General features: G+C 40.0%; 8 protein-coding genes and 1 long non-coding RNA gene across 20 annotated transcripts; 3 read left to right on the top strand and 6 right to left on the bottom strand.

Moving 5' to 3' along the window:
* Positions 1-4,267: 4,267 nt before the first annotated feature.
* znf800b (zinc finger protein 800b) lies at positions 4,268-32,961 on the bottom strand. Of its 9 annotated transcripts, none has more exons than XM_080886381.1 (13): positions 32,571-32,961; positions 22,089-22,135; positions 21,324-21,435; positions 17,643-17,985; positions 12,911-13,006; positions 11,293-11,436; positions 8,607-8,787; positions 8,329-8,518; positions 8,081-8,243; positions 7,018-7,382; positions 5,753-6,919; positions 5,264-5,373; positions 4,268-4,775 (listed from the first exon to the last, which is right to left on the bottom strand). In XM_080886381.1, the coding sequence occupies exons 3-12, from the start codon at positions 21,378-21,380 to the stop codon at positions 5,272-5,274; spliced, it is 2,808 nt and encodes a 935-aa protein (XP_080742507.1). In that variant the 5' UTR covers positions 21,381-21,435; positions 22,089-22,135; positions 32,571-32,961; the 3' UTR covers positions 4,268-4,775; positions 5,264-5,271. The 9 variants fall into 9 exon arrangements, with proteins under 9 accessions (XP_080742507.1, XP_080742504.1, XP_080742501.1 ...); XM_080886378.1 differs by lacking the exon at positions 32,571-32,961 and adding an exon at positions 32,367-32,483; XM_080886375.1 differs by lacking the exon at positions 32,571-32,961 and adding an exon at positions 30,865-31,675.
* An 11,927-nt stretch (positions 32,962-44,888) lies between these two features.
* Positions 44,889-74,442, bottom strand: atxn7l1 (ataxin 7-like 1). Its single transcript, XM_080886658.1, has 12 exons — positions 74,297-74,442; positions 73,758-73,832; positions 64,725-64,829; positions 56,454-56,652; positions 55,918-56,345; positions 53,378-53,460; positions 51,394-51,656; positions 50,536-50,746; positions 48,707-48,832; positions 47,640-48,157; positions 47,079-47,331; positions 44,889-45,961 (listed from the first exon to the last, which is right to left on the bottom strand). The coding sequence occupies exons 1-12, from the start codon at positions 74,391-74,393 to the stop codon at positions 45,944-45,946; spliced, it is 2,376 nt and encodes a 791-aa protein (XP_080742784.1). The 5' UTR covers positions 74,394-74,442; the 3' UTR covers positions 44,889-45,943.
* Positions 74,443-77,477: 3,035 nt separating this feature from the next.
* On the bottom strand, positions 77,478-88,170 carry sypl1 (synaptophysin-like 1). Its single transcript, XM_080887575.1, has 6 exons — positions 88,072-88,170; positions 87,360-87,547; positions 79,914-80,032; positions 79,615-79,819; positions 79,327-79,518; positions 77,478-79,027 (listed from the first exon to the last, which is right to left on the bottom strand). The coding sequence occupies exons 2-6, from the start codon at positions 87,429-87,431 to the stop codon at positions 78,896-78,898; spliced, it is 720 nt and encodes a 239-aa protein (XP_080743701.1). The 5' UTR covers positions 87,432-87,547; positions 88,072-88,170; the 3' UTR covers positions 77,478-78,895.
* A 2,777-nt stretch (positions 88,171-90,947) lies between these two features.
* On the bottom strand, positions 90,948-114,284 carry nampt1 (nicotinamide phosphoribosyltransferase 1). Its single transcript, XM_080887099.1, has 11 exons — positions 114,128-114,284; positions 106,413-106,569; positions 103,989-104,092; positions 102,697-102,825; positions 97,508-97,666; positions 97,074-97,210; positions 95,302-95,527; positions 95,069-95,188; positions 94,853-94,993; positions 94,556-94,690; positions 90,948-94,343 (listed from the first exon to the last, which is right to left on the bottom strand). Exons 1-11 carry the CDS (start codon positions 114,179-114,181, stop codon positions 94,230-94,232), a joined length of 1,476 nt encoding a protein of 491 aa, XP_080743225.1. The 5' UTR covers positions 114,182-114,284; the 3' UTR covers positions 90,948-94,229.
* Positions 114,285-115,792: 1,508 nt separating this feature from the next.
* gsap (gamma-secretase activating protein) lies at positions 115,793-185,680 on the top strand. 3 transcript variants are annotated; one of them, XM_080887206.1, is made up of 32 exons: positions 115,793-116,111; positions 118,756-118,826; positions 120,120-120,176; positions 120,287-120,356; positions 120,605-120,652; positions 122,249-122,337; positions 122,633-122,702; positions 122,843-122,892; positions 123,177-123,287; positions 123,377-123,433; positions 123,537-123,583; positions 123,686-123,771; positions 126,219-126,296; positions 126,410-126,496; positions 126,752-126,844; positions 127,068-127,236; positions 127,598-127,688; positions 131,813-131,882; positions 132,579-132,658; positions 133,946-134,026; positions 134,334-134,456; positions 134,699-134,754; positions 137,793-137,824; positions 141,005-141,066; positions 142,940-143,035; positions 149,460-149,530; positions 149,798-149,892; positions 150,451-150,570; positions 161,977-162,038; positions 179,878-179,982; positions 181,271-181,367; positions 181,551-185,680. In XM_080887206.1, exons 1-32 carry the CDS (start codon positions 116,024-116,026, stop codon positions 181,649-181,651), a joined length of 2,613 nt encoding a protein of 870 aa, XP_080743332.1. In that variant the 5' UTR covers positions 115,793-116,023; the 3' UTR covers positions 181,652-185,680. The 3 variants fall into 3 exon arrangements, with proteins under 3 accessions (XP_080743332.1, XP_080743334.1, XP_080743333.1); XM_080887207.1 differs by lacking the exons at positions 115,793-116,111; positions 118,756-118,826 and adding an exon at positions 116,520-117,888; XM_080887208.1 differs by lacking the exons at positions 179,878-179,982; positions 181,271-181,367; positions 181,551-185,680 and adding an exon at positions 176,237-176,844.
* On the bottom strand, positions 152,739-156,390 carry LOC308399774 (uncharacterized protein; the record flags this gene model as incomplete). Its single annotated transcript, XM_080887210.1, has 2 exons — positions 155,761-156,390; positions 152,739-153,281 (listed from the first exon to the last, which is right to left on the bottom strand). The coding sequence occupies exons 1-2, from the start codon at positions 156,154-156,156 to the stop codon at positions 152,739-152,741; spliced, it is 939 nt and encodes a 312-aa protein (XP_080743336.1). The 5' UTR covers positions 156,157-156,390.
* Positions 185,681-185,808: 128 nt separating the features above from the next.
* On the bottom strand, positions 185,809-249,161 carry ccdc146 (coiled-coil domain containing 146). Of its 2 annotated transcripts, XM_080887203.1 has the most exons (23): positions 248,988-249,161; positions 247,995-248,188; positions 230,876-230,958; positions 228,991-229,206; positions 226,193-226,250; positions 224,737-224,819; positions 224,488-224,581; positions 224,318-224,391; positions 223,336-223,563; positions 222,991-223,080; positions 213,888-213,984; positions 212,796-212,888; positions 211,743-211,910; positions 211,092-211,180; positions 209,605-209,769; positions 209,394-209,469; positions 205,090-205,238; positions 204,765-204,993; positions 193,690-193,800; positions 193,461-193,598; positions 191,839-191,964; positions 189,369-189,491; positions 185,817-186,549 (listed from the first exon to the last, which is right to left on the bottom strand). In XM_080887203.1, coding segments are annotated over exons 1-23 (2,883 nt in total). In that variant the 5' UTR covers positions 248,989-249,161; the 3' UTR covers positions 185,817-186,351. The 2 variants fall into 2 exon arrangements, with proteins under 2 accessions (XP_080743330.1, XP_080743329.1); XM_080887204.1 differs by lacking the exons at positions 228,991-229,206; positions 230,876-230,958; positions 248,988-249,161 and having other exon boundaries at positions 185,809-186,549; positions 247,995-248,104.
* Positions 218,488-221,240, top strand: LOC308399775. Its single transcript, XR_013972256.1, has 4 exons — positions 218,488-218,940; positions 219,308-219,449; positions 219,811-219,898; positions 220,486-221,240. It is a non-coding gene; the product is annotated as an uncharacterized lncRNA (long non-coding RNA).
* fgl2a (fibrinogen-like 2a) lies at positions 236,253-247,526 on the top strand. The gene is made up of 5 exons (XM_080887209.1): positions 236,253-237,020; positions 237,692-237,896; positions 242,490-242,709; positions 245,286-245,456; positions 245,560-247,526. Exons 1-5 carry the CDS (start codon positions 236,445-236,447, stop codon positions 245,873-245,875), a joined length of 1,488 nt encoding a protein of 495 aa, XP_080743335.1. The 5' UTR covers positions 236,253-236,444; the 3' UTR covers positions 245,876-247,526.
* Positions 249,162-260,480: the final 11,319 nt, after the last annotated feature.

Below are 260,480 nucleotides of genomic sequence, written 5' to 3'. Positions count from 1 at the left end.
TCGCGCTGCTCCGCGTACGCGCGCGCACACTAACACCACCAACACCCCCCCTTCTCCAGGTTGTCGGTGCTGAAAAGGACAGCGCACGACACGAAGCTGCCACACGAAGCGCGAACCCCCCTGTCCCCCAGCTCTACGTGAAACATATGTATGTATTGGAGGCGTCGGGTCTGCATCTGCCGCCTGCACCAAATCATCCTCTAATTGCGCCACTGTCGTCCAGCAGAATCCACCCATTCAATCAAGTTTATTACCAGTCAATCGGATCGATTGTTTCCACAGTGGAAGGCGTTGGTTATTAGAACACGTTAATAAGTCATCAGAATATGCTCAGGCGGTTGTGCCACACTCTTAATTGCTTCAACTTCAGTCCGTTTTTTGTTTGTTTTTTTTTTTACTGCGCCCATTGATTCCCCCTTCCACACACCCCTCCTCTTCCTCTTTGTACAATCATAGCGCCATGGTTCTTTGTGGTGAATGGAATTAAACAAATGAACCGCATCCCATCTGCTGTGTAATAACAATTTGATAAGCTGTGTGGAGTCAGAAACCAGGCAATTGAAACAGACCCGGGTGTTCCCTCATGTGACAGCGTGTAAGATGTGCGCAACACGTCCAATTTGTGGCTTTTCCGATTCGGAGGGAGGTGCATAGACGCGGAGCAATGGCACCATCTAGCGGTGGATGTCTTGTAATTGCAACAGGAAAGGGGCAGGTGAGCGTTATCAAATTCCTAAAGAAAATTAAAAGAAAGGAAAGAAAGAAAGATAAAAAGAAAAAAGTCATGGGAGGAGTTGAATAAAACAGTTTTGAAGTTTTTCTTTTTATAAATATGTACATGAGCTTTAATTCTATGGACTCAATTGGCCAATATAAGAAGTGTACTAAAATGAGCTTTCAAGTTAAAGTGTAACCTTCATGTCTACACTAGTAATGGGTTCATTTTGTTCCATCTCCTTTCATTTTATACCTCTGTACATAAGTTAGCTTGTTTGTTTGTTTTCAGGTCCCCTGAGCTCAGGACGTCAACTTTGAAGTAGGTCCTGTGACAGTGATGACTAAACTCTTCACGTGCCAAATTCCTTTCAGTTGATTTTCGAAATCTTCTTCAAAAACGTTACATTTGTTCTTTTTTAATGTTATTATGGTACAAACAGCTGTAATAAGTACTTATACAAAAGAACTTTCATTTCTAGATAGGTCTACTGAAATTGGAGTAAGTGACAGATTTGTATCGGGCAATTTTAAAGGTAGTCGAGTATTTCCACCAGATACATGACTTATACACCTACTTCTTTAATTAGACTTTGCTAGTACATGGTTGGACCTTGTGTTTTTAGAACTGCTTTAATTATGCATGCCTGAGACTCAACAAGATGCTGGAGACAGTCCTCCAAGATTCTGGTCCATATTGACATGATATCATCACACGGTTGCTGTAAATTTGCTCTATTGGATTGAGTTCTGGTGACTGTAGCATTAATTTGACTACAGTGAACTTATTGGTTTCACGTTTAAGAAACCAGTTTGAGATGATTTGAGCTTTGTGGCATGGTTATCCTGCTAGAATGGACCACCAGAAGATGGGTGGCTGGACTTTTAAGGGGTTAGCAACAATATCCAGGTATGACAGTATCTTCTATTGTCCAGTTTCCTGTTCTTAGCTGACAGGAGTGGCTGCTGCTGTAGCTCATCAGCTCTTCAACCACTGACATCTGTGTTCAGAGATGCTCTTCTGCATACCTTTGCTTCAACGACAGGAACCATCCTCCTCTTACCTGTAGACCCTAGAGATGGTTGTGTGGATCAGCAGAAAGAAGAGTCCATCTGGCACCAACAGCCACACAACAAAGTCTCCCAAATCGCTTTTCTTCCTCATTATGCTGCTCAGTTTGATGTTCAACAATTTGTCTTGACAGGCAGACACTGCTAGTAGCAGCAGCATTGACCTACTGCCATGTGATTGGTTAATTATATGTTTGTGTTAATGAGCAGCTTAATACGGTGTACCTAATAAAATGGCCAGTGAGCATATCTGACAATGTTGTTTGCAGAGATTGAAATTATTACCCAGTGTAACGGTGTGGCTCACTGTCTATGGACCTACTGATATCAGGCTTTGACTGTACTTACGAATAGATATGTGTTCATATCTTTGAATAATATTTCCTGCACTCAATAAAATGTCTCTTACTGTCACCACCACAACTCAGTGGCATTAAAAAATAAAAAGATGCATTTCAGCAAAGTTGGGCGGGGAAAATGGAAAGCTGGGAAAAAAAGCCAAGTCTCCAAAGACATAATTCTTGAAAAACCAAATGAAATCTGCAAACGTTGTAAACAAACAAGACTGATTGAAGTAGGTGACTCACACTTCAAAGAGAGAGAAAAAGACAAAGCCACACAACAACCTACTGAGGTTTAAAGCAGTATAGTTTTATTTAAGTGGTTGGTTTCAACATTCTTGTCACTGAAAGGCTTTTCTAACGCTTGTCAAATGCTCTAGAAGGTGAGCTTAATAACATTACAACTTATGATTAAAGAAATGTCAAAATTAAAAAATAATAATAATAATCTAAAAGTCTCTTGAGGTTTCATTCCTGCTCTCTTCTGGACACATTTCAACAACAAAATCTCCTCCTTCAAACAGTGTAAGATTTTAAAAAAAGAAAAGAAAAAGAAAAGAACTAATGGTGGAACAATGCAAGCTTGCCTCAGCAATAAACAATTACAGAGTTGTAACTAGTCAGACGTGTTAAAAGCATATGGCCAACCAACACAAGTGAGTAACTATTTTGACTATTAGAACTATTATTTATACCATCCGTGCAGGATGGATCGATATATACACACTGTCAAGACCTCGCTGCTCTAGCATTTTGGGTTATAAAAATAAAGTTTGGTCTTTCCTTTTTTTCAGGTTTTGTTCCATTTCATGGCTTTCTGTTTGAACAGTAAGACATATCTGCTTTTGGTCTTCCTTGATCCTTTCTTTCCAACTCTTATGTGCCAGTGGCTCAAAGACTACCATCAGGAGCTGTTAGCAAACAAGTAAACCCCAACCCTTCCATCCCTCTCAAGTTTGGGTACAGGAAATCATATTTTGAATGGAATTCATACAGTACTTGGTAAAAAAAAAAAAACAACAACAAAAAACAATCTTACAGGTAAGAAGGGAAAGAAAAGTTCATGCCCCTGCATGTTTAAGTGGATGTAACAAAATACTTAATGCCAATTGTTAAATAAGGGGAATTTAATAGTTTTGCTTTCTGGATTTGTGGCTTTCTTATTATTCAAACCTGCCATGCGTGCTGCTTTAGGCACTGAGGTTGAGACACATCTACCAGGACCTGTGATGGAAAGTACAGTAACTAAAGGAAGAATCAGCAAGATGACAGTGGTAAGAAAATAATGTCTTCCAGTTAACAGTTTAAGGCAGTATGGCTGTTGGTGACCTGTCACATCCTGCAAACATTCAAGCACACATTACTCCACATAATGTGCTGTTCAGTTCCTTCTCGCTGTAATTTAGCATGCAGGGTGTCAGTTTGATAGTCCAAATGTTTCCCCTGCTGTACCACGTGTTGTTTCAGACTTTTATAAGTGGGAATTTGATTCATTTCTATAAAGTGAAAGATTCCTTCCAGAGTACAAAAACGTTCTCTGGAAGGATAACCTGGTGGTACAGGGTACTGTCATGGTAAAGGAAACACCCTTTACAAACATGCAATCACACCAAGTAGATAAGGCAGAAAAAACAGTGATTACCACATGAAACTGATTGAAGTGATATTAGAAGAAGCACGCACACATTTTGTTTTTTAAATCTTTAAAGAAAACTTAAAAATCCACTCTGGTATTTCCTTTTCTTTGGCTGTACCCTGTAATTCATAACATCTGAACTTGTTGGTCACTTTAGAGCTGACTAAATCCGACAAGTTTAAATTTCTGGGACAATGTACGTGACAAAATAGAGACTATTCAATTCTAAGGCGAGCATCAAACACTTTGGCTACAGTTTCTCTTCCTGGAAAGACAGCAGGGCACAAAAGTGGTCCAATCAACACAGGAATCAAGTAAGAGGGGGGAAAGCAGATGAACCAGCTGAATATAATAGGTCTGCATCACACCCAATTTAAGATATGGACATACATATAAGTCATAAATTAATGAAATGCTGCTGTAAGGATATAGGTTCATTTTGTGTAGGGTTAATTTAGCTTTATCTCTCAGTCTGTTTTTTGCAGAGACCACAATCCAGGTCTGATTTCCCTCCCTCTCTTACACACACACACACACACACACACACACACACACACACACACACACACACACACACACACACACACACACACACACACACACACACATATATAGATTAACTTCATCCTTTTACTAAAGGCCGTTTACAGGAGCAAAGCAGTACAAACTAGTCATCTGCATATGGATCCATATTCACATCTTGTAGTAGGTAAATAGAGAATATATATACCAGTAGTGAGTCTCTGTGTAGATAGCAGCGCCACCATCCAGCATGCTGGCTGGCTTCATCATGAAATTATACATGAATGTGAGATTCCAACAATATATTTGGTTCTTAAGCAAATGTGGAACATAAAACTGTTTGTACTTCACTCCTCCATCGGGCTCCGTTGTTCCTTTTTTGTTTGTTTCCTTCACATTTCCATCATCTTTTTCCTGTGCTTGCTCCATCTGCCTATTATTTTTCCAGTTTGTCATCGTTAGTGGCTCGCTAACCCTTTATTCCAGGGGGTCTGTGTGGAGACAGAGAGCAATGTAAAAGTGAGGGTAAAAAAATGATCAGAATGAGTTAAACGAAGAATCAAGGGAGAAGCAGGAGGTAAGAAAAAAGACTTCTAATGAGCAGAGTGATACACAGAGAAGTAAGTGAGAGTGAGCATGCAGGAAACAGCTGGTAAATCATGCCAAGCAGTTAATTAAAGGAGGAGAAGGAGGAGGAGGCTGATTGGGATTTCTCATCTCTGCCCAGGGAGTGGTCTTCAAGACTAACAAATAAACACACATTTCCTGCCACAAAGGAAACTGGCCCATCTCAAACACATTTATAGATTTGCTCAGGTATAAATGCATCTTGCAGGAGCTTGTCTTTTTGCAGTTTTGGCACACACATCAGGAAACAGAGAGGGAGACAAAAAAACAAAAAGACAAACTGGCAGGGTGAGAACGAGGCAGCGATGAAGCAGCGGACTCGCTGCACTGGAGGGAAACTCTGTGTTCTTACACTGTTTTTCACCAGACCAGGGATTTGGAGCGGGTGCTGACTCCTTTCCTCCTGCTGGCTGCTGCTGTCGTTGCGTTACGATGGCTTCGCTTATGTGACTCCAGGTACAACTGAGGAAAATCATTCACAAATACATTCAAATGTTATGCAGATGTATGCTAGTGGTTTATTTTCATTTTATGAAGTCACTACTGGCCAAATGTGTTTTAATGTTGTGGTTGCAGGAAAAATAGCATACGGATGAATGCTTAATCTATGGATGACTTTGATTAATCAATTAATCATTTTGCTTATATACCAGAAAACTGCAGAGAGTCCAAGGTGACTCATTTAAATGCAAATTTGTGCTACTTCCTGTCTCGGTCAGAGCACTCTTTAAAACTGTTGACATTTTTAACCTCTGTAAGACTTTCTGTGGTATAAACAAAGGTTATTTGGTCTTTGTCAGTATCTGCCTATTCTCACAGGGAGAATTCGTGTCAGTCATACCTTCTTAGCAAAGGCCCGTCCACACTGGTCACAAGCGTGAAGGGAGAAATTCTTTGTCACTCTGACTTCAGTGGACGATGTCCCCGTGCTGCTCTCTGACTGGGCGTCATGTCGCCGCGTGTGTGGGGTTTGGTTGCTGGGTGAGGAAGAGGTGGTGGTGTTGGTGTTGGTGGAGGAGGAGGAGTTGTTGCGTTGGTGTGTGTGTTTTTCGCTGCGGCGGGTCAGCGGGGGGCTGATGGGGTGGTGCTGATGGGTCTGCTGTCTCTCTTGCTTACGGGTGACGGGAGGGGACGGGGTGAAGACTGTCGACGACAGCTCCTGTTGTTTACGAGTGACGGGGGCTGGAGGTGGGGCAGAGGAAGAGGAGGCTGAAGAGGCTGTTGGGCCAGTTGTGGAGCACTCTTGCTTACGGGTGACGGGAGGTGAGGGGGAGGAAGACGACGAAGCGTGACGTCCGTTCACTTCCTCTTTGACGCTGCTGCCTGTCCTCTTGTTCGAATTGTTGAGGACTACCTCTGCTAGCCTCTTCACTGCCCTACTCTCCAGTTTGGGCATGATCTTGGCGAGGTACGTGGATGACTTCTTGTGAACTACGGTCACGTGACGCAAGACGTCGCGCTTGCGACGCGACTCGTAGCGACAGAGAGGGCAGCGGTAGAACTTAATGAAGATGTCGTTGCCGTCTGTGTGCAGCTCAATGTGTTTTGTTAAGTTCTGACGTGAGCTGAACTGTCGTTTGCACAGCTTGCAGAAGAGCTGCTTAAAGTCAAAGCCCACTGACAGTTTCGTCATTTTGGTGGCCATGCTGCCACTACACGCGTTTCCCCCACGGGAGGATGATGATGATAATGATGTCATTTTTGGGCTTGACGGGGCCTCTTCCTCCTTCACCTTCGTGGCATTGTGTGCCACAGAAACTCCTTTAGCTGTGCCAGTGCTGTCACTAGGAGAAGGTGCTGGACTGCTGACAATGTCCTCGTCGTCGTCTTCTTCATCCGAGGGCTCCACTGCTTCCTCCTTAACCCTGACATTGTTGCTGACAGACAAGTTAGTGCTGCTGCTGTTGGAAGTGGCTGCTGCAGCGGTGGACGTTGCTGTACTAGAAGACTTGCTGCTTTTCATGCTGTATATCTTGTGGACTATACGCATGTGCCTCTTCAACATGAGCTGAAACACACAATTGAAATTCAAAAATTAATTCACGTTTGTTTTCTGAAGGAGCAAATTACATGACGACAAAATACCAACTTATTAACAAACCCTACCTGTGAGCTGTAATTCCTCTTGCAGAGCGTGCAGCGGCATGATGCCGAGTTTGCCTGTGTCGAGGCCGGGAGCTGAGTCTGAGGTTTGGCTTGGTTTTGGTTTGAAGATGATGTTTTAGAGTTCACAGGGGTGGACTTGGAGCTGTGGCCACGTGTTGGCGAGGCATTGCTGCTCTTTCTGGGAGGCGTGACTTCCAGTGAGAAGGGCTGGCCGGGACGTGAGGCTATGCTGGGTGTGATGGTGTCCCTTCGCAGACCACGATGCACCTCATCAAAGTGGCGTCGCACATTAGCTTTGGTAGCGAAGGTTTTGAGGCACACTGGACATGACTTTCCAGTAGGTGTGCTGAGTGTCCTCGGCCGACCTGTGGTGTCATGAAAAGGGTTATTATTGCGAACGATAATTCCTGCGGAAAAGTAAAAATTTCATTTAACATTAAAAAAACTAATTTTTTATAGCATGGTAGGTAAACACAAAGAACAATGAATAATAGCAAATGACCACAATTCGATACTTCACGTGGAATGTTTAGAACAATGTTACCAAAAATGACATCTAAAAAAATTCAAGCCCAGGCACTCGAGGTAGGTTTAAATGAGTAATAAATGCCTTTTACTTCATCAGGCTAAAGACATGAACATTTTTTGAAGGTTTACATTCACCTAACACTCAAAAGATCCCCAGTTTGAGAGACTGGGAGGTGAAACAAATGCCTTCAGGGCTGTTCCAGGAAGGGCATACCATCTGATGTGGTGACCCTTTGTGAATAACAGAGGAACCAAAAGAAGCTTTTCAGTGTCAGTTCTTTGTAAAAACAAGTCAATAACTTTTACAAATATTGTAAGGGTATGCAAAATACTGTTACACAATAGAGGGAGCAAGTTATTAATATTACAGTAATGCAAAGATCCATTTATTTTTCTTTTTTCTTAAAGAACAAGGAGGATTGTGGGAAAGGACACAATTTTAAGTAAGTTTTGTTAGATATTATAATTTGTCAGGACAGGAAAAGCACAACAGAAACTACTAGTCAATTTACCAGCACAAATACAGATTGCATACCTTTCACCATGGACAGCAAGCTCGTAGGAACTGTGCGTGTCTCTGTAAACTTTCTGAGTTCCTCGAGTTTTGTCTGGTGCATTTTGCGGCAGTGGCGTCTGATGCTGCGGCGCGAGTTGAAGTCTTGACCGCAAAGACAACAGGAGATTGTCACATCTTCAACCTGAATGAGAGTGAGAGAAATAAGACTGAGTTACTCAGCATCAAAAAGAAGACAACGATTTGTCTTTGTTCTCTGCAACACCTACCCCACTGTTGGACCCCTCATCCTCAGGCGGTGGCTGCTCCTCTTTAGCCTCCTCTTCAGGCTCCCATCTCCTCTGTCCCTGGTTGTGTCCTGGGCTGTTGTGGCTTTCTGGTCCAGCTGTCTGGTTTGCCTGGTTATTCTCCACACTTTCCATTGATTCGCCCTCCCAATTTACTGGACTCTCTCTGGCACTGCAAGAAATACAAATATATCAGAAATGAAGAAAAGACATGATCTTAGAAGTTGTGGTACATCTTACTCCATCAGCGCAGTGCTGACCTGGGTGTGTGTGATGGAAACCGAGCAAGCTCCTCCTCTGTGGTGAGGTACTGAAACACAGCCTTTGTGGTGGTCTGAATGGGCTCCAGTCGGACTACGTAATCTGGCCGATCGGCTCGTGGATAGATAGCATCCAGTAAATCCTTCATGGCAACACTCTGCCTGTCATCACCTGATGAACCTATGAAAGAAAAATCCCAAGAAACAATCAATCAGCTGTTTGTCACATAATACACAAAAGAAAAACAAATGTATGCAAATAAACACAAATAAACACAAGTATATGAGTGTGACACAGATGTTCAGTCTCAGTGAAATCTTTAGAAGCTGAACTTAAGTCTGTATGACTTGAAGGCTATTCTGGTGCAGCTGCCTTATAAAGAGCAAGCTAGAAATTTGTCATGAAAACATTTGCCTTGCTAAAAATAAAATGCTAATACCGGCTGTGTTCACATGAGGTTACTACAGAGCCATGTTATACTGACAACACCCATTTAGAAAGGATATTTGAATATATATCGGAAAAAAAGATCATGAAGACAAGGTAACCCAAAATGAAAAGATTTTAATTAGTGGAAAATGATCCTCATTCAGCTGTAATGCCATCACCTGAAAGACTGCAATTTGGCCTAATGAGCTGCTACATCATACTATTAAAAAGAGAAACAGAAGCAGTCATTGTATTCATTTAAAATCTCTGACCTGTGGCAAATTGCACAAAGGCATCAGATAAAAGTGCCCAAATCTAAACGGACAAAATAATCTCACAGGGGCCGACCAGCTTTTCTCTTTAATTTTAATTTTGTGCTACTGAAAAGAGGAGAGAGTGAAACAACATTTAATATGGTTGGAGTGTAGAGTGGTTGTGGTGATTCAGGTTATGTAGTGAATGGATGAGGGTGCAGGGCTACAAAACACTGTCTCTGTGCAACTTTAGATTAGCACATATCCTTATCCACAAAGAGTATTTTATTTCAAGTAAATGCAAATGTTTACTCTTGACAGGATTAGGGTTTCCTCAACAATAATAAAGCCCTTATTTTATTCTTATAAATCACTGTGTGGTATGGGAACTGCAACAAAACTGATTTAAAGTCCCTCAGGTGGATTATAAGGACAGCAGAGAAGATCACTGTGGCCCTACCACTTACAGAACTATACAATGAACACTGTATCTGCTCTACAGAGCCCTCCCATCAATTGTTTACTGCTCTGCTGTCCGGCATATCTGAGCATCCAAACCAACACTCCCAGACACTGAAATAGCTTCCTCTCCCAGGCAGTAAGCCTCCTCAAAGCTTGGGGCACCAAGAGAGTGAACACAGGCTGCACTCACTCAGTCATATTTTACACTCTAGCATGTCTACACTGTATGGACATGCTTTAGACCACAGGTGACAAACTCCAGGCCTCGAGGGCTGCTGTCCTGCTTGTTTTCCAACTAGCCTGCCCTTGTAGCTTCTTATTGGCAAAGCACATGTAAACCAGATAATCAGCAGCAGGTAATGCAGGGATGTCTCAAAAACAAGCAGGATGCTGGCCCTCGAGGACTGGAGTTTGACACCTCTGCTATAGACTAACATACCTCACTAGCTCTACATTGAGACATACACAGCCACCTTAAATGGCACAAGGAAATTTACGCTCTTTGAATAACCACATATGTTATCCTCTGGTATATTTATACACACTTTATAGCTACCAGTGCTGTTACTGTAAAGTCTGCCTCTGTGGTTGTTATCGCTACTGGCAATGTAATCATGATGTCAGTGTCTGCACTGTAGGGTTGTCTTGCACTGTTATGTAGTGCCTCATGGGTCATACCTGTATTGAACAAGTATGAATGAGTCATTTTCTAATATAATACACAACAAACCTTAGTTGATAGACTCCCGATTAGGAAAAACAAAAACAAAGCTGTACTTACTGCCGCACAGATCAAAAAGCAGATGAAGATAAGATACAATTAAAAGACTTTTTTTTTACAAGGTAAATAATATAACTGACTGTTCATACCAAGACAGCACTGTTTCTTAAAAGAAAGCAGAGAAAGCTAATGGAAAAATTGCTTGAAGACTTTCTTAGTGTACATCCTTCCTCTTGTAAAGCAAAGAGACGTGGACTCATACTATGGCTAATGAGGAGTAGATAAAACAAATGGTGCGAGTTCAAAGTCACTCTGCTTAGTAGTACGAGAGGAGAAACTGCATGATGGATAGATGTGCAATGGGATGTGGGTTTGTGTGTACAAAGACAGAGGCAATAATGAGTATGAGACAGATGGCATGAAAGAGAGTAAAGGAACCTTGGGAGTGAGATAAAGTCAAATTTGAAGAAGCAGAAGGCGACGTTAAAGAAATCAGAGGCTTTTTTTCCCCTTGCCAAGGGCATTTGTGTGTGGGTAACCTCAGGGATTTATGGGGCCCAAGCTGAAGTGAAGTTTGATCCCTGCTTTATCCGGGGACTTACAGTTTGTCTGGGGGTGTTAACAAGTTAATTTGAAAGCCCCCAGTCTTCACAAAAGGTCTGTCCCCAGTTCTTGCTGTACCTATTGATTTTATTACTGAGTTTTCAGACATCTTCTCTGCTCTTTTGGGGGCTTTCTCAGCAGAATTTGGATCATGAAGATGTATTCCAGACATGTTGACGAATGTGTGTCTTCATGCTTAGGCACGTTGTCACTGACCATCAGATTCAGGCAGGCGTGATAGGCAGTAGTACTCCTTATGTGTGATGAGGTTGGGCAGGCCTCTGAACAGACTGCGGCACAGTTTACACTCAAAGATGGTGTCCACCTCCCTTAGCAGCATGTGTTTTAGCTGGCTGGTGCCTGCAACAAAAATATAAGGAGTCAAAAGCACAGATACAGTATTTTCAAAAACAGTCCTAAGCGTAGGTTGGCTGAAGCATCATTATGCTGAAGGACATTTTATTAGATAAAATTTGAATTCATTTATATTTTCACTTTTTTTAGGACTCTGTATTATATCTTGATATAAGAAACCGCATAGAAAATTAGGATTAATCACAGAGGAATGATAAGTTCCTGTATGCATGAAAACCCTGTAGGGTAACTGTGATAGATATCATAATCCCTGGAATTAGTACTTTGTTCTTTTAAAGGATTTCTGATAATGATAATGAAGTCTTTGTATTAAGGACTACACTCCTTTCATCACTTTTACTTTTTCAAAAACTGTCATTCAGCATTCATTTCAATTGCGCATCTGTTCAGTGCTTTATTGGGTATGTGACGCATTGCTGCACCTTCCTTTTATTTACATGTGGGACTCACACAGATGTAAGAACCACACACACACACACACACACACACACACACACACACACACACACACACACACACACACACACACACACCTGCCACTTCATTTTATCCTTTGCCCTCTGCCACTGGCTCAGAACTATATGTGTAGTGGCATGGATTACAACAGCAAGGCATAACCACAGTGCGCTTACAATTTAGAGGTACAGAGCAGAAGATCAGACTAAACACAACTGGCTGAGTTCAAGCAGAATAATCATTATTTCAACAGAAACATAATCTACAGTATTTTGAATATTAATGACTATTGTATTGTACTGTTGATTTGTTTTAAGAGACTTAGTTGGAAGGAAAAGCTTTCGATTTAATAAAATCTGTGTCTGAACCTTCACCTATGGGCATGAGCTCTGGAAAGCTTTTCAAGCATTCCCAGCTGGGAAGAGAACCGGGGATAGACCCAGAAATCACTGGAGAGGTTTTATAGTTATATAGCCTCGGGAAGACCCAGGAGGAACTGTAAAGCACTGCTGGGCAAAGGAAGACCAGCTAATAGGTGCTCACTGTCATCAGATAAGGAGACTTTACATTGCAATACATCATCTACATATGTGCCTTTCAGGCAGACTTCAAGCAGACTGACCACAGTGTCTACAGCTGTTCATGTCCTTGTCCGCAAGAGAGCATAATCATGGCTTCAGGAATCAAGAAGTGCAAGATGGATGGAAGAGAGGGATCCTTTTTTCTTAACTCCTTATCCAGTTCAGGGTTGCCTCTTTTCAATGTAGCAATTTGCTGATATTTTACAGACTAACCAATTAATCTATTAAATAAACAAATTAGAAATCAATAAAATTTGTGGTATAAAGGATGGCAATCCTGCTGATGTGTTACTGGGATTAGATCACAATTCCTTATGGCACTCCACTGTGAAAACTGTCAACACATATTCAACTGAAAGAAGGGAGCAATGACAGGAGTTCATAAATAAGAATGAAATGAAGGACAATAAGAAAACACAAACCAGAACGGAAGCATTCAATTATCTGCTGAATCCCAGACTTGGAGGTCTGCAGAGGCTGCTGGAGCAGAGGAGGATCACCCGGCTCCACACAGAGACCTAAAAAGAGAGAAAGAGAGAGAGCATTTTATTAAAGTGAGCGTGTAATTACAACAGAGTATGAAAGCCACTGAGAAATAAAGCATCACCTAGAAATTCTGGGGAGCTGGTGGGAACAAAGTATATTGCCAACGCCAGTGCTTAAAGGGCAAATACAATCAGAGTCAGACAATGAAGTCTGTTCAGGATAGTGATTCATTTTGAAATCATTACCTTCTAATACACACACACACACACACACACACACACACACACACACACACACACACACACACACACACACACACACACACACACACACACACACACACAAAATGAGAAAGCATGCCTTCTATCTTTGCCTTCTAGGATCAGCATTATAACGGAAAGGAAACACAGGACATGGGTGTAAATGAAAAAACACCCTTTACAAATGAAATCTCTCTGCAGGGATTGCTCAGAGGACTACAGCTCAAGTGGGAGTGATGAAAAATGTGCAGTGGGAGGGCAGAGGCGTGCTGCTGGCAAATTTTTGTGCCGATTCCAACAGAGGTCGGCGACAGCAAAGGATTGGATACTCCAACTTGGGTCTAGCACAGTGCCACATTATCTGCCAAAAGAGGAACATGGCGAAATTTACTGATGTGCACTGGAGAATATTTTTTGCTTATGCATGACCTGCAATTACTGGAGGATATAGACTGAGAAAGCAGCAATCCTGATCATGGCAGGGATTTAATGTTTTGTTTGACGTATGTGCCAGCTTTTTCACTAGCTTCCCTTTAATGCATGTAATCATTCATTCAATTGTCATATAATACAGGGAGACAATTGTCCTTTACTCCTCTCTTGTTTTCATGCAAGTTGAATTGATTTATGTTCACTCTCAGTGTAACAGTACTAGCCAACAAGTTTTAAACATGTAAATCAGATATAAAATTTTCTACCTGCATGAAAGATCAAATTTGTTGCCACAGTGTTATTTATTGGCCTTAGTGATAATAGTTGTTTGTTATTGATTGAACGAAACACTTTTTAAACCTTTTTTTAAAGCTTTTTAAACCATTTTCAGACCGTAAGTTTGTTGTTTATTTGCTTTTGTTTTTTTTAAAATACAATTACTGTTTTAGTCTTCAATTCAAAACCTGTGGTCATCATCAGAAACAAGCTACCAAGCAGCAACCACCACGTCACTGTCATTTTTTGTAAACATAAATAAATAAATAAATAAATAAATAAATAAATAAATAAATAAATAAATAAATAAATAAATAAAATGCATCATTAGGATGTGATCACAACATCCTGTGCCACAACACAATGAACACAATCAGCACACATTCATGGAAAGAAAGAAGTTTGAACGTATTGGTCTTAGAGTCAAACAAATTTAGTTTTCTGTTGTATAAAACATTAAATATAACATAGCAGGAGCAGAGCTTTGGTTCTTGCATTATTTATAGAAGCTGACTGTGGCTGAAAGACCTGCAGTGGTTTACTGAAATGACTTATGGGTAGGTAAAGTGCCCTCATCCTACCTCCTCTATAATAAAAGGTAGAATGAGGGCATAATTTTTATTTTGTATGTAATTATTTTTTTGTATTCCATGAACAATTTTTTTTTACATCAATACAATCTGAGATGGGCATACAAACAACCACGGGGTGTTTACCTTCACATACACCACCACACACCCTGTTATCACCTCAAAAAATAAGATGCCATTGAGAACATTATTTCTACTGCGACAAAAGAGCTGTTTGTAAAAGCAAGGCTACCACAAGGCTCCAAATAAAACATTATCATTGCTTCCAGTTGTGACAAATATCCACTGTTTGTCTCCCTCTGAAGCATGCACATATATTACAGCCCACAAACTACCATTTGTGTATCTTGGAGATTGTAGCGGTACCCTTTGACTGGCATTCTGTTAATTCGTGGAAAGCTCTGCTATTTCCAAGATGACGTTAATTAATCTCATGTTGGAATTCAGAAGCTGAGACATTTCATGTTTAAAAATTTTGCACTGGTACAATATATTTTAATGCCAACTAGGGCAGCCAGATTTTTAAGTCATGATTACTGTGATTAAAATGCATCAAGGCAACAACATTACTGTGATATGAATAGAAAATGTGATAAAGGGTTTTGTCTTTTGTCTTTTTTTATCAAGTTAAGTCAGTATAACTTTAACAAAGGCAAACAAAAAGAACAATTACATAATTATTTCACATGTCCTTTAGTGCAGCGGTCCCCAACCCTTTTTGCGCCACGGACCGGTTTATGCCCGACAGTATTTTCACGGACTGGCCTTTAAGGTGTCGCGGATAAATACAACAAAATAAAACTAGTACCGGTACCGAAAAACAGAAGATTTATTCATAACACACGTGAAAAGACCCAGGAAAACTGAGTTAACGATAAAAACGATAACAAAATAACGCTGAAACCCGATAAAAACCCTGAAAACCATACATTTCACACCTGAGCGTCAACTCTCGCGACCCGGTACCAAACGACTCAAGGACCGGTACCGGTCCGAGGCCCGGGGGTTGGGGACCACTGCTTTAGTGGTATCAATATTTTATTTTTAAACAGCATGTTTATAAACAATACAAAGTTATCACATTACTTTCATCTAGTTATCAATTGTCTACTTTTAAGAAGTTTCTACAATACTGGGAGGCAGGTCTACTCAAAATGCCATACACACCTTGAGTAGACCTGTTTTGTGTGAAAGTGGTGTAACTGTGGTTGGTTTACTCTGATCTGAATTCTTTCATGAGTTTGTAAGCGTGTAGCCTCTTTCCAAGATGTGGGTTTTGTTTCACACAGAGAAAAAGCCCAAGCAAACTCCAAGTGAACCAAGTGAGAACATTGAGTCTGCTTATTGGCTAGATGTTACTGGGGCAGCAGCAATAAAACAAAATGAAAAAGGTACTGTGTTCTTGATAACACGGAGAATTTCTCTAAACAGTATATCTGGGTGATATTTCACAGTTCGTCGGACTGAGGTTAGATCACATTTTAACTGTAAACAAACTGCTCTGGAGTTTTTCGTGAACTAGACCCAGACCACTCATCCATAGGTCTCAGTGCGGTTGTTCTGCTCAGACAAACTAAACAGTAGAGGTGTGAAAACACCCTGAGAGACACATAAAAGTGAAAGAGACTAGCTTACAGAGTAATACACCCACAGAGAAGGTGGCAGGAAGAGACAGAGACAGAAAGGTAAATGACAACTGTGTGAGAGGCTTTGATAGAGATGAAGATTATGTATTAATGTGTGACAGAACATGTTTTCCTCTTTACCATCCCCCAACACCTCCCCTGCGTATGCTGCTATAATCCCAGGGGTGAAGGTTAGTGACCACTCTGACCTCCACATCCCCCTCTGCAAGAGAGTCAGATCAACCAGAGCTTCTCTGTGCAGTGTCTTTATTGCTACCAGAACTATATGACATTAACACAGTATCAGTGTACACATATGTGAGATGCATAAAAACACCTCTTCTATTCTGAAAACATGAGACAAGAAGGAATGCTACTGTGAATGAAAGGCAGGGAAGGTTCATCTAACAAACCAAAAGAATAGAATAAAGCAAATATTTCAGAATTCAGACAGAACATCTGTCATTATAAAAAGTAGATTTCATAGCCTTGTAGTACAAATTACAACTCTATCCAAAAGCTTAGCTTGGTTTTGGGGTCATGAAACACATTAGCTAAAAGTAATCACACCACATAAGCAGGACAGATGTGACAACTGCACAATCTGGCCATGAAAATCTTTCCAAGTTCTCATCCTAAGTGGAGAATTAGGACTATTTTTTCCAAGTTAATCAATAATGGGTTACGTCTTATTCTTAAACTAGGACTGTGTTCATTTCTCTATACATTTCTATTGGATTTAATCCCATTCTCACCAGCAAAATGGAGGAGTAATGCAAAAAAAAAAAAAAAACTAGTGTAATAAATCAGTTCCCAAATAAAACTTTCATAAACATCTGACAGCTCCAGCTAACCAGTGGTGCCCAGAGTGGTGCTCAAAGCCAAAGGCAGTTCCCATTTTCTGTGTATAAACAAACCATTCACTTTGACTTTGGAGTCCAGCCTTACTCCAGCGCCCTGACAGGAGGCTGACAGACAGTTTTAGCCTGTAGGTGGATGAATCAAAGCAGCGAGTAGTGCAGAGTGAAGACTAAAATTCCCACCATGAGGTTGTATGCCAGCCAGCCATGCTGCAGTTTACAGCCATGTCTGTCCAGACTACTAATATACTTGGTGAAGAACTTGAAGGATAGCAAAAAGACTAATGCAACAGACCAAATGACAAATGTGGTAACAATAGCCTCATCTGTTCTTCTTTTATAGTGTTAAACACTGCCCTGAAAAGTGTTTTTGCAAAACATACTGATGTTGATTTAGCTGACCTTTAACCCTTTGAATTTTGTCCTTTTGAACATTTGTCTTATTCTTGAATTATGTAGCTCTGACCAGCAACATCTATCAATTCATCCATGAGACCAAGCAAACGGTTGTGCTACATTTTCCCATACCCTTTCCTCAAACAATGAGCTCATGAGAATGGGATAAACGGACGACTCAAAACCTTAAGTGCAACAGCTTGAGTCTGCACACAACAGTCATACTCACCTGTGTTCTGGCCATGTTTGCAGGCACTCGTCTGCAGAAACTGCTCCTCAGTCTGGCAGCTCTGGTCCCTGGTCTGAGTGGTAGTGTTCCTATGAGGCTCAGGCAGTAGAGGGGGAATGGGCTTCCACAGAGGCTTACCCTGGTGCTGTCCAGCAGAGTTGCCCCTTTCCTGAACATCCACTGGAGTTTCCTTCTGGTCCCATTTCACCGGCAGCGCCTCAGCTGAAGCAGAGGTCTGAAGATGAAGCTGATCAGAGCACTGATCTCCATGTCTGGGTTGCACCTGTTGATGTTGGGTGTCCGAATGGAGTTGGCCTCCCTCCATCTCTGGCTGAACACCACTCTGACAAGAAAGCCAGACATGACAACATAAGACACACAAATAAAACGGACTGCATTTATAATTAAAGCCACTGTAATCTCCATGCTCCTGTGGGTACTGTGGACATCAGCAAGAATTGCTGCCTGCCACTGTGATATATATACAACCACTGGAGGGAGACAAATCCAAAAAATCTTTAACTGCTTTAGATAGTAGCTGTCAAAGGGAAAGTGACTAACACTGTAGGTAAAAAGGGCAAGCCACTGCAGTGATGGATACTAGCATATGTGGGACTGCTTATGAGACAAAAGCTTTAAATAACTTCTTTATAGTTAATAGGTTCGTCTCAGGAACGCACCCCTGATAAAAGGTTCTGTTTGCAAAGGGAAGCCAATTAGAAGAAAGTTGGCTTGTTTTAGACAGTGGATGAATATAAAGGGCTGCACCAAGGTCTAGTGCATAGTAAATAAAGATTATTTTAATCAGTGTATCCTACAAAGCTACTCTAGCAGAGTCCACTCATATGGAAAAGATATATATAAATCTTATAAGGTTTGTATCTGTCTTGTGTGAAACTTGTATGAAAAGCACACAAGAGTGAAAACAGATATAAGATCCCTTGAAAAATTATATAAATGAAACTTGTACGTTTTGGATACTTACTAAAACAATATATGAAAGTAATGAGAAAGTGGCCACTTTCATGAGTAAATCATATAAGCCTTATATGATTCACTATATGAAGTAGGCCACATCTTATGCAAGTCTTTTATAAGTTTTTACTATTTCTTTTCCATCTGGGCAAGAATTTAAAAAAATAGTTTGAAATTATAAATGTTACCTAATGAAGACTGAAAATTCATGCATTCATAGACAAGTAAATTAGAAGAGAGCTCCTTAAAAATACAATTAGTAGCTGTCTTTGTCCTGAATTAATGCCAATTGTTGGGCAGAATGAAGGACCACAACAGCTGGCCGTGTATACGTCTCTGCGCACATGTCTCCTGAGCATCCAGAAATTTTGTAGAGGAACATTAACCTTGTCTCACACAGCTACCCCCCAGCAGATAAGTGACTCCCCATCAACTCCTCAATGTGTGCACACACAGCATGTTTGTCTGTGTGTGTATTTATGTCTCTTAACCAGACCTCCTTTCTATCCAAGTCCCCAATCTTAGCTCCTCTGCCACCCACCAATTTATCCTCATTCCCTCTCTGTCTGTGTCTGCCTCGCTAACTCCTCGTGTCCCCGCTGTCCTTGAAGAGGGATAAATGACTCCACATTAACTACATTACAGCACATCACCACAGGACAAGTGGGCCGGTTGGACACTAAGGCACAAAGACATACAAACGGACACATTGCCATATCGTGGCTTAAACAAATAGCTGCAAAATAGCCCAAAAAATATCCCATTTGTGCAATACACACGTAACCTAATGAACCCAGTGGACCCAGACAGATTTATTTCAACCAATGGTTCAAGTGCAAAGATGAAGGGAAAGAAAAAAAACACAGTAAGTTTTTACTTTAAGAAAAAGAGGGAAAAAATCACCGTCATGAGCTGAAGAAAAAAACATCAGGGAGTGCCACCATTCACTTAGAATTTCAATTCATCTGCCAGTCAATCAGTCAACTATTCATGATTCATTTTCAATGGAAAGTGGTGAGCACAAAGCACAAGAAAGAAGACTGATTAGAGTAGGTGGGCGGGCTATGAAATTCCACTCTTTTGAAAAATGTCATGTGGAATAAAGAATAAAACGAACAGGTGAAAGCGGTATCAAAAAAAAACAAAAAACAAAACAGATAAATCAGTCGGATGATTATTTAACAAGACTGATTTTCATATGGATATTGACAGCAATATCTCATTAATCACACGATGAATGGTATTTAATCATGAGGTCTATAACTTCAACAAAAAAAGATGCAGGGCTCTAATGAAGATTTGTAGATTTGCATTTGTATATGGGCATTTACAGTTTTTGGTTACTGCTTGGGCTCTGCGCATCAGCAAACCGAACCAAAACAGAATAATGAAAACTACATATTAATAGGGTTTACAGTGGTACTAAAAGAATTGTTCGAGATATAGCCCCTTTAATAAGGTGATCAAATTGCAAAATTTCAAAAACAATTATTAAAGATTTTGTGTCCTGTTTCGCAGTGAGGCTTCTTGTTATTAAGAAAATTAACACGTGAAGAGTGAAAAAGTAAAGAAGATGTTAGTTGAGCTTCAAAAAATGTGCAAAATACACAGAATCCTCACAAAGTAAAGTGTCAGTTCGCCAAAAGACAAAATTTTGGCAAGAATTCTTGGAACAGAACTCTACAACAATGCATCTATATCAAAATTATGAAAAAACAAACATGCAGAAATAAGACAAAAGGAACAGCTTATGACCCTCAGTATAGCACCTCATTTGTCAAACATGGTGATGTCATGCTTTGCTGTCAGCAGAGCTGGTACACAAGAATTTATTGATAATTAAACGACTGACAGATGAAAAAGGATAAACACTGCTAAACATATTCAGGTAAACGTGCTGAAACACAACAGACAACCTATCATCGTTCAGTGGGACAATAATCCTTAACAAGTGGCCAGAGCACCCAAAAAGCTTTTCAGGGTGAAGAAAGTCCTTGCGTGGAGTCGTTGTTACATAATCTCAGCCTGGCTGAGCTGCATTTCACTTGCTGAAAGGGCAGACCTACTAGATTCACTGGTGTAGATACAAAGAGTGTTGAGATTGACCGCCAGGCTAGAACATATAACATGATTTAGTTTATGTCTGATTTATTTTTAAACCCCTAAATGTTGGCATTATGTGTAAAGGGCTACAGCTCCTAAACTATCCTCCCCAGTGATGAAAAACAACTCAAATTAAAGCTAAGACTCTGCACTTTGTCGTATTGACTGTTTGTTTTTTTTTCTCCAAATTTCCTGGCCGTCTAAATATCCTTGTCTAGACTGCAAATAAGCTTCTATTGTAACACAATCACTGACATATTTTCTCTTTTTCACAATAAAAATACTAATTGTATTACCTGGTGTATCTGTACAATTCCTATTTCCCATATGCAAAGGCTGTGGCACACTGTAATGACTGCAGGCACAATACACATGCTACAAAAAAAACACAAACAACACAGGGGCTAGGACAAACAAAAGGGGGTACTTAAAGGGAAATATATAAGGACAGAATTCAAGTTTTCCCTAGTTCACATCCAGTAAATTTTGTAACATGTGGCAGGAGTTATTTCAATAATAGGTTAGGTTTCATTTGGGTCTAACATAAATGAAGTGTGACTTTACAATCAGACAGGCATTGTTAGATTTTCTTTTGTCCAGTACCTGTCTGCGGGGACAGTTAGAGCTCTTCCTCCCAGCTGACTTCTGGGCCTTCACCATGCTGCCAAGACTGGCCTGCTGCCCCACACGTTCACTACCAGCATACACCTGTAACCTGCAACAACACTCCACATGAGCCAAGAACTGGACTGAAAGAATTAACTTCTGCTGGAAAAGCCACTAAAGCATGAAAAGCTGTCTAAAGAATTAAACAAATTATAGTTTCTCATATCTTAACTGTGCACTGTTTTCTTGTTTACAGATGTACACTTGCAATACATTTGTAAAGGATTGTTTGTGTGCAGATTACACAAAGCCATGATACATTATCAACATCAGCGAAGCAGACTAGTGAAAGAATTGTAAGTCACACAATCTAAACTTTAAATAAAATGCTACCAATGTTGCCCATTTAATATCATCTTCCACGTGCGTTAGTCTTCAGAAAATGTGGGAGTTTTACAGAAAGTTGATGAGAACAGTCTGCAATGTTACCATGAACCAATACACTACATGATTTGCACCATCTCTATGTGTGCATTTGTAACGGAGTACTCTGGCTCATGAATATTGTTTCTCCTAATTGATATGCAGCATATATTTCTTCTAAGAACGCCTTATAGTTGTAACCATTCTGCAGCAGTGTAAAGATTGATTCAATCTGCATTAAAATAAGTTGTCACAGGTAATTCTATTGAAGCAAGAATTGGTGCAATCAGCAAACCCAAAGAGAGAGAGAAAATGTGCATAAAATACTTTTTTTTTTACCCATTTTTGCAACACTGTGGTGTCCAAATCAAGAATCTGTAAGAAAACTGGTAGAAAAAAAAGTTTCACTTCTTAAACACAGCCACATAAGTTACAATACAACATGTAGAAAACACACCCATAACAAGGTCTAATATAGATACTGGGTGTGTGGAATCTGAAACTGCTTTTAAGTGGGCTTTGTTTTGTTACAAGTTTCCTTTTGATACAGGAACTGTATTGGTGGAAGTGCAGAGCCAGTGGTTTTGAATGAGTTACCTACTTGAGTCCTTTATGAGTCAGACTGAGAACTGCAGTGCCAAATTGTTGTGGATGCTGTAAAGATACTTTTCATTGGTTGCTCTGTATCATAACAAATCTACCATAGCTTTGTATTACAGATTTAGGTGTGAAACAGTATGAGTTGCTGCCCTCTAGTGGTCATTTAGACACCATATTACTGGACGTATTTTTTTAACATAAGATCATCCAGCTTCAGAGGCACATGCTGAACAACCTCACTTTTCCAAAATTTGCCATCTTTTGCCATAAGATCTAACAACAAGAAGCCTACGTTAGCTGTCACTGCAATCTGCAGAGTGACTTTTGTTGTTTTTTGCCAGAGAACAAGTTTTAAATGTATGAAGAGTCCAACGTTGAACTAATAAGGTGCTGCAAGTGACAGTGGCTTGAAGCAGTTTGGCTATGACATACTATGAGCATCCCAAATTTGTGGTAATTTGGATTTAAGAGACAGCAAGGAAACACAAAACAAATTGGATGAATATCAAGAAGGGAAAGCACAGATCACCAACTGAAATTAGATCACATCAACTCTATGCCTGAAGCAAAGATGTAGTAGCGAAGATTTTGAGATTTTATACTAAGTTTATTAAGTATTGAAACTAATATTCTGAAATTAATCACTATGACCTTCAACTACAGGGAAAGGGACATTAGGCAAACAGCGACAGTTGTGTCAGTAGATGCAGCGGGGGCCCCGAATGCTTCAAGACAAAGCCAGTGTCAAAGCACGCTGTCCCATGTACAGGCATGTCCCCCACTCAGAAACACTTTAACTGCTACTGAAACTCCAGCAGAGGGAGACAAAGCATGTAATGAAAATGGGGTTTTTTTAGTTTAAAAGTTTTATAGTGTTTTCTACAAGACCAAGGGCTTGAAGATAGCTGTCACAACGCAACACACCTCTCAATGCAAAAGATGTTTAGTATACCTCAAGTGGGGGCAAAATTATGCCTGGCCTGATGGTTAAGAACAGCAGGCGAGATGCTGTTCTTAACCATCAATGCAACTCTGTTAAATAAGTCATATATATATATATATATATATATATATATATATATATATATATATATATATATATATAGATTGTTCCTGAATTTACATTTCTAGTGTGCCAGGCATCGTTAAGAACCACAGCACGCCTTTTCATCTCTGGATCCCGACTTTTAGCACTAATGATGAACCAGTCAAGCACTATGCAATAATGCCACAGCAGAGGATACTTGCAATAATGGAGCAGCTACTTAACAGATGAGCTCAACTAGAGTGGAGCCATGGCTGGAGACATAGAAAATGTCAGTCTGTGGGAATGCATTTGTTTTTATCTTGTCTATCTAAAAAAAAAAAAAGGAAAGGACAGCATGGATGCTACAGGTCAACAGTAACAAAGTCAGAATTTCTAACAGAACTATTCAATTAAATTTATGTATTTTCAACTAAAATTAAGAGCAGGCATATTAATACATCATGCACCTACCCAGTTAAGCTCTATTTTTATCAGGAGGGAGATTAACACCAGCCATTAACTATAATGGGAAATGAGGACTTTGACCGGAAAGTCTGTCTACCCTGCCGACTACTGGGGAGTAAGGAAACAAGCTCATTTAAAATTTCTGTTTCTTTATTTTTAAAAAAATAGTAGAGTTAACCTTAGTTAATACAACATATAAAGGCAGTGCTAAATTTGAAGCTACTGTGGACTTATCCCCCTCCTATCCTTCACTGCTCAGCAAAAAAAGATCTTTGATCTTCCTGAGTGTAATTTGTACACCATGTTTGTGAAAGTCTAAAAACATCTAATACTGGTGAGGAACCCTACATTGCTCTTAGTATGCATTTAAGAAAAACTGTCTATCTATTTTGTGTTAATCCATTAGCTCAGTGGCCCCTGATGACCTGCTTAAGGTATTTCTCAGTGTTTCACTTAATGCATGCTGGGATGCATTCAAGCACTCTACTATCCTGAATACGAATATATTATTACAGAAAACAAACACAGATTACAAGTTTCTGTCACTCTGACCACAAAGAACTATGCATGCAAAAGTACATTTGAAATTATCTAAGCATCTGAGTTTCATACTAAATCTAGAACTATCAGAAATGTTTGTTACCGTTTTCCAATCACATCTACAAGACAAGTACTATACAGCAAATTGACACATAAGTTTATCTACATATTTGAATATACCATAGTATCAAAACAGACACACATCTCGACCCAAGACTAGCAGCACCTAATAACTGATAACTCCAGCTAATAATGCCATTCTTCTCAGTCTGCTGGAGCTGACCCTACCACCGTGGACACTGCCTTAGGCTCCAGTCATTGAGTCCTAGAGATCAGTTGGTGACCTGCTGGATGTCAGTTACTCACTGACCAGTCTCTAGGCCTGTGTGACTGATACCTTAAAGAGGCATCATGTACTGCAAAGGCTGAAAACAAACACCTTTAACAACACACATGTCAACAACACACAGGGGACTCTCACATTTGTATGGCAACAGACAGAGGTGGTTATGAAGGACTGGTCCGTGTTATGACTCTGGTAATGACACCAATGTGGCTCAGACTGGAAATGGCGATATTAGCATGGTTAGCACATTGGCCTAAAATCATGTTATTTTCCTCACATTTATCAAAATGTCAGATATTTTAAGTAGTTCTAAAATTCTACTTTTGGGGCCATCAATCATCTTTCACTCCATTCTAATGTATACTAATGTTTACCTTTTAAATATATTGGCAGCCGTGATTATTGTTATCCTCACCTTTCATGTTTAAAAAAACATTATCTGTTGAGAAAACTATGCATTGTACATCTAGTACAGTGATGCTCTGTGAAATTGTCTCTCAGAAAGAAAACAATGCTCCACAAATGCTGTAAGACCAATTTCAAAAGATCAATAAAGAAGAAACAGGTTTGAAAAAGGCATTTCCTTCCATCCTCCTCAGAACAGTCCTTGATAAACAACTGCTGAACAATAACTGATAATGCAGAAAAAGATGAATGATATGAGCTTGTGTTTGCAATGAAAGGCTGAGCTGGGACTAAATTGCCTGAGGCACTTGGAAATACAGTCTCAAAGCTGACAATCTTAAGAATTAATCACGTTTCTTATATTCTAAAAATAAGTGCTCAACTCTTCTCCTCTCCTATATACTAATATAACTCTGAACAAATCACCCACTACCTGGCTAGTATGACTCACTGCCTGAGTACCATTACCATTTCCAGCTGTAAAATTTCAATTCAAATACTCCAGTATACCCATTCCCAGCAAAACAAGCAGGCATCCATTGCTCAGTAGTTCACAAATTACACCTGAGTGTGAGTTTCAGCTGTAGCGGCAATCCATAGTGAATTCTGTTAATACTATGATGAATCCAATTTGTAAACTGAGTTTCCCATCTGGGAACATCTCTTATTTTAGGAGAAAAATCATAATTTTCCTTTTGAGAGAAAATAGATAAGGTAAATTCACAACAGAAGAAAATAACTTTTTCTATGCTGCAGTGAAACCTCAGCTTTCTATGGTATAGCAGATAAAGAAATATTTGCTACATAATATTTAAACATCTAAGTGTGCATTATTATAAGATGTACTGCTTATGTAGCACCACAGCCATTAGATAGATGGCAGCAATCATGATCTACTAGTCATTTCCTGTGGCCGCTGGAGAAGACTTCCTCCTAATGGACGAACTCTATACACTGACATGATGCTAGCTGCTGGCAGGTATACCAAGAATGACTACAGCACAGTATGGAGGCAGTGATATTGTGCGCTGCTTGAATGTAAACACTTTCCACACGGTGAATCACAGAATGGACCGTTTATATACGGTGGTGGTGACCCTTTCCCTTTATTGCTTGTATTCTCGAAAATGTGCAATATGTATATAGGAAGAGGACGTCCACTTGGAGGAGGTCCACTTGGAGGAGGTCCACTTGGCCGCCTCATGTTTTCCAAAAGTATCACTATCCAAAATCTCCAAATTTTTCTCCACATCCATACTTTGAAAGTCTGACTGAAGGACAGGGAAAGACACCTCTTCCTTTAAACAGCACTCTGAGTAGTGAAACCAATTGGTTTAACTACCAGTACCTTTGCACAGGTGCAAGTTAAGCATGTCACATGCACCAATGTTCCCAGGATGTTGGCTTTTGAAATGTAAGCTACTAACAGGTTTCAAGGTGAGCTGGGCCCCAGAAAAAGTAGGATGTTGATCAAGAATACGGCAATCCACTATTTGGATCTTTTGTATTGATCTTTTTCGTAGGTCCCATGTTGTCACTGATATCTATCTAGCAACCTACCTACCTACCTATCTGTTCAATTCAGTTCTCTGATTTTCTGTGTTCACTTCACCACACAATCAACCAGAGTGGGAGCTAATGTACCACAGAAGATGTTAACAGCAAAAAAAAGAATAGTTCGGAGGTGTTTCACACCTACTACACCAGCAGCTTTTCTTGAATATTTCCAGAAGTTTTACACTTTACCACAAACTCTCCTCAAATAAGTTGGCATGACTGAAAAGCTCAAAGCTCTCCGTCTCAGTCAGAGACGTTACACAGGGTAGAAGCTGGAAGGACGTTGGTTTGGTGTAACTCTTGCTGGAAAGCTTTTACTGGACTTGAGTAACATAAGGTGTCCTCATTAACTCGATTCATATTATTGCACTTCAGCTGTCTCCTGTCAGCTCCACACATACACACACACACACACAATGTGTGAGAGGAAGGTGAAGAAAAACTAACGCAATGCAAAAATAATAATAGGTTGCAGTTGTCTAATAACTCTTAACATAAGCTAAAATTAGCCTAATAGAAATGTAATGTTTTGTGAGAAATGTTTTGTTTTGTTTTTATACATGACAGTTTCAACTTGCAACTGTGGATACAGCAACATACTGTGTTCACTGAGAACGGTTACTGGAAGCGTTCCTGAGCCCACACAGTGAGTTTCACTACTGAATCGTATCTGCTTTAAATGAACTGCTGCTGGCGCAACCAAATTTTATTTATTTTTTTTTATTTGTCCCTTGCATACACTGATTTCTCCAAACTGTACAACAGATGATGGAAATCCCAAAGTATCTTAGATTGAGACGTCTTACTCTGAAACTGCTCAAAAACAAATCTGTTCAACCTCCACAACTTTTCCAAATTTTATCCCCCTGTCCTGTTACTTAACATTTTGCATGACACCAAGAGCGTTCCTGTTCAAACTGGATGGCTAGATGTGGCCTTTCTATGTGAAGCTTGTATGTTCTCCCTGTGCCTGATTGGAGTTTCTCCCAATGTCAAAAGAAATATTTGTTATGACTGCAAAAGACTTGAAAGCTGTCCAGTTTGTGTTTCACCCTCTATATCACCTCCATGGCCCTTAGGTGGACAGGCATTTAAGATTGAGGCATCTGTGTATATTGACATTTTACACAGTGTCCCAACATTTTTGGAGACATATCTGTACAACTGCAAAATAGTCCCTCTAACTGTAACACTAAAACAAGCTTAGATAAATTCGGTGGAGTTTCTCACTTCAAGAAAGGTACTGGTGACAGAAAATAAACATTCACATTCAAATATGATTAACTGATCTCACTGTGTGTTACAGTAACATCCTGTGTGATAGCATTAACAGGTTGCTGCCCAGGAACATATGGGATCTCATATACATGCACACACCAGTTGGTCTTGAGATATTATACTGAAACTCACAAACATTAATCATTGTGGAAAGAAATCATTCTCTACAACGTTTTGGTTGCAAATGGGAAAATACCTGAGCGATACCACCACAACCACACCAGCTGAGTTATTACACAGACTCATTCTCCCCAGCAGCAACTTCATTCTCGCCCAGAAATCATTGCACAGCAAAGTTTGCTGAAACTTAATATCTTGACTTGCTTTCATGTCATCATTTTCAACAACCCAATTGAGCCAGAACACCCTTTAAAGGCACACTCGGTGGCAGTACACACAACAGCTGAATTAGACCAAACCAGATATGAAACAAATTCTCCACAGGACACCGTCCTTAGCCTTAATTCAAAGCAAGCACACAGCAGATTAGAGCAACATAAAGAGATGCAGCAGCAGCAGCAAAGCATGGAAAGGGAGCACAGACACAGATTTAAATAAATAAAACCACAAGAGATGCATAATGGGCATTTTCAGGCCAGGTGTGGATGCACAGTGCATAGTCTACTTCATATCAAGGCTTTAAAAAATCACACATAAATGTATAATTAAGTACAAGCCCCAAAGAGGGTGATGTCAACAATGAATGGCAAAGAAAGAAAGCAACAATCTATGAAATCCAAAACACACACAGATCACCTGAGATCCCACCCTATTCTGTAATGAGGCAACACTGTTGTGACAACAGCCTTGAACAACTGTTCTAGTCAGATATTTCTATCACAATAGGTAAAAAGTCTTTTTTTGTTGTTGTTGACAGATTGATATCTACTGAAAACTGTGCTTGTCTTTACCATGAACACTGCAAAATACGTTTCCCTAGTGCAGGGGTGTCAAACTCAAATACACAGTGGGCCAAAATTCAAAACTGGAACAAAGTCGCGGGCTAACGTTAATATTTATTGAAACATATTTATTCCTCCAGATATAAGAATGAATCTTTTCTTATGGACTCAAACACGTTTTGCTGAAAAACTGAATATGGAACAAGCAAAGCTTAATACTAAACAATATATATATTGGCTGTATAATACCAGTAGGCCAGCTCTAATAGTAATTTGGTATGGCTGCGGGCCAAATGTAATTAGGCTGCGGGCCAAATTTGGCCCGCGGGCCAGAGTTTGACACCTATGCCCTAGTGTATTTAATTGTTTTGTAGACTCGAAATACTCCACCATAGTTTCCTGGCTCACTAGTTGACTTACTACCTAGCTTGCTGGCCGTTTTGCTGAAATTGATTATCTTGTTTCCTGGCTGAATGGATATTTTGCTGTGTTTCTACTGTGGTGTGTGACTGGCAGGTAAAAAGGCTTGTTGACTGACTGAACTTGCACACTGGTTTGACAAGCTGACTCAGAGACTGAACACAACACTACATCATTAACCTGACTGAATCATACAGTGACGTCATTTAACTGTTGCAGTCAGCATCCACCCTGGTGAAAACCAAGATACCTGTGGTGCCTCAGCAAGGAAGAAAGCCAGGCAGTCTTGGCTGCTGTTCTTATCTCAAGCTGCTAAAAAGAAATAAACACCTAGAATAAAATGAATGGAGGCCAAGCTGAGGTAGTTAAAAGATTTGCCAAAAAAAATGGCAAATATAAAAGTAATATGAAACAATATATATAATACAGGGAATAACAAAATATAGTGGTTGCTCATGAAGAACAATTCTGTCAACTTCAGACTAACCCTCCTTTTTATTTTAGTCCTCTGTCGCCCACTTTGTTATCTAAACTCATGGCCTTCTTATCCATTCATGTCACTCCCGAAGGTTAGACTGACCATCTCTATTCTGTCAAAGTTACTCATGCACTGTGTCACAGCTTGAACAGAGGGCAATAGAGAAAACAGAGGCAATAGGGGGCAGTGCAGCCAGGTTCTGACAGCATGCAGTGCAAAATAAGTTTTCAGTTAATCAAATACTGAAATAACAGCCACCTGCAAGTTCAAAGTTGGGAGCTTTAAACTGTCAAAGAAGAAAAGATTCCTATATCACTCCATTACCTCAGGGTGGCATCTGTGCTTTAGGGAACATGTTTCACAGCACAGGGAGCAATCTCTACTGATCTGTAACCTTTTGTTTTTTTAAATAAAAGTACAGGAAGTGGAAACTGCACAGTTAAAAAAATATGTTAAAAAAAACTCAATGTAAACACATAGGTGGGGGTTAGTCAGGTAAAAAAAATTCAGGTAATATGAGATAATATTATTAATTAATTTCACGAATCAAAATCCTGTATGTTGACATCGCTGCAAAATTCGTGTAAAGCTCACGCATTTCCGTTACATTCAAAAACTGCTTAGAAAAGAGTGATTTAACTGACTTTACTGCACAACAGTATCTTATAAAGGATTCTGTAGCTGACATTATCACCGTTTCACGACTTTATGGCTTAGTTCTCTAGTTCGGTCTGGCCGATCAAACCATGCGCAGTGCCCCAAAGCGCAACGGCAACAAATAAAACGTTCCTGGGTAAAAACGCCATGCTCATCTCCAAACCAGAAACGCGTGGCGCGCTGTGTATGTTACTAAAAAACGAGCGAGTGCTTATCCAGTGTCCGAATCATAATCCAACCCCATTCTCTGCGCTGTTCATAAATGCTTCACGGCCATATCATCGCGATCCAGTGGAAAAGACGTGTATCCACATGAGCGAGTTCACAATAGCCACATGCACCGAGCACCATGAGGAAAGGACCGGACGGATATACTCCTCTCCGGCTGGCCTGTCGAGCCCTGTAGCAGGTTTAACCAGTGTGTGTACGCATCCACTTACGCATCCCAGGGAGAGCGATGGAAACATAACCATCTCGAATAAACGGCGCGATCTTCCGTGTTTATACGAAATCCAAGTCGGTGCACTACTGGAGAGTGAAAGCGCACGGCGATTGTTGCCGCCCGAGTCCGTGTCTATTGGTTCTCGTTCAGCTGGGGCAGCGTCAGCACACACACACAGTCTCCATTTGCAACTCCATCGCCCCCCATGGGCGTGCGAGGCCGCGGGCTGTGACGCAAATGGCACTGGGTGATTTGCAAATGACATATCTTCCTAATTCGGTGTCGTCGCCACAGGGACTGGTCCAATTCACCAGATATTACCACAGAAATATCCATCCGACGGCGGGGGACGAGTAAATAAAGGCGGATGAGCAGTTCGCTCTACGGGGATGCGGTTGCATAACTCAGGAAACTTAATAAAAATGTGCACGGAGCGAGCGATGTGCAGTCTCCGTGGCTGATTTTTTGTGGTTGTTTCGATTTAATCCCAGTGGCCTGTGCTAGCACTCACCACACGATCCGTCATCGACTTTTGGCCACAGGAGGAACCAAGCAGAGCGTATACACAGGGAACCCAGTGGCCTCGCTATGGTGGATGTGTGGTGGCCAGAGCTAGGACGCATGCACGTAGCTGACGGCGAAAGACAGGACAGCCAGAGTGTGACTTAGGACCACATTCACAGGCCATAAAGGGCCCGCATGAATGCTATTGTGCTCTTTTATCCAAGAGTCCAACTATTTACAAAAGGTTGGCCAACACACACAAAAAATATAGCGGCGAAAAGGTGGCGGCGGTTACAGCAGCTGCCACCGTTCTCTGCGCAAAGCAACAGCACAATCATTGCGCAGCGCCGGACTTCCCCGGTTTTGTGCAAACTGTGCGATTCGCTCAAAAGACTTTTATTTTTTTTTTTACCTCATTCAGGCTATCTTCGTCTGGTAAACCGCGAACCAGAGCGCAGAGCAGTCGTCGTTCTCATGGCACGATTTGCATCGCCCCCCATTATCCCCGAAAATCTCCTTTTACACGGTTATATTGTCAGCCTAAAAAACGCCACTGTTTTGAGCAACAAAAGAGCAGCTTAACGTGATCAAAGAAAAGGCCAAGTATAAAATGCACCTTTCACGCCGTTAAAGAGAGGCCCCTCGTAACTATTGCAGCATGGCAGGGGAGTGCGGCGTAAAAACGAGCTAACCCGAATAAAATACACACAAAGACAAGGTGCAGCTCTCGCACGAATCCGTCCATCGCCACCGTGACCGCAACACTAAAACGTCCCCGATCATTTGGATTATCCTGGAGTGGCCGGGGATGATATCACGGCGAATGTGAAACGCTGCGTTTTGCGGCTCCGTGGCACCTTTTCCAAGAAGCAGCTTGGCGCACAGGACCGGTGACCCTTCCATCTTTGCGCGTCCTTCTACCGAGCGAATTGGTGAACAACCCCGTATTTTGACCGGTCTCTGTTGAATAAAACACATCGCGGTAGGAGATTTTACCATTGAGGAAGTAAACGCCGCGTGTAAAAGACTGCTACAAGTCTCTGAAACTATTCCTCTCCCCGCCGCGGCCAGGCAGAAACAAGAGGGCGATGACGCCATTTTCTGCAAAAACAACCATGCTCGGGAAGCCAAAGCGAAGGAGGTTCAACCCGCTCCGTAGCCCTCAAGTCCCGCTGAAACGTATTTAAACCAAGTCCTTACCTTGTTTTTCTCGGATGGGTGGCGGAATAGCGTGTTTCGAGAGATAAAACTGCTCGACCGTTGCTACTTCGAGTCCGGAGATTGTTTATTTCGCCTCCCAGCGTCCCTGGTTCACTCTGAACAAGTTCCTCTGCGAGCCGCTGTCTTTGTGCACCCAGAGGAGCCTCTCAGCGTTAAACCAGTCTCTGCGCAAAGGTGCACCCTCTACGTCCAATTTTAGCTAAAAATATCGGCACTTTAGAGGGACAGTACGGAAAAGGGAGATGATTTGGTCTTTTTTAATTACAAAAAGTTGACAAATTGACCAGCTTTTTATCCAGTGTCTCGGTTATAGCGTTGATTAACCCCCAAAACGCGCAACCTTTTCGAGGACACAGACCTCTCCAGAAGAGTCCACGACGCAAACTCCGAAGCACACCAGGGTGTTTGTACCCACCCAGAAGTTAAATTGGCAGATAAAATAATTTACACTGCCAATTTAATAAAATACCAACTAATTAACCAAAATAACCAAAATTACTGACAAACGTGAACGAGTTATTCGCATTTGTGGTGATACGGTTTGATTTACTAAATGAATATTTATTGTTTTTAATCACAATTTTATACAGAATGTGATTTAGAAGTGCATAAAACACAGTTGTGCGCTTAAAATTTTCCTCCAAAGGAAATTGATGAGTTTATTTTTCTTCTTTAAATGAATTCAAGTAAATTTAAAGATTTGTGTAACTATATGACAAGTTATATGTGATACATGAGAACAAGTAAAAGGTTCTCCTTTTAAAAATGTATTTCCAAGGACAACTCCCACTGATCTCCTTAAATATACCAGATGACAAATTGGTTTCTTACAACTTCATGTTGTTTTCTACTTTATTTTTAAATTTCCAAATGGCATTGGTTTATAAATACTGACTTCAAACTACATTTAAAAAAAGCATGAGTAGCTTTTTCAGCTGTTGACTAAGTTTATTAGTAATAACACTAATGTGATCATACATTTCTCATCAATAACATCGCTTATGTTTTCAGTTGTTTGGATAGTTGGTGTTGAATAATCACATTTTTTTAACTAAAACATATCTAATGGCATGTCACTGGCTAGCTAGTCTGCTAAACACTAGCTTTCCCAACTTATGCCAAATAAGCACTTAGCCTTACCTGTCCTACCTTCATTACAACTTCCTTCACTTGTTTGTAACAAATAATGAAAACAACCAACTGTTTTGTGATATTTTAGATGCATATAAATACATGACTGGAACTATTTTCAATGGTGTGAATGCCATTTAACCCGCCTAGCATCCTTAAGCTAGTTAGCTTAACTGCAAAAGGCCAGCAACAGCTTCTAAGGTAATACAGCTATGTTAGCTTTTTTTGCTTTAAGTTCGCACATATATATGTTAAACTACAATGGTTTTTTGCAAAACAGAGAAATAAAGTTTGTAACTGCACGCCTACCTTGTTTCCAGACAAGTTCAGTTGAAAACAAACCTGTTGGTGCAGGCATGGGGTCTTACTAATAAACCCCCCCTTACATTTGAGTCATGTCACATAAAGGAAGTATTTTTACTACATTTTATCACTTCAGGTTATCTAAATGAATTCAACAGACAGACTATTTTTCTACCGAGCTCATGCACCCACTAATAACAAGTGCGAATTAAAATAGAAAAAGGGTAGAAAAAGGTAAAGTAGTTAAGCTAATTGCTGCCAGCTGGCTAAAACAATAACTGTATGCATAATATGTCTGAATATGATAGTGGCACATATCTATCTAGCCACACACACACACACACACACACACACACACACACATATATATATATATATATATCAAAAATTATAGCATATGCAAGCGTCATGTGATGCATTACTCATGTTGAACACGGGCTATGCACCTGCTGCTTGAATAATTAGATAAGGGCAAATTTTAAAATGTTCCCCTTGCCCAATAGAACTAGTTATTGTGTAGTAGTAATTGCAGCCATTTTTACAGTGCACATGAAATGGGCATATATGTATATGTTTTTGTTGATTAGCTGTACTAACTAAAGAAAACATAGAAATTTGACTGTGACGGCGGATAAAAGTAATGTAAGTAAGAGAGGGTATGATCAGTGCAGGTCAGTGTATTTAGCTAAAGAAATGTAGAATATAAAAGCTCTATGTGATACATAAGTAATGTGGAAGATGGGAAGTCATGCTCTGCTGCTCAAATAATTAGTAAAATGTTACCCAACTAGTAGCAGTATTCTAATAATACTGGTTATTTTGTGGTAGTAATAGGAGTTCTTTTTAAAGTGCAGGTTTATATAGCGAAAAAATGATTGTTTGCAATAAATAGAAAGTTTTTTTCTGGCCTTTCCAAATCTTATACTACTCTTTATACCTTGCCTACTATGATATCTTAGTTACATTCTTATAGTATGATGTGATGCAGTGTTATCATAGTGTGCCATCAGCTGTTGTTGAGGCTGTTACAGTCTGTCAGGATCTGGTAAAACCAGCCTTCCTGATAACTAAAGCTAAATGCCTTGAAATGCACCATTTAAATACAAATACAGGGATTTCCGTGAAAATGGAGCTTTACCCCCTCACAGTTGGAACTTGAGTCAGCATGTTGTGTTGCTATTGATATGCTTAAGAAAGGTGTCTCACTTAAACAAAGTAAATGTGCTAATTTTCCCTGAACAGGGCAGAACTTTGATTTGGGCGCACTGTGAACAAACTGTTATGTTACACCTGTTATAAAGGGTTCTGTTATTTAACTGGCAAAAATCATAAGCATCACATATGTGAAATCTTATCTTGAATCGACCCGACAAACTCTTAGACCACATCAAATAAAGAAAAACACTCAACACATTGAATGCAAAGTGGGAATAAAGTATGGTTTTAAGGAGAGGGGGGCGGAATTAAAGAAGTTCCATAAGAGTTATAATCCCCGCCAGCTCTTTCCTTTAAGCTCGTGAGAGCCCACAACAAAAGGTGCCCACCACTATCGCCTATACACAATTAACTAAAGCACCAGCATTATTCCATTATCATAAGAATGCTGTTTGCAAAGGCGGGAGGGGGGACTCCTCGGCATTCATGGCCGTGGTCGAATAGAGCTGAGAGCTTTTATCTTCTCAATTACATGCAGGCTGCATTCATCACACCACCTAGTGACATGTTTGGACACTTTTTGTGCACAACAAATAATTCGTTTATGTTGGTAATTTAAATGGCTTGTTTATAATTATAGCAGTGGGCCTTTTTTTTGGAGGGGGGGGGGGGGACTGGTGAGATTAGGGTGGGACTCGTTTCCAGAGGGACTCCAAGACAAACAGATGACACTGGTAAGATCTTTTTGTTTTTCTCTAACGGGGCATTCAATGTGAGCAAATATTGTAACTGTTAATAGTCTCCAAACATTCCTCATAATCAGATTTATGTTCATCTCTTGCAAAGGAATGAAAATGAAGCGTTTTGTAACGCATACATTGCTTTCCTAATGTGACCGTTCTGCCTCCTAAGAAGTGTCAGGATCTCACGCGCCTTCAAGTCGTGCACATGCTGCTGCAATTATGAATTCAGAAGACCACCTGTGCAGTAATTGCTCATACCAGCAGTAGCATCTGAGTTTAAGGAGACTAAATGAGGGCAGGTTTCTTCTTTTGAGGCTAACATCATTTGTTTTGAATCACATTTCTGCCTGAGTGCTTTTGATCTATTATGTGGCTGATGATGAGATTCAGGGTCGTGTTTGAGCTAACTGACCACAAGGTGTCAATGTTGCCGGGAATGTATTTCGCCGTGTGTCATTTTGGTTCATTAATGGAGAAAGCACTGAGGAAAGCAGCAGGTATAAATACCTACTGGATGTCATGCTCATATAAATCTAACTAGATGAAGTGATTTGTCCAGAGAGAATAGACAGAAGGAGAACCATCTGTACTTGCCAATGCCTCAGTAATGTATAATTCTGGCTTAACACAGCAGGTTTCATCCTTATGGTGCTCTATCACAATTTAATCCCTAGTGCATTGTACTTTGTCTATTTTCATTTCTTGATTCTTGTTTAAATCTTTCCTTTTAAAATAAGATTGATGTTAGGAAATGTGTTGAATGGACAGGCAAGAATGGTGAGCGTTAAAAAAAATAATGCAGCAGCTTATTTCTGTGGGGACACTTTGATAATGACACACCTAAGATGCGTGGGATACGTATCAGGACATCAACCGACCATAACATTGCAGTGCTATGAGATTTCTTTCACTTTTATGTGTAATTTAAGTTTTCCCACCTCTCCCTGCCAAGTCAGTTTTTTTTTCCTTTTATTTACTTTTTTTCAAAGCAACAAAAAAAAAATTACCATGAGAAAGACCAAATGAAGTTTGCAGCATTCCTGTTTGACTCAATATACAATAATGTGCAAAAGTCTTGAGCCACCCCTCAGTTCTTTATACTTTGTTGAGAAAACATGACATATGTGCGGCTTCTTTTTTTTTTTTTTTGCGATGTGCAAAAATGCTTAGAAATACAGTATATAAGAAAAAACAAAGATTGCAAAATTCTAAAGAACTCAAAAGTCAGCATTTCATACAGCCATCTCTATTCTTCAACACACTGTTAGAAAAGCTTTCCTGTAATTTCTTCAAGTAGTCTTCAGGAATAGTTCTCGAGGCTTCTTGAAGGACAAAGCTTCTCTTTTGATGTTGGCTTCCTTTCAGTATGTTCTCTGTTCACACGATCCCACACTGCATCAAAACTGTTGAGGTACGCGCCCCGGGGAGGCCAACTCATGACTGATAGTGCTTTTTTTTGTGTTTTTCTATGCAGGTATGCTTTTACTGCATTGGCAGGATCATGTCATGCTGAAAAATAAAGCTGTTGCCAATCAGGTGCTTTCCAGATAGTATTGCACGATGGACAAAAGTCTGATGGTACTTTTCTTCATTCATGATTCTATCAGTTTTAACAAGATCTCCAACAACAATGGCTGAAATGCAGCCCCAAACCATGACAGAGCCTCCATCGTGTTTTAAAGATGGCTGTAGCCACCCACTGTTGTACTTCTCACTTCTTGCATACTTATTAAAGACAACTGGAACCACGGATTTTAAATTTGGATGCATTACTCCATAAGCCAAAATTTCTTGCGTAATTTGACATACCTCAGCCCTTTTCTTTGTTTGACTTCCTTCAGAATAGCTCCTTGTTGGCCACGGTTCCACTAAGAAAATTTCTGACGGGGCATCAATAACTGAAGGGCCAAATGCATCGCTCACTTCCTTTGTCAGGGGTTGCTGGATTCCTTCCTGTTTTCTAAGGACACTTATCCTCTACACAGTTTCCTCACATTTTTTTAAGTAAGCACTGCACACCACACCGAGATATGCCAAGTTTTGGGCTAATGGCTCTTTGATTATCACCTTGTTGTTGCTGCACAAGACAAACAAACAAACAAACAAACAAAAATGGGTTTTGTTATCAATGCCAAATTGCTAGCAACATAATGCCCTAAAATACAATTTAAAGCTGGTTCTTTTCTAAATTATATATTATGTGTAGACACATCACTGGTTGATTGTTTGATTTGTTTGTTGCTTCATTTGAACTTGAACTTCATTCAGGGTAAGTGGACTACATTTCTAATTAGCTTTGCCAGTGTTTATAAAAATCGTATTTTTAGAATGTAATATAGGTTTTAAAGTGCTACTATAGAACTTCTCAAAGAAAGAAAAAGATGGTCACCGATTTATGAAATAAAAACTGAATTTATGAGCTAATAAAACGCTCGTCTTTGTAAAGGTCATTTCTGAAGCACCAGCCTTGTTTGATATGTGATCAATTGTGTTAGCCTAAACTTAGTTCACCCCCTTGGACACACCATTCTTTTTTGTACAGTCTCATTAAGGTATCGTGGTCATCTAGCCATGGGATCAATTGTTGACATACTCTTCTTCACTTCGCTATGGTAGGCTATTTTAACATCTTCCCATAAGTTTACATAAAAGCTACATAAATTCTTAAAATTAAATCGGGGAACTTCAAAACCCCCGCTTTTCTGTGGGGATTTGTTCGTTTGTTCAGTTTCCAATCATCAAACTTTGTGGTTATACAGTCACATCGGACTCAGTCTTGGGGGAAAAAATATCAGCTGTTCTTTACAAGCATGTGCAAGGACTCAAGAAGGGTCATTACTCGCATCAAAGAAGTTGATATAAATTAAATTACTAAGCATTTATAGTTTAATGTGCAATAACTGATCACAGTGCTTCCAGATATATTTCACGTGAGTAACATTTAATGTGTAAAAAAAAAGAAATAACCTCTGTTTTAATGTTTTCCACTCTTTCTTTGATCTAAAAAACTAGTAAAACTGTAGAAATATTAACTGGACACCACATTATCACTGACATAATAAGTGAATCTCTAAATTCACCCCACTCGCCAAAGCCCGTAAATGAGGAACATGTGATATTTGCTGCTAGAATGTGAATAAGGCAGTCAGTGTGTAAGTATCGTAACATTTTTGGACTCCTGTCCATAAAGAACAGAGTGTCCTCTGCTCAGAGGAGGGGAAAATGGCTAATTACTGCCTGTAATGTCCTTTCTCTGGCTGAGTAAGGATACTGAATGACAGTCTGGAGCAGAGATGGAGTCTCGGTTGCCTGTTCTGACTGTAAACAATAATAACAGAATCAGTGCTATGGAGAGAAGGGCACTGAAATGACACAGCAGAACAATCTGACTTAGTGTTCCGTCATGGGCTTCTATCTGATCTGAACAAAACATCAGCTGATCATGCTTTTTGAGATCAAAGGTCAGTCACTGAGAGGCCCTGTGGGATTTAACACGAGACTCCAAGATGTTGATAAATGTTCAAATAAAGAATTTGCTTTTCCCTCGCAACAAGCATGGCGTGATCTTTTGTTATGCTTTAGTTGTGCTGTCCACAAAATTAGTCTGTGGATTCCATTCGCTTGCCAGCAGAGGTGACTGTTCTGTAGCGTTTTGTGTCATCAATCCTTAGGGTTAGGCCTTGACCTGGAAAGTAAACCCCGGTGGTCTGGAGAAGAAGCTTCTGAGTCACAGTCGACATCGTGTTTGTTCTGAAGAGCCCTTTTCTGTTAGTCCAAGAGGATCTAATTAAAATACACAGAACTGTTAATGTGGCTGCTGTTACAGTCCTTTGTAGAAATGGAAAGCTTTGATAGAGGTTGGATGGTCAGGCAATTCAACTGGACTTGTGTAATAACAGGTGATAGGGTAAAAAATGTTGGAAACCACAGTAGTACCTTTGTGAGGCTTTTTGTGTTGTAGGCACAGCGCTACACATGTGTGTGGTTTTCTTTTCCAATCTTATACTTACTTTATGGAACTGATTGCTTTTGATAAACTTGAAATATGTTATAGGTTAAATAAGCTCTATTTAAACATACATTTTCAGGCCGCTTATTTCTTTGATGTTAGTCTGCACTTATCCAATAGTGCTTGGCCTGTAGTGAGCAGAGTGAGGTGTTGGTGATGGTTCAGGTTTGCTGTAGAAAATTGTTAAAGTTAGTTTTTAATTATGCTAGCATCATTCTGTGTTGTTCTGTGTTGACAGTTTAGTTTCATAGGTTATGCTTTAGGAACCTTTAAATTAGAAGCTATAGCTATAACACCATTAGCCATGGGCTACCTGGGTTACTGACTACCACGCTCAGGCGTATGCAGAGTGCTGCTTTGCTCTGTAAAGACGGAAGATCGCTAAAATGAGTTTCAAGCAGTCTTTCTGATGTTTATCACGAATGAGTCATCTTTTAACATAATGCAAGGCCATGCTCATAAGTAATGGCTGCAACTTCATTAATCGCAGTACTTGAGAAGGTATAGTTACATCATTTACTGCTTTTGTGGCAGTGTATCGCAAATTAAACAAGACACTTAATAAAATAACTAACATTTAAGTTGATTTCCTAAGCTGATAAATTACAGTCAAATAGTAAATACAGTCATATGAGAAGTATGACCTATCAGGGCATAATAAAAATAATCAGGTCCTTATCAGGTCTCAAAATTAGGTAAATACAACTTCAGAGGATGTAGAAAACATGACATATTACACTGTCTATATATTTCATAAATTAGGAAATAGTGGTTGAAGAACTAAGTACACCTTCACTCCTTTCAGTGAAGGAGTGAAGAAGGTAAGAAACAACCAGGTGCTGTAATCAAATGAACCTGAATCACTCAGGTGTATGTTAACACAATGCAAAGAAAATCAATTGTTGCTACCCATCAGTCTGGAAAGAGTTGGAAGAACATTTCCAAATATTTGAGGTCCATCATTCTACAGTGAGAAAGATTATTCACAAATGCAAGTCATTCAAGACAGTTGCCAACCTTCCCAGGAGTAGACATCCAAACAAATTCCCCCCAAGGTCAGGGCACAAAACTCAAGAGCTTCACCTGAGACCATGTTAAAGGTTAAAGTTAATGCCAGTACAATTAGAAAAAGGCTGTACAGGTTTGGCTTGTTTGGAAGTGCTGCCAGGAGAAAGCCTCTTCTCTCTAAAAAGAACACGGCAGTATGACTTCTGAAAGACTAGACTTCTGGAACAATGTCGGTTGGACAGACAAGATCAAAGTGCAGATGTTTGGCCATAATGAATAACACAACATTTGCAGAAAAACAAAGCGTAACAGCACGAACACCTCATACTGACTGTGAAGCATGGTGGTGTAAGGGAGATGATTCGGGCCACATGACTGGGATTTTTTGCAGTCATTGAGCCAACCATGGACAACTCTGTGCACCAAATTATTCTAAAGTGAAATGAGAGGTCATTTGTCTTATAGCTAAAGCTTGGGTGAAACATCATCATGCTACATGACAATGAATCCAAGCACAGCAGAAAACCTACAACAGAAAGGCTGAAAGTTCAAGCTCTCAGTTAATGTAAAATAACCGTGAAGGGTGAAAGATATCAACTGTGGTTGTATTTAAACCATTTTAGAATCTGTTAATGTAAAAGATATCCTGATATGTGAAACCAGAAAGGGGGTCTAGTTTGTTTTTCACAACTTCACAGCATGTAATAAATTATTTAACTTGTGAAAACAGTAAGGCAATCACTTGCATTAATTCTCTTTTAGTTAGTCAACTTTTTTGGAGCTGGTTCTTATACTTGCCTAAACAAAAAGCCTAGGCTAATTGGAAAGTCATAGAACAGTAAATAACAGTAAAGGCAACTTATCTGATAATTTGTCATGAAATTTCATGAAAAGACAACACACAGACAACAAGATCGGGAGATCACCCCATTCAGTGGGATAGATCTTTGTACGTAAAACTGTTCAGATGGACTAAAGTGGTAAGCTGATTCCTATAATTACCATTACTGCTGCTACATATTTAAAAAGTTAAACATTGCAAGACAGAAAGAAAACAGTTATGCTGTACAGTTACAGATTGACCTGGTAAGATAAAAGCATTAAAATGTACCAAAATGTTGCACTTTACAAAATATAAAAAGCTTCCTTGTGAAATGCCGGTAACCACATAAGAGGCATTTGCTCGCCTCCAGCAATTCAAAAATATGTCAGACATCAACGATAAGGAGAGATACTTTCAGAAGGTAAAAAACAAAGCTGTAATAAAGAGCTGTGAGACTTTCTTTACAATTCAAAAGCTGCAAATTTGATTTACAAACAACACAAATCCACTTTCAATCATTTAATAAAAGCTTGGATACAGGACCTTTTTTTTTTTTCCATTTTTTTACAGCATGTGGCATGTGTTAAGTTGTATTGGTGGAAAATCAATTTTCTAAAACAACTGCAGTAAGACTGAATAAAACCCCCAAAATCTTAACAAGGCATTTTTCAGACATTCAACATTCACCACAGTTTGGATCGGATAATAACAACAGTGCGCTGGTTTAGGGGGCCAACTGACCAACAATATCCTCTTCATCTTCTTTTAATGGAGTTGCCAGAAACACTATCACAAATATAAAGATTTTTTTTAATATCTAAAATATTTATATAAATAGAAAGTAATTAAAGATCTGGGCAAAATGACAAAGTGCAAAACAGGAAAAAAGAAAGAAAGAAAAGAAACAGGGAGGGTTTAAAAAAACAAAACAAACTTTAACAGCAAAGACAATATACAACTGCTCTGAAATCAGCAACCATGAGCCTTGTCTTCATTTTAGCTGCAACAGACCGTAACTTCCCATTTCTATTTCTTCAACCAGTAACTCAGGTTGGCTTCTTTTCCCCAACAAACACTTGATCTTTGATCAGTAGATACATGTGAGAAGGTACTGCGTGAGAAAACCGAAATCTATCCAATGATACCAAGATCTGTAACCAGTAAATAACACCAAAAAAAGAAGTATCGACCATCGCTTTAGCAATGTATGCGTTGATCTGTTATTAAACGTCTGTTGATTTAAACGTGTGAGCACAGCAAAGAAAACTGAAGAAAAATTAAAAGATTTGTTTATCTTGTCATAAAAGGGATGTTAGCCATTTAACTGTACACAGCCAGTACCCAGTTAAACCATGTGTATCTACAGCGAAACAAAGCCTACCATGCAGGTTCTATTAAACTGATCTAAACTGGTAGACAATCTCACGCGCTGATGGACAGTCATGGGAAGCACTTTGAGTACTTGGAAAAACGTAACACAAATACAAATGATTATGTACAATTCAATCATCATTAGTGCTTAAACAAAACAACCAATGAGTCCAAAAAGAGTTAGTTTCCACTGAAGCAGTTGGCAAGTACCAGGCGAGTGCATTTCTGAGAGTCACACTGCTAAACAGCAAATTTAAATGCTTTCAGTTACGTTAGCTCTATCGTCAGCAGCAATGAATGAAAGAGGGGGGTACTTCTCTGACATTTTAAAGGTTTATGCCGTTTGTTTTTTGACCCATTACGACATCTGCTGCACTTCAAAAGGGACCCGTTATGCCTTTCTCCATTAGCTGTCAAAGTCTAGTATTAACAAGTAATCTTTGTAAGCCAAAAGTTTGAGCCTTAGACTGATATAATCCATTTTAGACAGTTTTTTTTCTACTTATGCAGTTGGGAAGGGCCACCAATCAAATGAAAACTGGCTCAAAGGGAGGAGCTAAAAGTCAGTATGAGGAAAATCTGAATTATTTTGAATTATTAATGGAAGCAAGCACAGGAGATCCCCTTTGAAATAAGAAAAATCTCTTCACATTTTCTGATCGACTTTTTTGACATCCTCAGTTAAACTTTGTAACACTTTAAACCTTTAACCTGTGGCACACAGTGCTATAGAAAACAAAAGCATATAGTTTCCCTTCAAATGTAAGTGTTGTCTTTTTAAATCAGCACTGCTTTTTTACACCTGATGCTGCATCTAATAAAAGACACCGAGGGCTCAAAAGGAATGACTACAGAGCTACCGGAGAAGAAACGGTACCTAGCTTGAGCTGGGCAGCTGTGAAGCAAGCGGATACATTTTGACCCAGTTCTGACTCGACATAACACAACAAACCAAGCGTAATCGCACTAAGATGAGGCCGACCGGCCTTGGAAGATAAAGATAGTTTAAAAATATAGCTATAGTTTTGAACACTGGAAGAAGTATGAAAAAGGGTGAACCCACAGGAAATTGGGAAAATGGTGCCCCTTTATATGAAAATACAAATAAGGGCCTGGTTTCACAAAACAAAACCTAACCAGCCTTTTGTCTTGCAATAGTAAGAAATAATTATGAAATAATTGTGACCTCTGGGCTTATTATCTCCTGACAGGACAAAGGAGGATCTAAACGAGAACACAGTAGAACCAGACTACTTCACTTTCCTTTTAGAGCCTTAAATGCTTGCACAGTACTGCATCTAAAGTGTATACACATAATTTGTAGTATGAGAAACAACATGTGGGATATGGTTCTAAAGTTTCAGAGATCAAGATTTCTGTCAGACTACAATAATTATTTAAAACTAATATTAGAAATTTAAAAAGAACAGAAAAAGGATGTGTTGTTTCCTATTGATGACAGTAAACATAGACAGCAGCCATGGCTCAAATTGGTTTGTGTGATTATTAACTAACGATCTAATTATTGAATGTTTTGAGAAACCAGGCCGAGCTCATTATCGTTAATAAACAGAGACAAAGAGACAGGAAAGCTAAAAAATACCCTCTCTCCTACCTCATAATTGGGAAAAGGGGACAATTATGAATAAATACAAAAATAAGAACAGATATGTACACATTTTTAATAATATGAACTATAATAATACTTTCAACATTTCTTCAAAATGACATAGAAATCTTTTTTTTTTGCTGAAAAAAAAAACCTCAAACCCTCAAAGGTCAAAAACAAAAACAAAAGAATGATAAATTATTATACAAAAAAAGCGCCATCCAACACCTTAATATTAATAACAATAATTCCATTTTTGGATGCAAGTCCAGGAGTTTCTTGCAATGTTTAAACCAGGACGAAGGGGAAAAAAATACAAAAACATTCTTAAATTAAATCTGACTTCTTCCTATATTGAAATACAATGCATTGATGTAGCGTTGTTGGTAACACAGATGTCTTCTTCTTCCCTTGTCTGAACAGGTTCTTGTGTGGCACTGCTGGAGATGGCTCTGGAATCAGCGAACAAGGAAGGAAGGTGAACTGAGGGCAGTAAGTGCACTTTGAACACAGGCATGCTGGGATGAGCAGGGAGCATTGGGGGGCAGGGGGACAGTAAATAGAGAAATGGACAAAGTTGTTTGGTACAGAAAGAAAGAGGTTAAAGAAGAGGTAAATGCTGGATAAAACCCAGCTCATCTCTTTTTAAAGCAAAAGGAAAAGAAAAAAAATACAAATAAAAAATAGAGAAACACAAAAAAAGGGGTGGAGCCACTGAGGTGGCATAGCTGAAGTCTGAGTCCTACAGTAGTCGTGTCAGTAGGTCCTTTAAACATCAAACTCCCCCAAAGAAATCACAGTTATCTTTCCACTCAGATTTCTGAAAATAAACTCTGGTTATCCCCCTGCAAAAGTCAACAGTGGTGGTGTCATTAACAGTGCCTTAAAATTCCCTTATCAGGAGGATAAAAGGTTTTTGAAATCCTGTTCTGTAAAGACCACAACGGCGCGGAGCAGCTTTCCATCAAAATGATCCGTACTGAGGGATAAGTGGTGGAAGCCACTGCCAGCCAACTGTGGGCAAAGACTTCAGAGTCCCGCTGTCACAGCAGGTGAACTGAACTGTTTTTGGATAAAACAGATGTGACATGATGAAGCAGTCTGATTGGTGCTGGAACTGGAAGAGCGGTGAGGTCAAAGGTCACAAACGGTGGTGGCCTGAACAGCTGCCCAACATTCTGTCCATTAAACAGGTTTCTGTCAGTGATGCAACTTGGCCTGTGGAGAAAAACGCACACTTGTCAAGTGATTTTAATTTCTTGCCTGTAAAGCAGCAGTTTCACAGCAGATGGAAGTTTAATTTGTAATTTATTAATTTATTTGCACAACACAGTCATTCATTCTTGAGAGCTAATGATGATATCCATTTAATAATAAGCATATATTTAAAAATCACTTATTAGCTTGCAACTTTTGTTCATTAATCAAAATCTGCAACAGTTTATGTTTTAGTAGAGGCGGTGACAGTGGTAGAGGAAAAGTCTAGGATCATCCCCTCAGGACAATGAACCAAAATCCAAGTCTAATGCATCAAAGAGTGACAAACATAGGCGTGACACTCAGATTTACGGAGAACATCACCTAAACTGGTGGGTCTCCCAATTTCTGAAAATAATTAGAATAAACAAAATTTTGACCACGCATACAGAGTATTGAACCACCCCTCATACCTTTTTTACCTTTATTCTTATTATTTTATTTTAGGAAAATGGGAAAGAGGTACAGCAATGAATTGAAATATTTGCAAAACACTTGAATATGTAATGCTGTATATAAGACAAAAAAACAAGTTGTATAATTCTAACAAGGCAGCCCTTCCAGTGAGACCATTTCAGATGAGGCTTCAGTGAACAAGAGGTGGATCAACTGAAGAGCCAAATGCATCTCTCAGGTCCTGTGTCAGGCCTTTGCTGGGTTTTTGTTTTTCCTGTTTCTTAAGGACATGACTTTCAGACACTGCTCAGATGTTGTAGAGAGTTTTTAGGCCTGACACTTCTTTTGTGCTTTTGCACAAAACTGCATCTACTGTCATTCAAAAACAAGATGGAACTGAATTTGCTCAGCTGTCATCACTGTAACTTATATCTCTCACTATTTCAAGGACCACCTGATTTTAAGTGGTCACATAACAACTGCGCAAACTTCACCTGCTCATCTATTCACCACTGAATGGTGAAGTATGTCTTTGCTGTTGACCATGGGTCAATGACTGGAGCTTCTTGTAATAAATGCTGAAGGTCTCCTACACACCAGCTCTTAGCTGACTATCAGACTTCCTTGAGAATTCAAAACTCAGCACACTAAAATATATTCCAGGTAGTAGATGACTGCTTACCTGTCTTGGGGATTCAGGCCCTGAAGCTAGTATCCCCCCGCTATCGCTTCCATTCCCAAAGAGGCTATCTAACCCACCCAGTCTGCTCAGCTTGTTGCCCTTTCCTCTGTAGGAGCTGGGACTTCGCCTCTTCCTCCCTTCTGCTCCTCCCCCATAAGCTAAGGGTCCTGTGGGAGGAGCCATTGGTTGGTGGGCAGCTGAGGTTGGTTCCCTGTTAGGTGAGTAGGGTATACTGGTGCTGCCAAGTTCACGACTGGAGAGAAGCAAAAGAAGGAAAACAGTATGTTGTGTCTACATACACAATAAGTATATTACATGTTATATGAATATACAATATGTTGAACTAAGTCTGCATTCCCTCTGACTACAATCATGACTTGTTATCCTCTAAAAGAGAATTTAATGGCATAACATGTAGGTATAATCAAATATTTTTGGGAAATAAAACATTTACTTCTAAAGTTAAATATCAAAGTACAGTTTTTACAAGTTTTCAAAATTGTGGCCTCTTAATGAAACTTTTTTTTTTTTTTTTTTTTTTACATTTTACTGGGGACTCACCTGTTTTGTGATATGTGGCTTTGAGGGCCATCAGCTTTAGATAGCCAGCCCTCTGAGCTTCCCCAAAGTTCGCTATCCCCATGACCAAGTCCCTTTTTCTTGGCTGGGGAGGCAGCTGTCCCTCCCGAGCTTTGTAACTGTGAATGAAAGCTCCTGTCGTTCCTTTTGTAATTATCCACAGTGGGAAACAAGGAAGAAGAGGAAAATGAGGAGGAAGAGTAGGACGTTTTTTTTCTCTTCTTAGTTCCCGCTACGGGTTCCTCCACGTCTTTGGATGGACGACTTGCTTTATGCGTGCCGTTACGGGCTTTGCCCTGCGCGAAGACTTGGGTGTGGGGTTGCGGGGAGTCTCGGATGTTAAACACCCCAGCTGTGGATGCAGACTGAGGAAACGTGGCGGTGTACGAGAGGGAGTTGGGGAGGGAGTTGAGCAGACAAGAGGTGGGAGAAGGGGCTTGATGTGAAGGTATGGAGGATGTACCAGATGGGGAGAGGAGGCTCTCAGCAGCCAGAGGCACCTTCCTGAAACATGAAGAAGAGAATCTTACAAAAGAGAAATGTACCAATAAAGTTGTTTTACTGCCAGAATAGCTTGTAGGAGACCTTAAGTAACAATCAATATGCAGTATTTTACTGAACAATGGTTTTCTAAGCTCATTTTAGTGTCTTCCCCTCATTTCATCAGCCTCCTCGGCTATTTTTACTTTACTTCCCACGATTAAAACTCAGAAATTATTTATCTATTGTGATTGTGCAATCATTAACTGCATGCAAACCTGTTCTTTTTTTCCCCTCTATTGTTGCTAGTTTTGATCTTTGATTAAAAACTTACAGGCTTCATGTGTGATTTTTTTTTTCACCTTCTATTGTTTAAAAAACAAAACAAAAAAACCTTCCCGTCTAAAAAATGAAACAGAATTTGAATCTGTTTTCCACAGCTGATGAGTTCATCCCTTCCTCTCACATCTTTCCATTAAAACATTACATTTTGCTCATCTTTACCATTTCTCACCCATACCTATTAACCTTTAAGCAAAATATGGTAGTAGAATAATCAAAGAATACACTCGCCTCCACATCTGGGCGTTGAGGTGTTTCTCCACCATGTTTTGGAGTGCCAGCCTCATCCTGTCCCATCGCCTGTCAAACACATAGTGGCCTCTTCCCATCAGCCTGCTGCTGAATACGCAAAACTGTAAGAGGGAGAAAGAAGACAGCTCAGGTGAGAATGTTATGAAAGAATCATAAAGGAGGCAAGGCGAACGATTCTGAAAAGAAGAAGAGTGGAGGAGTAAAAAGCAGTAAAAGAGGCATCAAATGATGGAACCAAAGAGATAAGCTGTTTTCACACATCAGCTCTGGACAACATCAGGGGAATTAGGTTGGGACACTGCACCAAGTTGTCCTTTCTGATACTGAGCTCAGAGCAGGAGGCAGTCTGGTTCAGATTTGTTCTCAATCCAGGAAATAATTCTTTTGGTTTAGGCGAAGGTGCTAACTGGATACAACGCATTCGAGGCAGGGCGAAGGGCGTGAATTCTGGCCATCAGGTATCATAAAGACTAAAAAAGGTGTTAAAATAATGTAATTTTAGATAAAATTACATCAGATATTTGTGTTTTCATGTCTACGTAGGTTGGGTAATGTCTCAAAGTGAACTAGACAACAGTCCATATGTAAAAAATGCCATAGATGAAGAAGAACAGATGCCTAAGAGAAAAACAATGTTAAAATATTTTTAGAATTTGAGAAAATAAAAAATATAACTGGAACTTTTAACAGGAAATATACAGTACAGTGTACAATTTTTATGGATAATGGTAACTTTTAGAACCTCCCATTAATCTAACCGCTCAGGTCAAAACTGACTATGAAGTGAGAGCTCTGACTTGAAGAACTATAATAATCAAGCATTTCTTTAAATTTAGTAAAATGCAGACTTTAGGAGTAAAAAAAACATGTCTGCATCAGCTTTCCATATATTTTAATAATATTATGGGCACTTAGTACTCGCCATTTTAAAAGGAACAAAAGCACATGCCTGGCAAACTTCCAATGTCAGCATAACTTCAGCAAATTAATACTCCCTACCAATGAGCCTATACACAACCTGCATGTGCGCCTGTACAAAAACGGTGGTGCAAAAAAATGGCAACACACTTTATTTAAAGGTCTTATTTCTAATCTTTATGCCAGGGGTCTCAAACTTAAATGAGTTGCGGGCTACTGCTGGCACTGTCACCTAATTGGAGAAAACACCCACAAATATTTCCAAAAATGTAGTTTTTTTTTTTTTTTTTTTTATTTCAAATATTGTATAACAAGAAAAAACTAAAAATTGTTATGTTTACAAATAACTCTCTCCCTGAACTAACACAGCCATTCGCTCATCATGTTTGTACTGTCTGCTCATATTGCCTTCATATTAAATAACTTTTTGCTTTTAAAAGAACCTATTTCAACACTGCACTCAACAACAAACAAATTCCCTAAACTTCAAGGGCCAAATAACATTATATTTCTTCACGTCAATATATGGGACCCACATAGTGGTGACGTGGGCCGTGAGTTTGAGACCCCTGCTTCACGCTGGCTGATTGCTCTAGCTTTAAGGATAATACAAACTGGGTAAGAGTGTGAGATCAACCATTTAACATAGATCACAATCTCTTTTCCAAAATAGCAAACTTTTCCTTTAACACATACTATTAAGCTACACCTGAGGCTGAACTGGAACAAAAATATTTCCGCTAAATGACATATAAAAGCAGACCCTGCAGGGATAAAATAGGAGATAGGATGACTAAAACTTTTGTGAATTGGTTACTGAACGCCCTGAGGTTATGGAATAAGAAAATGCATGATAGTGCAACATTACTGGGTCCTTCTATTTTACCCCTAAAGGCTGCGGGTGATGACTGGAGTAGTGAACAGCAGGTCTGTCAGCATCCTCTGGATCTGCATCGCCCTCGTCGCTGGAAAGTCGACTGCTTTCTCCAGCAGCGGTCACCCAGCTGTGGGGAGCTGGTTCTGGGTTAGGGGCCTGGACAGGAGATGCTACCGTGAGCAGAGGACCTGAGGTGGAAGTGGAGGAGCCTCCTGGAACCCTGGGACAAAGGGGTGAATAAAGTAATGAGACAAAGTGGGTTAAGGATTAAAGAACTGGAAACATATGGGACAGAAAAACAAAAATTAAAGAAAAGAGACAGAACAGGAGCCGTGAAAGGGAAATTTAAATGTGAATGCAGAAGACGAAGAGTGTAAACAAAGAAAGAAGGAAAAAGGAAGCAAACTCCAAATAAGTTCATTTTTAAAGAAGGGTTTTGTGCTCTAAATAGAAACAGGATATACGTTTTTCACAACAATTTGACATAGGGTGATTTTTCTGCTTGCTCACTTCTAGCAAACTGTGTCTATAGCATCCCCTGGTGGAAAAGGGTGCATCTGTCTGAAGAAAAAATGCTCAAGTATGCAAGTGAACACAATCTTCTCAAAATGACAAGTAAACATACTTAAGACTAAAATAAATAAGCCATTATTTCTGTTTAGAAAGCATTCCCTTTCTCTAAAAGAGCAGTTTAACTTCAGTAGCCAAAGTTTAACAACATAAAAATGGCAGAAGTACATAGAAAACTATATAAAGTAGGCATTATAATATACAATGCTCCTGAAACACACTCCTCATTTTTAAAGCTGATTAGAGTCCTAAAGCTTTTATTATTTGCATATTTAATACTTTTCACATCCTTTGTACCTTGGTATGTGTGCATTTGCCAGCCGCAGCTTCAATGTGGAGAGAGGTCGTCCATTGGGGCAGTGAGACTTGCTGGGAGACGAGCTCTCTTTAGATATAATACTCTGGCTGGAGCCTTCCTTCCCTCCCTGCGCTCCGTCCTTGTCCTTATCCTTTTCTTTCACTCCATCCTTCTCCTTCGCCCGCCCCTTGTGTTCAGCCAGGAGGATGTCAAAATGTTTCCTTCGGCCAGGGACAGCCCGCCGGTGGGTTAAAGAGTGAGTCTGCAGCAAATGAAAAAAAAAAACCAAAACAAAACAATTATTTTATTCTTTTATTCCTCTGACCGTTTAGAAATACTGGGTTATTTCCAGAGAGACTTTGTAAATGAAAATATTGATCTGTGAAGAACAGACTGTACCACAAACACACTTCACTGGGATTGAATGCTGCATTGAGAGAGGCTCAAGACACGACTCTTTGGTTTCATGATAGTTTCCATAACCTCACACTGTATGTGTCTACGTCACACCACACAAACACGGGTAAATATTACCTGTGCCTATATACCGTTCCAGGTACTTTGGAAGGTAACCAGCCATCAAACATTTGGTTTTCCAATAGATATTTACCAAACAAGGCAGAGAGGTTGCTTTAGACTGCCAGGCCTGCGTTTGGAAAGAAAAATACTTCCTGCACTTATTCAAAGGGAGCAGCCAAGGTCTGTGCATCTTTAACCACAAGGTCCCAAAGGTTTATGTATCACATTTCTAACTATCCTGACTATTGAATACACATTTGAAAGAAAATAAAACTTTTAAAAACTGAACAAGATGCCAGTGTTTGGCGTGCTAGTCGAAATTATGGTGATATATTAGGGTTTTCTGAAGTTTGAAGTAATGCTGAATTCAGAAAGAAAGGGGAAATCTGAACACTGACAAGTGTCAAATATAAGTTAATTTTAATTTAAAGATCCACCATGACCACTGCACTTTCCTCCCCCATCTCCACCTCATCCTCTTCCTTGTCACCCAAAGCTTCATCCTGACCTGAAATCAGGACTCTAACATCAGAAAATGTCCATAAACATGCCTATTTATTCCTGATTAGATTATTCCAGATTAGACATGTGACATTCCTGCCTCCAGATAGCTGACACTGAGCTGCCTGGTTAAAAGCCAATGTCCCTCTGATCAACAGTTTGATTACATTCTCACATTGTGTGAGAGTTTATTTGCCAATTGCCTGAGTGTGACAACATTAAAATCCATTTTAACATTATTTTTTGTAACGCTGACAAGATAGCCATCATTGATCTGAAATGAGCTCCAGTGACTCATCAGCCCATACTGGACACATTCACAAATTTTTACAGCCTCGGATGCTTCACAAACAGCACAAAACCATTGATATTAAATTTTACATGTTGTAAATATGTTTGGTGTTTTTTTGGTTTGTTTTGTGGATAGTTTGGCAATCTGCCCTCTAGCTTATCAAGACAAAATGCTATGTGTCTAGCGATGCTGGACATAGTAGATCTGAACAAGATTACTTTGACAAACCACTCCCACATGAAAAAATGGCAACAAATTAGCCTGATACATCTTTAATTACTTAACCAGTTTGCAGTGATTAGTAAAGCTCAGCAGAGGTAATTATAGGGCAGTAAAATAGAGTATTACTTCTTAAGATGTTTTAGCCTCATCCAACATCTATAATTACCTCATCAGGGGAAGTGTAGGCCCTGTAATGCCTGAGCAATGCTACCCCAGCATTAACTGAGAACGGGTGTACACACAAGAGAGGCAGCCAGAGAGCTAGATATGATCATAGCTGTGGTCGGCGTCTTTCAGTAGCGACATTAATGTGCCCTTTAACGCTATTACTCTCAGAAATTGTGGTCAGACAAAGAGCAGGAGGGTCAGACGTTACTATTATCTCCACAGAAAGCACGCAGAGGTTGAGAGTGTGGGTAACCCTGCACTTGTGCGTTTATTTGCATTACCTTGCAGGTGAGAGACCGTGTGCAGGGTCGTTTGGTCTCGGGGTCCTGCACTCCGCAGTGCTTGTTGGGATCAAACACTCTCCCTGCAAAAACAAACACAACACAGAAACACACACTAGAGTCATCTGGTAATTTCTTCCTTCCTTCCTTCGAGTATCAAATCACATTTGATGGGAGTGGGAGCGCTGCAACACCACGAGCAAATCAATTTTCCTCTTCTGAGACAGCAGTTCACTCGCGTCCTCGCTCACATTTGTCTGTTCACATGTTGATTCATGTTCATTTGATCATTCAGTTGTGGTCTGAGGCTCCTCTAATAGCACCAGTCTATGTGACATTATTAGCAGTCCTTCCAGAATCAAACAAAAAAAACCAAACAAAAGGAAGACTCTTCATACTGTGACAAATTATTCTTGACACGACATGCTGTCAGCCTTACAAGAGTCACTAGTGACTGACAGCCGAGCACACGCTCTCCAGCCTTAACGAACTGTATCCAGAGGGGAAAATTTGCACTTGTTAATGATCTCCACCCCTAAAATTTAAGGCCAATTTCTTACCCGAGTCTCTGATGTATGTTGTAGGAATAATATTAAAATGTATATGATGAAATGACTCTAGTAAGAGTGGATGAAATACATATATGTAGTTTGTGAGGGGCTGCCAGTTATGATGAGGACTCAGCTCCTTATCATAACAGCAGTTTCTTCTGGCTTGAGTTTTAACATTTTTAGCAGTCTCTGTCTTTGTTGTTTACCCACTTGATGTCCAAAAAGTTAATTATACTAATTTTCTCTCTGGTTTCATTCTTATTATTACAGCCAAAATAGCTGATTTGGCTCCTCACCTTTGAAGTCAACTTTCTCTGACTGGCAGCCCTTCAAAAACAAAAAGCAGTGTGCCTGGGATGACAACATTAGAGACACAACACACACACACACAAAAAAGTACCCGACAAATGATTTTACTTGTTAATGGCATCAATTACACAGATATGCTTAATTGATGAGCGCGTGAGTCTTGAATTGCAAAACAGAATTTTATTTTTGGAATTAATAAATTTAAATCAGCCTTTCAATTAGTGTTCTATTATTTGTCAACTTGAAATGTCAAACCTAACTATTTAAGTTGGGTTTGACATTTAGAAAGAAAAAAAAGACAGAAAAAGCAGTTCTCTACTCGGCCTACATTTGCAGACAGACAGACCTTTCCTCCACACAGACTTGCAAATAAACACCAGCCTCCAGTCAGCAGGTTATCTTGAACAGTGTTACTATCACAGGGCTGTAATCTTGTGCTGGCCTTTCCTATAATCCCTGTAATCGTTCTGTGTTTGCAGTATGAGACAGCAGCTCCAGTGGATATATCCAGAGCAACAAACACGCACTCAGACATAAACAAACTCACATGCACGCTCCCTCAGTTCTTACAAACTTGATAAAAAGAAGTGAGAGAGAGAGAAAGCGAGACAGAGAAAGGAAGATGATCGCTGTGAACAGAACCTGAGCAAGACAAACCAAACAACACCAAAAGCAGAAGGTCAAGAAGAGCAAGAAACAAGACGAGTGACGTGCAGAGAGAAAAAGATGCAGCCGGGAGCCTGCGAAATAAAAATTAGGATAGAGCATGAGCTTGTGAAAGAGAGAGAGGAGGAAACAAGGAGGTTGAGAGGCAGGCGGTGTAGAGTGAGAGGATGGAAAAAAAAAAAAAATGTAGACGCACAGGAGGTGGGGAAAATCTCTCAAGAAGACAAGCAGCTTTTTGGCAGTAAGAGCTCGTGAATTAGAGGGTGTAAATCAGAGGCTCAGAGCATAGAGGCACTCGGTGCAAACTGAGAGAAAGACTAGTGACAGGAAAAGAGGAAGAGAAGGAAAAGCAGCATAGAGAGATGTGACACAAAAAAAAAAAACCCAAACCCTGAAATATCAATAGGAAATCTTTAACTTTACAGCCACATGTGTTTTCACCCCTTCTTATATAGAATGATCCAGTCAGTTAACTTGCGCATAAATGTGAATATGAAAGTAAAAAAGTTTGGGAGTGAGAATTAGTAAGAAAGCTGAGATCGGCAGGCAAGCAGTGAATAAAAAGAAAGGAAAAAATAAAGGAGAGAGAAATCCATTAAATGTAGGGAGGTGTCTGACCAATTCCGAAGCTCACAGTTTCACACGCTGCTGACCAGTGTGCCGCTAAACACTCAGGCTGGAAGCTGTCAAAAGAATACTGAGGAAAAAGTGCACGAGCTTATCTGGGTGCAAGTGTGCGGTAATGTAGGAATTCTAATGTAAAGCTCAGTAGGAATTAAATGGGCAAAGGCTGAATTATGTAACTCTTGCAGCACAGGAATGTCAATCGTCTAAAGCGTCAAGAATCAGTTTCTTGAGCTGCAGGCTGATGGACTGAAATCCTAAATCAACCATAAAAAAGGCAGGAAGGAAAATGACTCAATATGTCACAGTGAAACACACATGCAGTAAGACTTCTGCTGGATTCCCCCCCCCTTCCTAAAAAAATGAAAAAAAAAGAAAGAAAGTGCTAACCTGAAAGTCTTTTGTGACTCCTGGAGGGAGTCTTAGTTCCATTCTGTTGCTTCTTCTCCAACGGTGACACTGATGGCAAAGCTGGGAGAGCAACAGCTCGGTGAGAAGGTGAGGGTGACAGGGAGGATTTCCGATCCAGCGGGGAGGGAGACGGCGTTGACGCCGCCCTTCTGTCCAGCGGGGAGCGAGCTGGACTGGGCCGCTTATCTAGAGAAGATGGAGGCGTGATGGATCGCGGCGTGGATGGTCCGCTGCTGCCACGACCATTTGTGAGCTTTTCACTCGATCGCTGGGAGGCCTGGGTAGTGAGGGATGAAGGCTTATGCGAGGAAGGGGAGGAAGAGGAAGATGTGAGGCGCACGTGTGTCGCTGAGTCGCCTCGGCTTAGGCACGGCATCTTCTCCAGGCTTACGACTGGCAGCGACACGCTGGAGAATAGTGGGAAGAGAGTTGCAGACAACTTTTTTTTGCAATTAATGAATAAAATGTGGGATTTCATCGGACTTAGTAACAATGTTATCGTATTGTGCACGCACCAGGTCTTGTTCCGCGCCCCCTTGGGCGGGTACACAGCAAGTGGAGCCTTGCTGAAGCGGGAGTGAGGGTAATCTTTAGGTATCCTGAACGCCAGTGTCTCCCCAGGACTGGGAGCCACAGCGGGAGGCACTGTGGATGCTTTGGGCTTCATGGCCAAAAAAGGACTCCTGGAGGGGACTGGGGAGCTGTGCTGCTTCTCTAAAACAGATCAAGCCCAAAAGAAAGAAAGAAAGAAAAAAGCTCTTATTCATGCATGACAAAAATATGAATAATAAAAATAATTTGACAATCAAATTTGACACATTATGACAATCAAGACAGACCAACAAGAGCATGCACTGCTAGTGTGACTTGCCTTCAATTAGCACCGAGTCTTTTTAAACCAACTCTACTCTGCTTAGTTGCCAGATGGCTATGTTGTAACACAGGGGAGAGCAAATCTGTGGCTGAACTTCTCCACAAAAAGAAATTTCCAATCAACTAAAGGATGCTTTTCTCTAATTAGCAGTATGCCTGACACCATCTGAAGTGTCCTTTTCGTGATGACCCCCGACCCCCCCACACCCCACCACAAGAGCCAACAATTACAATATTTTTGACCCAGATCTGATCAGAATACACGAGTTGGAAAAAAGTAAGATGCTGAGAACACAGAAGGAAACATAGACGGGAGTAAATCACAAAGCAGCAGGGAGGAAACACGGAGGAGAGGAGAGGAGCTCACACTTACGGTTTTTGCTATGCATGTCTTTGTGGGATCAGGGTGGGTGGGGGAGTGGGGGTGTGTGGTCCAGGACTGTCTCTGTGTCTGTCTCACAGGGAAACTATATCCCAGCTACCTGAATGAAAACAGAGGATTGAATATATCGTGAGCACTGAGCACAAGGCAGGGAAAAGACAGAAACAGTAAAACGGCGCTTTGGATAGCTAGTAGAGTATACAAATTAGGTGGAATGCCATCCTCTTTTTCTGTTTCCCTTAAGGCACGTCACTTCTACAAGTGAGCTAACTAAAGTTAACCAACATCTGCAAGACTTCGCTCAAAGATAAGCTGGAGAAAAGCTGATGTTAATTTTGGGATGACAATAGTTTGAGATCCCATCACTGGCAGGCTTTACTGTGACTTGACTCATTACCTTCTGCTTATCAAAAATGAACACTAGCATTGTTAAATAGCTGAAACTATACCTGTTCATACGCATTTGCAAACACTACTGTGCAGAGGCACGGATGTGGAGGCAAATATAAAGTTTTCAAAAGTCAGGCATCCGCGAAATATTTTATCATTACTTTGTGAGAGCATAATTTGCATGTGTGGGTGTGTGTGCGTGTGGCAGGTGTGTAAATAAACCAGTGGAGGCAGACCTCCACAGAGGCAGCTGTCTTCAGAGTACTAGGATCAAAGTCCAGCGACACATTCACAGGTATGCACCTACAACAGTGCAAACTTTGCACATTAAATCTCTCATTATTTTACATTATATTAAGTAGTTAACTCCACTGTACGGTTCGATGAGGCTGCGCTGCAGAAATAGATGGGAAAAAATTGTGTCTAATTCAGGGTTACTCTCCGATTTAGGCATTGTATTATTTTCCCAGGAATGAAAAAGGTAAAAGAAATCTGAAGAAATATGATATCAGATTTCTTGTGATTATTCAGCCAAGCCACACACCCCCAATACTCTGTGATTCGACTGGTTTATACGATGTGTATACTATATTTTATTTGCTTTATTATACAAATAGCTTTTGCTCATGATAAGACAACAAAATAACCTGATATAGAACTTAAAAATAATTCTTAACAAAATGTTGCAAGACTTTTAAAATCTTTTATAGCTGTATGTGACATAATGATCAACTTTTCCCTCCCCAGAACAGCCTCAGATATATATTTTATATCTTATATATCAGAACTCATCCAGGGAGTAAGGAGTCAGTTAGGAGTTAATAACACTAAGTTACCGTACAATACATGGGCGAGTGCTCAGGCAAGGTCACTAAGCCACTCGACCACAAGGGCACCCTCCCTACTACACTCTCAACCTGCTGGTTGTTATGGCAATGCAGAGAGCCCCAACGGCTGCTGATAGGCTCTTGACTCATCCTGTGGGAGGAGCCAGCTGATGATGAGGAAATACAAGTTCTCAGAGCTCAGCTGGGTTTGTTTACACTGACAGAGGAGCAGGGAATAGAAGTAGAGAGAGGAATGGCATGAGAAAAATCTGAAATACAGATGAAGATTCTCAGAGTGTGCTGGAGTCAAAGGCAGTGGACTTGGAATTTTAAAAAGAGCAAGTTGTTTGGGATAAACAGTGAATTTTAAAAAAGGCATTATGGATGTATACAGAGCATGTTTCCAAAAATACCCCTACTGAAGAAGTTCCCAGGAATACGGACAGACTGACATACTGAAGAAACACCTCCTTTTTTTTTTTTTTAAAGGATATTTTTAAAATATTTCATCTACCAGAGGCTGAACTTGCATGGTTTCAAACATATCACAATCACAAGCAGTAAGCATGATGGATACAAAGTTATATTGCATCAGAGAGTGGTAACAGCAGCTCAAAGTTATGGGTTGTCATAGTAATACACAAGAAAAGAGCAGTGAGAAAGACTGAGTGTCACAGCAAGTGATGGAAAGATTTCTTATTGTCGATGCTGATCTGAACCCTAAACAGAGTCTGAAAAAAACAACGAAACAACAACGACAACAACAAAAATAGACTGATGCCTAACCTGGGAGGAAAAAAAATATCACTGTGGAACAAATATTCTGGTGAACATGCCACAGCTGAACATTTTTTCAGCACACGATCAAGTGTCTGTCTTCGAAGATGGACAAACAAGTGTTTTGTATATTTAACATATGCCAAGTTTTACCTCTAGATTAAAAATTTAAATCAGTCCTGTAGTTTATCTGCCTCCTGGACAGACACACCAAGCCCGTTCTCACATTGACTCCTGACATTACAAACAGAAGCTTTTACAAATGAGACAGCCACATCCTCTATGTTTAACAGGAAGAGAAAAATGGAGCATGATTTTCTGCAGTTCCAAAGCTTAGATTGCACTGCTGGTTTTCAAAGAATGATTTAAGTTAGCTATCATAATGTTGCGCTACTTGTCTCATTAGATTTTTTTAAGTTCATTTTATACTTTAAACTTCTACTTCTTATTGTAGCGAAGCAGCATTAAAGTACCTTAACTGCTACACTAAGTACTGCAGCCAGTTAGACACTCATGTACATTTTTTATTCTGTAAATATAAAAAAAATTGGGAGCCACTTCTCTCTTGCATTAAGAGGTAAGTCAATTGCTCACTAATGGGCCCTTCAGCTATGGGGGGGGTTATCACTTTCTGTATCTACAGATATGTATATAGAAAAACTCTTCACTGTTGAGAAAAGTCTCTGTTAGCATCTGAGATGATGTTAAAAAATATATCAAAGCCATGTCCTTCTCTTCTCTAAAGTGCAGACAAAAAAAAAAATTTAAATGTGAAGACACTTCCTCAGATGTACACTATCAGTTGGCATTTTAATTGGCCCATACCTCAGCTAACAGCATGCATACAGCCAAGCCACAATAACAATACCACAACTGTGGCGTGAACGAAACTCAACAGAAAATCTGTGGTTAAGGGCAAAACTTTCCAACATCAGCCAAATAACATGTGCGCCACAGCCCGAGAATGCACATTTTAACAACAACAACGTCAAACACAGAAGCGGCCAAAACACTTGTTAAAGGTAGAAATGGTTGTGATCTGCTGCTCAATTAATTCCCCACTACAGAGAAAAGTTGGAAAGCGAGTAAAGCAACCAACAGAAACAACATGAACCTTTTCATCATGCACTCAACTCACTCAGACACACAAAAGCACACACAGCAGGGCACAAGCAGGAGCAAGGTTAGAATACAGACGCTCAGAAGAGTGAAGAGAGGAAACGGTAGGAAATGAGCATTAAAAGAAATATCTGAACATACTGTGGAGACCTGATTTATTTAGGGACGTGGCTTCAAAAGCACAGCTCATTTGTTACTAAAGTAGTTGTGACTCTTGCATTTTGTAGTTTCGAATGCTTTTCAAGACTCAGAGGTGCAAATTAAATGCTGTTAGAAACACTATACAACTATAATTACCATAATATAGTCATCAATCAGCTAATGATAGTGGCATTACTGGCAGGGCATACCAGAGACAACAAATAATCTAGCCCAGACTTACTTCCTGTTCCACGTGGAGGTTATTGCTTAGAGCCAAACTATGAATGCAGATAAACAATCAGATAACGCCATTATTTTCCCACCCATGTGTTTCCTTTTTGCTGTTCACGTGCACTTTTATCGGCACATGATCAAAGATAATCAAGTGTCGTTGCCAAAATATCGTCTATTGCCCACAGACACTGTAGAGATAACATTTATAAGATTATAAGACTAAAGTTATGAAATCATACTTTTTTCATTGGGAAGGGTTCATATGAACATCGTGATCTGGTTATGAAAAGCTTTAAGATTCACTCACAAGCATTAAATATTGTTTCCTTGCACATTTTTGTCTTTACAAACTCACTGGAGTGAACATGCTGCTAACACTGCCAGAGTAAGGGATTTAGCTGATATCCCACTGGGCCATTTATGCTAAGAATATACATGCTTGCTTTACTCTAAGGAGATTTAAATAAACAAATCCACTAAACAGAGCAAGCCTCTGATGTATAAAAGAAAGTATATGTTAACCTTTTAGCACACAAGACTCTGCATATTTAAATGCATTCAGTGTGCGTTCTAGCTTTAAGTTATCTCTTCAAACACATCAGAAATGAGCAGCAAACTGGGCATGTATAACTAGGAGCCACTGACCCCTGAGGCAGCCAATCCCCTCCTCGTTCTCTGTGCATGAGTGTGTGTGTGCACGTGCATGCATTTCGGTTTATGTAAGGCCTTAGTGCCGTTTTGATATACAGGTCAAGCATGAAAGTTAATCCCACGATGGATACACACAAAATCAAATACAAGGCAACTGCGATGACTAAAAAAGATACTACTACAGGGTCAAAACATTTAAAGCAGAATCCCCGGCAGGGAACAATGGCACTGTGCTTGTGAGGATGCTGCAGTGACATGATTAGGATCTACAACAATGGGAGGAAATGCATAAAATATCATAAGAATATCCTGACAGCGTGAGCTCCTAGAGGCAATCTACTCAACAGAGGTCAGAAAGAGGATTTTTCATGCCATGACACACAGCGGTTGTGTATATAAAGCTTATTTAGGTATGCAGCAAGCGACTCAACTACAGTAACTGAACTGGAAGACTTATAGGTCACTGCAAAACTAAAACTAAAAGTACATGATGAAATCCACACTGAATTCCTCAAAAACCAGAGTCTCCAACTAGTCAGTATGTGAACTGCCCTGCTGGTCTGCTTGGTGCCTGACTATTATGGTATTGTGGCCTGGAGGATCACTTTGTTTTATAGGGGAGCTCTCAGGAGATTCCCACTCTCGACTGTGTGTTGTGTTTTTGTGTGTGTGCACGAGTGTGCTTCAGACCTGTTGTCACCCGACCGTGTGTGTGTGTCAGCAAGTAGAAATGCTGCCAATGAGAGAGAGGAGGGGGCCTGCAGGGGGCAGGAGCAGGGACAAAACAACACTGGCTGCCAGGAGTCTGTGAGAGAGTGTGTGCATGTGTGTCTCACAATACCACTGACCTCTTTCTGCTGAGAACCAGAAAGTGAGAATGCGTGTGTGCATGAAACTTCACAGGCCTCTCTACTCATAGGAAGAAATAAGTGTGTTAGTGTATGTGTGTGTATATTAAGTGTGACCATGCCCCCCCCACACACACACTTTCCGCACAAACAGAAAGCTCAGGCTAGAAGGAAGCAGCAGCTCACGGGCAGATGTGAGCGAGCTCAGTAGAGCCACAATCAAAAACAAACAAGAGGTAGTTGGACATTGTGAGGGGCCAATGAGGTCTGAACAAACAAGAATGTTTTAAAAAAAATAGACTAACAATTATTTTCAATTTGTTAGTTTCAACAGTTAATTTACTATGCAAATTCCTGTCAGTGTTCTGCTACTGGAAACTGAATTACCCGGAGGAACCTACTGGGGGATTAATAAAGTTCTATCTATCTATCTATCTATCTATCTAATTTAATAAATATAACAACAACTGAGCAACTTTGTGAGCTACTCTCATTGGGCTGCAGTCTCCATAGCGACCACATGCTATGGTCGCATGCTTCCTGCCTGTGCAAGAAGCATATGCAGCTTAGCACAGTATATACGTCATGTTGCTATGATACATATGATGTATGCATCATGGTCTGGATCCAGACACTCACTTCATGTAAGATATGGAGGTATTTTTGAGCCTCATGTAGTCTTGAAGTACTATTGTTTTAACAGTGGAGATGTCCATTAAATCTTTTGTGCATGTGCCTATTGTTTTAGATAAAAATGCATATACACAGTTTCTGTAAATAATTTAGTGTATCATAGCTTTGATCCATCTGCTGAGTGTTAGAGGGCAAAACTGTATGATGTCTATTTGCACAGAGGGAAAGTAGCAGGGAGGTCATGTTTGAAAGTGCCTTGCAGGGATTCACAGAATTTACTTATTGATCTAAACCGCTCTGTGTGCGTTAGAGCAGGGCGATATGGCCAAAAATATTTATCACGATATATATTTGAAAATTTGCGATAACGATATAACCAACGATATAATTGATGCGAGACAAAATACAACTCCACAACATTACTAGCGCAAAAAAACAATCTTCCATTTATTTTCACTTAAACAAGAAGCTGGTTTTTATGTACATTAAAGCTTTATAAAAATGTAACAGTGCAAATGCAAATTCCTTGCTGAAAGTTTAACCAAAAGGCATTTCCAGTATAAATGGGCTGACACATCCTGAGCATAACCATGTATAATATCCACTGAAGTTAAAAAGAGGTGCTTTGCAACATTAAACTGCAGTGTGCAGTACGTATTTTTCGGACCATAAGGTGCACAGGATTATAAGGCACATTAAGCGAAACAAAGCAGTCAGATAAATCAAACTTTATTAAACTCATTCTTCTTGCTTCCTCCACTTCTGTACCATTGATTCATTAATGGTGAATTCTCTGGCAGCTGCTCTATTCCCATGTTGTTGCAGTATATTAATGACTAACCTCGTATTGTGGATGGATTATCTCAGTTGTTCTCCTGACTGAAGTTTGGTCCGTTTACAGCATCCTGCCATGCGATTGCATTTGTCTCTAACTATCAGGAACTTTAACGTTAACTTTTATAAGTGGAAAAGTGTTAGTGTTCATCCTCCAGCTTCACTGTTTATGTTATGCTAACATAGCTGTGTCGCTAGCGATCACGTAGCACATCATTATATACCAGCTAGCCCAACTTCAGTAACCCTACAAACGTCACTGCTGTTTAGTTTCCTGTCTTCATTTATGTTGGAAGTGATAGCAGAGCTGTACGTTTGATTTTTTTCAGAAATCTCTCAGTCAGAACATGCAATATCATGCTTAGGTAACTAGCGAAACTAGCGAGCTAACTTCCGCTAGCTTCCTGCTAACTTCTAACTCAGTTAAATGTAATAACTTTTGTTTTCATGGATGCCTGGAAGTTAAACTTTATAGTTACACTTGGTAAAGCAGCAATGCTGATCGTTTTATTAAAGATCAAAGAATTTAGACAGTTTTTAACTCTAAGTGATGCTGCAGTGTTGTTTGACCTGAAGCATACGGAGTTTAGGACCCAGATTACTCCCAGATTTAAGAGCATCTTAGTCCGACAAATATGACAATAACAACGGCCGCTTGCATGTTCTGCAAAAAAATGTGCTTTGTTGTGTATCTGACGGACAAACACCAAACCAGTTCCACATCACGGAAGTTGCACCATTTTTACAAACCAATTCTGGTTCATCTGTTTCACTCAACAATCGGCCATGTGCGTATGAAAACAAAGGCACTGCGCATGCGCGTTTTACTCCCATTCTATCGCGATATTTCATTTTCCTATCGTTGCCTAACATTATACCGGTATTACCGTGAACGGTATAATATGGCCCAGCCCTAGTGTGCGTGTCCATGTATGCATACGTTTGTTTCGGGCTTCTTGTGGGACAACACCATACTCCCAAGCGTGTGCGTGCAACTTAGTCAAGTGTATGATTATGCCCTGAAGTTTTATGTCCGTGTAGTTTGCCTTAAGGGGTTTGTGTATGTGTGTGGCTTACCATAGTGTGTGAGAATGCCCTGAGGAGTGACCACCTTACTGCAGACATGGCAGACAACAAGAGAAAAATCCTCCAGTGCTGGGCACTGGCTGTAGACAAGCATCTCTGAAAGAGACAGGAAAAGTAGGTGCCACAATTATAGAATGACAGAAGCAGGCAGAGGGAACAGACACATAGACAGCAACTGAATATGACATATTTTGGCAGAACAGGGATGTATATAAAAATAATAAACATAAAGTCAGGATTGTTACACGCAGGATATTTAGAGACACTTGAGCTGAACAATCACTTGTCATCAGCTTCATCTTAACAGAAACCTCAAACACAAACCTCCCATTGCCTGGCACATTCCAAGCCAATGGAAAGAGTAGAAGTCTCATGCCTTCTACAGGTCAGTCATCATGACTATTGGCTAATAATGGGAATACCTTTACAATTTATATTAAATAGTAAAAAAAAAAAAAAAAAAAAAAAAAAAAAAAATCACAATTTCAAAAGCCACAAGACAAAAAGGAACAAATCTTTACAATTTATTTTATTTTATTTGTTAGGAAAAAAACCCTAGTTTGATTAATTAAATGTGAAATGTTTATGTACACATTTAGTGATATTGTGTTTAATATCATCTTTAGACTTCAATACTATATGAGGCTTTAAAATATGCATCTTCGGACCAAATACTAATTATCTAATTTTTACTACCAAAACCAACAATCTACCACAGGCACATGGATAATTAGTGTCTTTTCTAATTACTACACAGACAGACCTTCAAACACACTAGCTAGAACAAAACACTGTAGGTTACACCCCACCCCCTCAGGGAAAGTTGAAGATTAAATTAAATATTGAGAATCCCTCTCCCCCATATATGTCCAATGGAAAACATCTATTATCTCTTCTGGCTAAGCTTTGAGAAGCTAATCTATCTGTACCTAAAAAAAGCTCCGCTGTCAGAAATCAGAGCTTTTTATTAGCAAGGGGCTTAAGCCAGAATCACTCAGCAGAGGTTGGATGTATGTATGTGCATGTGTGTGTTTGTGTAAGGTTGCAAAGGAAAAAATAAATAAATAAAAAAAATTATATATATATATATATATATATATATATATACACACACACACACACACCGGTATTTATTTTTTAAAAGTGGGGGTGTCTGACAGTGAGTGTCGTCAAGATCTTACATTGCTAGCAAGTTTGTTGTCATCTAGAAAAGCACAGACAGGATGTCATGCTTAATACTAGGGGTGGGTTTTGATGATTGATTTATCGATTAAAATCGATTCTCGCTTGGATAACGTGATATCGATTCATTAAAATCCTGAATCGATTTTTAAATATAAATTTATTTTGCCCGAAATGCCAGAATCTCAGGTTAGACCTCACAAAATTTCAACAACCACCAAACAGCTAAAACAGTCAATGAGAGCAGGTACACGGATTCTGCACAAAGACGTAAACACAAAGCGCGGACCCGCCGAAACATCAGAATCAGTGAGATGTCGCCTTTCTCACCCGACGGCACGGACACGAGCTGAGAGCCGACAGCTCGCTGATTCTGATGTTTCGGCGGGTCCGCTGTTTACGCCCTTTTTGCGCTGATTCTGAAGCTGCAGGTTTTATCTCTCTCCAAACAATATTGACTAAACCAGCAGCAAAAGAAGCAGCAAACTACGCTTCACATAAACATCGTCATGAATTCCCTCTTACCTTTGCTGTTTTGCTGCCACCACGATAAAAATCACACTACATGCACAGCTCTCTCTCTCGCTCTCTCTCAGTGTACTTCAAGAACAGTTTCCCGTCTAATAATCTTTTTTCTGCATTATTCGCTTGCTTGTTACGCACAACTCCGTTCTTACAGCGCTGTCGGACGCTGTTTTTTTCCTTTTACTTGCTTCCGAAAAGAAAGCCTCATGTCTGCCGTTCAATATGCTACTGAACAAGTTTAAACTTTTTAAAATTATGCAAAATTGCAAAACGCTTAGCTATGTCTGTAATAAAACCTCTGTAACGTTGCTCTGCTTCACTTCAGCAGCATCAGGTAATGTTCATATGTTCATTAATAGTTTTCTTTCATTTTCGATCTACTACAGAATATTTTTATAAAATCGCAGGCCAGGAAAATCACCTTCATGTTTTTCTGTGTTTTATCCTCAGCTACTTTGACACAAAGGCATCTGCTGTGATGCTTACACCTTTGATAATGTGTCAGCTTTCTTTTTATAGATATAAAAATATAGAAATGTACTGATGCATGATCTGAATTATAATATTTCTGACTGTCTGAGGCAAAATTTCCACGATTCAAATTGAATCGAATCAAATCGAATCGAATCAAATTGAATCGTGGATCGAATCGATTCTAGAAATGAGTGACGATACCCAGCCCTACTTAATACATATCAGAGTCTGTGTGTGTGTGTGTGTGTGTGTGCGAGAGATGTATAAAAGACAAGGTTATTTAAGGTCACGGAAGGCCATATTATACACTATATGTTATGTGCAGGTGGTGCATGTGGGTTTCATTGCTGGCTAGTGTCACATTCTTCCTCGCCCTGAATGTTGCAATTATATTATTATGTTAAACATATACATGCATTTTTGCTTAAAGAGTCTCTGATGAACTTTGTTACTACCAGATGACACGTACAGGCTATGCTAACCACAGGCCTCTAGCAGGCCTGTGCTTCCTTTAACCGGTTTGCACTTGTTTGGTTTCAGAATCGTGCCAGTCGTTTTAAGATAAGATAAAGTCCCACACGTGAGACATTTTTTGGTCACGGCAGAAAGTACAAGTTAAGAGCAGTAAAAATTAAAGAAAAAAGAAAAAAAAAACAATAGAATAGAATAAGACAAGATAGAATAAAATACTATATAAAATAGAATAAAATACTTTGTTATATTGGGAAATTGCACTTGATACTATTACACATCAGGGAGACAGGGAAAGTTATCACTGTGTAGATATGTCTGTGAAGGTTCATTGTGTAGAGTTTGTGTTTAGAACCTACTGTCGCTCACTTAAGACTATACTTTTAAGCACAGACTCGCACACAAAGGAGGAGCTTATGTTTAATTCAGCAAGACAAAACCTCAAGAGACAAATGAGCTGGGGCTAATGGTGGTTCAAACATGGAACGCACATTACAGAACTAATGGGCCAGGCTAGTCTTTGTTGGATACAGGCTATATGCTACAGTTGATAAGAAAAAATAATTCAACTCTGCAGCCTAAAAATTAGAGCTTGAAGCAGTACTCACTTTATTTTAAATGTTAGCAGCAGCAAAAATCTTTGTACACAGTGCACAAATCCCCTGGCACTATTGTATATAATCACTCCTATACCGATACCAATGCAGATGTTTGAATACCCAATACTGATAACCAATATATTTTTTTATTTATTCTTATTGTTATTTATACCCTGCTTTAGCTCTCCAACACACAATGCTTGAACATTTATCCCACAGATAATTAATGCAAATTACATCTAGGACACATATATTACTGACTAATGCGAAACCTTTGTGACCTTTCCAGTTTGGCTTATCTATTTGTGGTTAAGTCAGTTCGCAAATGATGTGGTGTCTTTATTTCTGAGGTGAAACGCCAGTAAATGTGAAAAAAGTTACACGGGGCCCAGACTCATGTTGCTCAGTAATACACAGCAAAACAAAAGCATGGCTATTGCTATTAGGTCTGAGACTGAAAAATACTATGCTCAGAAATGAACTCCCCAGAACATGTCAGCCAAGCCTCATTTAAAAACTTGTTTGACGCTAATAAAAACAATTTAGTTCCATTCATTTTTAGAGTCACTTTTGGCTTGAGTATGACTTTTCATTCTGTCATTTGTGGTGCAGAACACGTCACTCTGGTGACTGACGGTGCCTCTGTGCATTTGCATAAAAGGTCATTACTCAATAGGTTAACATACAACATACTGAGGCTGTCATTAAGTGATTACTTCAGAGTAATCACTTAATGCTTGAAATGCTTAATAGTCACTGGGAAGCATATTTGGTGATAAAGCAGAATGAAAGCTAGGATATTGTACTATTAAGCAAATAAAACTGACCATAAATTCCAAGCAATGTCTATTCAATCTGATGAGCACTGCAATGGAAAACAGCTCCACATCTGTTGCTCAACAGTTGCAGTAAAGTAGTCGGCAGATGCTTTGAACAAGCCCATCTGGAAGAGGAGAATATTTCCCACACACAAATCGAACCATTGCTCTTGGATTTAGGCCACAATTCAAACTCTCTTCTTCTAATGTTTGACAAACAAAGAACTCCATTTCATTCACCAACAAATAAATTATACTGTTTGCTTTTTCAAAGAATTGCTTGATTGATACCACAGTATGTTAACAGGCCAGCGGTTCTGTGTGGAAAAGCAACCTTTAAATAATGTGAGTGCTGTCAACACATTGATACGAGGTAAAAATGTAATATAAGCAACTGAAGTGAACCGTTTTTTGTTTACAAGTTGATCAGCACAGTTCGTGTCTTTCCTGTGATCATTTTCGGAGGAAATGAGCACACGCTCTCATTATTAGGAAACTTTTGCCAAGACAACGTAAAACTATGACTCGATTTTTGTTTTCTGGCATTTCGCAAATTCCAATGTATAGAGCAACATCAAAAAACAGAGCACTTTAAAAAAAGAAAACAACAACAAAAAGGAAGTAATTCCCTCTGCAACTGCCAAGTCAAATGCAAACTATGTGCATATTTCTTCAGTCTGAATTATGTCTGTGTGAGTGTGTGCCAACTGCCACAGTCTGCCAAATGACTGACAGGCCAAAAAAGCAGACTCCAAAAACATCACTCAGTAGTGAATGAGTATGTTTCGCGCAACTGAAGTGATCCATCATTAGTCAGTGATCAGTAAAGCTAATCAGTTTACTATTGCAAAATGAGTGTATGGAAAGAATCCTACACAATATTCATTTAAAAAAATCAAAAACAAAACAAAAGTGGTTACTAAGGAAGGGTTGGTTGACTAACAAAGTATTAAGGCAACTGTAACAAGCAGCAACTCTGCTCTGTGGATAAATCAATTAACTTATCTCTGGATCGCGTTTCCATTTTGCACCATTACCATTCCAGAGGCGGCAATGTGCGAGATTGACAAATTCAGCTTAAGTTGTTCTGTGAACAGCCTCACCAGATAATTATTGCTCCGGCACCAAAAGCTCTGATAGTATAAACAAACTGACTAGCGTTGGCAGGCAGCTAATGTTGCAGAACTTAGTCTGCACACACGCACACCCGTACAGCCAAATTCACCTCTTTTAAAAATGTCCCAGATACAAAGTTCAACATGCTGGTTAAACATTTGATTGGTGCCAACAATAAAACTGTAAAGACATAATGTCACGAAAAGTGTTTACAAATGAGCTGTGGAAAGGTTAAGTAGTAGTTTTAAACATTTTATGATTGCAACGCTACTGAAAGCCACTTCTACCTAACGGTACAGTTTAATTCAGACCATTCCTTTCGAAATTATGTGAACATTAAAAAAAGTCTGGTTTAATGTAAGAGTAGGGTTGATGGTTTTACTAGAAAATCAATGTTGCCAGAGTGTATTTACAATTTACCATCCAGACTAAAACTTTAACATTTTCTAATAAAGAACAGAGGAATCAAAGTTTTTCACTTGTTTCTTTTGTGCTTACAGACTTTCATTTTGATGATGCTTCTAATCCATGGTGTTTTTTAAAGGTTATATCTCAATCTCAAGGTTAATTTTTATAGTTAATCAATGATTTATTTTCACAGTTTTCCTCTGAAATTATTAAAACCTTTATTTCTGGTTAAATATAGACTTTTTAATATTTTTGTCTTTATAAATAACATTTGCAAGCATATTTGAGCATACATCGTGTCTGTGCAATCCGGGTATGACAGGATAATAGTCCAAGGAGCTATCATTCAGTTTTCCAAAACTTTTACCACTCAACTAGCTTATACCCTACTTCTATGGCCTTATCAAACCATTTCGCACAAACTAACAACTTCCTGTCTCGGTTTCACAACCAGTGCTCTTTTAAGGTAAATAAAAGTTCCCTTAAAGGGAATATGTAGTTTCCAGGCACCTCTTTAGTGTGCCTGGCACCAAGTAACCATTTCCTTCAACCATCTGCACTTGGGCTGAGACCTGCTGGCATCCCCAGTTCAGATGAAGCCATAAAACTGGCAGCTAAGTATCAAAGTCTCTTACTATAATACACAAAATCTCTCTGTCTGGTTTTTGTCTGCAAGACACATATCCAAGAATTGATCAACCCAGCTTTTTAATACAAGTACATCCCAGGCCTGAAACTTCTCATCTATATTAGACAATATGGCGTCATCACGATCCTAAAATGACCTATTTGTAGTGTTTATGCACTTATAAGACCTTGTAATACTATCACAACAGTAACATCTAATTCAGCAAATATTGATTATTTTTGATTGTTAGCTTTACAGTATCAGTATTACTATACATCATTAGGCATGACAGCTTCTGAAGTAAAAGTTACAATAAAAGTTACATAAATAAAAACAAATGAATTTATGGTAAAAGGGATTCTAAGGCATGAGAGTCAGTCTAGCCCACAAAAATTAAAAATAAATAAATAAATAAAGTAAATTAAAAAAGAGACCTTTTTAACCAATATTTCATTATATGCTTTTTTCTCAGGCTCATGTTATTGACATTTATTACTAAAAATTAAACAATGGAAATATAAAGCCATAATGAAAAAGGACAAGCAGACCAAATAACGCAGTAGTGTGGGTATGTACTAGTTTATTTCTTTAGTCTCACTGCTTGGTAGGTTTTGTTTGCTTCACAAGTGACCCCTTCGCCCATTTATTAACCTCTTTGCAGGTGTTTAGAAACTGAGTGACTGGACTGAGTTTCTCTTGTACAAAAAGTTTTTTGTTTCCGTTTTATGAACTAAATTCAGAAATTCCTGCACGGCTGTCAGAAACTCCAGCGGCACACTTCGACATGACTCATGGCACACCACTGACCCTTGCAACAGCACATCTGGAAACAACTGTTCTTAAACTGTGACTTACCAAACTTAACTTAAAAGTTTCAAACATCAGAGGAAGCGCCACAGACAATGCACAGTATTTTATCATAGCTTATACAATATCATAAGTCACCCTGTAGGTGAGAATGCTGCAAACAGTGTTCCCATTCCAGGTAGGTTTGGTGAGGGACAATTGTTAAAGCATGCTTACAGAGATGCTAAATCATAATACAGTGTAATCAATCATTTTTTATAGCAATGAATACAGTCAAAGAACAGCTACATTCACTAAATTGTCACCCAAAGCATTGCCATAATAATGTCATGTTTTAGGCGAATCCCATTTCGAATAAAGTGAGTAGTAAACTGCTATTTCAAGATGAAGGACAGCAGAGGCTGCTGGACTAATAAAACTAAGCTGATTTTGGTTGGCATTAACTCCACTGCACACAGGGAGTGAAAGAGAGACAAAAGAGACAACCATAATGACCTGCACCACACATCAGTCACTGCCAAACTGGCCTCCGTATTTAGAAATGTGCACACATGCAGATGAAGTCAAGTGGGTTAACACATAATATATGAATCAATGATGAATCACTTAGTAGTTGATGCAAATTCACAAATAAAACATTAAAGCAATGTTTCCCTGTGTTTGTGAGGCTTGTGAGACTTGTGAGGCTCGTGAGCGTGTGTCTGCATATCACTCTCAGCAGCACTCAGTGTCATGTTGCCAACAGACCAGCAATTCTGGAAACACCGCTCTAGTCTGGCTCTGAGAGAGGGGAAGAGGAGGCATGTGAGAGTGTGTTTGATAGAGTGTGTGTGTGTGTGTGTGTGTGTGTGTGTGTGTGTGTGTGTGTGTGTGTGTGTGTGTGTGTGTGTGTGGGAGGGGGCTTTTGGTATTTGACCAGTGAGACTGAGAAGAGTTTCCCCGGCTCTGCATGTGCGTCAGTGTGCTCCTACGAGGGCTACAGCACGCTTAACCTCTCAGGGATGACTCAACTGTGTTAGTGTGCAGCGCGTGCTCCCATGGGTATTTATACATGGTGAGGTGTGAAGGAAGCCCTTTGGCTCTGTCCCTAAGGAGGGTAGCAGGGAGGCACATACTGCCTGCTCAGGGGCACGCTCTTCACATGCACAAAACCGACGGCTGCACACAAGCTAAGCCAATCTAACAGATTATGAGTCACTGATTGAAACCATCACCCTCCAACACATAGATACAAATACAACAAATAATAGCCCATCACATTCAAGCATAGTTGTTTGCTGTTGATGGTTTAGGCAGTGTAAATATGTGACACAGGAAGCAAAAAATATTGATCCTATAATTTGCTATAGCTTTGCCAAGACTCTATAGATCACTTAGCAGTTTTTCAATTATATACCTTCCATAATGTTTCAATTAAAAGCTCTACAAAGACATCATCAATGCAGTCTCTTCTTTTGCCTTGTTTGGGGTAAGAATATCTGATGATGGAAGATCCAGAACAACATAGTAGATTCCATTTAATTCCCTACTTTAAGGATTTCACAATTTTAGTCTATTTCAAAGTTAGAAATCGAACAAATGTGTTTATGGCTTCTCAAATCTGCAGATTTAAGCCTTTTCTTGTATTATATGCAAGTAAACAAGACTCCCCTTGCTTCTAAACTATATGTCAGTTTCAGTTAAATATCTAAATATATCTTCTTGGTCTCTAATAAATTTGTGTCGGTATTTTTTCATAATTCGAACCTTTTATTTTGAAGCGATTAATCGATCAAAGTAGAGAAAAAAATCTTTTTCAGTCCCAGATTACTGTAAAACACACCTGCAATCAGAAAAACACACACACGACCTGTAAATATAAAGTACAGCAGCAGCCATGCAAGATAAATAAGATTTCTGAGAGAAGTGGTCAAAGATGGCACCATTAATGCTCCACAGCATGTGCAACAAAACAATAACAAACAACCACCGTATCTAGTAGTCTAACTTCCCTTACCTTCTCTGCGGAGCTTCACGGCTTCACCAAGGCAGTAAAGCTCTTTCTCGCTGTTATCCAAGGACGGGTCTGCGTCTGAACAAACAAAACAAGCACTTAGAAACACGCAGGGGCTTTCAGGAAACTTTGGGGGGCCCATGCGTGGAGCCCTACTGCCGCTCCTCCTGCTCCGGGGCTGGCTACCACCAGAGGATAGCATTAGCTTGCTAGCGCCTACGCTGGCTTCCTAAATCAAGTGGAGCTGTCAAAGCTAACAAACTTACAGCTGGACAGTTGGGGGATAGCATTACTGCACGCGACAACGACACAAACTCCGAGCGGTAACCGATAGCTTTGCTCGCGCGCATTTGTGCACGACTGTTAAAGCAACACATCAATATTGCATTTCGTAGTAATATTATGACAGTTACTTTGCTGCGCTCTGACAGACACCCTGCATGGTGGAGGAGCTTACTCAACTCAATCACAGACAGTTGGACCACGCACTTCCCGACAGTTTGTCCGCAAAAATAACAACGCTACCCGTCGTGCGAACTTACAGTCAACAAAACGTAATTTAGCCGCACTGACGAAGGAAGACCAAGGCTCGCAAAGGAATGTATCCGGACTTGGTATTTGGCGATCCAGTGTCGCCATTGCTCTTCCTTCTTGTTGCTTTGCTGAGAGCCGTTTTTTTCTGCCTCTCCTTCGCACGCAGCAGGCGAAAAACGAAAGAACGAGATATGCTGACGTCGTTCTCGTCAGGCTTCGGCGTTGTCCGGCAACTATCGGCGGGGGCGGTTGAGGGGCTGAAAGACAGGTACAGTATGGTTATTCACGAGTTCAAAAGTTCAGCATAGTTCAGGTAAAGCCAAAAACCCATCATCACCATTTCCATAATTTAAATATTACACTAGGCTTCGTTATAAATAAATAAATGCCTTTTTTTTAAAAGTATTTTTGCAATAGCATGTTTTAGTAATATTTGCCCTTCAAAAAGCTAAGAAAAACTATCTTCATGGGGGGAAAATATTAGAAATTACCTCGATGTATTCAGCCAATACTGCTAAATTTAAAAATCTATATTTTTAAAGTCCACCTGTCTCTCTACAGTGTTGTGAAAAGTACTCATTATGTCTGAGGTTGTCACGTTTACATGTTTCAGACAATCAAACTAAGTTAATATCAGACAATTTTTGAATATTGATATCATTTATTACAGCAGAAAAGCTATATACACAATTATTATTCAACAATTAGAAATAGACTGGGCAAAAATGACATCATGGGAGAGTTCCAAGGAGAAAACAACTGCTGAGCAAGAAGAACACAAAAAACTCTTGATAATCCCCAAGACAGCATTTCATAAAAATAACATCTCACCAAAAGGCAAAAATGGTGTTGGCAGTGTGATGGAAGTTTTTGGAGTCAAAAGTCGATTAAAATGCAGATATAAATGCTTTTCTGTGACCTTAAACAAGCTGTCCAAGTCTCATTGGCAGTTATCACAAATACTTGACTGGAGTACTTGCTGCCATGGGTGGCACAACCAGTTATTAGGTTTATGGGCCAATTACGTTTTCACTCAGGGCCTAGTAGGTTTGGATTAAAAGCTGCAAACTAAAATTAAATTAAAAGCTGAATTTTACTCAGGTTATCTTTGTCTAATATTACGATGATGTCTGGGGAAAGATCCTTGGTCTTAGTTTATTGGAGGGACAGCTCAGGTTGAGTGGTTTGGGGACAAAGTTAGGGAGGCAAGTTGAAATGGTTTGGAGATGTCGAGAGGAGGGGTGGTGGATATATTCATATATTCAGCCAAGGATGTTGAATATGGAGCTGAAAGGCAGATGGAAAAGAGGAAGACCTCAGAAAAGATTCATGCGAGAAGAGGATGCTAGGGATAGGGCCAGATGGAGGAAGATGATCTGCTGCTATGGTGAACCCTGAAGTGAGCAACCAAAAGAAGAAGAAGAAGAAATCTTTTTATGTTTTATCTCCATTCATTATTTATCCTCATCTTCTCTGAAACACAGTGAACATGTCAGGAACCTTGGCATTATTTCTGGACATTGAATTCAGTTTTGACGATCATATCAATAGGATTGCTACAACTAATGTCTATCACTTAAAATCTATATCTATGGTTAAAAAATTCTTACCTCAAACTGACTCTGAGAAATTGCTTTCATATCAAGCAGGTTCAATTATTGTAATGCTCTCTCCAAATCATTCATAGGATGATTTCAGCTCATTCAAAATGAAAAATTTGACTACACTACCCAGTAATCAAGTTACATCATTTATTCCAGTTCAATATAGAGTTACCTTTGAAATCCTTTGATTAGTTCACAAAGCTCTCAATGCTTTCACCCTCAATTATATACCCGAACACTAATAGCTCAATACAATAGGCTTGTGCAGGTTGAGCTCATGGCATTACAATGACCTCTTGTGGTTAAAAAGAGAAGCTGCATTCACTGTGCAAAGAAGTACCAAACAATCGACTGGTGTACTTTTAAAACATTAATAATATCTTCTGAAGTAAATCATGTTTTTACTTATAAATGATTTTGGATGATCTCAGAGATGAGGTGCTCTTTGTGAGTTTATTTTAAGGTGTGTGTATATATATATATATATATATATATATATATATACACACACACATTTTTTGCCAAAGAAAAATAAATCACGATTGTGTCCCTTTTCTCACAATATGTTTGTCGTTTCCAGTATGACAGCGATGATTAGGGATTAAGTACTCTCTGTTACACTTCCACTCCCACTTGATTGCAAATCGGTCTTGTGTTCTGAAACCTGAACAGAACAAATGGATTCAGATCACACACAACATACAGTCATCTTTTTAGGCAAATCAGAGGGGGCGTGAGAAAGACAGAGAATGGCGGAGATTACAAGGAAATGACAGCTCAGAAATGAGGGCAAGGAAATTGACTTGATTAGTTTACGCTGATGTGTCAATCAGATGAGATACAGACACAAGCACCGAGTCTGTGCATTCTTACATTATAATCTGTGCTTAAACACAATCCTTCCTGTCTTGCTTCCTGACACACACACACAAAAGATGACTCAGTCACAGTGTTGTGTTTATTTCCCCACATCGAGGTCCAACGGCCGATCAGAAGGTCACAGGACAATATAGGAAACACAGAGTGCTATTTTTACACTCAGCAGAGGACACGCTACTGGTTTTGTGTTACATGCTACTGGTTTTGTGGGGGGGGGTTTCTTATATAACAAAAACTTTAGTGACACAAAAGTGAAATAGTTCTTTTATTTTAAAAGGCTTCTCTTGTGGGAATGAATGTAGGCTTGCATTCATACAAAGACTAAAAGAAACGTCCTCATTTTTTTGTTTTTTTATTGGAAAAAAGTACATCCAAATTGTGCATGTGACAGAGTGCATTGCATAAGAAAAATTGGCAGGTTAAATGTAAAGGAATCATTAAAAAAAAGAAGAAGCTATAGCTGATTACAGGAGTGCAGTGGCATAACCAGTACACCAGACACTTGCTGTTTCACTGAACTTTAAAGTTAAAGGAATAGAAGGAATGAAACCACCCTACACAGAGACAGTCAAAACACAATAGAAAGGACAAGGAGAAAAAATAATAATAATCAAAAAACACATCTGGATATACTGAAAATGAGAAATGATACAAAAATACGACACAGTACTTAAAACACAATACCAGCTCACCATTTGGTCTGGGGAAAAAAAACCAAAACAACTATGGAGAACAGGATGGACTAGTTTAAACAACGGCACAATAACAGGCTTAAAAATCACATAAGAGATATGTAGGAAGCTTAAACCAGGATAAAAGAAAATAGCGCTTTGGCTGAATATTTTCGCTGCAAAAAGTGATGAAATTAACAAGAAAGTTGAAAATGCTTTAACTGGTACCTTTGAAGAAAAGTGTGACTGCACTGCATTTGGATTAAAGAAAGCAACTCTCAAGTATTCTTCATGGATTTATGCTCACAGTGCTTAAAGAGACAATTCACATCAAAAATCAAATTTACATATTTGCTTAGCTGACTGACACCGTGACAGGATGTAAACAGACAGGTTGTGCCCTGTTTGTTGGACACATGGTAGTACGCCTGGGGAAAAAAATGTATATTTGATTTTGAGGGTGAATTGTTCCTTTAATGCAACATTGATAAAATCACACAAGCACCTCATCAGTGCAAAATAAAAAGGTCCTAGACTACAGTTATTTTAACCTTGGAAATAAACTAGGTCAGGCTGCTTGCCTGTTTTTTACAAAGAAAAATCCGTAAGGATAAATGGTTGGCATGAGTCGAGTTTCATAGAGACTTCAGTGATTCCCTCTTTCTGACACTAGATGGTATGAGGGAGTCAGTTAACTGATGTAAAAGAAATGGTTTTGGAATGAGGCATATCTTTTTAATCTACAAATATTTTTGAAAAATGTGCAAATACAAGGCAAAATGTATATTACATTTTGCAATATCGATCACACTCACTTTTGTAAATAAACACATTTAGTTACGGTTAACAAGGAGTCATAAAATGTGCTTTTCACACTGCCCTTAAAGCAGATGATCTTAGATCTTAGAAAATAAAATGTCCAAGTGTGGTGTCACAGAGAAAGGGCTGAGCACCTTATGTTCATCTGTGTAAAAATAAGTGTAATAAACCTCATAAACTCCAATACTTCTATGAAGACCAAATCAGGTCATAGGATTCGATCAGCGGCGCATTTAAAAGGATTTGGCATGCTTGTTGCATTGGTGCTGCTATTGTGTGTGGATGGCTTCTTGTCTACCACCTGATACCACATCAGGTCATATTGGGTTACAAAACACCAATGCAAATCTGTACTGCTGCAAAACTTAACTGCAGTCAGCAGTTTAATATGAGCTACCCATTGATCCTTCACTTTGTGTGTCTTCATCACTTTCACAGAGTATTTGTGTGTGTGTGTTTATGTGTTAAAATCTCTTCATTTCTCCACGTGTACTTAACATGCACGCATACTTTTTGTATGTGTATGTGTGTGTATGTGTATGTGTGTGCGTGCGTGCACTTAAGGGTGATTTTCTGTATGTGGCATGTGCATGTTTTCTGTGTTTTGTACTGAGTCTTTGTGTGTATCTGTATGTTAGATTGGCGCAGGGACCTGGTGCCTTCCTGGTCCAGGTTGGGATGAAAATTTCCGGGAGTGCCAGCGAGTCTCTTTGTACACAAACCAAGCATTGAACGCCCACACAAGCATGTTAAGGTAGCCAAACACCTGGATAATATAGACAAAAAAATAATCATTAGAAATATTTTTTTTATATCAATGCAATATTTAGTAATGTTAAAACCAATATTTTTTTAGCTTTCAAACACACAAAGCAGAAACAGATTTCCCGAACATTTGTTGCCATTCCAAACATGCCCTCTGGTGGACAAACGATGAAACATCAATCAAAGGTGCTGCTCCTGTCTATTCTATGCTTTACACATTTTCATTTATTGGCACTTATAAATGCTGATAATCATATATCAGCAAACAGTTAATATCAGCTGATTATTATTTCATCTCACCACAGATATATTGAGGGTCCGCATGTTAGCAAACTCCGTGACCTCACAGGTGATGTTGCTACCCTTACAGAGTGCCAGCGTGCCACTGATGCCTTCAGTGTCTGTGGCACTCTTTACATTCTGCAGGCCTTTAGCCCAGGCGGATGAACACACCAGCCACAGGAAAACCAGGATCGCTGTGATCACAAAGTCCTGGAGAGGAGGGTAAATACATGAACAATTTCAATACATTTCAAATCAGGCCTTGCATCAACTGGGACGATTACAGGAGGCAAGATCAAGACTCACAAAAATGGGTCCAAAGTCAGAGTCCTTGTAGACGTGCATGTAGCCTAAATACACCAGCAGAGCTGCCATGCTGTAAAGGAAGCAGACAATGCCAACACCTACAAAGAACTCCGCCGAGGAGGCCGAGTCTCCCATCATGTGTGTTGTAGTGACAGAGTGGTTACAAAGAGTCGTATTTTTATCAATGAGCGGGAACTGGCTTAACCTGGGAATGATACAGAATAGACAGAATAAATGGGTAATTTCTTATATAATTAACTTAAACTGTACGTGAAAATTAAATATGTTGAAATGCTCACCTAAATGGGTATTGATACATGGCATTGAGAGTTTCATTACTGCCATCGCCACAGAGGATAGATATGACGTTCTTCCCTGAAAATCCACCGCAGCAGCCAAAAGCAAATATGGCTGTGAGCTGTTTGGACAGTAAGAAGATAGTGGCATGAGAAAAAAGTTATTAATAACATCAAAACCAGGAAAGCATAGGCTCTGGAGAATTTCTAAGTGGTGGGATTATGATCAGCATGTTCAATATAAAGAATTGCCTGAAAAAATACAACAACTGAGCAATTTTTACAGGATCATAAAAGAAGAGTTTCAAGAATTTGAAAGAGAGGATCAAATATTGGGTCAGTGACTTTCTATTTGCCATTGAAAAAAGATACAGAAAAAAACATGACAGCACAAATCAAGTATTTCCTTTAAAGAACCACATCATTTTTTCAAAACGTAAAAATGTGACTTGCATGGTTTCACTAATCCTTCCACTCAGCTCTTAAATTCTTTCTTGCAGAAAAGCATCTGATTCAGCCTGCTGACCATGTGACACTAATGCTCCCCTTTAAACCAACACAAACAGAATTCTTTTAGTGAGGGTGGCTGCCACTCAGCTCAACCTTTAAACAAGGTCAACCAGTGATAATAGAAATCACTGAGCAGCATGATGGGTAACAATGATTTCAAGTGAAAATAGGCACCATGTGTCGTGGAAAGCTTTGTATTTTAGTGCAATAAATAAATAGCTCTTAGATTTATGACTTTTAGATTTTTGACTGCCCTGTGACCACTAATGTTGCATTTAACAGTTAATATGGTGAAGATCACAGCAAATAGAGGCTTCCATGTTTGCACATCTAGCAGACATGCTGCAACGATATGCAATAGTAACTTACATTTGGAATTCTGTATCTGGCTTCACGGTAATCTTGAAGTAGACTTCAATTTCCTTTTTCCTCTGTTTTGGTCTCCACCGACTATTTATGGAAATCTGTGGGTCTTTCTTTGGCTAATAAATATTACACTAAAATTATTATCTAGTTACTAACTTTGCTTGTCTCTTGTGGTAATCTTATATGCAACCATATTTTTGTCCTAAGCTACTTTAAACTATCTCTTGGGAATGCCTTGGTGTCCCCCTGGAAGAGCTGGAGGTGGCAGAGCATTGGGGTGTCTGGGTACTTCTGATTAGGCTGCTGCCCCCACAAGAAGGATGATTTTGTAAAAGGCTGTAAATAAATGATGACAGTGGCTTTTCATGTCTTTAAAAAAAGGGTAATTGAGGAAGCATTTATTTACTCAAATGCTAGTTTCCAGCCTTTTCAAATACAGGACAATGTTAATTCTGTAAGTGCAGTCCCATTGGGTGCGAAATAGGAGATAAAGCAGGGTAGAGTGTTTTTTAGTTACAGTGGTCCCTTGCTATAATGCGGTTCATCTTTCGCGGTCTCGCTGTTTCACAGATTTATTTTTTTTTGGTGCAATTTTTGCATGTTTTTTTTTCTTTCAGCGCATTGTGTTCTGTGTCCTGATTGGCTGTAGACCATTGTCAATCAATCTCGTGCCGTGTCTCCTGTACAGTACAGAATGCGTTCAGTTTGTCAAGTTGACATAAATCTTTGATCGCTAGTAGTTTGACTCTGAAGAGCTGTACTGTATGTTTGTAACTTTTCTCCCCAACGAACACAACAATGTCGACGAAACGTTTTGCACCCTCAAAGGCAACCGCGGGTGCCTTTGGTTACATTCTATAATACTGGACTTATTTTTTTAATTAAACAACTACAATAGAATGATACACAAAAGCCTGCTGCTTCAGGTATGCAACTCACTCTTTGATCTCTTTTATACCATGTTTTCAAACCCTTTAAATCCATAATTTAGTCCAGATGAGTTTGCAAGCAGGAGGCATAGTACCATTAGCTAAACTAAACTGAGACCAGTGTTGTAACATTGCTTCACAGCCCAGCTAGCTCATATGGCAGAGCATGAGACTCTTAATCTCGGGGTCATGGGTTCAAGCCCCATGTTTAAATAATTGAGTGACAAAGAAAGGGAAGAATTAGTTCTTGCTTCCACTATGAGACTCAAAGCTATGTTGCTGTCAGGCAGTTTATCACTATGTTGATATTTTTCTATGACTATAATGAGAGAATGAATTGGAATGGAATGAATGGAATAAATTCTAGCTGACAAAGACAGGCATGTCAACATTTCCATTTTCCCTCAATCACGTTTCGTATTGATCATCAATACAACCCCAGAAGAGAGAAGGGCTAAAGTTAGAATTGTTTGCTTGTTTTTGTAATGTCAATCTTGACTTAGATGACACCGTCAGCTAGCTTGTCAGGATGGCCGAGCGGTCTAGGGCGCCAGACTCAAGGATAGATACCGTCCACAAAAAAAGGGACTTCTGGTCTCCAAATGGAGGCGTGGGTTCAAATCCCACTCCTGACAAAATTTTTACTCTCCAATTTCAATCAAGCTGTTTGATTACAACTCATGGAATGATTGACTCTTCTTAAAATGAATCATCAGCTCCTTTGTTTCATGGAGTTTGAGAGGTTTTCTGTCCACCACAATGCAACAATGTTGATTTCCTCCTGAAGATGGAGGCGTAGTCTGCAAACATCAACACAGGTTTCTTTCCATGTCTGTGAAAGCAGTCAAGGGTGCACAGAGTGAACAGGAAGAGGGCTGAGCATACAACCCTGAGGGGGTGGAGGAGGTTTAACTGCCTGTGCAAACTGTCTGAAGTCTGTTTGTGAAGACATCCAACTGCAAAGTGTGATACTTAACTAGAATGTGCCACTTATTTCCATGGAGAAACATGGACGAATGCTTAGCTAAAATCAGCAAAAGGATTTTTGGAGGGAAATGGCATACTCTGTGAATTTGTTGAGTTTTGAATGAAAACGGAGCCCAGCTTCTGTAAATATGTAGGCACAGTAGTTTCTGATTTCAATCTGTTCAGTGATTCTGAGTCTTATTCATTTTATATCCCTGCTACAGAAAACTGACCATAATTAGAAAGGATAGAGAATAATGTTAGATTAACTCTTATACCAGCCCTCTACATCCTTAGTCACAGCAAAGTGAAAAATACATTGAGATTGTGCAAGTCTTTAGGTGTAGTTGTGATGTCATGAGTGCTTTTGACAGCTGTCAGGATGGCCGAGTGGTCTAAGGCGCCAGACTCAAAGATTCACTCCTTCCTCATGAAAGGGACTTCTGGTCTCTAAATGGAGGCGTGGGTTCAAATCCCACTCCTGCCATGCCCTTTTTCTTCTCACATTTAATTTACGTTTATAAAACTTTGTGAGTAAAAACATATTGAAAAAGGTTCATCAGCTCTACTAATCTACATCAAATTGCTTTCTTTTAGCTGAAATCAGTAGTCAGATCCTTAGTTTTGTTTTCTGTTAAGCAGTAGGTTGTTTTCTGTGCTCTATACTACAAATTGCTGATTTCCTCCTGATACAAAGTCTCATTATTGTCACTCTGGATGATGTAGTACATAAACCTTCCCAACAGGTTTCTTTTCTGGGTGCCCCATGATTCTCTGAGTGTGCAGTGCCCTCAATTTCTAACTCACATCCACACCTTGCTTGTTTACTGTGAAGTTGCACTAAAATATATAAAATATATATTCCACTAAAATATATTCTAAAATATATTCTAAGTTGCACTAAAATATATTCTATCCGTGCTCTGAACGGATAATTGGAGGTGAGCTTCCCTCCCTCCAAGACATCTACAGGAAGCGGTGCCTGAGGAAAGCGGGGAGGATCATCAAGGACTCCAGTCACCCCAGCCATAAACTGTTCAGACTGCTTCCATCAGGAAGGAGGTTCTGCAGCATCCGGTCCCGTACCAGCAGACTGAGAGACAGCTTTTTCCATCAGGCCATCAGACTGCTGAACACGTCATAGACACCTCAGCTTCACTACTGGAACTTCAACATTATGCACTCCACACTGTATATAAATGCCACTTGTTTTGCACATATTCAACTCTGTATATTTTATATATTTTATTATTATTATTATTATTATTATTTTATTTTATTTTTTTACTATTTAATTTGTAAAAATGTGTATACACACACACACACACACACACACACACACACGTAGGAAAATATTTAGTATACACATCCAGAAATGCATACACTATTATATATTGTACATATATTTATTAGTTTCAGGTTGGCCATTCTTGTATTTTGCTCGTTTGTGTTGTTGTGTTTGCACATCTCTGTTGCTTGTGGGGCTCGCACACAAGAATTTCACTCGCATGTGCTGTGCCAGTGTGCCTGCACATGTGATGTGACAATAAAAAAAAAAAAAAAAAGTGATTTGATTTAAGGGGAGGGATGTTCAGTTTTTTAATGATTTATAGCAGGGGTAGGGAACTCCAGGCCTCGAGAGCCAGTGCCCTGCAGGTTTTAGATGTGTCCTTGATACAACACAGCTGATTTAAATGGCTAAACGACCTCCTCAACATGTCTTGAAGTTCTCCAGAGACCTGGTAATGAACTAATCATTTGATTCAGGTGTGTTGACCCAGGGTGAGATCTAAAACCTGCAGGCTCTCGAGGCCTGGAATTCCCTACCCCTGATTTATAGCCTGCATGTATTTAATTAGCATCCCATTTAGTTACAGATGCAGTTTGCTAACCCTCTTGATCATAGATGTTCATCAACATGCTTCCTTGGACTATGAGGATTTTTTTAAATAAATGCTTTTTAAAGACCAAACAATCCATTCGTTTTCTTCCACTTATCAAATTCAGGATAAGCAGATGAAGCTACAGCACTCTGAGAACCCAAAGAAGCAGAACATGACATGAAACAAACTGAGGTTCTTTCCCCCACCATCACCAAATTAATAATACCTGAGATAAAGGTGGATGTGAACTGGCTCTGTATCTCCTTGTACAGGGAGTCTACAGACTGAAGGCCAGGAAGTGGTTTGCATCATGAAAACAAAGAAATGGCCTTTGAGCCCATAGAGAATGTTTCCTTATACAGAAAAACATACAAAAAAATCGGCCCATTTAGGAGGACACACCAACTAAAACCTTTACAATACTTCAAACTCACTTCCTGAATTCTGTTTTGTCAGCAAAACTGTATCACACACGGTCACGCTGCAAAGTGCTTTCAACGGGGGCAGCTGTCCTTTAACGCTTTATGTACACCACAAACCCCCACACCTCTAGACTTCTCTCCAGATGTTTCTCCAGATGTCACTGACTGCCACTTCCTGTTTTTTTTCTCTTTTTTTCTTGGCTAAAATTACATACTTCTCTCAAATTGTCTCTGCCTTTATGAACTACTGCAAGGGCCAGCATAGCCCAAACACACATTGGCATCTTCTTAAAACACTGTGACTCTCTAAAAACTGTGGCAACACAGCAATACCTTATCAGTCCTTAGTCTCCATTTGTTTGGCATCCAAAACATCTGCAAACCCCTCAGTGCCAAATTATGGACATTCCTGAAACTAGAGCTCATAATCGAGCTGTGAGGGAGAATAAACAATCCACACACACAGCACCTATTCATAATACGCAGAAGAAGCTACCATTTATTTGTTTTTTTGTATGTTATAAAAACGACCTGAACTGATAAGGAAAGAGAATTAAGTGCTTGAAGAAGGAGGGGTCTGTACTTTGACAAGCTGTTAAGGAAAGACAAATTTCCCAAAAAGTTAGAAACGTTGGCAGAAAAGCAGTATAATCAGCACTTCATTTCTCACACAGTAGTCGCAGAGCTCTGGTCAGTCTGACCACGAATCCCAAATCCACTTGAGTGTGTGCACGCCTACTCGTGTCACTGTGTTTCCCTCCAGAGGCCCTGCACAAACTGGCTCTCCATATTTAGCCAGAGAAATGTGGTGGAGTCACGAGTCCATAAAGAGAGAAAAAACGCTTTATTATCATTCTTATTAAACAACGATGAGGGAATGGGGGCATCCTTGTAGCGTTTGTTATGCTGAAGACTCCTCCCTGTGTCCTACTGTGTGGGAGATAACATCTTGGGTGGTACGACTGTTCAGGACGTGCCAGATATGAGTACAAATAAAGTGGCATTTGATTCAATAAACAATTTATAAGGGAGATGAATTCTGGATAAAAAACAAAACCTGTTTGATAACCTTCAGTTTTCATGTTACATTAAATTTTGTTCTTAGATCTACTGAACGTGCTATCACCTGAAGGCAGGATACTTTCTGTAGGCTGTCTGTAGGATTGTGTGTTTAAGAGTTTGCGGGGGATGCCCACACACACACACACACACACACACACACACACACACACACACACACACACACACACACACACACACACACACTAATTCCATGTTAAAAATATCTTTTAGTGGGAAAAATTTGGTTAGGATGTAGTGTTTGTCACAAAAAGTGTATCCATCCATTCTTTGTTGCTTATCAGAGTCTGGATTGTAGAGTCCAAGTCCAGGAAGATGCCCCAGCCAACTCCTTCAGCTCTTCCAGAGATTGGTCAGTGGGGGGGCATTCCAAAGTCAACCAAGAGATGTAATCTTTCCCGCTTGTCCTAGGAGCTCCTCCCAGTAGGACGTGCCCAGAACACCTTTCACAGAATAACCTTCATATTGTGTCCATGTCCTCTCCTGGACTATTAGCACCATCATGTCGGTTAAACCTCTTTATTATTGTGTGAATACCTGCACACGTTTCATCATCTAGCCCCACGTAAATGAGAAATGACTTTGTGTTGTATAAAACCAACACTTTCTGAGTCAGATGACTGAGTGTTACTGTTGCCATAAAGCTCTTCCAGCCTGTGTGTGTTATGAAAAAATAGAACAGCTGAGGGAAAGCGTTGCCGGGCTGGATTCCTGACCCAGTTATGCAGAGAACAACTGATCGCTGGACTTTCCGCAAGAAATCTCCTGCATGTTTAAGTGAGTGTACGTGTAACTGAAACGTTTCAGCCACAAGCAGTCACTCGGAGGTGAATTATTGGTAAAAGATGCATTAATATGTAACTGTGTTGTCTGAAGGGCAGGCAAGTCCAGCTGCACTAATCTGCACCACTTCAGCAGACTTTCTTGTGTCCTAGAAAAATGCTGTACACATTTGTCTAGAGGCCTTACATTATTTCATTCTAACCATATTAGTGCTTTTATCTTATTTCTTCTAGTGTTATAATGAACAACAATTAACCTTACACATATATATACGTTCTTCTTGGCTTAAATTCAAACCTCAACCAATGTTTAATCAAGTTGTAGTCATGCTTTTGAGGCTTAATCTAATAATCTGCTATAACGTTCTAACTAGTGTTTTTCTTTCTTCTGTAGGGAGAAGGGGAAACCCAAGAATCAAGGAAGAACTGGACCTCCCTGTCCTGTGGGTAGGACCCACACTCTCCCTGAAAACTCAGAAAATACGCGTACAATAGTTTGCGTCCAACTTACCCACTCCACCAGTTTGACGAAGCCGAGGGGCTCCTTCAGGGGCGACAGGTTTAGTCGAAATCCGGTCATCATGATTGTGCTTTTCTGATCCAAAATCTTTATCCAGCTGTTTCTAAGCTGTGGATGTTGCTCCAACAAGGGAAGGAAAAGGGGGAGTAGACAGAGTGACGTGGTCTCTACTGCTAACGCTGCAAAAAAACAGGGAGCAGATTCAGTTTTACAATCCAACTTCTCATCCCACCAAAAAGGAGATCCAGTGTCTCTAGCGTGGAAGATAAAACGTTCCACTCGTTTAATAATCTTTAAAAAAAACAAATATTAATTTGAATGTCCTTATTCGTCATCTTTTTTTTCTTTTTCTTTTTTTAAATTTCCAGTGTAGATCCGCTCTGCGCTGGTGCTGATGCTCAGATGGAGCGGATACGCGCGTAAAGAGTGCCAAAACTCGCTTTGCCTTTGATCAGAACGCGTGCCGTGTATTTGGTTACAGGAAAATCATGGCTAAAACAAAAGAGAAAACCTTTTTAGTTTGGGGGGGTTTTTTTGTTGTTGAGAGAAGCGTACTTTCCCCCGAGCCAGGTAAAATAAAAAAAAATAAAAACCGCAAAGACAACTTGGAAAACCCTACAGCTGCGAGATAAGTACCGGGGTTTTACCGCAGAAAACCCATGCAAATTCACACCAGGAGGCACGAAAGTTATCGTTAACTCACTTCTGAGTGCCAAAAAGTATCGAAAGTGTCCTATTGGGTTCTCACTGGATCCATTCTCCAAAAAGCTGCCGCCCCTTGCGCCGTTTGCACCAACTGTGCACCGCCCCTTTAGTGCTGACTGGGTCATATGACTCTTAGCAAAGTGCAAGGGAAGAATTCTTGACATTTATTTACTATTAAGGATGCGGTGCAAGGACCAGTTAAAATAAAGGGATATTACGCCACATTTTCCACAGCAAGATTCAAATCTAAGGCGTTCAGCACATGTTTGGAATCACTGGACAAAAGCAATCAATTTCTCATCATATCATATCAAGTGATCTGGGAGGTGACTAGACTCTTGCACCTCATCTCAGATCACTGTTCAGACTTTTAAAAGTAGCGGACCCAGAGTAGCGGTGCGCTTCTAAATAAAGCTGGGGTTTTCGATTTTCTTGGAAGGTTGAATGTCTGACCGGGAAAATTCACGGGATGGGAAAGCGACTGGAATTGTGGTTCCTGAAGTCATTCTCAAGCTATTAGGCTGATATCAGGCAAATATGCTAGATCATAAGGTGCCCCAAGTTATTCTCTAGCAGTAACATATAATTAGTAACATGCTCGTGACGATTTTTTGTATTAGTTTTTAGCTTTTTCAATCAAACCAAGGAGCAGTCGCCAGAGCTATAAAATTAATCGAATTTAGAAAACTGCAGTGCCTGTAATGACCACTCGGGGTTGGCTCTAAAAGCAGATAGAATCACATACAGTAGATCGATTCCTGTCAAAAATGTTCAACTTTACAGAATTAAAATTATAAGAAAAAATCCAAAACAAACTGATGCAGTCAGAGTGGCTACATTCAAATCCATCCATCTGAAAATTGTATTAATGGAGTGTGAGGAACACAAAGCCTGCCTGCTCATTTAGAGGAAGAAACTGCAGAAGGAATTCCTATGTTCAAATCTTTACCGCAGATAATATAAAAGCTGGAAATAACCACCACGATGTCACCCATTAGTTAGTGAAATTCTGTTATGAAGCCTTTATCTTGGGCTTTCTATTGTGAAACCACGTGTGATGGACGAGGAGTTGTTATAATTGGCAAGTTGTTAGCCAGTGAGAATATCCTGCCTAAGCCTTAGAATGACCATAATTTACAAAATGACACTAACGCCATGTTCAATTTGACTTTAAACTTGTGATTAAACTTAAGTTCGTGATGAAACTAGGAAAGTGTTTTCTGAGGTCACAGAAAGGGAGAAGAGGGATGTTTTCCAGAAGTCTTCCTGCACCCCTCTGCTGGTGATTAAAGTGAATGCAGGTTTAAGGCACATTTGAATAGTTTTTTTACTTTTCAGTACTAAAAGCTGCAGTCATCTTTTATACTATTAACTTTATCAGGATTTTAAATTTTCAAATAAACATTATAAAGTCAGCATTTTTAACTCGTTGAATATACAAACTGTTCCAACCTGTGATTAAAGATTTACTAGGTTTAAAGAAACATTATGATTCAGGAGCTGCTGTCACTTGGAGAAAGAAAACAAACACCAGCCTCCTGTGTTAAAGTCTGATGCCTGGTTGACCATTAAAGCTCCAAATGTGGGCTCACTGTTTAATGCCTTCCTACGTTGCTGCTGTAAAAATATCTAAGGCTTTATCATTAATTTCAAAACAGTGGGGATGCTGTGTAAGATGTAAATGAAAATAGAATGCACTGATTCGCAAATCCCATTAACCAACAGTTTATTCACAGTATAACACAGAAAACATCAAATATTTAAACTGAGAAATTTCACTATTTATACTAAGGCTGGAAGAGTAAGTAAATTTTGAAAAAGATTAAAAAGATTGAGAGACTCTGAAGACATCTCTATGCAGAGGGGACAAGGCCAGAAATCAGTACTGGATACCTGCAATCTCTGGGGCTTCAGGAAGCCCAGCATTAAAAATATGACATGATTCTGTCCTTTAGATCACTGCATGGGCTCAGGAACACTTCCAGAAATCACTGTTTATTAACACAGGTTAAGCCTCTAGCATGCAAAGAAGAAGCCATATGTGAATGTGATCCAGAAACACTGGCGTCTTCTCTGGGCCAAAGCTCGTTTAAAATGGATTGAAGCAAAGTGGAAAACTCCCCTGTGGTCAGATAATTGAAATTTGAAATTCTTTTTGGAGAACATGAACGCCACATCCTCTGGAGTACAGAAGGACCATCCAGCTCGTAAGCCTGCATCTCTGTTGGTATTGGGGTCCATTAGTGCCTGTGGAATTAACAGCCTGCACATCTACCATTAATTTGAAATGTATATACAGGTTCAAGAGGAACATATGCTCCCAACCATACATGTTTTTCAGGGCAGGCCTCACACATTTTAACAAAGCAATGTTAAACTGCATACTGGATCAATTACAACAGCATGGCTTCATAGTAGAAGAGTCCGGGTGCTGAATTGGCCTGCCTGCAGTCCAGACTTCTCACCAGCTGAAGCCTTCAAACAAGAATTGGAAAACATTCCTCTCCCAGAATTCCAGCAGCTGGTCTCTTCAGTTCCCAGACTGTCGTTACACAGCAGTAAACATGGCCGTGTCGCAAGTATTTTGTAACGCTGCCATCAAATTCAGTGAATGTGACGAGCCAATACTTTTCCTAAAATGGTATATTTGCTCATTTTTAAACATGAGATGTGTTTTCTGTGTTCTTCTGTGAATCAAAAGCGGCTCTGTAAGATTCCATATTCACGACTTTGTGTTTTCAATGTACATTTCACACAGCCTCCCAGCGGTCTCTGCATTAGGGCTGTTAAGTCGTTTCGGAGGCACTTGTTGGAAAGGCCAACGCTATCAATGGAAAAACAAAAAGGAGGCGCGATAAATGAAGCACTTCAAACTGACAGGGTGGCATCTTTAATCAATGTATTGTTGACAACATAGCATGTTATGTTAGTTAAAATATCATTTGTGCTGGGAGAGAATTTGGAACAATCAACATATACATACAAGTAAAACAACAACAACAGAGAGAGGGAAAAAAAATAGTATCCACAAACACTTTCATTCATTACACGCGCACACAGAGCACTCCCACCGGACCACACGCCCACACAAACAGAAGCTAAAAGCTCGACAGTCGCACTGCTAGGTCTGTCAAGCAGTTTTGGATATTCTTCTGTTGGTACAAAAATGATCGTTTTGACAAAAATAATAATTTCATCAAGTGTGGTCGTCTCCCCTAACTTGCCCTCTCCACTTTCAGTCAAACTACTTGTTTTTATGTACAAGTGAGAAGGCAGCATGGCCGCATCAGTTGTAAATAAGGATATTTACCGCTAGATTTCTGGCATATTATTGGTTTTGTTTGTTTTTTTCCTTTGTCATACAAAATAATATCTCTCTGAGGTAAGAACCGAGACAGTATCAAAATAGTAAAATGAAAATTTTACTGAATGTAAAAGGACTACAGGTTCATTACTTGCTGGATGACATGACCTCACGGATAACAGCAGCGGGAAGAAGGAAAAAAACAAAACAAAACAGGAAGATTGAATAACGGTCCGATGTTGTATCAGTGTGTGGTTCGCTCAGCTTGTCTGTGTTTGAGCGCGATGGCTCTGAGCCAGTGGAGAGGAATGGGAGTTGGTGACATCACAGGCGTTATCAAGGTTGGTTACATTGGGGGGGGGGGGGGAGAGCAGGGTCAGTGTCTGTGAGGGAACCTTTAAGAAAGAAAGAAAGAAAGAAAGAAAGAAAAAAAAAAAAAAAAAAAAAAAAGGAGGTCGCTGATGCTCTAATAGCTCTGGTGAGGCTGCTGCAGCTCTGTGGAGCTCCCAGAGGGCGTAGCGTGTGAAGTTATGAATGTGAAGCAGCTGAGTGTCTGAAGAGCGGGAACAAATTACCACCTGGAGGCTTTAAAGTTTAAACAAGACAGCCTACAGCCGGGGCAGCAGCTCTGTGAGAGTGCCTTTGAGCCTGAATTACCAGCAACGCTCACGATTACAGTGTCATGTGATTACGACTAAATCAACCCCGTGGAAGGAATCACAAATGGCAATCCACAAACCCGAGAGCTTCAAATGTAATCCTTTTGGTGGCGCTACGTGAATTATGAGGAGCACCAAAGGATTTATCTCCTGTGGACTGTACTGAGATAAGTCACTCTGGTACTTTCACAACTTGGCGACTGCTATTAAAAAAAAAAACAAAAAAAAACGCAACTCTCTTTGTCCTGTGATGTCACCAGCTCCTAGCGCTCTACTAGAAAAATCCCTTCACTCTGAAAAAGGCCAACTCAGGAAATGACACCCACCACAATCTGGCTAAGATGCTCTGAATGGAAAGTTGATCAACTCCGAAAGGCATTAGCAAGCGAAACCCCCATTTACACCAGGGCAATAAATCCAAACCATTCCTCCCCTTCAAAAGTTAAGGCAGTGATACTAAGGGGAAATGCTTCTCTGACCAGCAACTATGCTCCACCGACTACCAATGCATAGCTGGTGCATGTTAGTGTCAGAAAGTACTCTCGCTTTTTTAATTTTTTCATTTATAAACCTCTTGTTTGCCAAAAAGTTAAACTAACTCTCCACTAGACTGTCACAACGTCTCCTTTCAGAATAAAAGGCCGGGAAGAATGTTGTTTTATTCCCACGACAAACAAGCACATTTGCAGAAAAAGGAATAGCACACAGTCGTTTAAAGGAAGAAAACGTCTCTCTCACCCCCCCACACACACACACTCACTCACATTCACACACACAAAGACATCAGAACCAACACCGAACAAACATCTCAGCCAAGGCGCCACATATATGCACGTCATCTTTCAGAAACACATAAGGATTTTGTCCTCTTCATTCCAGTGAAGACGATTTCTGCAATGTATATTTTTTTCACATCAACTCTTGGTCTGATTAACAGCAAAGAGTGGCCATTCACCATCATGAAGACCTAGTCCAAAAAACCCCACTCGTTAAAGTTCAGTGGGAACCATCTAATCTCTGGGCCTTTTTAATTTCCGATCGATTTAAATGTCTATTACTGAATGATTATTTGAATGTAATCAAACCTGAATCTGAAAAATCAATAAGAATTACAAAGAAAAAAAAAAAAGTGATTTATTAAACTCCGTCTTCCTCCATTTGTGATTTTTGTGGTGTGATTTGGATTGTAGATCAAACCTTCATGATGGGAACGCGCTGTGGGCAACATAACAGTAAGTAAATGATCAGATATACCTCCAGAGATGCACCAATAATTTTGTGGTGGGACAGTGGGAGTACTTGACTTAAATATTGGCCTACTGTAATTCGTTTTGTTTATTTATTAATTGTAACTATTAAAAAGCAAGAACTGTGGAGGAAATTAACCTTTCATTACTCGTGCTCCATGAACGCTTGGTTCATGATTTTTCCTTAAGTCCAAGTGTAATCGGTGCATTGTGATATACCGTGATCGTTTTCTTGCTTCACATAAAAGACAACGCTAAGTAGATTCAGACATGTATTTTTTTTCTAAACAGTTCTGTACAGGATACATGGAGAATGTTAACTCGTGTGGGTGTGGCTTCCGCCAGGTTCTTTCTCACTCATCTCAGGTGCATTCGGCACGTGGCCGTCGAAATGCTCATTCAAAAAACCTACAATCATCTCAAGCGCCCTCGCGCGTGTGGCGTCACGGGAAAAGGTCTGTCGCCACGCCTCCTACCAGCAGCCGGACATATTCATTAAGCTGCAATGTAGCCGGCCTATCAGTGCAACGCGCTGGTGATCAACTTAGGGCAGTAGCACAAGGATTTGAATGTTCTAACATCACAATCACAACTTCTCTCACATCTTTTTCTTTTGCTCACAACAACACATTTTCCTTCTGTTCCCGACTCCCACCCCCACCCCCCGACTCTAAAGGGCTTTGTCACTGATCTGAGGCGTTTTTAAAGCTTCCCCACTCGGCTGGAGAACAGAGGGTGAAAATTCAGGAATTTTAAGGAAATCTGGAGTTTATAGGGACATACTGAGGGATTCTCAGGCTTAAAAAGTGGGGTCTATCAACAGTGCACACTACCTCCATTCTCTAGGGTGACAATGGAAGCCTACAGGTGAAAGATTGAAAGGAAAAGGATATTTTTTTGGAGGGTGGGGGGTTTGGATATTATGTGGGGATTAGCAGGACTGCACTCAGTGCAGCAGCTCTTCAAGCTCGCTCTCTTTGAGCTTAGCATTGTCTCTGACTTCGTCAAATGTGTACATCTTCACAATCTTCCCATTACGAAAGACAGTGTGCAACAGGTCCTGGAGGAAAGAGTAAAGACAAAACAACAAAAAAAGTGAGAACGGCAGTGTTCGTATGAAATCAAATTACATGTGAACAATCAAAACAATTGAGTAAAGAAAAGGGTTTATAATAATAATAATGGATTGGATTTATATAGCGCTTTTCAAGGCACCCAAAGCGCTTTACAATGCCACTATTCATTCACTCTCACCACGTGGTGTGAACTCACCACGCCATACTCCTCCAGATCGCCCTTGCCCTCCTCCAGAGTGACAAAGTCTCCGCTCTGGGTCCGGTGTAGAGACAGACGACCTTTCTTCGACCTCTTGTTGGGATCTGCCACCGGATCCTTGAACACGTTCACCTGAGATACAGCACAAAAAGATCTATGTCACACTGAAACAGAAAGGACATCCCTGAAAAGTCTGCCTGGGATCATGGCTGAATAAATAAAGATTTCCAGAAAGTGCACTTAAACAGCTACAAAGCCACCTAACAAATGTAGACCCATTCACCCGGTCCTCACCCCTAGTCCGTTAGTGACCACGTAGCTGCATTTGAATGAGCAGTTGAGCAGATCTCTGGTCAGTTTCTGCAGCAGAGCCCCTCCGGACCCGAAGGTAATGTTCTCAATGGACCATCTGTGTTGCTTCATTCCCTCCACAATCTGGGAAACAAATACACACAATCAAACCTTGCTGCTGCCTTCAAACTTTGAACAGCTGGCGCCATGTGCCTGTACCTCTTGCAGTGTGTTGATATCCACTCCATCTCCTTGTATGACTCTAATGTAAGGAGGGAGAACCTTGAACCCTTTAGAGTTCTCCTTTGGTGCAAACTTCTTCCCTAGAATCTCCAAAACCTGTAAACAGTCAAAGAAGAGAGGATGGAGGAGGAGGTACAGAGAGGAAAAGTTGAGTTTCCTGGCTGGGTTAAAGACTATAAATGAAAGTAAAGCCGTTTGTGTGACCGCACCTTCAAAACCGTATCGAGCGGGTTTCCTGAGTCTGGTCGAACGACGAGCGGGGCGTCTGCGCTGCGCATCTCGATCAGCGCCCGCAGGTCTTCTCCCCAAATCTTCTCGCAGGCGTTGTAGATGTCGTAGCTGTCGCTGACTATGGACACAGGCACGCTGGGAAACTGCTTGATGATGTGCTCGAAGGCATCTTTTTCATGGTCTTTCCCCCACGCTGTGATGGTACTGCAGAGAGAATGGCAGAGCTATTAAATATACATCTGAAGAAGAGTAGACAGGAAAGACCAAACACAGTGATTGAGTGATAATGTCCCAGAGTGTCCAGAAGAGGGCGCTGCACTCCAGGTTTTAGTCTAAGACGAGCCCAAATATGATCTTACAGGTACTGTACAACAGCTGTGTGTACTTCTGATGCTGGCGTTCTTCTGCATCGCCTAGCATCACCAGTGTAGAGTCAGACAAGGAGAAAAAGGTGATAGAACCCACACAGAGCTCCTGATGAATACATCAAATATTAATGTTAATGCATCACGCACCATGATAATAAGGTAAGGTAAATGGAAAAGTGCAGAAAAATATGAAGATCTGGACTTTAGGCTTATTAGGTCTTGGACAGCAGATGCTTGTAATGATCATGTTGCTTTGTTTTAAGGATTTGGTGCTCTCTCCATTGTGTTGTTCCAGAATCCAACTTGGCCCTGAAGATAATTTTAGTTTAATGCGCTGCAGCTCCTGAGCTTCTTGGCACAACCCCAATACATGAAACGTGTGCAGTGTGCACACACTGCTGGCACTGATTTCTTCAAACTAAGGGTGACACACCTTTTCTCTTAAAAAAAAAAAAAAAAAAAAAAAAAAAAAAATCAACCCTCCCTTTTCCTCTGGAATATCACTGCGACTCCTCCCACCGAGGAGGTAGAAACGAAACCGATTTCAGGAGGGAGGCCATTGCATAACAGTTGCTATAACAACTCCAGCCACTATCCCACAATGCACTGGTATGGGGAAGAAGGGTGCGCTGGTGCAGCAGTAACAGCGCTGGCGGCCAGTAGGAAGCTGCTGTGTGTGCGCGCATGAGAGCGAAACAGAAAGGGAGAGGTGTCTGTAAGCAGGATAAATGGAGAGAGATGTGCGCCGGGGCAGCAGCCAATCAAAACTCTCACTTCCAGCTAATTACAGCACCATTCACCGAATGAAATAGACGAACCAGATAATGACTGCGAGGGTGACCAAGCACAAGTCAGGAGAGAAAATTAACACCATCATGAGCCAAATGTTGAATAAATATTCACTCTGGCTGACAAACATCTCTACATCAACAGCTTTGGCACATAATTAGGTGTTATTTGAAGAGAGTTTCCTTCTCTGTGGATGAAAAGCTGGATTTCAGAGTGGGCTCTTGGCCAAACTGTGCACCATTTCATCAAAAGCAGCAATACAGATGAAGACAGCTGAGATTTTCCAAGAGAACAGGTGAATGTGTGGCCTAAATGCAGATAATTAAAACTGTGTGCAGTAATTTAGCAACCTGCATGAGCTGCTTAAAGTTTGTGTAAATCTTGGGAGTCCCTTGAAAGCAGTGTTTCTCAGACACCCGTCATTACATGGAGTCTGGAAGTAAATCTCTAAACTGTGCGGTCGTATCTGCAATAAAACACAGCTCAGAACGGTACACTGCACAGACAAATATTCCATCTCTAAGCAGGAACATAAAGTCCTTTACAGATTAACACTAAATAAATAAGGCCAGTAAAGTAAAGCGTGTGTGTACCTGTGCTCGGCAGCGGGCACTGAGAAGCCTGGCACAGGGTCCTTGGTGCCATAGTACTTCTTAATGACTCCGATGCCAGCGACCGTGTCTGTGCCCTTGAAGTTGACCAGATGGGCGGAGGCTCCTATGCCAGCAGTCTGTGAATAAAGAGGATAGGGTGGGGGTTAGGGACCTTGAAGTGCTGTAAACAACCTTAAAGTGGAAATAATGTTTCCCCTTATTTTCTCATTTATAGATTTGCAATTGCAGATGCTCTTTGATGGCTTTGAGCAGAGAAGCCCCGCCCACCTCCTGTTCAAACCTTGCGTTTGCAAGGGAGAGCAAAATGTGGACTAGACCAAGTCTTAATTTTCTTTGTTTTTGAAATCTCTGATGAGCTTTATTGTCCTTGTCCTTAAATTAACCAGATTTAAATCCTTTAGCTTTCTCCATACCTCTTGTGAGGACACGCCTCTGTAGCCGAAGTCATGTAGTTTATACTCCAGCCCCTCCAAATTCCCCGAAGTCTCTAAGAGGTACTTGGCAAGGATCTTCTTTTGCTCTCTAGAGTTGGTCGCCACAGTGATGGGATACCAGATCTGAACCAGGATGGTCTGACGGAGAAAGAAAGGAGAGTTCAGTTCACTTTACTGGATATTTATAAATTGTTCAGGGTGTCATTATGCTCTAAGTTTTTCCATGTGCATTTATTATAGCAAACAAGCAGGTTATCGGACTAAATATTCATAACAGTTAATGGTAAGCAAAAAAGAAAAAAGCAAGCATAGTCAAGTTTTTTTTCCCCTGCAGGCAACAGACCGGTGAATGTCTGGCCCAATTCTTCTGCTTTCCCAATATTTAAATGGTACTAAAACCCCAAACTAACAGGCTCAGAGGGATCACAGCGGCCTGCTCATTCACCAAAGACAAACTCTGGGAAAAGCACATTCCTTGTTGCTTCATGTCAACTCTGGACCACAGTCAATGACTTTAATATGAAAACAAGTGGCTTATCTGTACTCTCCACCACCTGGGAAATTTTAGGAATACATAGTTCCTGCAGTCTGAAGCATAGAGCGTGATTCTGTGAAGATCTGCCAGTCAGTGTTTTGCCCTCGCTTTCTAAAGCTCTCCTCCTTGTAAATTCAAAATCCATTTTGTCAAAGCAATCATCAGATTTAAGCTGCGGTAAGAACAGATGATGCAGAAAAAGTTTGATAGAAAGAGAAACCTGTGGAATATGGTGACAAGAGGATTATGAACAAGAGCGCTAAACTAACACTATGTAACCGCTTACTGCGATTTAAACATTTCATGTTAGGAATGACAACCAAGTACTATGCTATGTAGGCTGAACCTTATTAACAGCAGATAAACACACCAAGCAAGACTAAAACTCTAAATATAACTAAGGCTATAAAAATTCTCTGTTTACCTAGCTCACACTCTTTGTGCCTCCTAACACTATGCGGTGTGTTTCTACCTTATAACACTGAGCAGGTCACATGCATCCCCAGCCTAATTATAATTCCATAATATGGACTCATGTGACTGCCAAAGAAAGTCCAAAGTCCATGTGTACGCACACAGACATGCATTTGTAAGGCTATCTCTGCGAGGACATTCACTGACATTTAGCCCCCGACCCTGTCCTTTAATGCTAATGCCAGCCTTAACCTTTAAAACGAGTCTCAGCACTTAAATAGCTCTTGTAGGGGTTTCAGGAAGACCAAAATATCCCCACTCTCCACCTCTGGAACGCATGTCTTCATAGAGGTACACATAAAGCTTGAGCTGTAAATTTCTTACAATAAAACAAAAACGCGCATGTGCCTGTTTGTTTCCTTGTCCGCAAACTCCTCCTCGACTATAAGCAGTTGAGCAACCAAACTTTGCACAGGCCACTGAAAGTTCTTATTTATATCACACATTATCATGTCCTTTTGTTGCCTAGAAGGAACAGGTTAAAATGACCCACTGGTAGCATTTATGCACTAATAACACTGTTTAAAAGAACTGTATCATTTTTTTATTTCACAACAGTAACATCTAATTTATATCTTAGAAAAGTTGAGTTACGCATGGGATTTTATGATGTCAAGATGACATTGTGTTGCATGGCAACAGGCTTAATCACCCTGTTTTGAGCCTTTATACACATATTATACCTTATAAAAGCATCTTATGTCATTTTTATCTACAAAAGCCAAATGATACACACCTAGCGGGGTGCTAAAATGCCTGTTTTTAATCATACAAACGCCATCTTTTTTCAGTGTGATTAAGAGTATCGGTTTGCCAGCTGCACAAACAGATCAAACAACACTGTAGCATGGGCATGTAGTAGTTATAACCAATTCTACATTTGTGTGGTAAAAGATTAAGTACAGTGTAAGCATTGTTACACTGCAATTTTTCTATCATTGTCAGGCGACAGTTTGTAAAGGATACCTGCTGCCACGGTAAAATGGAGGGGCAGTAAGAGCAACACTAAGAAGGAATGCACACCCTACACACAACAACAACACAACTACTCTGTCAATGTCCCAGAACAAAATGGACGGCGATAAGGAACCACAGAGCAGGATGAGAATGGGGAAGGCAATGGCAAAAAATAAATAAATAAAAAGGACAAGAAAGCAATAGAGAAGAAAGGGGAAAAAATGATGTGACAAAGAAGAAAATGAGAAAATCGAAACAAGAAGGGACAGCAAGAGTGAAAGGGAAAGAGATAAATAGAGTATGACCTAGTGACGCAGCTCAAGGACACCAGTCTGTGGCTAATTTTACTTCACAGCCATGAAGAACGACCCCCATGTGTGTCTGTTTATGTGTGTATTTAAATCAACCAGAGAAACTTACCAAGTGTGTGTATAAATGGGTTTGTGGACGTGTCGTCACAGTGCTCTTGGCTGTAGGTGACCTCAAAGTACTATGCCATTACAGAGTCGAGAGTGCGCGCGTCACATAATAGCTCCAAACGCAGACCACTTTCAGGATACATTAGACTTTCTGAACATACTAATATGCTGGTAAGTGTGTGCATATAGATTATAAAAAGGTTTTTTGCATCAACAGACAAACAAAAGAATGCCGTTTCTGATTAATCACGGCGTGATTCATTTGTAGGAGCAGTCAAACGTGATATTTATGAACTGGTTTGACATGGTGAAAAAAAAACCAGCACAAGACACGACAGCAGTCAGAAGAACAGAAAGTGAAAGTGAAGTGCAAGAAAGTGCTTGTTCCGCCGAGTCATTGAGGACAGCCTGTTCATGCAGCATTAAGTTCATGATAATCCTGATCTCAGAGTCACACTGTGGATCAGCTCAGTGTAAAAATGCAGTACTCAAACTACCAGAATAAAGTCACTCAAATCTACTTAACTTTCTCTGGAATTTTATGTGAATTATTTGTGAAACCTACAGTATGGTTACAAGACATTTGCTAAATATGCTTATTTGTTAGATGGAAATAGTGACATCATTCGTCTGTGTAGTAAAAAATAAAACTAAAGCTAATTAGATCATCGTAGAACAAATAGTAGAATCAGGAAAAGCACAGGTAGTCTGGCTGTGAACAAAGGTAAAATATGACATCATTACAAGACAAAATCAAATATGATATAATCTCAAAAAACTAGATCTTCCCTGCTATTTAAAAGCTTCTTCACTGACTTTGGGAAAGTCGATGACCTGCTAACATTAGCTAATGAACGGAGTCCGCAAATCAACAAGCTTTCACCGCCAACAAACACTGAACAGAAAGACAAGATAGCATTTTGCCAGAAACAACTTTAGCCAGGGAGTAAGCTAAGATGATCTAGCCAGCTGCTACATTTGCAAACTAGCAATACTGCTATTAGCTATACGATAACTAATATTAGGTTAAGTTTTTATACAATGAATCTCATCTAATCAGATGAGTGACAAACACTGGGAAAACTACAGCAGTGGGGTATTCAACACCTACAGGCGCCATGCTTTACTTCTGAGGGTCACAACAGCCCCCTCCCAATCATCTTTTTTAGTAGCAAAAAATAATCTAATCTAAAAAAAACCTAGCAATAGCTTGCTAGCCACCTAGCTATAACTAGGGCTAACCAATAACTTTAACTTCATCAGCTTTTTGAAAATCTCCATCCTGTATTTAGTGTTGACTCAACACCACAGGCACAAATTTTGGTGACCGTTTAGTTACGTATATGCGATGTACATAAACGTAATCAGAGAATATAACTTGAAATATAAAAATTAAATACAATTACCATTTTTTACAAACATAATAGCAGCATATGTGACGATGTCTGTGCAAAGATTAGTTGAAATTAGTCGAACCCGTTGAAGAGGAGATGGGTTAGATACAGACATATATTCATATATGCACTACAATCAATACAGTAAGACAACAAATCAATAATTTCCACATTAATGCCCCAAGGCTAACTTTAGCTTTCTTGCTAACAATACTACTAGATAAAATACTAAGTGACCATAGTTCCATGATACTAAGTCATGAAGCAAAAAGTCATGTTCATTTTGGACAGCAATAAATTCTGTAAATATACAAAGCAATAATACTCAAAAGTGATGCAGGCCTGGCTATCCAGCTAGCTCTAACTGAACTAGACACCATATATCTGACATTGGTAGATTTGTTTTGAAGATATAAATAATCACATTAACAGTATATGCTCAGGTTATTCTGTTGATGTGCAGCATATCAGTTCATGGCAGTCTTGTATAGTCTCGAGTGGAGCCAGCTCCTCACCCTGACCTTTAAATAAAAGGGATCACGCATTATGTTGTAGTTAAGGAGTTTAAAATGGGCTGGTAGGTGGCTTTTGCATGCCTTTTACGGAGCCACCAAAGTGGTATCAATATTTTCACCGTGCTCTCAACAAAGAAGCGATTAAGTGTATTTTTCAGAACCACTGAGCTGTTTCAGTCTGCAGCATACAAAACTCAATTTACACTTCTTTTTTTGGCGTCAAAGAAGTGTAAGTGTACAACAATGACCATATGAGCCTATTACTACTACATTCTTTGACTACTCAATGAAATCTCTACACTATACTTTTGCTGCAGTTGTAACACAAGTATGTCTCCAAGTGGGTATTAAGCTATGAACTATGGCAGAATTGCAACTCAGTGAGATTTAAGAAATCATGAAGTGTCACAGGGCATGCTGCCAAACTAAATTGTTTATGGCTTTTATAAAACTATTACCTCTCTATTGTAATAAATGGGACCTAAACGTTGCTAATGTCTTCCTTCTTCTATTAATTATCAAATAACCATTAAATGGTATCGCTAAGCCTAGCAATGTAGTTTTAGTAGCAATGTGATGAGCACATAAAACATTTCACTGCTATTTGAGGGCACAGGGGTATGAAATTTACGAGGGCTTTTAACTTGATAGAGCTCTTCCAGTAGTTACACTGTGAAGGGGTTCTCCTGTGATTTAGCATTACACTGAAAAGCAACAGAACCCCACAAGACAGATTTAAACAACAGTCAAAATTCTGTTTTTTTGTTATAGATTACACATAAAAAGTACACCTCAAATCCATAAATGAATAAAACATGTCATGTCAGGGCCCTCTCAGATCCCACCCTGACCCGTGTCCATGAACCAAACGTACCTCCACCCAGTTAGTGAGCCAGTAGCATTCGGGGTCTGTGCTCTCCACTGTGAACAAAACATTGCCTCGAGGAATGACACTCCCCTCTGGCACCGCCTTGATTTCAATGGGCAGGTGTCCGTTGTATTTCTGTAAACACAAAGAAATGCACACAAATATATAAGGTTACCAGCATCACCTTCCTGGATATATTAACAGATTTATATCTAAGCTATAGCAAAAGATTTTCAGAGGTAAGCCATTTACTTGGAAGGAAAAGTAAATTAAAGGGAAGTATTATGTTCATTTCCATAGTTTTAAATTGTCGATTAGATTTGCATATTTCAGTTTAAATAGAACAAACAAACAAAAAAGAAAAAAAAACCCCAACAAATTCCATCGAGGACATAACAGTAAGGTACACATTTCTATCAGAAAAAACAAAAGCAAAAAAACTGTATTTTTGGTTGCCTGAGGTTGTGCTGTACTTGGCTCAGCACTATATTTTAATTGCAGTTAGAGTGGAATCTTTAAAGTAGGTTCTTACTATTTTTGTTTATTTGTTAGTAGACTTTAGACTTTTCTTTGCGTCTGTTAAACCTAACATCTTCTACACACAAATAATACATTATCCAGTGAAATGAACCATGTATTAATATTACAAACACAGAAGATTAAAATGTTTGTTTCCTAGCAACAACGTTAACGATATTATTTTATTATTAGCCGTAGCCACTACTTTGACTAACTAATAATTGCTAATAGTTAGATGGCTAAGGCTAACATATACCATTCAAATTAACTAATGTTGTTGAAACTGATGCTTTACTGACCCCTCAGAATTCCTCATATAGTGCTGCTAGTGAGGGGGAGGGGCTGAGTGTGTGTTCCTGTTGGTCTGGTACTGTGATATGTGTCAAACGGAGGAGGCCATGACAGTTTTGTGTCTGTACTGCTGCAAACGAGCATCTGATAGTGGCATCCTTTTTAGTAATGATTTTTTTAAACAATCAGTTTTTAATTATAAAAAAAAAAAAAAAAAAAAAAAAAAAAAAAAAAATGCCTTAAAACAGTTTTCTAGCAACACACCAAATCTCCTGGTGACCTCTAGCTTCTCTGATGTGCGACACATCAACACCACAGCGTTTCATGTGGTAACATTACGATGTGCTTGTTTACATGTACACACAATTTTTTCCTTAATAAACCATTTCCTGAAACACTCTGTATTGTTTAGGAAACCTGTCTACAAATATACCTATAAAAATGTATCATATAGGAAAAAAGACAAAAATCTTTCAGTAATCTCTTACCTCCAAAATATAAGTCCACCCCTTCTCATTAAAAACATCATCCTGGAAGTGTTCCCTGTAGACCTCCTTCGCCTCTTGAATCTTCTCTGGAGTCACTACTTTTCCTGGAGAGCAGGAAGTAGGTGGGGAATAAAGGAGGAAGCGGGAGACAGTACAGACAAAGAGGTTGGTGAAACAAACACCGCAGCACTGGTGTGCTTCTCTACTGTCCACCACGATAATCAAGTTTGAAGCTGCTGAGAAGGCATCTTTGTTTGGAAAACATGTGACACAAACTACATCCTTGTCTCATTTCAAGTCTGACTAGTTTCTAGTTCATGGAAACTATGAAACACAGCATACCACAGATGGGAAAGGATCTCTAAGGGGATACTGTGGTTTATTAGGAAATGCAAAAGAAAGGTCTGACAGTCTGAGAAATAAAAAAAAGTGTTACATGTGTGTGCAATCATTTTTATCGATATTTATAAAATCATGAAGTGTAAGTGGAGCTAGCTGCTTTCTTTTGTTTCTAGATTTTATACTAAGCTACTTTAATGTAACCCTCTTTCAACAATGCATTATCGGGTTAAATTCTCTGAATGGTGAGGTTTTCTTGTAGCTTTGGGTAAACAGAGGGTCTGTTTTTTTTTTAACTTTCACTTGCTCATGAAATCAATTCTGTTAGAGGATCGAGGATGCATCGCTGGTAGATGGCCTAATCGCTGTGCTCCGAGCGATGCTCTGCCGAGCCAGCTTTTCTCCCTCGGACAGCGAAAGAGCAGCTGTGCTTTTGTCCTCTCCGTCTCTGTTCTCTGTTATCCGTTGCACTCTCTCCACACCTCTGTTACCACACCATGAAATCCGCTTAACAGACATGAGGGAGATTCTTTCGACACTCTCTCTTGCCCTCTCTTTTGCCTCTCAGGACGTGAGCGTCAGCGTTAATCATCTTGAGTTAATTAGGGCATAAAGTGTTTTGGGCTTATTTCAGGCTGGTCTTGTTTTCTCATTTCTTTCCCAACCTGGATTCTTTTGTGGTATGTTTGTTTTGTACGGCCTAATCAATGTGAAGCAGCACGCTGCAGCCTTGCTGTTTTTCGAATGAATAAAAGAACTGTTGCTCCAGGACTCGATAGAAACCACCTGCCCTGCTGAAGTGTCCTTCAGCAAAGCAATGACTTTGAAAAGCCTTAGGCACACTGCTCTGCAACTTTCCCTGTATGCTGACCTTGCCCTGTAGAGGGAAGGCCAAAACAATAGAGTGCTCCCACAGGGACCAATCAAGTACTATAAAAGGCCCTCCAAAGTCTGGATGTCGACTTTTTCAGCTACACTTACCGTAATTGTCGGGCTATAAGCTGCTACTTTTTGCACAAGCTTTGAACCCTGCGGCTTTTAGTCAGGTGCGGCTTTTCTATGGATTGTCCATGATTTTTGTCATATCGTAAGACGATTTGTTTTGTTTGTTCCGCTGTTGTACGGCACTACGTTGCCTGGCGGAAGGATTGGGGTTCAAGAGTGGTATGTTAGTCACATGTCCGTCCGGCTGGACTGCTGCATGATGGAGAGGAGGACTCCGACACTGACAATGAGGATTTCTTTGGTTTTGAAAGTGACAACGAAGGAGAGAAGCGGAGAGTGGATGACGAAGCCATCCTGAGCCTGTTTGTATCGGACACTGGAGAAGAGGACTTTGGTGGTTTTAGTGCGCAGGAGGAAGAGAAAGATGGTGGTGAATGACTGACTTTTCTTCTTGTTAAAGCCGTGTCACTGCACCTGAGCCTAAAAGGTAGTCCGAATCTATTTTTCTGGTGTGCTGTAGGTTACTGTTATGTACTACATGTGCAAATATGTACCCATAACTTGTTTTTCAAAATATTAATAAAAGGGGTGTCTCCAAACAGCCATCTCTTTCCTGACAATTCCCTTTGTGCATATTCTCTTACATATGATAAGTCAACATTGAAACACCTGCGGCTTTTGGTCAGGTGCGGCTAATGTATGTACAAAACAGGATTTTCCCCTGATTTTAGCTTGTGCGGCTAATATTCAGGTGCGCTTTGTAGTCCGGGAAATACGGTAATTTTTTTTTATTAACCAGTAAAAATCTTTCGCCTGACTAGAGACTGAGGCTTGCTGGACCACAGCAAAATAGCGGTTGTGTAAACTGCATTCACAGCACTAGAACCATAACATCATGTGCACAGCTTGCTTCCATGTCTTGGTTGTGTGATTTAAGTATTGAACTGTTACCCTTATTTAATTTAAGTGGACTGGAAGCACTTCTATTTACGCAAATATCACAACGCGGTGGCTGCATGTGACCAGACTCCCTCCCATCTGTGTTTATTTGCCATTGAGAAGCTTGGACTTAGTTGCAAGGTCATGTTGACTTGTTTAGTCTGGCTACAGAGCTTTTACTTAAACAAAAGGCAAACTTACCTTTTAGATATTTGTGCAGGATGTACTGTAGGCCATAAAAGACAGTTTTGTCATATTTGACTTTTCTGTTTTTGCTGGGGTCTGTCCTCTTCTCGCGGCACTCGAAGTAAGAGTACACTTTACTCGTGTTGGGGGGGTACTGTTTATAATGCGTTACCTGCCAAAACAGAGCACAAGACAAATTAGACTGGCCATAAACAATGACTAACCAGTTTAACCGGGTTAGGAGAAAACTAAAACAAGAGCAGTCTGATACCGCATACCTCTGCCACAGCTGAAAATTCCCTAGACACCATGCATGAATAAATTTCTGGATCCAGGAACACTAAGACAACATCTCCAATTTATCTTATTTCAGTCTGAAATACATTGGTGAAGGTGTACTCACTTCTAAGTTGAGTCAAACCCCATCCAAACGTGATCACTAACTACTTTATTTTTTATTTAGTATGCATGTGTTAACATGCCACCTAGAGCTGGGCGATAGAACGATAACGATATGTATCGCGATATAACTTTTACTCGATAGAGAAATTAAGCTATCGCGATAGACCTCGCCGCTCTTGTCCTCTTTTAAAAAAAAAAAAAAAAAAAAAAAAAAAAAAAAGGTCAGCCGATCCAAATTCAGTAGCGCAGAGCTGAACCAATCACAGCCGCAGCGTCACGTCGCGTGACTTGCTACGTACAGCACAAGTGCCAAGCCGCACGTGTGTTTGTTTGGGAAGCAGCCAGCGCATAATGGAGGAAATGAGTGTGCCGACTAGAAAAATCAACCGAGCATGACCGAAGAGAAAACCGATGATGGTTCCAATGCCGGAGAGATTGTCGAACGGAAGAGCCATAGAAATTCCGTAGTTTGAAGGTATTTCGGCTATTTCAAGTCTGACAAAAAACAGAGTAGCGTGCACTGTAAATTGTGCCGAAAGCAAGTCTGGAAATACAATAAACTGGTGCATGCGTCACACTGTGCGCCACGTTATTGTTTCGGTGAAATGAATTTCTACAATACTGTTACTGTTAATTCTACTCTCTGCAGTGTTTAAATGCTTACATATACACACAGTTACTGTCCCTCCACACATACGACTCGGTTCTGCTTCTATGCCGCAGCTTTGTTTACTTTTTCCCACCGAGGCTTCTAGACTTCTGATTGGCCAACATTTCTGCACGGTTAGGAATCTAGCGCCACCTGCTGCTTTGGCATGTTCATAGCAGCGTTTTCCTTCATTTCTGCCTTTACGTGTGAACGGGATTATTTTTTAAAACGAAAAGGGAAAATCTCCGTTTTCAAAAATACCCGTGTACGTGTGGACGTAGCCTCAGTCTCTGACTGGAAGCGCTAATTCGTCATTCGGCTTTTGTCAGACTAAAGTAACTGTTAAAACTGTTTGAAAAGCTAAGCTATACAACAAGGAGAGATTGAGAATTTCCTTTTAGTTCTCAGTTTATTTGATATTGACAAAAGTTAGTCAGTTTTGTCTGTTCTTCTGTAAAACAAACTAAGATTTATTTTTAGAATTAATATTTTGTTTCTAAGTGGAATTGACAATTTAGTCTGTTTCATTTGTTCTATTTTGAAACTTAAACGCTTTAGCGGCTGCCTTTTGTGTAGTTTGCAATATTTGCCTTTATTTATCTGAAAAAGTCTCATGTTCCTTAAGTACATCTACCCTGTTGAACTTATGGGAAATAAATATTTAAAAACAAGCTGCTGATTATTTCACATTTTACTTGTGAGCAACGGCACATTTAAATCTTACAAATATAGTTATTTGGCTTATATCGTGATAGATATCGTTATCGCCTGAAATGAAAAAAACATATCGTGATATGAAAAAATCTCATATCGCCCAGCTCTAATGCCACCAGTGCAAAATGACTCATCTAGATTTTATCATTAGTGTCAAGAGGCAATGGGCCTGTACTGTAGCCCAGTTTCACAATGTATCTTGTACATTTTGCACTGTACAATACTGCACAAGCCCACCATTCGAAGGAACTGATTTTATCTCAATGTGTTTTAAGATTGTGCAAAATATTTAGTGTACAGGGAATTTGGACCAACGCATAATGACCAACACCCTGCTTGATTTCAGGGCGTCGATGGGATTTCAAAGGAAAATTGCAGCATTTTCAAACTGAAAAAAAACAACAACTTATCTTCCACAGAAATGAAGAAATCCCATAGAATCAATAACTTCTTACCAAATAAACACATTTTCACAACTTATCTGATTGCATGAAACATTTCAGTTCGTAAAAGTGTTTCAATGTCATGCATTAAAAAAAAAAAAAATTACATTCAGGGAGAAAGAAGTCGAATTTGTCTCTCACACATACACATTTTCTCTATAAAACGGTTGTTTGGAGCTTTATGTGCACTTCTAGTGAAAATTGAATCCCCAGTGTCTGCAATCAAGTCAACAGCTTAAGGCAAGTCCAGACATGTTTCAATAACAGACTCTACTATCATACCCATATGATACAGTCTCACAAAAAGGAGACGATACATAGTCAGTGGTAGCCATCAGTCATTAATTAAATCCCTAAATGAGCTAATGGATTTCTAGAGTGCACTAAAGGTTTAACTCCTACCAGCAACGCTCCTACCACAACTGAAGTGCACTTACATTTAGAAATTATATTCCTGCCTCATCATGTGTCACATGAGAACCTAATGTGTACACAGTCAAAGTACAAGTCACAGTACAAGCAAGAGTCATTTATTATTGTTAGACATTAGACTCTGATCAAACATACCTAGAGACTGGCTGGTGATCGCCTTGGTAAACACTAGTCACCAAGGAAAAATAAGTACTCAATGACCAGTTGGCGAGTTGTTGCTATGAAACTGATTGCTAAGGCCCAGTCACAAAAACTCATAGACAGTGCAGACTCAGTGGTAGCCTTCAGTTGCTAGGGAAAGTTTGATTGCTGACAGGTTGGCAAGTGGTTGCAGTAGGCCGTCTGCTTTCGCTAGGATGTGAAATTGATTCACAAAGGAGTTTACAGCGCTGCAAAAAAAACAAAAAAAAAAAAACACCTTGCGATGGTTTTGGTCACTAACAGCTTGCGTGCAGTTTGTACGCTGACTTTCCTGAAAACACTAACTACTTGATAAGCATTACTGAAACTCTAAAAGAATGTTCTCCATTTCCAGTTTGACTCCCACTTTTTCCAAGTTTGGTGGTTCTTTATCTTGATCATTAATATGCAAAGGGTCATGACCACGACCAAACAACATCTGGCAACAGATGCCAGGTGAGACTGAAGAAGTCACTTGGATGAGTGACGAAACATTTTTCCCAGAAAACGCTACGTCCAGATGAACAGAATCAACTTTTGGAGATCTGGCAACACAGAAGAGCTAATTCGTCAGGCCAGGACTCTACAATCTATTCACACCTACAGGCCAGTGGCCACTCTTTCAGTGATGAGGATGTACACATCCTGGACAGGGAGGAACGCTGGTTTGACCGCGGAGTCAAGGAGGCCATTTACGTGAAAAGAGAAAGGCTATCTCTGAACATCTTTCGCCATCTTACAACGCCGTGATTGCAGCCATTCCCCAACTCTCTGTGAATGATACTCGTGGCTATTGATCAGTGGTTGTTGATCAATGGTCATGACAATATCCATATAAAAGGTCAAGAACTGACCTCACAGCCCATTGTTCATTCATTGGGCTAGTTTCAGTCAATATGCTAATACACTCTTTAAAAGTTTGGGGAAACCTGCAGTCAGCTGAGACTGAAGATGTCACTCGGACAAAATGTTTCTCCCACTGAAAACGCTACATCCAGAAGAAGAGAATCAACTTTTCGGGCGTTCCTTACCCGGATTACTCCGCATGCATCAAGACATTAAATATACAGTAAGATACAAAACTACTTGACACCCACATTGAGTATAGATGAGATAAATGTCAATGAACCACTCAGTTACTCTGACCCCCATATGTGTCCTTTCCTCTGGGCTTTCGAGGACTCAAAATAGAGTCAAGACACTTAACATGACACTGAGTGCAACCACGTGTGTACATATTCATTGGCACCCACTGTATACACACACAAACACACAACCAATGCTTTAGAATGGCAAAACTAATCAGAGTTTCAAAGCACAAGCAGTACGTCCAATATTATTAAATGTCAGCAGAGGACACGCATGAATATTTGATTATAAAACATCCATCTATTGTAACATGAACCTAATTACGACAAACAAGACCAACAACTGAGTTACACAATTCAGTTTTACAGTAACAGTATCAGTAATGGAAGGAGGTGCATGTAGTGGTAAAACCACAGAGTGCCATCACTTATCAGTACCTCTTAACTCTAAGGAGATGTTTGTTAAGTAAATCTTACTATTTTCATATATGAATAACTGGTAAGCAGGCTCTAGGTTCATAAATTTGAGGATATGATATTTTGAGTACTCATTATACAATGACAAGCTCATTCAGTCTGGGTTTTGTACTGAAAAAACTGATCAGACACAAACGCAACTGAAGTAAGGTTTGGGGTTTGTTATCTGCTTCCTCTTTTTCCTTCCTTCCTCCTTTAAAACTCTGATGATACTGAGCTAACTGAGGGTGCAATGATTCCAGGATAATTAAAATCAAAAACACCAAACATACACTGACGCTTATCGTCTATGACAGCGCAGAAAGTTAATGCAATGTCAGTAATTTTCTCACACACAAGTTGCCATCTATAAACATCAAGTAATTCCTCCTTTGCTCTTTCGAGAGACTGGGAAGGAGATGATGAAGGCAGCCTTGTGAAAACGCTTGGACGTTTCACAAAAGTTCCTTAAATCTATTACCACAACCTTTTCCATCATCACCACGCGTGAAATGCAGTACATGCAGGGCACTGTCCCATTACCTGAAGTTAAGAGTTCAATTCAAAGACAAATAATGGAACAACACATACTGACAGTTCAGTTAGTCTGGTTCCAAAGATAAAATCCAACTCTGCAACACTGGGCTTGATCACCTCTCCGTAGTGGCACGTGAAACAGTTCTCTGTTGAAGTGGCTTTTCAGCTTGCAGCCAGTTTTCAAAGACGCAAACAACACATGCAGTTGGTCTGTCCAATCAAGACACGCTGGAGAACCAGGTGAAAGGTATCAACAATTCTGATTAGGAAATATGAAGCAGGAAGTGCCGGGTTAAGCCGGACAGTAGGACCCGAACTTTCAAAATAAGAGCAAGGGGATGCATTAAAAAAAGAAGAAAGAAGTGCTAAAATGAAACCCCAGATACTTTAATGTAAGACCCTGGATCCCTGCTTACTTTCTCACCACCATTCACTCTGGATTTAAGGGTCAGAAGAGTGTAATATGCAAATGTGGTCACATGGTGACAAACTAATGTGGCTTTTCTTTAAAAATCTGTGCTAATAATAGAACACAATATAACTCCTCCCTGTCAAACAAGCAGAGATTTTTTGAATGCATGCTTCCAGACAATAGGCCAGCGTGCCTTTGGGACAGAGAGTTTGCTTTTGAATTCAAGCACACAAAACACAAAGGTGCTCAGGTGGAGTTTGTTTTTATGTCCTGTGTGTGCCTTCAGTTGTTCTGAGAGACCAGCGAGCATTTCTTTGAATTAACCTTTCCCTTTGGTCATGCACGGCCAAGCTACACATACAAAGTAAAGCTGGGTGACAGGTGTTGCAACACAAGTAAAACTTGCCTGCGCTGCAGTGAGGAGACATTTATCTGTACTGTCATTTGTCAGGCATTTGCTGCTTCTCCCTGGGCTTTAACTATCACTACTTGACTGAAAACACGACTTCTAACACAATGCTGTGCTTTACTTTGAGCACACTTTGTTGCTACCTAACAAAAACATCTGTAGCCTTCTTCTATTTTATATTATGCAGCTCTTTGTGAGCTTTCTTAAGTTACAAGGAAAAACTGTTTTCTGTGAATGAAAATGTGTGTCGGCTGTATTCTGATATTTGACATTGTGGTGAAGCGGAGCAGAAAATGCTGGGTCTTTGTTTGAAATCTACTTTTTGTTTTCTAATAACTTGAATAAAGTCGGGTCAATGAAATATGAGCTCTGTGGGAGGATTTAATGGACTTTATGTAATTGTTGCATCAGGAAATATCCGATACTCTAGACTGAGTTTCCCTGTAGATGTCTCATAAAGGGGTTAACTACATATGCCCTTTATTAAGGTAGTCAATCCAGATACTTTAGACTTAGTTTAAAATGAAAGGAGGTGCCAGAAAGCTAAGACTTTATAGAAACCACTCAACATGAAACTGCCACCTCTTCCAAAGGGATGTTTCTGCTCATAAAAAACAAAACAAAAACACCCACACTATATAATATACATATACATCCACTTAACACCAGTCAGCAGTGGTGCTGGCTGTTCATCAATAATCCCAATGAGCAATACTTCTAGAATCAGGTATACGTTTACTTTCATTTTTTTCTATAGTGAAAGTTAAACTGTAATGAAACAATGAAATGAAACCAAAACCACTCATTTGGATGAAATGAAAGGTAAGGTGTGACTGTGCATTACACACCGACGGGAGATTTTGCAGGTATTTAAGTGAAGATTTTGTTTTTTATTTCCTTAGTAAAAAAAAATTATGATATGGCAATGCAGCTGATATATATGGGTACAGAACATGAAATATTGAAGTATAACTGAACAGCACACTTAAGAGATGTTGTAGGCAAATTAAACCACACTAACATTAGTGATAACACAATGAAACACAATGAAAGTACATCCATGTACACATACATTTAAGATGTTAGTTTGTATCATTAGACTACATTACCAAGTTTTTTTTCATTCATTCAGCTGGTGTACAGCTCAGTCTGAGCCTAGGTTTTAGTCGAGGTACTTGGGCTTCCTGCCTCTGCTGGTAGCCCCATACTCCCCTCTCCTGTCATTTCTGACTTTCTTTCCTATCATCAGCATCACCGAATTGCTGAATGGTGTCATGTGGCAGTTGACCTGGCAGCCGTCCAGGCAACCACTTGCTACGTGAGCTTAAACAATACTCTAAGATCATTTGTCCTCTGTTTATATTGCTGGTTATCAGCGGGTTGTTTCTTGTCGTTAGCCAGTGTATAAACACTTACAACCCTTACCCACTGCCAAACATCTTAAACCCGCTTTGAAAGTCTAGCTGCCTTGTGATTCCTTTTTAACTTTCGTTTTCTCGTAAGTTATGAATTGCATTATGAGTGGTGCGAGCTAGCCCTATAGTGGCTAACACGACGTCGAGCTAGTGTGACTGAGCTTTTGCCCATGTGCAGTTCATACAGCACTTGCTAGCTAGGGGCTAATACTAGCTTTTTTAAAAATATCAATACCCTTCATCTCTCTCTTGCGCTCCCTATGCGCTAGCTAGCTAACTCAGCTAGCTGCGGACCATTATGACTAGCAATCCGAGGGGGGGACTGGTATGGTAATAGCGATCTTACATGAAATCTAGGGGGAAAAAAGGATGCCTGCATTGTGAATGTGGTACACCGTCTCTGTTGTACCAGCCCTCTTCTCCCTCCCCCAACTAATTTGGCCTGCGGTGAACCGATGGATACCGGCCACACAGAACAGTGTGATGGCCTTGGGACTGATGATGAAACCACCTTGACTTTGTCAATTTTCACTCTTAACGACTCTCCCTTCACCTAATGCCTCGTTCGCCCGAGACCATCACGGGTACCGTACCTTGTATGAATCGGTCGCTAGCAATATGTTGAAGTCGGTGTCTCTGTGCTCCATCTTTTCCCTCCTTGGTTGTGAGTCGCAGCTGTCAGTAGGTTGTGTTACGCGCCGTGCTGCCGGAGACTCTCCAGCCTTGTGTGTAGCCTGGAAGGGGCATAGAGAACGGGCGGGGGAAGGGGCGGGGACTCGGGGGCGGGCGCATACGTCACACCGAAACTCCGACGTTCGTCGTGTATATCCGGAATCACTCGGCTTTATTGCGCGTTGGGCGCTCTTACATGCAGTTCTCAAGCTGAGCAGATGAGGGCAGTATTGGCCATCAAATACAGCTCCAACATAAGCTTTTGGACCTGCACCGTTGCTTGATTTATCGATTGATTTATTGTAGGAATTCGAGTAAATCTTAATTAAAGACCCTGCACGTCAAAATATTTTAATTCATTCACCCAGTGTACAGAACATCACATACTAGGTTCTTTCACCTGTAAGAATAGTAATGGTTAAAGTTGTCTCACCTTCAACAGGTGAAAGTAAAAAGGCAGGTCAATGTTGGATAGTGACGAAAACCATGCACATTTAACGTGAAGAAGCAAAAGTGAGTGAAAACACCTAGAGTACCTCTGTAGTGATGTGGAAATCACAACAGCACATTAACTGTACACAGAAGTCTGGTTTCAGAAGATGATTGATTTATTCCCCTTATTAGGTAGATGCTCATTATTTTTAATCTTCTGAATAGGTCTAGATATCACTAACGTACAGATTGTTTTGTTATGTTTTTAGAAGATGATACAAAGGTAGAAACACATTTTTTTTCCGATTTATCTTGATATCAAAAAATGTGTTGGACCTGCTCTTTTCCCACCTTTTGTCTTTTTTTTTTTCACTTGAACTTTATTCTCCCTATAGGCTGATATGAGCTCTTTTTAGTTTAATTGACCCCTTTTATCACTTTGCTGTACAGCTGTTCGAGGTTATAAGAAACCATAAAAACTCATTCATGGGTTAATGATGTCTCACCAGTAGGTCTTGAGGTATTTCAAATATTAATTTCATTCAGTTTAAAAAAATGAAGGAATGAGATGGTCTTTGAGAAGTTTCTATAAGCATAAATACACCAAATACATCTATTTCGAGTTTATGGGTGGTTTTAAGTTTTAAAATAATCATCAAAAAGATGGACCTAGAGAATATTAAAATAAAAATAATTTAATCGATTCATAGCAGCATTTTAAAGATCCCCACCAGCCACGCCTGAAGCCAGAATGTATAAATATTTAACTGTTTTTCATTTTGAAAATTCTAACTACAGGATGGATGGTGTTTCTGATTGTTCCCGCTTTTACAGATTTTCACCACGCCGTTGTTCCTTCCGCTTTCTGTTTTTGGAGTGTAGCGAGCAATTAGTGCTTATACATATTACATTTAACATTAAAATGTTGCCATATTGGATTGAAAATACACGTAAAAAGTCAACCCCGTGGGCTCGAATGTACAGAAAAGAGGACACATGTATGACACACCACTGTGAAGTCCCTTGCTCAGCAGGCTGCCAGCGGTGTGAGAAATTCCAACCCTCCAGACTGATGCTCTCCTCGGCCTATGGCAGCGACATACCGGCTCTGTGATCCCACTCGAGGGAGGAGCTACCTTTAGACTAACGCGACGTTTCCGCATGTCAATAAAAACTTTGTGAAGTCAAGAGGAAGAGCTAGATAGTTAAAGGTAATATTTGTCGGAGTGCTCTACTCTACTTTCAGTTTTCAAGTAGTAACAAGTTTCGGTCACATGATATGGAGCCTGAGCAGATCCGGGCTGTAATTGCTGCCTCTTTTCAAGGGAACTAACTGCAGAGAGTATTTTTATTGGTATAAAAACCAAGGGACAGTAGGAGCAGATATGTTGAGGACACAGCCAAAGTTCGACCTGCACAGGGATGTGGTGTCTGATATCCTCAGGAAGGAGGCGTCGGTCTGCAGAGTAGAAGGTGAGGCGTTCAGGTGCTAACGGTCAGCGTCCTTTCGATGACGGCCAGGTTTTAGTTGTTTTCACAGATAAACGAATATCTCACATAAAAGTAGCGGGTTCAAACGAAGTCGTGTTCTTCGTTCTTTCTATGCCTTTATCGCAGCTTTACTGTTATTATAGCCCCCCATAGGCAGTTTAGCCTGCAGTGGTAAAGTTCCTGTGATTTGTTTATTACTTCTTCTTTTTTTTTTCTTTTTTTTTAATTTTGACCACCAGATGGCACTATTTCATCAGTTACCGCACACTTAAATGCAGGGGAGATGAAACAACCTCCCGTTTGCTACAGCTCTTAGACTCAGTAACTGGAGCATAACTCAAAACATCAACAGAAAACATCTAAAAACAAACAAACAGAGAACTTAAAATACATCGTGAAAATAAAATGTTCCATGTTCTTGCTAGATGAAATATATGATAGTTGTTATTTTGTAGACAGTGCATGATGTCTAGTTGGGTTACTTTTAGGGTTGCCAACCGTCCCTTAAAAAACGGAATCGTCCCGTATTTAGAAACAAAAGTACACATCCCGTATTGAGCTAATAAGGGACGCACTTTGTCCCGTAATACAGTGAGAATCAAAAGTAGTCTATAAATGTTTATGGAATTAACGCTTTGTTTGAAAACATAATTCCCAGCCCCTCTCCTGCTTTGTGACCAATGAGCTGACAGCACACTTATGACAATTCGAGTATGACAATTCAGATTACCGCTCATCTCATTGGTCGAGGAAAGGTCGCTTACGGAGAAAATACCGGAAGACAACAGATGACCACAACAAGAAGCATGGCCAACAGGGAAACAAACGCCGTCACTGCGGTGCAAGTCTCGGACGACAGTACACCTAAAGCTGGGCAGACACTGTGCGATTTTTTTCAGTCACGTTATTCAGCTCCTGCTCAAACTGCACGATTGACTCGCAGGGGTTAGAAGTTGGTAGGTCACGATGCAGGGTCTCACACTATACCGCCCGATGCTCTGATGCGACCTGAGTGCTCACACTGTGCGTCCATAAAATGAAGGTTATAACAGAAAATCTGTCGCTCTCTCTCTCTCTCTCTCTTTCACTCACACAGACACACCACCACCAACTTTGCTAAATTGCTAATGAAAAACATTGATCAGGCAGCTGTGATTGAGCAGCAGTGTAGATCCAACTATTTTCAAGGTTGTTGTGGTCGTGATAATTTTGTGAGGCCACATCGAAAAGGCTCGGATGAGCTTTCCATAGTTCTACAAGTTGTGCCTCCATCGCTGGTGTCCAGATCACACGCTGCACAGCCGTGCTGCTCCGTCTTTTTCACAGACGTTTACGTGTTTGCGCGTGAGCAGTGTGAGCGGCTGTGTCACCACAGCCGCTTCTCGTTACCCCACGTATACTAAACGATGCACGATGAAGGCCAAAATCGGGCCGATCACCAAATCGGTTACACGACTCAAAAATCGTCTCAAAATGGGCCAAAAATCGCACAGTGTAAGCCCAGCATTAGAGCAGCAATGTTTGTTCGCTCAGAGAAAGAAAAAAAGGCTGCAAAAGTACAGGGAGGAATGGGAAAAGGAAAACACCTGGCTGGAAAAGTGCACGATAACACCTATAAAGCGCACTGCACTGTGTGCCAGCGCACTTTTTCCATAGGCATGCTTCTATTGGTGGGCACATGAAGAACATGAGGGGCATGAAAGCTCGGGGAACCCTTTACCAATTTTTTGTCCGCCAGGCCAAGGCAGAAGCAGATATGGTATGTAAACATTGGTTTGTTTTTTTTAAACCCTCTGGTTAAGGATATGGGCATGTGCAGTGAATATCAGCGCTATGTGGCCAGAAGTGTAATAATATAATTTATTTTGTGTAATAAACAACTGCAAGGATAGATGATTACAACAAATAGATGACTAATACATAAAAGTAATACATATTTTAATAATGATGATGAGTTATGATGCGTAATCATGGGAACAAGCGGGTTTACAAACAGGAGCAGCTGATTAGCATTAGAAAAGCTGAAATAATACCTCAACTGAAGCCAACTGTACTAAATGCATATGTGCACTGTTACAAGAATATTTTTCGTTCTATTGTTTTCTATTAATTTATATAATTTTAAGTTAAGCAGGACAGAGTTCTTTTAAAGAAAGATTTACTTATATTCTCAAAAGTTAAGCATGACAGGCTTCTGTTTAAGAAAGAGACCTGTTTTACTGTGTTAATGTTGTCATTTTGAGCTAAAAATAAATGGCTAAATGATCATTTGTTTCCCATATGGTCATATCACAAAGAATATGCATCTGCTTAAATCAAATTCAAGTCAAATGGTTAAAAAATAATTTCACACACAAAAAAAAGAGCTACAAAATTCACCACACTGGGAAGGGTGAACTGGGTTGCCCGGCCCTGGCCACGAGGTGTCCCTTATTTATTTTTCAGGGAGTTGGCAACCCTAGTTACTTTATATATTTACAGGCCTCTGCTATCAGACACTCGTTAGCTTGCGATAACAATCTATTACAGAGGGTAATTCTACTACTTATTTAGTATGTTCTGGATAAGCAGTGGGATGAGATAATAAAACAGGCCAGGCAATAAAGTGTGTGTTCTGTGTCTGAAGAATACTCTGGAGCCGTCGACATTCGTATTGTGAATTTTGAAAGAGATGGGTGCATCCTTTATTCCTGGAAGGTAAGCCCACAGTGAAGGCATTGCATATTATGTGTTGCACATGTTACATACTGGACACTTTATTAGGTATGCTTTAATGGTGCTGAGCCCGACCCCATTTTTGCCTTCACAAGTGCCTTCATCCAACAAGCTGCTGGAAACATTACTCAGAGATTTTGGTCTGTATTGACACAATTGATGCTAATGGCCCATTTCACCCCATCCCAACAGTGCTCTGTTGAACTAATATCTGGTGACTGGAAGCAGTTTGAGCACAGTGAAGTACAAAGTGCACTGAGTGCTCAATTAGAATAAAGCAGCTCTATATAAGCTTCAATTCATTTACCAGTACAATTTTTCTGAAATACTCAGACCAGTCTGTCTGACACAAGCAACCGCAACACTTTTAAAGTCACTTAAATCAATTTCTTCCTCAGTCTGATGCTTAGTTTGAACTTCATAGGTTGCTTTGACCACATCTGCATGCCTAAATGAAGTGAATTGCTGCAATGTGATTGGCTAATAAGATATTTGCATTTGCATGTCAAATGCTCTGTCTTGAACTCACCAGATGTCCCATTTGTCAGCTAACCCCCCAAAAATAACACACTGTTGTGTGGGTTACTACACCTCTTAAGTGGCTGTTCTGTTAAATACAGCATTTTTATGCATATATTTAAAAGCTGCTTGTGTCAGTTCTTCATTGAAGTCGTACTAAGTCAGATATTTATATCTCAGAAGTAATTTTTTTTAATGGCTCCAACAGTCATCTTCAAATGGAAAATATCCAAAGAAATCTAGATTCGTTTTATTTCGCCATGTATCTGCTTGACACATTTAGTACTTTTGTGGAAATCTTGGGCTCCTCGGTAGAATGTAAAATATAATTTTCTGTGTTGAACCACGCTCCTCTGCACAACATAAATTTTTAATGATGGACCCTCCAAGACTGTGTGGGTTTAGGAGGTTAAAGACAGTGTGCAGCCTGCAAAGGGAAAAGAATCTCTCTTTTTTTTTTTGTAGTGCAGGGTTTGAAATTTTATGCATGCCTGGTTGCACCTTGGGTTTCAGAGCAGACGCCCTTTTATTGAAAACCTTTTGAATGCAAAAATGTGAAAAATGAATCGATGGTTTGAAGCGGGGCAGGTCTTGTCTGGATGATCTGTAGGGTCGGCCATGGCAATAAAGAAGTCAAGGATGACTTTCCGTACATGCTGATGCGGTGAAGACAGCAGACTGAAATTAAATACTTCTTCTTGGTAGATTAAGATTGTACAATGTAATATTTTAATTAGTGAACTAATGTTCTCATAGGGAGCAACAGGTACCACCAGGATTGGGAAATATGACCCGAACAGCAAGAAGAATAAGGTACTGTGTTTGTGTTTGTGTGTCCCTATATTACTCCATTAAGTTTTGCACACTTTGCAATCATGCACTCATTCTCATGCGACTGTGCGCATGTGTGTTTTCCCCAACAGCTCCTGTACACATTTGACAAGCAGGTGTGTGTCAGCAGCTGTTCCCTGAACAAAGAGGAGACACTGCTGGGTGAGCCTCTGTCTTGTGCAGATAATGAATTATCAGCAACAACACCAGCTTCTTGAACTCAGATCAAGTTTAAATGCCCGTGTCGAGAAAGCAGTTTCAGATCATGCAACGCACGAACCCACAAGTACAAGACGAGATGATGCTGTTCGGATGCTGATTAGTGCCTGAAGAACCACCGGAGACATTATTGTGGGAAATATGTTCCAATTCAGTCATGTGACATGCCAACTTTGCTTTTTCTCTCCTAGCTGTCAGCTTGGCACAGAATGCCAGAGGAGAGGAGCGCCTCAAACCAAGTAACATCCCTTTTCTGTTTTATCCATAGACTGTGACATTAAACCTGTCTTAAAGCAGTGATTCTCAACCAGGGGTACAAATACCCCAGAGGTTATTTTTGGCAGTAGCCAGAGGGCTTAAAAGTACACATTTAAAGTAGTAAATTTAAGTGTGGCCTAACTGATACTAGCTGAAATTGTTAGCAGTATGGACAACTGAACAATATTTTATTTGGACCCAAATTCAGGATGCTGAATTAGAAAAGTTATCAATGAGAAGAAAACTTTATCCTGCAGAAGATAGCAGGATAATCAAGTAGAAGCCTAACAAAAAGAATCATGCAACTGACAAAAAGCCAAGACAAAACAGGGGATTGGAAATGCCACAATTGCAAAAAGAAGGACAAAGGCAGGAGGTAAAACTTACCAAAAAAATGTGTTTGAATTGCCAACTCATTCACAAGATAAATTGTCAGACTTTTTCATTGCCGTTCTAAATTTCAGCATTAATATATAATGCCCCATAAAGTAGTGTGCAGAAGCAGTGCACACTGCACTCCACTGACTGGGACACGTGCACCAAGGCGTGTTTGTGTCAAAGAATGAAATATGCTCTGTGCAGTATGTTGTGAAGTGGCTTGCTTATGAAGTGTTTTTGAGAAGTAACAAGCATGCACGCATGATTGGTACAAAATAGCATTGTAGCAGTTTTCATTTAGTTAGTGATTACAGTGGACCCAAAGTATTGTAATGTGCAAAAGTAATTTCTTTACATTTTATATTTCAGTTCAGACTTTCTTTCTTTTTTCTTTCTTTTTAATTTTAAGTTGAGCTTGAGGTTTTCTAAAGCTCTTTGAAAGTATTTCTTTGGAAATTAGCTGCTTCTCAGTCCAACTCTGGTACGTCTCATTTTCAGAGGAATTTTGTCTTTGTTAAGACACTTAACACTGACCTACACAGGGATGTGGTGTATATTTTTTAATACTAAAAAAGAGACTAAACTTAAACAATAGAAACAAAGTATCACTCTTAGTATCGATCCAATACCAATACAATACCAATATATAGATACCAATACGCCATTGGTGTCTATACTATCGATATTTGATTATTTAACCCACCTCTAGTGGGGAAACATCATAAAATAGCCTGTTAAATTAAAATCAAAACTTTCTAGATATTAGAATAGTTATGGCTGTAAGAAAACGTGATTAAATGTCTTAAAATAAGACGGGCTGTCATTGCAGCTCTTAAAATATTCAAACAGTCCAGTTGACTTAATTAGAAGCCTATCTATAGATAGGCTCCTTTTTGCTATGGCCTTTTAAGAATAACTCAAAGATAAAGTTTCTAATGAAGATAAGCATAGTGACATTTACTTTTAAGTCAAATAATCTTCCCTGGAAAGCATAAACATGTTCCTTTATACTGAAAACAAGATCAGCTTTGAACTTAAATTTAAATATCAAATTATTATGCACGGTTTATTCTGAAGTTTTTGTACTTGAGTTGGAATAAGGTTGGGAACCACTTCCTTAAAGCAGTTTAAATACACTCTTTTCCTACAGCATTTTCAATCTGTGAATGATATTAACCCTAGCCTGTCTACCTTTGTAGTATCAAAGTGCCTGACTCTCCTGATTGAGATCCATCCTATTAACAACACTAAAGTCCTCAAGGCAGTGGACTTCAGAGTCAAAGTGCAGGTAAGAGTGTTTCATTCACATTTCACTAACAAACAAGCGCTTACGTCGCAGTTACGAAGCGTTAGTGCTCAGAGGGCATGACTGTCATACTACATATCTTTTATGGCCTCTAGCTTACGTTCTATCACTTAATTAAAGTCAGTGTACCCACTTTTCTCCACTTTCTCTTCTACAGTCATGCCTTTTCATCAATTTTGTTCATAGCCTTGAATAAAAAGCAGCAAATTTTCAGCTTCATCTGGCAAATTGTTGGAAACCACTCGTTTAGTTTTCCCGTGGCTTTTTTTCCCCATAGTTCCTCCATCATGAAACTGACAGAAGATCAGTGCTGGAGAGCCATCTGCTGCTGCTCACTGAAGATGGATGTAAGCAACTGTGTCCTTATGCTGGCCTGCATGTGTAACAAGAATCCAGAGAGAACTATGATAATGCATAAAAAATAATACATACTGTATATTCTACCGTACATTCTTCCATTTGCATAATTATCATTTTGTGTGTTTAGATGTGGATCTCTACCACGTGATGCTAACGAGGCAGGAGGGATATAGAGTGGTATGCTACACATTGCTTTTTTTTCTCATGAAGGAAGTGTTTGCAGATAGTTGACTCATCTGAGCTATAAATTGCATGCAGGATTTCATGGCTGGTAAATTCTGTGCAGTTCTGCAGCGACATAAATTCTTTCCAAGGGTGCACGAATTTAGTAATTAATAAGCAAAACAGTGCAAAGAATATATTGTTTCAACCTCCTTCTCAAAATACACTGCACGTCTTCTGCCAGAGACTTGCATTAACAATTCATTGTGGCTGAATTCAAATGTTTGTGTGTTGACCAGGTGATAATGAACCCCGAACGTTTGTCCAAAACGGCAGAGAGAATCGTGGAGGATTTTTGCTGGGTCCAGTGGGACAGGCACACGCAAAGACTCTACTATCTCACGTTTAAGGCAATGCATACAAACTCGCATTCAAATTTGGCAACAGATACCCTGGGACTTGTTTGATTAACGCAAAATGTACGGCTCGTCTTTTGCAGGAAAAGTTTCTGCTCCGAAGCGTTCAGTTTTACCCAAGCTATAACTGTGAAACTGTGGTATGCTATCTTTGTGTCTTATATTTTAATACATGCCGCTCTTTGTGCTCTGTATTTGTTGTTTATGCTTTTACTTTGAAATAACATACCGCTCTGATAACAGTTCGAGCTCCCTTTAGAACTGCCTGCCAACTCCTTCCGCACAGTCAAGTAAGGCAACTTTTAGCAGAGTATAAAATAGAAATATGTCGGTTCTATATTCTGCATTCCTTTTGAACATTGTTTTTGTGTTTGTGTTCGTCTCGATGACAGGTTTGCAAATCTCGGTTTCGACCATTATCACACCGAGAGGCCGGAGCAGGAGCTTGTTAAGTTGCAAGTATTCACAAATAAAATAGGTAAGACGTCCTCACACACATCCATGCACCGCATGTCTGTTCACATGCTTATTAGTCTCACATTGAAAAGTCAGATTATGAGACTAATTTGATACATTTGTGCGATTCCTATCCCTCTTTGTAAAAACAAGAAGGTAAGTCTCCGCCTCAGCTCACCTCCAGGGATTAAAAATCTTGGCCAATTCACAATTTCAGTGATGATTGAAGGATTTGTGGAGATGATCACTTTATAATGAGGTTCTGACCAATTTCTGAGATGACTGTAAATCTTACAAGCCTCCTTAAGTTTCAGAGGTGTTTTCCAATAGCATCACAGCTGATGATGCTTTTGCCAGTGATTAATTCAAAAGCCGATTTGTTCAGCCGATCTGTCAGTTCCTCTCATCATTGTCATCCTTCTCACTTAATATTTATCTGTTCTGGCTCATGCTGCTGTCCTGGTTATATTCACACTCCTCAGATTTTTGTCCTGTATTTTTTTTTTTTTTTTTGTGCTGCATGATTAAACATAGACGGTTTAATGGCATACAGAAAGAGGGACAGAATCGCATTGACTATAGATGAGCTGCACTGTAATGAAGCTGCTTTATTTGAGCTTTAATGTGAATACAAGAGTAACATCTGCCTCGAGCAGCTTGTAAATCTTTCAGGATTTACTTTCTTATACTGACTTTCATCCATTACTATTAATTAGGGAAAAATCAGACTGCAGACTCGTTCTGTATGTTAAAACCTTGTATTCATACTCAACCATGAATATAAAGTGGTCAACACATTTCTCTCTCAAGCATGAATTTGTAGTAAACAGTACATTTCTTTGTGTGTATATAGGTGGGTAATAAATTAAAGGAAGCCTGGAACCCTTTGCTCAATCCAGTCTGGTACCAGCTATACCAGAGTGATCACCTTCACCTTATGATGAAACATTTTTATGCTGATGGAGCGTCATCATGCTGATAGCAGCGCTCCCATCAAGGGAATGTTCCTATAAGTATGACAGTGGTCATATGCTATGGCCGTCAGATTGCAACCAAACTGAATACCTGTTTGGAAATTTGTATCGACATATTAGATAGTGCTAGTTCATCACCACCATCATCAAAACACCTGAGGTGGGTGGGATCATTTTGGGGGGCGAAAGACTTAATCAATGCTAGAGAGTGTTCGGCTCTTCTGACAGCATGATGTTGTGCAAAACTTTAAGATTGCTTGTTTATTCTTTTAATTTGGAACCTGTCTTACATAATTTTGTTATACACTTAGATACACTCATTGGCCACCTTATTAGGTGCACCTGTTCAGCTGCACAATAATTACAAAAATGAGAAATCATAATGGGAACAGTCAGAAGAGAATGACCAGAAGGCAATAGTAAATAAAAAACCCCAAAAAAAACCACCACTGACAACCAAGGTATGCAGAAGAGCATCTCTGAACTCTACAGCTGCAGAAGACCACAGCAGGTGCCTCTTCTGACAGCTAAGTACAGGAAACTGAGGATAGTGTTTGCAAAGGCAAAATTGGACAAGACTGGAAAAATGTTGCTGGGCCTGATGAGTGTCTATTTCTGATGCAACATTCGGATGGTACCGTCAGACATTGGTTAACCAACATGTAACATGGTGGTGTAATGACATGGGAAGTGTTTTCGTTGCACACTGAGCATTGTTTAAACACCATGGCCTCCCTCAGCATTGCTGTTTCCAACATATCACAAAGCTCAGATCATCTCAAATTATACTCAAATGGCTTCCACAGTCACTTGGTCCAATACAGCACCTTGGGGATGTGGTGGACCAGGAGATGAATGTGAAATTTAAGATTACTCATGTGCAGCTGACAAATCTGCAACAAATGTGTGATACTACGTGTCAATATGGACCAAAACCTCTGAGGAATATTTCCATCACCTTGTTGAATCTTGGTGAAAATGGGGCGCAACCCCATACTAGCAAGGTGTACCTAATAAAGTTTCCAGCAAGCGTATATTTTTATATACTGCCAACTGTAAGAAGCTCGTAATGGCATGCATATGCACTGAAATGTTGTTTGTAGAATTTTAAAAGCATCCATAGAAATACATTTAACTTTTTGGATTAAGTGAACACTCTCCTCATTTAGATTTTTTATTTTTTTTACACAAAGAAATGTGCTGGTCGAATTATTTCAAAATAATATAATCAAATCAGAATTCCAACCTTTAACAAGGCATGAGTAATTTTTACAATTACTACATGGCTGACTCTATAACCTCTGAATATAATCTCAGTATTTCACTCTTATTGCTTGTCCTATTAAAAAGTAAGTAATGTTAAATATTAACAATATGAATAGAGTATATGGTATAATAATATATGACGATAAATCGGATCTAATTTTTCCATTGGTTATCATGAATAATGCCACGGTTTGATCTGTAACTTCCCTGTTCTGTGCTTAACTCTTAGGAAGCATGTGTGTGTGCTATACCCAGCCTCTTCAAGACAAACACGAACTTCTCTACACCGTGGTTTTAGTTCACAAAGGTGTGTCTGTGCTAGCTCCTAATTTTCCCCTCCCTATCTGTTACTGCCTCTTTTACAGTTTTTATCTCGAGCACACGGAGACAAATGTGTTTTTTTTTTTTAACTTCCTGCAGACTGCAGCAAGAAGTTCAGGGTGTCTCTGGGCAGTGATGCATCGCCACAGAAAGCCACCCAGCTCCATCCGCTCTTCATTCCCATAGGTCATTGCGCACACACACACACACACACACACACACACACACACACACACACACACACACACACACACACACACACACACACACACACACACATATCTGCATCCTAATATTTGTGAGTTTTTAGGTTGAATTTCAAATAGAAACACAGGGACACCAAATATAGATGAATGTGTTTATCTGCACAGAGCCCAAGAAATGCCTGGTGTGCCTGAAGCATACTAACTGACAGTGATGCTGTGTGTTTTTTTTATATAGGTTACTACATCCTGGTATACCTGCAGGGTTATTTCCTCCACTGTATCAACACCAGGCAGCAGGAGATGCTCTGTCACTCCCTCTTTCTCTCTGGTAAGGCAAGTTTTGTCGAAAGAAATAGTGCCTGTGCTAAGCAGTGGCAGAAGTAACATTTTTTTCTTTCTTTCCCCTCTGTAATATATTCTTTTTTATTTCTCACATGACTTTTAAACGAGGAAGCTGCCTTATCTGTCAATAAGACGTGCGCCTCAAAATAAGATGATTTAACTCGGTGTCTATGCCTTGTTCTCTGTCTGTCTGACTCCACAACATGCAGGTCGTGATGTGAACCTGGGCCTGCAGTGTCAGTCAGCCAACATCACAGTTTTGCATGCAGAGGATGAGTCCAGCGCTTGTCTGCTGGACCAGGCCACCGGCAGGATTCACAGTGCCGAGCTCAGCCCCGCCTACCTGCTGAAGATCCTGCGTTCAGACACAAATTCTAGGTGGGCATGACTCAAAACTTAGAAGAGGAAGAGGAGTGCATAGGAGAAGATATAGGCAGGAAGGTAGCAGACAGGCTTTTGTGTGTGTACACCTGCAGTGTCTTTCTGAAATAAATTTAGCATTTACTTGAACTTTCGCCAGGAGTCACCTCCTAGCTCGATAAAGATGCAGCAATGGCTCTTTTCCCTTTTTGTTTAGTGGACAATTTTTCATTCTGTTCACTTTTGAAACTTAAATCCACTTTTTTAACAGCATGCATACATCACATTGTAGTACCTGACTGCTGGCTCTCTGCCTGTGTGTTTGTATATGCTTTTTTCTATATTATGGTGTATTTATTATATGTCACCTGCATTCAAGGTGTCCCAGCAGTAAGGCTGACCCTCAGCGCCTGGCTGCCCTCCACTGCCTGCTGGTTTACATGGGAACTGACCCAAACCTGGAGCTAAAGGTGCGGATGCACATAGAATAATTGAGTTTAGTTTAGTTTAGCTCTGCAGAACATCATCTTTGTTTTCCAGCACATTTAAAACAAAATGACTGTCTTTTTGTAGAACATAAGTTCAGGAGGAGAATAGTCATTGATTTTTATTGGGTCTTAAACAAACTTACAAGATCAATAAGTTCTCCTTGAAGTGGAGAACGCACAAAAAAGACAAGATAAATAGGCAACAAAGTGGAGAATGCAGCTGTTTGAATAAGTAAACATTCAAGGTCAGTGTTAGGCAATTTCCCTAAAGAACTAAAGATGTACAACTGAGAAGAAGTGAGTAGATAAATGTAGGAAAAGGCGCTCTTTCTGCACTTTGGTGTAAATGCGGTAGGTGTCAACCTTGAGTTGGAAGCCGGTTAGCCAGAGGGAAGAAGACAGAGAGAAAGACAGAAAAGATGGGATGCTGTAATGAAATGGGAGAGAAGAGAAGAGAAGTGGGCAGAGATCAAACAGAGTTAAAGACAGAGAGAAAGGGAGAAAGTGTTTTGTTTTGGCACGGTGCTGTGACTCAGACTGTATCAGTGTTACTACTAAATTAAGATGTTCTAGATTGTCATAAATTCTTTCTTTAGAGGTTAAATGAGTCGCCACTCGCCAGCTTCATTAGTGCAAGCTATCAGTGGGAAATTGGACACCATACAGAACTTTTATATCCTTTGTAGACTCTGCACCAGTGTAGTCGAGGCTTTGATAAAGTGGCATAAAATGTTCATAGAGTTTGAAACTTTAATACTGGGAATACTACATAAATGAAGTTACTCTGTTTCTAACTTGTCTTCTGACTTTACTTCAGCTCTGACTTATGCTACAGGGCGAGGGTCTTTATACATCAAAGCAAGATCATACAAAAAATTATTATCTGTGATTACAGCTGTCACCAGCTATTACCAAACACAGTACCCAGCTGACATCAGGATGCTCACAAATGTAAAATGCTGAAGTGCTTCCCTCTTCAGCATAGGGCGTGTTAATGAAACTATGTTGTGTTAGCTAATTATTGTGGAAAGTGGCCATCGCAGTTTAGTGTAGGGTTGCCAACCGTCCCTTAAAAAACGGAATCGTCCCGTATTTAGAAACAAAAGTACACGTCCCGTATTGAGCTAATAAGGGACGCACTTTGTCCCGTAATACAGTGAGAATCAAAAGTAGTCTATAAATGTTAATGGAATTAACGCTTTGTTTGAAAACATAATTCCCAGCCCCTCTCCTGCTTTGTGACCAATGAGCTGACAGCACACTTATGACAATTCGAGTATGACAATTCAGATTACCGCTTATCTCATTGGTCGAGGAAAGGTCGCTTGCGGAGAAAATACCGGAAGACAACAGATGACCACAACAACAAGCATGGCCAACAGGGAAACAAACGCCGTCACTGCGGTGCAAGTCTCGGACGACAGTACACCTAAAGCTGGGCAGATACTGTGCGATTTTTTTTCATTCACGTTATTCAGCTCCTGCTCAAACTGCACGATTGACTCACAGGGGTTAGAAGTTGGTAGGTCACGATGCAGAGTCTCACACTATACGACCCGATGCTCTGATGAGACCTGAGTGCTCACACTGTGCCTCCATAAAATGAAGGTTATAACAGAAATTCTGTCGCTCGCTCTCCCTCTCTGTCTTTCACTCACACAGACACCCCACCACCATCAACTTTGCTAAATTGAAAAACATTGATCAGGCAGCTGTGATTAAGCAGCAGTGTAAATCAAACTATTTTCACGGTTGTTGTGGTCGTGATAATTTTGTGATGCCACATCGAAAAGGCTCGGATGAGCTTTCCAAAGTTCTACAAGTTGTGCCTCCATCGCTTGTGTCCAGATCACACGCCGCACAGCCGTGCTGCTCCGTCTTTTTCACCGACGTTTACGTGTTAGCGCGTGAGCGGCTGTGTTGACACCCTCACGAGCGATTGATGATCGGGAGCTGGTCGTGAGGTGTTAATCGCTTCTCGTTACCCCACGTATACTACACGACGCACGATGAAGGCCAAAATCGGGCCGATCACCAAATCGGTCGCACGACTCAAAAATCGGCTCAAAATGGGCCAAAAATCGCACAGTGTAAGCCCAGCATTAGAGTAGCAATGTTTGTTCGCTCAGAGAAAGAAAAAAAGGCTGCAAAAGTACAGGGAGGAATGGGAAAAGGAAAACACCTGGCTGGAAAAGTGCACGATAACACCTTTAAAGCGCACTGCACTGTGTGCCGGCGCACTTTTTCCATAGGCATGCTTCTAGTGGTGGGCACAAGAAGAACATGAGGGGTGTGAAAGCTCAGGGAACCCTTAACCATTTTTTTGTCCACCAGGCCACGGCAGAAGCAGATATGGTATGTAAACATTGGTTTGTTTTTTTAAACCCTCTGGTTAAGGTTATTATGGGCATGTGCAGTGAATATCAGCGCTATGTGGCCAGAAGTGTGATAATATAATTTATTTTGTGTAATAAACAACTGCAAGGATAGATGATTACAACAAATAGATGACTAATACATAAAAGTAATACATAGATGAATAATGATGATGAGTTAAGATGCGTAATCATGGGAACAAGTGGGTTTACAAACAGGAGCAGCTGATTAGCATTAGAAAAGCTGAAATAATACCTCAACTGAAGCCAATTGTACTATATGCACTATATGTGCACAGTTACAGGAATATTTTTTGTTCTATTGCTTTCTATTAATTTATATAATTTTAAGTTAAGCAGGACAGAGTTCTTTTAAAGAAAGATTTACTTATATTCTCAAAAGTTAAGCATGACAGGCTTCTGTTTAAGAAAGAGACCTGTTTTACTGTGTTAATGTTGTCATTTTGAGCTAAAAATAAATGGCTAAATGATCATTTGTTTCCCATATGGTCATATCACAAAGAATATGCATCTGCTTAAATCAAATTCAAGTCAAATGGTTAAAAAATAATTTCACACACAAAAAAAATAGCTACCACACTGGGAAGGGTGAAGACAACTGGGTTGCCCGGCCCTGGCCACGAGGTGTCCCTTATTTATTTTTCAGCGAGTTGGCAACCCTAGTTTAGTGGTAATTAAAATGAGTTCAGAATTTGCAAATTCATATCATAAATCTCGACGCATTGCTCTCTCCTAGCTGCGTTTATAAGTTAAAAGAATTGGTATGGCTAATACTGGCCCCTGTGTTTACTTGGCATGGAATAGACACTAAAATTTGCAGTATTGCACACCGCTACCACTAACGTCCTAGCATTTGTTAATTAGCCCTTATTATGTCTACTGACCTTTTGGCCTCTTCTTATAACAGTGCCACAGGTTTTGGAGCTATAAAAAACATCAGAAGTATGCTTAGCTAATTTGCGTTCTTGCTCTGAATTACCTGAGGAGCTATTTATCAGTTCACCTTATTTAAGTTGTTAGCTAACACTGCCTAGCTTGGTTAGCATGGTGCATTAACACACCATATGGGTGTTTTACAGAGCTAGAGGTACTTGCTAATGATTACTAGCATACAGATAAAATATTAGAATCTACCTCACAAAAAAACAAACTCGCTGTTACAGTGAACTACAAGGCATATTTTTTTACCAGACATTTGTATTAAATATATACTCTAGAAGGCCCAGTTCAGAGACTTAATACCAGAGAATTAGCAGAGGTGACACCTAAGCAGACAATTAACAGCTTCTTGTGAGGGCTGTGACCTCAATAGTACATTTTGTATCTTAATAAACTTTAAATCACACTTTAAACATGTTTATTTCTTTTGTAAATTTGAGCATTTTAAAATGGGAGGTTACAACTTTAGACTAATTTTTAGTCCAGGAGGTTGCAGCTTTTTTAAGTAATCAGCTAACGAGCGATGAGAAGCCAGGACAAGACAGGTGTTTGGTTACTTTTAAAATGACTTTTGAAGCTAACGACCTCTCTGCTAACTTCCGGTATCACTCCCATCAATTAACTGTTCACAAATGTTGAACCATTCCTTTAGGGGATAGGAGAAAATTACCTGTCACTTTTTGAGGTCACTGTTGAAATATACATGAACAGCAGAACTAGAAACTAATCTTTTACTGGTATCGTCTCCTTGTGTTTTTATCATGTCTCTAGGTTATTGAATGGCTGTGTGACAACGTGAACACCTTTGAATCTTTTGATCAGATCCAGGAGTTTATTTTAGGTCAGTGGCAGCTGGAGAATGAGTACACAGTTCTCCTGAGTATCACTTCTCCTTTCTTTTGGAGTCTCACTGCTCTCTTACCTTTTTATGTGTCTTTCTGTTTGTGACTGTAGATTGTTTGCATCTTATCTGCACTAAGATGAATGGTTTCATCAGTTTTGTTTGGCTTTGGTGCCAGTGGCGCCACACGCAGATATGTAGAGTTTGAAAATAGTTTTGACTTCTCTGAAACCTCACAGACACATAGTTTGCAGACTACTGCAAATATGGTTAAGTCCAAGCTGACTAACAACATATTTGGCATTCCCTGTAAAGAAATCCTTGGAATAGTATGTGATGATATTTTCATATTTAAAACATCACCCAGAGAGTCAACGACTGCCTTGGATTGTAAGCAGCTGGCTGCATACATTTGCATTTAATTGGCACTGCAATAACTATTTCACCTTGCTGTTGTATTAAGAAATAATATTAACTTAGGTGTTATCATATAGTATAGGAAGACAATAATTGTGACCTAATAAAGGATACATTAGTACATTGTCATCACTCATATATCCTATTGATAGGGGTGAGGCATGGGCTGAAGTGCCTCATTTACCTTCTAACTATGCCTAGATAAAACACTCTACATGTTTAAAAGCAAGTTTGTCTGTTCTGTCTCTGATGGCCTGTCTGTCTGCCTCTCACACACAGCCTCGTTGTACAGAATAAGCTACGAGAAGGCTCTCAGCTTGGATAAAATCCTGCCTTACTCCTCTGTATTCGACAAGAAGGTACCACACATATATACATAACTTTGTACAAGCAATACCTTGACATTTGCAATTGAAAGTGGCAACTCAATGTACAGTACTATACAAAATCTTCAGCACCCTCTACCCCTCTGCAAATTTCTTTGTATTGTGGTATTTATTGAAACGTCAACATAGATGGAAAAGGTAAAAACACAGTTTGTACAAATCTAACAAGCTTGAAAGTCAACATCAACACAGCCTGAACTCTCTTGGGCAAGCTTTCTTGTATTTTCTTTAATTAGTCCTCAGGAATAGTTCTCCAGGCTTCGTAAAGGAAATTCAAAGCTCTTCTTTGATGTTTGCTACCTTTTGTTTGGTTCTCTGCAAGTCAAGATGATCCACACTACTTCAGTAATGCTGAGGTCTGGGCTCTGGTGAGGCCGATCCATGACTGATAGTGTTCCATAGTGTGTGATTGTGGTTTTTTTTTACCCAGGTATTACATTATTTACTGTATTGGCAGTGTGTTTGGGATCATTGCAATGCTGAAATATGATGGAGTTGGCAATCAGACGTTTTCTAGGTATTGCATGGTGGATCAAAATGATGATGGTACATTGTGTTCATCATTCCATCAGTTTTGACATGATACCTGACACCTCTGGCCTCAAACCATAACAGAGCTTCCACTGTGTTTCACAGATGATCATAGACACTCCCTGTTGTACCTCTCTCCTGACCTTCTCTGTACATACTGATAAAGATTTGGGAAAGAAATGATTCAGTTTTATTTACACATCTGTTTCCACTGCATTTCTAATCTACACTGCTTTCTCCACTGATTGTGTAATTTGGCATACCTCAGCCTTTTCTCCTTGTTTTCGTTTCTTAAGAATGGCTTCTTGTCAGCTGAGATCATTTCTGTTGAGGTTTCAGCAAACAGTAGATGGATCCACTGAAGGGCCAGACCTCTTTGGATCTTTGGATCTCACTGGAACCGTGTAAAGTCTCGGGTGACATAGGATGGAGTTCTTAAGGACATGATTTTCAGATACTATCTACTGCCGTTGTCTGGTTTCCTGAACTTTTTTAGGACACAAAAAAACCCACTTCTCTGAAAATGATGGACTGAAAATCAGTGAAAATGCACCTAATGTCCAAAGAAGATCACTCTTTTAAAAATTCCAAGCAGGCCTGGCCCCTTGGAAGCAAAATATAAATAACTGACCGGCCACAAGACTTTTGCACAGTACTGTTAGTATTGATTTAAATGCAGTGGACGCACTTGCTTTTGAGCCATAGACTTTTTTTGTATTTGTGCTCTAGGAGGTGCCAGAATGTTTGCTGAAGGTTCCTGGTGTGTTTTGTACCACAGAGATTCAAACTGAATCTACCTTCAAAGGGAAGGTAATAACACATTTCTCACACTTGAAGTCCTGGAGTTATTTTGAAACAACATGACATTGAGCAGCACAGTTTTGTTTTGAGAAACATTTAATAAAACTAAACTTTAAAAAAGCGATTAAATTGAGAGATTGTGTGTTGCATTAAATATTACCCATACAAATACAAATCACTGAAATTAATGCAGATGTCCATAATACATTTATATGTAAAACAGCGTGCACCGCTCCGATGTAATTATCCTCGATTGTTTTGCCCTTGCTTTGTCGCTGTTGCGGTGCCGCTTGCTTCTGTGTACATCTGTGAGCAGGCCAGGAGTCTCCAGGGCTTCTGGTCAGAGCTGCAGTGGAACACAGAGAGGACAAAATATCTCGATGCCGATCCCAACCCCCGATACAGAACCTCACACATGCAGGCCGACTGGGACAAAATGGTGAGTGTGGGTGTATGTGCATGCCAAAACATCCCATGTACTGATTGACCGTTAATCACCCATGTATCTGCATGTACATGAAATGCATCTGATCTCTGGTAACTGTTCAAACATGATCTTTGATGTGTGGGTGTGAATGCATGTGAGAAAATGTGCACGTCCTTGTCAAAATACCGGTGGGGTATTTTGTGAAACAATGGAAGCGTATTTTCAGCGTCTCTCATGATGGGTGTTTGTTTCAGAGGTCCGAGAGGAGACCCTCCAGCCAGATGAATCACATAGAGGAGAACACAAAGAAGTAGGTCTGCCTCCCACATGAGATTTGTTAAGAAATATGCTGCAGACTCACAGTCCTGAAACGAGAGGAGGGGGGCACCTCTGCATTATGTTCCAGTGTTTTTAACAATGAGTTCTGAAATTAGGCACATTTATCTCTAATGAGGTGCTCCCAGGTCAACATTTTACAGTGGTTTCATTGTAATGAATGTTTTCAAGCACTGTGCCCTTAGTTTTCACAAGCATAGGCTGATTGGCCTGATGGGGTAGCTGTGATTGGTTGTTAAAATCGAGTTTGAAATTGTCTCAAATTACAGCACTTGTCACAATAGCTACAAAAACTGGCACACAGCTCCAGGTTATTGCCAAAAAAAACAAAAAAAACTTGAAATGCGCTCATCTTTCAAGGATGTGGCTGGTATAATTGCTTATTCGACCTGAACAAACAATGTTTATTTAGGTCCCTATCAATGCTCAGTGCCAGTTAGCTCTAAGCCCACTTGTTCCAATCAAACACAACCCCTAAAGACTGCACTCTCTGGCCTAATTTATTAAAGACTTAATTTATAGTCCCACAAATGTGTCCCACTTAAATAGGACAAGCAGTCTGTGCTAAGCCTTTGCCGCCAGAGTTGTGCTCTCACCCAGCATCTTTTTCCATGACAAGATCCCTGCATCGACAACCCGTTGTTTTAACATTAGACTATGAAAGCAGATAACTTGCCTGTAAAACTCCTAAGTACCTCACTGATCTACTCACTTAACATTAACATATGGGAAAGCTTAAGTCTTCCTTTGTTTAGAAAGGTACAACAAACATTGGACTTCCAACTTCTGGAATACTTTGCCAGATAATGAAAACCTTCCTGTTTTATGATGCATGCATGGTTGACACTGAGTAAAATGTAACTAAAAACAGGATGCAATGATTTCCAAATTATTCACAGTAGAACATAGAAAACATACCAAAATGTACAAATAAAAAACAACAACAAAAGAAACATGAATTTAATGGCAGGAACACAATTTAAAACAGTTGAGACGGTGCCATGTTTACCACTCTGTAGCATCCCCTCTTCTTTTAACAACAGCCTGTAAACATCTGAGAGCTGAGAGGACCAGCTGCATGACTTTTAGGAGAGGAATGTTATCGCATTTTTATCTGATAGAGGATTCTAGCTGCTCAACAGTCCTGGGTGTTCTTTATCACATTTATGAGCTGGTGAAACTATTACTAGTAAACCATTCTGTTGTAGTATGTTGTAGTTTAACATTGTCTTGCTGAAACATACAAGGGCTTCCTTGAAAAAAGGGAAAAATTAACTGGATGGGAGCATGTGTAACTATAATACATGTATATACATTTCACCATGATGGTGCATTTCCAGATGTGCAAGCTGCCAATTCTATATCACTATTATACCCCATGAGAAATAATACCATAAGAGATTCAGGCTTTTGAACTGAGGGCTGAAAACAAGCTGGATGGTCCTTCTCTGCTTGATTGCTGAGGACGAATTAAATTTCGATTTGTCCGACCTCAAATCAGTTTACCAGTTTGCCTCAGTTCATTTTAAATGAGCTTCGGCCCCAAGAAGACAACAGAGTTTCTGGATCATGCTCACGTATGGCTTCTTCTTTGCATGATAGAGCTTTAACCTGCATCTGGCTCGTACAGAGATTTCTACAGATTCTCTGAATCTTAATATTTATGCACTGTAGCTAATGAGATATTCAGAGTTTTTTGCAATTTTACATTAAATAATGCTATTCTGAAATTGCTTCATAAGATGTAAACACAGGTTTTTGCTGATAGGCAGAGCTTCACCGCCTATCTTCACTTCTGATAAACTCTGCCTCTCTAAGATGCTCTCGTTATACCCAATCATCTGACTTTGTCCAGTTGACCTAATTAGCTGTAAAATGTTCTTGCAACTGACTCTTTTCAGTACCACATTTGATATTCTTAGTTTAACAATTTCATATATATTTCCCGCGTCCTTTTCTGAATAACATATGGGTTTGTGAGATTTGCAAATCACTGCATTCTGTTTTATTTGCACGTTACATAGTGTCCCAACATTTTCTGAACTGGGGTTGTGTCTGATTTTCCATTCGTAACTTTTAGGACCCCTTGGGAGCCTCTTCTCAGAATTGGATGTGAGAAGTTTAGTTGCTATAATCCAAGTCAGAGTAAACTAGAAAACCCCAGGGCTGTATTTCAGTATGGAATAACAAACCTGATATAGTCACTTTCAAAGTTAAAGCGTTAAAAAAAAAACACAAAAGTTGGCAGAACATCCTAACTTAGCTTATCGTTTTTAGATGATGTGTCTATTTGGGGGTTAGGCTGTTGATATACAAGCTGGTGCAAAATTTACACTCAGCTTTTTGGCTCTTGTGTTTTAACAAAATCCAACCGCACTGTTGACTTTGTTACACAGACTCAATTAGTCTATTCTGTTTTTCCTACTGCCAGAACTCATGAATCAGTTCAGAGGGTTACTGATGTGGTGCTTTGCTCTGTGTGAAAGTAACACCAGTAATAGTGTGATCGATACGGTTCTGAGACAGCTGTAGAAAACATTTAGTTCACCAATCATAATGTCCACTCTTTTACTAATCAACCTCTCTTTGAACTTCAAGCTTCGAACTTCAAGCACACAGCATCCAAGCTTTATAGTTATTTTTGGCACAAATGTAACCACTTAGCAGGAATAAAAGAAGTCTGCATAGCCAGAAAGTGAAATCATAACTACAGCCCTTTACCATTTGATGATGACTGAAAGTGGACACATACCTGCATGCACCATAGTTTAAAAGCCTGCTCTGTTTGTTTCAGAGAGCCAACCAAACACCTTTTTGGTTTATAATTAGCTTCCCCCAGGCAAAACTCTGGAACCTGCTTACAAACTTTTTGCTTTCATAGTTTTTGCTGCACACTGCAGCAAATGTAGAATTATACTCCCTCCTCAGCTTACAGCATAAAATGTAAGACTCTTATTATAATGCTGGCTTGAGGGATTGTTTTCACAAAAAGCTTTGCTTCTTATTTTGTAGAGTTCTATCAATGGTGGACACCTGGAGTCTTGGTAAGATGGCATAAGCACACTGATGTCGCACACAGACCCACAACATACACAAGTACACAGACATACTGCAGCATGGACATAATAAATACTCAAACATAGACTTATAATGTAACTCTATACTGTGTGTGAGTATATTTGGGCTTGTGTATTCTTATGAGGCTCTATTCACGCTCACTGGAGTGTGTGGCTAAACAAAACTACCTCACTAATTTATCTTGGAATGAGACAGAGACGAAGGAGGCAGAAAAGCAAAGAAAGAAAGAAAAAGAAAAGCCAAGAGAAAGAATGCTATACATGATTACATAACACTGAGGAGCTTGGTACTTGCATATCCCGCTTTCTCCCTTATTTTCTTTCCCTTGTCACGTGTCTCTCATATGCAGTATGACGCACGTAGCTCCAGTGCAGCTGTTACCTGTCAGACACAACACAGGACATTCTCCACACAAAAACACACACACGGATAATATACCCACATCCTCCCTCAGATTGATTTTTAAAACACACATATGATTGTGTTCCTGTTTTAACGTGTAAATAATAGCATACTTGTAAGAAGCTAATTTCACTGTAAATAGTTTATGATTTGGTATTTTATTAAATCTGTTATGTGGGCGATCATGACTGCTGGATTTTGTTGCATTGATAGAAGACGTTTTAAACTTTTTTTTAAATTTTATTGCATTGAATTAGTGATGCAGATTTATGTGCACAGATACCATTCTCCAGTTTACCTCTCTTTATCTGATTCAAGGCAAGGCAAGTTTATTTATATAGCACAATTCAACAACAAGGTGATTCAAAGTGCTTTACAGAGACATTAAAAAGAAATAAAAAGCATGATTTAAAATTGATAAAAAAAAAAACAGTAGATAAAATCAGTAGTTAAAATGTTAGTTTTGAAATTTAAGCTTAAAAGTGTGGATTTGGTGCTTTATTTAAATGCAGCTGAGAACAGGTGAGTCTTCAACCTGGATTTAAATAAACTGAGTGTTTCAGCTGATCTGAGGCTTTCTGGGAGTTTGTTCCAGATATATGGAGCATAAAAGCTGAATGTAGCTTCTCCGTGTTTGGTTCTGACTCTGGGAACTGATAAAAGACCGGATCCAGATGACCTGAGGGATCTGGAAGGTTCATACTGGGTCAGGAGGTCACTGATGTATTTTGGTCCTAAACCATTCAGAGCTTTATAGACCAGCATCAGAACTTTAAAGTCTATCCTCTGACGGACAGGCAGCCAGTGTAAGGACCTCAGAGCTGGACTGATGTGGTCCACTTTTTTGGTCTTAGTGAGGACTCGAGCAGCAGAGTTCTGAATGAGCTGTAGTTGTCTGACTGATTTTTTAGGTAGACCTGTAAAGATGCTGTTACAGTAATCAAGCCTACTAAAGATGAATGCATGGACTAGTTTTACCACGTCCTGTTGAGACATCAGATCTTTTATCCTTGATATATTCTTGAGGTGATAGTAAGCTGATTTTGTTATTGTCTTAATGTGTTTTTCTAAGTTTAGGTCTGCATCCATCACTACACCCAAATTTCTCGCCTGGTTTGTGGTTTTTAGGTGTATAGATTGAAGTTCTCTGGTGACCTGTAATCGTTTTTCTTTGGCGCCAAAGACTATTACCTCAGTTTTGTTTTTGTTTAGCTGGAGAAAATTGTGGCACAACCAGTCATTGATTTCCTCAATGCATTTACCAAGAGCCTGTACAGGGCCTCGGTCTCCTGGTGACATTGTGATGTATATTTGTGTGTCATCTGCATAGCTGTGGTAGTTTATTTTGTTGTTCTTTATAATCTGTGCCAGTGGGAGCATGTAAATGTTAAACAGAGGGGGTCCCAAGATGGAACCTTGGGGAACTCCACATGCGATACTTGTGTGCTCAGATGTGAAGTTACCTATTGATACAAAGTATTTCCTGTTTTCTAAGTATGTTTTGAACCAGTTTAGTACAGTTCCTGAACGACCTGCCCAGTTCTCCAGTCGTTTGAGTAATATGTTGTGGTCAACTGTGTCAAATGCTGCACTGAGATCCAGTAAAACTGAACTATTCATGCTAAAGTGTGGTTTAAGGGATGGCAGTATTGATCTGGCTGGACTCGTACAGTTTCCTTGTGAGCAGGGATGTCATGATATCAAATATTTATAGAAATTAAATACACACATATGATAATATGTGGCTCATTTTTCCAAGCTTTCTATCAGTATTAAAACATTATAATTTTAAAGAATTATTTTTGGCCAGGAGAGTCACGAAGTTAAAATTTAACACCATGTGGGTCGGGTTCTTTTTCATACAGGTCTAGGTGGATTTGGATTTTTTCCTTTAATAAATGAGATCATTTAAAATTGGCATTTTATATTTAATCAAGTTATATTAAAATTTGATGATCTCGAAGAAAATACAAAAGAATATATTGAGATTGAGATCACTAACTGATGCAAAACCAAAGAGACTAAATTCAAACGACTCTTCACGAATTAATTTCCAGTGTCAGTATTGTTGATGATTATGTCAGCAGTATAGTTTATTATGGGACCCCATCTAAACCATCCACTTATTCAATTCAGGGTCACGGCCTACATGTAAAACAGCTGATTGCTTTGAACTGATAAAAGGCGTACATTGAACCTGGCAGCACAGTCTGCAGGTTTGCTGTGCATTGCAAGCACTTTTTTTTCACATCTGTAAAAAACATTTTTTGCTGTAACATCAAAAAGTTTACTTCTTGCATGTGTGAAAGGGATCAAAAGATGTGTGTATTTGTGTATGCACGCATGTAATAATTCATCTAAAGCTGCAGTGTGGTCCACTTTTGTGAGATTGACATGAAACAACTTCACCATGCCAAAATACTCTCGCACTCACACACACACACATGGCGGGACTGCAGCTTCTTAACCCCCAAAGGTTTGGGATTTATTTTTAAAGCAAAAAATGCTCAAAAAGAATCTATTAATATCTTATATTCAGCTTTTTTTATTATAAATTTAAAAGCCATGAAGAAATCAGACTTTTTGGTTTCTTACATTTCTACTGATGGCTTGTTTAATGATGTTCCAGGACTCACATACGTGCCTACCTGCGCTTGATTAATTTGGCATCGCTTCAGCATCAAAGCTATCTTCAAACGCCCCTTTTATGCGCACACGTTTCACTATTGCCTGCTCTCTTCTAGATAAGAAGCTGGTGCCGCTTTTCCAGGAGGAGGATCATCAACAGAGGGCATTCATAGGCCTGGTGAGTGAGCGGTCAATAGCTGCATCTTCGCAGACATACAAATAAAGTGGACTTCATGTCCAGAAGTACGTTTGATGTATTTTTGCTGGGGAGTTTCAGTTACTACCAAAAAGAAGCTTAATGTTACTACGCAGACGGTGATATTTAACCCTCTCAGGCTCAAATTAAACTTTTTGTTGCTAATGCACAACCAAGTCCTGCAGTGGTACTTCTGAGTAAAAAAAACTCATAAAATATGTATGCGGGGTAATCAGGTTGTTAGTTTTTAACTGTTACAAATCTGCAACGCCTGCCTCGAGAGGGTTAAAAAAGTGTGTCTCTAAATTTGAGGAAACAGTTCGGGGAGATCCTTTTTCCTTGGTTTGTTCGTCATGATCTTTTAATGAGGTTTTAGGAGTGTATTTCTAAAATCAAATAAGACCACACTGTTACACCACCGCCATCAGGCTGAACCACTTATACAAGGGAGGAGTGATCCATGCTTTCCTGTTGTTTGCACTAAATCCTTGCAGAAGAACTTGAGGCTCATCAGATCAGAAAACATTTTTACAGTCATTGCCCAATTTTGGTGAGCCTGTGCAAATTATAACCTAAATTTCCCGTTCTTTGACGACAGTGGTGTGGTCTTCTGCTGCTGTAGCCCATCTGCTTCAAGGTTTGACTTGTTGTCCATTAAGATGTGCTCTTCTGCATGCCTTGATTACTTAATTGAGTTATTTATTTTGAGGTCAAAGCAGTCTGCCCATTCTTCTCTGACCTCTAGTATCTAGAGAACTGCTGCTTTTTTTTTTTTTTGGACTTTTTCTGTAAACCCAAGAGATGGTCCCAGTAGGTCCATCTCTTGGGTTTACAGTGACTTTAAGTGACAGTGGGATTAGCCTCACACAGGCCAATCCCACTGTCACTTAAATGTTCAACTTCAGCAGCATCAACTGATTAGACATTTAGATTAACAAGAAATTCCACAGCTTTACCTAATTAAGTGGTCCATGAGTGTATATTTGCAGCAGAGGCTTAGTTGGTAAAGCATGTGTCAACAGCATCGTCCTGATCTGCATCTGATCTGTTCAGATGTGTAATAGATGTGTTATCCCCCTGCCAACACTAACTATACTGGTGTATAGTAAAAAACAAGTTGATTGTAAAATGCATGTGAAAGTCTCAGATTGTTTATTTTACAGCTTAACATCTCCTTGTAGTATTTTTTTTTCCTACACTGTAGGTTGACATACAGGCCACCAAAAATCTATAGTGAAATGCTGACAACCAATTATTGTCCTCCATAGTCATCTTTAAGGTGAAGTTCCCGTTCTGCTTCAGATGAGTCAACACTTTAAAAAAGGGCCATCTTAAGGTCCCTGTCCTGCATTTTTCCCCCCACAGTACATCGTTTGATGGACAATTTCATATCGCCTAGTTTTCCCTGTGCTCAGCATAGTTTCCAAAGAGCAGATAGCTTCAATTTAATGGAGTTTTGTAGAGATGCAAGCAGTCTTTTAGCTATTCTTAGAATGACCCAGTCTTGCTATCTTCCTCTCTTTTGCCCTCCATCTCTTCTTCCATTTTCACATTTTTTAGCCCATCTCTTTCCTTTTCTTGCCATTCACTCTTTTCGTCTCTGCTCACCCCTTTCCTTTCCTTTCCTTTCCTTTCCTTTCCTTTCCTTTCCTTTCCTTTCCTTTCCATGCTTAAATCAATTTCATAACATATTTGAGGGAAGCTTTCGAGGTGAACTCATTTTGACCCTGCTGAGTGCACTGCAAAGTATGCTTAAAACACACCAACTTTCGCTTGACGGCACTCACACACACTCACACACACTCACACACATACATGCACATAAGTTAATTTGTGTATTTTTTTTGCATCCCAGACAGTTGACAAGCTTCGAGAACACCTCAGCAGACACCTTCCTCAACTGGGGAAGAAAAAGATTGACTCGCTGGTTATCAGCTATGTAGCCAAACTGGTTAGTACACATTGTGTGTGTGTGTGTGTGTGTGTGTGTGTGTGTGTGTGTGTGTGTGTGTGAGAGAGAGAGAGAGAGAGGTGTCTAGGAGCTCTGTATATCCTTTTGGATCTATTTTTTTTAAAAAGATTTTTCACTTTTGTCCTTTTTTGGGGGATGTATCGTCACACTCCCAGCAAAGATTACACAGTGTATAAGTCAGAGAATTTTCACTATAACTAAATATTTGACTATCCATTTTAGAAAACCCCTCTAGAAGCTGTCAGGTCGCACTTACAGTCCTCTCAGCAGCCATCACTTCTCTCTAAAGACCCCTTTGCTAAATCCATAAATCCACTCTAAAAAAAAGGGGGGGGGGGGGGGGGGGTGACTAAATTTTTTCTCTGGTGTTTCTTTGTGCGCTGCAGACACCTGTTGATTTTTGGAGTTACATGAAACAACTGATGGGACTGTCTATTGTGTCTGATGTGTGTTTATAAAGACATTGAACCGTGTCAAGAGATCAGCGCTCAACAGGCACTGATGGAAAAACTGCTTTGAACTAGCTTTACAAAATACCGTTTACTTCCCACTGGAAGTAGCTGAAATGCTTCTAGTGTTAGAAATATAGTTCAGGGAAGTAAAGCTACTAAAAAAGCCACTTTACTAGAAAGCCATCATTTGTTTTGCAGATCAGTAGTCACATTTGTCATTTTTAAATGTGACATGTCAGCAAAATACATCTGTCCATTGATTTCATTAGAAAAAGTACCAGCTTCAAAAAAGTTGTAGCAAGTATAGTAGTAAATATAGAATAGTAGGTACTTCTAACATTTAAGAAAGCCCAATTTAAATAGTAGTCTTTTATTATTAAAAAAGCATACTATTATACTTTTGTTTGGCAACCATAAGGCATGCTGATAAGCTGACATCAACTGAAAGTCAGATATTTTATTTTGAAAATCAGATTTTTGCAGGATGTGTTAATTTTGTAATGCTTCTTCTAAAACACCTTCTAAGCAGCAAATAAATAACTTGAGGCTTTTATTTTGAAAATGTCACGGCATTGAAAACAAACAAACAAAAAAATCACTATTTATTTATTATGTATTCTTTTTTATTCATTATTACTAAACTCCAGTGATCGCTCTCCTGGTATTCTGGGGGGAAAAAGGTAAATTCAGTAAAATCTCTAAAGTTTGGCATAACAAGAAGTTCCCATGGTCTTTTTCTTTGCAACCAGGAAATAAAAAAACTTAAATATAACTGATACTTCTGAAATGGCATGAACAACTTCTTTTGACATAATGGCAATAATCAGTATTACTGGGGAATTTATCCATGATGAAGTCGTCACTGTGAGCACTGAGCAAACCTGCGGGGGTAGCTGCTGGATAATTGCATTGCCTGGGTAAGCCTTCACAGCAGCTGGGATCACGATAGAAAAAATGAGCTTGTCAAAGTGAGCGCTATTAGAGTAGAAATGGGAGAAATAATTAGAACATAACATTTTATTTTATAACCCCAAATATATTTAATAAGTATTTTCAGCAGTTAAATGCACAAAATACAAAAAGACAGTAAAAATAACTAAATTAATTACTATACGAAGCCCAGTATTTTTTCTTATAATGGAGTATATATTCAATTTAACCATTTGATGTGTTTGTTTTTATGTTTTATTGTGAATAAAATCGTTGTTTAGAAGAGTTTTAGAAAATTTTCCCCGTTTTTATTGAGACTTGCTACACAAAGCACAAATAAAATTTTCATTAAAATGTACAGCTCGTGCAGATAGGATCTGCACATCCAAGTGGAAAGACTTTCTCAACCTGTGTTCAGTATCAAATAGAGGTTCTTGGCTCTGTAAAGTCAGTTTTTAGTATTCCTGGTGGGTGAGTCCCTTCACAGTTAGGAGCCCCTTGAAAGCAGACATACGGCATACATCAACACAACAGTGTTAAATCAGGCCAAGGGTAAGGCGGGAAGTGAATTGAAAGCAGGATGCATTATGTTTTGGGACATTACATTGTGGAATTGTAAATAACAGAGTATAAAAAAAAAAAGAAATAAAAGAAGAAATCCTCTCTGTTCATCTGCTCACAGTAGGATCTGTCGATGGCTCAGCTTGGTATGGTGGGCTCCTGAGCTTTAACCTGCGCCTTTGGAATGAAAATGATTTTTTAAATAATAATTTCTTTTCTTTGGTTGCATGAAAGTGAACATTTGGATGACGGACTCATTTAAAAGATGCTCAAACACCTATGAGAAACAGGGGGGGGGGGGGGCACATTTGACTTTAAGCTCACTAACTGACTCACATCAAGCTGACTCATGCTTGAAAAACTCAGGGTGGTACTACAAAACAGAACATCTCCCCTTCTTGTTGGTGCTTATTGAGACTAATGGTTACATTGACACAGGGGAAAAGTTGGCAATGAAAAAGATTACAGCTTTTAAGAGCTGGGGAACTTCTGTTATGATAGATTACAGCTCGGCAGTACATTATTGTCATAGTTATTTATTTCCTGTCCCCGTTGCCACAGACAACGGAGATGCATTCCTTTTTATAACACAGCCAATGTCAAGGCAAAGAACAACCACACTAATAGCCGAATATGAATTGCTAAAAAAAAAAAAAGTATTGCAACTAATAGGCTGGAATATACTTACTATGCAGTAGAAAAGTTGCTCTCTACCCAAGGTTACTAAACTTTTTGCTAACAGGAGACCTACACGGGTAAATCCAGCTTCCTGTCTGGGCCGAGGTTCATTAAGACAAATTGGCGACTTTATAAATTGGAGCAGAAGGCCGCAGAGGGATAACTGTGTTTGTGTGTGTGCCTTTAAATCACTTGATTGCCTTTTGTTTGACCGTTTTCTCCACAAAGACGCTGCTCCTGCATCAGCAACGAGCTGCTTGAGCTTCTAGGAATTTGTTTTGTTTGAAAGGTTGACAACCGAGTACAGTTTCTAATTTTTGGAGAAAAATACTTTGAAATGCGTGATGAATGCAATGGTCTTTTGGGGCATTCCTTTCCTAATTTGTGCTTACAGTGCTGACAAAATGGGCTTTAAGAAAATTCAAAAAGAAACGGAGAGGAAAAAGGATTTAAAAGAAATTAAAGATAATAAAGAAATAAATCCCCAAACAAGAAGCACTCTGAGAACTCAGCCCTCCACCAAAGCAGCTCACTCTCTGAGCAGTATTTACTTTAAAGCAGATAATATTGTATTTTTATATGTTCATTTGTTTTCTTTGTTCTTTTTAAATGATCTTTAATAAGGGTAGCATGACAGATGTTTACTTTAATTACACAAACATTATGTAGGAGTAGATCATAGGTATCGATTCATAAATAACATGGACATGAATAACTGTAGCTTATCAGATAATTTCTAACTGACTAAGCAGCATGAAAGAAAGGCAGATGCGAAATGTAAAAGTGAGGTCAAAGGTCAATTATGACCTGATATTTGGATGCAAACTATAATGTGATATTTAGAATCTTTATACAGCAGTATGGTTTCCAAAATGTTGCCCCTACAAACAAAGGCAGTAGAATTTTTAAGAACAGTTTTAAAGATAAAAGACATTTTCTGAAGGTTTATTTGACCTTGAAGAAGAGGTCAGAGGTCAAAAGTAACGTTAGAATCCCCATATATTGTTCCTTTTATGTCTATATGTTGTTAATACAAACAATGGCAGTAAGACACAGTTTTATATAGCTGTATATAGTAATATTACCATTTTGGCCTTCACATCAGTCTTTTGAAGGAAATGTTAGAGGTCAAATGTGAGTTATTATTTTAAATCTGTATAGATACAGTGGGGCAAAAAAGTATTTAGTCAGCCACCGATTGTGCAAGTTCCCCCACTTAAAATGATGACAGAGGTCAGTAATTTGCACCAGAGGTACACTTCAACTGTGAGAGACAGAATGTGAAAAAAAAATCCATGAATTCACATGGTAGGATTTGTAAAGAATTTATTCGTAAATCAGGGTGGAAAATAAGTATTTGGTCACCTCAAACAAGGAAAATCTCTGGCTCTCACAGACCTGTAACGTCTTCTGTAAGAAGCTTTTCTGTCCCCCACTCGTTACCTGTATGAATGGCACCTGTTTGAACTCATCATCTGTATAAAAGACACCTGTCCACAGCCTCAAACAGTCAGACTCCAAACTCCGCCATGGCCAAGACCAAAGAGCTTTCGAAGGACACCAGGAAAAGTATTGTAGACCTGCACCAGACTGGGAAGAGTGAATCTACAATAGGCAAGCAGCTTGGTGTGAAAAAATCAACTGTGGGAGCAATCATCAGAAAATGGAAGACATACAAGACCACTGATAATCTCCCTCGATCTGGGGCTCCACGCAAGATCTCATCCCGTGGGGTCAAAATGATCATGAGAACGGTGAGCAAAGATCCCAGAACCACACGGGGGGACCTGGTGAATGACCTGCAGAGAGCTGGGACCAAAGTAACAAAGGTCACCATCAGTAACACACTACAACGGCAGGGAATCAAATCCCGCAGTGCCAGACGTGTTCCGCTGCTGAAACCAGTGCATGTCCAGGCCCGTCTGAAGTTTGCCAGAGAGCACATGGATGATACAGCAGAGGATTGGGAGAATGTCATGTGGTCAGATGAAACCAAAGTAGAACTTTTTGGTATAAACTCAACTCGTCGTGTTTGGAGGAAGAAGAATACTGAGTTGCATCCCAAGAACACCATACCTACTGTGAAGCATGGGGGTGGAAACATCATGCTATGGGGCTGTTTTTCTGCCAAGGGGACAGGACGACTGATCCGTGTTAAGGACAGAATGAATGGGGCCATGTATGGTGAGATTTTGAGCCAAAACCTCCTTCCATCAGTGAGAACTTTGAAGATGAAACGAGGCTGGGTCTTCCAACATGACAATGATCCAAAACACACCGCCCGGGCAACAAAGGAGTGGCTCCGTAAGAAGCATTTGAAAGTCCTGGAGTGGCCTAGCCAGTCTCCAGACCTCAACCCCATAGAAAATCTGTGGCGGGAGTTGAAAGTCCGTGTTGCTCGGCAACAGCCCCAAAACATCACTGCTCTCGAGAAGATCTGCATGGAGGAATGGGCCAAAATACCAGCTACTGTGTGTGCAAACCTGGTAAAGACCTATAGTAAACGTTTGACCTCTGTTATTGCCAACAAAGGTTATGTTACAAAGTATTGAGTTGTATTTTTGTTATTGACCAAATACTTATTTTCCACCCTGATTTACGAATAAATTCTTTACAAATCCTACCATGTGGATTCATGGATTTTTTTTTCACATTCTGTCTCTCACAGTTGAAGTGTACCTCTGGTGCAAATTACTGACCTCTGTCATCATTTTAGGTGGGGGAACTTGCACAATCGATGGCTGACGAAATACTTTTTTGCCCCACTGTATATGTTGACAATACACACCACATTTGTAAGGCTTTTTGTCGATTTTCAACCAATAAATCATTAGGTTGATCTTGAAGACCTTGCCAAATTTTAATGGCTTGTTAAAATGACCTTACTCTACCACCCTGCAAAGTTAAATCAGAATTCATTCAAAACCTTTAAATCCACTATGGAAACTAGAAAAAAAAGTAATAATACAAAAATAATAGTTTTCCTTTGTCATAGTTTCCATTTAAAATTGTTATCACCCTTAGCGGGGGTTCATATTTTTTCATGGCTTTTAAAGATACAGAGTTTGGGGGGATTTATGGTGTTATTTAGCACAGACGGTGCAGGGGTAAGTTTAACATTATTTAAAACTTAATAAAGCATCGTCAAGAAGTGGGGGGGAAAAGCCCAGAGGAGCTTATTATTATGTTTATCCTGAACACCTTTTTGACTTTTGGGTTCGTCTGTTACATAAGTGCAGCTAATTCCCACCCCGAGGTGAGTGGAGGATGTTGGCTGCTGGCATTTGGAGCAGCTGGCGGAAGGTTTCCAACTGGTGTCCAGGATATGGATCGTTTTTCCTGTTATTGTACAAGTGAAAGAGTGATCACCTGTGGAAAAAAGCCCATGAATCTTTCAGTACGGGCCGACACGTTGAGGACGGGTCGAGTGCATTCGTATGATCCCAAGCGTGTGGCGAAATAATATGGGCGAGTGTGAAACGTGTTCACATCCTGGTGCACTGGGGTTGCACTTGTTTACTCGAGATGAAAATGGGAAGTAGGAAAAAAAAAGGGAGAAGTGAGGAAACTGATCATAGGACAAGTGTAAATTTCCATGAAGCGAACATCACTGTCGCCACAGCAGAAAAACATGTCGAAACTTTTTCAGATAAAACGCCCTGCTTTGCGCAAAAGTTTACAGGCTCACAAATCATTCGAGTTTCATTTCATTTGAATCTAATCGAGCATATGCGGCTCAAACGCTAAGGTGTGTCTCTGTCTGTGTGTGTTTGTGTGTTTAGTTGGAGCTCATCAGACACGTGCTGGAGTCAGTCTGGCTGAAGTACAAACTCGGCCCTCGTGTTTTGTGCTTGTGAGTACAAATCAGTCATGTTTCCAACTAATGTAATATAAAGTGCAGACTAAAGGTGTGCAATCATCTCGAGGTATGTGTGCACCATCATTCCCCGTCACGTGTGTGCCCACATGTGTGTATTTGTGTTAACCTCTCATCACATGTGTACTCACCTTATGTAATGTTCTTATCTGAATTGTGTGTGTGTGTGTGTGTGTGTGTGTGTGTGTGTGTGTGTGTGTGTGTGTGTCTGCGTGTGTGCGTGCGTGCGTGCGCGCGTTCCAGGACGCAGCAGGGCAGTCCGGCCGAGTGGTCCGTCTTTCACTTCATGCTTCGGATCCTGGAATCCACCCGGAGTCTCTGCCTGCCCCTCCCACCCGGTATCACACACTTTAAAACTAGCTGTTATAATCCGGTCTGCCTCTGCCTCAGCCAGCGTAACAATGTGTGTGTTTTTCCTCTGCGCTAATGTAACCAAAAATATGTTAAACATTTAACAATATGCAGACATGAGTAAGAAAGTGTGAATGCATTTTAATCATTTGGACAAATTTTCTGGAGCCTAAGCACCAGCGAAGGCTTTCTGTGCTGGGATCATAAACTGTAAGGGAATGGGGGGGGGGGGGGGGAGATGATGAATGCGAGACGTCAACACACCCTTAACACTGAGGCTGGAGGTTTAAATGTCTAAATGAAGTGAAAGTGTAACGCAGCAGGCATACTGAGCGTGTATCCCTTTGGTAAATAAAAGTAAGAAATGCACTCCTCTGAAGCTGAGCAGTCAGCTGAATGCTTTGTTCCATTTGTTTTATGTCAGGCTTTTTACAATACAATACAAAGACTGAACAAATAAAACTGGTAAACATGAAAACGGGCTAAAAAGCCTGCAGGAGAATTTAGGAACATAAAAAGCAGATGCCTCCTTTGTGTTTCTCCAGGCTATCACACCTTGTTTGCCGTGTTTGCTGTGCGCTGCCTCCCTCATCACACCTTTCTGCAGTACATTGACCACGGTTTCCTGCAGCTCACCGAGACCTTTGTGTCTCGCCTCATGACGGGTAGGCGCTTGCTCTCTTTTGTATTAAGTGCTCAAAAGTTTCTAATTTTGCACTGATTTCGTAAAAAAGAGAAGATATACAGATATCCTTTTTTGAGGTCAGAGGAGAATGAGCAAACTTTGAACTGACCCATCCCATATGAACAGTTCAGGCTGCTGATTACAGTGTAAAGATATTTTCTTGGCACAGTTAGTACCAACTGAGCCTCATTTAAATGCCCAACCTACCTGAATATAGTTGCTGACCATGCCCATCCCTTTATGACCACAGTGCATCCATCTTCTTCCACCAGGATATCATTCCATGTCACAAAGCTTGAATCATCTCAAACTGGTTTCTTGAGCATAACAGTGAATTTGCTGAACTCGCAGTCGTTAGAATTAGATCCACCATCAGAACAAAGAGGTCAAACCTGCTCCTAGCAAGTTGTACCTAATAAAGTGACTATTCAGTGTAGTTAATGCATTTGATTTAGCCTTAAGTGCAGTTTGCATTTAGTGCTAATGTTAACACGCTAAGCTGCAAACTAACACTATAAATGTAACTTTTCATTCTTCTCAGGTTGTCATCATCGCTGTGTAAAATGCAAATAAAGACAGAATGCAATGATTTGCAAACCTCATGAAACCACATTTTGTTCACAGTGAATCACAGACAGTATTTAAACTAGAACGTTTTACTACTGCATGACAAATATTAGCTCATTTAGAATCTGATGGCAGCAACACATCCCCCCAAAAAGAACTTTTGCTGTCACAGTGCCATCCACAAATGCAGAGCAACATATGCTCCCATCCAGACAACATTTATTTTAGTGAAAGCCTTGCACGTTTCAGTAATACAACGCTAAGCCTCATGCTGCATTTATTACAACAGCATAGCTTAGTAGTAGAAGAGTCAGGGCGCTGAGCTGGCTTGGCTGCTGTCCAGACCTTTCACCCACTGAAAACATCTGGAGCATTATGAAATAAAAAATATTCTCCCAAAATTCCAGCAGCTGATCTCCTCAGTTCCCAGATAAATACAGACTTTTGTTAAATAATTGTTCGACATGTTTTGATGTTCTATTGTAAATAAAATATGGGATTATGAGATTTGAAGTCAGGAAGTTTACCGTGTCATAAAACTACATTAATACTACAAAGATGTTTTGTATTTTAAACAACATGCTGTTAGCTATTTAGAGCCTGTGATAAATAAATATTGCTGCTCTACTTGCTGCTGTTAAAAATAACTTGTCTGTGCCTAGTGCGGCTAACAGTTACAACCCAAAGCTGCGTTAGAAAATAAATACTGGTCCAAAATTCTGTACCAATCAAAATTAAAAGTTGATTATCAACCAAACAAAACATTTTGCAGTCTTTCTAAGTTGCTCACTCAGTTAGAGAGGGTTCACGTGACGTGTTTGGAGTCAGAACCATATTTCGCATTCATTAAACAGCACATAAATGCACCATAAACATTAAAAGTCTGATTTTATTTGCTCAAAACACAATAAGTCTCATCTCCAAATAGATCTCCTTATTAGATCGTTTTATTTTTTTATGTGTCCATTCTTTCAGTGAAGCAAACAAAGTTTGAGATTTAAAGAACCAAAATAACAGATCTATCTATTAGTTTTGGATGTGGTACAGTGTTTTGGCCATGCAATGACATACATTGCTACATTATTATATATTATGTAATAAACTGTAGAGCAGGATGGTGGCAGTCCAGTTGCCTTGCAGCAAAAAGGTCCTGGGTTTGAATCCACTGGCTAGCTTGTTTCCCTGTAGTTGGGTGTTTTTTCTCCGTGCTTCCTCCAACAGTTCAGATGAGTTAACTTAACTGGGTTTTAAATTGGCTGTAGGTATGAATATGAGTGTGAATGGTTGTCTGTCTCTATGTGTTAGCGCTGCGATAGACTGGCGATCTGTCCAGGGTGTAACCTGGATTTAGGCTCCAGCCTAATGGGTGATAAAATGTGAAGGCAGAATAATCATACCACAGGAAAATGAGCTAATCAGTCACTTTAGTATTTAACTTGATACATTTAGTCATTTAGTCACACAGTCCAGTAAAAAAGATCCAAATTCTTTTGTCCATACAAAGGATCCATATTTTTCCATCAGTTTTCATGGCTATCAGGCCACATTAGAATGAGGAGGCCAAAAATATGGGAGAACATATTAGGAGCTGTCATCAAGAGACATGAAGAAGCGGATTTCCTTATCGGTGCTTTCATGTAGAGAGGCAAAGTAATACAGTAATGGGTTCAGAGAGTGCTTGAAAAAGTAAAAACATTCCATAAATATGAACATTTTGCTGATGTAAAGCAGTTTTTCTGGTGCTGCGAGACGCACAGTCACATACGCTGTGCGAAACATCAGAGCAATGACAGCAAATACCAGGGAACCAGCGATGATGTGAAGAAATAACTTGGTAATCCTCAGCTTTTTCTTATCAAAGATTTGAATTCGGTTGATCCCTCTAACAAGTAGTGAGTAGCAGGTCAATGAGACGACATGGCTGATAACTGTGAATGTGATGTAGATACATTCTTGTACCGGTGAGAAGCTGAGATTCTCGCAGGAGCCCTTATCCGTCCACTTCTTAATTTTCACCTCACTTAGGAAAAATATACCAAGCAGGGCTCCGAGTAGCCACACAGAGGACAAAAAAATCTTCTGCTGTGTCGGGGTCACTTCGATCCACTTCTCACGGTGCAGAACCTGGCAAATGAAAAGGACATTTTTAGATTAAAGTTTGCTGCATTTTTCATTCACTGATGTGTTCGTGGGTATTGAGCCCACACCCACCCATTTAATCTGGATTTCATTCTCTAGAAGAATTGGTGTAATATTAAATATTACCTTTATGTGATCAGTGGTTTTAATCCCCACACCAATAAGAATTATAGTCACTGTTATTTAAATCTTGCCTGCAGTGGCATATTTTAAAGGGTATCGTTCTATTTGTTAAGCTTGTACCTTTTTCTTTTTACATTTATATACATTTTATCAAATTGGCATCATCAATACTGTGCTGGATTAAATATTAGAAGTTTCTGTTTGCACTGTGCGCATGGACAAACAAGTAAGAAAGAAAGAAAAGTTAATAATGATACGAAGAAAAGCTCCTACGATTTTAAAGTGGGTTTATGAATGGAAATTGGGTTATAATAGTATCCTCAGGGGAATATAAGATGCATTTAGCGATATCAGTGTTTGTGTATTCAGAATATGACGTTCACCTCATGCAATACGGGTCTTCCCCTTCGCCTTTCCTTCAGCTTTCCTGCGCCCCACTGGGGAGTCTTTTGGCTTTCTCGTTTAGCTTTGTCTTGCTGGCTTATTTGTTACAGACCATATCTGGTTAAAATGCCGGTGGGACCAGTGAGGTACATTACTGAGCGGCAGGGATTATTCTCTCTTGTAAAGTTTATCTCGTCTCAATGGGGTTTTTATTGGAATGTATGTACAGTATATTGGAACCAGGAGGAGATTAAGATTATTCTTTCTTCCATTTACAGTAGTGGAACTGGAAGAATAAATATTATTGACTCTGTCATGTAGGAAGCATGACAAATGCTTCACTTTGGAAATAATTTTACACGTATGTGAGCCAAAGGAAGGGCTTGGCTTGGCGTAAGAATGCCAAAGTAGATTTTCATTTGTTTCTTTTACTGTTTTTATTTGGCTACCTTTCTCTTTTCTTTCCTTTTTTTTTTTTTTTAAAGAATAATTGGTTAATGTATGTGAACAATGGAAAACGCTCTACAAATCTAATGAGCTTGAAAGTCTGAATACTCATAGGAAATTTTTCTTGTAATTTCTTTAAGTAGTCTTCAGGAATAGTTCTCCAGGATTCTTGAAGGACATTCAAAGCTCTTCTTTGGATGTTGGCTGCCTTTTTGTTCTTTTCTCTGTCAACATGATCCCACACTGTTTCAAAAATGCTAATGTCTGGGCTCTGGAGGCCAATCCATGACTGATAGTGTTCCATTGCGCAGTTTTCTATACAGGTTTGCATTTACTACATTGGCAGTGGGTGTGGGATTGTTGTCGTACTGAAAAATGAACCTGCTGCCAATCAGACTCTTTCCAGATGGTATTTCACGATGGATCAAAATCTGGTGGTATCTTTTTTTGTATTTTTCAGTCCACCAATTTTGAAAAAAATCCATCTCCAAACCAGGGGATAAGGGATCCACTGCGTTTTACAGCTGCTGTAGACACTCAGTGTTGTACCTCCATTTTGACCTCTTCTTCTGAATATACTGAGGATGATTTGAACAAAAATATTCCAAGGTTGGACATGTGGCCACTGATTTTCAGCCCAGTCCTTGTGTAATTTGGCATACCTCAGGCTTTTCTCCCTGTTTCCCTTCCTTAAGAATGATTTCTTGACAGCCACCTGAGACTATTTCTGATGAGGTTTCAGTGAATAAATCAACTAAAGGGCCAGATGCATCTCTCAGGTCCTGTGTCAGGTCTTTGCTGGATTTTTTCCCCCTATATCTTAAGGACATGACTTTCAAATATCATCTGTAGATGATAGTTTTTAGCACTTTCACTTTTGTGCTCCACTTTTTCAGTTTATATAGATTTCATCTAACAAATCTTAGGAATCACATTGTTGGTGCAATATTACTATTTTATGCCTGTCAAACTGTGATATTGTTGGTATTTTTTTTATAGATTCAACTAGAGGAATGGGGATAAATGATGCATTTTTGTGATTGTGCTTGTAACAAAGTACCCAAAGATAAAAACTGGTTATTTGCTCAGTTTTTTGTGATGTGTAGACACAGCACTGGTTCATCCCTGTAACCTTTATATGCTTGAATGATTCAAAGATCAGTGTTAAGAGGCTAAATTTAAAAAAACAATAAAGCAAAACAATCCCAAATGGACTGAAAGTAAATGAAAAGCTGCCAATGTCCAAAGAAAAACTTTGAAAGACCTTCAGAAAGCCTTAAACAATTGATTAAGACCACATTAAAAACTTTAGGAAAGTCTGGCTCATTGGAAGGAAAATATAAACAAATGTGCGGTGGCTCTTTTAGACAGTACTTATAGACAGTACTGTACATCTGTTTTTTATTTCCCAAGATAAGAAACACTCTTAATTGACTCAAACAAAAGTCCTACTTGTGATCTTATTTTCAGAAAAAATGACAACATATTTAAAGGACTGATAAATACATACCTGGTAGTACCTCTGGATGCTTATCAGCACCGGAACGTTTAAGTTGGTGGTGTTGCAGAAAAATAAGAGATAAACGAGAAGTTGACAGATTGAATGGTTTAAATGTAGCCCGGTCCAGAAAACGATGCTGCCGACCACCAGGATGAGCAGACAGAGGAGGTCCGACAGTGCCAGGTTGAAGATGAGGTGCTGCGACATGGAGGAACCGCGCAAATTCTGAATGAGTTTCCCTGTCACACTGATGTTTGCCAAGATGCCGAGTATGGAGCTTAATAGAATAACCACACCAGCAGCAATGTACCAAGGATCGAGGCACGATTCTGAAAAGAAGCAGTTGTGGAATGTAGGTAAAAAGAAGAGGATGGAGGAGGTGTTGGAATGGTCTTCGGTATTCATTGTGAAGTTGAAAGAGAAAGATATAGCAACAGTGAGACTTAATTAGATCTGAAAGAGGTATAGCCCATGTTGTATCCAACTCAGGTGTGTGACCTACATGCTGTTTTGCACACACCCTAGTGGTTTGTGGTCTTGAGGTATATTTAAGGGGGGAAAAAATCACATGTAAACAAGAGCTTTTTTCTTCTTTTTCTTCTTTTGTTTATGTATAATACTTCACAAGGGATATTTAAAGTTAAGCTGCATGTACATAAGAAGACAGTCGAAGGATGTGCCAGTCACAAGTCAGTGTCCTTTAGCAATTTCTAGTGACAAGAAGCAATATAACCACAAATTATGTAAAAAGGAAAGTTTTTTATTTTTGCATATCACTCTTGAAAAGTATTTGATCTAATGCAGAATTCATAGCTCATTCACAGTCCACTCCCAGAGGAAGCAAAGAGACCCAAAACATAGCACCACCACCTCCATACATTTCAGTTGGTATAAGTTTATCCTCCTGAAAATCTTCCCCTGTGTGTTTTCTATCAGTTCTATCTTTGATTTGTCTGCCCAGAGTACATTATTCAACAAGGCCTTGTGTTTATATTTTTACCAAACTTTTAGGGTTATTTCTTCTAGTGTGGGTCTCCCATGTGGGTCAGAATTGTTACTACACTACAATCACCTGCAGATCCTGGGAAGAAATCTCTTAGAGACATATGCCAGACAGTCTGCACACAGGCTGAATCTGTCTGTTGCAAATTCATTCAGATTGAAATTAATTAGAGACCTTTTTAAACCCACAAGCATCCATAAATGTCCTTTGAAAGACACTCCTGAGTAGAAACCCCAGTGACGAGGAGTATTTGAAGGTGACAATGAAGGTAGGAATGATGACATAATTTACATTTTATACAGTGTATTATTTTTGAGGAACAAAAGTTTGCCTTTTTAAAAAAAAAAGAAAGACTGCTTGTCCGTGTGTTGACAATAGCATTTAGCACAAAGGAACACAACTTCTCAGAGTTTTTAATGTGGCTGTAGATTTCTGCAGGTGTTTTGCGAGCCATGGATTAAGTGTAGAAAAAGAAGTATTTATTCTAGGATTAGGTTTAATCCATATCTGTGAAAGGAAGCTTCTGTGTTTATTTACTTTTATCTAATACCCAACTGCTTTACTGTAAATACTACACATTTTTACTTCTCTTTACCAGATATAAAAAGCTTGTCTTTTCAGTCAGTAAAGCAACTGATTATATTTGCCATTTTGAAAACCACTGTCACCACAGATCACAGCTGCTCTAAACTACTTTCTGAATTACCCCAGAAACCTAGAAAACGTTCATACAGTGATAAACAGATGTACATGCGGACCAGCTTTCATGCAGATAAAATACATTTTTGAAATACTTTGCCTAGCAGTTAAACTAGCAACTCACCAGGACTTATGGATATGTCCCAAATCCATAATACTAATTGTACACAGTATGCACTACATTGCAATCATCACAGCATTTTTAGCATTTAATATATATATACTTAACTAGGTACACCATTTATGTACAGTGAACTCATTTTTATGTTAAAGGAACCGGTTTAAGAGCTTGAGCTTTGTGGCATGTTGCATTATCGTGCTGGAAGCAGCCATCAAAATATATTGTCAAAAAAGATGGACATGGTCAGCAACAATAATCAGGTAGACTGTGGTGTTTAAACGATTCACTATGAGTACAAAGGAACCCAAAGAGTTCGAAGTAAAATATCCGCCACACCTTTACACCAACTTTACACCACCGGCAGCAGCCTGAACTGTTAATACTGTTAATTTTTATATAGTCCGAATGTTGCAGCAGAAATCGAGACCGATCAGACCAAACGGCGTTTCTGTTTTAATCTTCTTTGTCCCATCTTGGTGAGCCTATGCAAACAGTAGCCTCAGTTTCTTATTCCTTGCTGACAAGAGTTTCACATGGTGTGCGGTCTACTGCTGCTGTGCATTCAGAGATGCTCTTCTGGATACCTTAGATGTAACAAGTGCCTTCCTATGATCTTGAAGCGTCTTCACCATGTTTATACGCACCAATGCACTGTATAAAAACTATAAAAGTATGTATGTATGTATGTATGTATGTATGTATAATACAAAAATCAACATGACATAACAGCTTTATAGTAAAAGGAACTGACACAACTAGTGCCTCAAAATACCTTTAGATGTTCTTAAAACTGACTTTCACTTCACTTTACTGAACTGTCACTGCCAGCTAACCTTTGCAAACAGAAACAAGATGACTTTTTAAAGTTTCAGTACTTCTGGTTTTCTGTATGTTCCCACAGGTTACTGTAACCTCTCACAGTGCTGTGAACGGAAAACGTAGTTTGTGCTTTGCATTGCGAGTACAACAACTCACTCTCAAAAGTGGGTGATCTATGTTTGTTTGTGTTTTTTCGTTTAATCATAAACCTTTCTCACGATCAGTATGAAGTATAGGTTTGGGACAAACTGTGTGTTTTTCACTCCTCAGTGAGGTGTGTTTAATGAACCTACCTCCTGCTGCTACCTGCTGCTGCAAGCCAACTGAAGCTCAATCAAAGATAATGACTCAAACCAGATAGGCGTCAACTTATATCTGTAATCGGTAAATCATTTTCAGCTACATATACATGCTGCTTAAATGATTGATTCTATTATGATGAAAAGCTGAAATGAGGAATAGTTGGACAAACACACACCTGTTATGTCAGAATGCCACCTAAATGTAAAGTAAAGTAGCTCGTAACCACTGAAACTGTTAAAGAGGTCACACTACAGAGCTGTGGGTAATAAGGGAGCATGTTTGCAAGATGCTGCAGTTATCTGACTTCATGAAGAGCGCATTGTTTAAAGGCCAAACATTTTTGACTTGTCACAAAGATCAACAGACCCAAAAATCAGAATCAGAATCAGAATACTTTATTGATCCCTGGGGGAAATTATTTTTTGCTACAGTGCTCCATTATAAACCAACATAAACCAACATCAAGACAAGACAGACAATACGCTAACTAAGAATAGTACAATATATACATATATATATATATATATACATACATAAGTCACTCATAAATAAATAGCTGGAAAAGAAACGTGTAGTTGTAGCAGTAACCAGTGTGTTAAGTGGATGCGTTGTACAGGGAGATGGCCACAAGCAGGAAAGATTTCCTGTGTCGTTCAGTGGTGCTTTTCGGTAATCTCAGTCACTCACTGAACGAGCTCCTGTGACTGACCAGCATGTCATGGAGTGGGTGGGAGGTGTTATCCAACATTGTCTTTAACTTGGACAGCATCCGCCTCTCCGACACCACCTTGAAGGAGTCCAGCTCCATCCCCACAACATTACTGGCCTTGCGGATTAGTTTATTAAGTCTGTTGGCATCTGCGACCCTCAGCCTGCTCCCCCAGCATGCAACAGCATAGAGGATCGCACTGGCCACAACAGACTCATAGAAAATCCTGAGCATTTTCTGGCAGATGTTGAAGGACCTCAGTCGCCTCAAAAAATAGAGACGACTCTGGCCCTTTCTGTAAAGTGCTGTGGTGTTTTTAGCCCAGTCCAGTTTATTGTCAATGTGTACTCCAAGGTAAAATATCTGAAGATGAAATATTTCAAACAGTCTGAATGTATTCAAAGTTGGTGTAATTGGCTCTGCGTCATGTTCTTAGTATATTTTTACTGAAAGTTCTCCCCATTGTCCCGATTCGCGATGTTGAGAACCAAAACAAAATATCAGAAGCCCAGAAGGATGCAATCAAACAGATGAGTTTATTGAACACACGCGTGGGAAGATGTACACTGCAAAACATCAGATGTAGCTCTCCACCCAAAAATACACTTCAGATTGCTTTTATAATGTCAGGGTTGGTTAACGCCCCTTCTCGTGTTGTACAAGAACATAATTTGTATTTTAAGAACATCATTTGCATGTTTTATAGACAATGAGCAATTTTAAGAGATAAATGCAGACACTGAAGTTCCCCTCTCTAGCATCTTCTCCAAATGTGGCGATGGATCCAGGCTCTGACGTTTCCCAGGGACTGGTCCTCCTTTTTGGCCCATCTTCTGTCACCTGTTACTAAGCAAAACTCAAATGCAACAAGAAGCCGGATACATTCAGGCCTTCACTCAAGCCTGTTTCTAGATTATATGTATTATATGTGTTTTGTAGGCATGTACGCAGTTTTAACCTTCTATAGCTCCAAGTCACTTACACAATAGATTGTCTGGACATCGCGCCAAACAAAGCTTACAACCTCCAATTAATTGACTCTTTAATTAGCACAAAGTGCAATGTGTGTAAAATGATCTTAGCTGTACCTGTAATAAAAAGGTTAATGTAATGCCAACAGCTTCAATAAATGTTTTACTGAAATGATGATTAATTTGATTAATGTAATGGTAATGACTTAATGCAAAGTTAATTAATGCAATGGTGATAATGATGAGTATGAGTAGCAGTAAAATATTTTTCTTATTCCACACCATCCAGTCAATATACTGTATATATGTTCTAGATATACAACATTGTAAGATTAGAATGCTGTGTTCAGAATGGCAATGCTAAAATCCTGCTGTTAAGCAGGTTTTACCATCTTAATTTGCCACTTAACTATATAAAAGTTAGTGGTAGTACATCCAGTGGTTTTTAGCTCAAACCCACCAACTTCAGCCCTATGAAAGCTTTGGCATGGTACTGCACTCTCTAGGTGCAGTGCAGAGCTCTGTAGTTCCACCTCTGCGTGCCATTTAAGAGCAATGTGTGAAATAATTGGATCCTGCTGGACTTGAGACAGTCCAGCAGGTGGTGGAGAGAAAAATGCTCCAGAAGCTGAAATAAGTTATGATCAACCCTACACACCTGCCTCATGCCCTGGAGGTTATCAACAGCAGAACCTTCAGTCAAAGACTGATTGCACCAAAGTGCAAGTCTAAGTGCTTCCGCAGCTCCTTTATAACAGCTACTATAATAAAGTTTAATGCACATTAATAATAATATGATTTTAGCCACACGTTTGCATATTTTCACATTGGCTGTTTTATTTATTTAAGTATCGTTAACTTTATTAGGAATTAATATTGCTTTGCTGCTTGGAATGTGTGGAGTTATATCTGTGCTGAAACTGCTGTCGTAAGTGGTTCTAAGAATTAAATTAGTAATTAGTACTCACGTGTGAAGCTTTTTCTGCTTGTTTCAAAGTAAAATATAAGTAAAATATATTTTACTATTACCCAAAAGGTTAATTCTATTCACCTGGACGTAGCGTTTTCAGTGGGAGAAACATTTCATCTCCCACTGACGAAGAATGGGCTGTGAGGTCAGTTTCTTCATCATTAATATGCAAATTGTCATATCGACTGATCAACCACTGATCAAGGACCATTGATAGTGATCTTGATGCATAGGTTTACGGTAAACATCAAATTTTAATTGTCCCCTATTAGATTAGGTTGGGAAAAGCTGGATTCAACTGGATGTAGCTGAAAACGCTACATCCAGATGAACAGAATGAGCTTTTTTAGATTTCCTTACCTGGATGATTGAGCATGCATCAAGATATTTGACTATTTATTTATATTTTCTATTCGTTTTAATCTCCTGTAATAAATGCGGCACTTGAAGGAGCATTAAGAAGAGTTTTACATGCCGTCTAGACTGAGTGCTGAGGATTGTGGAAATCTTGATGGTGATATTTGCATTTATTTCAAGTGAGGTGTTGCGGTATTTTTTCTAGCATTTGGGGTTTGTCTTCAGTAGACTAATTAGCAACATGTCATCTCTCTGTTTCCTCTGTGTGTTTAGATTTGGACAACAGTGATGCCAATGAGAGGCTGAAATTCAGCATCCTTAAGAGACTTCCTGAGGTATGTGCATCTCTGCAAAGGCTTTTTTCCAGTGTCTTAATTCCTAAAACAGTACATTCAAACAAATGTAACAACTCGAAGTCTGCAAACTAGGAATTTAGAGCAAAACTACAGCCTGGAAGGAGCAAGGAGTAAAAGAATATAACAATGCACAGGCTATTCTCATCACTTTTATTAGTGGGGTGGGGGTGGAGGGGAGTTGTCATCTTTTCTCGAATGGTTCTCTACCCAAACTTCCCATTCCGATCCAATTAGGATTTTGAAGTTATTTTAGGTCTCATCTCCCTCAAGCCCCCCTCAAGCCAATCACAGAGCATTTGTGTAACCAACTGGTACGAGAGTGAAGGCGCATGTGAGCGCAGAGGGTTGGGGAGTGGGTTTCCATACATAGCTGTCTACTGAGTCTGTGTCTGTTTATGTCCTAGCTCTTGTGTAACTTCCACGTGTTCCTGTGTGGGTACAGTATATTTCTTTTGTAGCTGCGGGTGTGTTTGTGCATGTGTGTGTGTGCATTACATCTGCACTGTGAACACAGGAATGTTCAGTGTTTAGCTTCTCTGTTCTGTTTCCTGCCTGCTACACTTTTGCTGGTTGGGTTTTGGCGGGCAGAAGAGATTTAGCAGGTACAGCAAACACACTGAGTTAGAAAACAGGAGATGTAGGAGATTTCACCTTGACTAAGCCCAACACCTCTCATGATTCCCATCCTGTGTGTGCTTGACCCCCCCCCCCCCCCCCCCCCCCCACCCCCAACCACCAAGGATTTCCATTAAATGTTTATAAGCAATATTTGCACTGTATGAGGAACACCAGGGATCAGAATGCAGTTGAACCAGCTCTTTTGTCAATTCATGCAGGAATATTATAAATGCTTACTACAGTTATTGTGGTGGGACTAAACTAAAACAGGATACGCCACAGAAACTCATTGCAAGAATTAATTTTTAATGAAATGCTCCAGCTGCCAGATGTAATTGTGGCCTGGCTAACTAAAATTAATTGATAAAATTGTTGCTGCATAAATCAAGATTAAATGTGGCGACACGTCTCACCTAATGCCACGTGTCAGAGAGGTTCCGAGACAAAAAAAAATTAATCCAACTTGCGGTTACTGAAATAGCCTCCTGAGGTTGGCTCCAAAAATGAGTCAGTCCAAATAGGCTCCCTTGTTAACACCAGAAATTAACATGTTTACAGCCTGGTACAGCGATGTTTTTGCTCTGCTGCTAATTTCCTCCCTCATGACCTTTTTACTTCTTTTTTTTTAATATGCTCCCTGGCCACGTTGTTAGGTACACTGATTCAAATGCTTGTTAAAGCAAATTTCACATGGCAGCAATTCAAAGCGTTTAGGCTTGTAGAAATGAAAGACAAGCTGCTGAAGTTCAAACTGAACAGAAAGGTGATTTAAGTGACTTTGAAAGTGGCTGTTGGTGTCAGGTGGGCTGTATTTCAGGGTATTTCAGTAAAATGGTAAATGGATTAGTGCTTAGATGCAGCTTTTTTACTCTAACTGAGCATTCAAAGCCCTTTTTTACTACTCACTCACCTTTTTACTACAAGCCTCACTCCCCCAGTCAAACACCTACATTCATAAAGTGCTTTATTCTGTGCCTAAGTGCCTTCTGTAACATTCAATCTCACATTCTTACTCAGATGAATGTATCGGGGCAACCTGGGGTTCGGTATCTTACACAAGGATACTTTGACATGCAGGCTGGAGGATGTGGTGATCGAGCCACCAACCTTCAGACTGACAGACAACTCAGCCATATCTCTCGAGCCACAAAAATCCTGCAGAAAATGCTCATCTACTTTGATTTTCCAGCACAACTATATATTTACAGAAAATAGTCCAGAAAAGAGAAAATCTCCAGTGATCAGCATTTCTCTTTGTGAGAGGTGCCTTTTTGACGCCAGAGGTCAGAGGAGAAAGGCCAGATCGCTTCAAGCCAATAGGAAGGGAAGTAATTCAATTAGCCAATGTTTGCAACCAAGTTATGCATAAGAGCTAGGGGTGCAACGATACTCGTATCGATATTGAACTGTTCGATACAGTGCTTTCGGTTCGTACCCATATGTATCGAACAATGCAAAATAAATTTTTAATTTATTTTATCAACTTTCCTTCTGACGATGCTGTCTGTGTTGAGCGCTCAGTGGATCTGCGCTCGACAGTGCAGCCTAGGCGGAGTAGTCCAACGCAGATTCACGCAGGGCAAGCTAGCAAGACAGAAGTTAAGCTCTCCTTGCAACATGGCAAATTGAACTTCCCCCACCCTCATTCAGATCTGGCGTTTGGAACTATTTTGGTTTTCATGTGACGTATGACCCTGAAGTTAAGCGCGTCATGGAGTAAAATAAAACAATATGTTGGATGTACCACGCAAAGCTCAATTACATGGGTGGGAGCTAGTGTGTTAGCGCAGTTAGCTCGTTAAGGTGTTGGCCGTCCAGCCCCATGCACGGGCGATCCGCGGTAGCTCGTTAACAGAGATTTGCCATGTTGTGGCGTTAACGTCATTTCAACGAGATTTACGCTGACAGCACTAGTGGGAACACAACAAATATGACTGCACATTTACACCGACATCATCCTAGTGCAAAGACAAGTGGAAGCAGACAAAAACAACAAGCACGCATGCTACAAACTTTACCCGAGTCAGCCGTTAGCACATGATTCTTCTTATGATATGTTTAATATGCTGCTGAGAATATAGCCCAGAAGAAGCGTATAGTATAGCTTTTATTTTGGAAAGAGCCATTTCTCTGTAATAAACTCTCTTTTCCAAAGATGAGTGATTCCTCAATCAGATACAGGGCTCGCAAAATCGCTAGCCCGACGTCCCGGGGCTAGCGATTTTTCCAGTCGGGCTACCAAAATCTATCTCTGCCCTGCCCGTTGGGCTATCGTAGGAAGAAAAAATATATGTCAATGGTTTTGCATTCTTTCGGAAATGTAGCTGGGTAATTATGTCATTGGCATCGGTGAGCCACTGCCAATATATGACATACTGAAATCGCGTTTGAATTTGCGCTTGTTTTTTGCTTTCACTTTGCAATCGCGCAAACTGTGTATTGGTGAGTGATAATTTGCGCACCAATTCCTCTGACATCGTCTTATCAATCGTTAGCTTACTATGCAAACATGACAAGTGAAATCTTCTGTTTGTACAGTTATGTTTTGTTTATGTTGCCATAGTGACGGGTGACGCCCTCTCGCTGCGACGGTGTGTCCTTCCGGGGTCAGAGGGCGCCCTTTGTGTTGTTGTTGTTGTTGATGTGCTGTTGCCGCGCTGGGCCCTGTGCTTCGTACGTCGCTTACTACATCCAAGATCAAATGAAACATCCAAGACCAAATCATCGCGCTAACTCTGAGCTCGCTATTCCGGTTCCCCGAACACACCTGTTGTTGACGATTAGTATAGCTGGATGAAGTAATGTGAGATCACTGGGTGGCCCAACAGGGGCTACGCATCGATAGTAGAAACATTGATCGGCAACCCTTTGATTGGTCGGCGAAAATGTCGAAGGAGCGCGCTCGGTATTTTTCGGCAGCAGAGCAAGAACTCTTGAGTGAGGGATTTCAGGAGTTTCAGAGTTTAATTAAAACGCAAGGGAACACTGCAAAGGCTGCAAAAGCAAGGAGAGAGGGCTGGCAGAAAGTTGCTGACAAATCAAACTCGTAAGTAATTCAATAATAACAATAATAATGGAGTGGATTTATATAGCGCTTTTCAAGGCACCCAAAGCGCTTTACAATGCCACTATTCATTCACTCTCACATTCACACACTGGTGGAGGCAGCTACGGTTGTAGCCACAGCTGCCCTGGGGCAGACTGACAGAAGCCAGGCTGCCATATTGCGCCATCGGCCCCTCTGGCCAACACCAGTAGGCGGTAGGGTAGATTTATCATATCACACCATATTATCCAATATTATATTACATTATATTATATTATAATATGTTATATTATATCCCCTTTCACATTAGAGCCACAACAGGACCCACTAGAACATGGGAACAAGTAAAAGTGAAATATAAGAATATTCTACAGAATGGTAATATTTATCACTTATATTGCTTGTCGTCTCTTGGAAAGAGACCCTGGAATACTCTGTTTGTTTGTTCATAACAGCAACCAAGAAAAGGGCAGAGCAAAAAAAAAGACAGGTGGTGGTCCTGCACCCCGTCGTCAACAAGTTGGTTAAGTGAATAATACCCTCACGGGAAAATCGATAGCTCTCTATGAGCACACTGTCGCGCTGAGCTAAAGGATCCTGTCTGTCCCGCAATATACGCTGAATTCTGAGGACTCTCCTTATCAATCTTGCACCTTCCGCAATGGGTTGCTCGCGTAAACGGACAGGATATGACTGCGACAGACTTCCCAAATCCACCTTCGCTTTTTTTTTTTTTTTTTTTTTTCAAAATCTTTATTTAAACATCAGTACAATACAAAATGGAATTAAGCAGTATTACAATAATGGTGATGTACTTACAGAAGAATTGTATGCATAGATAAACAAATACAAGAACAGCATTCAAAAACAACAATAGAAACATGCTAGGGGGAAAGTAACTAATCAAGCCAAAGAATAAAGTGATTGAAAGATCTTGATTTTTTCACAAACACCAATAGTTTTTATAGCTTTTGGGTTAGTGGAGTTCTTAATAGAGTTAAGATACTGTACAAGTTCAAAGGAGAATACATAGAAAGAGGGATGTCTTCCTAAATATTTGGACTTGTGAATATGAAATTTAGCCATTAAAAGTAACAAGTTAATCATATATCTGTTATCAAAATTGAATTGTTTTTGATTTTTGTGCAGACCAAACAAAACATATTTCCAAAACAGTACAAATCCTTTAAATATATTTTCTGAAATAAAAACACATAAGCTCTGCCAAAAATCTTGTACAAGGTTACAAAACCAAAAAAGATGTGTAGTAGATTCCTTGGAAGTTTTACAAAAGCTACAGCTTGTATCAATGTCTAATTTGAATTTGCTTTGAAGATAATCTTTAGAAGGATAAATTCTGTGTATTAATTTATAAGAAATATCTTTAATTTTGTTGGTAATTAAAAACTGATTAGGGAGTTTCCAAACTTCGTTCCACATAATACCATCTGACAGCCGGTTCCAGAAAAAAATAACATATGGTAGCGTGGTTATGGTACTCTGAAATAAAGCTCTAATCGATTTATTGTTGTTTTTAGATTGCTTAGAAAAGCAAATCTTGCCAACAAAAGTTTGTATGGGAGATGTCAACGGCCTGTGGAATGAAGTGATATTAGGTTGATTCTTAAACAGCATACAAACCCCTGATGGTATTGAGCCAAATACTTTGGTATAATCATGACGATTTATAGCTAAATTGAAGTGTAAACAAAATTCTTCATAGGAGAAAAGCATACCATTTGAGTCAAATAATTGGTTGACTAAAACAATGTCATTCCTAAACCAACTATCTAAGAAGAGAGATTTTCTTTTAAATAAAACATCCTTATTATTCCAGATATAATAACTGTGTGGACTAAAGTTATGCTTGTAAATAAGGGTCCAAGCTAAAAAAGCTTGACGATGAAAAGCAGAGATCTTTAACGGGATTTTATCAATATCAAAATTACAAGTAAGGAAAAATTCAGTGCCACCTAACTTAGAAAACATGAACACAGGTATAGCATTCCAAATGGAAGTAGGATTAGTAATTAGATTCTTCAACCAATTTATTTTGAATGTGTTATTTAAAGTGTTAAAATCTAACACATTAAGTCCTCCGTTGACATAGGAGTTCATAAGAACTGTTTTTTTAATGTAGTGTGTCCTATTTTTCCAGATAAAGTTGAAAATTAACTTATCAACCTCTTTTATAAGCTTTTTATCAAGGTGCAATGCCAATGCAGCGTATGTAAGACGAGAGATGCCTTCTGCTTTAGTTATTAATACTCTGCCTTTTAACGACAAATCTCTTAAGAGCCACTGATTAAATCTGTGTTTGAGTTTCTCTAGAATAGGATAAAAATTTTGAGTTATTCTACTTTCCTGGTTCTTGGTTATTATGACACCTAAATAACGAACTTCTTGTTTAAGTGGAATGTTACACAAAGCTGTTTTCGAGCAGTCTTTTATCGCCATAAGTTCACATTTAGGAATATTCAAGTATAATCCAGAAGCTTTGGAAAATATAGAGATTGAGTCAATAGCAATAGAGATTTGATGTTCATCTTTTAGGAATAATGTAGTGTCATCCGCTAACTGTGTTATGAGTAAATCTTTGCCAATTAGCGATATACCTTTTACATTGCTTGATTTCATATGGTTAGACAATAGTTGGGCAATTAACAAAAACAGGTATGGAGAAATGGGACAGCCTTGTCTTATCCCTCTTTGTATGTTAAATCTGGGTGAAGTACCGTTTGTTAATTTAATACTGCTGTTACTGTTATGGTATAATGTTTTAATCGCTGTAGAGAAGTAAGAGCCAAAACCATACTTATCCAGAGCTTGAAATATAAATTCATGCTCCACCGTATCGAAGGCCTTGTAGAAGTCTAAAAATAATATGAAACCATTGCAATCTATGAGGTCAGAATAATCCAGAACATCTAAAACCAATCTGATATTGTTAGTTATGTGTCTTTTGGGCATAAAGCCAGATTGTGTTTCATCAATAACAGAGTCAAGAACCATCTTAAGTCTGTTAGCTATAATTAGAGCAAATACTTTATAGTCATTATTTAGCAAGCTAATCGGTCTCCAATTATCAATCATTAATAGGTCCTTATTAGGCTTCGGGATCAATGTAGTCAAACCTTGATTCATCGTAGTGGGAAGCTGTTGGTTTCCTATGCTTTCTGCAAATACCTCAAGAAGAAAGGGAGACAACTCTTCAGAGAAAGTTTTATATAATTCAGCAGTAAGACCATCCGTACCTGGAGATTTATTATTTTTCAATAGCCCAATTGCAACTTTGACTTCTTCTAATGAGATGGGTTGATCACATAATATAGATTCTTCTTGGCTGATAGATTTAACATTCAGCGATCCTAAGAGATGATTTGCATCTTCCTGAGAAAATGTAGAACTATAAAGTTCCTTATAGAAATGACTACAATATTTAGAGATTAATCTGTAATCCTCTGTTATAACTCCATTTATCATTAATTTGCTAATATTATTTATACTTGAGTGTTTCTTTTCTAAACTGAAGAAGTAATGGGAGTTACGCTCACCTTCTTCAAGCCATTTAGATCTTGATCTGATAAAAGCGCCTTTTGCTTTGTCTGTGTATAAACGATCTAATTTATCTTGTAATTTAGCAAGGTTCATTTTATCCTCTTCAGTTAAAGTGTCAATTCGTTTATTAGATAACTGTGTGATTTGAGAAATTATATTTTCTTCCTCCAATCTTTTGGATTTTGCATTAAGGCTGCCAATCTTTCTTAAATATTTGCCAATTTCAAATTTTAATAATTCCCAGTTATTACCATATTTTAAATCTTCTTGAGCTATAGACCAAAAGTTTGAGATCAGTTCTTTAAGATCCTTTTTCACATCGTCTTTTTGTAATAATGAGCTGTTGAGTTTCCAGTATGTAAATTTAACAACAGAAGAATTAGGTAGAGAAGTTAGATTTATTTTAATATATATGGCTTTATGATCTGTTGCTGGAGAAGGCCAAGCACCTACATCTATGCTATTGCTGTCAAAGCTCTCTGAGACTAACCAAAAGTCTATCCTTGAATGTCTCGAGTTAGAATTGTTGCACCAAGTAAACATTTTGGACTGAGGAAATTTGAATCTCCAAATGTCTGTAAGTTTCAGGCGTACCATAACAGCCTTCAATGTGGTATTAATTCTTTTCGAATGTCCTGGAGGAAATTTATCTAATTCAGCATCCATAATACAGTTAAAGTCTCCACCTAGTAATAATTTTGCATTTGGAAATTTATTTAACCAGCTAGATATTTTTTTTTTCAATCGTCAAAAATAAATGATCATTTTCTAGCTTCGTGTTAAACCCATATATGTTAGTAACAATTAAGACTAAATCATTATATCTTATGACTTGACATATGTAATGACCTGCAGAATCACATTCTGTATGTAAAACATCCCCATTATATCTGTTTTTTAGGATTGATACCCCAGCTGATCGTTCAGTTCCATGAGATAACCAAATAGAATTTCCCCATTGAGATCGCCAAAAACTAACATCGTCGATAGTAGAGTGAGATTCTTGCAAAAACACAAAGTCAGATTTAAGTTGCTTTGCATAAAGAAAAGTGGCTTTACGTTTTAAGTTGTTACGAAGACCCCTAGCATTAATAGAAACAAAAAACAAAGAACACAAGTTGACAAAGAAAAGATATGTATTAAAAAGTAAATCGAAGATAAACTTTTTAACCTAACACTGAGATCAGCACTAGAATATGAGAATGTTCACAGTATAGAGTAAATATATATAAAAAAAACTTTAGACGCCTAATAAAAGCATAACAAAAAAGGTTTTACCTATTTAACAGTAATTTGGCTTTTTGCTAACACCAAAGAGCAATTTAGACAGCCAACTATTAATATCTACAAATATCAGGCACATCAATATAAAGAACACCTTGTAAACAAACCTGAGAAGAACTAAGGGTCAGGGAATATTGAAGAGTTTATGTGTGAACTTCAGCACCATTTACAAAGCCTCGACCTCCAATAAAGTAAGCAGACTTCCCTTCTTCACGTGCTTTCTTTATAATGGGCCACAGCTTCAGTCTGTTTTCTTTGTCCTCTCTCGTCAGGTCTTCAGTAAACCTCAGATGATTATTTTGAAGGAAAGTATTATTCTTGGCAGCTTTCCACACCGCATCACGAATTCTTCTTGAGATGAACCGGATGATGATCCCTCTGGGTCTCGGGTCATTTTGTTTTGGTTTCCCCACTCGATGAGCGATGTCTAAGACCTCTGAAAACTTTTCCTTCTCCGCAGGTAGAACCGTTTGGCATATCCCAATCGCCTTTGCGCGCACATCTTCCTTCTCCAACTCCGGTACCCCATACAGTCTCAGATTCCAACGGCGGTTGTAGCATTCAACTTCAGAGATGCGTTCGTCACATTTCTGTGTAAGCGTTTCGTTTTTCTCAACCCTTTTCTCAATGACCATAATCTTATCACTTATGTCCTTTAAGTCTGTACGAACTGTTCCTACCATTTCTTCAATTGCGTCACTTCTGGTGTTGATCAGATTAATCAAAGTGTTGACCGCATCAGCTTTCAGGGAATCGTCATCAGAGTGACTGGTAGACAGTGTTGGTTTTTTAGCCACTGGAGGCTTGGAAGGCGTAACTGGTAGGGGTGGAAATTCTTCTTCAACCATCTGCTGACACTCCATTTCTCTTATGTAGCTATGGTCGCTAGCTAGCATGCTAGTTGCATGTGGTTTGCCCGAGTTACTCAGCCTTTTCTGAGCAGATTTCGACATGTTGTTGTTGCAGAATTTGGTTTCAGGTTTAGCAGGTTTAGTGTGTTGATCATGAAAAAAGTCTTGAAAGTTACAAAGACGTCAAATAAGCGTTGTAAAAATGCTTTATATCTTTCTAGTGCTGAGAGCTCGAAAAGACACTCCTCATCACGCCGCCATCTTGCTCGGCCCCTTCGCTTTTATAGCCGTGGTCTCTCATCTTGATTACACGAAGTAATTTACAATTACTACTCTGAAATATGAATTACATCTGTAATAATCACATACATGTAATAGAATGTTAATAGTACATTTCCCTTTTTTAGGAAATGACCTGTATGTATCTGTGTGAAATCAATAAAAGGATCAAATACTGCATTATCTTTAGTTACATTGATGTTATTTATTTATGGTGAAACAGTGGTGGAATATCGCTGTTGCTTTCGTATGAATGACGCGGACATACCTGCGTGGCCGCGATCTAATCCTGTTTACATAAAGTAAACCTGCTCCCCAGCAGGTTTACGCTTACGGCTCTGTTGCTATGACAGCAAGTCCCGGATGGGCTTCGGGGAACCGAACGATCCAGGATCACGCGAAATCGTCAACAATCTCATCCAGCTAACTCACTTAGCGCGGTACGAAGAACAGGCCCCTGAGCAGTTAGCTAGCGGCAGTGTTCTTCTGCAGATGTCAATAAACGGCTGTGCTCCCTGGCTAGCTCACGAGAAGCAAGACCAAACGACACCTCCGTCTCCTCCTTGTCTGAGCTCGCCACATTGGTGTCAGAAGTGGGATGATGGTGGCACCCCATGTTCTGACCCGAGTGACTTGTGCGCCAAAAGAAGGCACCTGGACATTTGTAAAGTGAAAGCAAAAAACAAGCGCAAATTCAAACGCGATTTGAATATGTCACATATTGACAGTGGCTCACCGATGGCAATGACATAATTACCCAGCTACATTTCCGAAAGAATGCAAAAGCATTGACATATATTTTTCCTTCCTACAATAGCCCGACGGGCAGGGCAGAGATAGATTTTGGTAGTACGACTGGAAAAATCGCTAGCCCCGGGACGTCGGGCTAGCGATTTTGCAAGCCCTGTGTTACAGGCATGGCCCTTTAAGGATGAAGCCTGATGGGAAATGTATTCGGGATGTGTGTAGCGGGACTGCCTGGTGTGTGTGTGAAGAGAGAGAGCGGAGCAGGGGAAAAGTAACGGTTAGCTACAGAAGAGACGAAAAGAAAATAAATAAAAGGAATATAATAACTCCCTCGACAGCCAGAGTTGTGTCGGCGATGCTCGCTGTGAGTAAACTGTTTCAGCCCACTGTACGCGGTGTTCGTGCCTTAGAGAAGAAATAAAGTTCGGTGAAGCAGTTTCCTACGCCTCCTTCGATCTTTTTGCTAGCGGAGTTGACCTGTATAGTAAGCTGTTGCCGGCTACGAGTCAGTTACGGAACCTTCAAGTAACTGCCAGAGGTTTCCTTACTACGGTTCGGGGCCGCGGATCTGGCGCGGTAACACCTGTATCTGATTGAGGAATCACTCATCTTTGGAAAAGAGAGTTTATTACAGAGAAATGGCTCTTTCCAAAATAAAAGCTATACTATACGCTTCTTCTGGGCTATATTCTCAGCAGCATATTGTAGCGGGTCAGGGCTGTTCGGGGTTCTGTTTGTACAGTTATGTTTTGTTTATGTTGCCATAGTGACGGGCGACGCCCTCCCGCTGCGAGGGTGTGTCCTTCCGGGGTCAGAGGGCGCCTTGTGTGTTGTTGTTGTTGTTGCTGTGCGGTTGCCGCGCTGAGCAGTTAGCTAGCGGCAGTGTTCTTCTGCAGATGTCAATAAACGGCTGTGCTCCCTGGCTAGCTCACGGGAAGCAAGACCAAACGACACCTCCGTCTCCTCGTTGTCTGAGCTCGCCACATTGGTGTCAGAAGTGGGATGATGGTGGCACCCCATGTTCTGACCCGAGTGACTTTTCCCCCGCCGGTCGTGACCGGCCGGTGCGCCAAAAGAAGGCACTTGGACATTTGCAGGACTTTGTGTGCGGTAATGGGGTCGTCTGACCCCTTAGGTGTGGGCTATGTAGCGGGTCAGGGCTGTTCGGGGTTCTGTTTGTACAGTTATGTTTTGTTTATGTTGCCATAGTGACGGGTGACGCCCTCTCGCTGCGACGGTGTGTCCTTCCGGGGTCAGAGGGCGCCCTGTGTGTTGTTGTTGTTGTGCTGTTGCCGCGCTGGGGTCCGTTCTTCGTACCTCGCTTACTACATCCAAGATCAAATGACACATCCAAGATCAAATCATCGCGCTAACTTTGAGCTCGCTATCCCGGTTCTTCGAACACACCTGTTGTTGACGATTAGTATAGCTGGATGAAGTAATGTGAGATCACTGGGTGGCTTAACAGGGGCTACGCATCAATAGTAGAAACATTGATCGGCAACCCTTTGATTGGTCGGCGAAAATGTCGAAGGAGCGCGCTCGGTATTTTTCGGCAGCAGAGCAAGAACTCTTGATTGAGGGATTTCAGGAGTTTCAGAGTTTAATTAAAACGCAAGGGAACACTGCAAAGGCTGCAAAAGCAAGGAGAGAGGGCTGGCAGAAAGTTGCTGACAAATTAAACTCGTAAGTAATTTAATAATAATAATAATAATAATGGATTGGATTTATATAGCGCTTTTCAAGGCACCCAAAGCGCTTTACAATGCCACTATTCATTCACTCTCACATTCACACTGGTGGAGGCAGCTACGGTTGTAGCCACAGCTGCCCTGGGGCAGACTGACAGAAGCCAGGCTGCCATATCGCGCCATCGGCCCCTCTGGCCAACACCAGTAGGCGGTAGGGTAAATTTATCATATTATATTACATTATATCCTCTTTCACATTAGAGCCACGACAGGACCCACTAGAACATGGGAACAAGTAAAAGTGAAATATAAGAATATTCTACAGAATGGTAATATTTATCACTTATATTGCTTTTAGTCTCTTGAAAAGAGACCCTGAAATAATCTGTTTGTTTGTTTATAACAGCAACCAAGAAAAGGGCAGAGCAAAAAAAGACAGGTGGTGGTCCTGCACCCCCTCGTCAACAAGTTGGTTAAGTAAATAATACCCTCATGGGAAAATCGATATCTCTCTATGAGCACACTGTCGCGCTGAGCTAAAGGATCCTGTCTATCCCGCAATATACGCTGAGTTCTGAAAACTCTCCTTATCAATCTTGCACCTTCCGCAATGGGTGGATCGCGTATACGGACAGGACATGGCTGCGACAGACTTCCCAAATCCACCTTCGCTTTTATAGCCGTGGTCTCTCATCTTGATTACACGAAGTAATTTACTATTACTACTCTAAAATATGAATGACATCTGAAATAATCAAATACATGAAATAGAATGATTAATAGTACATTTCCCTTTTTTTAGGAAATGACCTGTATGTATCTGTATGAAATCAATAAAAGAATCAAATACTGCATTATCTTTAGTTACATTGATAATATTTATTTATGGAAAAACAGTGGTAAAATATCGCTGTTGCTTTCTTATAAATGAAGCGGACATACCTGCGTGGCCGCGATCTAATCCTGTTTACATAAAGTAAACCTGCTCCCGAGCAGGTTTACGCTTACGGATCTGTTGCTATGACAGCAAGTCCCGGATGAGCTTCGGGGAACCGAACGATCCAGGATCACGCAAAATCGTCAACAATCAAATCCAGCTAACTTACTTAGCGAGGTACGAAGAACGGACCCCTGAGCAGTTAGCTAGCGGCAGTGTTCTTCTGCAGATGTCAATAAACGGCTGTGCTCCCTGGCTAGCTCACGGGAAGCAAGACCAAACGACACCTCCGTCTCCTCCTTGTCTGAGCTCGCCACAATATTTTAGTTCTGCTGAGCCAAGTAAGACAGGTCAGGGTGAAGAAGTGACAGCCAAAGAAAAGCTTACCACAAAACGGAAAAGTTATGACAAATCAGACTATAAGGCAAAAAGAAAGTGCAGCTTTATGGTTTCATGGACAAAAGAATTTCTGTGGCTGCAATATGACAAGTGAAATAACCAGGGCTGCACATAAGTGGTGCGCATTTGCTGTCAAAATAAAAAACGGGCACAAGATAAGAAGTTTCAACGTGCGTTTGCATACATAAGATTTTCAGGAGGAGGACAGACATTTTGTCATGGTCCTGGGCCATGTTGGCCCAGTATTCTTGGTTCCTTGTATTTTCGCTCCTTATTTAGGCCATGTTTTCTGAGGTGTCCTGTTGTGGTGTTCCCTAAGTGTTTTTCCCTTTGTGACTCTTACCCCCTTGTGCCCCTCTGTGTATTTATGAGCTCTCGTCTCTCTTTGTGTTTATTCCATGTTTCCCCCAGCCTGTTATGTCTGTGTTCTCCCCGTGCTCTCTCTCCTCCTGTCTGAACCTCTGTGTACTTCCTGTTTTACTTTGACAGTCTCTCGTCAGTATGCGTAATGTTGTGTTCACTCCTGCCCTGTCTCGTTATGTTTATCAGTGTCACCTGTGTTCCCCACCTGTGTGTAATCTCCCTGTGTTCTCTGGGTGTATTTAAGTTGTGTCTTCTGTTATGGTAGTTGCTGGTTCGTCTGTGTTGTTTCCCCTCGGTCTCCCTGCGTCTCTTGTGTATTTCCCCGGACCTCCCTGCATCCTCGTTTCTGGTTTGTGTTATTAGCTTACCCAGTTTAGGTTTCCGGTTTCTTGTTTTTCCACCAGTGCTGTTTTGTGCCCACCGTTGTAAATAAATATTCACCTGCACCAGAGCTGCCGCCTTTTGGGTCCTTTTCTACAACTCCACACGGCTTGCCCTGCAAACCGTGACAGAACGAACCAGCCACCATGGACCCAGCAGCAGTCAATCCGTCCGAGGAGCTCCAGGATGACATCGGCTACAATGTGGAGATCCTCCTCGGGCTGTGGCTGGAGAATCCTCCGTACGAGCTTCGCCGCGCCGTGGAAGGTCGGCTACAACGGCTCTTTTCCGGCCTGCCATGGCTACTAAATTCACTTCCTCCGACCATGCAGGCTTTTCTCCGGCACACACCCCACCTTCTCTCAGCCACTCCTGCCTCGCTGCCCGACTCGCCGGATGCGATCTTGCCCGGCCCGTCGGAGCCGTCTGCGGGGAGGAAACGCCGATCGCGCCGCAAGCGCGCCACCCCACAGCTGGACGTTCGGACTTCTAATTCGCCGGCTGTGGTGAGTGAGGACTGTTTTCCATTTGCGGACTGTATGACTGTTCATTCAGGGGCGGTGTTCTGTGCGGCAGATGACTTTGTGAACAGCATATCACCTCCCCCGCAGCCACTCTCAGCCCAGTTAGCTCCCCCGCAGCCAGTGCCACCCTCAGCTCAGTCTCCAGTGCCACCCTCAGCTCAGTCTCCAGTGCCACCCTCAGCTCAGTCTCCAGTGCCGCCCGTAGCGCAGGCCCCAGTAGCTCCAGTGCCGCCCGTAGCGCAGGCCCCAGTAGCTCCAGTGCCGCCCGTAGCGCAGGCCCCAGTAGCTCCAGTGCCGCCCGTAGCGCAGGCCCCAGTAGCTCCAGTGCCGCCCGTAGCGCAGGCCCCAGTAGCTCCAGTGCCGCCTGTAGCGCAGGCCCCAGTAGCTCCAGTGCCGCCCGTAGCGCAGGCCCCAGTAGCTCCAGTGCCGCCCGTAGCGCAGGCCCCAGTAGCTCCAGTGCCGCCCGTAGCGCAGGCCCCAGTAGCTCCAGTGCCGCCTGTAGCGCAGGCCCCAGTAGCTCTGGCTCCAGCATTACCGGTTCCACTCGTTCACTCCATGCAGGGAGAAAGCCTAAGTCCTACTCAAGGTGCTTTTCATGGTTCAGCCACCATTGGCACTGTTTGCCGCTCCAGGGCTTCCCCAGAGGCTAGGTCCCAGTCCTCAGCTGATTCTGGACCCCTGGAGTTTAAGCAGCCACCTGGGAAGTGCCCCGTGTCAGTGCTGTCTGAGCAGGGCCAGTGCTCAGCACAGCACCCATTTCCTTCATGTCTGCCAGTGGACTCCATGCCTGCTGGCTTTGTGATGGCTTCGGCTGGAGGGTCCAAGGGGCCCGTCCAGCCTTCGTCTCGTATCTCCGCTGGAGGGTCCGAGGGACCGCTCCGGCCTTCGTCTCGTGTCTCCGCTGGAGGGTCCGAGGGACCGCTCCGGCCTTTGTCTCCTGTTTCAGCTGGGGGGCCCGAGGAGCCCGTCCAGCAGCCTTCCTCGTCAGCTGGTGGTTCCGGAGAACCACACCAGCCTCATGCCTCGTCGGCTGGAGGGTCCGAGGGGCCCGTTCAGCCTCCTGTCCCCGCTGGAGGGTCCGAGGGGCCCGTTCAGCCTCACGCCGCGTCAGCTGGAGGGCCCGAGGAGCCTGTCAAGCCGCCACCTGCGGCCGCCTCGTCGTCGCCTGGTCCAGCTTCATCCAAGTCTTCGTCCTCGCCTGGTCCTGCGGCCTCTGGTTCTGCTACGCCTGGTCCTGCGGCCTCTGCTTCTGCTACGCCTGGTCCTGCGGCCTCTGCTTCTGCTCCGCCTGGTCCTGCGGCCTCTGCTTCTGCCCCGCCTGGTCCTGCGGCTGTTATGCCGCCGCCCAAGCCTCGTTCTGCACCTCGATATCGCCGGCCATTTTCCGGGCCACCTGCTGGACGTCACCGCCGTCGGGGTCGGCCCCCTGAACTGCTCCGTGGTCTCCTTCGTCGCCGCCGCTGCCTTCCGCACGGCCGGCCCCCGGACCGCCATTGCCTTTTGGGTCCTTTTCTACAACTCCACACGGCTTGCCCCACAAACCGTGACACATTTGTTTAGAACTCTTAAAGATGTCGAAGAAGCAAGCTCCTTTAAGGAATTACTGTGATGTGCCTCCACCTCCAAAGAAATGTCAGAAGGAGTCCGAACCACAAAAGAAGCACGTATTCTCGGAAAAGTAGTTGCAGGAGGCGAGCTGGCTTCAAACAAATGATGAACGCACAGAGACGTGGTGCGGAATGTGCCGTGAAAATTTAATAAATGACAAATTAAAAAGGCATGAACATTTTTTTTTGTATCGAAAAAATGTCGAACCGTGACACCAAAGTATCGAACCGAACCGTGAATTTTGTGTATTGTTGCACCCCTAATAAGAGCATCTCTGAACGTACAAGATGTTGAACTTGTGAGCAGAAGCAGCAGAAGAAGACCCCACTGGGTGCCACTGTTTTCACTTAAAAACAGGAAACAGGCTACAATTTGAGACTGGATGGTGGGATCAGGACTTGGTGTAAACAACATGAAAACATAGATCCATCCAGCCTTGTATCAACAGTCAGTGAGACTGATGTTGGTGCTTTAATATATAGCCAATCAGGACGGCTATATCTGACAAACCATCCAAAGTAGGATGGTTTGTCAGACATCACTGTAAAATTATCCTACCGGTAGGACAGTTTGCCAAAGCTTCAAGGCAGCTTCAAGTTTGTTTGGCCGGGCCTTCTCAAATCTGTGACGGAATGGGCAGTGGCGTGCGTTCCATGCCAGCGATGGCAAGATTTATGTATATTTATGTATATTTGACAAGCTGAAGGCATTCTGTACTGTACAGGAGACACGGCACGAGATTGGCTGTAGACAATTGTCAATCAATCACGAGGCAGAACACAAAGCACTGTAAAAAAAAAAAAAGAAAAAAAAAAAGGAAAAAAAAGCATGCAAAATTGCATAAAAAAATCTGCGAAACAGCGAGGCTGTGAAAGGTGAACCGCATTATAGCGAGGGACCACTGCATATGTATCTGTAAATATATTCAGTAAATATATGCTGTGAGTCTAATGGAGTGAGTTCATTGTCAAAGTTTATATAGTCAGGTGTTATGACCACAGTGTAGCCATCCTATGATGCCTGCACCCAGCAGCATAACCTTGGTGAATCTAAGCCACACAGAGCTAACGCAGTCCTGGCAACAGGCGGTTCAACTCAGTAGTAGACTACCCTAGCAGCCTGTTGTTATTTCCGTCCTGAAAAACTAATTTCTTCATATTCATAGTTTGCAGTATTCTGTAGGTGTAATAATCCCTATACGAAGTTCAGTCATATATTCCAGTCAGGTATGAAGTTTATAAGTTGCCCAATGCAGCATCCTGTTTAGTTATTTTGTGATTAAGTAATGAGTGCAGTTGTGTGGAAAGAAGTTGTGTTGAAATTGCGACAAAAACACTAAAAATTAAAGATGCGTATTTCTCTGAAACCCCTCATTAGCAGTTCACACCACAATAATGGTTTTGTGTTCCAGTTGGCAAAATAGAAAGGGACAGGTGTTCATAAGCTCCAGGGATATTTTTTATTTTGACAGCATGAACTACATGCCTAAAATATAAACTCGGTTATGTGTGTGTGTCTGTGTGTATGCGTAGCCTATGGTGAAGAGGATCTACCACATGTGGGATCATCCTGTCAGTTCTGCTTCAATCTCCAGAGATTATGTCAAGACTCTGCTGGAGAAACACAACAAAAATAAGGTAACACAGAAGAGTGTATCACACATGCCAACTCTCATACACACCCTAATCTCACAGACATTTTTAGAAAGTTATTCAGGCATTTAAAAAACAGAAAACTGAGAGAAATGTTTGCACTGGAATGTGCCACCATTTGTTTTTGATAATAAATGCATTATTTTTAAATCCTCCAAAAATGGGAATATATAACCATCCCAGGAGCTATGTAAGGCTGTTGTTTTATGCTTCAAAGCGAATGTGCTAACAGGGTGGTGTTGACCTTTACTTTATGGAAATACCATCAATTTTGTGGGTTTTTGAACATAAATATAGACTCTTGCTAAGGGTCAGTAGGGAGAAGTTGAATTCTGTTTAATTTTATGTAGCTTTGGGCTAATTTTGCAGCTGCCGAACCTCGGTACCTTGTGGCCACTGATTGAACTACGAATCCTCTGTATACCAAAGTGTTCTAGAGTCCAGTTTGGACTAAGCTTTAGCTTCATGCAACGGAGCAGTGATCACAAGCACACAAGTGCAAATCTACAAGTGTTGCTGTTGCTCAGTCAAAGATCAGGCCTCACTCAGATTGAAATGCTGTGGTTGGACCTGTGCATGAATGGATGCCCATAAACCTCCATGAACTGAAGCAACACTGGAACAATAAACAATGCCATGTTGTCAGTCATCTGAGGTTATTTTTACCGCCTCCTGTCTAAAACCTTAGAACTGAGAGAGGTGTACTTCCTTTTCACCATGACTGTATGTTCTTAATCAGTAGTTTTTAGTGTTCCCAATGTTTTCAATGCTTAAGGCATGGTCTTTTCAATTATAAACCCTCACTGAACAGGCATTTAGAGCGTCCATAGGTTATCTTTCAGACCCACAAGTCTATTTATGGTTATATTAATCAAATAATTATACAGAAAAATATGCTTTTTCTCATTTTTTAAAAATAAAGTACTACCAGAAAGTTTTTTTTTTTTGGTTTATTTGTTTCTGCGCAGACATAAAAAAAGACATCATTACTGAACGTGGTAAAGCAGTCACCCACTGATTTAGTCGGATGTGATGCTATCGCCAAGTTTCAGTCAGCTAATTGGCTCACAGAGAAGGCGTGGAGAGCCTGTGACATTTGGTGCAGCGATAGTCTGTTGGTGCCTTAAAAGTTAAACTGCAGCCAAGTTTATCTTAGAGAAGAGCTAAGGTGACTCAGTTTCTGGATTTGCTGCAGATTTGTCTGACTGTTTTCTCAAAAATAAGGCATAAAAAAAACCCTGAAGTTGTGCTTTTTATTTTCCTTCCTCCTTAGGGACTTGCATTCATGGGCACAGACCAGCCTGGCTTCAGACCTGAGTTTGTGCCTCTTACCTACCTGGCAAAAATACTCTCTGATATAGAGGAAGAAGGTATTGTGTGTGTGTGTGTGTGTGTATGTGTGCGCGCTTTTGTGTTTAGATAGAGGCCTTTCGAGGATTAAGACAGAATGTGTGTGCATGTGTGCGTGCATGCCTGGCCAGAAAGCAACTCTGTACCACAAAGTCTGCTGTTCTGTTTTCTATAAGAATCTGTCTCTTTCTGACTCCGAGCAGGTCCGAACCCCTTCGAGGAGCAGGAGAACGTGGACGCCAGGTTTGTGGAGGAGACGGCTCTGAAACAGACGCTAATTCTGCTGGGCTTCGAGAGAAAATGATAAACGCGCAGAGGTGGAGAGGGACGCGGGGCGGATGGATTGAGAGGGAAAGAGATGGGGAGGAAAATGTGTTTGAGAGACCAGTCATCATCGAAGGGGCCTCGAGGACAAGTAACGGATGGATGGATGATGGAAGGAGGGAGGGCGAGAGATGAAAAATGAGCGGCGGGATTGAAAGGCAGAGGCGTAGACATAAACAAGTTCTCACTGTGCGATGATGAATTAGGGTGGGACGGAGGGGTAGATGGATGGAGATGCTCAGAATAGGAGGCAGAGTCATCACCCCAGTTTTCCCACTTGCTTTTCAGGAAAGAGCTGAGATGGGTTGCGATGTGCGAGGAACAGCTGCAGCTTTACGCAAACCAAACAAATTGTTGGCAACAGCAGAAATTAGAATACAGTAACCAACATGGGCACACCTTCACTTACGGTTTAATTAAACTTTGGGAAACTTTTTTTTTTTTGAAATCGAAAACTGCAGGCAGTTATTGGCATCGTCTCCTCAGCTTCTCTTCTTGCTTTCATAGAATTTATGAACATTGATGTCAAATGCTGTGAATGGTAATTATAAATCACTTGTTTAACTTGCCGGGCTTCCTGTAATGCTGCTGCACCCCATCAACTTGATTATATGCTGACAAAAGCTTTGATGGTTGTGGTTTGATGTGGTCAGTTGCTCTGGTTTTAAAGTGGACCTATTATGCTTTCCCTTATTGTCTGTCATGCACGTGCTGTTACAGTGGTGGATGCTCACATCAAACATGGCTGGAGTTTCGAATGATTAAGTCAGCATATGTGCAAGTTCTCTGTAAGCGCCAAAAGCTCAGACAGTTTCCAAGTTCAAATTCAGAATTTCAAATACAACTTACAAAAGAAAATTAACAGAACTTTTTAAGCACTGTGATTGGCTATTCTTTGTATAAATGCAGTTCTCCTTCAAGCATCATTCAGTATCCTCCCTATGGGAAGCGCCCTCTGCTGTCACCATCATGTAAGCTCCACTATTACCATGCACAGCCCAATCACTTCAAAGAGACTGGGCCCCCACTGATCCCCTTTATGAGAGCCTCTGGCCCCACACCAGGACTTCCTGCTTTCTGCCCTGTGGGGCAGGGATAGCTCAGTAGGTAGAGTGGTGGCCCCTGAGCAAGTTACCGTCCCTACACACTGCTCCCCGGGCGCCCAATGGCTGCCCATTGCTTCACTGAGCGAATGGGTTAAATGCAGAAAGGAATTTCCCCACGGGGATCAACAAAGTATACATTATTAAAGATCACTAGAACTCAGCCATCAGAGTAGTTTGCGAACATAGGTTTAGCCCCAACCATCTGCTGTTCAAACCTTTTGTGTACATGGAGCAGCCAATCGAAAGAGCTTCTTAAAGGGCCACTATAAGGAATTATTATTGTTCAGAACTGTGACTCATCCCAAATTCAAGAATATAATATAAAATATGAGGCTGGAAATTAGCATAATAGCTCCCCTTTAATGCTGATTTATGCAGAATGATTTGTCTCTCTGACACCACAACTACATATCTATATGTTCATTGTTTGTAACACTTAATAGCTCCTGTTACCAAACCAAAATAAAGAGAACATAGGCACCTTTACACAAAATCACTCCATAACAGGCAGTAAGAGTCTGCCTCCACACACATGTTCAGACGTGTGCTTTGAAAAATCGTGCTGTAAATGTTCCTAATCCTTTCAGTGCCTGGATGTTTGCACCCTGCGCATCATCCAGCACTGAATTCCACAGATTATTTACATGTTGTGCTTTGATTGCAAAACCAGTGCTCTGGAAACAGGGATCTCTCAATCGCTCATGTTTACACCGAAATGTAAATAAATGTTTTGTCTTTTTTAAATGGTGTCTTTTTTTGCCTCACTTTTAAAGAACATGGCAGAGACACAAGCTTTGAGGTAGGCGATCTGCGCACTGCTTCCCAATGAATTTTGATGACAGGATGAACTTAGCACTTTTGGAGCGCGGGGATAAATTAGGAAAAGACGTCTGCTTTCAGTGACATAATTTGTAGCGTGAAAGGCTCTGTGGAAGTGAGCTCTGATTCTCGAGAATATCTGAGTGTTTTGGACAGGCTCAGCAGACCTCCAGTAAAGTCAGGAAATAATCTCAGCGTCAGTCATCACACGCGCTGACTCACATTTAATCAGGAACACACCCATCAAGCTTTTTCCCCCCCTTTTTCGTTACATAACCCACAATGTTTTATTAGCAGCTTTCAGCTTCATCACTTTTGCTGCTTCACCTTCAGTCCTTTCTCCTGTGGGCATTTCCTCTTTTAAATGTGATCACTCCTCACCTGATTGCCCCTATCGCACTCTGTTATGCAGTCAGTGTTATGTAGTCAGCTAACAGTTTGGGGCTAAGTTAATCTGACAGCCCTCAGCGTCAGCATGCGATGGATGATCACACACACATCACACCAGCAGGTCACCTCCTTCGGAAGTTGACTCACGCAGAGTGTTGCGCAAAGCTGGTTTATGCCATTCATTTCCTGTCAAATGAGTTCAAGTTCCTCAAAACCACTTGTTTAGCATTTTTTTAAGCTTTTATACTGACAGTAGGGAACAGGTGGAAAAGACACTGGACAGGTGGAGGCATGAACTGGAGAGATGAGGAATGAAAGTCTGTATACAGTACGTGTGTGACTGAGAGGGACACTGGTGTAACAGTGAAGATTTGAGGAGGAGAAGTAGTGAAAGCAGGGAAGTTGAAATACCTGGTGTCAAACATCAAAAGCAACGGAGAATCCAAAAGAGAGCTGAAGAAGAGAGTGCAGGCAGGGGGAATGGGTGGAAAAAGGTGTGACAGCGGGAGAGGAGATGAAGCGAAAGGGAAGGTCTGCAAGATGGTTGTGAGACCTGCTGTAATGTATAGTTTTGAGAGGGTGGTGCTGACAAGCTGGAGGTGTAAGAAGATGCTAAGATTTTTACAGGTAGTGACCACAGTGGACAAGATTAGAAATGAGTGCATCAGAAGGACAGCTCATATTGAACGCTTTGAGGACAAAGCCAGAAAGGCAAGGTTGAGATGATTTGGAGGGGAGAGTAGATATATTGGGCAAAGTATGTTGAAGATAGAGCTTCCAGGCAGGAGGAAAAAAATTCATGGGACGTCGTGAAGGAGGGCATGCGGAGGGTTGGTGTGACACAGGAGGATGCTAGGGAGATCAGCAGTCCCCGGGCCATGGACTGGTCCATGAGTCATCTGGTACTGGGCGGCGAGAGTTGAGGCTCGGGTGTGAAATTTATGGTTTTCAGGGTTTTTATCGTTATTTTTTTAAATTGTTTTTCGTTAACTTGGTTTCCCTGGGTCTTTTCCCATGTGTTATGAATAAATCTTATTTTTTTGCTTCTGTTACTGGTTTTATTTTGTTGTATTTATCCATGACACCTTAAAGGCCGATCCGTAAAAACATTGTTGAACATAAACCGGTCCGTGGCACAAAAAAGGTTGGGGATCGCTGATGTAGACGATCCTCTTTGCTGACCCCTAAAGAGAGCAACTGGAAGAAGCGTTCCAGCAGTGGTACTCAGGTAGGCTGAGGCAAATAAACAGTGCTCAGTTTGTTCTAAGGATCCCAAGTGTCCTATTTTTTTAACAGCCTTTTATTTACAATTTTGGTGAGCCCATGAGTAGCTCTTCTTAGCTGACAGGAGTGGCGCCCAGTGCGGTCTTCTGCTGCTACAAGATGCTCTTCTGCACACCAATCTGTCCATTTTTACTCTGACCTCCAGCATCAACAAGGCATTTTGCCCATTTTTGGACAACTGTCTGTAAACCCTGGAGATGGCTTGTGTGGGTAAATCCCAGAAAATCAGCAGTTTCTGAAATACTCAGACCATCCGTCTGGCACCCGCAACCAATTTAGACCCTTTCAGGGCAGTCACATGCTTAGAATCTGCAAAACAAGCTAATACCAGAACTGCTTTAATCTCAAAGATCGAAAAAAGCTTCTGGTAACTTTTTAGTTTCAAAGGCAGTTGACTATGTTTTCGATCACTAGTCACCAACTCTGAACTCTACACCCAATTTAGATCCCCCTCTCTTATCCCTTTGACTCTCCTCTGCTGCCTTCCCCCTTCATTTAAATTCTCCCCTCTCTTTGTCATTCTCTATGCTCTTTCAGTGTTTGAGCTTCCTCACCGTATTTACATTTATCATTTCAGGCATTAAAGGAGACGCTCCCAGCCTTGCATAGAGCTTAAACCCATTGCAATTTATTCGGAGATTACAAGCATGAGGGATGAAACAACAAGAGTGAAGAATACGTAGAAATATTCCAGTGGCCCTGAGAAATGAATTTATCTTCTAGAGAAAGGTGGTAAAAGTGTGATGATGCTTTTGCTAGGTGGAGAAAAGAATACAGAAATACATTACTGAGTCTCCTTGTCCTCTCTTCCACTCTCTTTTACTTTTTAGCTTTACTGTAAACAATCAAATGCCAGTAAGGGAACCAAAATTACAACCAGATGCAGGCCACAAGAACAAGCTCAGAGCAGCCAGCACACAGACATGCACATGTTAGTGAGAGCAGGAAGAAGGAGTGTGGAAATAAATAACACAAATCAATGAAACACATGTTCCTTTAGTGTGTGTGTGCCTGAAGTACGCCAATAAAAACAGAACAGTCATATGGTTCAATATGTCGTCCTTGTCCACAGACATGTCTTCTATATTTCTATGGATTTGAGCTCAGGTTTGCGAAAGTGTCTCATGTTGGTCCCTGGTTGGGAGGGTTTGAAGGGGGCCTGGGCTCCGTAGGGTTTGGGCAGAGGCAGCTGAGCGTTCAGCGGGATGTACGCGTTGGGACGTGCTTCGGCTGTGGTGTACTCGCCATTAGGTAACTGCCTCCACTCCTTCTCAGCAAGCTGCACACACACACACGCAAGAATGTACCAGAAGCAGTTTTAATATTTGATGTAAGATTGCTTGACCTTGGAGTAAATACTTCAATTTCAGATTATCCTGAATTTTAATCAAGTAAATGGAATAATCAGTTCTGCATTTTTTTTTTATATCTCAGCATGAATGCAAAACCAAAGATGAACAGTCGAGTGCATGAGCTTGGGACAAAAAAGCTGATTAAAAGTTTAATTTGTGTTTTTTTCCTCCTGTTTTTCTTCATATTATACCTCCAGTGATTGAAAACAAACACGACGTGTGCAGAATTTCATATTTTGGATTAAATCCTGAGAACAGCAGCACTTGCAATTATTACAATTTTTTTTTAAATTTTACTCATTATATTATGATTTATTCAATTTTTTAAACAAAAAAAATATCAAGAAAAAAACGATCCACATTTCTGGTTATTAATGAGGTTGACAGCCTCCGCTGGATCACTGAGTGCACGTTCCTGTGAACTTTTCCTCAAATGACAAAAACCAAAAGGAATGTTGTGTAACTGAAAAGAACAAAGCAAGGCCTGCCTGTTTGAGTATAAAGGTGGTCGTGCTGACTAAAGTACAGTCATTTTGGTTTGCTCAATTTCATCTTAAATCAGATACTACAGCTGACATGAGGCAATCTGTGCACCCTGGCACACAGTGTGTGAACCAAACCATGGATTTAGGGGAAGTCACTTTGATATACAAGCTATTAACAACTTTCTTTACCTCTCCTTTAATCATATTTATAACAGTAGGTATAATAAAAAGAAAAAGGAATAGCTGCATCTTGGAGCACTGATGTGTGGAGAGCAGTGAGGAATTTAGACCAGTTTACCTACCTTCCTATAAAAATATGCCACCCTTACTTCTTATCAAACACCCTTATCAAAGCAGCATTCTTTCTTCTTCTTTCTTCTTGAGCCAATCATCATTTCTTTGCATTTTTTCTTGTAACTTTTTCTTTTTAAAGCAGTCTTAAGTAACAGTTCTCCACACTTTCAAAGTTATGCCAAAACCTGTTTAAATCCCCAGTGTGTTTGGAGAAGGGCAGGAGAGAGGTCATCTGTAAAGCACAGCGGAGGCTCTGTTATGGTTTGGGGCTGCATTTCAGCCAGTGGCGTTGGGAGTCTTGGTGAAATCAGGTGAAAGCAGATCAGTACAGTCATACTGTGATTCACCATGCAATATGATCTGGAGAGCATCTGATTAGCTAGTTTCATTTTTCCATTTTGAAAATGATTGGAAACACACTGGATACATACCTACATAAAAACACTATCAGTCATGCATTGGCATCCGCAGAGCCCGGACATCAACATTACCTCATTACCTAAACATAGCCCCGAATGTCCTTCAAGAAGCCTGGAGAACTATTCCTGAAGACTACTTAAAGAAAAGACAAGCAAGCTGCCTAAGAGGGTTCAGACACTTTTTAATAAATCGCTGCACCTTTTTCCCATTTTCCCAACAAAACATAAAGAAATGAGAGTTGGCTTAGTTTAGGTATAGTACTGTGTTCACCCCATAGTACTTCTATGAGTAAATGCAGACTGGTAAAACAACAAATTGTGCAAATGCTTGTGCATATATTTGGAGCTATTTCCTTTAAAGCTGCTTACATTTTACATATCACGAGCTTTTGGGGGTCTGCTGCTTCGCTCAAGGACACTTGGACAGATTTATTTCGCTTTTTTTTTGTGAGGGGGGAGGATTTACGGTGCATGCTGTGACTGTTTATCACCACACAGCTACTTACTGTTTTCTTGTTACTGTGACCTTATTAGCTAAACAGAAAAAAGCACAAAAAAGTTCAATTTTATATATGGGTCTGTGTACAGATTAAACAACAAGAGTTAATGTGTTATTAGTGAGCCTCCGGCTCGAGTTAATGACACATGACCTTAAAAGTTTTTTGCATACTGTGTTAAAAACTAGTCACTGAAACTGTTAAGAGGCTGACAAAATTGATTTGATCCTATTGTGGCTGATGGATATATTTGTAACGATGGCGAGCTCCTGCTGAGAAAAAAAGAGAAAAAAAAAATCAAGTTCAAGTGAACACGCATCCTCACGACACTCCAGTCCTCTCTTTGACTTTCACCACACCACAGCATGCAAATTAACTGTGCCTAAATCTCACGGACACTTCAAAGAGATGGCGATTTTCTCATGCATAAAGTTTATCCGCTGGCGTGTGATCTGAGGAGGGCACGCAAAGCGAGAAATAATGGCTCTGACCGCGAAAAACATATCAGAAACTGCCACAAAATAAACAAGAAGAAATATCTGCAGACATTTTAAGAAGTTTAAAATGCAAAACTAACAATGACACCCCTCCAAAATTCTTCAGATACACTAATATTTCCACATCTGCAGGTTCCTTGCTGTTACTTGTTTTGGCTATGTGCTTGCAATTTACTGTGGTGTCCTTTTTGATCAGTAGCTATAATAAAAAGGGGAGAAAACAAATGGCTGCAGGCAGCTGGACTGGTTTCAGACAGAGCTGATCTGTGTATGTGCTCCTTCTTTGTGTAGACAGCCGCTAGTTTTGTTTGTCGCCCGTTCAGCCTGTCATTTCCTGTTTTTTTGCAGATTCTAGTTCGAGTCTGTGCGTGGGTAGCTCTCGCTCACGCTTTCACTCACAGCCTTTTTGCTCTGGAGAGTCTTAATCGACTCCTGCCCCTGCAATGTGTCCCTGCTGCACTCTTCTCTTTGCCACTCTATCTTCTTTTCTTGTCCCTCAGTGCTCTAATCAATTTCTGACCAGTGATCTTTGTGAGTCTTGTGTGTTTCTTTACCCTCTCTTTCTCCTCTTTGTCCCTCTGTCTCCTCTTCTTGTCCTGGAGCATCTTCCTCCACTCCTCCTCTTTCTCAGGGTATGGTGACAGGCCCTGCTCCAGCCGCCGCTGGCTCTTGTCCATCTGGAAACACAGGACAAATGGAAGGAACATTCACTTTGTATTCCTTTCACTTTGTCCACTCTGCACTCTCCTGGCCTGATTCAATTTAAGCTGCACCCAAAAACAGATGGTTGTATTAGTGTCAGAATCCAGGCAAAATTAAGCCTTGGCATTTTCTGCTTCTAGCTGTGTCTGCGGTGCACTGCAGGCAGACAACTGCAGGGATTCTTCAGGTTATTAACACAAATCTCCTGAAATATATAGAAGGCATGAGGGAAATCCAGTCATTTTTACCTGTTTATTTATTTATTTTTTACTGAGAAACACAGCAGTGGGGTTTCTGTTGAGACCAGTTTCTGATTTTCAGCATTTCTTGGTTGAATAACGCGATGGTGCCTCATTATTTTCATACTTAAGCTCAACAATTATACTAATTATGATAATGGACTGATTGCTGAGTCACTAAAGCATGTATGAAAAGTAAAGCCTGTGAAGAAGTGCCTTAAACTTGCATTCTAATTGCCAGCAGGGAGTGACTCTTGTAATCGTCCCCCCCCCCAAAAAAAGTCCAGTTCTCATGAAATTTGTAAGAAAATGACCCTGAAGCGATCTATGATCTCAGTAAATGGCTTCCGACTTCGGCTGCTTCCTTTAGCGGTCACACGGTAGATCATCTCTATATATCTCACCCTATCTCTAGCATTCTTCTCTGTCACACCCACCCTCTGCGTGTCCTCCTTCACTACACCCATGAATCGTCTCTGCAGTCGTCCTCCTTCTGCCTGGCAGCTCATTAGTGACTACACTCTTTAGTTACTACGCCTCTGCACATCACCCTTGTTCTTGAAAAGCGGTACCAGTACACATCCCCAGGCATCCTCTCACGCTCCAGGATCGTGTTGAACAATCTGGGCAGAAAGTCCACTCCTCACCTCCACAGGTAGGTTATCAGGACTCTTCATCCTCTTCATAGCTGCCCTTATTTCATCCTTACTAATCCTCTGCATTTCCTGATTCACAAACTTTCCTCCAATTTGTCCGTTCTCTCACATTTTCCTCAATTAGGAGCTCCTCAAAGGAGTCCTTCCATCTTCAGTACACACTGTTTTCACTCATTAGTAAGACCTCAATAAACACTTTCTTAAATAATTTATGGACTCCGTTTCAAATTTCAATTCCTATTTTATACGACATGTTGCTCATTTTGTAAACCGCGCTACCATTTTTACTAAAATAGATACATTAGAGTAGACAAGATGTTGATGATCAAATGGTCAAGTTGAGGTTTCAAAGTAGCAGTCCACAATGTCCTGATGGCTATCGCAGCAACCTTATGTATAATGTGATCAAATATTTACTATAAAAAAAGAGTATGCTTTCTGTAGTATTCTCACTTTTTTAGCTTTTTGTTCTACATTTGTTGAACTCACACTAACCTCTACCTGGTGAACATGTAGAGACTGATTTAGCCAAATTATGACCAACAGCAGCAGTTCATAAATAAACCAATAATCAAGCTACTGTTAGTCAGAGCCACTACATACACATTACTTACCCTTAATGGAAGTGTAAAAATGAATGTAATAAGCCTCTTTGGTTGCTATAGTTACAGAATACACTGTAATGCTAGCTGCTACTTGTTAGTACTTAGCTTGCAGTTAGCCTGATTGAAAACCTCCTTCTTTGGTCTAAAATATGAATAATTGCTGAAAGGGAATGAAATAATAATTAAAGTGGCTCACCAGGTGTATTTACACATTTCAAATGTGTAAATACGTCCATCTATTCAGGCATTTTCTTCCTGCTAAATATTTTTCTCATAGATTCTTTTCAGAAGAGCAACCTGGTCATCTATGAGGTTCAGTTACAAAGACGTAAGGTTATTCTAAGGACATAGGCAAGATAAGGCTATAGACAATAAACTTTTATGTTCTGTCTGATTCAGTTGATTTGATTTGGCAGTTTCAAACCAGGCACCTGCAATAATATACCTCCCAAAATTTGTAATGTTTAGTTGGAATTGAACCGTCAACCTTTTGTTAGCCAAGCAATTATATAAACCAACATACTATAAAGCCATAGTTTAAAGCATACATAAATTCTGTAAATATTGAACTGCTAGATGTTGATTCCACAGATTCCTAATAAAAGATGGACATTGTCACCCATGAGTAAGGTCTAGTTATGAAATCTTGAGTTGTTTTGAGACTGGATACGATGAGCCAGTGCTCCCTTCGATCGTGATCAGTGAGTAGAAATAAAAATAATGGGAAAACCAGTTGGATGTGCAACTGTGGAGTTGCACATCCAAGAGCTCGGTGTAGATTTCTGGATCCCTTTGTTGTGGCTACATGTGTCCCCCCCTGACCTGTAGCTCCTTCTCTTTGATCTGTTGTTGTAGAGATAAAGCAGCAGCTTGCTTCATGGAAAGTTCTGCAGAAATGGCCATCATACGGTGGTTGGTGTTGATTATGTTAGTTCGGAGCTCATTCAGCTGGAAGCAGAGAACACATAGACAGAGGCACAGAGTAGATCATTCTGGGATAATGTTTTCAGATCATTTGTCCTATTCTCAGAGATCCAAGTAAACCAGTTTAAACTAAAACTGATTTTCATTGTTGATCAAACAACAGGGTCACTGAGACCTCATGAATTTCCTCTTTAACTTTCAAACATCACCAATTAGAAATCCCCATGTCATCGTACTGGGTCTGTGACCCAGTGTTTCTAAGTTTCTGGACCACAAGGTCATCCTGCAGAGCTCCTTCGTCTGCGCTATTGGCCAGGTAGCGGGCCTGTAATGGGCCATCTCTGCTGCAGGGCACACCTTCTGCCTTCTGAACTGCTAGGTCTTTGTTTTGGACTCTTGTGCTCCTTGCTTCAGTGGTTTTGCTCTGATCATTGCCATGCCGTCCCCGTTTGCTGTGTGTTTCCATGTTTCCCTCATTTCCCTTGTTAACTCTTAGTGGTAAATGTCTAGTTGTTTATTTCTATTTTTTTGTTCCTAGTTTCTTGTTTCTGAGTTTTCCTTTTTTAGTGCTCTTATGTTTAAGTAGTCACAGCAAAGGAGCTACTCAAAGTCCTGCGTTTGGGTCCTGCCTTGCATGCCATACAGTTATACATGACACCCCAAGATTTTCTCATGTTAACGTTTACTTAGCAAAGGAATTTTACTCTCACGTTCTTGGGAACGCAACATCCCAGTACACCTGGAGGGAATTTCATTAAATCTAGTTAGTTTGACTCGAGGATGAACTGATGAGAAGTTGGTGGTCAAATATCACGTGTCCTTCACTTAAGAATTAATAGACTGGTTTTAACAAAATTTAACAGCACTGTCTGAGGAGATGACAAATGATGAAGAGATGGTCTTTTAGGTTAACTACAATGTGACACTATGATGTTCTGCAAAACCACCCAGGACCGTTGACCTTATTTCACATTTGGATGAATGCTGAATGAATGACACTAATCTCTGTGCTCCGCCTAATAGATCCCCTTAAGGTCTTCAAGCAAGGATGTAAACTGCAACTAGAGTAGTTGCCTGTCTACCGTGTGAGGACATTTGAGCTCAAGATTTTCTTCATTTCAAATTAAATTCCTTTCAGTGCTACTGGGACTTATTTCTACAAATGATTATGGGCTATGAAGCTTGTTCCACTAGCTTTTGATGAGGGTATTTATAGCCGAAGAGGAAAAGAAGAGCAAGTGGGAGTGTAAAGAAACTGTAATGCTCAGTGAACTCCCAAATGCTCACTCTGCACGCTCCTCACATGGGCTGCACATGCTCCTCAAACAATGCGTCAGTGTGTTTGTGAGGGAGACAAAGAGAGAGATAAAAGACCACGCTGCAGATAACGGGTGAATAATATGTTTCTCTGTATCTGAGAGTATATTGTATTGTGTGGGAGTGTGTGTGTTTGTCTCTGTATCACCCTATGTGTGTCTATATGAGCAGAGCTTCTTCTCTATGTATATACAAGAGTCTACCTTCTTTGCCAGTGAGAGTCTGTCCTCTTGGCAGTTGTCAGCTTGCTCGCTGAGTGGCTTTGAGAGCCGGGTCACCTGGTCCACCAGGAGTTCTTTTTCCAGCAACTGCCTCTCGCGCTCAGCTAGATTCACCTCAAGCTACAGTGCAGAGACAGAGCGGAGACACACCTTTTTTGTATTCCCTTTGAAAACGTTTCCAACAAAGTAGTGTTTTAAAAGTGTCGCGTACCTGTTCAATTTTCTTGGCCAGTTCTGCCGTTGATAGGTCTTTGCCCTTTAGCTCTTTGTAATCAACTTTTCGCTTCACACCCTCAAGTGTCTTGTCCCTGGCTTCTGACAGCTGAGAGACAGAAAATAAGAGAATTACAGACGAAAACAGACAACAAATTGACTGTGGCAGAAGTCAATAAGCTATTGTCACTTGTATCTAGTAATTTCCAAAGGTAAATAACTGGAAAATACAAAGTAAGGATCTAGAATTAGTCTGTGTGTGTCTGAGTGCTTTGTTCTCCATGGATGGAAGGTACTCGTTGCACTGGGGATTTAAGGGCTTTTTTTTGCTAAACATAGTGCCTACATGGAAGCTACTTCCTGCTACATGACAAGCCAGTGGCAAACTGTGATAAGAGAAACCACAGTTTAAAAAGCTACAACATCCCTCCAAGGGCCTGTTTTTTTAATTTAGTTTTTATTTTCTGACATCCCCAAAGACAGCAGAAATAAAAGGGGAGGCAAGGATACACACAAAAGGAAAAAAACACACTAAGAAGATGAGGCAAAAGGCTCAGAAGCAGACAGGATGACAAGGCGTTAAAGTTAAGTGAAGGGGCAGGGCAGGCATGTTCGATCAATGCCTTTAGCTAATGCTCATTCTGAAACAGCTGCAATTAGCGAGTGGAGACGGAGTTAGAGGTTTGCCAGAGTAAAAAAAAAAGAAGTGCACATGACCTACAAAGTGCTTAAATGAATGACAGAAAATTAACATATAGAACATTAATTAAAGTTTTGACCTGTCTAAGAATAATGAATGGGTGCCTGCTTTGCTTTTCTGGTCTAGTCCACATGGACACACAGTGCCACTGGTTTAACGCTATTCCAGTAACATGCAGGACTGGAAATGCACCATGAAATGCAGCAATGTCATAAAGTCTGGTAGGGAGAAAAAGGCTAACAAGAATTAAAAATTACAGTGGAAAGTTTAGGAAAATACCAAATAAACCAGACTGAATTCAGGAGAAAATATTACGCACTTGTTACTGAGCACTCAAAGCATTTTACATGAATGCCATAGCACTTTATGCATCTTACATCCATAGTCCAGAGGACCCGGAGGAAACACACGCAGGTACAGAGAAAACATGCAAACTCCACATAAAGAGGGATCAAGCCAGGAACCAAACAAAATCATAAAGACACAATGTTACCTCAAACCTACGACTGGTCAGTCAACTTCATGAGAAAAAGGCTGTTCTGATTATGAAGACAAAGATAAATAGTAACTCAGGTGCCCACCTAACCTCAGCGGGGGCTAGAGATGGAAATGGGCATTTAAGAAAGCTGTAGTATCGTAACAGTGAAGTTAATATAAATCCAAAGCAAGATAAAGGTAAGATATATATATATAAATAAATAAAAATATGAATCTCAGCTGATCAAGGAGCCATGACAGGCAACATAAAATGAATGTAAGCAGAAAATAGGAACAATGAAAAAAAAAAAAACTGCGATCAGTTGATAGAAGACAGAAAAAGGAAAATACATGAGAAATATTAATAGATGCCTGGGGACACTGAAGCAAATATAAAAGAAGAAGAAGTGATTGATTATACAGTGCGAAGTAAAGAGAGAAGAGTTGAAGAGAGAAAAAGAACACGTGGAATAAAGTACAGAGGCGGTCTGACCTGACATGACCTGCCTTATGAAACATCAGCTTCAGTCCATTCAACCATACTGAGTATACAGGTGTGTGTGTTTGTGTGTGGATATATGCAGCAGTGTAGGTTGATGCGCCTGCATCTAATGTGAGCGAAGAAAGACAGTCCGGAACAACGTGATGATTCCGTCCTTCATAGATGGGATTAATGAAGCCTCTCTCCTATAGTTGGGCAGCGAGTCTGATTAAAACAGACATGGGTGATCAGCCTATTAAAAAGCCTACTGTCATATGAGTCAGGTTTTAACTTAGTATTAAAGCTGTCATGTGATAAGCCAAGGTGTGAGCTGGGTTAAAGTTACTGAAAAGCAAAGACAGAGATAAGAGTGGAGGAAATGTACTTGGAGAAAGTGATAAAAGGCTGACAGACAGAGGAAGATAAAGTGAGAAGGAGCAAAAGAAAGGCCAGAGTCAGAAAAAGGAGATGCGATAGGATGTGAAAGCAGACAAGAAAGGCAGAATTAAAAAGACAAGAGATGCTGAGAAACAGGAACTGGGGCTGACCAAGAGGGACCCGGGATATGTGCACTTCTCACAGAGAATATGACTGACAACAAAAGCCTGTTCGTGGTATGAGGAGTTGAATACGTGATTACATCATCTGAAAGCTGAAATTAAGCAACAAATCTGATTCTGTTCCCTGCTCGACATGCAAATGAAGGTCACCAAATCGTCTAGAGGGAATACGAGCTGAAGTAAGACTTAGAAATCCATCAATTCTGATGTCAGGCTTCTCAAACAAACCTTAAAATAAAGTGCTTAATTGCAGTATATAGTACCGCATAGTACCCAATGCCAAATAGCGTTTCAGAAGTATTATTATGCTCAAGTTCTTTGTCTGCTTTAAACAATTGCAACTGAGCTCAGCAGATCATGTCGGAATTGGAGCTAATAAATGCTGGACGACTTTTACTTTAATTGAAATTACTCCACTGCAAAAAAAGAGAGAATGGATTTGTACAACTGGAAATGGTTGATGGCTACACTGGCAGGATCCTGACTGCTGGGTTAAGCTTGATTTTTTTTACATGAGATGAATCCACAATGAGACAGTCTACAAAGCACTAGATTGGTGGTGGGGTTTCTGTGCACTTTTTCTCAGTGCTGAGCTGATCGTGTTAAGAGTTGGAGCTAATAAATAATTAACAACAGTTACTTTTACTGAAGTGAAAAAGAAGACTTGGGGGATTATAAAACACAGATAGTCAGAATCAAGAAACAGCTATATGGCTACAGAGGCAGAATACAGAGTATTGCGTTCGCATTGTCAGCAAGCTGGATGCTATTACAGCCTATTGCATTTTGTTTCATGGATGCAATGTCTTTGTACTAATCAGTATTTTGTGTTTATTGGGAATAATTTCACCAAGAGGTCCAATTAGAGTTGTTAAATGCACACTGATTACTGAGGGGTGTATTATAAAGCGATATTAATGAGTCAGTGAACTGTACCAAGCTTTAAGGCTCTTTTTTATCTGGCTGTATCACCATAGTAACTCATGATAAACACATAAAAGCCCTGCTTTTCTTCATAGAGACCTGCTGACAGTCCTCTTCTGCGGCCTCCCATGGAGTCCTCTCACAACTGAGCTTTTGCTTCCACAAGTGCTAAAGCCACAGTCTCTCTGATGTCTACTGCTTCAGGAGACCCCATGGCCAAGCAAGCACAGAAAGTGTCCATCAGCAGACTGAGAGCCATGCTGGTCTGCAGGATGCTACCACGACAGACTAATGGAAAAACAATCAATAATAAAAATAACATCAAATTATCTCGTTGTGGAGCTGTGAAATGGATACAGCTGTTATTTTACACAATGAGCATTTTTGCTAGTTTTTCTTCCTGCTTTCAAATAGGCTAAACTTTATTAATATAGTAGGTCCATGCTTTACACCACTGCATCTGAGACTTTGCATTGCTCATATCACAGGATATGTTTCCATTACCTGGATTTACTATGGTGAACTGACTTGGTGATACAGGGAAAGATGTATGGCTGAAGTAAACATTGAAATTTCAAGTAATAGTCAAGAATAACTGAGAACAAGAAATGACAAAGAAAGTAAACAGAAAAGAACTAACTATCAAAACCCAGGAATCACAACAATAATATTGAAAAAAATCAGCACATACACCACAAGTCACAGCAAACAACCAAGCTAATCTGTAAAAATGTCCTGAATGAAAGAATGAAAGAAAAGTTTTTTACTCAAGAAATGTTTTTTTAATCTCAGAGCTTTAAATGAACTTCTTTAGTTGTCAAATTCCGACTGCGACAAATATGTACTCGATTCTGACTTGACTGATTAATCTGTGTTGCACCCTCATATGTAACCACCCTAAGTCACTTAAACAGTACATGATGGATGGCACAAAGTGTGTCTTTGATACCCTCCCTCTCCTCTCCCCACTCTTCAATCAATCTTCTTTTTTCTCTGTAGTGCCCTCTCTTGTGGCATTTTTATAGCCGTCCTCTTCCTTCTAGCCGTATACACACTGACGTACGTCTCTCCCTTTGTATTCATCTGTCTCTGTTCTGCCTGCTTGCCTGCCTCTGTATTCTTCATCTGACAGTCGCAAATAATAGCTGCTTTCTTGGCTCATGACTGCAGTAAAACATTGTAGATATGACAGCATCCGAGCAGCCTACCATTAGCATATCATTTACATAATTTCAGCTCAGGTTGAAATTAACATGATGGCTTAAAAAGCTTCATAATAGATGCTACACTGAAATCCTGAAAGTGTAACCATAAAAAAAACAAATAATGACCTTATTTATATACAACGTCCACAAATTGGTCTTCAAAAAGCCTTGTAATTAGATAAGAGACAAAGGAACAGACCAGTAAAGCATAAAGGTCAGCAAGTTAAAATCATATTAATATAATACGATGATGTAAGGGTAATTAGAAAAATATGGGAGTAGAGCAGCTCAAAGGAATTTATATATTTATGAGGACCAAGCACAAGTTACAACTAAAAACAATGTCAAATAGAGGAGATTTTTTCTTGTCTCTCTCTCTCTTTTTTTTTTTTGAAATGTCTAAACAATGAAATCAAAATGAAGAAATATAGCCACCACATTGACCAGGTCACATAATGCAACTAGGAAGGAAGAAATAAAAGCCAGATGTACATTTTGACAGGAGATTTACAAGACGATTCAAACTCTGCCAGCATGCATTTATCAGGCAAGTCATTCCACAGCCTTGAAGGCTGACAACGAAAAAGCCCCAGCTTTCCACTGTGAGATGTACCAATGGTTATAAAGTATGGGTTAGGCCTGCAGACAACCTCAGGCTATAGAAAGGCAACTAGGGTGAAGCAAAACCATACATAACTTAAAATAATCACTGGTTATTTAGAATTAATGACCCCACAGTTTAACCACAAGCAAAACCAACTAAATAAAGTGGCGTGTACCTGATAACATTGTAACGACACAAAAGAAGCAAAAAGCATTTAATTTGTACTGAAAGAATTTGGGTTTTTCATTGTGTCTGGAAAACAGATGGAGAAACTGTGACTGGTAATCTGTTGTTTGATCCATGAATTAACTTCGTGATGGTTCCACAAAAATATGTCACTGCTGAATTATTGTATCGCTGTACCGGAAATACATTTAACCTACATCCCAACTCTCAAGAGTGGCATTTCATGGGGGCTGTGTCATGTGTTCCTGTGTGGCTGACAAGATTAGAACCAAATATACACGACTCTGAAGCAGCGCTGAACTCAAAATGCAACTTTATTGATGGGCTCATGCGGATAAAAAAAACAAAGGAACTTAACCTGGGCAGACAGTAGGAATTTGCTAACTAAGAAATCACATGGGAAACACGGAACATACAGGGCACACAGCAAGAGGGAACGAGGCACAAAGAATGGGAGACAGAGGCAAAACTACAAAAACTACATACATGAACACAAGTCACAGAAGACAACAGTTATCACAATGAAACAGGAAGTCACAGGAAGCTGGCTTAACTTAGCGAAGGCCACGACACTGGGACATCAAGGAACCCAGATAATCAGGGAAGATGAGACAAAGGGAATTAAGCTAGACATGAAAGCACAGGTACTCCGGCTTCCTCCCACCGTCCAAAGACATGCAGCTTGTGGGGATAGGTTGATTGGATAATCCAAATTGTCACTAGGTGTGAATGTGCGAATGAATGTGAGTGTGAATGGTTGTCTGTCCCTGTGTGTTGGCCCTGCGACAGACTGGCGACCTGTCCAGGGTGTACCCTGCCTCTCGCCCTATGACAGCTGGGATGGGCTCCAGCGCCCCCCACGCCCCTGAAAAGGATAAGCGGAAGCGAATGGATGGATGGATGGATGAAAGCACAGAGGGTAAAAAGACCACCAAAGCAAGACAGGAAGTAACTAAACAGATGGCAGACAGAAAGGTGAACTTCACATATGACACACCAAGGACAAAACAGACATGGGACTAGGACAGCCTGGCTATGAAAAAGTAGAAACATAGATATCAAAACTAATAAGTACTGGGAAGTAATACTACAATCAAGAGACTAAAAATCCAGACCTAGACGTTAAAACACTTTAAACTAAGGAACTAAGTTATGGAGCAGTTACATTAAAGCTGCATTTCAGTCTAATTACCTCATGAATTTCAATGGTATTGACGTGAACTGATAAAACTTGATTGTGATTTACCTCTCTCACATTCACGAGTGTTTGATTTAACGTGAACACACTTCTCTCCACTTATGCACTCACAGAAAGTGGATTCACCCTCACTACATTATTCTGTTTATGTGCCCGTTTGATTTATACCTTGTCGTTGCTTGATTTTAATAATAATAATAATGGATTGGATTTATATAGCGCTTTTCAAGGCACCCAAAGCGCTTTACAATGCCACTATTCATTCACTCTCACATTCACACACTGGTGGAGGCAAGCTACGGTTGTAGCCACAGCTGCCCTGGGGCAGACTGACAGAGGCGAGGCTGCCATATCGCCATCGGCCCCTCTGGCCAACACCAGTAGGCGGTAGGGTAAAGTGTCTTGCCCAAGGACACAACGACCAGGACAGAGAGCCCGGGGATCGAACCGGCGACCTTCCAGTTACAGATACGCTTCCCAACCCCCTGAGCCACGGTAGTTCAGTACTTGCTTCACAACTCATCTTTGTGTATCATATGACTTTTCTTTTCAGAACTTGTACAAAGTTGAGAGTTATTTCTTGCTCCTTTTGCTCTCTACCTGTTCCCGCCATCCAATATACATGAACTTCCACACACATACTGTCAAAGCGATTTTTTTGCCAAAGGGTTTCCCAGTAGTAATAGGTTCCAGACACATTGGATGAAGATTTAAGAGGGACAGAATATGACTCACCACTATAGGGACAGTGCTATCTGTCACCAGCTCCACCCTATTATAAATCCACAACTGACTGTGTCTTTGTATGTCTGTGGGATTGCTCATGCAACCGTGCATAACAGAAGTGTAACCAGTCATTAGATGACTGTTTGTTCATCGACATTTAGATTTCACAAACGCTGCGCAGATCTCGGTGTGCGCACTGATGCGTGTGCACCTGTACGCGTTTGAGACGTCGACGCGCCCGCATCTCATAAACAAGCAGCAAATTTAGATTCCGACCCCAACCTCTGTTTATTTTGCTGCAATTAAAATTCCTCAGAGCAAATGGAAGCCTCAGAGTATATTGAACTTCAATAGTTTCACAGATGGCCCAATCTATCTTTGTCAAAATTTCCCATCAAAGGAAAGGGGGGGGGGGGGGTCTGTCTGCAATGAACAGATAAACTGGTCACAGATGAATACAAATACACAATATATATGATAAATCAACAGCAAGGCAGTTGCATGGAGATTGAATTCGCATAGAGAATGAATTTGCAGGGAGAATGAATTGAGCTGGTGAGCCTCCTGCAAAAGTAGAGACCCCCATGATTCACTTTTTTGTACCCGGGGGAGCTAGACGGCTGTACGAGTGAAAACTGTAATTTAGAAAATGATTTGCTGTTTACACACAGATGAGAGGGAGAAGTATTAAATAACTGGGTGGCTGAATGGCAAGAGAGAGGAACAAACATAGACTGATAAACTAATTAAGGAGATAACTGTTGATACTAAAAGTTTCAGGAGAACCACATCTATTCAAACGTGATAAAGCTAGTCTATAGCCACGGCAGCAGCTTTGTGAGGATGTGTGCTCAGCTACAGCAAGGCTTTCAGCTAAAATGCTCATATTAACATTGCTAAAATGGTGTTATGCTACAATGTTTCTCATCTTACTTCAATATGTTAGCATGTTAACATTTGCTAAAGAGCAAAAGTACAGCTGAGACTAAAGGAAACAGTATTTGTTCAATAACTTGGGAATCAAACATAGACTGTATATGAAAGATGGATATTAGTGTCTGCATCTGCCATCAAGTAGCATGTGTGTTTTTAAACCATATCAATGACCTCAGGAAACACTTTATTGGTCTCACTTGCTATTTTCAAATCTTATTTGATACAATAAAGTTTGTTTTGTAAAATGATGGACCCATTTTAAGTAAAATACATGAGATAGAAGGGTATGCATTACAGTGTGGCTACCTTGTGATTGACATATGCTAACCTATGAGCAGACAGTGTCCTGTTTTCTCAGTTAGATACACCCAGGGTGTGATTTTTGTTTTCTGCTCACCTGCAGGGCGTCACGCTCTTGTACAAACATTAGCAAATCTTTGGACAGGGAGAGAGGAAGCTGGTTCCACCTATTAACATCAGCAGCAAACTTTTGGAGTTTTGGTTCTGACTCAATAAATGTGTGAAAATAAGCCTGCTCTGTAATGTGCTGGTCACAGGTTTTAAGTGTGAATGATAGTCAGGTCAGGGTTGGTCTGTCTGCACAGAAGAGGGGCCGTTCCTCTCTATTGGTCGATTATAGCATCTCCAGCAAAACTTCCAAACTGTGCATATCATTTTTTTTTCAGAACAGCCCTTCATAGGCAGGCATTCTAACAGCAGGATGCCAGTGACAACAGCCCAAGCGCATAACTGCAATTCATCAAGTTTAATAAGAACATTCAGAATTCAAGTTTGTAGGAAATTATGATGTAATTGATTAGGCAACTGCTTTACAGTCAGCAAGAATATTTATAGGATAAACACCATGTTGAAACAGCAGTGGAATAACAAAAAGATCCAGATCAACTTCCCTGTCCTAAAAGTGCTAAAAGTGAAAGTCAGATATGTTTTAGACACAATGTTCAGAATTAAACTGTACTAACAACCAGAACTGCCAACCTGATGGTACCGGTCAAGGTAAAGTCAGCAGGATTTGTGCTCTGGGCCTCATGAAAATATGTATGAAGTTTTAATAAGTCCAACTGTTGCTGAGCTATTTCAGTCTAGCCCAAATAGACCAGGCAAGCTGCCCTGCAATCCTCAGAGTCAGAGACCTAACATCGATGAAAATATCCAAATATATAGTTAGTTTGTGTGAGGAAGAAGAACATAACAAAAGGCTGAAGTTGTGAACACAAGTGAAAGAAAAATCCTGGTGGAAACAATAAAATTCAGGAATTTTGTTGAAAACAAAGTGTGGGAAAGAGTAAAGAAACTAATGAAACATGAGTGAAAGCAAAAAGATGGCATCATCAGGGCTCCCTGTAGCAAACATAAACAACAGAAGGAGTAAACAGATGGACAAAAAGGAGAGGGGTGTTTTTCAAATGAGCAGCACACGCTGAAGTCTTATCCAACGTTATGTTCATCCAAAAGAGCATAAGACTCGGATAACATACGTCTGGTCCAGCAGTAACTGTAAGCCAATCACTCTGATCCAGAGAGGTAACACACCCAATCCCATGATGTAGCTGCTGGAAGGGGAACTCGGTGCATGTTTGTGTGTCTGTTTCAAATTTCTCTTCGTCTCTGTGTGCACAGTGTTATCGTTTGGGTTTTTCCCCTTTGTTTTAGATACTTATCTTCTTTCTGAGTATCCGTGTGTGTCTTGAACTTTATTTGGCAAGTGTCCATCCTTAAAATTTCCCTCCATTAAGATCTGCTCAGCAAAATGAGGCTCTCATCTGACAATAGGGAAGAAAATTCCCCCCAATCTTCATCCCTTGTGTGGCTATTTCAAAATGTTTTGTTTTAAATTGTGAATAGATGCATGCCTTCTTCCACTAGTTTGTCCAAGCAGACACCTCTCAAGCATAATCAGTCTTGATTATGGTCAAACTACGAATGTTTACACTTTAATGAGCACTGAGTCCTGTCATTAAAGTAAAGCGAAAGCCTTCCCACACAGCATGTTTACTAGAGTAATTCAGAAGTCTCTTTGTGAGATAAAATGCTGAACGTGTTTCAAAACAAGGACCTGCTCATTAGTGATGTTCTGAGTGTCTCCACTGCTCTATGGGTTTTATTCTAAAGCACTGCACTTAGCTGTTCTTGCTGGAGTTCCCCTGGCTTGATAGAGACAGTAAAAGTTGAGCAATAATCTGTAAAATCTGACACCATTCAACTCACATACACCCGCAGTCATACACTCCCTCAGACCTCTACGGATAAAAAATAAATCGCGTATATTATTTTTATGACAAGGAGTAATGGGAACACACACACCTAGCTGGACAACGCATGGAAGTGCTGTTGAAGAAAGTCCCTGGTTTGCAGATGGACCAGGCATGCTAACGCGAACACACCTACAGACACCACATGTGCCAGAAGATTCTCAGGAAAATCTGTACTTTCACAGCATCTCTTTTTTTTTCATGCTAGCTGGCAGGTTTAACTACATTCAGAGAGGATTTTGAGTCCACGAAGCAAAGTCATTTCATGATATAGTCATGGTTGCACTGTTGGAGAAATGTGGGCAGCAGCATATTGCACCTCAGGCACCAATTAGTGGCTATATTAGCAAAATGCCACTATGGAAAGCGCAGGGACATTTTATAGGATGCAGTGCTCATTCAAGAGTATATGCCTTATGGGTGGCTCTAACATTAGGCAATGCAAAAATGTCTTGAACTGTACAGTATGATGCATTTCCAGTTTTCATTTCTTGTTAATAAGGAATAAAAGAAGGCAGTAAGAAAAGAGAAGTGGGTGTTGTGAGACTGTTGCCGGAACACTGTCAGCACTGTTTACACAAGAAAAATGAGTTTAATGAAGGATTTCTACATCTTCATAGAAATCTTGCATTCTCAAAACCTGTTAAGCATGCAATAAGTAGACACATTTTTCCTCCTACTCTATAACTTCTCAGGTAATTAGTATGCATTTCCACAAGTTTGGTGTAATTGCTTCCTTTGTGGACGGACTGTTAACCGTCTGTGTGAGGATGAGTGTGTAGGTTTATCTAATGTTTTTCTACCTCTATTTGGAGCATTGTAATCTCCTCCTCCAGTTTCCTCTTGAGGAGTACATCTTTCTTCTTCAGGTCTATCTTCCTCTTCTCCTCATTAATCGCTAACTCCAAGTCTCTCATGTCCTTCTCCAGGGCCTCCAGAATCGAGTTTCTTTTAGTGATAGCTGCCTCCTGGATGTTCACCTTCTCATAGTAGTTACACAAAATCTCTTCATGTTCCAGGAGCTGGATTCCTCTGTAGATTTGAGAAGTGCATATAGTATATACGAGCTTTAGGTCAATATGTAAGCATTCGGGTAGCCATTACTTGAGCTTTAAGCTATGAACATACAGGAAGTTGCGCCGCTGTATGGCAGTTTTGTGATTCTTGTTTATTTCCAGCAGAGTCTCCTGCTGATGGCTGATCATTTGTGTGAGCTTCATTAGGTCCAGTTTGTTGTCCTCACACTCCTGATTTATCCGGCACTGCTTCCCGGCAGCCTACAACAAGTCAGAGAGAAAGAGAAAGTAATAAGCATGTTCACAGCATCAGAAACAAGATCGGTACAAAGCACTTAATGACCCTCAGAAAAGTCTGTTCTAATTTTTTTTTTTTTTAATGGTCAGTGGGGTTCAGTGCGACAGAACTTTGGACGTATCAGATTTAATACAGTACATTTTATGTATTCATTCTTTTAAAGTATTTCTTCCATGTTTGCCCTTTCCTTAGATACTTGTGTTGTCCTTTAGTGTGATGGAGAGAAATGCAGAACAGGCCATGGTCAAGCACAGACCATTTAGTCAGTGTCCTCGAAACATTCGCAAGAAGAGGAAGTTTAAAAAGGAGAAAACACCAGGAACTCAAGAAAACGGCTGGAATGTTTGACTTTTGGAAGTGACGGGACAAGCTGGCAAAATGAAGCTAAATAACAGGTGGTGCACACAATTGGAGCGAAATCTAACAAAAACAAACAGGGAAGACCAGAACAAAGACCAGAAGTAAGACTAACCGAAAAGCTAAAAAACCCCAGGTCATTTTTAAAAGCACATCACTGTTATCCACTGGTCATCACTCATCAAACTCAAAGCCAGCTCTGCGATGAAGGTTTTTTGGGCCAGAGGTATCACAAAACACAGACGTGATTTTATGTTTTTAACTGAAACTTGGTTGGACCAAAGTAACAGTGGAGCTGTTCTCATCGAGACGACCCCTCCTAACTACAGTTTTATCAGTGAGGCCAGGGTGAGCAGGAGAGGAGGAGGGGTTGCTGTCTTATTTAATGAATCATTTCAATGTAAGCAGCTATCTCCTGGAAGTTTTCAGTCTTTTGAATATGTGGCTTTACAGCTGAAGGCCCCATCCAAAGTTGTGTTTCTTAATGTTTACAGGCCTCCCAAATACTGCACAGACTTTTTTAATGACCTCAGTGAACTGCTGTCTGTGATCTGTGTTGATTTCCACTGTGTAATTATTGTTGGGGATTTTAACATCCATGTCGACAACCCTCAGGACAAAGGGACTAAAGACCTGAGTAACACTCTGGGCAACTTTGGGCTGACTCAGCATGTAACAGAGGCCACACATAATAGAGGACACACTCTTGACCTACTGATCTCCAAGGGCCTGAGCAAAGAGAGTGTAGGAAAGCTGAGTGCAGATGGAGAAAAACAAATCTCCAGGTTCATTATGACATCTATAAAGAGAAACTTCACAATTATAATTTACAACTGAGGAGTGCAAGGAGGTCCTACTTCTCTGACATCATCACTAAAAACAGCCATAATGCTTGGGTCTTATTTTCTACAGTTGACAGGCTAACAAACCCTCCTGTGCCAGTAGCAGCTGAACTTCATTCGACCATGGCCTGCAATAACTTTGCCAAATTCTTCACAGAAAAAATCCAAAAGATTAGACAAGCAATTGGTACATCAACAGCAGATCCAGAATATGTACTGTGTTCACCGAAAAACTGTTTAAACACCATCAAACAGTTTCACCCTATTAACAGCAAAGACCTGAAGACATCTTAGGTCAACTGAACTCCTCCTCTTGCTGTTTAGATGTCCTGCCAACAAGTTTTTTCAAAAAGGTCTCAAAGACTTTAGAGTCAGACCTGTTACAGATCGTCAACTTTTCTTTAATGTCAGGTGTGTTTCCGGAACCACTAAAAACTGCTGTAATCAAACCTATACTGAAAAAGGACAATCTTGACAAGACACAAATGAACAACTACAGGCCGATCTCAAATCTCCCACTTTTAAGTAAGATCATTGAAAAAGCAGTTTCTCAACAGTTCAATTACTTCTTAAAACAGAATAACTGCTACGATGCCTTCCAGTCAGGTTTTAGACAGAACCACAGCACTGAAACCGCTCTGACCAAAGTGTTTAATGACATATGTCTGAATACAGACAGTGGAAAAATGTCAGTCTTAGTTTTACTGGATCTCAGTGCAGCATTTGACACAGTTGACCACCACAACATATTACTCAAACAACTGGAGAACTGGGCAGGTCTTTCAGGAACTGTACTAAACTGGTTCAAAACATACTTAGAAAACAGGAAATACTTTGTATCAATAGGTAACTTCACATCTGAGCAGACAAGTATCACATGTGGAGTTCCCCAAGGTTCCATCTTGGGACCCCCTCTGTTTAACATTTACATGCTCCCACTGGCACAGATTATAAAGAACAACAAAATAAACTATCATAGCTATGCAGATGACACACAAATATATATCACAATGTCACCAAGAGACCGAGGCCCTGTACAGACTCTTGGTAAATGCATTTAGGAAATTAATGACTGGTTGTGCCACAATTTTCTCCAGCTAAACAAAAACAAAACTGAAGTAATAGTCTTTGGCGCCAAAGAAAAACGATTACAGGTCACCAGAGAACTTCAATCTATACATCTAAAAACCACAAACCAGGCGAGAAATCTGGGTGTAGTGATGGATGCAGACCTAAACTTAGAAAAACACATTAAGACAATAACAAAGTCAGCTTACTATCACCTCAAGAATATATCAAGGATAAAAGATCTGATGTCTCAACAGGACCTGGAAAAACTAGTCCATGCATTCATCTTTAGTAGGCTTGATTACTGTAACAGCATCTTTACAGGTCTACCTAAAAAAATCAGTCAGACAACTACAGCTCATTCAGAACTCTGCTGCTCGAGTCCTCACTAAGACCAAAAAAGTGGACCACATCAGTCCAGCTCTGAGGTCCTTACACTGGCTGCCTGTCCGTCAGAGGATAGACTTTAAAGTTCTGATGCTGGTCTATAAAGCTCTGAATGGTTTAGGACCAAAATACATCAGTGACCTCCTGACCCAGTATGAACCTTCCAGATCCCTCAGGTCATCTGGATCCGGTCTTTTATCAGTTCCCAGAGTCAGAACCAAACACGGAGAAGCTACATTCAGCTTTTATGCTCCATATATCTGGAACAAACTCCCAGAAAGCCTCAGATCAGCTGAAACACTCAGTTTATTTAAATCCAGGTTGAAGACTCACCTGTTCTCAGCTGCATTTAAATAAAGCACCAAATCCACACTTTTAAGCTTAAATTTCAAAACTAACATTTTAACTACTGATTTTATCTATTTCTGATTTTATCTGTTTTGATTTTATATACTGTTTTGTTTGTTTGTTAATTAGTTTGTTTGTTTGATTGTTTTAATCAATTTTAAATCATGCTTTTTATTTGTTTTTGTTTCTAATGTCTCTGTAAAGCACTTTGAATCACCTTGTTGTTGAATTGTACTATACAAAAAAACTTGCCTTGCCTTGCCTAGCACTGAAAGAATCCTGAATCTAAATCTGTGGGAGAATTCTTCAACAGCAAAGATGGTACAAGTATAACATCCAGGAGAGGAACCTTCTTAAAATGTCATTTGGGTAATCAAAGTCAGGAATCTTTTCACGTTTTTTGTGGGCAGGGATAGCTCAGTAGGTAGAGTGGTCGCCCCATGATCGGAAGGTTGGGGTTCGAATCCGCTGAACGGCTACCCTGACCTACCCCTGAGCTAGGTACTGTCCGTAACCCTTCACCGAGTTTTTTTGATTCCTCAGAGGCAGCCGATGGAAGACAAAACACTGCTCCCTAGACCATTTAACACTTTATTTCACTTTCACAATACTTCTAGAAGGGAGATGCGTCCTGCAAGACACGTTGCCGTGGATCTCAAAATGGTGACGGGCACCTGACAGTTTTATTACCAGGAACCTTTTCTAGTCTAAACAACAGCATTTCAGTAAGTTTCCACTACAAGTTTCCACTACTATCTACTGCTCTACAGGCAAACATGGGTGAGAGTCTACGACTGAAGGACACCTATTCTAATGCCTTTATTATTCAGGGCTGTGTCCACTTAACACTACACTATATGATTATATGGCAGTTTGATTAATATGAGATTAATATATGGCACAGTAATAAAGCACTTCAGGTAAGATCATTCTAACAACAGTGATAAACAAAAAAACCCCCACACGTTTTACTATAAAATGCTACCAATGAGTTCACCCCTGTCTTATTTGTGTCTGTACACAACTTTGGATGTCTCGCAGCTCATTTAATGTTTGTTTAAACTGTCTAAATTGTGATACTGCCATACTGCAAAGGGTGTGTGTGTGTCTGTGAACCTTGGAAATGTCATTGCGTAGCTTGTCCCTTGTTTTCGAAGTATTAGAGATCTTCATACGAGCCTTTGAGAGTCCTCTGAAATAGGCGTATATAAAGGGAAAAAGATAATAATTACACACAGAAACTCAATAAAACATAACTCGTTGCACACAGCTTGACATTTTAACTGCTATTATAGTATTTGGTTATGACCACATATCCTAAACACACCTGTCCTTGTTGATGGCAATGGTTCGCTGGATTTCCGATTCATTTTCCAGGACCTTAATCTGCTCCGTCAATTCTGTGATCGTCTGTGAGGCCATCTGTTTCAGCTTGACATACTTTTTCTTCTCTTCCATAACCATATCGGACAGCTTAGAGTACTGTAATATTCTGACGAGGTAACAAAACACAGATTAGTAATGAACACATTATTTATCTACAACACAAACTCCCAATCCAGAACAACTTCTTTACACGTTACACTAATGCTTTGTATTTATACTTCTTAGACTTTTAGGTCTATGTGCGCTTGCTAAATAAACTATGGACAGAAATTTTGTCATCAACAGATGCTATACTCCTAACAGAGTAATCTTAATATCAGTGACTCATATTCATTACAAGTGATCAGTGGATCACAAAATTATGAAAGAACCAAAGTCTCACGGGGTTTAAAATGCATCTAAGACGTGTGTGCTGTGACGAACGACGGCTAAATGTGAGAACAGAGAGGAGATACACTGTCTGATTCCATGTCAAGTGCAACCACTTCAAACTGAACTCTGCTGCTTTGACCTTAATGAATGCATTGTTTAAAAATCTGCTTTTATACTGGGTGGTGCTTTATGCATTAGTCTGTGTCTGAACACTGAAGTATGACCAATTAGAAAGAAATGGTTTTCTACCAAGACAACATGCACAGATGTCTGAATTAATTGTGGCTGCAGATATTTTGCAGCTCAGAGGAGCCAAACATATAACATGGAATCAATTATCAGTCGTGAAAAATGGTTATATTAAAGGAATATTTCACTGAAAACCAAAATCTACATACTTGGTGTGAGTTTTGTGCTTTTGGAGACGGATATTTGCTTTAGTTAAATGGAAGTAAATGGCACTTAAAATGTCAAATTTATCCAAAACCCTTGTGGCTCGTGAATATGTGAGAGGACATGAACATTAACAGAGTCTTCCTCTGCTGAGTTGTAATGTTATCTAGCATTGTGATCCTTTTGGAGAAACACAAAGCTAGAAATAGGTAAGAACTCAAAGCATACAGAAAACTCGAATAGAGCTTGTTTTTCAGCTACTGAAGATAAAACAGAGAGAGGCCCACAAACAAGCAGCAACTAAAGATGGCTGCAGTAAAGTCCTAGCATAGTATCTCGAGGGAGGAAACCACATCTGGTGATGTCCATGGATTCTAGACTTCAGGCAGTCACTGCAAAAGTTCTGATATTTAAATTCATGCTACTTCATCCAATTACGGATGAAAAGATGGATGGATAGAGCAAAATGAGGTACACACATCAAGGATTTTGCATCGGGAAATAAAAATGTAATAAAATGCTTTTATTTCAGAGAGAGAGCCAGACAGAGACAGTAACAACAGTTTATTTCTTTAATAAACTGTTGTTATACAGTTTATTTCTGAAATTAACAACATAATTAACAACACTATAACATCGTTAAAAAAAACAAAACAGGTGCACCTGCGCTGTAGCATAGTGTTGAGCTTGTTATGGTCCATGATGATCAGGTCTTTTTCTTTGAGCTCGTGCTGGATGCGCTCGTTCAGTTGCTGTTGGAAGATTTAACAAGGAACAGCATCATCATCTGCTGTGTGTATGCACGTGTGTGTGTTTGTGCCAGATATCAAACTTCCCTTGTGCCTTTAAAATAGCTTCCATTTTTAAACTGTAAGTAAATGAAGGATAAACAAAAATTCAAATGACTGATCTAACAGTCTTTGTTTTCTTTGCAATTTTTATTTTTAAGAATTTCTCATTTATTTTCGAGCTGGTTGCTGTTGATCCAGGATTTTCTTATGTACTAATTAAGAAAGAGTCGGTGAATCTTTTATTAATTAAAAAAAAAAAGTAATAATTTATAAAATGTTTTTTCCTCAATCCCAATATCCCCAATATTATTAATGTAGAAGACAGATGCGCTCTTGCTCGCTGGTTTCTCGACTGTCATGCTAACATCCCAAAGTATCTAAAATACAATCCCACTGATTCTCACACAAGTCTAGTTGAACTGCTCTGTGTCTGCATAAATGATTATATTATGCACTAAAATGCACTAATGATGACATAAAATGTAAATAAATCGGTGTGCATGTCTGTGGGTTTAAACTTCACCTCGACCCTGAGCAGTTCACGGTGCTTCTGGCCTCTCTCCTCTGCTTTGATTTGCGTTAAACATCTCAGGTTATGGACCTCCTCTCTGAGGCGGTTTGAGTCACTGAGCAGCTCCTGAATGACCCGATACTGCTGCTTTCGCTCGCTTTCCTCTTCAGCCGCCAATAGCTGTTTGGGAACAATTTAGGAGCCCTTTACAGTTTAAAAACACCTTAAAAACATTAAAAACCGAATGATATTATGGATCCCCGGGGCGATCACTGGAATCAATTTTCTCTTATTGTGTGTCATGAACAAAATATGTAAACAGAAATCTCATTTTGTCCCTCATTTCTTGAAATTAAGATACAAAGACATGAAAAACGACTTAGTGAGAACTTTAATAGTAAAAGTGCAAGACCCAGAAAGTGGAAAAAGCCTGAGATGTTTATTAAAACTAACTAATATTATAGCATATTATAATTAATATTATCACTCCCAGAGTAAATATGAAAATTTCTTTGATTGTTCATACTGTAGCAACCATTTGTGAATAGCAGAAATTACTCGTGTAGTTTTTTTGTCTGTTTTTTCTGTATTTAAACACTATTTATTATTTATTGTTCTACTTTTTCCTTTTTCTAATATATCTCCAATTCTCCAAAAGTTGATTCTGTTCATCTGGACGTAGCGTTTTGTGGGAGAAACGTTTCAGTGGGCTGGTTTCAGTCATTATGCAAATGTGCTGTTTATAAGATTTGGGGAAACCTGCAGTCAGCTGAGACTGAAGAAGTCACTTGGATGAGTGACGAAACCTTTCTCCCACAAAACGCATTGAGAATGCATCAAGATATCTCCAATTTGCTTTTTCTTGCTCACACTTATTCTTGCTATAATGTGAATTTCCCCAGTGTCAGATTAATAAAGTCTATGTGGTATTTAAAGCATATCTTTTGATAGGCTGGAGACGTATCCAGGGTATACGCAGCCTCTCGCCCTACTCCAGCTCAAACTGCGACCCTGAATTCAATGAGCAGAAGAAAACGGATCGATGGTTGGCCCTTACATGCCCACCTGCTTTTCAAAGCTGACTTTGAGAGCATCAACCTCTTTCTGAAGTTCCATCCTTTGCTGAAAGCTGGCTTCTGTTTTGGGGACAGCATCTAACTGAAAATTCAGAAAATGAGAGTTTTCTTTCAGTATAAATTGGCAAGTATCCTTTGAATTGGGTTCAAATGCAATGTTCTTCAGACCACAGTGTAAAGAAAAAAAAAAACACCATGAGGATTGAGTCCTAATCTTCCTACACCCAATATCTAATCCGGGCAGTGAATATTCAATCCCACAAAAAGGCTTACTAAAAAACAAACACAACAGTGTTAGATTATTTGATCTTATAACAGCGTCTCGTTTTTAGCAGTTTGATCTCCGCAGCCGCATATTTTATAAAAGTTTGGAGGGAGAAGAAGACTACATCAGTAAGTTCAAGTACTTCAAAAAAGATAATGCAATACCATAATTAAGTTTCATCTGCATACATAAAGCAATAAATATTCATTATTAGCCCTCTTGCTGGGTAAAGTTTGAGCACAACAGTATGAAAATATTAAACCCATCAATCACATCGCGTTCGATTTAAATGTGATGAATTTCTGTGGTAAAACCACAGACTCCTCCAAACAGTTCAGTTTCATTACGTGCGGCTGTTCGTGTGAGCTATTCTTGATTAGCAAACTGAGTGAATCATAATGTTCAGAAGCGTTGTTTCCTTGTTTCCTCAATGTGCAAATTCCCAGATGTGTCATATTGATTTCCTTTCATGCCATTATGTCCTTTTGAGATGTGCTGATGCATTTCCAATCAGCCGCTTGTTCCTCTTCCTTCCACTTTCTCGTTAAAAAATGCGCACATCAGAAAAATGACAGGAAGCTTGGTCTAATATAAATCAACAATTTATGTGACAATACAACACCTGTGTCAAAGCCTGGAAAATGTTCCAAATCTGTTGTTAACTCCAGTGAGAAGATGAAGAGAATCTATACAGTACTGTGAAGCTTTTAAGTCGCAATTACAGGTGTTACATGTACAAAGGAACCACAGCAATCACACTGGACACTTTAACTGCTTCACCATGTCTTCATGTGAAAGCAACATTTCACAGATCACCTTTGCCTTTAACTTCTCGTAGATATTCCGCATGTGTTCGAGCTGCTCCGTGGCTGCGGTCAATGCGTGCTCCATCCTGTTCAGGGCTTGCATCTGCCTGTGGATAAAAAACAGGCCCCTTTTAAATATTTCATTATCATGACACCGACTCTCCAACACTAAAATCTATTGTTTCACATCTAGCTAATTATAAAGCGCTGCATATGGTTTGCTGTCAAATATGATGGTTTTGAACTGTGTTTGAAATGCAGCTAAAGACTCACCTCTTGTTAAACAGCTGTTAGACTTTAAAACATTTGCACACTGATGCAGAAAAACTGTAAAACTACACCTGCCACTGCTCAAAATGATGTATTTTTTATACTTAAAGGATCTTTACTAGGGGTGCAACGATACTCGTATCGGTATTGAACCGTTCGATACAGTGCTTTCGGTTCGGTATGCATATGTATGAACAATACAAAATTTGTAATTTATTTTATCAACTTTCCTTCTGACGATGCTGTCTGTGTTGAGCGCTCAGTGAATCTGCGTTCGACTACTCCGCCTAGGCTGCACTGTAGAGCGCAGATCCACTGAGCCTTCAACACAGACAGCATTGTCAGAAGGAAGAGCGCAGGGCAAGCTAGCGAGACAGAAGTTAAGCTCTCCTTGCAACATGGCAAATTGAACCTCCCCCACACTCATTCAGATCTGGCGTTTGGAATTATTTTGGTTTTCATGTGACGTATGACCCTGAAGTTAAGCGCGTCGTGGAGTAAAGTAAAACAGTATGTTGGATGTGCCACGCAATGCTCAATTACATGGGTGGGAACTAGTGGCAGTTAGCTCGTTAACGTGTTGGCCGTCCAGCCCCACGCAGGGGTAGCTCGTTAACGGAGATTTGCCGTGTTGTGGCGTTAACGTCATCTCAACGAGATTAACCTGAAAGCACTAGTGGGAACACAACGAATATGACTGCACATTTACTCCGACATCATCCTAGTGCAAAGACAAGTGGAAGCAGACAAAAACAACAAGCATGCATGCTACAAACTTTACCCGAGTCATTTAGACAGCCGTTAGCACATGATTATCCTTATGGGGACCTGATATGTTTAATATTGTGGCGAGCTCAGACAAGGAGGAGACGGAGGTGTCGTTTGGTCTTGCTTCCCGTGAGCTAGCCAGGGAGCACAGCCGTTTATTGACATCTGCAGAAGAACACTGCTAACTGCTCAGCGCGGCAACCGCACAGCAACAACAACACACAGAGCGCCCTCTGACCTCGGAAGGACACACCGTCGCAGAAGAGGCGTCACCCGTCACTATGGCAACATAAACAAAACATAACTGTACAAACAGAACCCCGAACAGCCCTGACCCGCTACACAGCCTCCACCTAAGGGGTCAGTCGTCCCCGACGACCCCATTGCCCCACACAAAGTCCTGCACATGTCCAGGTGCCTTCTTTTGGCGCACCGGCCGGTCACGACCGGCGGGGGAAAAGTCACTCGGGTCAGAACATGGGGTGCCACCATCATCCCATTTCTGACACCAATGTGGCGAGCTCAGACAAGGAGGAGACGGAGGTGTCGTTTGGTCTTGCTTCCCGTGAGCTAGCCAGGGAGCACAGCCGTTTATTGACATCTGCAGAAGAACACTGCCGCTAGCTAACTGCTCAGCGCGGCAACCGCACAGCAACAACAACAACAACACACAAGGCGCCCTCTGACCCCGGAAGGACACACCATCGCAGCGGGAGGGCGTCACCCGTCACTATGGCAACATAAACAAAACATAACTGTACAAACAGAACCCCGAACAGCCCTGACCCGCTACAATATGCTGCTGAGAATATAGCCCAGAAGAAGCGTATAGTATAGCTTTTATTTTGGAAAGAGCCATTTCTCTGTAATAAACTCTCTTTTCCAAAGATGAGTGATTCCTCAATCAGATACAGGTGTTACCGCGCCAGATCCGCGGCCCCGAACCGTAGTAAGGAAACCTCTGGCAGTTACTTGAAGGTTCCGTAACTGACTCGTAGCCGGCAACAGCTTACTATACAGGTCAACTCCGCTAGCAAAAAGATCGAAGGAGGCGTAGGAAACTGCTTCACCGAACTTTATTTCTTCTCTAAGGCACGAACACCGCGTACAGTGGGCTGAAACAGTTTACTCACAGCGAGCATCGCCGACACAACTCTGGCTGTCGAGGGAGTTATTATATTCCTTTTATTTATTTTCTTTTCGTCTCTTCTGTAGCTAACCGTTACTTTTCCCCTGCTCCGCTCTCTCTCTTCACACACACACACACACACACCAGGCAGTCCCGCTACACACATCCCGAATACATTTCCCATCAGGCTTCATCCTTAAAGGGCCATGCCTGTAACACAGGGCTTGCAAAATCGCTAGCCCGACGTCCCGGGGCTAGCGATTTTTCCAGTCTTACTACCAAAATCTATCTCTGCCCTGCCCGTCGGGCTATTGTAGGAAGGAAAAATATATGTCAATGCTTTTGCATTCTTTCGGAAATGTAGCTGGGTAATTATGTCATTGCCATCGGTGAGCCACTGTCAATATGTGACATATTCAAATCGTGTTTGAATTTGCGCTTGTTTTTTGCTTTCACTTTGCAATCGTGCGAACTGTGTATAGAGAGCGACAGTACTGATTGGTGAGTGACGATAATTTGCGCACCAATTCCTCTGACATCGTCTTATCAATCGTTAGCTTACTATGCAAACATGACAAGTGAAATCTCCCGCAGCAAGCTTAAACATATGAGAGGTTGATCGCGCAGAGAATCGCTGACCGTTATATTTTAGTTCTGCTGAGCCAAATAAGACAGGTCAGGGTGAAGAAGTGACAGCCAAAGAAAAGCTTACCACAAAACGGAAAAGTTATGACAAATCAGACTATAAGGCAAAAAGAAAGTGCAGCTTTATGGTTTCATGGACAAAAGAATTTCTGTGGCTGCAATATGACGAGCTATATAATCGGGGCTGCACATAAGTGGTCCGCAGGTGCGCATTCGCTGTCAAAAAAAAAAACAAAACAACGTGCACAAGATATGAAGTTGCAACGCCTGTTTGCATACATAAGATTTTCTGGAGGAGGATAGACATTTGTTTAAAACTCTTAAAGATGTCGAAGAAGCTCCTTTAAGCAATTACTTTGGTGTTCCTCCACCTCCAAAGAAATGTCAGAAGGAGTCCGAACCACAAAAGAAGCGCGTATTCTCAGAAAAGTGGTTGCAGGAGGTGAGCTGGCTTCAAACAAATGATGAACGCACAGAGATGTGGTGCAGAATGTGCCGTGAAAATCCCACTCTAGCGGACAAAAACAGTGCTTTTTATATAGACGCAATCGCGCGTTGCAACTTCTTACCTGGTGCGCCTCTTTTATTTTGACAGCGAATGCGCACATGCGGACCACTTATGTGCACCCGTGTAAATAACATAATGTTCTGCCGGGTGTGTTGTTGGTTTTCTCTCGATTTCTGAGTCGACAAGCGCCTTTGTTACTGGGACCAGTCATTTTAAGAAAGGCCCCATTAGAAGCCATGAGAAATGCAAGAAATGCATTATTGCTCAGTCTGCAATATCTTTCCCAGAACAAACACCAATTGCAAATAACATACTAAAAATAAACCTGAAAAATCTGTTTAGAACAGCGTACTATGTTGCAAAGAGTGAACTACCACTGGCAAAATTTAGCAGTCTTTGCAAACTTCAAAAAGCAAATGGCCTAGATCTTGGTTCCACTTGTCTCTTACCCGTGACTTCAGCGGAAATTTCAAATTCAGGATCTGACACAGACTGATTCATGTCCTACACAGTTCTTACAAGTTCATAGAAATTTCTGTTCAATTAGAACCAAGTATTTGAGTTGATGATTGTAATTTTTATACAATGTTGTAATTTGTTTTTCAACAATTTTTTGATTAATGTTTTGTTTCCTTTACAATATTATACATTAAAGTATAATATTGTAAAGGAAACAAAACATCAATCAAAAAATTGCTCTCTTTTTTATTCGGGCTACTTACATTTATTTTGGGCTACCAAAAACTGAAGAGTCCCTGCCCGAAGGGCTACCAGGGATTTTGAAATTTTGAGAGCCCTGAGATATATTTATTATTTTTTTTTATTACTTTTGTTTCAGCAACATTAAATTTAAAAACTGTACTTTTGAGTTAAAATATATATTTATAATTTTAATAAATGACAAATTAAAAAGGCATGAACATTTTTTTGTATCGAAAAAATATCGAACCGTGACACCAAAGTATCGAACCACACTGAAAAAAAGGGACTGGCCATCTCTTGGATTTATGTAAGCATCTTGCATGTATTTAACACAATTGCCTCATGTTTTAAAGATAAATGTAACTATATAGTGTAAAAACTACATGATATGCAGAAAGGGTGTATTAAATTGTTCATATCATGTTCAGGTGAAGTAAGTCAATAAGATAGCAACGTTAAATCTCGTGAAACCACGCGTGATTTCATCTCGCGGGCTTTGGATCGTGGTTTAAAAAATGCATCCATCTCAGTCAAGTCGAGCAGCCAACTCTACGTTTTTTGGTATGTCTTGATTTTTTTGAATTAATGTTTACCATATTTCAGCCAAATGTAGTTAAACGTCTAGAGTGCCGCCATGTAACATGCTAAAAAAGAGCCGTTAGCTTATTTGCTGTTTTATCTGTTGTCAAAGAATTGGCGCTTTTTCATTTGAATTTGTCTTTGGCACAAGAGCCGTAATATCACATTAAACCTAATTACGAGGCACTCACAACATAATTTGGTTTTCTGTGTGAATAGATTTGCCAACTGACTCTTCAGTTACATTGTGTATTTACTGCACCGTGGTGTTAGTGAGATTTTGGACATTGAACAGCTTTAGCTAATATCATCAGTGGCATTATGCTAGCTTACATCCCTACCCTTCCTGCCCTCACCTGCTGTCCTTTTGTTTTTGTTTTTTTTTGCTGCACATTGAGAGATTACCTCTATTCTGCATTTCACCAGGAGTCAGCTGATGGATTGTGGGTTCAAGGTGTTATGGTAAGAAAGTATATTCTATTTTCGCTTAAGGTTTCTGTAACTTAATTATAATAGGTTTTTTATAATTATTAGGTGCATGCATACTCAAATAGACCACCCTATTAATACAACTGAGAAATCCAAAATCTGCCATAGGTTTAACCTGTATGTATTGTCAGAAAGGTGATTACTGGACTCACATTAATGCACACTTGAACTAAAATGAGGTTGTAACTTGTGGGTTCTTGGGTTGCAAATCAGAAACAAACATCTTTGGATTTTTTTAATCCCATAAGATCTGGAAACACAGTTTTTATTCAACAAAACATTACTGATTAACCAAGCACAGTGCCTGCTGTTATTTCAAAATAATTTTATGTCATTTTAGATGAAATGCAGCATTCCAGTGCATCCCAACCTTGCCTTTACAGTCAAGGTTTCTGACGGAGCTGAGTTTCTCTCTGACAGTCTGCTGAAAGTGTTTGGGGGAACAGGGCACAAAGCTAAAGGATGTAGCTGCCATGATGACAGTAAGAACTTTAAAATTCTTTAACTACAAAGTGTATATGTATTGCATTAGGTCAGTAAAAGATTTTTATGCTGCATCCATTGAAACAGTCAACTATTACCCGTGAGTACTGATTCCACCGAAAGGATGCCATAATTTTCGTTATGCATTTACTGGCCCACTGAGAAAAATTTATCTTTTTAAAAAAATAAATGTTCTGGAAACTATATATCCATAAAGTTGATGTCAAACAGGAACTTTTGATATTTCTTTGTAGATGCTGGTGTTGCATGTTGACTGGTTTAAGTTTTTGTCTGGGATCATTTTCTTCTGTGCTACTGAAAAGTTCACAAATCTCTGTTTTCTTTGTTATAATACTTTAGGATGACATTAATGCTCGAAGGGAGTCTCATCAAAGTGCTCCGCATCTGTGTGAAAGACAATTGCAACATCTTGGTGCAGGAGTTCATGGTGAGTGTTTTATGAGTAGATTGTGGCTTTGCAACATTTAAAAATGCATTTAGTTATCCACTTGATCCTCATTGGACTGGTTAGGACCAGTAGTCCTCTTTAATAATTTGAAGTTCACATGAGGCCTGGTAGCGAACTCGGCCGCCCCCCCTTGAGGCCCCACCCCCTTATATTAGGGGTCACATCAGTGTGAAAAAACTTTAAATTTGTCATTCTAGTGAACAAAGGAAAATCCCACCAATATTTACATTAGGTTTTGTTTGAAAAAAAAAAAAGACCAACAGCTAACCAAATTGTGGGGCTGAAAGTCTAAATTCTAACATCTTCTGAGTGACATAACCTGGATTTCTGATGGGCCGGTGTCTTTCTAACAAAAACTAATGTAAAGCATTTGAAATTATTATGTTTTTCACTCTGTCTTAGAAACTCTGTTAGACCATGAATGGCAGCATGGCAGGCAACTCTTTGGCTATAGCTATTTACTATGTTGCTTGCATTGGTTTAAATTACTCTAACATTAGAACTGGTAGATTCAAAAGAGATGAGTTTAAAAAGGAATCTTAAAGAAATGTTTTGTGTTTAACCAGGACTTGACTGAGGCCACTGCACAGATTGAGAAAACCACAATGAACATCTGTCTCCAGAGGATGCACCAGGCAATGACTTTTCTGATGTTGGCATCATCATCGAGGGTATAGTAGTTCTTCAAGATCTGGATAACGTGACCTTTGCAGTAGCCATGCTGTTTGGACCTTTTTTATTCCTTCAATATGAGTTACCCATCACAACTCTGCTACACTTTTGAGGTGATTCAAAGGGTGGTAATGGAGTTGGATGCAACTCAGCTCTCAAGAAAAACTCACAACTAAGACAAAACTGCTCCTGCAAGGAAAGCTCACTGTTATGCATGCAAGCTGATCAGCTCTAGGTGAGAGGACATTTAAATCTCACACTTGTTCTGCTGCATTTTTGAAGCTCAATTCCAGGAACAGATCGCAGGGTTCATTTTTATATACTCTGCAACTGCCATGAGGACGAGCCGTTTTTCTTGTTGTTGTTTGTTTTTCCTTTTGCTCTGTACAGCATTTTGGCAGCATTTTTAAAATTCTCTTTGTATTTTTTCTTTCTTTTACTAGTGAAGAGATGTAGCATGAACAGTTATGCAGTCTAAATATCCCATATGGGTCGTGTGAAATGGTATTTTCAGCTTCATTCAGTTGAAGTAAAGAACGTTGAATATTTCTAAGTGTGCTGTTTTGAACCAAGATGTCACAGTATGATCAGTGCTGTAATTTTTGACAGTCACTGTATCAATGTTATTTTTGCATCTCTTGAATAAAGGTTTTGACCTGCAAGTGCTAATTTCTTTAGTTATTGATGGTAAAATGGGTAATGTTAATAGGAAGGTGTTTGCCAATTCAGTAACCTAATTTAATGTTAATGGAAACTAACATTACCTCAAATTGTTTAGTTATAATTGTTGTTTAACTGAATCTTGACGTCAGAGGCCTTAAATAGAATGTTTTGATTTGTTCTTTCCCAACATTTTTCAAAAGAAACAGTCTAATTTCTTTGCTGTGATTGATTCCAGAGAACACGGAAGAACTGACATTATTTAACTGTTGATTTATGTAGATTCAGTGGAGGAGTAATGTCAGTTTAATTCTTTACCTACTGTCAATGCAGTGAAATTAGACATTTTGTTTTGAAAGGTTACTGGTGGATGCCAGCAACCATCTTGGAAGAGAACAATACAATCTGTTATAAGGCCTCCATTTGAAAATTGTGTATTTGATACTAGAATATAATAGCAAAATGTAATTTGAAGATAACATGTAGCATTTAAGTGACCAAGTAGTATTGGGTAAAAGTTATTGAATGGTGTTGGGATAAAGTGAGAAAATTGTGAAGGATTAAAATATTTCAAGAGCTCAAATTACTTCATCAAAACATGTTTAAGTCACATTTTATCAACACAAATTGCACAGGTTTATTGAACATGAATAAATTGTGTTAATTTAACTCAATTGTTTAAGTTGCTGCCAAAGCAAAACATCTGTGTGCAACAAATGTCCACCATTGAATTAAGTAAATCCAACAACATATTTTTTTCAGTGCAAACCGAACCGTGAATTTTGTGTATCGTTGCACCCCTAATCTTTACAGTGTATCATTAAATGATTTATAGCATGACTAGGTTTCCCTAGTCATGACTAACTGACAAACCATCTCAAGCCGTTTTATATTGTAAGTCAAAGACCCTTTAATAATACAGAGAAAAGCCCCAACAATCAGATGACACCCTATGAGCAAGCACTTGGTAACAGTGGGAAGGAAAAACTCCCTTTCAACAGGAAGAAACCTCTGGCAGAACCAGGTTCAGAGAGGGGCTGCCACTTGCCGCAAATGCTTGGGGATTAGGGGAGGAAGACAGGACAAAAGACATGCTCTGGAGGACAGCCAGAGGTTAATAATAACCTCATGATTAAATGCAGAGAGGTGTATAAACACGTAGTTAGTGACAAAAGGTGAGTGAAGAAGAAACACCTCCAGAAGAAGCCTCCAGCAGCCCAGGCCTATATAAGCTTTACCAAAAGGAAAGTTTCAAGCACAATCTTAAGTAGAGAGGGTGTCTGTCCCCTGAATCCAAACTAGGAGCTGGTTAATTAAAAGAGCAGGTTCTCTAATATTGTTAGATCTTTGCCTTAAAATATAAAGCACCTCCAGGTGACTGTTGTTGGGATTTTGCACTATATAAATTAAATTGAATACCTTACTTTTAAATACCTTAAGTAAGCCAGTAACCTAAGAGCTAAGTGCTCTATTGGGGTGATACAGAACTATGAGGTCTTTAAGATAAGATGGGGCCTGATTATTCAAGACCTTTTATGTTAGAACATATATGACATAGACACCAGCAGTGGCAGAGAAGACTGATTTAAACTACTAAAATAACACGTGAAGACGCTAACGCAAATGTTAAATGCAAACCTAACATTTCTGTGTTCAGAAAAAGGTCACCGTCAAGGTTCTCAGTATGTAAGGACTAATTTCCATGTGGAAAAGATTACTCGTGAGATATCACTCTGTACCTGTTTTTCTCCTTGAGCTGCAGAGACCGTCTCTCATACAGATGCTTTCTGTCACACATGATGTTCTGCAGTTTCATTTCCAAGATGCCTCTGGTAATGGGAAAACACAGTGACACGCATGACAAATATCCTATCTGAACATACATTATCTATCTCATGAAGAAACCCAGCCGGGGGGGGGGGGGCACAAGCCAGTGCAGTGTGCTCCTAGTCCTACGATTGGTGAAATGTGTCAATTAAAGGGATATGAGTTGTTAGCACTACCTGAAAAGCACTATGTTCGATTCCCTAAGAATAGTCAAAGTCGCTCAGACTAAATGAAAGAAAAAAGAAAAAAAAAAGTACCTGTTGCCCATAAATTCATTCAGCTCCTCCTTCTTGATCTCCTGCTCTTTCAGCAGCTGCCTCTGAATCCTCTGACTGGCCTCCACTTGGACCCTCAGACCCTCCAGCTCTTGCATCACGTCCTCCTTCTTCATCCTGAGGGAATGGTTTCGCTCAACCACCGCTTTTACTTGCTGCTCAATTTCTGAAATCTCCATATTTAGTGTTTTCATCTTCTTCATTGCAGCTCTGGTATTTGTGTTTCAGGAATTGGAAGAAATGTAAAAAATAAAGAACGAACGCAAGTATGAGAACAGGATAAAAGTGTGCTCTAGTGCATATCTTATGAAATAACAGCATGCGCATGCATCTTTTACATACACCCCACAGTACCCCTCAGCTTTGTGAATTTGAAATTACAAGTCAGCGCTCAAACAGCTTATACAGACAGTTCCACCGCAATACTCGCAAGCCAAATATTAATTTAAAAGAAACATAAAAGGAACTGCAGTGACGCAGCAAGTGAATCATCCTGCAGCTGCACTTGAATTACAATAAAAAGACTGATGCCTGAAAATTTTTGAGAATTTGGGTAGTACAACAAAAAGTACCCCTCATTTCAGTTCTTTATTTGGTAGTACTGTAGATCAAAAGCCAGAGAATCTGCAGAAATGTAAACTGAAAAATGGTTTTCAGTAGGAAAAAAAAGGACTGATATCCAAACAGACATTTACACTGAGCATAAACAATTAAAAAGAGAAAATCTTTCCACTATGAATCTTAATGGTTCATCCAGATACTTTTATTTTGTTTGTGTACGAATTCCAGATGAAGGGGTGGAGGCAGGTTAGAGCAGTGGCTTTTCGAAAGTTGCTCCAGCTGTCTTTTCTTTTCTGTGTCTCTGAAGCACCCTAGCTGTCTCATTGACATTCCTGGAATTTCTAACTATATTCTCCTTGCTCTTCCCCAGCAAAGATTAGGAGGAGTTTACTAATATACTTACTCCTTCGTCGAGCGTTTCCTTTCAGCCTCCTTTAAAATCTGGTCAGGTATTCTGATGAGCTCGGCCTTCTCAGCCTTGTAATACACATGTAAATGTTCACATGTAAGAAGGCAGATTTGCTATTTTATTGATGGCACCCTATAAGCTATTCCCCCCTCATTCGCACAGACCTCTTTGAGCTCAATGAGAGCCTTCTTATCTTCCAGCTCATTCTGTTCTGTCAATATCTGCTTTTCGTGGGTTTCTATATCTTCCATCAGACTTCTGTGAGGTATAAACACAAGTACATTAACCTCTGGAACAATTTTCATTAAAGGCGTGATAATAAAGTGATAATATCTGCAGTTAGACACAAAACAAACTCACACAGAACACAGATAGTGGTTAATGCATGTTAAAACTTCATCATCATATAATACCTGATTTCTCGCTGTCTTTGTGCCACCTCTCTCCTCAGATCCTTATATTGATCCTGCATGACCTCTGTCTTGTCCTCTTGCTCCTAGAGGACCCATAGAGCGTGTAAACCACAGACTGATAATACAGAATTATCAGGTACATTATAACGAATTGAAGCTCACACTTCGTATTTTTCAAACTGGTGGATGGGTGAAAGGATAAAAATGATTATTATACACAGTGAGCGTTTTTAAGTATTTCAAGTTAATGACCCAGACTGACAAAATCAAGAAGCCAGAGTTTTTCCAGATTTTTTAAATCTAAACTTTTCAGAACAAACCAATTGAAATTCAACATTTTTTAAAAGTGCTAGATTACTCTGACTTTACTTTATTTTAAATCTAATATACTGGTTCAACATCTGACTCAATCTAGTGTATATAAAAATAACAATACAGTAGGTTTCTGATTTTTTCAAGTGTATGTGGCATATATTGTAAATAGTGAAGCCAGTTGAGACGTGCCTTAAATTTGGATTCTTTAAGTTGCTAAATTCTTCTAGTTGGTTCCAATGAGGTAGAGCAGGTCATCTGTAAATTGGAAGGTTGGCGGTTCAATCCCTGGCTCCAGGGAACCAGGCAAGCCAGATACCCTTGGGCAAGATAGTAACCCCAAGTTGCTCTCTAATGCATCCATCAGAGTGTGAGTGTTAGACAGAAAGCACTTAAGAAAACAAATTACCTGAACAGCAAGCACGCCACCGGCAGTGGAACTGATTACTTCTTTGGCCCTGATGATCTTTGAGTTTAGAGTTTTATTATATTTTTTAATAACTTGTTTGGTTGGTTAAATACTACCCATGAGCCTCTTTGACTCATTAAAAACACTTTTTGAGTTCAGGCTAATTTGTAATGATCTGGTGCTGCACTCCACAATTAAAACGGTAGCATATAAACACATGCAAATGTTATTAGCACTGCCGCTGAATTTATTCAGGAAATTTTGCAAAGCTCAGACTCTTTTGACATCAGCAGCACCAGCAATAAAATGTAGAAAGTTTGATGAAATTTATAAATGTAGTGCTCCTTGAGAGTAACCCTCGGGGTTGTTTGGCAACATCTGATAAAATGTTCTTCACCAAAAGTGTTGCTTGTTATTGTTTATCATTAAAATAAAATCCAAGGGTTGGAAATGCTACGTTATGGTGAAATTATTAATAAGAATTTGGCCTGTTAGGTCGATTTGTTATTAATGATTAAATCTCATTCCACTTGTTGCCCTCCTTTTTGCTACACTGGAATAAAAATGATTTAGCTTCATACTGCTTGAAATGACAGTTCCCGCTCTTCATATGGAGGGATTACGCCTGCATAGAGGCTTAAAGTAAAACTCATATTTATCCTCTTTCAAGACCATTGTTGGAATAGTAATCCACACCTCTGAAACTAGAACTGGATGGTGCAATAATGAACTTACAGCAGGTTTCATCTGAATTTCATTCTCTTTCTCCAGATACTGCTTCTCTTCCCAGAGACTGCAGGCCGGTGAGGGTAGGTGAAAAGTGTAGATCACACGAGAATACAGGAGAATGTGGAGAAGAAAACAAAATTATCGGGAATTTCAAGAGGAATAAATAATCGTTTTCAGTTCTCAATTCAACAAAAAGAGGAACACACTGACACAAACCTGCATTTATATTGTTAAAACTTGACTAATGTGCAGTTTTCAAAAAAGCAAATGAAGCAGAATCAACATATTATTAAAGAGCATGCCAGATAAGTTGCATTAGTATATTAATATAAAACACTTTATTCTATACTGGCAAATACACCAACAGTGCTAAACACTTCATCCTATAGAAACAGATAAATTGTGTCCAGCAAAGTTTGACTGTGTATATAAAATATAATTTCTTTGCATTTTTCATCTCCCCGCGGCAGATGTTTTTTTTGAGCAGTTGATTAAAGTTTTGTATGAAATAATTTCAAGTCAGCTCTGTCATAATGAAAAACCTTACTGTACAGCTCACAAAGTGAATTATATTAATCTTCCTGACAAGCTGATATATTGGATATTAAGTTATACACAAAAACAACTATAGAGAAAAATGCAGGAAGGCTGCAAAATGTGACCGAAAAAATGTGCTGAATTCCTGCGTATCTGTTTGGCTACAGATGAAGGACGCAGTGATTTTAAAAGGCATATTTGCATGGTGAGCATCTGCTTGTCATATGCAGACTGATAGCCATGTGGACAAGTGAGGGGAAAGGGGAATAAGCAGGAGAAAAGGCAAGAATGGGGGGAGAGAATATCTTAGTCTGGAGGCGATGAAAAGAAGGGTGGCAGGAGAAACCGAGACGGTGGGAGTGCAACAGAGTTCACCAGCAAACGCTGTCACAAACAATATGCACAGTCAGAATGTAATAATACCTATGACTGCATCCTGGGAGAATGCTCTGCAATTGGTTTTCATTTAATATTTCAATTACTGTCCGGACTACAACTTTCTGCCTGGGTGTCAGCACTAAAAATCACTGTATCCTACAGATCGTATCTTTGCCGCGGAGTGGTGAGTTTATGTGCAGTGAGTGGTTTTATATTGCCAGGGCGATCTGGAGTCACTGCAGTGCAGGAAAAATAAGTGTGGGGATTGAGTAAATGAGATCTTTTAGCAAAATCACAACAAGCTTTTCATCTTCTTCTGACCTCTGACTGTGTTTTATTTGAGTTTTTTCTAAATACAATTAACAGTATTTGTGAGGGGTTCAGTGCCAAAAGCCGACCTGGGAGGCTGCTATAAATCTGACTACCAGTTATAAACAGTCTCCACCACACAAAGTTATTTCTTGAAACTTAGAAACTCTTTAGATTTTTCAGAAAACTTTTTAATCAGTCAACTTTTATCCTTCAATGTAAGTTTAAGGTTTTCATTATTTTTTTTAGTAAGCTAATTTTCATATACATCTCAGATGCCCCTTTCTTGCTCTTTAATCATGCTGAATGTCTTTGCCTGGCATTTATTTTTAACATTGTTTTCAAGGATTAATGCTCATAATGTTTGGGAACCACCAGAGAGTGTTATCATGTTGCTTAGCAATGTTCCTCTAAACTCCCTTTGCCACTTGAAAAAAGTTGAGTTTGTGTACAGAGGAAGGGGAGATACTCGAGCGAGTCTGGTATTTTCCATTTCTATGGGTGTGTTTGACCTTTTGCACGAGCTGGACTGAGTGAGTGGTGAGGAGGAAAGCCTGTCATGAGAAGCCAGCAGGGTGAGAGTAAAATTGGTTGCGATAAGGACAGAGACTTATGGGTCTGAAAGAAAAGGATAAGAGACGAGGAACAGAAAGTACCAGACTGGTGTAAAATAAAAAAAATAAAAAAAAACACTAACAGTGTACAGAGCTCAGATGAGTAAACATCTTACATCCGGATTGAACACAAATCCACTTGAGGCTGGTATTTGTATCAGTAATTGCGTACATCAAGTTTTCACCATGCGGTAACACTGAGGAAAGCAATAGAAATGATGTAAATGCAATAACGTTCAGTCCTAAAGCAATGTTTTTATTTCTATTAGTGTGGAAGCGCGCTGTTGGCCAAGTGCTGCACAAACACAGCACCGATTTGATTTGAGTGTGTTTGTGTCTTCTACTCTTTCACCTTCTAAATTCAATAAAAAGATGCTGCCTCATGTAGCTCACTTCAGTGTTTGGTCCCCAGTTACCTGACTGTGTGCTACTGCGGGTGTGTGCAGTGTGTATGTGAGCACGCTTGTGTTTGTGTGTATCCTCCAGTCAGTTTGTGTGTCCACTTCTCTCTTCACCACTGCAGTTTCATTTCTGTGTTTTTCCTTTTACCCTCTTGCTTCCTACTAGTGTGTCACTATTTTGCGTAGGTGTGCATATGTAACTTCCTGTGTCTTTGTTTGATTCATTTGGCGTTTGATTCAATACCTGATTGAAAATTGAACGTGTAGCCTCGCTGATTGTAGTAACAGTGTGTGTAAATGAACACACACACACACACACACACACACACACACACACACACACACACACACACACACACACACACACACACACACCACTTTAGCTGGTGTTGTGCCTTATATTCTCTCTCCTCAGCTGCTTTTAGTTCATTGAACGTGTAGCCTCGCTGATTGTAGTGACAGTGTGTGTAAATGAACACACACACACACACACACACACACACACACACACACACACACACACACACACACACACACACACACACACACACAGATATACACTCACCACTTTAGCTGGTGTTGTGCCTTATATTCTCTCTCCTCAGCTGCTTTTAGTTCATTGCATGCCTGAAGGAGCTGTTGCCTCAGTTCATTGACCTCACTTCCTGGCTCCTCAGAGGTGCTCTTCTCCTCTATCCTCTCCAACTCCACCTGAAACCTCTTCAACTCAGCCCGACACCTCTTTGCCTCTTCTAAAAGGTGGATTTCAGAATCCTGGGCACTGTTGTATGGAAGAGTGATTTAAATGTGTGGTTTTATTTTGTCATTAAACAGTAAATATCAGTTCAGTATCACATAATCTCCACGAGGACATGCCAAGTTTTCTGCTGTCAGTTAATAATGCAGTTATTAATGCTGTTTGTTTTAAGCTAGCAAAATCCATTTAAATCCTTCTAAACCTAGGTCCATAGTGCAGTGGTTTACATATTCACCTAATAAGCAAAATAGGCTCAGTTTGATCACAGGAGGAGACACAAATCCCTTTCAGGTTTGCATCAAGAAGGGTATCTGCCAAATCACAAAACGCAACCTGCTGTGCCGACTCTTTGTGAATAAGTGAGCTTTAAATCTATATAAACCTAATGGGTCTGATCAGAAATTATTATACACAATCATTTGTAAAGAGAATCCAGTGGAAAAAAATAGCCGAACAGCTTCAGGCCTCAGTTAGCAGGCCTGTTAAAAGTTCATGACAGCACAATTAGAAGAAGACTGAACAAGCATGGCTTGTTTGGGAGGCTTGCCAGGAGGACACCATAGGCAGCATTGCTTAAGTTTGTAGAGCTCAATCTGAACAACAATCATAAGAATATGAGAACAATGCCCTTTGGACAGATGAGAACAAAATGTACAGAGCCACATTTGGAGAAAAGCACAAACTCATACCAACTGTCAAGCATGGAGGTGGAAGGGTGATGATTTGTGCTTTTTGTGCAGCTACAGTACATAATACTGGACACCTTGTAGTTATTGAGTGGACCATGAACTCCTCTGTAAAAAAACAAGTTTCTAGAGAAAAATCTTTTGGCCGTTTGACAGCCAAAGCTTGGCTTAAACTGCTTAAACTGGGCCTGGGCAACAGGTCAAAAATCTCAAGCCCCAGTCAAAGTCCAGACTTCAACATGACTAAAGTGCTGTGATGGGACCTTTAGAGAGCTATGCATAAATCAGTGCCTGAAGTAATTTTGTGAAGAACAGTGGGCCAAAATCCCTCCACAACGATGTAAGGGGCTGATAAAGTCATTGTGAAAATGACTGCTTCAAGTTATTACTGCTAAAGGTGGGTCTATAAGCTGTTAAATCCTGGGGCGTAATTAGTTTTGTCACTGATTTACTTTTAAGCTAATAAAGTTCAACATGCATAATCAGCTGTCCCAAGAAACTAAACGTAGAAATGTTTTAATTAGTGCTGTCAGCGTTAGCGGGTTAACGTGGATCACCCCGTGCGTTAACGAGCTAACTGCGCTAACACGTTGACGTCGTGCAGCGTTGCTGCGTTATGAGGTTATGGCGTTAACGTCATTTTAACGAGATTAACGAGGACAGCACTAGATTTAATCAGAACTAGTGTTCAAATCAGGATACAATAACAGTGGAAAAGAAATATGTCTTGAAGATTTTCTCTCACTGACAAGTGTTTCAGCCTATACAGCAGTTGTAGTGTCTGTAACCTCTTCACACTTCCTCACCTGCATTCTACAATTCTCTATTAACGTAAACAAAGCTGCTCTTCTCTTCTGAAAGTACATCGAAGATTTTAAAGGGTAAACAAGTGAAGCGTAACTGGATCTGACAAAGTGCTCGTTTTGCCCAAGGAAATGTCACTGTAGTCAAAAAGTGATTCCAAAGTAGAACACACAAAAAAAAAAAACCTGGTTTATCAAACATACCTCTTCAAGGTATCATGGAGGAGCTTGTAGGTAGATTTCAGTTTGGCAGCTTTGGTCTGGCTGATTCTGCCCATTGACAACAACTAAAGAACACAAAAAGAATATTAGTTTAACATCATCATGAAATTAAGAATGAAGAAAGATATCGGAGCTACAACAGCATTTACACTGTTCGGGCTCAAACCCTCCTGCTAGGGTTTGCCAGCTCAGCTGTCATTATCAGAGAAAATCTGGTTGCACCCAGAGCTGCCTGTTCAAAAGGACAAATTAATCCTCTTGTCCCCATTCCCCCCAGATTCAATATCCAAAAAGATAAAACTGCTAGGAAACAGAAAAACAGAACAAAAAACAAATCTTATGACCAGTAAGCAGTTTTCTTTAATATATCTTGTGACAAATTAAGTCCAAGAAGTTGAAAGCTAAATCAATAGATTCCATCTTCAAACATCAAAATAGTCCGAAATGAAACGAAAAAGAAAAAAACTGAGATCAGCCACAACAAAGGGCAACCTCCCGATATCCGTAAAAGGATTCATCCCGAGTTGGGGTGAATAAACCTTTATCGCCGCAGCAGATATCAAAAAATCAGAACACTTTATCGAGATCAGTAAGAAAAATCAAACAAACATCAAACTATGGCCAATCTCAAAAGATCAAGAGCATTCACTGAAAATGGCCCATATATGATGATAACTACAAGCAATTGAAGACAATCAATCCTTGAATGATTAATAAAGGTTTAAGATAAAAAAAAAAATACACAGCTGGGAAACTTTGGAAACCAGCAAAACAAAACACAGCGCAGATGAAGATATCAGGTCAAGAGCACTGCGAAAGGGAAATAATCTGCAAGAGTTGTGAAATTTCTCTCCTCACAAAGGGAGTTGTATGTGTGTGTGTGTGTGTGTGTGTGTAACGGTGATAGAAACAGAGGACAGGTGTTGTTCCGGGCTTATCTTTAGAACCAGGTTGGTGGAGAGGAGGGAGTAATGAGGGATAGCCTTGTCTGTATCAAACAGCTGCAGAACTGAGGATATCTCAGGTCGGACTGTGTAGCAAGTAATCTAACGGCAATGAACACACACAAACGTTTTGATCATATATATATACACGCACGTGGGCTGATATCTCACCTCGACTACAAACATTAGGGATAGGCGATTATGTTTTCAGATTCATCCTATTAAATTGTTTATCTGGCTATTGTCAAAATTGCTTGAAGTACCCAACCACGTTCCAAGGTCCGAAAGGACAAAGATATGAATGTTGTGAATGATTTAGATTAGGACTCTCTGGTTAATATGATTTATTACAATGTTGTTTTTTTCTGTTTTTTCTGGTTTTTGGAAGGGGGTGGGGTCAGTCCCAAGGTCATATCAGTGTAACTACAACTGTGGCAGGTGGATCATCCCAAAATACGTCTTGAACTACTCTTTAATAATGACTTAATTGCGACATTGAAACTAATTTACTTTAAAAAAGGATCTGACGCTAAATTCTACACAGCCATTTGTGTTGTCAGCAGCACAGATGACACCAGTGATGGAACAAACATCCTGGCTGTAAACTGGGCATTTATCTGAGAGAAGCAGCCTGAAGCGCTTCCAGGCAGACTCTCTAATTCTGGTGCCAAGACTTATCTTGAGCAGCGGAGAGTACTGGAGGCTTTTAAGGGGTGGGTGCATGAGGCTCACATGTGGCAAAGCATCTCTGAAGTGAGGTAGAGACAATTACTGGAAGATATTTACTCAGGCATGAGGACGCACATCCAGTGGCTGTCCATCTTTCCCCCAACCTCCGCACACATACGCGAGCATGTGATCTGTGCTGCAGAACAGCAGGAAAATGTTCCAGGAATACGAGTGTGTAGTGCAGCAGGTATGTGGAGTGTGTAACAAAAAGACACTGTGGGCTTTAATACTCTGCACCCTCAGGGAGAAAAATAATGACAATAGCTACGAGGCAAAGCCATGAATTCCATGACATGATCTCTCGCTCTCTATTTCTACCGTCATCTCCTCATATCGACTGACTGAACTGGAGTGGAGCCTACGGCCAAGCTGGATCTCTTTGTCAGGAGAAGTTTTGTTCAGGAACATTTTCCTTCCTGGAGTGCCAGGTTTTAAACTTATTCTGTAGAAACATAACATCACTTCTGCAGAAGTAAGCCATGTAACGAGGCAAAAAATGCTCCAGAATGAGTAAGAAAAAACAACTGCACATTTTGTGGTTATGAATCACATAAGAAATTGAAACCATAGCTATGTCCCAGAAACAAACAATCAGTGCCAAGTTCATGAACCCACAAAAAGAAGCCTCCAAGCATCCAGCCTCATGTAGTCACTGTGAGCCCTACAGAGTTCATGCTAATGGCTTTCATTGCTTAATCATTTCTATAAGATGCTCCAGGAGGGAGGCTCATTCATGAGTAATGTTTGTGATGAAGTATGACTGCAATATTAATTATGACCATACAAAAACCACTGAAAATAACCACAGCACCATTTTTTCATTACATACAAAAGCAAGTGTATTGTTCATTTGCTGATTAAGAAAGGCGTCATGATCTGTTTACATATTTAAATAAACAATATAAACCCATTCATAAATCCATTATTGGCGACTTCATAGCAGTTTTGAAACACAAAAACCATGTGCAAGCTCATGGATGTCTGCAGTTTGGTTAGATTCATTCAGCTCCATTCCTACACATTTATTGTAATAGAGTGACAGACCGCTGTTTTAAGGGATTCGGTTTTGGAGGTGATCTTCAAATTCGTTTTCTCTAGTGAAATCCTTTTGTAAAGAGTTTATAATATAGTGAGTGTTGTGTGTGTCTAGTAAAGTATAACCTAGTTATTGACATGGTCCAATTCTTCACTAGTGAGTGCAAGTGACAGCCCAATACAACTCAACACATCAAACCTCCACGGATAGCAGTTCACTCGCTTTCTTCAGCTGTCAGGAATATAAAACCTAACTCTTAAATCTAATTTCTGCTTTGACACTGTTGGATTATGCACTGGGCATACAAGCTAATGGTGTTTCACACAAATGCAAGCTTTGTTAGCCCGATAGCTAGCTGTTGTCTGCTTCACCAGATAAATAATAATAAATAAAAACGAATAAAATATGATTGTGTCTAATAAAAAAGTTTGGTCTCCTCTGTAGATGATAATTTGGTAATGTCATAAATTAGTGCGACTGCTCTTGTGATTTGGTGCTATATAAATACACTTGAATTGAATTGTGTGCAGTCATCGTATCAAAGTTTCTAAAGTTTCGCCCTCACTAAGCAATCCAACGCTGTTACCATGGACCAACAAGTCCATGGTAACAGCGACCTGTTACCATGGACAGGGTTGCATTGACAATCCAACACAATGGGCAGCACATTGAACATTTTATAAGTGGTCAGAAACTTGTAAATAACTCATGAAAGAATAAAGTTGCGTTGAAACCAAGCACACCATTGTTTTTCTTGTGACATTACCAATAAGTTTGAAGTGTCACATGGCCCTCTTCCTATTGAAAAAACAAAAGTTGTATCCAAGATGGCCGACTTCTATATGGCCACCATGATCACCACCCATCTTGAGGAGTTTGCCCCCTCACATATACTAATGTGCCACAAACAGGACTTTGATATCACCAACCATTCCCATTTTATTACGGTGTATCCATATAAATGGCCCACCCTGTACACAAAACTGAATAATAAAATGACAATGAAAATGACAATTTCTACTGAATCACTGTATTGCGACACCATCGTTATCATAGGGATGTATTATGGTAGGAGTGTATCTTAAGTTACTCTGTGATCACCACCACTACAGGAGACAAGGTAAAGTTTTCAATGAGAACATAAATACCTAAACATATTGCTGAAGTGCCAGCCAAGGCATTGTTCATTAAACTTAAGCCTTGCAAATTCCTGATTTTGTATTTATAACATTTCTGTTTTCCTTCATTGAAAAACTAGACCTTCTTCCTGATGAATCATTAAGTGGGTAAAATAAAGAGCACCTTCAGTTAATCACATTCACCCTGACTGGAAGTGAAGCTACTTCAGTTAAAAAAAAGCTGTTTTGTTCTTAGTAAAATGTTGCACGTGTAACGTGCCTGCTGTTACATAAAACATGCTTTTCATTACCATATTTTCGCCACACTAGAGAAAAAGAATTGAACAGCTATTCCAAACATTTCCTGACATGACACATAAAAGCACTGTGTCAGAAATGCTCCAGACTCATAATCACCAGCAACTGAACACCAAAATAAATAAATAAATAACTAACTAACCGGTAGAAAGGTGGAAACAGAGTACTGGGGAAATCATAGAAATAGTTGTGCAACAATGAAAAACAAGTTTAAACCAAGCGCGCTGTCTGACTTTGAACATTGTGTAGGCAGGGGGACCTGCAGCTGTCCAGTCATCGAACAAGCACTCAGGACAGGTACAAACAATTGGCTTTAGTAAGAAACACTAAATATGAATATGTATTTGAATTTGTGTCCAAGGACAATCCAAAGGGCACCTTTAAGATATGGTTATAGAAGCTCTCTAGTGCCATGTCTTATTTGAACTGAAATGTTTTTCTTCATGTTAATGTAGGTTTGTAGTCTGCAAGTGTATTATAGTGCAAAAATTAAATCTTATCACGACAGCGTATCAGTACACACTCAATGTTCAGAAAATCTCAGCATTCAGGTGAAACTCATTTTATAAAAGTCTCTAATGAATGTTATGCTCAATTTGCAAGATCCCAAGCAGGCTCAGTAGGTGAAAGAAATCGCCAGCTTAAACAAACTGAAACAAACCTTTTCTCTGGTACTAAACCATATATATACAGGAATTGAGCCCATCCGGAGACAATTGAGAGACTTTAGCGCAGTGGATGTTATCAAGTGTTTTCAGTAACGCTTTGGAATCTGAACCAGGTCAACGAGGGGTCTTTAAATGTTAAAAACTGTGGAAAAAAAACAGCATAAAAAAAAAAAAAGAGCAGTGAGTGAATAGTTCCTGTGGACTGAGTCATTCTGCTCTTCGGGGAAATGAGCTGACTTGAGAATATGGCAGGATGGCAGCATGCATGGACTGCAGGCAAAGGACTCTGCCTCTTTCTCTATCTACCAACCACCACCAATCTTTTTTTTTTTTTTTTACAGTGCTGTTGATATGGTGTTTTGCATTACGCAATAGTGCTGCCCCTCCCATCCTCTGAAAATCAGCACATTCCCTCTCTCACATCCCTTTCTCTACCTCTCTCTCCCTCCCTCCCTCCCTCCCTCCCTCACTTGTCCTGATATTAATGACACAGCTATCTGAGGCAGCGGCAGTTCCCCTGCGCTCTTTCCCTCCTGCAGACTGCACTCATACACATGCACACACTCTCTTACACCAAATAAGATACTGGACACACATCCACACACTTACACGGGACATCTGCAGGCACACACACATGCACACACATACAAAAACACTACTATACACTCCAAGTTCATATCAGAGGCAGCCACAGACGCTTTCTCTTTACACACACTTATTTAAAAATCTCACAGAAGGATGAGGACAATTGGACTTTGCGTTTGTGCTGGTCTCCTGCTTACAGGCACCTTATTACTCAGAATCAGCCAGGCAGCAGACTTTCCTGGTAACTCTCACCAGCGATGGGACTCTAGAGGATCCTACCATTTGGGATTTGAGTCTGGTACTCCCACTTCTTGCCCTGTCAAACTTAGACCTATGGGCCAGTGTGGGAGCTCTGGGGCAGAGGACGGGGAGGACTGCCCTTACCAGATCACTCTGCCTCCCCTCACCATCCAGCTGCCCAAGCAGTTCAGGCTGCTGGAGAAGACGATGAAGGAGCTGCAGAGCCTGAAGGAGGTAGTGAACAAGCTGAAAAGCGGGTGCCAGGAGTGCCGTGGGGCACGGGGCAGCGGAGTTTTTGGACACCAGCAGGCAGACCAGATCCCGATTCAGGGGGATGCCGGGGAAAAAGTGACGGGGCAGGAGGTGCAAGGTGGATCCAGCCAAGAAGAGAGGGGAGATGGGATGGTTCCTGGAGCTACTGTGGATGCCGCAAGACCGGGTTCAATTTTTGGGAAACCTGCTCCGAGCCAAAACATGCAGGAGATGCAGGTAAGAGGCAAAGTTAACACTTACAGGAAAAGATATAAGACTGAACCAAGGAATAAATCATTTACCTTACAAATACACTTGGTTGAGCTCAAATTTATCATTTATTCACCTTGATCTAAAATTGTTTTGGTATAGTTCAATACAGCGTGCATTTTCTGCTACATCTGTAGAGCACAGAGGTGTGTACAACATGTGAAATAGTAGCACTGCACCATTTCCTCTGTTTCCTCTGTTCCATTAAAACCCTGCAAATTGTCAGAAAGCCAGATCTTTAGCAGCTTTGTGAAAGTGTTAGGGGACACTGATATGAAGCGCGTTTCATGCTTCCAGTCAGATGCGCCCAGCTGGAATGCAAACTGACCAGATGTCAAAAGACACGCAAAGTCCTACCTGGCGCCACTCCGCCAGGGAAAATTTCTGGTACAATAAGCAGGGTGGGAAAATCGGAGTTAGACACCAGCCCAGTGACAGTAAATTTCTGCCGTCTGGTAAGCTTATTGACTCTCACAGCCACTTTGGCAGACAGCCAATCGTAACGCAGACTTTGTTTCCATTCTAAAATTCAAATTGGCTGGTGAAACAATGAAGGAGGCTGGTGACTTCGGTAATCTGCCTGCTTTGTAGTGCGTGCCAAAAATAATTTCCTTCACGCTTGCTCTGGCCTTTCTCAGGTGAAGCTGAATAGGATGTCAGCCAGCCTGCGCAATGCCAGGAACCAAATCTCAGCTCTGCAGGGTCGACTGGAGGGAATCAACCTTCTTAACATGGAGAATGTACAGGCTATAGTGGACAGGCGGGTGGAGAACATCACCGGAGTGGTCAACAAGCTCAGCTCCAGCTGTACCACCGAATGTCCAGCCCAGACTGGCCCTCAGTGTAAGCTTACTTTTATTAAGATAATTAATAATAATAATATTCTCTACATTGTTATACTTACCCTCCATTCCTTTGGTCCTGTTATTTTTCCATCTGATCTTGTGATCTGCCCTCTCCATCTTCCCAGTGACAAGGGCTTTCAGTTAAAAGAGAATGTGTTTTTCTGTTATGTTTTATTCTGTTATATCTTTGCCATTTCATGTTTCGCCCCCCTTTTCTCTTCTGTTCTTCTCATACATTTTTGTAATCCTTCTGAGCATGATCAAGAGTGCACTTTTCAATTTTTTATTTCCTAAAAAAAAGATGTTATTATTGTAATAAAACCCTGTTGGTTAAATAAGTTTAGCAGTTCAGGGTTGCAGGGGGATATATTTTCTGGCATAGGCTGTATTCAATCATTCCTGAGTGGACATTATAATCAACTTCAAAAATAATCAGAGTCAGGGTGTTTACTTTCACCCAACAAGACCTTTCTTCCTTGGAAATGAAAAGTGAAATCTATGTTGCCAGTGTCCTTGTCAACCACACTCACTGGTCTGTTGCAACATCTCTCCTCCATTACTGATATGAAGAATATTATATATTTAGGTGTAGTCTAGATTTGAGAAATGGAATTTTCCATCATCTTAATGCGTACCAAAAGGTTACTGTATTCATTACATTACTGGAGTGGAGTGGCTGGTTCAGAGTAGCCAGTGCACAAATGGACAGAGTGAAATAGCTTTAAGTTGAGCACATACTGCACTGGAGTGAAGCAATAGAACTTGGTTCAAAGTGAGAATTCACTTTAACTCTTACATAACTAACCGAAGTGACCCCTCACTACTCTCCATACGCACAAACTCAAAAAGGGAAGGCAGAAAAAGACCCACACTTGAAAGTAGGAATGCACACATAGTGAAACTCTGGGCCGATACACATCGACAGTGAAATGCTTTAAAGTGTAACAGCATCACGCTATCTTTGAACAATTAGCCAGCATGAAATTGATTCGAGCAAAATAGATGAATATCACTGACACCAGTAGATGCTGTTGTACTTGGAGATATCAGCCAACAAACCAACACTAGCTGATATCGATATTTTGCAGATTAATCTGTGCTTCCCTGCTTGGAAGTTTTATGACCGTTTAAACAAGCCTGCGATATTGTATCTAGAAACAGTGGGGGTTGCAGACTAGCTAAGCAAAACAAATACCCCACTTTACATTGATGTAAAAGCTATTTTGGATGCGAGCACAGTAGAAATGCAGGGCACTTTCAGAAAGCAAATACTATCCAGTACTTCACTATGAATGTTACACTATATTGGGGCTTTTATGTAGAAAACAGATGTGAGCTTATTTCTAAGCAGATTAGCTGGAACAGTGGTGTGAAGGGAATCCCATCCCTTTCTCTTCTGTTTGCTTCTCCAACTTGCTTCTTTCTCCATCAAACCTGATCATTTTTCCCCTCCCTTATGCATTTATCCTCAAAGCATCTATACCCTCTCCTCATTTTTCCTCTATTTCATATTTCTTTTTCTATTGCCCTACCTCTTACTGTCTCCCCCTCTTTAATTCTCTTTCCTAGTCCCTTCTCTCTGCTTCCCTCCCTGCCTCCTTCTGGAGGTCATGCTCTTGGATGCTCATTACTGCATAAAAAGACAAGCGCTCATTATCTCTTGCCAATACCACAAGTAATAATGAAGGCGGCTTTCCTGACACTACAGTAGTCACAGATGGCACCCAGGGTCAGTAGCACTTGTCTTTCTACATCTATCTGCTTTGTTCAGGTCAAGAACTGGATAAGCATCCGACTTCAGCTCAGGAGACCGTGCCTAATGGTGTCTGAATTCCATCCAAATGTAGCAGAAAAGAAACAGCTGCTGTTACTGAGGAAAGCGACCAATACGTTGTGTTAGGGTGTTTCACAAGATCACTCAAATTAGAAATCGCGATAAAAAAGTTACTCCAAAAGTTGCTAAATGAACATCTTTTAGAATTTTTCTTGTCTTAAAACTTTCAAACCAGATGCTGATCATGTTCCTCTGCGAGCTCCTAATGGGCAGAGTAAAACAGACTTTCACTGATAAGAGTTTCCTGGTTATTTACCACAATGTCAAAAGTGTTTAGTGAAGCAAAAAATAAACTATCTAGCATTTTAACTAAAGCTACATAAGGCATTTCTGGCAGGTTAAAAAATTGCTGTAGGCCTTTTACACAAACTGCACTGACAAATTTTAAAAAATGCCAACTTTGTGAGGACCGTAACCATCATTTAACCCAATGTAGAATTGCAATTTCACCATTAATAGGGAGTAAAACTACATTTGTCAAGATGCTGTTATCACTCTAAGTGCTCTAAGCGTTCATTTTCGCTCATTTTGCCAATTTCCATTTTTGCAACGAGCACTGATCTTCACTTTCACTCCTGCAGGAAGCATAGAAATTCATGTCCCTGTTCAGCTACATTAACTCAATCATACAAAATGAGAATAGATGTTCAGTCCTCCATCAAGAACTGCTCGTTTGGAAATTTGGTGTCGGGCAACTTCATAAGGGAAGCACAGTTTTTTTTAGTTTCTTTCCATCAAAACTGAAGTAGTATAAGCAGTAGTATGCTATCGCTTTCGATACACATTTCCTCAGTTGACATGAGGCATACTTCTTGATAATAATTGTCTTCCTTTTATGAGAATCTCTTGTGTGGTCTGAAGTCAAACAGGCAAAGCGCCAAGAGTCAAATCAGTCTGTCAAAATGTCATCTATAAAAAGCATGTCAGTCAATATGGCGTGGGACTCATCAGCCTATGTCAGTCGACTTGCCAGTCAAAAAAGTGAGTAAGAAAGAAGAAGAATGGGGAAACTTTGCTCTGGTAAAATTGTTTGAACTTTCCCCTCAGAGCAAAACAACATATGAGTCATGTTCCAGTGCTTTGTCTGACTTCTCACTGCTGTGGGATTTGCGGGGAAAAGTCATGACATAGGCTAAAATTGCTGCTTCGATGAGTTTACAGGGCCTTCGTTGTCAAGGTTAGAATAGTAATGTGGGTACCAGGCTTTTACCTCACGCTGTTTCTCTGCTGTCCACAAACAACAACTCAGAAATGAGTACATCCCCTAGCGGGCTTTGTCCTTTTACTGTAAACATACACTGTTTTGGGATCATTTTCAGAAATGACACATATCACTTTCCTTGTCCCAGACCAATTAGCTATTAATTTTCCTCAACAGTCACATAGACAGCCCATCAGCCAAGAGTTTTTCAGGAACGAGTAAGTGGCTGATATTAGAGTTATTTAGGTCAGGCACATTGCCAGACGTACTGAGATGGAGATCACTCTTGTCTGTCTCGGGACACTGACTGCCCAGTCAGATAGATGGGGACAAATAGAAAAGAAGATGTAAAGTGGCGACACTGCAGTCAGACGCTGAAAGTGAGTGTGACACTGAAAGAATTTACGGGTCAATTCTTTTGTTGCCAAATGCCGACCGAGCTGTTAAGGTGACAAGGATACATTTCAACCTTGCGATCGACTCCCATATGGAGTGATTTACCATCTGCAGCTATTTTGCACTTGAAGCATTCAAGTGTAATGTTGTCAGAAAACGAAGTTGCTTATTTAGAGAGCAAAATAAATGTTTGTGCTCCATCTGCTAGTTCAGTTCCTTTTAAAATAGAAATACAACTATCTACAGCAACATGCATTTTTCATTCTACAAACACTGTTCACTCCCTACACCTGTTTTCCTTCCTATACCAGTACTACTGCTGGGGTATGAGCACCGCCTACCCCAGCACTATTATAATCTACTGCACCTCTAGAGAGATTAAGGACTATGAGAACATTGTATCATCAATGGAGCGCATTTAACACTCAAAAGGAGTCCAACATGCTGCCTGCCCAGTGTCAGGACAATTTAGACCCAAGGTGCCAGTGTGCATGGAGGGGGTATGGCTCTCTAATCCAGTTTTACACTTTCCCACGTTTTAACAAGACTGTTCCATTCACTTCCAAAATCCTAACTGACAGGAGTCTTTGGACCTTGGTTTTGGATTGATTCGGTAGCCTGCAATGCGACACAAGGGATGGGAGGAAAAGGTAGACGAATAAGTGGCCAGGTAAAAAAAAAAGTGCTCAGAATGCATTGAAGGTATACAAAATGGACCTGTGTTGTAGCACGTGGGGAGATTAGAGGAATTTATCCCCTGGCAGAGGCTGTTTCTTCAATGGTTCTAAATACTATATTTCAGATAAGCATGGATATATTGTGAAATACATATTTCACAATCAGCTTGTTTTTAATGTTATTTTATACATAATAAATGGTTAGGGGAAGATGTCTGACAGGCAAAAAGAATGTGGTGAAGGGGTGTTTTTGTGTTTGAATGCATTCCTCTTAAATGAAGGCAGGGATGAGAAATTCCACACTGGATTTCCTACTAACCTATCTCATTTTCTTTTCTCCAGCCTTCCTCAGCCTCAGGGCCTGTTTCTATTACTGTCTCAGGGAACAATGCCAGACCAAAGTGAAAATATTACTGAATATCATCCAGTAACATCTGGTTATAACTACTCTCCCTTCTCTCTTTCTCACTGCCACCCATGCAGTCATCTTAGCCCCTCGGGACTGTTCAGACTACAATGTGCTGGAAGTGAGGAGGAACGGTATATATCGTGTGACACCTGACGCTCGCAATGGGACGTTTGAGGTATTCTGTGACATGGAGTCCTTCGGAGGTGGCTGGACTGTGATACAGCAACGCCTCAATGGGTCCGTCAGCTTCAACCGCACCTGGGCTGAGTATAAGAAAGGCTTTGGGAACCTCAGGTTAGTTATTTTCTTTACCCCTCCTCCCCCACAATTGGGCATTCCTCTGATAATTTACGACAAAGCATGCTCAGCATATCCAGGATATCTTTTCCTTATCTTGCTTCACTTATTCAAACATCAGCAATCAGCCTAAGCAGTCACGCAACGGTGGTTATGAACTGCATAAGTAAACCCAGAGCTTTCCAATATATGAACGCATTCACTCAAATTAGTGTTTAGATGTGTATATACTACAGTGGTTGCCTTATTCTTTCACCTGGAGGCCTAGATGTCTGAGAGCCATGTTCCCCAACAATATATTAAGGCTAATAGAACAATAAAATGGTTTATTGTTCTATGGTCTGCAGCGAAGGTAAAAGAAAGTGAAGGAACAACGTTGCTTTTAAGAATCTAGATTTATTACTGAGGTTCATCGAGTAAAGAAAAAGATCCTAGATGCCTAGATCCTTTTGAAAAACCTTTAGGCCCTCTTACTATCTGTGCACCAAGGTCTAAGCGATCCTCCAGGAATGGTGATCCTATTTTCCAAGGATCTGATTGGTCAGTAGATGGTGATTTCATACATGTGGACCTCTTATCTTGACCATAACCTGTTGTGGAGCAGGTTAGGTCTGCAGCACAAGTTACCATGGTGATAGTAAGACTCAAACTGCTTTTGCAATACTGAAAACACAGGATTAAACTCAAAGTTACCAGACGTTAAGCCCAAAAACTGCTTCTTAGTACAGGAATCTGTCCAGTTATTGTTTACAGTCTGAATCTGAATGTGTATAAACCTTTTAAAAACCCAATAAAAGGCTTAATCCATACACTTTTCCCATAGAAATAGCATTAGCTGTCAGAAGCAACAGATAAAAGAAACAAAAACATCCCCTTTTGAAAGACATTCTTAGAATAACGAAATGTGCCACGCATCATGTGTATCAGTGAAGCCTTAAGCTAGTGAGAGCAAGGTTCTTTGTTCACAGAGAAGCTTCAAAGTTTACGCTGCCAGCTTGCAACCAAACTCCTTACATAATGTATCTGGTTGCAAATGCAACGACTGACACTGAAAACTCTTTTTAATGTCATGTGACATAGTGACATTAAGCAGGTCCAGCCAAGGTTGGACAACTTTTTTAATTAGCATGCATTGTTATATGTCAAGCCTGTATCATTTTAAGTCAGCACTACACACTACTGCATTAAGTCAAACTCAACTATTTTCTGAACCCTCATTACACTAGAGCCTACCACATGCTCATCTAACTAGCTGCAAGCTATACAGTTTGAAAGAATACACAAAAACAAGCAGTTTGTTCAATGTATTTATTTTTTTGTCTTGCTAGTAGGAAATTGTTCATCTATACTGTTCTTTTACCAGTGAATTAGAGGTCATTTAATGTCATGTGCTACAGAATACTTTTACCAAAACCTGAGAGAGTCTAATCCCTCAGTACTTAGGAGCTAATGATGCACACCTGTTCTCTATATCACTGTTTGTTCAACACCTGTTTTCATTATCAGTGATTGATTATCATGCATAAAACTAAGGGGACGTATAGAGATATTTAAAAAAGATCAGAACTTTTTCCTGTGTGTTTTGGTCTTTGGTCCACATGATAACACTGTGAGTCTGCCATATTTGTAGTGCTGTTGTATGTACAGGAAGGACTGTTATACCCAAAGTATTCAAAGTGGAAAACCCAAGTGCTGCATTCCATCATGCATTGCGTTGAAGTAAAAGAGACAGAGTAAAGAAACAAAAGAAAGCAGAACACTAAATAAACTGCCACAAAGTATTTAGATTCATCAACTTGAGGAATTACACTCTGTTCAATGCACTTATCAGAAATATGCACATTATTAGTCACTTATCTAACCGATGTTGATCTATTCTGCTCTAACTGTGTGACAGCGTTGATGTAACAAGACAGAGAAAATGAGGCAAATATTATCAGAAGCCATTTTTCCATTTTGTTATTGGGCTCGCTATTTAGCTTTCTACATAAAACTCCTTATACAGGGAGTAGAGAGTAGTGAATGATCACAAGTACAAAAACAACATTTTTGGCTCATAAGGCCAACAAGAGTTTATGGCTTTGAGGTCAGGGTAATGCTGCCTGTTGGTTTGGCATGCTCTTAAACCCCATTCATTTCATTTTTATCTTTTTGTGCAGACTTATTTACTTAGCAAATGAAGGAGAAAAGGCACCATTTTCAAAAGAAGACTCAAGTTACATGTGGACTAGGCCTTAGGGAAATGATGACCACAGTAGATGATCTGACCCCATTTCAACTGATCATAAAGTTGCAGATATAAAACAAATTATTCAAAACAACCTTCTGAGCATGTCTGAATATCCAGCATTAAACTCCCACTAAAAGAATGTCTCCTCTCCTCCTCTCCTGTTTTCCTCTATTGGAGTACACATGCATTTTGCTAAAAAAATTGAAATTCTAACATAGTATGTGAGCTTTATATATATATATATATATATATATATATATATATATATATATATATATATATATATATATATATATATATATATATATCAGCATGCCTCATTTTGTTCCTTTCTATCCTGCAGAGGTGAGTTCTGGCTGGGCAATGACCATATCCATTTGCTGACAAAAGCAAAAGATATGATTCTGCGTATTGAGCTAGAGGACTTTGAGGGTGTCCGGGAATATGCAAAGTATGATCAGTTCTATGTGGCCAATGAGTACCTACGCTACCGTCTGTCTGTCAGTGGATACAGGTACAGGGTTCACTTCTGCACATGCAATATTTCTCACTCTCAGTTGCTGCTAGAACACCTTAAACTGGAACAGCACACCTTATATATCAATGTCTCATTACAGTGGGACGGCTGGGAACGCCCTCAGTTTCAACAAGCACTTCAACCACGACCAGAAGTTCTTCTCCACACCCGACCGCGACAACGACATGTACCCCTCTGGGAACTGCGGCGGCTACTACAGCTCCGGCTGGTGGTTTGACGCCTGCATGTCTGCCAACCTCAACGGGAAGTACTATCACAAGCGATACAAGGGAGTCAGGAATGGGATCTTCTGGGGAACGTGGCACAACATGTCGACCGAGTACTACCCCACCAACTACAGGCAGGCTTTTAAAACTGTCAAAATGATGATACGGCCCAAGAACTATGGTCCTTAAAAGGACAGGTAAATATTGGTGAGTGCAGTCATGCAGGCAAAGACAAAGAAAATGGAAGAGCAAGTACATAAGGACTCAAACACACATACACTCACTAGTAGTCATGCATTTACACATTTACACATGCGTACGTGTGCACATAGGACTATAAGTAGTTTGGTGCATTAATGATAACAATAATTGTGAAAAATTTAAGTGTGCTATTACTTTTCCACTCTAGTGAGTGTGGCCTTCAAAATGTTGGATTAAAATGATGATAATAAAGGACAATGGACTATGAACAATGATGGACTAATAAAATTCTTTAAAAAAAAAACAAAAAAACTCCCATGCAGTGTAGGCCAGCCTCCTACGTGGGCCATAACATTAAATTGAGGGTTACCAGAAGAGATTTTTTCACTGGTCTTTGACATTTTTTTTTCTCTTTCTGTCCTGCTGCCTCCTGCCATAAACCCAGCATAGAAACACAGCACAGCACATACTAGTAGTAAAAACTAATGAGCTATCACTTTCTCTGCTGTAAATGATTTTGTAATTAACAGCAGCCACCCAAGTGAGGTATACGAGAGCTGATGATACAGTTTTGAGTGGGTCCGATAATCATTACGAAAGACTTCAAGCTGGAGAGTCAAACTGTTAGAAAAATTACAGTCAGTAATAAATGTATAGCTTTACTTGGCCCTTCTCTGGCATTTATCTCACTGCTCTCGGGCAGCTTGCCGATTTATCATTACCCCATACCACAGAAGACATCCCAGTATAAATACGCAGCATCCAATAAATTTCTATTGAGTCATGTATGTGTGTGCATTCTGCATTATTGATGTTTAACTAGAGTCTTCTTGAGAGCAGCCACGAAGCAGGACATTGCAGTGAGGAAAAAAAATGTGTTTCCAAGCTTTGGATGCACCGAATTACTGCACACTTCTCTATGCCATAATCTGTAAAATCTTCTTCTTGTACAATACTGCTATCTACTGTTAGGAAACTGTATAGCACCATTTATTTCATTTTATACACACTGTAAATGGGAAGGATTGGGGAAAGAAATGCTTCACTATGAGGATGTGTATAGTATTTATTTTACTTTGAGAGGTATGATAGCTTTTATATGATACAATGGTCATGCAGTACAGAGTCTAATGATTGATGACATTTGAGTAATGACAAGGACTAGGCATAATTGTGATCATTCATAGTAAATATCTGCGTAAAATTGGAATTCTTTGTGTGTATCAGATTGATCTTTTCTATCATTCATATTCAGCTGTTGTGCCAATAGATATGCAATTTTTTTATTGGGGGAAAAAAATTAAATTAATATTTCATGGCTGTGTTGCACATTTCAATGTTCGGTCGGTTTAAAATCCTTTTCATGCCTGCTCCACTTGTGTACTGGAATCGCCTTTCAAACGAATGTATACAAAAAATGTATACAAGTTTCGCATGAGTGTCTTTGAAAGTGTCTGCCGTCTAGTGTCCGAGGCTGAATGAGGCTTGTAAAAATGCAGGATGAGGTGCTGCATGCCCATAACAAATGGGTTTATGAGGTGTTGAACCAATAAAGCCACTAAATAAAAGGCAGATTTCATATTGGCTTCGCAGAAGATGATAAAACTGTGGGACTGTGACTTTACTGTCTGTTTACTGTCTGTGATGATAAAGTTAATAAAAGTGTTGTGCTCATTCACAGGATGACTCCTAAATATTCACTTTTTTTCACACTTAATGTTTATGACAAACACTTTAACGCACATTATGTATGTGCAATACTTTGTTATCAGAAATTAAACTGCAAAAGAATGGAGGAAATAATAGTCCTGAACATTAGCCTTGTGCAAATACATGCATCTATATCATATCTGATACTATTTTCTTTTCTTTTGAATCATGGCAGTTAAATCTGCCACTATAACTATCAAATAGGGATGTGTCTGTGAAGGTTCTCAGTCATCCAGGTCATCGTAGTCAAAGGAGCTTGCAAAGAAAAGCGTCTGGACGTCCAGACGCTTTTCTTTGCAAGCTCCTTTGACTATCAAATAGGGATGTTTGTCTTTCTGAAAACAATTTAAAAATGCCATTCACAAAATAACAACATAACAATGCACATGATTGTTACCTCATCTAAACACTGGGAGGCAGGACTAGCAGAGACCACAATGGAGGCTGAGGGCTGCTTTTCTGGGAGTGAAGCATCGGGTGCAACGGCCACTAGAGGGGTGTCCTCCTCCATTCCCTTATCCTCATCTTGCTCTTCCACTTCAACTTCTGCACTCTGAGGCCTGCATTCTGTCTCCTCCTGGGATGGATTCACTAGTGATTGGATCAAAACATAATAATATTGAGGACAGAAACACACTAAACAAACATTAGTATCCTACAGGCTGCGTGGGACAGGAATCCGAAAATATGTAAATATTTGTTACACCAAAGTCCTGGCACACAGTTTCAACATTTAATGGCCTTCCCTATGCTTGCTTACCAATAAATAAAACATAAGACTAAAAGTGGGCAGCACAGCGGTGCAGTGGCTAGCACTGTTGTCTCACAGTGACCTGTCCAGGGTGTACCCCGCCTCTTGCCCTATGATAGCTGCCATCGGCTCCAGCCCCACCGCGACTCCGAGAAGGATCAGCGGAAGAGGGTGGATGGATGATTAGAAGTTTTGTATGTGCGGAACACACCGAATTAGACATGCAAAAGCCTGCTTTTATTCTGAAGGATTACGCTTCCGCCGGTGAACACCGGAAATCAAAATCAATAAATATTATTTTTAAACGTAGATCCCACAAAGTAATTCGTGAGCACTGTCCTAAACATATTCAGAAAATTTTAAGATCATGTATATTATTAGACCTGTAAACGTCACACGGAAAGCGTACCTTTTCGAAAAACGCAAAAAGACCAAATTATGACAGCTTATCGGCTATAACTGGTGCTAAGCGGCTCCAGCTTAGTTTCTGCTTCTAAATTCTGCTAAGGCACACGAGAAGGCCATAAAAATAGAAAAAAAAAAATGGGCTAATGTGATACGAAAAGGTGTATACAACATAACAATACAGCACAAGTGTACAACAAGTGTGTTGTTCATTTAAAGCATGCAGAAACTTACTTATTAGCCAGTTTACTTGCTGTGTCCGGTTTTTTGGTGTTTGTTAGATAAACAAGGAAACACATTCCTTATTGTTATATCTCTGGAGTCTTCGCAGGCCTTTAAAATAAAAAAAATAAAAAAAATTTCACAGCCAATCTCAGCAAAACCCAATCACCGACTTTTCACTTTCCTGGTGTGTTGTGGTTACCATAACAACGACGCTATACGTCCACCTTAACATAAGGAGAAAGCCTTGAATTATTTCACCTTCACTGAAAAGTAATGCGCAAGCTATGGTTATTTTTTCTACTTATCTACCGTTTTCTCCTGTTTTGTTAATACACAAAAATCCCAACGGACTTCATTCAATCCGACAATTAAAAACAAAAAACAAAACTTATTTTACACTTGCAGCGCATGTCCTGCAGATGGCGTTAAATTACAGGTTAATTACCCCTTTTTTTTTTTTTTTAATCTCTAGCGCTTTATCGTCATGTGTAATAAAATTGGCTCCATGGAACAACATCAGTGGCCAGCTGGCTGAACACCCTGAACTGGTGAGTGTTGAAAACCTTAAAATGATATCCAGGGTGAAAGATGGCAGACAAGTCATTGTTCTCCTGTGTTGTTGAAAATTTTTTCCCACAGTGGACTGTGGGAGGTGGCATGACCCATAACTTATTCCCGGCAACAGCTGCTGAGATGTGTTGTCTCAGCAGTATATGTATGTGTGTGTGCATGCTGGTATGTGATCCGTTCAAGATGTCCCATTAGGAAAGGATGTGATATTACTAGAAAAGTTGTGAGTTTACTAGCACCAGGAAAGAGAAACCTTATTGGACTTAATTTCTTTAGGGCTTGGCAATCCTCAAACATTTGTTATTTGTTGAATTTTATTTTACACTTACTTGGCATGTCCAATATATCTATTGGCTACACACACACACACCACAAAAAAACAAAAACCAACTCATCTTCTAAGTGTGAGTTCTTTTTTTTGTCTAGAAAAGTCATAAATTGTGAAGAGTAATGCAGTCATGTGCATTCACAATGCCATGTGTGCACCCAGTGGAGATGCAGATTCATACATCAAAGCCCTGACAACACACACATATACTTTATTAGGTAAATGTTGCTAGTAGGGTTGGACATAATTTTGCTTTCACATTCAATGCTGGAAACATTCCTTTAGAGATTTTGGTCCATATTCACATGATAGCATTATGTACATGCTGCAGATTTGTGGGCTACATATCCATAATGCTAATCTCTCAAATCTCAAAGGTGCTCTATTTGATTGAGATCTGGTGACTATGGAGACCATTCGAGTACAGCGAACTTAATGTCATGTTCAAGGCCCCAGTTTAAAAATCATCTGAGTGTCAGACAGACAGCAGGAATACAAAAGAGGACCCAAAAGCAGACTCAATAGACTGTTTCTTTCTTATTAGCAACACTTCATTGAACACAGGGATCACTGTAGTTAAAGCAGGGCAGTGAGAGGTTTTACAGGTGTGTGATCCACTATGAGGCAGTGATGAGTCATGTCTGCACACACAACCACCCCCTCGTTAAATCTAAATAAATCTTCTAGTACTTTGGAATAAACGTGTTTGACACAGTCACATTTCCAAATTAACCCTGAAAATCTTCCAACAGTCTGGATATGTTATCTCTCCAGTCCTGGCAGGATTTAGTTTATTTTGGTATTTAAAAAAAATGTCCCTAGATACACCATATTTGGGTAAATAAAACATGACCCTAAAATAATCTGTTCTCGGGTGAATAAATCAGGATTGCCATGTATTGTGGAAATTTGTGCATAAAGCTGACATTTCTTTAGTTGTTGAGCTAGTCAGTGCTTTACATTCGGGTGGGGGGGGGCTCCTTTGACTTTGTTCATATTTTGCTGATGTAACTAACATTTCAAGTGTCAAAATATGCTGACTACATATGTTATAAAAGTCTGTTCCACCATGTCTTCTCATCAACCTAACCATAATTGCTGGCTGAGGATTTATGAGTTAGATTTTTTTTCACCACAGTTCAAAGTAACTCCTGTAAAGTTCGACAATCTACAACAGATGTTGATGATGCATGTTGTGTCAGGCAACACGGGGGACTTAGCAAGGCAGAAACAAGGATTACACACTACGTGCAAGTGATCAAGATCGGATTATGGATATCGATGCTAGTCTTGTGTGAAGGAAAATAAACATCCACCTTATTAAGATGTGAAATACTCAAACAAAATCTGTGCTGACAGCAAATCCGAGCACAGTTGGGGTGCCGGGGGTATTCCCTTCTCCTCTCTTGCGTTTTGTAAAACAGGTGAAAAACCAGTGTCGCGCAATGTGCATGCATGTCCCATCTGTGTTTGTTTGCTCCAGGGCTCACGTACAAATCAGGTCATAGGAAAAAGTGACTTTTATGCAACATGCAGACTCCGGACCCCTGTTTTATTGCAGTACTGTAGTCACAACAAATGCAACTTGGGGATTTGGTGTAATCTTACAAAACCCTTCACCACCACAACCCTCGCTTTTCCTGTTGGAAAACAGCTTCTAAATAACTTAATTAACACACACACACACAGACTCAACGTGTGTTGTCTGTACATTTAGTGTGCTGCTAGCTTTTTCTTGTCCAATAACCTTGTAGACAACAACCGGAGACAGTTTTTGAACAGATGGTGAAACCAGCTTTTGTGCACAGTCGTTTTTAAAATAAAGTTTGTGTCCATGAGAGATCTTTACCTGAATTTTAATGATAGAATAAGATGCAACAATATTGCACAAGATGATACGTGATGTTGTGATTACTGTAATTTGTTTCACTCCCGGGATGGAAACTTAATCCAGCTTCCTTTTGTCTTTAATGTTGGATCAAACTTCACACTGCTGAGCTGGCATTCGGTGTAAATATTTTTGCAGCATCAAATCTCGGTTGAGCAAACTACTTAAAACATAAATCACTGAGGAACTCAGCACTGCTGTTGGCACACGGTGAGGCTGATGTCATTATTCAGAGTCTTGGTGGGATCTCTGTGGAGATTCCGGGATATTGTTCCATAGTGAGTCAGTGGACAGAGAGAAGGCTCAAAGGAAAACTGTTCTGCTGTAATGCAAACCGTAAGACCCCCTTCAGCTTGAACCACTGGCTCTCATAAAAAAAAGGGGGGAAAAAGAAAAGAAAATCAACTATAATGGACAACCTTGAATATGTTTTCAGTATGTCTACAGGAACTGGCAATTGGGGCCATATGTGTGAGTCAGTATCTGTGTACATTTTAGGACACAAGCATGATTTTTAAAGAATGTTTAATCATTCATTTGTATTTTATCATTTGCATCTTTGAAATGTAGCCTCTGAAGTATAATATATCAAAAGATTTATATGTGATGTCCTTATCATGTCAAATCAATCAGATATGCACTTTTCATTTACAGCTTTACCTTTCTATGCTGGATTACACAATACAGTTTACCACACCTATTAATTGAGAACCTTCACAGACACACCTATTAATTTTCCTATTGGGCCACATGAGAAACTTGGACAGTTGTTGAGGACCGCACCAATAAACTGATCTTAAGTCTGCTCAGTATTAATTTGATGTATTCATAAGCTTACTGGTGCAACCCATCATAACAGTTCCAGTTTATCATGTGGCCCAGTGGGGAAATGAATTGCCCACCCCTGCCTTACAGGATGCACTGGATCTTTACTTGGATCTGTATGGCTGTTGAAATATTCAAAACATTCACTATTAAAACCTGTCAAAGTGCTTTACTCGTTCATTTTAAAGAGAATACTTCAGTTATTAATACTACTAACCAACATCTGGTGTCTGTGATCACAAATATTTAAGGTCTTTGATTGCTGAGACTTGCCATTACAGGCTTTTTGGATGAAGTAATGTCTTCATAGATTCACTCATTTAGAAAGTCTACAAGCAAAGACATGTTAGAAATAGAATTATATTAGTTTTAACATGTTTTAGGGTCATTTTGTGGTATTGTTAAAGTAAAATTTTAATGGTATGAGTCTGTTCCTTACTTTGATGTCTTTTTTTTGCCATTTTAGGTTGCTGTGTGTTCCTCAGAAAGCCTGTTCCACTTCTAAGAGAATTAGCTAACGTTTGCTGGTGCGCATATAACAAATATCGACTCATCTGTCTTTAGCCATTTTGTACTTGGAATCTGATGGAAACGCTTTGCACATGCATTTATATTTCTTCTACTCACTCCTGGTGAAGCCCCACAGATCTTGTGCAACAAACAGATTTGAACAGGAAGTGGGAGGGACATTTTAGGCAAATATCCAGACGTTTGTGCCAGAGATGGCTGTACATAGGACAATCTTTCTCAATGATATGATGCATATCCTAGATTAGAAAGAAAATCTGAAACAGAGCCTTTAGAGACAATTAAGAATTCCATACACTGATCCTATTTTTGGAACCTTTTGGATCGAGCATCCGCCGTTCTAAGAGTATAAATTTTATATCACAAGAAAACAAAGAAAAACAAAATAGTTATATATAGTATATATTCATACCATCATGTTAGTTTATACTGGAATTTTCTATGCACTTCTATCATTAGACACTTTGCTGATACACTTTGGAATTTGTTTTCACTTTTTTTGTTTTTTACATCAGCAATTTTGTGTTTTGGATTTCTATTGTGTCTACTCATAAATAAATACCTTCTCCCGCCACATAAATTCCCTCAATTAGATAATCCAGCTCATTTACCCCGTTAATGCATCAAACAATGACTGTATTTATGCTTGGTGCATATAAATGTTAATTCCTGGAGCAAATCGATGGAAAAAGCATTGTTTAAACAATAATTACACATCTTTCTGGGGGTAAAGAATGCCGGCCTAGCTCGCCACTAATTGAAAGGCTGAATCTACTTCAGTTATTGCCTTTCACTTTAAATGCCCACTCTAATTATATAAAACTGGAGTCTACTGACTCACTGTCTTTGTTCACACAAAGGTTTTGGGATTGTAACGGAACCGTGTGTGGTAAAGAAAGTAGATTTCATCCCACAAGTCTTTATAGAGGAGAACGGTGTAGCAAAAAACCCTGCTATCAACAAAGTAATTCATGCCGTTATATGCAGTTGTGTGAAAAAGAGAGTTTTCACAGGACTCCATGCAGTCCTTTGAAAAACAAAGCACTGCTTCAATAGGAATTAAGAAGTAGCAGCCAGGTTTTGCTAATCAAATGCACTTGATTAACTGATCATCAGTAATTGTGTCAGTAAATCCTTATAAACGCAGAGGTTTTGGCAGCTTGCCGGTCTAGAGTCTTAAGGTATGTGTTAACACAAGGCATTCCCCGAAGAGGGGGTCCCACCAAATTCACCTCCAGGTTCAGATGATTTTTCACACCTATACTTCACTTATTCTGGTCCAAATCAGTCGATGAATTTGAGAACTTGTAGCTTTTCCCTGTCATTTGTTTTGTTTTTACATAGAAAAAAATCCAACTGAACTCCAAGGAAACCAAAATGTATCACTAAAAACCATGTGAGAATGTTGGGTCCACTCATTGGCCAGATTGGTGTCCGGGGTGGGAGAAACAGAAGTAAATATACCCATATGGAAAAGAAATAGTAAAAACTTATATGATTTAACTCATGAAAGTGGCCACTTTCATGAGTAAATCATATAAGGCTTACATGATTTACTCATGAAAGTGGCCACTTTCTCATTACTTTCATATATTGTTTTAGTAAGTATCCAAAACATACAAGTTTCATTATATAATTTTTCAAGGGATCTTATATTTGTTTTCACTCTTGTATGCTTTTCATACAAGTTTCACACAAGACAGATACAAACTTTATAAGATTTATATATATCTTTTCCATATGGGTAGGAAGAAGATGTTGTGTGAGAAAATGGAGAATTTATGTTCATTTCACTGCTAGTTGCCAGTGCAGACTTTTGCACTTTTATTCTACTTTTCCACACGTTCACACCATAAATGAAACACTCTGGAGTTTGTTTGGAAAAGTACCGAGGCTAAAAGGTCTCAGTTTCAGTTGTTTTGGTCCTCACCAGTGCGATTACTGTGTTCACACCTGCACAAACGAGCTGCACCAAGGGGGAAAATGAAGTTTGATTTAACACACTCAGACGCCACAGGCCCCGCTTAACATGTTAAATGCTAAAGTTCATGACAGTACAATCAGAAAAAGAGTTAACTGAAGAACGGATTGTTTCTTGCCAGCAGAAGGCCGCTCCTCTCTAAAAAACATTACAGCCTGGCTTAGGTTTGGAAAGTTCAGTCTGTACAAACCACAAGACTTTAAACTTTGGTCTTCCTTTGGACAGACGAGACCAAAGTGGAGATGTTGGCTATAATGCACGGCACCATGTTTCTGTACAAATACCTCATATGTACCAACTGTCAAAAATGATGGCGAAGGATGATTATTTAGGCTTGTTTATCAAAATATTCTAGAGTTGAATGTGAGATGAATCTGTGCTATAACCAAAGCTTAGCTAAAACTAGCTCTTGCAGCAGGACTGAAAATGAAAATAATCAAGGTGTCCAGTCTTCAATGTGAATGAAATGTTGTGATAGGACCTTAAGAGAGCTGTGCATAGATGAATGCTAACAAACTTCAATGGACTAAAGCAACATTGTAAAGAAGATGTGGCATAAATTCCTCCACAATGATGTGAGAAACTGATAAAGTCATTACTTCGAATTCTTGCTACTGACTGCCAATAGCTACTGAATCATGGAGTGTATTTGTTTTTCATTGGACTGCAAAGAGTTTCCATAGAGAAAACTCCTATATCCTCAGTTTAAACATTTGTCTGTAAAGCTTGGATTGAAGTTGCAGCCAGTTAATTGATTCCAGGTATCTGGACACCCCCCCCCCCCAATGACCTTTGAAGTGGATTTCTCCCAGGACACTACAAAATGGCCTTGGGGATTAGAGTGAAATTACCACAACCTTCCAGTTTCCACTAGGGAAGGATAAAGGGTCCCCTATCTATTTTATGGCTTCCCAGAAACCTGTATAAATTATACAACCAAGGATCTTGAGGTTAAATCGGAATACTGCTAATAGCAAATAGGCCACTAAAATATGTAAAGTTGAACAAAAATACAAGGACAAGTTGAGGACAAGTTAAGTGCCACTAAAACCACTTTTACAATGTAGCAAGTTACCTTTGTTCATTCAGAGAAGCCTGTACATTGTAACCACCGTATGAGTCCTGGCTTGATATAGTGTGTATAGGGTTTACTTAAATACACAGACAGAATTTGAGCTTGTGAAACCTTCACTGCACATGGTTTTTTGTTGTCTTCCTTTCAGCTGCCATTCTTCTCTCTGCTGGACACATAAAAGAGTGTGTTTTGTCTCCTATGACCCTTATGTATAAGCAAAGGTCAAATAAACAGCCAAATAAATGGATACATGTAAAACCTTAAATTAAAATGTAAAAATGGTTGGAATCAGAATAGGTTTGCTGTATTGTAGCCACAATTTAATCATTACAAGTTTTCACAGTGCAGTGTAATAAATAAAAAAAAAAAAATCACAACAGACAGAAGAAAGTGGAAAAACACAGTAATTGATGTCTCGTCACCACAGGCGAAATTTAATGACCTGCTAACATCTGTAGCTGACCCCTCCTTGAGAGTATCAGTCTCCTTTATTGCTAACACTGGAATGCCCTGTGAGGAAAGTGGGTAAAAGAAGGAAAGAAAGAGCATATGATGTGTGTTTGTGGAGTGTAATTTGGCTTCTATGAGTGTGACACACTGACAAGGATGGAAACAATTAGCTTCATCTGTTCACCAGATCTGGAGGATAGCCTCTCTTTACATACATGGTCGCGTCTTAGAATTGTGTGTGTGTGTGTGTGTGTGTTTCCCACAGATCCACTAGAGAAATCCTCCAGGACCGTCTGGCTTCCTTCCCTTTTATCCCAGCCACAGTCGTCAACAGGCAGCCACATCCTCGCAAACGCTGCCCTTGCTGGTCAAGCTGGTTAAGACTATGGAACATCTAAGATACAAATCTTCTCCTACTGTTTTCTATTTCTATCATAATAAATTCCTTCATGTCCCTCATGATAAATCAATTTCTCTGTTTCTGTTTCTCTGTTTCATTTATCAACACATATTACACTACATGAATTCCCTGCCAGAGACTGAGCCATAAGGTTTAAGGTTAACTCGAACTTGTCGTAACCTAAAACCAAATCTTCAACCTAAAATTACATTTGTAACATGACAGGGACTTGCTTTATGTCCCCAAAAGGAAGGCAAATACAGATTATGTGACTGTGCACACAATGAAAGTAAGCACCTGCCTTCACAACATCTACCACCAAATATAAAAGACGATAGCAAAATCCCTCGAGGAAAAATAGATGTTCCTTTAAAAGGTTCAGTTGGGCTTATACTCCAGGTCCATGTTGGAAAACCTCTTCACTGTTGTGGAAATTTGTGCATGTGTGTTCAGCACAGTGGCCACAGAGTGATACCGTGATACCTCTTATTAAATGAAATCATATAGGACTATACACAGTGAGGTTTTTCAGTAAAGCTGCATTAAGTAGCTGTAAGATTTTTATTGGAACAGGAACATCAGGGACCAATATCTCAAAATTTCAACTTGCAATAACAGAGTTTTGGCCACCCAAAGGCAATGGAAACACAGTGTAAGCAAAGCACAATATCAGCTAATAGATGCTAATTGCACATCTGCTCACATAAAACAATTTCAGCATTTGGAGCTGTGTGTTAGTTGCGCTCATCATCATTTTGAGTTATCTACTTCTGCCTTAACCACAGTGCTAATACGAGCTAGTGCTAAAAAATGCAAATAATGATGAGCTGAAAGATGTTTGAATATTCAAGCTGAGGTGAGCTGCAGAGTTTGGCAACTACAATATAAACTACTCAATACATGAAGATACTGATGAATTTTAAACTAATACACCATCCTAGTGTGTGAATGTGTGTGTGAATGGGTGGATGACTGGATGTGTAAAGCGCTTTGGGGTCCTTAGGGACTAGTAAAGCGCTATACAAATGCAGGCCATTTACCATTTTTATTTACCATCCTATGACTGAAGAGTATTAAATCACAACGGTGAAATAAAAGCCTTTCCAGCACTGACAAGGAATAACTTTCAGGGAAACCAGTGGGTTTTTTCTGTTTCTTTTTTGTTAAATTTTTTGTAAATTATTTTACATCCCAAAAGTACCATCTTCTCTTCTCCTTTGTTTCATATACAGTTTGCAAAAATGTACAAACCACAGAGACAGACTATAATTTTCCATGGTCAGCGCTGCCATTTTGAAGAAGGCACAGTTTAGTTTATAATGATCCATCCGCTACTTTTTTAAATGTGTTTTTTTCTCTCTCGCTCGCTCTGTCTCTCCTGCCTGCGGTCAGAAAAAAAAATTGCTGGAGCTTTTTAGGTAGTAAGGAGGGTTTTCTGTTTAGTCCTCAGGGAGGAGCCTGCACTCCAAAACCAAAATTATAGACTGCAATGCTCAGATTGAGGGGGAGACAGAGAAAGCTCTGCTACAATGCTGCAAACATCTGACCTTCAAAGGACAATTAAGCTCTTAAATTAAAAACTTGTGAGAAGCCTCAACTTTTAAACAGAGAGCGATAAAAAGAACTAGCCAATAGACAAATCATTAAATGTGAATGTTTCTATACGTATCTGCGACCTCTTAAGTGAAAACACTAAGGCTTCTTAAATGGGTTATGACTAACTGCCTGTCTGTCTCTCAGTTTGAGCTGGAAACCGACCCCCCACAACGACCATGTCTTCGCGGTGTTATGCGCATTCCCAAATCCTTCAGCCACCACTGTTTTGAGAACGGCTTCTTGAGTTCTCTCCACGGCAAAACAAAAGCACGAAGTATATAATAGACGACCACATGAACAGCTTGTGTTAAGACGGGGAAATCGTTTTGTAGGAATTTTATTTGAAGTGACGGATGTAAGTCCACAATGTAAGTCAACTAAGGGATCCCCTAGTCATCTCTAACCCTTATTTATCTGGGGAACATGTTATGGCCACGCAATTCAAAGCTCATGCGTGTAAAAACACGTCTTCCTTTATTGTAAAGTAATATGCAGCTCGTTACACTGCACCATATGATGCATAGCAGACTCTTTTTGCATTCTTGGCTCATATTATCAATTCCCTTTTGAAACTTATGAAACGCCTAGAAAACAATGTAGCTGCATTATTTACATCACTCGTTTGCTTTCTATTAGTTAGTTGGTGGAAAAAAAATCTTTAACCACTCTCCTTCTAATGTCCTGTTTATAGTTGTTTGAAACCTTTACGCTGTTGCTATCCCAAATGAAACTCAAAAGGTCTCTTCACAGGGAAAAAACCTTATGATGTTTGTAATTTGAGTCTTAAATTGTAAAATGTCATTACACGTTCATGAACAATGCCCTTGTTTCAGTTTTTAACTTAGCAGCCATTCATGAGCTCAATGAAGGACAACAAGACTTGAATTTTGATTAAAATATTAGAGATTTGGAAGAAGAAGAAGAAAAAAAAACTCAAAGTCTTCCATGAAAACGTGAATGAAGGAATGTTAGTGGTTTGGTTCCATTTTATGGCTTTTATTTTATGGTAGTAGTATTGGTTTAGTTCAAAGACATTTGCAGACAAACATATTATAGTTCACATGCATGTGTACTATATTGTACACATAAATATAAACAGCCTACCAACTGTAAGGGTAAAAAGTTTCAATCCTGAGTTATGGGCACAAACTGGTGATATAGGTTAGTGACTGTAAGGATAAGGTCACAGGAATCGGCCGCTTTTGGCAGGGTCGCCCTTACAGAAGCTCAGTGTTTCAGGGGGCTTCCCCACGTCATATGAACAAGGTGATCTTGGCTATCATGGCAATGTTTCAGTTTTCCCCCAGAATCCAATGAAATAAAATCTCTTTTCAAGCTCTGTGGCACAGAACAGGAATTGCTTGTGAAATGTTTGGTTACGGCTTTTCGTTAGGGCAAGAGGAAACAATGATGCCTACAAAACTTAGTTTGGGTCACTTAAGTACTCTTGCTCTTCCTTTGTTTCTCTCTGACCTGTTTTCCATCATGTTGCATGGAAACATGTCGACTGACATCATTGCAACCTTTGACCAATCAGTTTTATTTATTGTGGTGTCTTGGATGACATGTATATTACTATATAAAGAACTGGGCTTTCTGTCACTCAAAGATGCTTCCTGTTGTTCAGGCTTTCCCCCACAAATTGAATACAGACGACTGAATTTGTAGTACAGTAACAGCACACATACAAAAAAAGACTGTTGAAAAAACTAAACAAAAAAAAAATTGGGTTAACAAGCTCTGAAAATGCAGCTGACTATGTAAGAGGTTATGGGGGACTCAAAAATGTTAGATAAATAAGGAAATGCTAAATTCTGAGCCACCTCCTTTTGAAGGTCTCTTATCAAACTGATTTTTCAAG

Source organism: Rhamphochromis sp. 'chilingali' (assembly GCF_963969265.1).
Source record: "Rhamphochromis sp. 'chilingali' genome assembly, chromosome: 7".
Classification (NCBI taxonomy): Eukaryota; Metazoa; Chordata; class Actinopteri; order Cichliformes; family Cichlidae; genus Rhamphochromis; species Rhamphochromis sp. 'chilingali'.
This window is presented reverse-complemented; position numbering and strand designations above follow the sequence as displayed.

Excerpts from the sequence above, each read along its gene's own strand:
- nampt1 (XM_080887099.1), bottom strand. The coding sequence starts at position 114,181 with ATGGAGCACAGAGACACCGACTTCAACATATTGCTAGCGACCGATTCA. Across the intron at positions 94,994-95,068 it reads ATATCAACACACTGCAAGAG|ATTGTGGAGGGAATGAAGCA; the intron begins GTACAGGCACAT and ends TTTGTTTCCCAG. Across the intron at positions 94,344-94,555 it reads ATCTGGAGGAGTATGGCGTG|GACCTGTTGCACACTGTCTT; the intron begins GTGAGTTCACAC and ends TCTTTCCTCCAG.
- gsap (XM_080887206.1), top strand. The coding sequence starts at position 116,024 with ATGTTGAGGACACAGCCAAAGTTCGACCTGCACAGGGATGTGGTGTCT. Across the intron at positions 120,653-122,248 it reads AGAGGAGCGCCTCAAACCAA|TATCAAAGTGCCTGACTCTC; the intron begins GTAACATCCCTT and ends CTACCTTTGTAG. Across the intron at positions 143,036-149,459 it reads TCAGCTATGTAGCCAAACTG|TTGGAGCTCATCAGACACGT; the intron begins GTTAGTACACAT and ends TTGTGTGTTTAG.
- sypl1 (XM_080887575.1), bottom strand. The coding sequence starts at position 87,431 with ATGATGACCGGATTTCGACTAAACCTGTCGCCCCTGAAGGAGCCCCTC. Across the intron at positions 80,033-87,359 it reads TCGTCAAACTGGTGGAGTGG|CTCACAGCCATATTTGCTTT; the intron begins GTAAGTTGGACG and ends CTGTCCAAACAG. Across the intron at positions 79,028-79,326 it reads GGACCCTCAATATATCTGTG|GTGTTTGGCTACCTTAACAT; the intron begins GTGAGATGAAAT and ends TATATTATCCAG.
- znf800b (XM_080886375.1), bottom strand. The coding sequence starts at position 31,131 with ATGTCATTTGCAAATCACCCAGTGCCATTTGCGTCACAGCCCGCGGCC. Across the intron at positions 21,436-22,088 it reads CCACAGTGTTGCAAAAATGG|GTTACAGGTGTATGCTGGTA; the intron begins GTAAAAAAAAAA and ends GTGTTGTTGCAG. Across the intron at positions 17,986-21,323 it reads CTAACTGTCCCCGCAGACAG|AGTGGTGTTCAGCCAGAGAT; the intron begins GTACTGGACAAA and ends CTTTCTTGTCAG.
- ccdc146 (XM_080887203.1), bottom strand. Across the intron at positions 211,911-212,795 it reads AAGTCAGCTTTGAAAAGCAG|CTATTGGCGGCTGAAGAGGA; the intron begins GTGGGCATGTAA and ends GTTCCCAAACAG. Across the intron at positions 193,599-193,689 it reads TGGCCAAGAAAATTGAACAG|CTTGAGGTGAATCTAGCTGA; the intron begins GTACGCGACACT and ends TCTGCACTGTAG.
- atxn7l1 (XM_080886658.1), bottom strand. The coding sequence starts at position 74,393 with ATGGCGACACTGGATCGCCAAATACCAAGTCCGGATACATTCCTTTGC. Across the intron at positions 73,833-74,296 it reads TAAATTACGTTTTGTTGACT|ACGCAGACCCGTCCTTGGAT; the intron begins GTAAGTTCGCAC and ends TTGTTTGTTCAG. Across the intron at positions 64,830-73,757 it reads CGTGAAGCTCCGCAGAGAAG|AGATGCTTGTCTACAGCCAG; the intron begins GTAAGGGAAGTT and ends TGTCTCTTTCAG.
- fgl2a (XM_080887209.1), top strand. The coding sequence starts at position 236,445 with ATGAGGACAATTGGACTTTGCGTTTGTGCTGGTCTCCTGCTTACAGGC. Across the intron at positions 237,897-242,489 it reads AGCCCAGACTGGCCCTCAGT|TCATCTTAGCCCCTCGGGAC; the intron begins GTAAGCTTACTT and ends CCACCCATGCAG. Across the intron at positions 245,457-245,559 it reads CTGTCTGTCAGTGGATACAG|TGGGACGGCTGGGAACGCCC; the intron begins GTACAGGGTTCA and ends GTCTCATTACAG.